The sequence below is a fragment of the Vipera ursinii genome, assembly GCF_947247035.1.
Source record: "Vipera ursinii genome assembly, chromosome: 10".
Classification (NCBI taxonomy): domain Eukaryota; kingdom Metazoa; phylum Chordata; class Lepidosauria; order Squamata; family Viperidae; genus Vipera; species Vipera ursinii.
In genome coordinates this window covers 8,275,225-8,563,582 of record NC_139520.1, presented here as the reverse complement: position 1 = coordinate 8,563,582, position 288,358 = coordinate 8,275,225, and the positions used below count along the sequence as shown (strand labels likewise).

The following is a 288,358-nucleotide window of genomic DNA, read 5'->3' as shown; positions in this document are numbered from 1 at the left end:
TTGGGAATGTGACTATATCTGAACTTGAAGTAGCCTTCAAAATTTGATCAGCCCATCTCTTTAACCTTTCCATCTGCTGTTCCTGAGTAACCACAAGGAGAAAGCAGTCCAAACCTTTCTGTTAAACAAAGACAGAGAAAGATAGCTCATGGAACATAGAATCATAAGGCTGGAAGGGTCCTTCTAGTACAGGGGTAGGCAACCTTGGCTCTTTTATGACTCATGGACTTCAACTCCCAGAATTCCTGAGCCAGCCATGCTGAGGAGAAATGGAGAGGTTTCCATGCTGAGCCATGCTGGCTCAGGAATTCTGGGAGTTGAAGTCCACGAGTCATAAAAGAGCCAAGGTTGCCTGCCCCTGTTCTAGTAGAACCCCCTGCTCAAGGCATGAGACCTCATGTGAGCTAGGTTGAAAAATTACAAAGAATATCTTCCTTGGTATCAATTGAATAGTTTTCTTGATCTTTAGAAAAATGTTTTTTGTCCACAATATTATAGGGACACAATAGTTATATATCTCCTTCCTTCATAGACCATCAGGAGAATATCAAGACAAAGTTTTTAATCCCTCTACCCACAGCCCTGGATCTCAGTGTGGATCAGGTCATCATTATCCTGTTAATCCTGAAGGTATAACTCTCAGATGTATGGATTTGCTGAGTAGATAAAAAGTATGTGGCTGTGCCGTACAAGTATAGTTCAGTGCTCAAATAAGCATAGTATTTTTTGGTTCCTTGTTACAACATAGAAATGTTTTCAGGCTTCTCCCTCTGAAAAAAAGATGTCGGTTCTTTAAAGCTTCATTTTAGCTAGTGAGCAAATCCCTCATGGCACTGGCATCATTTTTCAGGTTTATCCCAAATTCTAAAAACCGCTTAAATAAAAAGCAAAATGGTGTTGATCCTTGGCAAGGCCCAAAATACATTTCAAGGCACTCCCATCTCTCAAATCTAGGCAGAACCTGGACACGCTTCGTGAAACCAAGTACAAACTAAATTTGACCGAATTGAAATGAAGCTACAATTAATTCAATGCAATTACAATTAATTCAATGCAATTACAATTAATTCAATGCAAACTCACAGCACTGATTTTGCACTAGGTGTTACACTTAACATGTTATTGGGTTTTAAATCCTGTTCTCGCATTGTGGCCAAAAGGAATAATCAACAATAGTCTTTGAGTTTATTATTGGTCAGTCAAGAAAAAGTAATTAAGCGATATATCTAAGAAAGTCCTCTGGAATTTCAGTTGAGGCGTCTCAACTGATACTCAACTTCAGGTGGACGCTACTTACATGGTGCACAAAGAAAGCAGGAATTCCACAAGCTATGGATATCAGAATACCAAGAACTGGTTTTTTTCAGAATCAAACTGCATTTTTAAAATAAAATCAGAGAAAGCCATCAAATATACATGGCAGTTGTTTACGATTGTATCCTGGGAATGGCGAGCCTGCCAATGTCTCAGGTGAATTGTGAGCACAGCTGCAAAGTAGTAATTGATGATTAATCATCTTCTATGTACACAATAATAATGTGCCACCAACTTGCACCCCTATCCACATACACTCTGGGGGACTCCACTGCCTCAAAATAACAGAATATTACAACTGGAAGGGATCTTAGAGGTCTTTTAGTCCAATCCCTGCTCCAGCAGGAAACTCCATTTTAAATAGATGGTAGTCCAATCTCTCTCCTTAGAAACCTCCGGTGTTGGAGCACCCACAATTTCTGGAGGGAAGCCATTCCACTGGTTAATTGTTCTAACTGTCAGGAAATTCCTCCTTAGTTCCAGGTTGTTTCTCTCCTTGATTAATTTCCCTCTATTGCTTCTTGTCCTGCCCTCAGATGCTTTGGAGAATAGCTTGACCCCATCTCCTTTGTGGTAGCAATGGAGTTTTTATCTCTTGCAATTAGCCCTAGGCATTGTTAGGGTGCTCCATCACTGGAGGTTTTTAAGAAGACATTGGACAACCATTTGTCTGAAATGTTATAGGGTCTCTTGCTTAGATTGGAGTGGGGGGTTGGACTACAGGACCTCTGGAGTCCCTTCCAACTCTACTATTCTACCGTATCTTCTTATCCGTTATTCTTTCTATGATTATTTATATTCATCCCATCAAGCCGAAAGAAAGTCCAGAATGGTATAGGATCTCCTGCCATGGGCAGAGGGTTAGACTAGAAGACCTCCAAGGTGCCTTCCAATCCTATTATTCTTTGTTCTTTAACAGGGGTCTTCAAACTTGGCCCTTTTATGACTCATGGACTTCAACTCATGCCTGGCTGAGGAATTCTGGGAGTTGAAGTCCACGAGTCATAAAAGAGCCAAATTTGAAGACCCCTGTTCTATAGTGTTGTTACAATTGAAATGCCTAGCTATAATATCCTGCTTTTAGAGTGACAACTGGGGGAAACTCTGTAGCCTTAAGCTAGTCCCTCATACTAAACCATGATTTAACTTTTGGTTTAAATATTTGGCATTCTAAGCCCCATTTTATAAACTTCATTGCTTAAATTCACATGATGCTAAACTGAAAAAAAAATCTTTGAACACACTGACTCAGCAGATAATCAACCATTAAACTAACGAGTTGTGTAGCTCTTCCTCACATGTTTGATGGTTCAGTGTGACATCCGAATCCAAACAGTTCCCTGAACAATCCATGGGTAAGCCCATCAGAGAAGCACAGACCATGATGTGGCCTCATGTACAAGCCAAAGGATCAGCTAATATACCAAGGCAAGAGACAACCCATGGTCAAGCATATTAACCCCAATCAAACAGCCCAAATATACGTACCAGACCATACAGTAGAGAAAATCGAAATGTAGAAATGATGGTGAGTTCGACTCCTGCCTCAGGCATGAAAGGCAGCTGGATGACTTTGGGCCAGTCCTTTTCTCTTTCTTTCTTTCTTTCTTTCTTTCTTTCTTTCTTTCTTTCTTTCTTTCTTTCTTTCTTTCTTTCTTTCTTTCTTTCTTTCTTTCTTTCTTTCTTTCTTTCTTTCTTTCTTTCTTTCTTTCTTTCTTTCTTTCTTTCTTTCTTTCTTTCTTTCTTTCTTTCTTTTCTTTCTTTCTCTTCTCTCTCTCTGTCTCTCTCTCCCCAACTCACCTCACACATTGTGAGGTAAATAAGAGGGGGAAGGTGTGTTGGATACGTTTGCTGCCTTGAGTTATTTGCAAAATTAATAAAAGGCAGGATACAAAGAAAGAGCCCTGGTGGCTCAGTGGTTAGAATAGAGTATTGCAAGCTAACTCACTGCTCGCTGTCAGGAGTTCGGTTGTGACTGGCTCAAGGCTGACTTGGCCTTCCCTCCTTCCAAGCTTGAGAAAATGAGGACCCAGATTGTTGGAGGCAAAATGCTGACTCTGTAAACCGCTTGGAGAGGACTGTGAAGCACTATGAAGCATTGTATAAGTCTAAGTGTTATTGCTGTCGCTAAAATAAAAATGAATTCATCAGAAACCTGGCTGTAATCCCTAGCCAAATTCATAGCATTCTGAAACTGAGGTAAACTGAAAGCTTTTCTCTGCCTCAGTTCTATGGCCCCACCCAAATCCAGGTGCTGCTCCTCAGTAATTGATAGGCTGAACTATTCAAAAACACAGCTGTCCTCCCAAGTAAATCATTTACTCCCAAGGAGTTCTTGATCCTTAGGACTAGAAGGCCTCCAAGGTCCCTTCCAACCGTATCACCCTTGACTTACAAGAATTCGTTTAGCAACCGTTCAAAGTTACATATTTTTTTTTGGTCATGTTTATGCAGTGCATATTGGAGAGCTGTACATTAAAATCTCATGTTAATGTGCGCTGATTTAGTGCACATTTAAAGTGACAATAAAGTTATTATTCTATTCTATTCTATTCAGTGGAAAAAAAGTGACTTCTGACCGTTTTTCACACTGAGGACCCTCGTGGCTCTTGGAAACCAACTCATACTTATGACTGTTGGAATGTCCTGGGGTATTGTCATCCCTTTTTGTGACCTTCTGACAAGCAAGGTCAATGGGGAAGCCAGACTCCCTTAACGACCATGTTACTAAGTTAACAACTGCAGTGATTCACTTAGCAACAGTGGGAAGCAAGGTTGTAAAATGGGGTAAAACTCACTTAACAAATGTCTCACTTTGCAATAGAAATTTGGGGCTCAGTTGTGGTCGTAAGCCGAGGACTACCTGTATTCTGTGTTCTGTTCTACGTTCTACTGCTCACGTTTAGGACTTCTCTAGCTTGCTATCTTTGCCCCTACAAGTGTGTACATTACTTGAGTTTGGTATCTTCTATCTAGTTTAGTTTAGTTTAGTTTCATTGGATTTTTATACCGCCCTTCTCCCGAAGGACTCAGATCGGGAGTCTTCATACTTGGCCCTTTTATGACTTGCGGACTTCAACTCCCAGAATTCCTCAGCCAGCATAAAAGGGCCAAGTTTGAAGACACCCCCCCTGGCTTAACGACTGCATGATTCACATCAGAGCTGTAGTGATTCACTTAACATCCATGGCTAAAATGGTCATAAAATGGGGCGTGGCTCACTTAACAACTGCCTTGCTTAGCGATAGAAATTTCAGGCTACATTGTGGTCATAAGGATGGACAAGGACTTCTTGTGCTTTGATATACATACCTTGGTCATCACTAAATCAGTGCAAAAACAACCCAGGGCACTCTTACTGAAATTCTCACTGTCAGGAAGTTTCTCCTTAGTTCTAGGTTGCTTCTCTCCTTGATTAGTTTCCATCCGTTGCTGCTTGTCCTGCTCTCAGGTGCTTTGGAGAATAGGTTGACCACCCTTTTCCTTTGTGGCAGCAATGGGATCTTTATCTCTTGCAATTAGCCCTAGGCATTGCGGTTTATTGAAACATGAATCATCACGTATGACTCCGGCTACAGAGTTTCATGGCTGGAGACTTTAACCTGGTTCTGAAGATCTTGATCTAATATTCATGTTGCAGGATGAGAAAATTCTCTTTCACTCTTTTAGTTCTGCAGCCATACCTAGATGAAGGGTTGGGGTTAGGGTGCTCCATCACTGGAGGTTTTTAAGAAGACATTGGACAACCATTTGTCTGAAATGTTATAGGGTCTCTTGCTTAGATTGGGGGGGGTGGACTAGAGGACCTCTACGGTCCCTTCCAAGTCTACTATTCTACCATATCTTCTTATTCGTTATTCTTTCTATGATTATTTGTATCCATCCCATCAAGCCCAAAGAAAGTCCAGAATGGTGTTAGGATCTCCTGCCATGTTCAGAGGGTTGGATTAGAAAAACACAGGACAATCTCACTGAAATTCTCTTCTCCTTTAACAGAGGTATTGAAAGCAAATTCTTTTTTCATATAACAAAATGAGAAAAGGCAGGGGGAAAAAAATGCAGTGGTTTCTTGAGCAGAATCCCTATACTAATTCCCTGGCATCTCACAGTCCTAAAATCCAGCTGCGGTACAGCAGAGGGAAGCATTTTGCACATGCCCCAACTAGCTCTGACAAAAAATCGGAGCAAAAAAGCCTTACTAGAGTGTGAATAACCTGCCAATGTTCTTGCTGCTTAGTTTTAGTCCTTAATGACAAACAGCTTCAAGACAGAACAGCAACCTTATGCCAACATTTGCAGAAAATATTGATATGCACTCACATTAGCATTTTTTTCAACACACATAAATTAAATGTATAAATATATCAAACAAATTGTTATTTATTTATTTCAGAATCTACCGTGTATTTCTTTTTTTATGGTGGACAACTGACCTTAATAAAATATATTTGTGTGAATTAGTATTCTTGTTGCTTAGGATGAAATTAGCAATCAGGAAGAAATCTAATCTCAATGAATTTCAGTGGCAAGACATTTCAGAAAAATCTGTATAATAATCAGGGCTAATCATTCAAAATATTATCTTTACAGATTATCGTATTGGGGAAAATCACAATGGATGGGGAAGGTTGAGGGTGAGAGTGAGGACAAATGATTAAATATGAATTATGATACCATCACATAAATAACACATTTAAGATACTGTACTTCTGTCAGGACAAATGAGTGCAATGCCAACATTTCCGTGACAAGGTCATACCATAACAGTTGACATTTTGGCATGACCATGCTTGCTACAGATATAGCTGGAATACAGCTGTTGACTTGGCATGGACCAAGTCAGAATAGGAAGTTATCGTATGATTAGATGTAGAATATTAACAACTTAGATGTAGAATATTAACAACTTGTGTTTTATTAACACCAGTCTAGGATATGCTATAAATATCCCCAATATGACTGTGTGTTTTCAATAAATAATTGTAATTATGGCTACACATATTTAGAATGGATAAATACATAGATGATAGATAAATAGAGAGACAGACAGGGAAGGAAGGGAAGGAAGGAAGGAAGGAAGGAAGGAAGGAAGGAAGGAAGGAAGGAAGGAAGGAAGGAAAGGTAGCTGGGGATTCTGACATTGATAATGAGGCTAATACATGTTGCAAAAGAGTATCAATAGATTTAAGCTAGGAATTAAAGATATTCAGGCTACACTCCTTCCTCAGCAGCATGGCCACCATCTATACCCCAAACTGAAATATAATAAAAATAATAAAAAGGATTTATAGTTGGCATCTTACCAGCACTCTACCCAAAGACACCCATATTGTATTGCATAGTTTGGCATTGTTTCAGTTTGCTGACTATGAACCTTTTTTCAATATATCCATTATCACTGCAACCACTACCGAACAATGATTTATACACGTATATTGGAAGAGGACAGGCCTGGGGACGTTCCAGAAGGCCAATTTAATATCTTTCTGTCCTGCTTTCAAGAAGGGAAGGTTTCCATTGAGAGATCAACAGTGACTCTTGCTGCAGCTGGCAAGAAGGAAGAACTACTAGCAAATGAAATTTAGGTTCATTAATCTCACTTCTTTTTTTTTAAGACCTAAAAGATGCATAGGACTGGCAAGCCAAAGCTAAGCAAGCTTGTGCCCTTTGGGACTTGTTGCTGGAAATGATATCACTCAATAAACCACAAGCTAGCCCATCACATTTTTAGAGTAGTATTGTGATAAAAACTCACCTTCGGGTTGTTAGTTTAAGTTTCAGCATATCATAGAAGCTCAGAAAATTCAAAAACTATAGACAGGTTAACTATAACTATATAACCATAGAATAGAATAGAATAGAATAGAATAGAATAGAATAGAATAGAATAGAATAGAATAGAATAGAATAGAATAGAATAGAATAGAATAGAATAGAATAGAATAGAATAGAATAGAATAGAATAGAAAATATGGAATGGAATGGAATGGAACGGAACAGAACAGAACAGAATAGTAGGAAGGGACCTTGGAGGTCTTCTAGTCCAGTCCCATGCTCAAGCAGGAGGACCTATACCATCTCTGACATGTGATTGTCCAGTCTCTTTTTAAAAAATATCTATCTATCTATCTATCTATCTATCTATCTATCTATCTATCTATCTATCTATCTATCTATCTATCTCTATCTATCTCTATCTCTCTATCTATCTCTATCTCTATCTCTAATTCTATTTATATAACTATAACAACTATCTGTAAGAAGTAATGGGTGGAAGCTAGCTAAAGACAGATCCAACCTATAACTAAAGATATATTTCCTGACAGTGACAACAATTAATTAATGGATTAGCTTGGCTCCCAGAGTTGTTGGTGATCCATCGTGACATTTTCAAAAATAGACTGGACAACCATTTCACCAAAATGGTATAAAGTCTCCTGCCTTGAACGGGGGGTTGGACTAGAAGACCACTGAGGTCCCTTTCAGCCCTATGATTCTAGGTTCTATAGTATCAAGCTGATTGCAAATATTTCCCAAAGACAAAGGAGAGAATAAATTGGGGTTGTATAACTGTGAAAGTGTGTTTGAGAATGATTGTTTTTTGCTTCTAGAAATGAAATACTGTACAGAGCAGTGATTGGGGACTGATTTTGTTAAACTGTGCATTTCCATCTTTATAAATAAACTCAAATAGTGCAAAACCTCATAGGATTAGAATGGTCTACTTTTAAAAGATACCAACATCCTTGGATGTCCAACTAAGTCCATAAGAGGAGCAAATGTGTCATCAATATTATTTATTCCATTTACATTCTGAATCCCTGACATTTCATAAGATAAATTCTCTAGTCTTTGAAATATCAAGAGCTTAACTCAGTTGTCTCTTCTAGGCCAATACATCTCATGTATTATAAATATAATTGTTCTGAATAGTAGCTTATAAGTATTTAATTTTTAAAATGCTTTAAATGTAGTAAAATAAATGCCATACATTATGAAGAAAAACTATACAAATTCCAAATGCAGGAGTATTAGTTCTGGGAATGGAATATGGGGGCCGGGGTGACTTTTTGGAATGCAATAAAGCTTCCAATTATAAGCTTTAACCTTCAGCTATGATAAAAGAGGAAATAATATAGACAGACATGAGTTTTTTGGTGTAATGAGCCAACGTCTGCTCTATGTTACAGATTACTATAGTAGTTACAATTCAAATTTGTCATAGGCAATGTGAACTTCATAAGTGCAATCCATCGTACACCATATAAATCTTCCTTGAATACTGTGAGATGTGTTATTATGAGGGAGATGTAATTTGATAACTCAGTCTGTTTCAAATAGCACTTGGCTACCTGTAAAAAGGGAATGGATCATATTTTGATCACCACACATTGTTGTCTAGAAGATCCTATCCTGCCGCAATCTTCTTGATGCATTTCTGGAAACATGCTATCACTATGTCTTAAATGTCATCTTTATGGTAACTATTGCCCCAAAATGCAACAGGATTGAGATGTTTATGCCCAATGTGTTTCTTTATATAACATTATCCTTGTTTAGTGGATAGGCTTCTCTTTGTTTCCATTTTTAGCCTGAAGAAGATAAAAGTAATTTTAAACAGCTAATGGGCTATCAAGCAAATGCTAGAAAAGACGTTTCCTATCGCAGCAGAGGATAAGGCAACCATGAATGGGAAATCTTGGAAGGAAGCAACTAGAAGCTCAGTATTATGATTCTGTTGACACAATGGCATGACACAGTTGCTGGACTGACCCATTTTCGAGATGTATACTGTACACTAAAGCAAATGGACTGGGTTTGCACAAAATGCTAGGGTTAAAAAAAGTTTAGAATGCAAAATATTGAGTTGGAAGGAGCCTTGGAAGTCTTCTACTCCAACATCCTGCTCAAGCAGGACAAGTGGCTGTCCAATCTCTTTTTAAAAACCTCCAATGTTGGAGCACTTACAGCTTCTGAAGGCAATTAATGAATTAATTGTTCTCACTGTTGGGAAAATTTTCCTTAATTCTAGGGTGGCGCTCTCTTTGTCAAGCTTCCCTCTGTTATTTCTTATTCTTCCCTCAGATGCTTTGGAGAATATGTTGTCCCTCTCTTCACCTAAAATATTGGAAGACTGCTATCGTGTCACCTCTCGTCCTTCTCTTCATTAGACTAGACATACCTAATTCCAGTAACTGTTCCTTATATGTTTTAGCCTCCAGTCCCCTGATCATCTTTGTTGCTCTTCTCTGTACTCTTTCTAGAGTCTCAACATCTTTTTAAGATTTTGAATTTTTTTTTAAAAAAAAATTTAAAGTTGATCTGAACTAAACAACTTAAGCCTGGTAAGTGAACCCACTTCAGTTTTAACATGATTAAACAACCCAGGAGTCATGGTAAGAGCTTTTCCACAGTGGAACCTGCTGTTGTGAAAAATGATACACTTTTCTTTTATAGACGTATTTAATCTGTATGGGCAGCCATCTGTCAGGAATCCATTCCTGTCCTACAAAATGTGTACCAAGCAAGGAGGGACATTAAATAACTCTCAGGTTTCTAGCTATTGTTGTTGTTGTTAGTTGCGAAGTTGTGTCTGACCCATCGCAACCCCATGGACAACGTTCCTCCAGGCCTTCCTGTCCTCTACCATCTTCTGGAGTCCATTTAGGCTCACACCTACTGCTTCATTGACTCCATCCAGCCACCTCCTTCTCTGTCGTCCCCTTCTTCTCTTGCCCTCAACCTTTCCCAGCATTAGGCTTTTCTCCAGTGAGGCTCTTCTAGCTATAAACCTATTTTAAAACAGATCTGAATCTGTCTCTTAGACAGACCTCCTTTGTAGAGCAAGGATTTTAACAACAAACAAGGTGTGCAATAAACATTGCATACCATGGATTTCTGGTTTTTTTAAATTAGACAACCTACTTATCAGAAACAGGGGTGCAGTGGCTCAGTGGGTTAGGACACTGAGCTTGTCGATCAGAATGTCGGCAGTTTGGCGGGTCGAATCCTGAGTGCCGCGTAACAGAGTGAGCGCCTGTTACTCGTCTCAGCTTCTGCCAACCTAGCAGTTCGAAAGCACGTAAAAATGCAAGTAGAAAAATAGGGACCACTACGGTGGGAAGGTAACAGCGTTCCGTGCGCCTTTGGTATCTAGTCATGCCGGCCACATGACCACAGAGACATCCTCGGACAAGCGCTGGCTCTTCGGCTTTGAAACGGAGATGAGCACCGGCCCCTAGAGTCGGAAACAACTAGCACACATGTGCAGGGGAACCTTTACCTTTACCTTACTTATCAGAAGAAAGAGTACAAAGGAGCATAAGATCACTTAAAGCAGATTAGTTTGGTTTTCTTATAATCTGTTGACCGACTTGACATCAGAGGCCCATATGATGATCCTCTACTTTTTCTTCTTAGGAAAAAACCTGCCCAATTTCTGAAAACTAAATAATTGCAGCTTACAAATGCATTTGTGGAAGTAGAATGGTGAGAATACTTTTCTTTATGTACATGCGGGAAACTGGTCCTCCCAGTAATACAGATGGCTTGTACATTTGTCTGATTTATTACATTTATATATCAGGTTTCCGCTAGGAACATATTTGTTCCTCCAATTTTTCCTCACATCAATAATCCAGTGAGGTAGTTTGGGTTGCAAGAGAGTGACTGGTCCAAAGTCACCAATGAACTGCCATGGCTGAGGGTTGACTTGATCCTAGATCTTCTCAGTCTTTGTCCAACAGTTAATTACTGAGGGGTCCTTGGTGCTCTCTGAGCTTGGTTGTTTTCTTGTAGACATTTCATTACCCAAACTAGGTAACATCATCAGTCCTGATGATGTTACCTAATTTGGGTAATGAGACATCTGCAAGAAAACAACCAAGCTCAGAAAGCACAAAGGACCCCATTATTTCAATGCTGAGCTACAAATATTCTCCTTTATTGGTAATTTAACTATTGCAGTTACATCTCCAGCATTCTTCTTTTCCTTTATCTGGAGATAAAACAATCCTCCAGATTAGGAACAAGGAAAGGACTACTTATAAATGTTTCTGGTTTTTCACATTGCTCTCCCCAAACTCATTTAAACTGTGCTTCTTACTGAAAAATAAGGCTACACAAGGAATCCTACCTCTGAAAATAAGCTAACCTATCCTGTATCAGCCCAAAGATAAAAAGGTAAAGCTTCCCCCGCACATGTGTGCTAGTCGTTTCCGACTCTAGGGGTCAGTGCTCATCTCCGTTTCAAAGCCGAAGAGCCAGCATTTGTCCGAGGATGTCTCCGTGGTCATGTGGCCAGCATGACTAGACACCAAAGGCGCACGGAACGCTGTTACCTTCCCACCGTAGTGGTCCCTATTTTTCTACTTGCATTTTTGCGTGCTTTCGAACTGCTAGGTTGGCAGAAGCTGGGACAAGTAACAGGTGCTCACTCTGTTACACAGCACTCAGGATTCGACCCGCCAAACTGCCGACCTTCTGATCGACAAGCTCAGCGTCCTAACCCACTGAGCCACCGCGTCCCTGCTAGCCCAAAGATAGTCCAACCAATTCTTCTGGGAATGTAAATCAGGAAAACGTAAGAATCTCCAAAATGCTTTTCTTTTGAAACACCTTCAGTATAAGTTGTAGCAGCTGTAGGACAAAAAAAAAACATAGAAGGTATCAATCCTGCACATGAAACTCTTTCAGTAGTGGCCCTACTATAATTGCTAAGGAGGAATCCTCGCTTAAAAAAGCATAGGAGGGTTTTTCCTTTCCCTTGAGAAATGTGGCAAAAATGTCCACCTGCTTTGCCTGACACAAACAGGGTGGAAAAAGACCATTTCTGCACCATGGTTTTCTTTGTTTAAGCCAGCACTGTAGAAGGTGCAAGCAGAATGGACTTGCACTAAAACTGTAGAACTAACAAGTCTAAAGACGACTACAATTGTTTTGTTTTTCTTAACCTGACTTCCTTGCTCCATGTAGCTACAGCTTCTTCTCCTAATCGACTTGCTAACTGCATCCTTTCCATAAACTAATGTCCTAGAAGAGAACCTCAAGGTCTTCTATTCTTCTTCCCTTCCTCAACACCATACACCCCTTATTTATAATGGCCACAGAGCATTAACTAATATAAATGGGATTAAAAAAAATAAAAAAAATAGAATAAAAGGAGCAAATAGATAAAAGAAAAATCAATACGAGGAAAGGGAAAGAATGTGTTGTAAACTCAAGCAAAATTGGAGAATTATATAATGGAATTCCTGGATGAATGCATTCGAGGAGACCAATTTTTATAAGAGCTTGGACACTTAGGTGAATAATGAGAATATCAGGGAGGACTTAATAAGCAACCTATACTGTCTTGGCACTTACACAGACATAACTTATTTATTGCTTGCCAGTCCTACTGCATTCTGAAACAGACCCAACAACTCGTTCTTCATTCTCATCCTTGTCTGCAGTGTGGTGGCTGCTAAGCCCTGGCCCCAATTGGTTTTTTTTTTAAAAACAACTTTTTCTGAAATCCATAAAAATATTTCTGTCCTAGTTATTATAGAGTAAAAAATGGAGTTTGTCCCACTACTAATTACCTTATTCTGTCTCTGCCAACCTCTATGCATACTGGGGTTGCGAATCATCCAGTGTTTTACCGGTCTAAGCAGATATTTTATTTAAAAAGCCATGTATTTTCTCAGATATATAGCATTTGCATTTAAAATGTTTGAATTTGCCAGGTTCAAAATACACTCTGCTCCACATGTCTTATCTGAGTCATCGGCCAGGTTGGCATGTTTTTTTACTAATATAATCCCAGCCATGAGAGCAAAAAAGAGGTGAGGCTGTTCACACACTCAAGAATACAAATCCTAAGATTTCCATGGTGGTTCTTAGTATTTGGTGACTGACCAAAACAGGAGGTTAGATTCAGCAGTCTTAATAATTTTTGCTTTGATTCTGATTCTATTTCTATTTTTCTCCTAGGCAAAATATTAGTTTTCTTTTTTAAAAAAAATCTTGCAACTGTTTTCTCCTTCCAGATATAGAGAAAGATGCTTTTAGGATTGTCCCAAATAATTTGGCTGGGAATTATGGATTTCACAGAGGCAGGAGCATAGCATATGTCCTATCTATGGCCATTAAAGCCTGGTTGAAACATTGCTAGGGAACCAATCATCAAATCAAGAATTCTGGGTACCCCCACTGACATGTGTGACTCCCTGACAAATACTATAGCCTTGAGCAGTGGCGTAGCATGGGTTGTCAGCACCCGGGGCAAGGCAAGTAATTTGCGCCCCCTAACCCGTGGATTTTAGCACTCGAGTCTCTTCCACTAGATTAGTTAAAGAAACCCTTACCCCCTAAGCACATGTATTGTTTGTTATGAAAATACTGATGTAATTAAAGTAAAATGCATCTAATGCGCCCCCCCAGATGTTGCGCCCGGTGCGCCCGGCCCCCCCTGCACCCCCCACGCTACGCCACTGGCCTTGAGAGCAAAGCATCAGCATTGCTTCCAGATAAGATTTCACTTTACTACACATGAAGAGTTAGTGCACTAGTAAGATCACACTTGGAATACTACGCCCAATTTTGGTCACCACAATACAAAAATAATGTTGAGACTCTAGAAAGAGTACAGACAAAAGCAAGATGATTAGGAGGCTAAAACATATGATGAACATTTGCAAGAACTTGGTATGTCTACTCTAACAAAGAGAGAAGCAACCTGGAATTAAGGAGAAACTTCCTGACAGTGAGGACAATCAACCAATGGAACAGAAGTTGCCTCCAGAAATCGTGGGCGCTCCATCGCTGGAAGTTCTTAAAAAGAGACTGGACAATCACCTGTCTAAGATGGTATAGGTCCTCGTGCTTGAGCAGGGGGCTGGACTAGAAGACCTCCAAGGTCCCTTCTAGCTCTATTCTGTTCTACTCTAACATGATAGCAGTCTTCCAATATTTGAGGTACTGTCACATAGAAGAGGGGGAGAACCAGAGGGCAAGACAAGAACGGATGGAAACTAATCAAGGAGAGAAGCAACCTAGAACTAAGGAGAAACTTCCTGACAGTGAGAACAATCAACCAGTGTAATGGCTTGCCTTCAGAAGTTGTGGGTGCTCCATCACTAGAGGCTTTTAAGAAGAGACCGGACATCCATTTGTCTGAAATGGTATGGGGTCTCCTGCTTGAGTAGGGGGTTGGACTAGAAGGCCTCCAAGGTCACTTCAAGCACTGTTGTTTTGTATTCTGCATAACCCTCCCAGTTTGCCTTCCTCCCGGCCAGGTTTCTGAATTCAGCACTGCCAGAATTCCACTCATCTATGAATGCCTCATCTCTCCTTGTGCCAGCTCAGGTTACAGCATCAACACCAGCATGCCTTTCCTGCCACGAGATTGTAAAAAAAAAGTAGGTCAGGGGATGACAAGCTGCATTCTAGGTAGCAAAATGTTTCTTCCCTGCTCTTTTAAATCCCCCCTGCTGGAAAATGGAAAGGCATTAGATCAATCGTTTGGGAGACTGATCTCACCTACACGCGTTCCTGTGCAAATCTCATTGTGCTGATCAAATGAGATTTTGAAGTGTTTTAAAGATCTGCTGCAAGGAACCGTATTCTCTTAGAACAACCCTAATAGCTACGCTGTTTTTGTTGTTGTTGTTGTTTTGCACTTGACCTTTTGAATGATGTGCCAGGGATTGCCCCCACCCAGAAAAAAATAAATAAATAGGTTAATAATAATAATAATAATAATAATAATAATAATAATAATAATAATAATAATAATAATAATAATAAGAAGAAGAAGAAGAAGAAGAAGAAGAAGAAGAAGAAGAAGAAGAAGAAGAAGAAGAAGAAGAAGAAGAAGAAGAAGAAGTTGGAAGGGACCTTGGAGGTCATCTAGTCCAACCCCCTGCTCAGGCAGGAAACCTTATACCATTTCAGGCAAATGGCTGTCCAGTCTCTTCTTAAAAACCTCCAGTGTTGGAGCATTCACCACCTCTGGAGGCAGGTTGTTCCACTGGTTAATTGTTCTAATTGTCAGGAAATTTCTCTTTAGTTCTAGGTTGCTTCTCTCCTTGACTAGTTTCCATCCGTTGCTTCTTGTCCTGCCTTCGGGTGCTTTGGAGAATAGCTTGACTCCCTCTTCTCTGTGGCAGCCCCTGAGATATTGGAACACTCTTATCATGTCCCCCCTCGCCCTTCTCTTCATTAAACTACACATACCCAATTCCAGCAACCGTTCCCTATATGTTTTAGCCTCCAGCCCCCTAATCATCTTTGTTGCTCTTCTCTGTACCCTTTCTAGAGTCTCGACATCTTTTTTACATCGTGGTGACCAAAACTGGATGCAGTATTCCAGGTGTGGCCTTACCAAAGCATTGTAAAGTGGTATTAGTACTTCAGTTGTATATGGGGCTAAAACAAATCTGGCTATTAATGGAATGTAATTTGAATCACTTTTATTCTCATCAAACTAATGAAATAAATTAATCTTAATGGCTCTAGGAATATTGAAGGACACTGAAGGACATTTGCCACCCTGGATCTTTTGGCTGCCTTCCTCTGCTCTAAGAGAGGACCTTTCCTAGTTAAACTATTCGGGGAAATTCATTAATGAAACCCTTCAGTCTGTCTGCCCACAAATACGGTGGCAATTTAAAGAGATCATTGGGAAATGGTCTCTTCCCTGCCCCCCCCTTAGAATCAAAGAGCCATCTGCTAATTTGTAAAAAGCAAAGAAAGTTATTGGCTTTGCATGAACCCCTGTGGTGAGGGCGAGGAAAAAAAATCAGGGATTGTCTTACATCAAGGATTTTATCTGTGTTTCTCTGGAATGTGTATTTTTTATGGTAGTATTACTCTTTGAACTCCTTCCTTTCACTCTTCCACATTACTGAATAATTGTTAAAGTTAAATTTCGAGGATTCTGACAGCAAGAACAGTAACACGAGAGAGAAAAATCTGGCTTGCATATTTGGCTTTCATTATTAAACCATCTGCACTTCAAGATACATCAGACTAGGAAACCCATGCCATGTAGGTCAGGACAACTTTATGGTATAACACAAGAGAATAACAGAGTTGGAAGGGACCTTGGAGGTTTTCCAGTCCAACCCCCTGTTCAGGCAGGAATCTCTATACCACTTCAGTCAATCTCTTCTTAAAAACGTCCAGTGCTAGAGCATTCACAACTTCTAGAAGCAGGTTGTTCTATTGACTGTCAGGAAATTTCTCCTTAGTTCCAGGTTGCTTCTCTCCTTGATTAGTTTCCATCCGTTGCTTCTTGTCCTGCCTTCAGGCGCTTTGGAAAAGAGCTTGACTCCCTCTTCTTCGGGGCAGCCCCTGAGATATTGGAACACTGCTATTAGGTCACCCCTCATCTTTTTCTTCATTAGACTAGACATCCCCAATTCCAGCAACCGTCCTTCAGAAGTGCTAGCTCTATTTTTATTATAAAACTATACAATCTTTCACATCTGAATGTGCTTCCCCACTCCCTCCCTTTATCTTTTTGTGAACTATAGAGAGCTTGTTTGAAACATGTACCCATGCTACATTCTTACCCTGGACTCCGGTCTCTTTGATCTGACTATTGCCTTGGTAGAGACTCTTTCTCCTGTCTCTCAAGGTTATTCTTTCTGTTCTCTATGTCAGCATGCTGGTTAATCTCTTTTGACTAAGATTTTTTAACATGAATTCTATTTTCTATTGTCAGGCCACAAACCAGGAGTAACACATGGTGATTCCTCCAAGCTAAGTTCTCTGTTGCTTCCCACCTATAGATAAAATCTTGCCAGACTGACGACTCTACTATCTGCATCTACGGTATACTAGGTGAACTATTACAAAGGAGGTGTCTTCATCCTTTTTCTTTCACACATATCTGAACCAAGTTGCTTCTTACTCCTCTGAAATGCACCCCTTCTCTCCTGGGAATCTAGCCCCCTCCCTCCTGGGAATCCAGCTCCTTACTATATTCCATCACACCCACTTTGTACATGCATTATAAAATTCAAGAGTAGTTGGACAAGTTACTTTGAGAGGAAAAATGCTGGACATTTGCTTAGCTCCTGTGATATTTGCAAATGGAACAGAGAACAAAATGTCATCAAGTGAAGTTCTTTTGTTCAATCAGCAACACCTTTTTTCCAATGTTAGCCTTGCAAGATAGCCAGATAAGAAGCATATCTAGAAGTATGAGGTCTGTCTTGATTGTGAAGTTACATTAATAGAATCCTGAAAATCTCGAAGTGCATTTCTCCTCCATCACCTTTATAGCCCAAGAAGCTAGGGAGATGTTTGAGATGTTTGCTATGTATCCAATATTGGATGAAATGATATGATGAGTGAATGACCTTGGGAGACAAGGGAAGAGCTGCAATCAGGGCAAATGGTTGGATAAGAAGCATCTTAGCCAATAAAAGGAATGGGGGCATAGCAAACATAGACCTTCCTAGTTTCTTGGGTTATAAAGATGATGGGGGGAAATGTATTTTGAGATTTGCAAGATTTTAATGCTTTTCACTGAGTATCAATTCTCCACCCTCCCCTTTGTTATTCCCTTCACAGTCATGGTTGGCTTCTTTGTTAGTAAATGGGCCAGCATTATTTCAGGCAAGCTTTGAGTTATATGTTTATCACTGCAAGCACCTGCCAAGAGTTATGTTTATAGCCTAGTTGGTCCTGATTGTAGAGTTTTCAAAAGCAGTAAAATGCTGAACAGGGCTTATTTAACCTCACAAATTACAGCCATTCGTATTAATGGTATCATATAATTTTTGTCACGCCTCCCATTCGTTCCCTACTTCATATTCGATGGGGAGAGAAATAAACATTGGTTCAAAAGGACTGACTTTTTTAAAAAAAAAAATAATGAAAATCTAATAAAAGGATAAATCTTTCCAAGGGGCAGGAAATAGCTTCCTAAAACTCAGCCACAGTGTAGAACATTTATCTCTTAGGTAGGCTTGGTATGAAGATATATACTTGTTATATTTTCTCTGGACTTTGTTCTACCTTAATCACCTTCACAATCTATCTGAACTGTGGTCAGAGGAATGGAATTTAATTATTAGATTTATATCTGTATTTCCTCCAGGAAATCTAGCGACATGCATAGCAGTCTTAGCCTCTTTTTTTTTTCCATTCCACCGTTGGATGGAGGGTGTCTATGGCGAATCTCAATCATCCAGGTCTTAGTTGTCCCAACTAAGAAGAAGCTTCTTGGATAAGAAGTGAAATGTCTTCAAGGGAAAAAACAAAGTCCAGTTGCTTTTTAAATATCATCTTTGGGACAGTTGGATGTAGAGACTGTTTAAGGGTCTTTCTCTTCAAATCTGAATCCTGCTTTTTAAAAAATACTGCACCTTCAATTAAGTATTCCTTTAAGCACAGAATTTCAGAAATCTCTGAAAAATGAGGTGGTCTAGCAACTCTGAGGATCTCATGAGGAGGCTATGTAGTGGTTGTACTGTGTTTAAATGGATGTTCTCGCCCAATCGTGTTTTTACTATCTTATTAATCTTTGTTGTTCATTTTTAAAGTGTTTTAATAGTTGTAATATTGCTTTTGCTACTGGCTGTATGCTGCCCAAAGTCACATTAATGAGATGGGTGGCTATATAAATGCATTAAATAAATAATAAACCAAGCCACAATATATAGCTTGTCTGGTTTTGCCCTACTGTTTTTAAACAAGGATTTATGGATGTGCATATTGTCTGAACCTGCGTGGTTATGATTTATTCAAAACAGCAAGATTCAGGAAAACATATGTTAGAACAATGATTGAAATTCATCAATTGACTTCCCTGATACCAGTTGAATGGTGCTGGTATAATTTTCCTTTCTTTCCAGGCTGCTATTATCATAGCTTATAACTGCAGCTAATTTATATTATGATTTCTTCCCTTGGGTTTAATGGTTAAATTGGCGGTGTTAAATTGCATTTAATTTTAGATTTTCTAAAAAAAAAATTAAAAAAGACATGTGCAGTCCTGAACTAAGCCATACAGAAATTTATTTATTTATTGGAGTCTTCATTTTGAAAATCTAGAAGTTGGCACAGTATAAATATGCAATGTAATCATTATAGCAATGTTAATGTCCCAATCGTACTATTTATATTACATTAATATTAATATTATGATAACAATTTAAAAATCAAACGTTCAAGCAAAGTGAAGAACAGCAGTTGCAATCCAACCCCCTATTTTTAAAATTAGACTTGTAAATGTTACTTGCTACCAGCTTATCATTTTTTTCTCTGGGTTTTGTGCCAGCAAAACTAAGTGAAAATAAATTCAACTACTGACATTTTGTGTACAGTAATTTGTTAGTCAGATTTCATCAGCTCTCTTAAGTGTGCTTTTTTAGTTCCATTTGACCTCTCCTCCCAGGGAATAAAAAATTATAAAGGTATAATTTCCCATAATAGGCAGATTTTCTCTTTAAAATAATCATAATAAATAAACTTTAATTGCTATAATAGGCAATATTAATGATGAAAAGTTAGAAACATGCCAGCAGGTAACAGTGGTGCCTTATTAAAAAAAAAGTCAGTGTCTAAATGAGGGTATATTTAGTACTGCTTACACAGGGAAAGAAAAATGTGACAATCCAGAATCCCATTATATAAGTTTCTCTGTGCAGCTGAGGTCACTTTTGACAGATCTGTAATTAAAAGATCCATAATTCCAAGGAAAAGAGCACTGGAACATACATTTATCCCTAGAGATTTGACTACTTAGTTGATTAAAGGACTATTTATTTAATTAAAGAAATATTTTAAGAGTGTGCATGGGCATATGTGTGTACTGAGTAAATATACGACTTTCGGCCGAGAAACAGAACAGAGGGAGAAAAATGAATACAAGTTATATTCTCCTTTTGCTTCAAAACAGTTCTGTTTTTAAAACAGGGGTGTCAAACTCAATTTCATTGAGGGCCGCATCAGCACTGCGGTTACCCTCAGGGGGCCAGGTGGGTATGGCCAGGGTAGGCGCAGCCTACTGGGTGGGCGTGGCTAGAGTGCATATGGCCTACTGGGTGGGCGTGGCCAGCTCTACATCATTTGCATCAAGGGTGCCTATGGGGGCCTGGGCAGGAGTGGGACAGATCTGAGGGTCTGTGGCAGAAGGAGGGTCTCTGGGCCAGGGCCAAGGCAGTGGGGAACGTTCCCTCACTGTTGCCAGGATTGCTTCGTGGGCCGCATGAAACCACTTTGCGGGCCAGATCCGGCCCCCGGGCCTTGTGTTGGACATGTCTGTTTTAAAAGATGTAGACTGCACAATCCACTTTATCATTTAAGAGAGTCCTATTGACCATCATTGCCTTATATCAAAGCAACTGTTTAATTTTCTTCTTAATGCATAGAGTGTCACCTTCCCATCATTCAATAGTTGAGAGAGGGTGGTGAGTACAGCACAAGACATTGTGGGCTGTCCCCTGACACCACTGGATGACCTCGCCAGGGCTCGTTGCCTTGGAAGAGTGAGGAAAATTCTCAGGGACGACTCACACCCTGGACGGTATCTCTTTACTCTCCTACCATTGGGTAGGAGATACAGGAGTATAGCCAGCCGCGCCAACAGGCTGAAAAACAGCTTTTATCCGTGGGCTGTTAGGCTTTTGAATGAGAAATAACTTTTGTGAATTTTATGCAGAATTGATTTGGGAGGCCGGTGTGTGGTGTAGTTGGTTCACATGGTGTAGTAAGATGGAGGGTCTGTTGTCACTGTGTGTTGGGGGGTGGGAGCACGAAGGGAGGCTCAGCTAATCTCAATGTACACACAGTTGTACTTTGACAATAAAGGTTCATTTCATGTGTGTTTCTGAGATAAACTATCTATTATATAATTATATGATTCTTCTTTTATTTTCTTCTTCCTCCTTAAAGGTTAAGGACAACCGTTTATAGTTTCCCAGTCACGGAGAAATAATTAAGTAAACAAATAACCCAGGCCTAATCCAAATGAGGGAGAAGAATAGCAACCTAAGTTTGGTTTCTAAGTAGCCACTTCCTTTTTGGTCTATGTCTAGAACAATTGTGGAGTCCCTGATGCTCTTTGAGCTTGGCTGTTTTCTTGCAGACATTTCATTACCAAACTCGGTAACATCAGCCGTGCTAGTGGGGAGTGGAGTTTCTTCTCATTTGATATTCTAGTGGCTAGAACAACTGTTCTGGGCATCTAACAGAATCCTGCTGGAGTGCCAAGAGCCACAGTCAAGATCATTAGCTGCTCTGTCATCAAGCAAGATATCAATATCATTACTCTGCCATTGACTTATATCATGAATTCAAGAGGTTAATTTGCTTTGTCAGTGCTTTTCCCATTAATGTTTTATGCTCTCTACTTCATATACTGATATATAACAATATGAAGAAACAGTCAATTCAGATGTCGACTTTTCTGTTGCTGTTTCTATTGTGTTAAACTTCCTAGATGGTTATTTGAGTTCTGAGACCTGGAATCTTGACATATTATTTATGCTGACCTTTAACTTTTGGCTGAGGCTCTTGTCTCCTTTTATGTCTTTATCTACTAAGCAAATTAACTGGAATAGTTCATTGGTTGATTGGCTGATTGGTTGATTGATTGATTGATTGGCTGGTTGGTTGGTTGGTTGGTTGGTTATGCACCACCAAGTTGATGTCAGCTCTTAGTGATCACCTAGATACATCTTCTCCATGACTATGTCCTTAACCCAATCTTTCAGGTCTTCCAATAGTTCCCCCATTGCCACTGGAACTGAGTGCTTTGTTCTGGGTCATCCTCTTCTTCTCTTTGCTTCCACCTTCTGCAGCATTGGAACCTTTTCCAGAGATAATGTGTGAAGCCTGATCATTTGTGCTTCAAGTGAGACTTTGTTTTCTTGGATGTCCATAGTATTCTCAGGAGTCTTCCCCAATACCAAAATTCAAAACCACGGCTAGGCAAATTAGCTCTGTAGAAATCCTATCAGTGCAAGTAACTGTATTAATAATCAAGGACTCAGCTTATCAGTCATTTTGGCAGATGTTTCACAGAATGAGCAAGTTCATACTAGTCCAGTGCTGTCTCTATGGATGCAGTTGTTCTGTACCAGCCTGCTACCGGCCCTGCAGAAAAGGCAGGGACAACCCCTTTACAAACGGCAAGAGGCTGGAATTAAGCCTGCCAAATTTATTAACATAAAGCAGAGCAAAACAAAACACCAACCATGAAACAGGAGCTATGAAACAGGAACTAATCAAGCGGTTGCCTTCAGCAAACCAGCCCTCCCACGCATTCCCCTTTTATACAGTTCAGGGCGTGGCTTCTCTCTGCCTCCTTCTGAGGTGCCCCATTGCCTTCCTCTGTTTACTCCTGATTGACTGCCTCCTGCGTTGGGTGTCCTTGAACAGGGCCAGCTGTGGGTCATCTTCATCCACGCTGTCAGGCTCACACAGCTGGGTCTCCATCGTGACCAGGTGGGAGGGGCCTGGCTGAGGGCTCTGATCAGCAAGCTCTTCAACACCCCCCTCCTCCTCTGAGTCGTCCAACCCAACTGCCGAACCCACAGGCTGACCCTGAATCACAACAGCAGTATAGTTTATGGTTAGTGTTCAACACCTTATATCCTTTTCCATTATACATCTTTCCTGTGTTAATGTATCAGAAAGAAAATCATGTAGATTCTCTCTTCTGTAAGTCTCCCAAAGGACAATGTGGGGGTGTCTGAGCACTAAAACACTAGTTGAGACAGGAAGTGGGAATTTGAAGTGATATACCAATGAGACAAGTTCAGCAGGAGGCTGGCAGAAAAAGTGAAAAATGAACTTCTCTTTTTCGCTTCCTTCTTATAATAAAAATTGTCTTATAGGCCTGAAGCCAACAGGTTTCTATGGAACGCATTTCCAGAGAAAACCGTGATACAAAAGGATGTGATTGTGCTGAAGACCTACGAAGTTCAAATCAATGTAACAATAGAGTTTTTCAAAGGAACTGTACATTTTCCATTGTGCTATTCCAGAATGTTTTGATTGAGCTTTTCATTTCTACCCAGAGATACAAGATGAGCCAAGATGCATTGTTGAAAAATTGATGGCAAGACAAACAAAATGTCTTCCTTGTCATTCAGACATTGACATCCTGAGTTTTAATTTGTTTGGTCTCAGAAATGAGAAAGGCAGGAGGGCAGTTATTCCCATAGTAATGAAAACAGAGCCTGAACTGTTCCATTTTTGTCCATATCTTCATTGATTTTCATCAGGAAAGACCAGCTTGTTTGATTTGAGGACCACATATGGATCTAAGAAATACCCTGGAGTCACACGTAGGAAAATAAGAGGAACACTCATATGCTCCAGAAATGTATGTACTGTGGGAACTTTTATTCCAGAATATATTTTATTCCCTATACTGTCTCCATCTTCTCTTAAACATCAACAGAATCCACAATGTACTGAGAATCAGCGTCTCCACTAGATAATGGATAGTCAAGCTGAAACTAAGTTAATCAAGTAAAAATAGCAAATGGGGAGGGGGATCTTTTATTCAAACTTCTCTAAGCTCCCAAATAAGTTACCAAGACCTAATCCACTCATCAAAGGAGAAAGTCATCAAAGGAGAAAGTCTGTAAACACCAACAGAGTTAATTAAAACTGTCTCCCAGCAGAACTGCATGTTCACAAGAATAAATAAACATCACAGATGGCATGTACCTACACACGTCCACACCCCTCAAGTGTCACCCTAAAAGCACATACCCCACACTTCCATACCCTGGGCAAGCTCCCTTATAAAACAATCTTTCGGTACCCCATTTTCTCTGCGGTTGCCCTTTTTGCTTTTGGGAATAAATAATTCTCTTACTTCACAGCAGTCTGGATTTCATTTTTACTTATTCCTGCGTAACCTTGGTTCACGTTGGAAGCCCAAATTATTCTTCTTTTCAGCTCCTCTTTGATATTCAATGTCATTTTGGTTCTTAATCAGTTCCAAATAAAGGCACCTGGGATCACGGGGCAAATGGGGGGAAACTGAAAAAAAATGCATTATTAGAAATACATTGTAAGCAGCCCAGAGTTGCTCTGGATAGTAAGATGGGCAGCATATAAATTTAATAAATAAAAAATTAAATTAAATTAAATGTGTCAGGACACAAAAACACAAGTGAAATGCTTGCGTCAGGATGCAAGTATGTAATGGCAGAGTTTGCATCAGGATGCATCGCACTAATATCATTGTGAGGCAACCTTTGTTTGCTGCAATTGTCTTTTTCCATCATTTAAAAAAAAACTTTCTTCCACTCTCTCTCATCTTGTACAGTCTTCAAACAAATAATTATAATTTAACTAGTTTGGAAGTCACCAGTAAAGGCAGCTTTTTCTGCAGAGTTCATCAGTTAAGGCTGACTGACCATGAAGTGTGCTCGGTAGTAGCTACAGAACACATAAAACAGCTAAGGGAGACCTTAATTGTGCTTCTATGGATTTATATAGCTATAACTAGCATAATCTACTCCGAAGTCCTTGAATTGTTAGGAACCTTAGCTTTTTTTAAGCAGAGTTGCACCCTCACCAGCCTAAGAATAGGACTTTAACTCATTACACACTTACGGCTTTAGAGGATCACATGCATTCTTAAAGAGATCTTCCTGAATTCCACTGAGCCATGGGTGTTTATCTTGCATATTACTCGAGACAGTGGGTGTCTGTGCCTTAGGCCCCATGCTGCTAGGTAAGTTCAAGGAAGCACAAATTATAGGGATTTCAGTAAAGTCTCTTTAACTCTAGCCAAAGGTAAATAGAGAATCTTGTAAGCGGAATGAGGCCACTTATACTTCACTCTCCTGGGCTGTGGAAGAAATGATAGTGATGTCCTCTTCCAGGGTCTGGAGACTGGAAGGGTCGGGATGGGAGACAAATTGAGGTTCTACTAGGACGCCATTGTTATCCTTGGAGGGACAGGTGCAAAACCATGATTTGGGGATTCTTCTGTACATGTAGCTCCTATTTGAATAGTAGATGAAGTCCATGGTTCATGAGGCATCTTTGGCTGGTGCATTAATTTCATCCTTATCTGCTGCTGGAGGAGCCAGTCACAGTAACTCATGTTCTCACCACCATATGCATAGTCTACTGCAGGGGGTAGGCAACCTTGGCTCTTTTATGACTCGTGGACTTCAACTCCCAGAATTCCAGGCTCAGGAATTCTAGGAGTTGAAGTCCACGAGTCATAAAAGAGCCAAGATTGCCTACCCCTGGTCTACTGCAATGTGTTTACAAGGGGCTGCTTTTAAAGACTACCTGGAAATTACAATTAGTTCAGGATGTAGTGATCCATGCTTTCCTGACATTGGGAGAATATTACTGTATATCAATCGTCAGCCTTGCAAGGTAGAGCAACCCGGAAGCTTGTCCAGATGAGCTAATTCTGTTTTATTTTACGTTAACATTACATTGCAAGTCTGGCACTATATGTCTCCCACCATTCCCTTTACAGTCCAAGAAACTAGGGAGGGTTCATTTCGGGGTGTTTGCCCCATCCCCATTTGGGATGTTTACCCCAGTGGACTCAACTGTTTTTTATTGACTATTTCCTGCATCACTTCACCCTGCTACCCAAGGTCATTCCCACATACCATTATACCTAGTTTGCAAGCCTTGCCATTGTTACTGGTTCATGCCTGAATAAAATTGCAAGTGTCAGTATTAACCTAGACCAGGGGTAGGCAACCTTGGCTCTTTTATGACTCGTGGACTTCAACTTCCAGAATTCCTGAGCCAGCATGGCTGGCTCAGGAATTCTGGGAGTTGAAGTCCACGAGTCATAAAAGAGCCAAAGTTGCCTACCCCTGACCTATACAGTCCTTTATGCTCAGCACTTCCACCAACTTTTTTCAACCCAGACTGTTAAGGAATGCAGGGATAGACTCTTTATTGTTCCACATGTTTTGGATATCAGGAAATGTGAAGCTAAAAGATGCGGCTTCTTCCTCAGAGCACCGTCAAGGCTATGAAACAGGCTCCCCGTTGGCTCCAGTTTGGCTTAATGATTATATACTGTAAACTCATTGGTTCTTCACTTAAGTAACTCTACCTTTCATCGTCGCAGATTAGCCCATGGATAGATCAATTTACCACTTTATGCTGATGATGCAGTAATTCTGCCCTTGACTTCCCTTGACCTTTAAAAGAGCACGGAGATTACTTCCCCATTATTGTACTGAGAAGGAATTAATAATAAATTATTCTAAGACTATTTTCTCATTCCCTCCAAATGCCCAAATCAGAGAAGCTGGAACTTAGGTGGGCAGTCCATCAGGCAGGTTTAAATATTTAAGGATAGTTGTTGTTTTTTGTTGTTGTTGTTGTTTTGAGTTTCAAGAAGCAGAAATGCCCACCTGGATTATGTATCTGGTAATGCACAGAGATCTGTTTCAGCTCTTCGAGCTTATTATTTTGCCTGTGGAACGCAGTTTATTCCTGCTGCAATTTTAAGTTGTTTGCAGACAAAGCTGCAGCACGGTTATACGGGGGCTCAGTTAGGACCATATAACAACATGAATACCTTAGAAAGAATTCAAACTGCAATTTTTGAGAAGCTTTCAAGGTTACCTGCTGTGTCCTAAATGCAGTTCTTCAACAGGAAGCAGGAGTCAGTAAATTGGAATACTATCTCTGGATAAACATCTTTACTTACTCGCTAAAACTACACCACAGTCCTGGTGGACTGAGGGAGCTAATATGGGCAGAGAACTTCAGATCACCAGAGGAAACAGCTATCGAAGAGAAACTGAACCTCTATCTCTTTTCCAGTAAGGCAATTTTAACTTTAGGGTTAAATCAAGATTGTTGCAGCATGAAATTGTACCAAACAAATAAATAATGTTAACGCATGTTTGTTTGTTTTTGCAAATCATGTTTCATTGCTTCTTCCAAAGGCAGCTAAACGTATTAACTGATTTACAAACCTGAATGCATCTTTGACAGCATAAAATTGGGGGTATTGCTACCATATCTGAGGACTGACAATAAAATGTGCAAAGAGTGACTAATTAGCAGATATACATTTAAAGTGTTATTTAAAATCTCTGTTTTAAAAAAAATATACATGGTGCATATCATTTATAGGAAAGACTCCAGCAACTAACATCTGTTTTCTGTTTTACTACATAGGGGTTATTTAAATCCCCAGTCACCTGTTGGCAACACAATGTCCACACATCACTACAACTGTGTCAACTTCTGGCTTAAGTGATCAAAATGCCAATTCACCAGGAAATTCAACTTTGATACTTTTTTTTTCTGCTTCTCATTTTTCTTGAGCGTTATAGGACTAGCTTCCTGTTCCTAATATTTGTTCTTACCATCTTTTGAATACATTTCTTACCTTTCTATCTTACCTTCTCTTCTGCTCCTGGTTCCCATGTTATTTCGATACTTTCACTTCCTTTTTCTCTTTGTTCCTGTTCAAAGTAATACATTGAGAATCAATATTTGATTAATCAATTGGTTTAACACACTTGTGAGCGCTCTGTGTGTGTGTGTGTGTGTGTGTGTGTGTTTGTAGATCGGATCAATTAATTACCAGTTTCACCCTCTAAAAATTAGTGTGCTTTTCCAGAAATGTCCAATTCAAGGACATTATATTCTGGAATTTTGTCCCTGCTGTTTTCAATAATCTGCAATAGAAAACAATAAAAATGATTTTTAAAAAGGTCCCTTGCTCCCTCTTTTTTTTCCTTGCTAAAACCACAGAAATGAGTGTTAATCAAGTATTAAGCATCAATGTTCTGCAATTCGCTAGACAGTGTACATGAAATTGGCCAAGGGGGTTGTTTAAAGAAAATAAATTTCCCATAGCAAAAAAAGGAAACAATACTTACACAGAAGACAGCTGACAGCTGACTTTTTGAATCCTATCTCTATATTATTTTTTTTAATTAAGACTGTCAATTAAAATTGGCAATTTTTCTGCAGGTTCACTGGTAAAATAGCATTTGACATAGATGCCACTCTGCCTGTTCTGAGGTCTTCTAGATGGACAAATAATGGAAAGCGGCTTTCTTTCACGATTCCCCTTTAGAGGGAGTACAATCTAAATCCTTAAGGGACATTTTTGAAATCCTGCAATGTGTTCCTAATATGCTCTTGCACCGATCACATGATCCCAGCCAGATGGTGCAGCCAAACCTGAAAATTGTATCTGGACATGCATCTTCTTTTCTGGGTAAAAAAAAAAAAAGTCATTCCCTCCTCCCACTTACCCACCCTCCTCGTGGACCTCTGATTTCAAATAATAAGCCTTTCTTTCATCCTGGGATAGGACGTTGCATGAGAAACCAAAGTGCTTTTGAAAAAAATGTAATGCTTCATCTTCAAAATATTTCTAACAGGAATGTAACCCACGGGCAATCCTGATGATGAAATACGAGTGTACAGAGGCAGCCTTAATCAAGGCACAAAGGATTTAAAATCCCAGTCAGACCTAGTTGCCATATCCATATCCAGTCATTTATTCTTTTTCAATACAGTTAGTTATCCAAGCCAAATAATGAATCCCAAATTCAACAGAGGCCTAACTCTTGTGAGATATAATACCCTTCTAACAGCTACTCTGGAGAGGCAATTATACATAGTCCTCGGTTAACAGCCATTTGTTGAGTAACCATTTAAAATTACTATAGCTCTGAAAAAAATCACAACCAGGTAAAAATCACTTACAACAGTCGCAGCTTCGCCACAGTCATGGGATCAGAATTTGGGCACTTGGCATCGGGCTGGGATCATGTGATCGGCTTTGACAACCTTCACAGCCAGCTTCCAACAGGCAATGAGGGGAAATTGGATTCGCTTAACAACCACATGATTCACCTAACATTTGCAGAGATTCACTTAGCAACAAGGTCATAAAATCAGGCAAAACTCACTTAACAACTGCCTTACTTAGCAATGGGAATTCTGGCAGTTGTAAATTGAAGACCAGCTATACAAGGTATCCTGTTTGACTTTGTCTCTGCGGTGACAAAGTTCTTCAAATATTAACTCACATGTTCGCATTAAGGACTAGGGGTGACATGATAGCAGTGTTCCAATATAGTATGATTTCATACTGGCATCCTGAATGCAGCAAAGATGATTAGGAGACTGGAGGCTAAAACATATAAAGAACAGTTATTGGAATTGGGTATGTCTAGTTTCACGAAGAAAAGGACGAGGGGTGACATGTTCCAATATCTCAGTGTTCCAATATCTCAGGGGTCGCCCCAAAGAAGAGGGAGTCAAGCTATTCTCCAAAGCACCTGAAGGCAGGACAAGAAGCAACAGATGGAAATTAATCAAGGAGAGAAGCAACCTAGAACTAAGGAGAAATTTCCTGACAGTGAGAACAATTAATCAGTGGAACAACCTGCCTCCAGAAGTTGTCAATGCTCCAACACTGGAAGTTTTTAAGAAGAGATCAGACAACCGTTTGTCTGAAATGGTATAGGGTTTCCTGCCTAAGCCAGGGGTTGGACTAGAAGACCACCAAAGTCCCTTCCAACTCTGTTATTCTATACTATTCCATTACAGAGAGGCTTGTTACAGCTAATAAGCCCCCATCTAGTCAGATTTCAAAGTAACTCAGAACCATTTACTATTTAAGAGTTTTAAACTATTGAATCAATGTTATTTTTTTCTCTTGGGACAGCTAAGAATATTTGATTTTATGATTTTTACTATTTGTAAAATATATCCTACCTTGACCATTCCAGTCTTATAATTATTAGATTTTACTGCAGTTTTTATTTGCTGTCTCATGATGTGGTTTCTTTCTGAGTTTTGAGCTGGTCAACTACTTCTTTGACTACTTTTGAAGTTTCGTTGTTCTCCATTTTGAGTTAAATTTCTCTCTGACTAAGCGTTCTGAGCAGGACTCTTTGGTTTACAGTTTGGAACAAATCTTAAAAACAAAATAAAATAGGGCACATGCCAATGGCAGCCCAGTGGCTGCAGCAATGGCAAAATGTTCCTCTGAGTTTCACAGTCTCCTCCAAGCTTTGGACGGGCCTCCTCTTCAGATGAAGAGGCTTAGATAAACTCAATATCTTCTCCAGGCTGAACTGAGCCATATCCCACTTGTTTGCTTGGCTCAGTATTATCCCGATGCTAAGCATAGGATGTTGGACAAGTCTCAAAAGTTTAACGCATTGTAACCAGAGGTGGGGAAGGGCGACATGAAATCGGCATGGAGCCCAGAATTAAATAGGCAGCTGCTGCTGCTGCTGTGCAAACTAGTCTGTGGCTGCTTATATTATGCTGTTTCCATTGCATCATTTTGGATCCTCACAGCTATAGTCTCCCCTGTGATCTTTGCCAGATTGTGTCCTCTGAAGTTGCTGATCTCTAGCATTACACTGTAGGGCCTGCAGGTGTTGTTGGCTGACTTAGGAACAAGAAAAGGATCTGGGAATCCAATTGTCTTTCATAGTCAGATGGCCTAGCAGTACCAGCCAAATAATTGCTTCAATTGTTTGAAGGCAAATGAAAGTACTTGTTCATTGGGGTAGTTCTCTCATGAGAACTCTCACCATAAGCAGCAAGAAATAGAATCCCCTTCACTTACAACTGCCAGCCTCTTGTTTGCTGCCCCCAACATTTTCCACGGTCAATTTGTCCTCCTTCTCCTTCTCCTTCATAAAAAGAGGCAGGTTAGACCTGTTACTCGTCCCAGCTTCTGCCAACCTAGCAGTTCGAAAGTACGTAAAAATGCAAGTAGAAAAATAGGGACCACTACGGTGGGAAGGTAACAGCGTTCCGTGTGCCTTTGGCATCTAGTCATGCTGACCACGTGACCACGGAGACGTTCTCGGACAAGCACTGGCTCTTCAGCTTTGAAACGGAGATGAGCACCGGCCCCTGGAGTCGGAAACGACTAGCACGCATGTGCGGGGGAACCTTTACCTTTACCTTTACCTTAGACCTACCACATCCCTATTTTACTTAAATCTCAGTAATCCAAACCAAGGGAGAAAAGTTGAGACTTAGCTCAGTCTAGGGATGTCCTTTTGACACCAGCATATCTTCTGCTAGAGTGAAAAATAAATTGCCTTTATAGTAAAGTCCTTGTGTCAAGGTAGACCAGTTCAAGAAAGAGATACTGTATGACCTACAGAACTCTACTTTCATGTTATATGTAAAATAACCAGATCTTGACAAACCAGTTCTGTCTCTCCCTGTATAAAACTGCCCTTGAATTCAACAGCCATTATGTAAACAACAATTTAAGGCAGATAGAGAAAAAACAAAATTTCTCACATAGATTCTCTTTAGCAATCTAAATTCTTAAAGGACACATTTGGAGTCCTACAATGTGATCTTTACATAGTCATGCACTATGTGTCTGGCACAATTAAAATTGAAATCTATATTTAGACACACATCTTCTCTTATGGATTAAAGTTATTCTTCCCTATGAATTTAACACCTTTAACACCTTTATTTCATCTTGGGATAAGACATTGTCTGAAAAACTGAAGTAATATGGTTTCTTGCTTAATGCAATCTTGATGATATAAGTCAGGGGTCTTCAAACTTGGCCCTTTTAAGGCATGCTGGCTGAGGAATTCTGGGAGTTGAAGTCCACAAGTCACAAAAGGGCCAAGTTTGAAGACCCCTGACATAAGTGCACAGAGGTAGCCCTTAAACTATGCATCCAGGATAGGGAAGCCCAATCAGACCTGGCTGCCATATCCTAAGATGTGTGGGCGTCATTCAATATTTTTCAATCCTGCTAGATACCTAAGCCAAAAAACAATTCCCAAATTCTGGTTAGTCTCATAAGAAGACAGTTATATCCAAGAACTGTAGTCATCTTTCCCTGAGTGAAATTACTGCTATGCAACTGAATCCGCATCTTATACAAATGTGACATGACATGGTGGAATCTGGCACTGAGGAAGGAGTAAAGAGACACATCAGCCTTTAAATCATTGCCATGCAGGAAGAGATGCTGGAAGGGTTTTCCCTAATTCTTCACAGCATTTTAGGTAGTAATACAGAGTGTTTAGTCAGGCAAGATTCTATTCAGCAATAAGAAATCACTTTGGAGTAATTACTTGTGTCCTTTTTGGTTTCCCACACCTGACACACTTGGTGCCTCCTTTTTAGATGCATAATTAGCAATATCCAATGATGGGGATGCTCTGAATAGATAATCTATTCCTTTTAATTATTGATAACCGAAATGGGTGGGGGGAGCAGAATAGGGGAGCCTACATACACTGGTAAAAGATTTATAACCAATTAAGTTTTCACAATTCATCATCAAAAAAGATTAATAATTAAGGTAGAACTATCATTATGCATGGCATTAGCCAGCAGGATAATCTTTATCCTGTAGTACAGGATTATTAAAACCAGGTTCAGCTGATTGAGAACTTTGCTGATAAACATAGCAAAATGTCCCAGCATCTCTGGCTAGGCAAGAATTGGCCATAATTCATACGGATTGAAAATGTTTTTCCTGCTGACAAAAAAAAACATTTCCCGAAATGGAATGTAGTCTGAACACTCAAAATTTATATTTCAGGATTTCTCATGCACTATGAATGCATGTTTCTGAGAGTGTTTATGTGCTCAAGTGCCAATGCATGAATGAATGAATGAATGAATGAATGAATGAATGAATGAATGACATCATTCTCTGCAGCATTAAGTGAAAAGTAGAGAATAAATTAAGGTACCTTCTTGCTGAAATAACTAGTGTTGCAAAATTACTGTTTCACTACTAAAATACATAAATTGTAATTTACTGCCCAGAAGATCATGTGAGCAAATAAGTATGACAGGAGGAAGCAATGTTGTCACTCCTTAGGAACAGCTGTAGACAACTGGAATAGAGAAGAGTGTGCATTTAAAAACAAACTTACGTTTGTGGACTGTGTGTTACTCGGCCACCAGTCTATCTGCAATATATGTGGTCTATCCACTGTATATTAATACAGTTATTATCATTAATTGTCATTATCATTTGAGGGTTTTTGACAGAGGAAAAACATTTGGTTTAGTACAATCTTAGTCATTTTACTTAAGCCCATTTAAATGAATATGACTTTATCAGTCACAATTAGTTTCTCCCAAAAATTTTAGTAGATTCATCTCTCAATCTAATTATCCCTTTCTCTTCAATCTCTTCGCCTTTGAATCCAACCCAATGAAATGAAAATACTAACTTTCATAAAACTACAGTATTTGGAATTTTTCACTACCAAAATATGTGTATCATTCTGCTGCGCTATAATTTCAAATTATTTAGAGAAAGAAAATTATTTTTCCACTTCTGAGTTAAATCTCCATAGGGTTTTTCTTACTCTCTCTTGCTTTTCCCCTCCCAAGTACATCATCATCATCATCATCATCATCATCATCATCATCATCATCATCATCATCATCATCATCAGTTGGAAGGGACCTTGGAGGTCATCTAGACCAACCCCCTGCTCAGGCAGGAAACCCTATACCATTTCAGGCAAATGGCTGTCCAGTCTCTTCCTAAAAACTTCCAGTGTTGCAGCATTCACCACTTCTTGAGGCAGGTTGTTCCACTGGTTACCGGTAATTGTTCTAACTGTCAGGAAGTTTCTCCTTAGTTCTAGGTTGCTTCTCTCCTTGACTAGTTTCCATCCATTGCTTCTTGTCCTGCTTTCAGGTGCTTTGGAGAATAGCTTGACTCCCTCTTCTTTGTGGCAGCCCCTGAGATATTGGAGCACTGCTATCATGTCACCCCTCACCCTTCTCTTCATTAGACTACACATACCCAATTCCAGCAACCGTTCCCTATATGTTTTAGCCTCCAGTCCCCCAATCATCTTTGTTCCTCTTCTCTGTACCCTTTCTAGAGTCTCAACATCTTTTTTACATCGTGGTGACCAAAACTGGATGCAGTATTCCAGGTGTGGCCTTACCAAGGCATTGTAAAGTGGTATTAGTACTTCACGCGATCTTGATTCTATCCCTCTGTTAATGCAGCCTAGCACTGTGTTGGCTTTTTTGGCAGCTGCAGCACACTGCAGCAAAGAATAATATTCATCACAAATAAAATGTTCTATTTTTCAGACACATTCAAAAATATCACAGAAATAGGTAGAATACTTGTAAAATATATAGGGACCCCAACCCAAAAGTAGATTGCCACCAAGCTTCCAAAATCAATATCTTCGTGAGAGGTAACCAGCCACAAAAATGTCTGTATTGCCATTATTTAATTAACTGCAAAACTTTTTTTCTTTTTCTTCTAATATAAATTATTTAAAGCCTTTCTTTAAAAGGCTATTCATTTTTTTATGAAATGCTTAAACCTTAGAGATCTGTGAATGAGCAAAGATCTGGTTTGAATGCAAGATTCATAAGGGGAGAGGGGGTTACATCTGATTTGCATTTGAAATCTGAAAGAAAGTGAACTCAATTCAAGCTTGCCCAAGACTGACCATGAGCTAGGAATGGAAATAAGGTGAAAACTATATGTAAAATGGATGCTTTAAGAGACATAAACCATGCAATATTTCAGCTAAATCGATTCAAAGATTAAATATTTCCTCTATACTTTTTTAAGGCAGAGATAAAGGCAGTCTTACAACTGAACCAGTAAAAAAAGTGTACATAATTGCTAAGCCTGCGCTCTCTATAGATATTAACAAACTTAGTCCTCTCTTCTTCTGTTTGAATTAATTAATGCGATTTCCACAGCCGCCCAAGTCAACCAAGTCGTTCTGAGCAGCTTACAATGTATGAAATGAAGCTGTGATAATATAAAGACCCCGCAAAGCTCAAAAAACTCATAAACTCTCATTTATTTGTAATGTATTATGAACTTCTTTTTTCCTTGCACAAAGCACATGGACTGGATGGGAAGTCCCATTTCTTAATTTCTCCCAGGCATCACTTTCCAGAAGGTTCTGAACATTTGTAGTGCCAGCAATAGCCAAGAACAAATGCCCTCTTCTCATTTCCAAGGTCTTCCTACTTTTTTTTTCATTTAGTTGTTAATTAATCAATTGACACCCATACATGGACATTGACATAACAGGGAAAGTTGCACTTCAGAATCAAGGCTTCTGTCAGGACCCACCCCAATCCACGTCTTAGGAAAACAAAAACTCTTGGAGTCAGTTCTAGTCCAAAAGGAATTTTTACTAGGACATGCTTGGTTGTGGAAATACAAGACAGGACTTGGTATTGTTTTACAGATTGAAACTTTATAAAGAGTTCCCGGTTCAACCCCCCCCCCTTCCCTCAACCCCATTTGGTCAGCCCCCATCATTTTACTTCGTGTCATCCCTTTCATGGGGAAAAAGGAACTTTGAATCTTTATGGTTATTGCCTTCTTCCTTTACAGATTCAAATGGAGACACAGGCCAGATGCCTCCTTCCCTAACCCTCCCCTTTGTTCCCCCAGTTCAAAAGGTTTCCCTTGGTCTTTGAAATAACCTAAGGCAGGCTGAATCCACATGCGCTCCTCCTTCCTTGGGAGATGGCAGAATCCAAGGGGAAGGGGTAATGTTTTAAACATACATTTATGAATGTGATATAAATGGATTCTGACAGCTTCTTTCTTCCTTCCTTCCTTCCTTCCTTCCTTCCTTCCTTCCTTCCTTCCTTCTTTTCCTTCCTTCCTTCTTTCCTTTTCTCTTTTTTCCTTCCTTTCTTTCTTTCTTTCTTTCTTTCTTTCCTTTCTTCCTTCTTTCTTTCTTTTTCTTTTCTTTCTTTCTTTGCATTTCCATTTATGGTTGACCTTGGAAGTTCCTTTTCACTTTCTTTACTTGGCTTCATTGTTGCTCAGTAGTTTAGAGGGTTGGATGGCAAACCTGGACTTGTACCAAGGTATTTTATGAGCAGTCACTAAATACTATGGTTCGGTTTCTCAAATGGAACCAGAGACTCAATAGTCTGCGCAATGAAGAGTGATTCCTTCTATGCTAGGATTCAGAAGTATCTAATGTGTTGGATAAAATACTTTCATGCTTCTAGGGGAACTCAAGGTGATATAGGTAGTCCTCGACTTATAGCAGCACATTTAGTGACCATTCAAAGTTACAACGGCACTAAAAAAGGGAGTTATGACTGTTTTTTTCACACTGATGACCATTGTGGCATCCCCATGGTCATGTGATCAAAATTTGGACACCTGGTAACTGGTTGATACTTATGACAGTTGATACTTATGCAGTGTAGCGGGATCATGTGATCCCCTTTTGCGACCTTGTGACAAGCAAAATCAAAGGGGAATCCAGAATCATTTAATCCAGAATCATGTTATTAACTTAACAACTGTGGCAAGAAAAGTCATAGAATGGGGCTAAATTCACTTAACAACTTTCTCAGCAACAGAAATTTTGGACTCAGTTGTGGTCATAAGTCAAGAATTAACTGTACAAACTAAAAGCTAAATTGTGCATTTTATTGATTGCTCATGATCAGTTATTCTCTGCTGGGGGGGCGGGAATCAGACTTGTGAGCTTTCTGTTCTGTGAATGGTCAGGACTACAATTTATTCTGTTTTTGTTTAACTCTACTAAATTGGAAATACACCTTCTAAATAAATATGTGCAGCAGATTTTAAGATGAATCTGACAGGTGTACTTTCAGAGGAAATGCATTTGTAAACAGATTTTTGAGAAAATCTCTGCAAAACCAGATGTTGATGCATTGTTACAGAGATTGGTCATGACTGTTGTAAACTGACAGAAAATTCGGAAATGTGTTGGGAGGGAATTACGAGAGAGGCCAAATGAAAAGAACAGCTGTCTTTTTGTATACAGTATCGGGGCTGTCAAATTATCTTTGTTCAATACCCTTTAAGTAAAAGAGAGATGTAGAACTCCAAATTGTTGCCAGATTGTCTACATTAGCATTCAAATTAGTATACCAGTAAATTTTATTTTGATATGCACTTGTAGTTAAGCACAGTACAAGTAAAATAATACCAACATACAGAAGCTGATATCATTGGTCTAACAATTAATTTATTTATTTTTAATTTATTCTTTTTTGTGAGTGACTTATTTAGATAACTAGATGTTCTTGCATGCACAGCCCAGAAAGTCAGAACCAGTAACATTCCCAAAAGGTGTGCTTGGGTAAGAATGAGTAGAAATAAGAAATCAGAGAGGATTGGAATAGATCCAGGATTACACATTACCGTGCTGTTTTCTACCTGAACCAGAGGGTAAAGAGCAGAGTCAGTTAGTCCTGCCAATTAACTACAACAATATTTGATATGCTGGCTGGGGAAATTCTGGGAGTTAAAATCCACAAGTCTTAAAGTTGCCAAGGTTGGACACCCCTGGAATAAAGGCCCCGTACCCTTTCTCCAATATCACATGTGTCCTTGCATCAAGGCTTGGGTTGGCATGCCTTCATGGCATCACTGTCCTCTTCTCCATTAATCAAGCAAGCAGCAATGGAGGTGGCTTGTTCAATGCAGGAAATGAGTGTACTTTAAAAGATGTGTTGTGTGCTGCCCAAAGTGGAGAAGCTTGCTTTTCTGCTCTGTCTAGCTCACTTTCTTGGAGGACTTGATGGGCAAAATGGGACAATGAGATTTTGATGTTCACATGCCACAGGTGACTGGATCTGTCCTGAGATCATTCTAAGCCGGTTGGAATTAATTGGGTGGATCCATCCAACCCTTTATGGGGTTCCCACAGCATGCTCACCCTGTCTCCCTCCACTCCATGTACACACACATGCACACACCCATGACCTAGTTAAGCATGTATTAGGAACTGGGCTTTTTGATAGTCACTTTGAAAGAGAAACAGACAATTGAATCCCATCCAATTGCTCTGCGTCAATGAATGTAGGTTGTTTTCTTTACCAGCCAAGATTGTACAGTTGAAACTGGTTCAACAAGCTTTCAGAGCGGTTTGCGTGAATGCAGAAATCTGCTACGTATGTCGTTTCTCCCGTGGAGGTGGTTGAATGTAATGTCATTTTGCTCAGGAGTCCAATAGACCTTAGTACATTTCTTGGTCCCTATTTTTTCTACTTGCATTTTTACATGCTTTCGAACTGCTAGGTTGGCAGAAGCTGGGACGAGTAACAAGCACTCACTCTGCTACGTGGCACTCAGGATTCGGCCCACCAAACTGCCAGTATATTAGTATATTAGTATACTAATATATATTTTAGTATATTAATATATTAGTATAGTATGGTATTTATTTGCTTTTTAATTCTTTAAATTTTACTGGTCTTTGACCAAATAAATATTAGTAATTGGTTGATTTCTATCCAAATACTCAATGCTTATATTTAAAAACTTTACATGTATGGATTTCCATCCCCCGAAATTGCTAATGGGCACATAGTAATATTTTTACATATTGCCAATACAAACTCCTTTCTACGATTACCAGTGGGTTTGAAAATATCCTCCAGGAAACTAATTTCTTATTGTTCTGAAGTGCTACAAATTATATGAAACAATATAAATTGCTTGAAGTATAAACTGATTATATATACAGTACATGAGTTCTGTAAAATGTGCTACAGATCCTTCACTGTTCTGTGGTGATCAATGACCATAATAATAAATGAATTACTTAACTCAACAGCTGATTCTTTAAAGAAAATAACTGCCTCTCCAGATGTTTTAAATCTGTGTTTATCCAAGGTAAAATATCTTTTCCCAAGTTGATATTGATATTGTTCATTTGTTTTCACACAGCTGCATGAAAAATAACATCTCAAGATGTAAAAATGTGGTGAACAATAAATGTTTTTCATTGATAAATCTATTTGTGGATTTTTTTAAAAAAAAATAACTAGTGAATTAGTGAATAGCTAGTTATCACCGATGACAGGTTACTGTTTTGGCTTTTTAGTCATAGTAATCAGTAACGTAATTTGTTTATTTACACAGCTTCCAAAAAAAGTATGCATAAAAAATAGGGAATTTCTAATTCATTGACACTATTAATATTATTAATGTTTAAATGTTGGCAAATATTGCTTTTCTATATACAAGGAGGGGAAGTGAATATGAGGACATTATGCCTGAGTAAGCACTGGGCCGTTTAGTTTTGATGGTTACACTTTCACTATCAATTTGAAGGGAAGGCAGATGATGAATAAACTACAGTAGAAGAAAAAGTCAACCCTATCTTCTATCAATATTATTAATATAGTTTGTTCAACAAATTAATTAGCAAATTAATTATTTTTTCCAACCCAGTTAGCAGGGGGTTTCCAATTCGTATATATTATTAGTTGGGGAGGAGGGGGAGATTTCCACATCTAATTAATTAAGAGAAGATGAGCATAGAAAGTCTGAAATGAGAAGAATTACGCTACAATGGAATATCCACAAGAAATACTACTTGCCTGCAAGCAAGAACTAGTGGCACCCTAAAATAGACAAAGCAACAGAAAATGAAGAAGCTAAAATGCTGTGGGACTTTGCACCTGCCACATAATATCCCAACTTAACTGTTGATAAAAAAGAAGAAAAAATCTTGATAGTGGATGTTGTAGTTCCTGGAGACAGCAGAACAGAGTAAATCACAAAGTACAAAGACCTGCAAATAGGAGAAGGACTGTAGCAAAAGAAAGCAAAGATAGTGCCAGAGGTGATAAGTGCCTTGGATGCAATCTCAAAACATCTGGAATACTACTTGCACACCATCGGCATTGACAAAAAAAAACATCATCAGTCAATTGCAAAAGGCAGCTCTACTTTGAACAGCTTGCATCCTGCAATGATACCTTTAATACCATCAAAGGACATCTGTCTATTCTGGATCCTTGAGAAGAACTTAATAGGTGAATAAAAACACTAAGTCCAGTCTAAACATCTGGCTGACTCTGTGACCTGCTATAATTTATTACATTTATATGATGCCTATCTCCGAGCAACCCCTGTGCAGTGTTTTTAAAAAAACACGTCCAGTATCTCTACAGTATAATGAAATCTAGAAGAAGTCCTTGAGCGATTATGGTAAGCTTGTTTCATCTTTCTTATAGGCATTTTGCCACAGATGTTGCTGGAAGTGAAATTGATTTTGTCATGAGTCCATTGCAGGATATAAGCTAGCAGAAAACAACATCCATCGTTCATCCACTTCAGGTCAAGTGTGTGCAAGTTAACGAGGACTCTTGAAGTTTTACTTTTTTTCCCCACTGACAAAAATGCCTACATTTCTCACAGTACAGAGAGATCCCGCCAGAGACTTATTTTTCATTGCAGCACTTCCTGGATTGACCATGTGACCATGCAACATTATGTAACCACATAGTCTGTCAAAGAAGACTTCCAGGAAGAGAAGGCATCTCTTAAGGCAAGCAGGATGTTTTTGTCTTGAAAAGTAAATAAAAGCAACATTTCTCAGCCACACAGTATGTTCATAATTACAACCTAACTCTGGTCCTAAATAAACCAATGAATTTACGCCTCGGTGTTTTATGAATTATATAGCCTTATATGCATCAGCCTTTGTAAAACTCAAAAAAAGACAGATCAGATTTTCTGCCTACTTACTTGCACCTACCTAATCTTAACTCTTCTCTTAACTCATTGCACTTCAGTGATATTTCAGAAACAGATTGGAATATATAAAAAACTGCCTACTGGATGACTGGAACCATCCACTATCCACAGATCAACTACGGTGCCCTAAAGACTCCTTTAGTGCTCTCAAGATGATAAACACTATTAGATCAATCATCTCTTATGTAATATAAGTTGGCTAGATCTTGACCAACTTGAACAATGGGCCCTGTCCAACAAAATGAGTTTCAATGTGGAGAAAAGCAAAGTCTTGCATTTAGGCAGGAAAAACCAAAGTTACAAGTACAGATTGGGTGAGACCTGGCTTAAAAACAGTAACTGTGAGAGGGACCTTGGAGTCCTAGTGGACGATCACTTGACTATGTGTGCAGCAGCAACCAAAAAAGCTAATACAATCCTGGGTTGTATAAACAGAGGCACAGAATCAAGATCATGCAAAATACTATTACCGCTTTATAAAGCCCTAGTAAGACCACACCTGGAAGTCCCTTCCAGCTCTATTCTATTCTATTCTATTCTATTCTATTCTATTCTATTCTATTCTATTCTATTCTATTCTATTCTATTCTATTCTATTCTATTCTAGATAGAAACCCATGGTAGGGGCCGGTGCTCATCTCCTTGTCCGAGGACGTTTCCGTGGTCATGTGGCCGGCATGACTAGATGCCAAAGGCGCACGGAACGCTGTTACCTTCCCACCGTAGTGGTCCCTATTTTTCTACTTGCATTTTTACGTGCTTTCGAACTGCTAGGTTGGCAGAAGCTGGGACGAGGTAACAGGCACTCACTCTGCTACACGACACTTGGGATTTGACCTGCCAAACTGCCAACCTTCTGAACGACAAACTCAGCGTCCTAACCCATTGAGCCACCGCGTCCCTTAGAAACCCATGGTACTCAGGCCAAACAAAACTGAGAATATTTTTAGCTCAGGGTTGAACTGTGGGGTCCTTAGAGCTCCCTGAGCTTGATTGTTTTCAGGCAGACATTTCATCACCAAACTAGGTAATATTATCCATGCTAGAAGGGTGTGGTTTGATAATAAAGCATCTGCAAGAAAACAACCACGCTCAAGAGAGCAGCAAGGACCCCCCCACCCTGAGTTACAAATATTCTCTTCTGTGTTATATTAACTATGAACAAGTGTATCTCAATCTGGTGGTTGGGAAGAGAATGACCATATTTCCACTGATTCCACTGATGGAAAAAGATCTAAACATTTTAACCCTTGGAGTAGAAATATATAATGCACTCGGTGTCTATGCTCTGCCATGCGTTTTGCATACATCAAGACTCTAGTTTGTCTGCAGTAAAGCAAACTCATCTAGCTATGTCAAGTCTGCTGTTATAAGCAAGTTCCTGAATACAAAGTTAAGTGTCTGGAGAGAGTCAACAATTATTATTACGGCTAGTGTGAAGTCTGATAGGGAGCATTCTGTTAAACAGAAATCAACCAGTTGAAGTGGGGGGGGGCTTTTTAAAAGGAAAAAAATCTAATAAATCAAGAGATATTCTTGGCTCTGTGCTGCAGGTCTGAAATCCTCCGCCTGCCAACCTAGTAGTAATAAAGACTTATTATGAATTACTTCAAGATATCGATCAGCGAATCTGTAACGGTTTTATTGAGATAGGTCCAGGGCATTGTAAGCTTGTTTATCTGTGAAATAGATCTTATTAGAAGGTGTTCTGACAGATAGCCCTTTGGGTGAAGTTAATACGCTTCCATTTTTCCAACTGTAAAGCTGAAGATTCCAAGAGGATTAATAAAAAGCAGGCTTGAATTAATTTTTTTCCAAGCCATTCAATGCAGGTATGAAATCCTTGGACCTCTATCTCTGCAGCGTATAGCTGGAAATTCTTTTAAAACTCACTCACGGGAAGACTTTCATTGTTACCTTAGTAGTAATGGCATGATTAATAAATGAGCTCAAATTCTCAGTACTTTTCTCCCCCTTTTTAACAGGAGGACTTCTGAGCGTTTTCTTCGTGTCCTTGGCTGGATCCAAATTTCCAGCTGAGAATTTCCATGCACATTGTGTTTTGAAAACCTTCCAAGGAAAATTGATAACGAAAATGGCAGGACAGAAATATATATTTAATGCTGCGGAATATAACAGGGCAGTGCCCATAGGTAATCTACAGGTTCTTCCTATGACTAGAATAGAAATAATATTGTTGATGTGGACCCTGGAGCAGCTTCCAAGGATGACCTACCGATTAATCCATGCAGAATTAACGCAGTGACTACTGGAAGGTGCAGGCACAAGGGGAACCTGATTGTGATCTTCTAGAATAGAGGAATTGGGATTGCACTTCCAAACCTGGCAAAGGAAATTCCAAAAACTACATAAAGCCTTTGGTTTTATAAACAAAATTAAAATTCATTATGCAACCATTTATTTTCCCTAAAGATGTATGTGTATGTGTATATGTATTGTCTTTGTATATGCGTGTTGCTTTTAGTAAGTTCTATCTCTGGGAAATATTTCTTTTTTCTGATTTTTACCCTCCCTACTTTGAATTGATTGAGCTTGTTTAAATTATTTATTACTCAAATTATCTGTTTAGATTTTATTGCTATTTCAATTGTAGAATGAAACCTCTTCAGGGCAGACCTTATCATTAGAAAGACTAATTTTATCGTGCACGTTCATTTGTGTGCTAAGATCTAGCTTGTCTGCAGATGGGCCCTTTTTCCCCTCCTACTTGAGCAGCTTAAGAATCTTCCTTTTCAAGGCTGATTATGAAATTTACTCTAGCCAAGCTCCTTCACAGATTAATTCTAAAGCTGTGTTCCAATGTGGTTGCCTGCAAGTCATGCCCTCTCTTGTTTTCTCTCTGCCCTTTCTATGCACTACTACTCCTTCTAAAGTAGTTTGAAATTACTTGGAATATACAAATAATACAAATGCATTCATATTTCAAAGTTACCAAAGACTGGTTCTACAGTTTATCAAGTCATCAATTTAATCAAGAGAATAATTGCCTTCACAGTCTGAGATTCCTTGACTCTTCTGGCTATAAACTGCAGCAATTCAGAAGTCCTTATCAAATACCATTTTTACCATTTAGTTAATCACCCAGTGGGAGGGAATAAGCTATCAAAGGGCAAAACTGGAATCAGGGTTCGCATCTCAGCCCATACTACAACTTTAACATGACTTAATTATCTGCCATTGTAACTATCCTATGTCTGATTTCTTCCTCATTGCAATTCATCACCTAAGGATTTTACCATATTTATTTATTAAATATTTTAGGAAGGTGAAGTGAAAAGTCCATGGAGATTCTCAGTCATTCAGGTCATAGTTGTCCCAAAGATGCTGAAGAAGCTTCTTGGATGAGAAGTGAAATGTCTTCAAAGAAAAACAAGAAAGTCCAGTTGCCTTGTGAAAAAGCATCTTTGGTAGAAATGAAAAGAGAAATATTGGAGGTCACCAACACAGTATACGTTGTCTGTTTTATATATATGAGATTGTAAGAAAAAGCAAATTGTTGGTACTCTGTGGCTGATAAATTGGCTGGCAATCTCAGGCTAGCCTGAATGAGAACTAATAGGAAAACAATTCTGTTAGGAAATCCCAACTTGACAATAGTTGCAAGAACTTGCAATTTTCATTCTGTACAGAAGCACAGGGAGTTGGATAGCTTTGAGATGTGCTCACCTTCCCATTGATTTATGTTTTGGAAAATGCCCCAAGGCATCATCTCTTCTCTTTAGCTAAACTTTTTAATTAAATGAAAGTTAGAACAACTTTCAATTTTACATTAGCTTTAATTTTAAAACTACTTTACAAAATAAAGCCTTTTTTAAAAACTGTGTTGATGTCCCCGACATGTACATTGGGACACCAGTTCTTGATTGGATTAAACAGGCTGGCATTTGGATTCATAATAAATTTGACTCAGAATGGAAATAAGGGCGATCTGCCTGCAATATCTGACTAAGAGGCTGTAGTCTAACTTACTGATAAAAAGAATTTCAATGAAATTCAAAGAAACGGAGGTGGTTTTCTTAGTTACAATGTATGGAATATATGACATATGCCTTGTCTTTCGAAGCAGCATCACTTTCTCTAGAGGGTGCAATTCGAGGTCTGCTTTGTGATTGAATAAATATTACAGCATGTGGCATTTCTTTCTGCACTTTTCCATTTCCTCAATTATTTGTAAATGGTGATTCTGTTGATCCTTATTGATTCTCCATCTGCTGCTGTCTTCTCTTCCCTGCTGATAACAGCACAGCGCCCTGTATCAAGCTGCCAGTCTAACAGGGCTGCCATTTAAGGTCCACATGCCCACAAAGCAGAAAATGTGTTCCTGATGGTCACGGTAAATACACAGAAAATAGGAAGGCTCTGAATTTATGGATATCTTTCTGAAATTGCGCAGCAGCCTCTATCTGCCTACCAACTCCAGTGAGCAACTTGATACATCGAGTTCTTCCAGGAAATGAAGTGATGCTAGTAAAAGACAAGAAGCATATGTGACTGGACACAAGTCAAAGTCCAGATTCCTACGCTGTGGTGATAAAGGTGGTGAATTATTTCTCCACCCTTATTAGGTCTATGGAATTTATGGGGTCTATTGGGTCTAACCCAGGGGTGTCAAACTGTCAGCCCATGGGCCGGACACGTCACAAGGAAACCGCGCCCACCCCATTGCCGGCAACGGGGGAAAAGTTCCAATGCATCGCATGACGTCACGTGACATCACGAGATTGACAGGTCTGGTCTAACTGCATTGTTCAAAGTATTCCAAACCTAACTCTGTTGGACCAGAATAGCATCCTTTACAAAAAAAATAGCTCATACGATATCTTCTTTGTGGATGATTGCAACTGTTTTTTTTCTGTCCTGAAATATGTAGCCCCTATGACCCTGCAGACATGGGATGGGAAGGAAAGGAAGGGAGGGGAGGAATTAAGAGTGAAGAAATGAAGCAAAGAAGAAGCTACATTTTTTTTAAAAAAAGAATACAGTTTTAGCTTGCACTCTGCAATATGTAGGCATGTTGACAACTGGCAATCTTGCTTCATTCAATCTGCATCCATACTCCAAATTTTGGGAGGGTGGGAGGAAGGAAGGAAGGAAGGAAGGAAGGAAGGAAGGAAGGAAGGAAGGAAGGAAGGAAGGAAGGAAGGAAGGAAGGAATAACAGAATAAATGAGTTGAAAGGGACCTTGGAGATCTTCTAGTCTGCCCCTCTACCCTATGCCATTCTCCTTAGTTCTAGATTGCTTCTCTCTTTGATTCCATCCATTGTTTCTTGACTTGCCTTCTGATGCTTTGAAAAACAGATTGACCCGCTCTTCTTTGTGGCAGCCCCTCAAACATTGGAACATTTCACTAGATTAGACATATCCAATTCCTTCAACCATGGGAAGGAAGGAAGCTGAAGGACTGCTTCTAATAAAAGTGAGTCTCAGTGTGATGAAGTCTTCTGTTCAACCTTGTAACTAGGTGGGGTAGTTTGTGGCAAAGTTTGTGACCCACCTAGCCCATTGAAAGATTGAAAGATAAGTAGTATTTATTTATTTATTCATTTATTGCCTGATCCTCCTCCTGATAAATTGGACTACCATTGCCTAAATCCCCAGCAAGAACTGTTAGTCATCCCAGCTGGAAATTCTGGGAGGTTCAAACATTTGGTGGGTGTCAAGCTATGATAGGTTGTGCAAACAGAATCCTATCGCCTTATTTATTTATTTTGGCAGTTTCTGAATAGATAAGAAGTAGACTCCATAACAACTTCCTCTATCTCTACTTCTCCAGTCTTCAGTTTCTGACACCAGCATTGCAACACAGCCTTCAGCTGCACATATGTGTCAAGTGATAAAATAAAAAAAAACCTGGAGGAATATCAATAGCAGTGTTACTGGGAGTGACGGTTGAAAGAAGGAACTATTACTCCCTAGCAGCCTAGCATGGGTGACAAATTTGATCTATTTGAGCTTGGGAGGGAGGGAAGGGGATTTTGGGAACTGAGGTCACCACTTGAGAGCAATCATAAATTGAAACACTGCATGTGTCCTAGGCTGCCTTGCGCTGCTTTGTTGTGGCAACCTGGAGAAGTTGAACTTTGCCAGACTTCGATGCTGCTTTACTGCCGAGTCCTCTGAATCATGCTACTGATATTAGATCCCTTCCCCGTGAATCTCAGGTCGGACTTTGACCAAGCTCTTTGGAGTGGATTCTGTTTGAAGCACTTTCCAGCACTGCGTGGATTATCCCTGTGTCCTTGCTGCACGAAACCCAACTAGGGCCTTGTGCTGAGCACAAGGTTCTCATGCACACACATTGGGCAGAGCCAGACAATAATTATATGAATATAATAAAATATCTTCTCTTTCACTTTTATGAAATCTACTAATATGGATTTATGTGTGTGTGTGTGTGTTTATATATTAGTTGATTTTGACCCGATGATGAGCACCACCCAGAGTCATTTTGCTGAGGTGGATATCTATATAAATTATATTAATAAATAAATAAAATGCATTCTTTCTTACCTTGATTGAGCAGAAAAGTCCATCAAATAAACTGTGCCATTCCACGTTTAGGCATGAGGCCAGAGTGCATTGGCTGAGCCATACCAGATCTCTCTCTCTTTCTCTGTCTCCCTCTGTCTTCTCTCTGTCTCTCTGTGTGTGTGTCTCAGCTATCTATGGCTTTTGATTCTATTTATCCATCTATCTCCATCTATCTCCATCTATCTATCTATCTATCATCTATCATCTATCATCTATCATCTATCATCTATCATCTATCATCTATCACCTATCATCTATTATCTATTATCTATCATCTATCTATTCACAGAGCACCAAAGAATTGAGGCCTTTGAACTATGGTGCTGGAGAAGACTCCTGCGAGTCCCTTGGACTGCAAGGTGATCAAACCGGTCAGTCCTAGAGGAGATCAACCCTGACTGCTCTTTAGAAGGCCAGATCCTGAAGCTAAAACTCAGATACTTTGGCCACCTAATGAGAAGGAAGGACTCACTGGAGAAGAGCCTAATGCTGGGAAAGATTGAGGGCAATAGAAGAAGGGGATGACGGAGAATGAGGTGGCTGGATGGAGTCACTGAAGCAGTAGGCGTGAGCTTAAATGGACTCCAGAAGATGGTAGAGGACAGGAAGGCCTGGAGGAACGTTGTCCATAGGGTCGCAATGGGTCAGACACGACTTCGCAGCTAACAACAAAATCTATTCACAGTTGAATCTCTCTTGCTGCCCAAGTCAAAATACCAATAGTTTGTTTAGTTTAATGAAAAGAAGGACTAGGGGTGACATGATAGCAGTATTCCAATATCTCAGGGTCTGCCACAAAGAACAGGGAGTCAAGCTATTCTCCAAAGCACCTGAAGGCAGGACAAGAATCAGTGGATGGAAACTAGTCAAGGAGAGAAGCAACCTAGAACTAAGGAGAAATTTCCTGACAGTTAGAACAATTAACCAGTGGAACAACTTGCCTCCTGAATGCTCCAACACTGGAATTTTTTAAGAAGAGACTGGACAGACATATGTCTGAAATGGTAGAGGGTTTCCTGCTTGAGCAGGGTTTTAGACTAAATGACCTCCAAGGTCCCTTCCAACATCATCATCATCATCATTATTAAGGCTATGACTCACTGTCTGGATAGGAAGAGGTCTACTTACAGCAAATGGTCAGTGAGAGCTGGACAGGTCCATGATTCTAAACTCACCATCGAAGTGCTGTTTGTAAGTCCAGACTTGTATCTGAAGAAAGGAAAAGATCCACTTTAACATCAGAACAATTAAAGATGATTCCAGTTGCTTCCATAACAGGCAGGGATTGAGATGGAAGCAATATCATGGACAGGTATTCCTTAAAAATTGGTTAGCAAGGTATCTTCATGACATAATGAGTAGTCTCATAGTAAGATTGAGCCCATACTCATGTGATATCTGCATATATCCTAGTATATTCTGGATTGCATAAAGTTCATATAGTCAGCCAGTAGAGAATAAGAATTTCATTTAATCTCATGTAACTCCAAGCTAAAATCATTTACTTCCTTTTTTACATAGTTTTTTTAGTAAAGATATAAGAGAAGGCAGTAATGAAAGTTACTACAAATTCACATTCACCTTCTGAAATTATTATTCTGGTTCATGCCAGAATTCAGAAAGAATTCATTCCCAAGTGAAGAAAACTCACAGAATAATTAAGTGTAGAGTAAGGAGACTTAAGTGTTGATGCCTATCAATTCCATGAGGTTGGCTAATGGTCAGAATATGGAATTTATAGTTCAGCACCATTCTAAGTCCAGTACCATCCACCACCCTGAGTCCTTCGGGAGAAGGGCGGTATACAAATATAATAAACTTAAACTTAAACTTAAATCTGGTTCTAAATCTCTACTTAGTTATCCTTCAACCTAATGGGGTTTATTTTCAAGTAAATATGCATAGGTTATACACCAGCTCTGTTGGCACCTAGCCAGCAAGATTATATCGGTCTCTGTTATCATCTTGGTGGCAAGTAAAATAACTTTAATCTAGCCACAGTAAATTGAGGGAATGAATTACTCTCTTGAAATGCTCTTCTTCAATTTGCATTGTGCCAGATTGAAAATTGAAGAAGTGAACTGGAAATAAGGCAGGTTTCAAGCACTCAATAATCAACATAGCAACATTTACACTATATTTCTTCCTCCACCGAGAGCCCCAATACAAATCTAAAACCTTCAATTAAATGTAATGTGCTAAACCCAGCAATTCGAGAGAGACATAAAATTGTATAGAACAACTCTAACCACCCAGGGGAATTCATAAAGTTAATTATCTCTTGTTATTCACAGCCCAGGTTTGATCCAAGCACACAATATTTATACAGAATTGTTTATTTCAAGTTAGCACACTTATGCTCACTGTCTGATTTTGCCGAAGTTAATTATGTTGAGTCATAGCCTTTAAAAAAAATGTCAGGAAAGACATTTGAAATTGAGACACCACTAGGATGGAGAGCAGTGTTAAAAAAATAGTGTTTAAAAAGTCTTCTTGAGAGAAAAGAAAGCACAAAAACAGTGATAAGTCAAGCAAATATATCCTGAAGTTGTTGTTTTTTTTTACACTAAACACAGGATGTTCTATGAAAGCAAAAGCTTTTGAATTCTCTAACGAATATTTTTATGTTGAAAAATAACTTGTTGATATGATATGATGGCATTACGGATGCATAATTTTGAAACCCAAAGTCTCACCATCTTGGTAAAATAAAATATTACTATTATTATTATTATTATTATTATTATTATTATTATTATTATTATTATTATTATTATTATTATTAGTTCAGTTTTCTTCATTTCAGCAAGGAAAAAAAATAGAGAAAGGCCATGATCTTTTGATGGCTGCTATTTTTATCATATTTTAATTAATGTAAATATCTTGGCAAAAAGAAACAAAATGAGAAGACTAACAAAAGGAAAACAAAATAAATAAAATAACTCTTGAACGCATTGAAGTTTTTTTTTATCCCCAAAATATTAAGGCACACATAGATAAACATACTTATTCAATATTTATACCCTGACAATATTTATACAGATGGTTAGGAATCTGTTTGGAAATGTTTTGTGCCTATAGATTTTTTTTTTAAGAGGCTTCAGTTTGAGTAAAGAAAACTTTAACCGAGCAGTATTATCAAATAGAATAAAGATTCAACTGTGACTGAATATTTTTTCATGACCTGTATGGTTGAGTTAATTTTTTCAACAATGTTTTTTTTAAAAAAAATCCATTGACCAAAGAAATACAGACTTTAATATCCCCATGTTTTCAATAGTAAATCTGGTAATCAAATTTGGTTTACAAAGCTTTGGAACCATAGGTAATAATTTTAGAGGTAGGATTAATTAAAAATGATCGTTAAATAATATTTGCATTTCTTTTTCTTAACCCAAAGGAGACTGAACGTAGATGGTAATGTGTACAATCTTATTACTATCCTATCTTTCCAGAAAGGTTCTGATTAATACAATCTAATTGGGCAGACTACAATTAATAAAAATTGTTGTCTTTTTATATCATTTATGTTGCTGTCTTCTTAAATGACCCAGCAAGAGTCTACTTATCTTTGCAGCAGGATATAAATTTGATAAAGAGATGCTCATAAATTCTTGCTGAACTCTACAAACCTGTACAAATTCTAGCTGTAATGTTGAATATCCTTTCTGTGTACCCCTGCATTACACGTGTCGTGGTGACTTGCAATTATAAACGCACACAGCTACAATCCGTGCCACAAAAATTAGGGACACATAAGCAGAGATGTACAAAACATTATGACATCAAAATCCACCCAACCCTGAAGCATCAGAATGACTAGCCTGTTTTTGCAGGAAAGTTTCCAAACTTGGAACTGCTTCTTCTGGCCTTACTGGCAGTGTTCTGACCTCAGAACAGGTTGTTCCAACTTCTGTTACATAATTGAAACTGACTGAATAAGGGATAAAATATGAACAGGACCATCCAACAACAGAATGCTTCTGATGAAGTTGCAGAGGGATACTTCAAGACACAAACACAATGACCTCAAAATATTTTCATGCTTCTCCTAGATAAAATCAAACTGCTAATATTGTAAATGTTAGGTACACAGAAAGATTATCTATTGTCTGTAAGTTGGTCTTTTCTCTCTCTCTGTTGATTGATTTGTTCCTCCTTCCATCAAGCCACCATCAATCTATTGATCCATCAACTGACCTATCTATCCACCCTATCTATCTATCATCTATCTATCTATCTATCTATCTATCTATCTATCTATCTATCTATCTATCTATCTATCTATCATCTATCTATCTATCTATCTATCTATCTATCTATCTATCTATCTATCTATTCTTCATATATGAAAGTGAAACTGTTTGGTCTCTTTGTAGATAATATAGTTGACCTATAGTCCAAATTGTCAAGAGTCCTGTTTCAACAAGGAAGGAAGAGGGGGGGAAAGTTGCTGCTGGATACAGTTTTTTTCTTCTACCACACCTCCAAGTCACATGCCTGAGAGACAATTTCCTTCTAAACACCAACTTAAGAGGCAGAAAGCTTTTGGTGGGGGATGGGATGGGTGAATGGAGGCATTTAGAAATGACTGCATTGGGGAAATTAAGTATTTGAGAGATTACTGCTCATCATAGGTACACAAATTATCAGCAATTGACCTGTTCTTCTAGTGTATTGTTTATCAAGCTGAGGAGGAGGAGGGGGGAGGAGGGGGGGAGGAGGAGGAGGAGGAGGAGGAGGAAGAGGAAGAGGAGGAGGAGGCATACCACATGGGACAGGGAATGTAAAAAGCATCAAATGGAAGTCCGAAAATCTGTGCAACCCTAATCTATCTAGGAATTGCCAGATGCATGGCTTTCTATATTAAGTAATAAAAATTCGTAAGTAATTGAAGCATTTAATAAATCCATATTTTAGCATATATATACATACATACATACATACATACATACATACATACATACATACATATATATATATATATATATATATATATATATAAGGTAAAGGTTCCCCCGCACATGCGTGCTAGTCGTTTCTGACTCTAGGGGCTGGTGCTCATCTCCGTTTCAAAGCCAAAGAGCCAGCGCTTGTCCGAGGACGTCTCCGTGGTCATGTGGCCGGCATGACTAGATGCCAAAGGCGCACGGAACGCTGTTACCTTCCCACCGTAGTGGTCCCTATTTTTCTACTTGCGTTTTTACGTGCTTTCGAACTGCTAGGTTGGCAGAAGCTGGGACGAGTAACAGGCACTCACTTTGTTACACGGCACTCAGGATTTGACCCGCCAAACTGCCGACCTTCTGATCAACAAGCTCAGCGTCCTAACCCACTGAGCCACCGTGTCCCTTTTATATATATATATATATATGCAGAAATCAATGAATGCAAACGTTCAATGATTAAAAACATTAAAAACATTCTCTAATTTAAACCTTTCTCCCATTTGTTCAGAACTGACATTACCCAAAGGAAGCTTTAGGAGGTAACATCTGTAGATAACATCTGTATCTCTCTATGTAATGTAACGTATGGATTATATAATTTATATGTGTAATGTAAATGTAATGTAACATCTGTCTCTTTCTCTCTCTGCTCAGAGAGCTTAAGGGAAGAGAGACTATATAATATTCTGACAGAGAATCTTGGAAACCTCATTTATTAATCCAATCCTCATTTATTAATGAATACATTAAGTTGGAGCCTCTGGGTATTGTCTGATCTTCTTTCTCAAGAGTCTCTAATGGATAAACTGATACTTTACTTAAGAGATATGGCTGAAATGTCTATCTGCTCCTTGCCTGCCATGTATTAGAAAACTCCATTTTCTTTCTCAGTGTCAAGACCCAAACAGCTCAAGGGTAAGGAAATCAGGAAGGTCTCTTTAATGCTGGTGTTGGGTAAATACAAGATAGCATCATGGTGTTGTACATGTGTGCAAAGAAGTGGAGCTGCGTCACAATAACACTGACACGTTTTTTGTCATTTTTAACAAAAGCATGTGATCCTAGGGTTGCCTCTTAGACAAATTATTCTGATTACAAATTGGGTGGGCCCTAAACCCATTATGGCCATGGATTGGGTTTTCCCCCCCAACCTTGATCATTTCCAGGAGTAGGGACTTCAACTGCCAGAAATCTTATCATTGGCCATGCTGGCAGTGGAATCTTGGGAACTGAAGTCCAAAAACCCAAGGTTGGCCAAGGTTGGGAACCAGTGCCATAGACAAAGATAACAAGATGGGAAAGTAGCTATTCAGACAAATTATAAGTTATAATAAATGCAGAAGAAGAAATATGAGACTCCAATGTACTCTATATTAATTTGAAATAAGCACAATTTTTAAAAAAATGGCTAATGTTTTTCAAGATCAGCTGTTCCCATGAGATTTCATTAAGATTCTGAGTAATGTATCTAATCATTGTAATGGAGAATCGATTAACCTTGGCAGTTTTTGAATGTTGTGCTGTTTTACTCTAGAACCATGAAACCCTGGAAGAAACAACATCTATCTTACTGAGCTATAAAATCTAAGTGCTTTCTCAGTTCCAGGCCCATAGCTATCAAATAAACATATCATTGCTTCCCTCTATTATTCATGATGTAACCCATGGAAGCATCAAGTGCAGGCCATAATTTGCTTAATAACCTGTTCCATACCTTTATCTTTATCTCCTCTAGAGTCATTTGAAAATAAATCCGTCTTTCCCTCCTCCTCCTCCTCCTCCTCCTCCTCCTCCTCCTCCTCCTCCTCCCTCTTCTTTTTCTTTTTCTTCTTCTTCTTCTTCTTCTTCTATTTTGTGTATTCAGAGAGAAATTTATGCTAAATGAATGAAGTCTAGGACTACCTCAAACTTATGTACTTAATAAGATAACCACAGTGTGCTTGTGTCTGTGAATATCCTATCATTCATTGTTCAGTAATGTCTCCAGTGCTTTGCATCCTCTCTAGTTGATTTTATAAATCCAAGGGAAAACACCACCAAGGGATTTCTCTGCAGCTAGGGAAGAATGGGCAGATTGGAGACATCCAGCACTGCACATCCTCTGCCACAGCTAATAACAAAATGACCTCAATGACGCCAAGATAAATCACTCTAAGAATAACCCAGGACGAAGAAGAAGAAACACAGAGAAATTGAGAAATTGCAAGCATTAGTATTCCCTTCGGCCAACTGCTTGGGACGTGTGATATCTAGGTAGCAGATACAAATGCTTAAAGTGAAAATAAATAAGTAGTTATTTCTATAATCTGTTTTCGTGGTGATAACTTATCAGACATATCTTTTTTTTTTCAATACAATATATTTTGCCCTCTGGGTATTTTTGAGAAGTGGGCAGGAAGATGATGCATTTCCTTATGCCAATAGTATGTAAGTTGCACACCATATAAACAGAGGCATAGAATCAAGATCACACAAAGCATTATTACCACTTTATAAAACCCTAGTGAGACCACTTACTAGGAATACTGGAATACTGCAGCCAATTTTGGTCATCATAGTACCAAAAAGATGCTGAGACTTTGGAAAAAAATTCAGAGAAGAGCAACTAAGATGATCAAAGGCCTGGAGACTGAAACATATGAAGAACAGCTACGGGACTTGGGTTTGGCTAGTCTAAAGAAAAGAAGAAATAGGGGAGACATAATAGCAGTGTTCCAGTATCTGAGGGGCTGCCACAAGTCAGAGGGGGCCAGGTTGTTCACCAAAGGACCCAAAGGGAAGGACAAGAAACAATGGTTGGAAAGAGAGAAGCAACCTGGAACTAAGGAGAAACTTCCTGACAGCGCCCCATCACTGGAGGTTTTTAAGAAGAGGCTAGACACTCACTTGTCTGAGATAGTATAGGTTCTCCTGCTTGAGCAGAGGACTGGACTAGAAGACCTCCAAGGTCCCTTCCAGCTTCTATTCTATTCTATTCTATTCTATTCTATTCTATTCTATTCTATTCTATTCTATTCCATATTTTCTATTCCATATTTTCTTTTCTATTCTATTCTATTCTATTCTATTCTATTCTATTCTATTCTATTCTATTCTATTCTATTCTAGTCCATATTTTCTATTCCATATTTTCTATTCTATTCTATTCTATTCTATTCTATTCTATTCTATTCTATTCTATTCTATTCTATTCTATTCTATTCTATTCTATTCTATTCTATTCCATTCCATTCCATTCCATTCCATTCCATTCCATTCCTCGTGGGCAGCTTCAATACAGAAACCATGTTCAAAGCTTGCAGGAGACTAAATAGCTGTTTATATAGTTCTCTGGGACTGGAGCACCCAAGAAGCCAGAAGCCCAAATGTTATGGCAGACTCAAAGCCAGAGACAAGAGAGTGAGTTCCAATTGAATCTAATCCTTTATTTGCCTGTGCCTCATAGACAGAATCTTGCCCAGCTAAAGTTATAACCTTCTAAGTAGGGTGTGGCTACCCTGAGCTTCCTCCTCCTTCCCCCAATTCGTCTCAGGACTGCTTGGTCTCTTAATTCCAGGCCTCTTTCTGGGAAGGTTCTGACTTGGCCAAATCTTCCCCCTCTACCACTGCAGGTGTTAAGTGTTTTCTGGTGAGACTGGTCTATCAGGGCAACCTGATCTACCCAAAATATGGGACGGAGCATACTGCTTCCATTTTCACCTTTCAGCTCCAATCTAGGAGCCTTCTCCTAGCTGCATAATTTATTTATTTATTTTTATTTTTATTCCATTTATATCCCGCCCTTCTCCGAAGACTCAGGGCGGCTTACAAGCTTAGCAGTAGCCTTCATTCTATGTATATGCCTGCTTATTAGGGCTTTCACACACACACCCAAGCGGCATTATTACAAAGTCAGCTTATTGCCCCCAACAATCTGGGTCCTCATTTTACCTACCTCGGAAGGATGGAAGGCTGAGTCAACCTGGAGCCTGGTGGGATACGAACCTGCAATAATTGCAGGCAGCTGGTGTTACTTAAGGAGGCATTAGCCCACTGCTCCAACAAGGCCACCTTTATTATTCTCCCTTTAATTCTTTGTCGGTAGACTTAAAATTTAACACATGGCAGGTGTTCTTTGGTGCAAATTCAATGAACAACCCTCCAATCTGCAGATTTTAGTGCTCAGCACATGGAAGTATTTGTGGGTACCTGGATGCCCAGAGCTATTGAGGGAATAACAAACATGCCTTCGTTCTCATCACAATTTTAACCTTACATGCTTGTAGGCTGAACAATTTCAGAAGATTGGTGTCAATATGGGATGGTTTATTTCACTTTTCATCAGCCCTTGGAGAAATTAAAATGTTGGGCATTTTTCCGCTTGAAGAGTTTTACCTGCACTAGCGTTGTCTCAATAGGACTGTTTGAATCAGGCAAACTCCCATTGAAATCATTGATTTGATCGGTTCTGGGAGCCAAACTGCATTGTCCAATCCAATCAGTCCAATTTAGATTTCTCGACTGATTTGGGAACGATTCTTTCTGTGCATACCTAAATGCATTCCAATCAGTCCAGAGACAAGTGATTCCACAACTGGAACGATTCAGTTTGAAACGTTGGCTCAGTTTGGACATTAGATCAACCCACCTTCAGATGAACTCCTCGGGCTAATTTTCTGCAGAGTCCTCCCCCAGATGAGATGGAACATTTACCTAAATGTTCACAAGAACATAGTCATATTAGCTAGAAATCCTGGATGTTAATCCCAAATTGAAACAGGCGGTGTAGAATTACACCCCTTTCTAGTTTATTTTGGCAGCTGCTGAATTGAAGAAATTGTTAAGGAATTTATTTGTGCAGAGGTCTCCTTGTGCTAACAAAGAGTTGCACAGACAAGGAATGGTACTGAGAGTAGAAAAAGTCACACACAGAAATACACTGAGTTATAAAAACAAAAAGTAGTTTACTTTTGAGGTGGTGTAAGAACAAAAATGCACAGTCAAAAAATAAACAGTCCAGGTCATAAACAATAGCAACAGTCCAAAGAGTAATCCAAATACAAAGTCTTCTTACCGGTCCAGAGGTCAATACACAGTTCAGGTTACAACAGTAGTAAACCAACAGCAGAGCAAAAACAGTAACAGTAGAGATCAGTGAATTCAGAGAGAGAGAGAAGCTACGTTCCTAGCTTCCTCTTATGGCCATGAGAACACTTACACACCCATTGGCCAATTAACATCTTAAAGACATAGCATTATGGTTAATATATTTTCAACCCAACATTGTAGGCTAACACCATATGCCTAACATTCTCCCCTTTGGGTAGAATAATATATAACTCTTACAATCTTATGCACATTCTTTCACAATTAGCATTGTGTTTCACAGCACTTTGTACCTTCGTAAAATGGTCTGCAATATTTACATCAGATGGGCAATACTCTAGCTGTATTAATTTATCTTTGACACATTGTCTGACATTTAAATAACGAAGATCAGTATGTTTAGCTTGCTCACCAGGTGGCAGTTTTGCTTCCACATAAACTTTAAGATCCTGCAAAGACTTCAACTCCCTGTTCATTGCAGCTTTCCATGATGCCTGTTCCTTTTCAGGATACATCCTGATCTCATCATAGTTAGAAGGCTCTACATTAACTTGACATATTATACTAGCTTCATAGCGATCAGGTGGATGTCTAATGCGCGTTGAACGCCAAGGAATTACAGGGCTTTGAATTTCTGACTCCTTTCCATCCTCTGTTTCATCTTTTATCTCCCCTATCTCCTCTTCATCTTTTATATTTACAGGAGATGTATTATCATTACTAGTTACGTTATCAGAGGAGTCCTCAAACACTAGAGGATCAGTATTAACAGTTACTTGCTCTAACCTATCCCAACCAACGTGCTCAAGGAATTTTGCACTCGCACTATTATATACATTAGTTGTGCCTCGTTCCCAGAAACGATAGGATCTATGGTTAGCTTCATAACCTACGAAGTATAATTGCCTAGCCCTATGTTGGCCTTTACTCCTGAGTTGTGCAGGAATGTGGACCCAAGCTGGGGTGCCAAATGTGTGCAGGTAATTAAGGTTTGGTCTTCTACCATGCCATATAGTGTATGGTATTTTACCAGTAGAAGTATTAACAACTATATTCAGAACATGGTTTGCACATTTTGCTGCCTCCCCCCACAGTCTATCTGTTAAGCCAGAATCTCTTAACATGGTTCTCATCATGGCTTGTAACGTTTGCCCACGTCTCTCAACAAAAGCATTATGTTGAGGCCTATAAGGCGCTGAACGTTTATGCTCAATGCCAGCAGATTCTAACATATCAACAAAACGCTTGTTTGTAAATTCAGTACCATTATCAGTAATTATGCACTGAACCTTTCTTTTTGTTTTTCTCTCGACGAACTTCAGCCAGTTTGCAAATTGTTGGAAAGTCTCTGCCTTTGACTTAAGCAGATAACAAAATCCATAACGAGAGTAGTGGTACAATATACTTAAAATATAACATGATCCTCCTAAACTTGGTTTCATGGGTCCAATTAACTCAGCAAACACAACTTCCAAAGGTACAGTTGTTTTGAAGCTGTTTATCCTGTTTGCAGGAGTTGCCTTGCTATTTTCCTGATTACAGGCATTGCAATTCAAATACTTACTACATGGCTTCAGTTTAATTCCCTCTACTAACTCAACTGTTTTACGTAGTGAGTTAAAGTTTACATGCCCTAACCGCCTATGCAATAAATGTATACATTCATCATGTGGCTTCTTGTTCTCACATATTGAGTTAGCTTTTACTGTACTAACCTGGTTACTTGTGAGAACGAATAAACCATTTTTCAAATTAGCAGTTACACAAGTTCCATTCCTCTCAATAGTGCATTGCTCCCCTCTGAATGTTACCACAAACCCAACTTTAACCAATTCCCTTACAGATAACAGGTTGAATCTTAGTTTAGGTATATATAACATAGGTAACTGTTCATCAATGCATGGACAATAGGAATTACCTTCACCAGAGGCCTTCATCCTCCAACCGTTGGCTAGTGAAACATATTGGTTGCTGTTTTTCATATTAATAAACCTATCCTTCACTTTAGTAATGCATTGTGAAGCCCCACTATCAACAACCCACAATTCATTATTTCTGGATGTTGGTTCACCAGAAATAGCCAAACCAATGCTCTTCTTAGCCTTTCCACTGCTATTTACATTCTGTTTTCTACCCATTCTACAGAATTTGGCTATATGCCCTCTAGCCCCACAAGAATAACATTTCTTGACGTTGTAAGCAGTGGTGAATGGCTGCTCCTCTCGTGGCTGTGTCTCTCTCAGCTGGTCTCTGTCACTCCTCCTTCTGGACTCTTCCAGCAGTCTCCCAGTAATGTTAGTCAATGTCATTTCCTCTCTGGTCAGGACTTCCAAAGAAGAAACATACTCATCATAACTCTCATCCAAAGAGGACAAAATGATGTAGACCTGATGCAACTCTGAAAAAATCAGCTCCTTTTCATGAAGCTCTTGAAAAGCTGCCTTCATGTAATTTAAATGGGTCAGCATATCTCCATTCTTCTGCAGACGAGCCCTAAACAGCTTACGTGTAAGGTGTATATGTGCACCCACACTGTCACGAACATAAAGCCTTCGCAAAACATCCCAACACCTAGCAGCAGACTCCTTACCACGAATATGGACAAGCTGCTGGTCATTCAGTGTTAGTCCAATAATGCAAAGAGCTTTCTCATTGCTTCGTTTAAAGTCGTCTAACTTCTTTGCATCCTCTTCATCATCTGGATCCCAAGCAGTAGTATCTGGTGGGTTATTTACAACAGTCCATAGTCCTTCCTTGCGCAAAAGCAAGCAGCATTTTGTGGACCAGGAAACATAGTTTGTCCCATCCAACCGGGTTATCCAGGAGATGCCTGACAACTGTTCTTGTGCCATTTTACACCAAATAGCAAACTCAGCTAGGAATACTGTGTGTACTAACTCTCAGTACAGGCCTGGGCCCATAACCAGTGTTAAGGAATTTATTTGTGCAGAGGTCTCCTTGTGCTAACAAAGAGTTGCACAGACAAGGAATGGTACTGAGAGTAGAAAAAGTCACACACAGAAATACACTGAGTTATAAAAACAAAAAGTAGTTTACTTTTGAGGTGGTGTAAGAACAAAAATGCACAGTCAAAAAATAAACAGTCCAGGTCATAAACAATAGCAACAGTCCAAAGAGTAATCCAAATACAAAGTCTTCTTACCGGTCCAGAGGTCAATACACAGTTCAGGTTACAACAGTAGTAAACCAACAGCAGAGCAAAAACAGTAACAGTAGAGATCAGTGAATTCAGAGAGAGAGAGAAGCTACGTTCCTAGCTTCCTCTTATGGCCATGAGAACACTTACACACCCATTGGCCAATTAACATCTTAAAGACATAGCATTATGGTTAATATATTTTCAACCCAACATTGTAGGCTAACACCATATGCCTAACAGAAATAATTGAGCTATATATACTATAGGATCACGAACTTATGCTTTCCATATTGTGGCTTTGTTCATGCTCCATTAATGCATGTGACAGTGTGCCATTGTTCAAAAGTTCTCCGTCTCTGGATTTTGTGTTAAATCATTCTTACACCTGCTCACCTGGACCAATTTTGGAACACCCTATACTTTGTACTCGTTGTTATTAGCACAGATCGTCATCAATTTTGGAAGAGAGGGTTGTCTAGCACTAAACTAGACAATGAAAAATGATGAAAGACACATATTTGATCATAGAACTGCTGCCAGTTTTGGCAGAAGCCCAAAAGAAAATGGTGGGAGATGTTTCTTAAGTATTATATATCTCAAATTAGGTCAGGAAAATTAGGAGGACTTGGCTGAGGGCATAATTTTAATTGAGAATAAATAATGAGCATAATAACATGTCACATAAGAGAGAAGGATTTTGAAAATTTTTCTTCTTTTAAATGCATTCCTAAAAGTTTGTAACTCACAAATTCAGGTCTTCAGGCCTTGCAAATAGCAAGAATAGCAAAACTGTACAATTTAAATATATATTGTACTGTGGGGTTACATTTGCATCCTGTGTTTGGATATAACATTTGAACCATGGTTATTTTTTAATAGGGCAGTGTTGTCCACTCAGTATTCTGCAGATGTATAGGGAGAACCAGCTAATTCAGGGATATTTATTTTATTTATTTTTAATCCCATTTATATCCCGCCCTTCTCCGAAGACTCAGGGCAGCTTACAATTTAAGCACAAACCAATGTGCTTAGCAATAGCCTTCATTCTATGTATATGCCTGCTTATTAGGGCTTTCGGGGGGCCCCAAGTGGCATTATTACAAAGTCAGCTTATTGCCCCCAACAATTTGGGTCCTCATTTTACCTACCTCGGAAGGATGGAAGGCTGAGTCAACCATGGCTAATGAGCCATGGATAATACAAACCATGGTTTAGCAAATGTGTGAACCCACCGTTAGACTCACATTGAATATCATCAGGAAAATGTCGTCAAAATCAGCACACTACTCTTATTCATTATTTATTTTTATCCTCCTCCTCCTTATTCCATTTTGCATTACACACTTCTACCCATGCCTGTCAAGGTATTCTGACTGGTGAGTAAATATGGTTAACTGCTAATAATCAAATACTAAATGCTTTGGTGTGGATATATTTGTGAACATGATGCATAGTCTTTTTGTATATTTTCATTCATAGATGCTCTTCCTTTCTTTCTGCCATGTTTGTAGCATCACTGTTTTCACAATGCACTTGAACATGACTCATTTGACTGTCTCCCAAAGGAAGAGGTAGAATTAGTCATAAACACGCTGATATAATTAAGAAAATTATGATCAGCAGCAAGATGAGAAAGAGTAAAAACATGAAACAAACATGGTTTTTTTTCTTCATAATAAAGAAATAAATACAGTGCAAGTAGTGAGGCATCTCTAGCAAGCCAGGAAAAAAACAATGCTTAATATCCTTAAATTTTAACATGGACTTTAAAAAAAAACTACAGCATTCTTAAAGGAATGAGATTTTAGTTTGAAATGTTTGTCTGCAATATGTAAGAATGATGATATAACTTGCAATCTTGCTTCATTCAAATTGCATAAATCTCAATATTTTGAGGAGGGAGGGAGGGAGGGAGGGAGGGAGGAAGGACAAGGAAGGAAGGAAGGAAGGAAGGAAGGAAGGAAGGAAGGAAGGAAGGAAGGAAGGAAGGAAAGGACGGAAGGAAGGAAAGGAAGGAAGGAAGGAAGGAAGGAAGGAAGGAAGGAAGGAAGGAAGGAAGGAAGGAAAGGACGGAAGGAAGGAAAGGAAGGAAGGAAGGAAGGAAGGAAGGAAGGAAGGAAGGAAGGAAAGGAAGGAAGGAAGGAAGGAAGGAAGGAAGGAAGGAAGGAAGGAAGGAAGGATGGATCAGCCCTACCATGTAAATCAGACCGGAAACACAAACAAATGTGCTAATTCTACTTTATTGTAAGGCTATATTAACAGAATCTTGCAAGTCTGAAAATCCAAACTTACTGCCTCCACTTTTAACCACCCAAACAATTAGGACGGGTCCTTCCTATGTTATTACCTCTGACCATTACTCCTCTGGGTGCTCCTGGCTCTCTTATCTGATTGTTTTCAAGGCAGCATCTTTTCCCTTCTTCCCCCAAGGTCATTCGCACATTCCATTATAGGGTGGGAGGGATGAAGAAGGAAGAAGGGAAAAGGAAGAAAGAAGAAGGAAGGATTGTTCACCATGAACAACCCAGTGAAAATCATTTGAGGCAGAGCGAATCCAGGATTTTTATTTTAGCTACTAACTCAGTCCCTTTTCTCCTGATCTCATCCCTACCCACTCTCAGTTTTCTGCATTTCCCTGGTATAATTTGGTGAGTCATATGTGACTTCCTTCTTCTCAACAGTTGGGAGTCAGAAATCCTTAATGATCTGCAGCAGATCTATTTTATTTCCCATCAACTTCAGAGTAGATCAAAAATACACTTATAAAACATGGCCGACCAAATCCAAAACAACTCTAAAAGTAGTCCCCCAACTTCCATCAGAAGATGACAATCCACCTTCTCTTTCATAACCCTCTTTTCACCCTATATCAAACGATTTCTCTTTTGATTGTTGCCCTTCCCAGGAAGACCTTCAGCATCCCTTGCAGCATCCTTCCTCGTGGATCTGTATTCTTGTATATCACTGCAAAGTTGGTATTCCAGAACTACATCTAAAACAACAACAACGTTCCTTTGAGTAGATGGTTTGAGGACAAAACCAAGGGTGGGACCAGGACATCTTACGTACAGGTGGTCCTCAACTCGCAATCATTTGTTTAATGACCATTTGAAGTTACAACGGCACTGGGAAAAGGGCTTTGGGACCAATTCTCACACCTACGACTGCACAGCATCCCCACAGTCCTATGATCAAAATTTGGATGCTTGGCAACTGGCATATACTTGCAACAGTTGCAACATCACCATTTGATGAGCAAAGCCAGTGGAGAAATCCAGATTTGCTTAATGCTCACATAATAATAATAATTCACTTATAACAATGCAGTGATTCCCTTAATAACCATGGCAAAAAAGGTCATAAAATTAGACGCAACTGACTCAACAGGCACCCTGCTTAGCACGAGAAATTCTGGTCCCAATTGCGATCAATCCAGTAGTCAAGGCTAGAAAGTAGGAGACCCTGAGTTCAAGTTCCATCTTAACCATGAAAACCAGCGGATGACTTTGGCCCAGTCTCTCTCTCTCAGACCTCACAGAGTTGCTGCTGTGGGGCTAACAAAGGAGGAGGAAGGTGTGTTTGATATGGTTGTCGCCTCAAGTTATTTGTAAAACTAATAAAGGCGGGATACAAATAAATAAGTTTATCTTTTCACATTTAAAGTTCCCGCTTAGCCGTAATTAACCTTAGGGATGGTCTGTAGAGTCATTTCGGTTGGTGTTCTTCCATCTTCTAAATAAGATCCTTCCTTTTCAATGCATGAGGAAGTGTCCCCCATTTTGGTGAGTTCAGATAAAACAGTGAACCGAATAATAAGGTAAAGGTAAAGTTTCCCCCGCACATGCGTGCTAGTCGTTTCTGACTCTAGGGGCCAGTGCTCATCTCCGTTTCAAAGCCGAAGAGCCAGCGCTTGTCCAAGGACGTCTCCATGGTCATGTGGCCGGCATGACTAGACGCCAAAGGCACACAGAACGCTGTTACCTTCCCACCGTAGTGGTCCCTATTTTCCTACTTGCATTTTTACATGCTTTCGAACTGCTAGGTTGGCAGAAGCTGGGACGAGTAACAGGAGCTCACTCTGTTACACGGCACTCGGGATTCGACCCGCCAAACTGCCGACCTTCCAATCGACAAGCTCAGCGTCCTAACCCACTGAGCCACCGCATCCCTTGAACCGAATAATATTCTCCCCTATTTATACAGTATACACAAATGTCCTCCACAGTGACAAAGTCTCATAGCCTTTTGTGCAGCCAGAAGGCATGCCTCTTTTGATTTTCTTTTCAGGGAAGGAAGCAAAGCTTGCGTTTGAGCTGAGAGAGAGAGAGAGTCCGTTTATTTGGTGTTCACAAACATTGATTGACAGTTTCTATTTATAAGCAGGCTGGTGAGTTAAATGCAATCCACTTCACTTGTGCAATTGTAGCTTAATGTGAAGAAAAGCTTTCTCCAGGCAGCCCTTTTTTATTTTTATTATTTTTAAAGCTGAATACATGAAATTATTTCTGGATTTCATTGAAATAAGACCCACTTTGATACAGGGGTTAGAGCTCCAAGCTAGAAGCCAGGAGACCATGAGTTCTAGTTCCATCTGAGGCACAAAGCCAACACGGTGACCTTGGGCCAGTCCCTCAGTCCCGGCCCTAGGAAGGAGGCAATGGCAAACCACTTCTGAAAAGGCTTCCAAGAAAATTACAGGGTCAAGACCAGGCTGTTGCTGTGAGTCAACACTCTGCCTTCATCTCTGAGCAGTCTTCTATGTGAAGCCTAACAAGATGCAACTTAGAACCTCTATCTGCTGGGCTAGATCTAATTTCTCCTAAAAGTGCTTTTTTTAAAATCCCATTTATATCCCGCCCTTCTCCGAAGACTCAGGGCGGCTTACAAGCTTAGCAGTAGCCTTCATTCTATGTATATGCCTGCTTATTAGGGCTTTCATACACCCCCCAAGCGGCATTATTACAAAGTCAGCTTAATTGTCCCCAACAATCTGGGTCCTCATTTTACCTACCTCGGAAGGATGGAAGGCTGAGTCAACCTTGAGCCTGGTGGGATGCAAACCTGCACTAATTGCAGGCAGCTGGTGTTACTTAAGGAGGCATTAGCCCACTGCTCCACCAAGGCTCTTTTTACTGTGCAATTGACAATTTCTTAATGCATCAATTTTACCCCTTCCTCCCATGGAAAATTATTTTTTTAAAAAATTAAAATTAAATTGGCAGTTTGCTTCTGAATGTTAGCTATGCAAACCTGGGGCTCCTCCAGGGCTTGCAAAGATAGGACTAGAGGTCTCACACATCTGCAGGCTGTCTATTTGTGAAATATCTAGTAGGTTTTTTTAGACTACACTTTAAGGTACCTTGTAACTCCAGGATTTAATAGATTAGATAGTGATAGTTTTGAAGACATCTGCATTTGGTAAGTATATCCCCCATGGTCATACATAACCCAAAGGAGCCGGTTTGATGTAGTGGTTAAGGCGCCAGCCTAGAAACTGGGACACCTTGAGTTCTGGATCTACACTGGGCACAAAGCCAGTTGGGTAACCTTGTGCCAGTCGCTCTCTCTCAGCCCTGAAAAGCCAAACCACATCATGAAATCAATTTTTTACTATGGTCATAGACCAGATTAGCAAATTACATTTGAAATCTTGCCAAGAAAACTTCAAAGACTTATCCAGGCAGTTGCCAGGCATCAAGATTGACTCAAAGGTACAAACAAGCCAAAAAAAAATATCTACATCTATCCAAAATTATTTATTATTTGAAATGTCTCTCAAATTAACGGCAACAAAAATTAGTCCAGTTGCATTGATTCTACCTTCAGACAACTTCAGATAACTCTACCTGGATGATTGAGAAGCTTCATTGACATTTGCACTTTGCAGGAAATCCCTGACATTGGTGTGGCACACCAACCTCAGGGATTGCCTCCCCAAGTGTGCTGTAATGTGTCAATGAAGATTGTCAGTCGTCCCTGCCTAATTGCCTTGCTCTGACTGAGGAAGCTGCCTGGATGGACAGTGAAACGTCTCTCAAACTAACAACAACACCAAAAAAAAATTAGTCCAGTTGCAATGATTCAATCTGCAATTGAATCCGAAAACCTTCAGACAACTCTACCTGCATGATTGAGAATCTTCATCAACATTCTACATATATGACTTTTCATATAGAGCCGTGGTGGCGTACCTATGGCACGGGTGCCACAGGTGGCACACAGAGCCCTCTCTGTAGGCACGCACGCCGTCACCTCAGTCCTTCAGCTGGGTTTTATAAAACATTTCCGCTTTAGGCCTCTGCCGCCATGAGCAAAAACAAAAAAAAGGTTCAATCAATTTCAACTTCTCGCAGGGAAAAAAAAGATCTCACAAAGTTGGAATTGATTGATTGAACTTTTTAGTCCCACCCAGTCTGCCGTTACCACCACAGCCACGCCCACCCAATGGGCCACGCCCATCCATTTGGCCACGCCCACCCAAAGGGCCACGCCCACCCGGCACCCAATGATACATAAGTGGGTTTCGGGTTGCAGTTTGGGCACTCGGTCTCTAAACGTTTTGCCAGAACTGGTATAGAGTATATACATTTATTGCTCCTTGAAGTCGTGGTAGATGTTTTCCTTTTGTAGCTGCTTTTTAAGATGCTATAATATCAACATCTCTTCTACGGCTGAAAGGTTTTTTTTATCTGACTCTGAACAAGAGGTTTTACCTTTTCTTTTTTCCACCATTTCGGGGGTTTTGTTTTCTTTTGTTTTTAACAAGCTTTGATTTTTGTCTCTTTTGAGATGGGTTTATCTTCCAAAGTAGAAGGGAAAGGAGGTCAGATTTCTCCGGCTATTATTACACTTTTACTGAACTGGGGGTTTCGTTTGATTTCTCTTCCTGGCTCTCTTTTTCACTTTCCAGAAGAGTAGCAATATCTTTCAGACACATCTTGCCCATAGTTGGAGCAAAATACCAGGTAGGCATCCCATGCAAGATAGATGGAAGCACGTCAGGCTCGAAAAACTAAGGAAGAGGGTCTTCTAAGCTGTTTCCTTTATTGCTCCCCACCTAGAGACAGAAATCTTGCCACCCAAAGCAGTTACTTGTACAATTTATTTTTTATTTTTATTTTAATTCCATTTATATCCCGCCCTTCTCCGAAGACTCAGGGCGGCTTACAAGCTTAGCAGTAGCCTTCATTCTATGCATATGCCTGCTTGTTAGGGCTTTCACACACACCCCAAGCGGCATTATTACAAAGTCAGCTTATTGCCCCCAACAATCTGGGTCCTCATTTTACCTACCTCGGAAGGATGGAAGGCTGAGTCAACCTTGAGCCTGGTGGGATGCAAACCTGCACTAATTGCAGGCAGCTGGTGTTACTTAAGGAGGCATTAGCCCACTGCTCCACTAAGGCTGGACAAACATATACTTTGAGAACTATCACAGAGAAGAGCAAGGTAACTTCTTCTCCAAAGTACAAAATTATTATTATTATTATTATTATTATTATTATTATTATTATTATTATTATTATTATTATTATTATTATTATTATTATTAGGATTTGTATACCGCCCCTCTCCCGAAGGACTCGGGGTGGTGTACAGGGCAATTAAAACACTATATACAACACATAATATATAAAAATTAAAATAAATTAAACAAGTAGCCCTGAACAATTAAATACATTCTAAAATTTTAAATTTTTAAATTTTAAATCTAAAATCCCAGTCCCTCAGTCCAGGCCGGCAAGTTTGAATAGCCAAGTCTTCATAATAACAGGGGAAGATCATTAAAGAAAGATCCAGCCTAGAATTAAGGAGAAATTTCCTGACAGTTGAGAAGAATTAATCAGTGGGATGGCTTGCTTCCAGAGACTGTGGATGCTCCATCAATGGAAGGCTTCAAGAAGAGATTGGACAGCCATCTATCTGAAATGGTATAGGGTTTCCTGCCTGAGCAGGGGGTTGGACTAGATGACCTCCAAGGTCTCTTCCAACCCTGTTATTTTATATTGTAACTCTTAGGAAGGAACTGACTTGGCCTTCTCCATCCCAACTAAACTATCTTGCCCCTCTGGAATGCAGCCCCTCCGTCCTGGGAATACAGGCTACATTCCACCATAGAACAGCCCCAAATGATCAAACTATTGCAGCAATGCAGAGAGCAGATGTATGAATTTTTTTAAAAAAAGATCCAGATTTTCAACCTTCATTCTCTAACAGTTCAGCCTCGCTGCTACATACGATTCCATGAAGAAGCGACCCTTTGTTAGGTTTACACAACACATTAAGCCAAATTCAGAACTTAGGAGACTTAGCATGATGTCAGAACCCAGATTAAATGACAAAATGGTGACTAATGAAGGGAAAGGGGATTGAAACTGTGGAAGTGAGGAGAATGGAATAGAGTTTATTGAAAAATGTCTTGGTTGAGCAGATTCCTGAAACTGAGTAATCCACTGTGCATCATCTCCTTGGTGGTGCCATTCAATTCTGTCTACAAAGGAAGAAAATTTGAATTTTGATTCTGTGCAATGAAGAGCTGTCTAAAATGCAACAACGGCTAATCATTTTTCAAAAACAATGGCAAAAGCAATCATTCTTTATCTATTTTTCAATCTCCTATTTATTCATTTGTGCATGTTACAAATTTGAAGTTTGGAGCAGAAGTCAACATTTGTGATGCTTATGGAAACTCTTCTTAAACGTGATGTGACATTTTTAAAAAATGGACATGCTATTTATATTTGAAGTACATTCAAGGTTTGGATTCAGGGGGAGAAGTTGCTTTTCTTTGTATATAAACAATTAAAAATACATGCCCATTGCACACTTCCCTCTCAATTAAAATAAACACCACTATCTACATTGCAAATGTTTTCCTGCCAAATTACCAACAATAAAATTGAATTGTAGCAAATTAAAATGCATGGGATATACAAACTATCCCATTATGAGTCTCAGTCTGGATATTTAAATATCTTTTCAACCAAAAAAAAAAACAGCCAACCCTCCTGAAAACCATATACCCTGAAGCCAAATCAATTCTATCCATTTGGCAGTGATAGCTTCAAACTCAATAATCTCTTGTCATTCGAGAGTTAACTAATGAGTAATGAAGCACCCCTTACTTGTGGAAAAAAATACGTATTGAGGTTGAATGAAAAAAAATGGGGGCAAAAAAAACTTTGCATTCACCTTTACAGTATACTCTCTAAAGGGAAGGAAAATAGTAATCTCTTTCTATTTTTTGGCAATAGAAAAACCGGGGTTGCCAAATATATAAGAGGAAAGTTTGAGGGAAGCATATTGGTGATTGGGAAATATCCTCAAAGGAAGTGGGGGGTCAGGATTATTTTTGTTTTGTTTTGTTGTCTTTGCCTTTGCTTTTGCATTGGAGGATGCGCTGGGAGTTAGTTTTTTTTAATAAAAAAATAATAAACTAAGGATTATCACTTTAACCTTCTGGGACCTTAAGAATGATCCTACAAGGAACAGTACTATTGGGAAATTGCTACCTAGGCTAGAAGGAGGGGTCAAATGAGGAGCCAGCTTGGAATCCTTGGCAGCCACAAGAGACATAAGCTTGCTCTCCCCCAAGATCCATGAAGCCCTTCTGGTTGTTCCCAGGGAAAGGCCAGCAATCTGGGGAAATTCTTATACTACAGGTAGAGACAATAGCTCATTCTAGCTATTTACAGGTAGCTTCAGTTGCTTGTATCTAACAAGTACTATCATTTTCATTGGTAAAATCAAAAGGTGAGGGATAAAGTGGAGAGTGATCCAGAATGGAGATGAAGGCTGGAATCATGGAATGTAACTTATCTCAGAAAAGAGAGTCCAAAATTTAGCCCAGAATAAGACAACGACAGATCAGCCCTCTGTTGTTGCCAAGAACTTGTATGGGCAAGTCTAAAATGTTTAGACAAGTCTGAGTGACAGCTAAATGTATTTATTTATTTATTTATTTATTTATTTATTTATTTATTTATTTATTTATTTATTTTTTATTTGATTTATATACCGCCCTACTCCCAAAGGACTCAGGGCGGTTTACAAGGAAAAATTTTAAAACAATGCAATATAAAATTAAAATAAAATTAAATTAAGTCTAGCAGCAAAAAATTAAAATCACAATTTAAAAACATTAAACCCCTCAGTCCAGAGCAGATAGCTCAAAGAGCCAGGTTTTTAGGTCCCGGCGAAATGAACGAAGGTCGGGGGCAGTCCGGAGTTCCATTGGCAGTTGATTCCATAGGGCAGGCGCGCCCACAGGGAACGCCCTCCCCCTGGGGATCGCCCGTTGGAAATCCTTGACCGGCAGTACCCTGAGGAGGCCCTCCCTGTGGGAGCACACAGGACAATGGGGAATTGATGCTGGCAGCAGGTGCTCCCTCAGATAATCAAGGAGAAGGGCGGTATATAAATCTAAATAAATAATAAAATAATAAATAATAATCCGGGCCCATGCCATTTGGGGCTTTATAGGTCATCACCGGCACCTTGATTCTCACCCGGAGGGCAACTGGAAGCCAATGCAGCTCGCGGACAAGAGGTGTTACATGGGAGTATCGGGAGACTCTCATCACAACTCACGTGGCTGCATTCTGCACCAGCTGAAGCCTCCGAGTGGTCCTCAGGGGCAGCCCCATGTAGAGAGCATTGCAGTAGTCTAGCCGGGAGGTCATGAGCGCATGGGTGACTGTGCGTAGGGCATCTCGGTCTAGATAGGGCCATAACTGGCGCACCAGGCGAACCTGGGCAAAAGCCCCCCTGGCCACGGCTCCTATATGATCTTCCAAACTGAGTCGTGAATCCAGGAGGACGCCCAAGTTGCGGGCCCTATTAATGGGGGGTAACACCTCACCCCCCATAGTTAAAGATGGAAAAGATTGGTTAGTCTGAGATGCCAGTATGCACAGCCACTCAGTCTTGGCAGGATTGAGACGAAGCCTTTTTCTCCTCATCCAAACCCGGACCACCTCCAGGCAACGGGACATCACGTCGAGGGCATCACTGGGTTGGTTCAGGGTGGAAAGAAAAAGCTGGGTATCATCAGCATACTGATGATACCCCACCCCGAAACCACGAATGAGCTCACCCAGCTCATTGAGACTCCTAGGTTGGAAAATAATGATAACTTTGATAATGATAATGATAATGATAACTTTATTGTCACTTTGAATGTACACCAATCGGCATACATCAAAATGAAATTTCATTGCATACAGCTCTCAAAGGGTCACCACCTCCGATATATACTCCTTGTTCGGGGCCCGCTCAAATTTCACATTGTCCATTTTAGTCTCTAGGGAGTGAACGATGGCAAACAGGACAGATGGAAATGGGGCTCCATGTGGATTAGCCCTCAAATTCGCTTGTATTCTGACAACCTCGCCTTCTTTCCTTTTTCTGATCCTGACTCTTTCACCTTTTCCTTAAAGAGGCCTTGCTTCTTTTCGCCCCTGGAGCACGCTGCTGCCACCCCCACCAACTCCTCCAAAAGCCTCTCTCTCTTCCTCTGGGCCTGCCGACAGCCTCATCCAGTTCCTTCGCTCCATAAGCTCCAGGTCCTCTCCTCCTCTGCCTCCTCTGGAAACAGCCCTGATTTGCAATACAATCCATCACTAGGCTAGCAGTCAGATCTTGCTGCTGGTAGAACAAATTCAAACAGCGCCAACGACTTTTAACGGTCTCACCAACAGTTCCAAAACAACTAGAAACTCACCATGCCAGCAAAGATTGTCGGTCGTATGTCGTATGTTACCTTAGTTCCACCATGTTGCTCAAACACATTAAAATCTTCCTGATCATGTGGCCTATAGCCCTCACTATCCCTCCCAAAACTATTTGCCTTCAAGAGCCAATGCAGCCGCAGCCATTCCAGGCGCCGCCATCTTAATAATGATGTGAGAATACTGAACTTTCATAAGAAGATCTAAAGGTGATCAGCTGGCCAGACCAATGCCATAAGAAGTCTGGTCACCACTAATGGTGACAATGTAGGAAAAGAAATTCCTTGTTTTACAGGGACACATACAACTGGAACGTGGACTGCAAGAAGCTTGAATCAAGTAAACTGTGAAAGTGAAAACGAAGTGCAATCAATTAGGCGTTTTAGGACTAAACGAAGTGGAATAGACAACTTTAAATTATTACTATTCAGAGCATGAGTACACTCAACTGAATGGAATAGCAATCACTGAAATGATCTAATGAGATTGAAGGGAAATAGAGAGACTACCCTGAAACTCTTTACAAATGAGATTAGAAAATGACAGAAACATTTATAGAAAGAGAAAACAGGCAGGACCTAGCAAGTAAGATAGGACAGAAATAGCCCACTAGCAAGGGAGATACGACAGAAATAGCCCAACAATCAAAGCAGCAGGTGCAGATTAAATATCCTCTAAACTGTTTAAAGTTATGGGGAGAAAAAGCAGTTAAAGTGTTAATTGATCTATGTCAACAAATACGGAAGACGTTTGTGTGTCTCCGGAGACTGGAAATGATTGGTGTAATATCTACTTAGGAGAAAGAAAGAAAAAAAAGGGCGATGCAAAGAATGTGCAAATTATTGGACCATTACCTAATTCCTGAAGCAAGCAGAGTTAGGGCCCTTGTCTGAAAGAAAAACAAAGCCACACATGAAGAGGGAAATGTGTAATTGAACAGAACAAGTTTTAGAAAAAGCAGAGGGATACAAAATTCAAAAGCTAGGATAAAATGGATAAGGGAAAGGGAAGAAAATAGAAGGAGCTGCATCCTTGTGTCATTTTTTTTTAATAACAAAACTTTGTGTGGATCATGTCAGAATGTTCTGAAAATCTTGATAGTAAACACCAAGTGTCGGTGATGACCGTATTGGAGGAACAAGGAGGCTCACTGTAAGTTCTTCACGGAGGTTATGTCCATGGAAATCTCCTTTAAAAGCAGCATTGTCAACTGCTAATTCCAATTACAAAATAACAGAAAATCAACGAGTTTAAACTGATTCCTACCTGGATGAGCCAACTCCTGTTTAGGGACTAAAAATGTAGTTTTCTAGTGTCAGTTACTGCTTTATGACTTAGCAGGGATTATATTATTTGGATTTATGCATACGCTTTATTCAATTCTACCTGTTTCAATTTATTCTACCTGCTTTCTATGCCTTTTTAAAGTTTGATCTCCGCGCATAACTAAATGACAATTGTCTTTCCACTAGTAATACATAGCTTTGAAAGTTTGAGCACTTAGAGAAAGTCAGGAAAAGAAGATAAGATACTTTCAAATTACAGATATGAAGACACAATATCAAAAGAAAGATGAACCACCAGGACGCCCTTTTGGACAATCCTGGATGAAAGAAAAGAAAAACCAACTGTTCCCTTAAGCAAATTAGAAGCAGAAACTTAAATACTTTGTTGTATGATGTGACCAGATGACCCTTTGGGGCAGGGCTGATGGAAATGGAAGGAGAAGAGAAAAGATAAGGTGGTGGTGGTGATAGGAATGTGCTGTAGGAAATGACATCACTATCTTTCGAGAAACTTCAAGAAATGGTTGGAGACAAATTGAGATGATGGCCAATACCAAGCCCTGTTAGATGACATCTACTGTACCTTGAAATGGTTTTAATCATGCAGATTGCCACTGAATTTTGGTAGTTAAATCTTGGAGCACTCCAAAACCAATTTCCCCTAAAAAAAATGGACTAGAGGATATGGCACCCACGTTTCCCACTCCTATCTTATGTCCTAAGACACAAATTGTGTCTTCTGCAAATTGGATAGATTTAACTACATACTTCAGAGCTACGTTAAGCCCTTTTCTCAACATCACTGAGCCTTGGAATGAATCTTTATCTGCTGTTATTGATAGTTTCACCAATGGGGTTACTGCATCTTTCTGCATCGTTTTTATATTTACTTCAAAGGAACTCCCACCGAGCTTCTCCTCAGACAGAGATGTCTAGAAGTGCTATTTTTGGCAAATGGGGGGGTGCCTTGGAGGAGGTGTCTGTGGCACTCATCCTGTCAGGCTTTGCATTTCTGGAAATCGTGCTGGCTACGTTCCAGTCTCAAAAATGAAACAGTGCTTTAAAATAATCTCTATTGATGCTTTTACAGTAAATGAACTGAGCATAGCAATTTTGCATGGTGATGTATTTCCTTTTTACCATGCTAGGCAGCCAAGTTTCAAACGAACTTTTTTCACTGCAAAATTACTTCCTGTAGTAAGTTCAGCTGCTCAAAAAATCCTCCTTTAGCAAGCCAGCTCCGTAGGAAATGATCTTGCCCTAGTTAGCTTTTTTTTCCCCATTATACCACATACTTCCCTTTGGATTTCTGAATTCCCTCTTCTAAATTTGGAGTGTTTTATTTGAAGGAATCTGTTGTTGAATCCAAGGAATCATTCTTGCTTTTATTGTTTTAATGAAGCATTTCTAACAGAATTTATATTCTAGCTGATAAATGTTTACACTAGAATCTCACCAGTATCATCTAAATCAAAAGGAGCAGAAAGAAAAACTTGCTAGATAAGTAACAAGTTCAGTTCCTATGAAATACAGTGCCAAACTGCTTCATGACTGTTTCTTGAAATTTTGGCAACTTTAAAATATTCAGACTTCAGCTCCCAGAATTCCCCAGCCAGCCATGCTAGCTAGGGAATTCTGGCCATTGAACTCCTCATATGTTAAAGTTCCTAAGATTGAGAAACATTGGATGGAGAGAGAGAGAGAGAGAGAGAGAGAGAGAGAGAGAGAGAGAGAGAGAGAGAGAGAGAGAGAGAGAGAGGAGAGAGAGAGAGAGAGAGAGAGAGAGAGAGAGAGAGAGATTAGATAGAGTAGATAGATGTTAAATAGATAGAAGATAGATAGAGATAGATAGATAGACAGACAGACATAGATAATAAATAGATACTAGATAGATAGATAGATAGATAGATAGATAGATAGATAGATAGATGATAGATAGATAGATAGATAGATAGATAGATAGATAGATAGATAGATGATAGATAGACAGACAGACAGTATAAATAATAGATACATTATAGATAGATAGATGATAGATAGATAGATAGATAGATAGATAGATAGATAGATAGATAGATAGATAGATAGATGATATATTCTCCTTTGAATCAAAGCAAAAGCAGTTTTAAGGATTTCTCTCCCCCCCCCCACCCCGGGAAGTGAAGGAGAAAGTCCAAACAAAAACCTCAGAAGACTTATTTTGATTTTTTTGCTCAGCCCTGTTTTTCTGACCAAAAATTGTTTCAGCACAGTATTATGGAAATGAATGAGATACAGGTCTAAGAAAATCACTTTCCAGAACAAACGAACATCAGATCCCTTTCAGAAGGAATGAGTTATATTTAGATTGGATTTGACTTAGAAGGCACATTTCCATGTGAAACTATGATGACAGGAGCTTTATTAAAATCTGGTCAACCCTGTTTAAGCTGTTGCCTAATTAGAGGGAGAAAGATGACAGGCCCAACTATCTACCCTGCATTTTCTTCCTTGAAAGTCTGCCCACCAAGAAGAGTTGAGAGGTGTGCCAATGTGCTGGGCATATGTCTGAAGAGCGTGCAAAATACATCCATCAGTGTCCAGAACAAGTCATCATGATTCTTTACGGGAATTGAAGCCACTCAAGACAAAGAGAAAAGGCAAGAAGGAGTATGCTGGATCAAAAGTCCAGGTCGGCCTGTTGAAAAAGCCATGTTTTAAGGTCGCGACGAAAGGAATGGATATCCGGGGCCATCCGGAGCTCCAAGGGGAGTTGATTCCAAAGGGCAGGTGCCCCCACAGAGAAGGCCCTCCCCCTGGGGGTGGCCAGTCGACATTGTCTGGCCGATGGCACCCTGAGGAAGCCCTCCCTGTGTGAGCGCACAGGGCAATGGGCAGTCGTTCCTGGCAGCAGATGGTCCTGCAAATATCCCGGACCTAAGCCATGTAGGTAAGAACCAGCACCTTATTGGAATGAGAATTTCCATTGCTAACCAAGATGGATGTTGAGTGAGTTGCACTCAGTTTTATGATCTCTTTTGCCATGGTTCTTAAGTAGATTGTTGCAGTTTGTTAAGCGAATCGTGCAATCATTAACCAAATCTGGCTAACCCCATTAACTTATCATAAGCTGGCTGGGAAGGTCGCAAATGGTGATCACAAGACTCTGAGATGCTGCAAACATCATAAATACATGCTGGTTCACAAGTGCCCAAATTTTGATCTCATGACTGTGGGGATACTGCAGTGGTCACATGTGTGAAGACCAGTTTTAAGACACATTTTTCAGTGCCACTGTAACTTTGAATAGTCACTAAACAGATGGTTGCAAGGTAAGGACTAACCCAACCTAATCTTTAGCTTAGCATGTTGTGCAATCCAGAGTTCTAAGCATTTTGATTCAGCAACCATGAAGTCCACTTTGGTCAATATTTCAGATCCAGAAATAGAGATGTGGTTGGAACAATCGTTAGTTATTTCCTTGGGGTGATAGACCGGAGAAATAAAATACAGTAACCAGGTAAATACAACAAGCAGAGACTCATAAAAGGGAAAGATATAGCAAATTCAATGCCATGCTTCCTAACGGTGATCAATATTGTGCAGAATTTGACTGTTTTCCCAGAGATCACAGTCCACTAATAAAAATAGTCTGATCCACTAATAAAAAAAAAGATGAACTCCCCCTACTACATGAAACACTTAGTGGGGTGAGGGGATCAGTTTGGAGGGCCAGGTAACATCAAAGGAACAGTGAAGCAACCCAGGAACAAGTATTTCAAGAGCTTCATTTATTTATTTATATCTATATTAAATTTATACCTTGCCCATCCCGCCATCAGTGAGATTCATGGGTATAGAAAATGGAAAGCATGACAGCAACTTCTGTCCCAGTGCTCACAGAGCACTGATGATGTTACCTACTTTGGGTCATGAAACATCTGCAAGAAAACAAGCAAGCTCAGAGAGCAACAAGGACCCAACATTTCAACCCTGAGCTACAAATATTCTGCTTTTTTTTAAAGATGTCAGGTCTTAATGAGTCATCTTTTGCGCTATGCGTGCCATGCAATTTTTTAAATGAGGATTAATATTCTTGCTACTGTTTTGGCTCAAGTCCTAAGGGCCAGTCTTTGAAACTGGGGTAGCCCAGGAGCTGGATCTTACTGCTTTGGCAGCCAATACCAAGCAGAGTTGCATTTCCTTCCTTCCTCCTAGACATGGCAAAGGACACAGTAATGCTTTCATGATTTACATATTAAAAACAATCTGTTAGACCCAAATGTTCCAGGATTGCACAAGAGAAATTCCACTGCTGAAAAACATAAACAGAGGCAAACAGTTGGAAGGTCCTAAGTCCAAAGTTGTGTGAAAGTACGCACAGTGGCAATTCTATTAAGACTTCTGGTTTTTCCAATCCAGCAAGTGAGCAATAGATACTTCGGGATGCCTTAAAACAAATAAAAACATTTATTGGACTATGACTTCCCTGTAAGATTAGCACAGCTAACCAAAGCTTTTCAGATTGTTTGTATTTGTGTTTGAGTGTATTTGTGTGTGATTACTTTCTTCTTTATGAACATCTACACATACATTTGAACATGTACACATACTAGCTGGATACATGCAATCCATAAGTTAGTTTCTAAATTAAATTTTCTGAGATTGCCCAATGCTTGGATCCATAAGTTAAATAAAAAAGTAGGTGTGCACAACACACTAATCCTCATAACAAAACTTAAGATTAACATTAACCATGTTTATCATATATACAGGGAGTGCAGAATTATTAGGCAAATGAGTATTTTGACCACATCATCCTCTTTATGCATGTTGTCTTACTCCAAGCTGTATAGGCTCGAAAGCCTACTACCAATTAAGCATATTAGGTGATGTGCATCTCTGTAATGAGAAGGGGTGTGGTCTAATGACATCAACACCCTGTATCAGGTGTGCATAATTATTAGCCAACTTCCTTTCCTTTGGCAAAATGGGTCAAAAGAAGGACTTGACAGGCTCAGAAAAGTCAAAAATAGTGAGATATCTTGCAGAGGGATGCAGCACTCTTAAAATTGCAAAGCTTCTGAAGCGTGATCATCGAACAATCAAGCGTTTCATTCAAAATAGTCAACAGGGTCGCAAGAAGCGTGTGGAGAAACCAAGGCGCAAAATAACTGCCCATGAACTGAGAAAAGTCAAGCGTGCAGCTGCCAAGATGCCACTTGCCACCAGTTTGGCCATATTTCAGAGCTGCAACATCACTGGAGTGCCCAAAAGCACAAGGTGTGCAATACTCAGAGACATGGCCAAGGTAAGAAAGGCTGAAAGACGACCACCACTGAACAAGACACACAAGCTGAAACGTCAAGACTGGGCCAAGAAATATCTCAAGACTGATTTTTCTAAGGTTTTATGGACTGATGAAATGAGAGTGAGTCTTGATGGGCCAGATGGATGGGCCCGTGGCTGGATTGGTAAAGGGCAGAGAGCTCCAGTCCGACTCAGACGCCAGCAAGGTGGAGGTGGAGTACTGGTTTGGGCTGGTATCATCAAAGATGAGCTTGTGGGGCCTTTTCGGGTTGAGGATGGAGTCAAGCTCAACTCCCAGTCCTACTGCCAGTTTCTGGAAGACACCTTCTTCAAGCAGTGGTACAGGAAGAAGTCTGCATCCTTCAAGAAAAACATGATTTTCATGCAGGACAATGCTCCATCACACGCGTCCAAGTACTCCACAGCGTGGCTGGCAAGAAAGGGTATAAAAGCAGGAAATCTAATGATATGGCCTCCTTGTTCACCTGATCTGAACCCCATTGAGAACCTGTGGTCCATCATCAAATGTGAGATTTACAAGGAGGGAAAACAGTACACCTCTCTGAACAGTGTCTGGGAGGCTGTGGTTGCTGCTGCACGCAATGTTGATGGTGAACAGATCAAAACACTGACAGAATCCATGGATGGCAGGCTTTTGAGTGTCCTTGCAAAGAAAGGTGGCTATATTGGTCACTGATTTGTTTTTGTTATGTTTTTGAATGTCAGAAATGTATATTTGTGAATGTTGAGATGTTATATTGGTTTCATTGGTAAAAATAAATAATTGAAATGGGTATATATTTGTTTTTTGTTAAGTTGCCTAATAATTATGCACAGTAATAGTCACCTGCACACACAGATATCCCCCTAAAATAGCTATAACTAAAAACAAACTAAAAACTACTTCCAAAAATATTCAGCTTTGATATTAATGAGTTTTTTGGGTTCATTGAGAACATGGTTGTTGTTCAATAATAAAATTAATCCTCAAAAATACAACTTGCCTAATAATTCTGCACTTCCTATATATGAACACAGCTTCAAACTAATCTCATTAAACTAACCCATAGTTTTAACTAACGTGGTCAGCCATGTTGGGCGAACACAGCAACATAGTCAGTGAATATACTGCAGAACAGAACAGAACAGAACAGAATGGAACGGAACAGAACAGAACAGAACAGAATAGAATAGAATACAATAGAGCTGGAAGGGACCTTGGAGGTCTTCTAGTCCAGCCCCCTGCTCAAGCAGAAGAATGTATACCATTTCAGATAAGTGATTGTCTAGCCTCTTCTTAAAAACTTCCAGTGATGGAGCGCCCACAATTTCTGGTGGCAAGCTGTTCCACTGGTTAATTGTCCTCACTGTCAGGAAGTTTCTCCTTAGTTCCAGGTTGCTTCTCTCTTTGATTATTTTCTATCCATTGTTTCTTGTCCTGCCCTCTGGTGCTTTGGAAAATAGGTTGACCCCCCCCTTTGTGGCAGCCCCTCAAATACTGGAATACTGCTATCAGATCACCCCTATTTCTTCTTTTCTTTAGACTAGCCAAACCCAAGTCCTGCAGCCGTTCTTCGTATGTTTTAGCCTCCAGGCCTTGGATTATCTTAGTTGCGCTTCTCTGAATTTTTTTCCAAAGTCTCAGCATCTTTGTGGTAGTATGGTGACCAAAACTGGTTGCAGTATTCCAGGTGTGGCCTCACTAGGGCTTTATAAAGCGGTACTCAAACAATTTTCCCATTGAAAATAAAATGCTACATACGCTAGAATTTTCATTTGTATATTGCCAGAACACATTTTCCATGCTGATGGGAGTTATGTCTTATAACATTTGGAAATCTACACACTGTGAGAGAAAATTCCACTTGGAGCTATAAAAACCTACAGAGTTTTTCCAAACTGATAGTGATGCAAAAGAAAGGAAATAGAAAGGATAAACATTTTAAATCAGGCCTATTTAGATACTTTTCCTGAAGGAAATCAACCCAACTGAATAGAATAGAATAGAATAGAATAGAATAGAATAGAATAGAATAGAATAGAATAGAATAGAATAGAATAGAATAGAATAGAATAGAATAGAATAGAATAGAAAATATGGAATGGAATGGAATGGAATGGAATGGAATGGAATGGAATGGAATGGAATAGAATAGAATAGAATAGAATAGAATAGAATAGAATAGAATAGAATAGAATAGAATAGAATAGAATAGAATAGAATAGAATAGAATAGAATAGAATAGCAAATATGGAATAGAATAGAATAGAATAGAATAGAATAGAATAGAATAGCAAATATGGAATAGAATAGAATAGAATAGAATAGAATAGAATAGAATAGAATAGAATAGAATAGAATAGAATAGAATAGAATAGAATAGAATAGAATAGAATAGAATAGAATAGAATGGCAAATATGGAATAGAATAGAATAGAATAGAATAGAATAGAATAGAATAGAATAGAATAGAATAGAATAGAATAGAATAGAATAGAATAGAATAGAATAGAATAGAGCTGGAAGGGACCTTGCGAGATCTTCTAGTCCAGTCCACTGCTCAAGCAGGAGAACCTATACCATATCAGACAGGTGAATGTCTAGTCTCTGCTTAAAAATCTCCAGTGATGGAGTGCCCTTGATTTCTGGAGGCAACTTCTGTTCCACTGGTTGATTGTCCTCCCTGTCAGGACGTTTCTCCTTAATTCCAGGTTGCTTCTCTCTTTGGTCAGTTTCCAAACATTGTTTCTCTTCCTTCCTTCATACAGTATGTTTGACCAGGACGCCTCTGAATGGCTATTTTTGCTTCTTAGCAAGGACTACAGGTCCGCAACAAAGAATTTTTATTTAATATTTGTTTATTAAATTTATATACTCTTCCCCTCACCATCTCACTATCACAGAAGCGATCCTGGGCAACAAAGAAATGTTTTCTGAAGTTGGAACGGTCCACTCAAGCCTTTCCCTGTTTCAAAGATGGAATGCAAAGATGATGATGATAGAAAGCTTTTCACTTAAAACTGCCCACAAGTGTTTTATTTATCAAATCTTGTTATGATATTGTTATTTTCATTGTGTCAGCCACCCAGAAACCCTTATGTGAAATGGGCAACCATATCAATCCAATTCAATCAGTTGTTATATTTGCATTTCAGTGCATTCTTTAAAATTACAAAGATAAAATTAATTAATTTATAATTTATTTAGAACAGTCTCAGTTTCTTTGTAATGGTGGGGAGGTGTTGGAACTGTGCAACTAAAGAGAAGAAAATACAGTGACCTAGTAAACATCATAGTAGGATAAGCGCCTTTTGTGTGGTGACAGCTGTGAAGCTGGAGCAAACAAAATACTTTCTGAAAGGGTTAATGTGATAGACAAGACTTTTTTCTCAGTCAAGATGATATGTGTGAGAGAAAGAAGGTGAAGACAGCCTCTCCCTAATAGTTCACAGAGTATATTGTAGATGCAGATAGTAGAGTTTTCAGTCTGGCAAGATTTTGTCTACAGGTATGAAAATAATTTATTTTATTTATTTGTTTAATTTATATACCGCCCTTCTCTCAAGAGACTCAGGGCGGTTAACAGGGCAATACGTAAAAGACAGATACAAAAGTTAAAATTATTAAAACATAATTAAACAATGCCCATAGTACAAATTTAAAATTAACGTCATAATAACAAAACCCACCCCGTCCCATCAGGCCAGGCCCGCTTCCTTAAAAAGATGGGTTTTAAGGTCGCGCCGGAAGGAGCGGAGGTCGGGCGCCATCCGGAGCTCTACCGGAAGATGGTTCCATAAGTCCGGCGCACCCACAGAGAACGCCCTCCCCCTGGGGGCCACCAGTCGGCATTCTTTGACCGGCGGCACCCTGAAGAGGCCCTCTCTGTGGGAGCGTACTGGGCGGAGGGAAGTTGACGCCGGCTGCAGGTGCTCCCCAAGGTATTCTGGACCCATGCCATGAAGGGCTTTGTAGGTCATCACCAACACCTTGAACCTCACCCGGAAGACAACTGGCAACCAATGCAGCTCGCGGAGCAAAGGTGTAACACAGGAGTATCGGGAGACCCCCGACACAACTCTCGCGGCCGCATTCTGTGCCAGCTGGAGCCTCCGAGTGGTCTTCAAGGGTAGCCCCATGTAGAGAGTGTTGCAGTAATCAAGACGAGAGGTCACGAGCGCATGAGTGACCGTGCGCAAGGCATCCCGGTCTAGATAGGGCCGCAACTGGCGCACCAGGCGAACCTGGGCGAACGCTTGAAAGAATCATCATATGTCATTCTTGGTTTTGCCCTTGGCATCAATCATGCCAGATGAGAACTTCCCATTCAAAATTCAGCCAAAAGAGGAAATCAGCAGTAGGAGAAAGACAGAAAGAGACTGGGTGAGGAGTCAAGCAAGTAATCAGCCTGGAGTTGCTACGTAGCCACAAACAAACTACAGTACATCCTCTTGAATTCCATTGACCCTTCCGTAAGTCCCAAAATAGCACTAACCATTAGTTGAATAGAGTCCTGGACATAGGCACGTCTAGTAATAAAACAGTTTAATTGGAACTTCACATGCGGTCCTGGTCTTTCGCACTTGACACAAAAGATACAAACAAAAGGATGTTGGGGATTCAAAAGACACAGCCAAAAGAGGACAAGAAGATTAGTTTAAGCCTAGCCTAGAGTTCTGAAGAACAAAGTCAAAAACCAGAGATTCTGAAGAGTAGGTGTAACAAGTAATTAAGAGTCAAGTCAAAGTTCAGGAATCCAGATGGAGAGCAAGGGCAAGGCTCAGCCTACACAAGGAAGGCTGAAAACAGAGATAGATTTCAGGGAACTCAATGAAAGACTTTTATGCAGATTCAGCAGAAGACCCATCTGAACTTACAGTTGCATGGATAAATTTAGGCATCCTTGATGAAAGGGTACTTTCAATAAATCCTTAAGTGACCCAAACTTAAGCACAACATCTTTCTGCAAATGTGAATGTACACTTACTCTTCATGTTCTTTGCAACATCGGACAAACTGCAAGGTCAAGTGCTTTATAAGTAAATAGCAGCTGGGGAAATAAAATCTGAATTCTAACAACTACTATTTAAATCCATGCTTTCACTGTGAAACATTCCTCATTCATAATAATTATGTTAATGACCCATAGACTCTGACAGGGTCATATTTTTTTTTTGTAAGGAAGAAACCTCAACTATAGCTCTAGTGCAAACACAATATTATTTTCTCCATTATCTTTTGCTTTGATTCTCTTTTTAATTTTGCACTTTCTGTGCTGATCCCTATCCTCCATCACAAATGAATCATCAACTCCTAAAAGGGTTACATAGATCAGAAGGGGAAAAATAGAGATAATTGTTAGCTATTTGTATCCCAGGTGTTTTGTTGTAGTAAGTAAAATCCATTTCTAGCTTTTTTGCACCTCAGATAGCTTATCTGATTGCTAATCATACTTCCCATGCACTAACCTATTGGATTAGGGCAGGGGTTAGGCAGGCACGCTGGCTGAGGAATTCTGGGAGTTGAAGTCCACAAGTCATAAAAGGGCCAAATTTGAAGACCCCTGGATTAGGGGAAAGAAGAAATTATTTTTCATTTTTCATAAGCTTCTTTCTTGTATTTCCTGAACAGGATGTGAGTATTTGTAAATAGAAAATATTCAAAGTAACTAATAAAAATGAATAATAGTAAATCTTCCTTTTAAGCAAAAAAAAAAAATCCCACTGCCTTTATGCAGAGTGATTCACCAAAATGATCTGTTTAGGTATGACTAGGCACATAATTCACAAAATTTGCCGGGATCCAAATCATATCCATTTAAGTTCAAAAACTCAGTACAAAATTAATCAGAATACAGCTGAAAGGGATCTTGAAGGCCTTCTACTCGAACCCCCTGCTCAAGCAGAAGACCCTATATCATTTCAGACAAGTGGTTGTCCAGTCTCTTCTTAAAAACCTCTGAAGACAAGCTGTTCCACTGGTTAATTGTCCTCACTGTTAGGAAGTTTCTCCTTAATTCCAGGTTGCTTCTCTCCTTGATTAGTTTCCATCTATAGTTTCTTGTCTGGTCTTTGGTGCTTTGGAAAATAAGTTCATCCCCGCTTCTTTGTGGCAGCCCCCTCAAATACTGGAATACTGCTATCATGTCACCCCTAGTCCTTCCTTTCTCTAAACTAGCCATACCCAGTTCCTGCACCTATTCTTCATATGTTTTAGCCTCAAGGCCTTTAATCATCTTGAAATTCCATCCCAACATATTTATGATGAATAAGGATTGTACTAGCAAAACAAATGTGGATTTTCTTAAAGCAGACTGGGAGAATTTGATGGAAGTGAATTACTTTGTTATGCCTGTTATGATACTTCCCTAGAGCAACCTAGATTGATAATTCCTGGTAAATGTGGTATAGAACAAGTCCCATTTTTTCCCTACCAGTTTATTAGAAGATGACTTGTTTCTGAAATGTCTTCGAAGGGGGAAGAGAATTTCACTAAACTTCTCATAGATGAACTCTGATATTTATATAATTTTTGAAAATCAACCATCACACTTAACAGAGCCCCAAGAGGGAAGGTAAGCATGTGGCCGAATTGTTAATTGTCCTAGCTAATTAATTCTGGAAGATTACATTTAGTGCCAAACAGGAACTGTCTTGTTTAGGACTACATTAATTCACTTTCAGACATCTAATTCTCCTTATGTCATGCAGAGAATGTATCTGAAGGTTAGCTGCCCATTCTAATATTCATGATTATAACGATATGCTAGACAGACTGGTCAAAAGTCTTCTCTCTGCATTCTACTTCTGTGCTCATTTGGGGGTTCACCACCATAGATATACAGGGGATTAAAAAGGGGGCACAAGTAGCTACTCTGCATCAATTGGAAGGCTATATGGCCACCAGCCAATTGGTAGTGGGTAGTTTGCTCAGAAGGATGAGTCGGGGGAGAACTTCTTTAACTCTCATGCAAAAGGAGATGTTTAGTGTCCAAATGACCAAGGATGCTGTGGGAAAATCCTGTCAGGTCCACCATCACGATAGAATCAAGATCACGTGAAGTACTAATACCACTTTACAATGCCTTGGTAAGGCCACACCTGGAATACTGCATCCAGTTTTGGTCACCACGATGTAAAAAAGATGTCAAGACTCTAGAAAGGGTACAGAGAAGAGCAACCAAGATGATTAGGGGGCTGGAGGCTAAAACATATACTGTAGGGAACGGTTGCTGCAATTGGGTATGTGTGGTTTAACGAAGAGAAGGACCAGGGGGGACATGATAGCAGTGTTCCAATATCTCAGGGGCTGCCACAAAGAAGAGGGAGTCAAGCTATTCTCCAAAGCACCTGAAAGCAGGACAAGAAACAACGGATGGAAACTAGTCAAGGAGAGAAGCAACCTGGAACTAAGGAGAAACTTCCTGACAGTTAGAACAATTAACCAGTGGAACAACCTGCCTCCAGAAGCTGTGAATGCTCCAACACTGGAAGTTTTTAAGCAGAGACTGGACAGCCATTTGTCTGAAATGGTATAGGGTTTCCTGCCTGAGCAGGGGGTTGGACTAGATGACCTCCAAAGTCCCTTCCAACTTCTTCTTCTTCTTCTTCTTCTTCTTCTTCTTCTTCTTCTTCTTCTTCTTCTTCTTCTTCTTCTTCTTCTTATTATTATTATTATTATTATTATTATTATTATTATTATTATTATTATTATTATTATCATCATCATCATCATCATCATCTTCATCATCATATTCTGGTGTCCTGCCATCGTGGTATAGGGGGTGGGGAGATGAAATGACTAGCACGCATGTGCAGGGGAACCTTTACCTTTACCTTTTATGCCTTTTATCTGTAAAGTGCCAAGACTTATTTAAGTGAGAGGGGTGGGATAGAAATTGGACAGATAACATGCAATAAATAAATAAAACCATCCTGAAGACTCAACAGGAACTGCAAAGGTTCTTCTTGAATCTTCCATTTTCCTGAATATTTGATGCATCCTGCTCTCCAGAATTCAACTGGAAATGATTCCACAGATCAGGTGTGTTACCAACAGAAGAGAATATTTGAAGTTCAGAGTTGAACTGCAGGGCCCTTGGTGCTCCCTGAGTTTGGCTGTTTTCTTTCAGATGTTTCATTACTCAACTAGGTAACATCATTAGTCCTAGCATGTGCTAGGTAGATGTTACCTAGTTTGGATAATGAAACATCTGCAAGAAAACAATCAAGCTCAGAGACCACCAAGTCTCCAGACCAGATGGATTCTGGATGCCTTTTAAACTGGTTTCCAAAGGGTTTAAGAGATGGAAATGGTGTCTTCCTAAAATTATACTGATAATTTACTGAAAGTTGCATTAAAGTTTGGCATTTTGCTTCTCTGCCTTTGAATTATACAGTTAAGTATTTATGGATATGATGACTTGCACTATATCATATTTTTTTTAAAAAAAAACTGAATATAATCTCGATATGTTTACTTTTCCCAGCTCTGGGAGAACTAGCCTGGTTTTGTTCCCATTGAACAGTACACATTTTATATAAGAAGAGTTCTAAATGAACAAGTGTTGTTGTTAGTGACACTTCTCCAACAAGGGGAAAAACACAGCTGATTTTTTTGATTCCAGATGGAGTTTGCAGTTATGACAGAGAAGCAGCCAAAAGAGAAAGAATGGGGGGGGGGAATAAAGAATCCTTTCTGCTTGTGATATAATTAGATTTTGATGCTACAAAGAAAGAAAAATAAACAATTGGCTTTATTGTGCTTTCCCTCCCCCACCCCCAACATTTAACTGTACCAAAAACCGCAATATTTAGGAATAAAATCCTTCCAATGGCTTCCCACTGAAGTCAAAATGTGGGAAAAGAGTTTAACTTAGTGCAGGATTGCTCACCCAATCCCTCTAAATTTCTAGGGATTGATTTATAAGATCATGACAAAATAAAGAGTTGCACTGAATAAAGTGCAGCAATGTCTACTGTTTTCATAATGGACAAAATATGCAACCCACAACTGAAGGTAAATATACATGTCCCAGGATAATGTTGCAGGATCCAGTCTGGGTCAGTCACTAGGACCAGAGGTTTGGTCTTCCGAGCTTTCGGATTTGTGCTGGAACCCACCTTCAGGGAACTTCTCTCTAGCAGAGTGTGTCCTTCGAGCTATTCTATGTGTGGCATTTATATCGGGGCTGTTGTGCGTGGCTTTTTAGATGTTCATTGGGGTGTTGATGGCTATTGCTTCCTTGTGCTGGCAAGCCCTCGCCTCCTACAGTAAGTACTTGATAAATTGGTGGTTAAATCCATTTCCCAGGCTTCAAATCACTTTTCAGGCTAGAGAGAAGTTCCCTGAGGATGGGAGCCAGCACAAGGCCAAAATCTTGGAAGACTAAACCTCTGGTCCTGGTGACCGACCCAGGTTGGATCCTACAAATATGTAACCCATGGTTGAATGTTTGAGTTCTTAGGGTTCTCCATTTTTTTCCCCTGTGGACTTTTCATTACCACCTAAGTAACAACATCAATACATGGGGTGAGTGTGGTCTTTGTGGGGTCTTTATATGTGGCAGTTTGTTTTACTAACTTTGCCTGGAAATCTATAGACATCTTAGACCAAGCCATATCCCAAAATGCAGGAAAATTCTTAGAGGCATGAGAACCTAACAAAGCCGCTGTTAATAACTACACTGAGATAAGCTCCATTAACAAACCACTGTATGTCAAAAAGGAAGCAAGCAAAGGTCAAGGAAACAGGAGAATACACCTAAGAACATCCTTCCTCATTGAACAACTATTACCCAATACCCAGATAAGCAGGAACCTGCATTACATATACAAGATCAATCAAAGAAGAAAAAATACTCCAAGCAAAAGGCAACCAAGAAAGAAACACACATGATGATTTATGAATTATTTTAAAATATATATTTTCTGGCAACACTGAGGAATAAAGCAGAATAAACAGACTATTTTTACTGTCAATCCAGCTTGATTGTCAAGTGGAAAAGATTGTCTTAAAACAGTAAGCTGAGAAATAAAACCAATGGTGCTCTACCAGAATAAAGTCACTATTTATGCATTTCTTCTTGCACAAAGAACAAAACTTGGTGGAGCAGTGGGCTAATGCCTCTTTAAGTAACACCAGCTGCCTGCAATTAGCGCAGGTTCGAGTCCCACCAGGCTCAAGGTTGACTCAGCCTTCCATCCTTCCGAGGTAGGTAAAATGAGGGGCAATAAGCTGACTTTGTAATAATGCCGCTTGGGGGGGAAGCCCTAATAAGCAGGCATATACATAGAATGAAGGCTATTGCTAAGCACATTTATTTGTGCTTTAAATTGTAAGCCGCCCTGAGTCTTCGGAGAAGGGCGGGATATAAATGGGATTAAAAAAACAACAACTAAGAAATAGAAAATTAAATTAAATTAAATTAATTTTAATTTTTAATTTTTAATGTTATCTTAATTGTGGGCTTGTATTAATTTAATTTAATTTTATTCTCTCTTTTGTATTGTTTTTAACTTGCCCTGTGAACTGCCCTGAGTCCTTCGGGAATAGGGCGGTATGTAAATTCAACTAATTAATAAATAAATAAATAAATAAATAAATAAATAAATAAATAAATAAATAAATAAATGTTGCCTTTGTCCATCCAGGCAGAGGGCTTTGGATGCTTCTCCCTTAAACGTCTGAATTTGAATTTGACTGAGTTTCTGGACTCAGTTTTGAGTTGGTCTTTTTTTTCTACTTAAGTAGATTCTGTATTCATCCCGGACTTGTGTTAAAGATGCCTGAATGAAATCTACGCACTTCCTGCTCTCTTCTCTTTGCCTGGTAGCATGGATTAAGGCGGGAACCCATGGAGGGCTAATTTTAAAACCTTACATTCTTGTTTGTTTGTTTGTTTTAGCTCCCTTGGAGCAATGGTTAATGGGAAGTGGTCTACATCAATTCGCCTCAGTTACCAATGCTGTGCAAAGCTTCCAAAGAGCATTTTCATTGTTTTGAGGAGGCTTCAAGCAAGATTGTTGGGGGCAATTAAGCTGACTTTGTAATAATGCCACTGGGGAGGGGGGCAAAAGCCCTAATAAGCAGGCATATACATAGAATGAAGGCTATTGCTAAGCTTGTAAGCCACCCTGAGTCTTCGGAGAAGGGCAGGATATAAATGGAATTTTTAAAAAAATCTGTGTTGTTCGAAGCTCTTCCATAAAGCAAGGGGCCATGTTTCCTTATGTTTTTCCAACAGCGTCCTTGTAAGTGACTGGGAAGCTGGCTGTGGGAATACTAAAGGAATGGGCAAGCCGTGGCAGAAATTTTACGTGTCTCTTGCCTCAGTATGGCAACAAACAAAATCACCAATGTTTACACTCTCACTCTCACAAATCCAAAAACGCTACAGAATTCCTAGAAGACTGCCATTCTGACAAATTAGCCATCAATAGACACTTGGTATAGCACAAAAGAGGCAATCAACAAGCCAAAAAAGGGAACAAGAATGCCCAAACCACCTCCCCAGCAACAATCAACACCTAGATGAGCATAGATTAACTCCAAGCTTAACATCAGACCAACAAACAAGGAAATTGTCAAATAAATCAACAGGAAACAGCTCAACCAAAGAACCACTAAAACCGCCCCCACCAGCACTGACAGAGCAAGCCATTAGAACACACAGGCACGCTGGCTGAGGAATTCTGGGAGTTGAAGTCCACAAGTTATAAAAGGGCCAAGTCTGAACACCCCTGGACTAGGATATAATAATAATAATAATAATAATAATAATAATAATAATAATAATAATAATAATTATTATTATTATTATTATTATTATTATTTAATTTTTATACCGCCCTTCTCCCGAAGGACTCAGGGCGGTGTACAGGGCAGTACAATAAAATACAATATATAAAAATTAAAAGAAATATAAAATACAGTAGCCCAATTAAAAAGATTAATACAAAATGTTAAAATACCCCTAAACCCATCAGACCAGGCCGGCTTGTTCAAATAAATATGTTTTTAGGTCACGTCGGAAGGAGCGAAGGTCGGGAGCCATCTGGAGCTCCACCGGTAAACGGTTCCAAAGGTCTGGCGCGCCCACAGAGAACGCCCTCCCCCTGGGGGCCGCCAGTCGACACTCTTTGACCGAGGGCACCCTGAGGAGGCCTTCTCTGTGGGAGAGCACTGGACGGAGGGAGGTTGACGCCGGCAGCAGGTGCTCCCGTAAGTAACCCGGACCCATGCCATTTAGGGCTTTATAGGTCGTAACCAGCACCTTGAATCTTATATGAACTGAGAGCAACCCCATTCCTTCCTCACACTGATGATGTTGCCTAGTTTGGGTCATGAAAGGTCTGCAAGAAAACATGCAAACTCAGGGAGCACCAAAGGTCACTCATTTCAACCCTGAGCTACAAATATTCTCCTTTTGTTGGTATGCTCCAACTGTTTGGCTATATAATCCAGAAAAAATTTTACAAGCTGTGAAAAAAAAATCAAATTAAATTATCTGAGGGACAGTCAAAGTCCTAGACGCAGGTTTTTCACTTCTGTTTTAAAGTTGTTAAATACCTTGAAAGAACTCCAGGTTATCAAAGAGATGAGTTGCCACTCCATAAATCAAGTTAATATCAGCACTCTCTGTTCTTTCATTAAGCAGGGCAGTAACCTTTCACATGTACAACATGTGCCCTAGTTGGGTAATGAAAGGTCTGCAAGAAAACAAGCATGCTCAGAGCGCCCCAAGGATGCCTTGCATGTACAACGTTCATTTTTAGGCCGTTCATTTTTATTCTGAGTGTGTTTTTATGAATAAAAGTCCGCCCACTTACATGTTTCAACTGGAACTTTAGAACTTTAGAATTTCAGCTGAAATTCTGGATTTGTTTTGTGACCTGCCTTGAGATCCCTTTATTATTTTTAAAAGCATGAATGTAAATAAGCAATACCAATAAATCATATATTTGTACAATATCTACACCCCTGGACAGGCATTTATTTATCTTTTGGGATTTGGCTTCCCTTAGATTCTTGCTAGGCATGGCTGAACAACTTATAACATGGAAGCTGAAAAGGACACAAGTCTGCAAAAATGCATCGGAGCGACCTGGCCAACAGCAGTTCACTTTTTCAATTGCTTATTTTATTGTCTCATTAGCATCGAGGCAGATGACCTTGTCGTGACAGTCTCGACTTTCTGCCTCTCTCCGTTTTCAAGCTATTGCTTGAAATCATAAGAAGTACAAGCAAAAATATGCCTGTTTGAATGAGGAAGAGAGATCCCAAGAGCCTTGGCACATGATTCATTATACCACCACTGCTTTTAATGCATTACACTCCGCACTTTCTGGAGCTGCACAAACTCTCTCCACCCACACAAGATAATTTGACCCTTTGCATTTCATGTGCTGACTGTGTTGTTCCAAGGCAAAACTTTCAGCAGGTTATCTACAGCAAAGAGGCTATGAAAAGCCACTTCACCTCTCTTGCTGAAGCATCTAAAGGCAGTTTTTCCTAGACCAGATTTTATTTAGTTATTAAGCAAATGTATATGGCCACCCAACTCACACATGGGTAACTGGGCAACTTAACTCTAACCCTAAAACTCGCAACATAAACATTCATAAAAAATCCCAGCCCATCCCCCTAGATTTCTAATATTCCCAACAGTAGCCCCTAATTTGGCACAGGGTTTCTTCAAATGAGGCTGAGGTTGCTTCTATAATTTCTTCTGGTTTTGATGTTCTTAATGAACTATGCTTTTGCTCAGCTGAAGCAAAAAAAATCTTAAGATTCTTCATTGTTCCATTAATGATTTTTGAATTTTGCCCAAAATATCTGCAGTCTTCCAATATCTTCCATGGTTTATTTTACTCTGTGTCTTGGCACATTTTGGTGATTAAAATTAGGCATACCAGACAGATATATAATTGATATTAATATTCCCACTAATACAAGTATATCTGTATGCACTGATAATACTGCAAAAAATGATTATTGGGCTATTATATCAGGATCCTGTCTCTGTGATGTCTTAGCAACAAATAGGCAAATCAATTAAATATTTCTGCTGTCTTAGCAACAATTGGCATATCAATGAAATATTGCACAAAGCAAATCTTCATGCAACTGAATGAAAGCATTATTGCTTTCTTGCAGTGTTTCACCTATGTATGGCTTGGTGCTTCAAAAATATATGGGCTGTATTTGAAAAAGCAAATGGACTAAACAATGTAGCTGACAGGTCCCCAAAGAAATGTATTTTAATCCCATGCCTATTTTCCCTTTTCTGAAGCCTTTCTTTGTGGCCTGCCATGTTGTTGGGAGGGGGGAGTTTTGGGGATTGCTTGCAGGGGATGGGATGTGTCTCCCTTATTTGTGCTTGGAGCCAGGAGAAATTGAAAGTGAGAAAGGCCTTGAGTGGCCTGTTGAAAAGACCAGTTACCAAAACACGATGCCACCTGTGAATTGGCTGGGATTCAAATGAACACTGAGACTTTGGGGGGTGAGGAGTATTGAATGTTGCTTTTAATATATTGCTTCTCACCTTGGTTCCCTGCTGTCACTAGCCCTAATAAAAGTTCCTTTTGAGACAATATCTGAGTTTCAAGAGTTTTGCTTTCATGGGAGGCTTAGCTGAGGTAGGCCCTTACAGTAGCAAACTCTACATGCTTTGTTCTACAAGTCATATTAGATGTTCTTCTGATGAAGATAAAATCCAAGAAAAATCAAGGGTCTAACGGTAAACTCATAAAGCAATATTAGAGAAGATTTTGTTATTGTTACCTGATACCAGTGCTGAACATGACATGATTATTAGGGCATTCCAAAAACCAACAGTGTTTAGAATAGATGCAGCTGATTAGTCTTGTGCTTGTTACATGCCATAAACGTGTCCTCATGTATGTCTGTCATGAACTTGATGAGTCTTCTTGCCAAGAACCCAAGAATATGTCTTGACAATACTCTACATATCACTTCTTCCAGTTTCTACATAAAGTATGTATGTATGTATGTATGTATGTATGTAGGTAGGTAGGTATGTGCTTACATTTCCAGTCCATAAGCAATATTTGTTAACTGCATACCAATATGTAGCCAGGTTTCTAATTGCAGATATTCTGAGAATGCAGAAACTGTACTTTCACAGCTGAATTGTTTTTTTAAAAAAACACCAACCATGCATTCTCAAAATGAGACTTGCTGTAACCACAGATTAGTCATCCAAAATTTATCTCAAAATATATGTAATGCAATAGATTCATATTGCATCGAATTATAAACTATTGCTTGGAAGGAAAATGCTCTTCTACATGCTAGGATGCAAATGTGGTACAAAACTTGGTGGAGCAGTGAGCTAATGCCTCCTTAAGTAACACCAGCTGCCTGCAATTAGTGCAGGTTCGAGTTCCACCAGGCTCAAGGTTGACTCAGCCTTCCATCCTTCCGAGGTAGGTAAAATGAGGACCCAGATTGTTGGGGGCAATAAGCTGACTTTGTAATAATGCCGCTTGGGGGGGGGGAACGAAAGCCCTAATAAGCAGGCATATACATAGAATGAAGGCTATTGCTAAGCACATTGATTTGTGCTTTAGATTGTAAGCTGCCCTGAGTCTTCGGAGAAGGGCGGGATATAAATGGGAATAATAATTAAAAAAACTGAAAAACTGAATGAGTTTGCACATGCTGAAAAGTATACTTTTAGTGAACTGTGGGGGTGTAAAACCCCTGATTTTAGATATGTGAACCTAACAGAAGCATTTTACTATCTGGTTTAGCTGGGTGTCATGCAAATCAAGGTTCTAGTCCTGGGAATGGTGAGAGGAAAAAGAGGGTAACCAGCAGCAAAGTGAGAGACTCAGCTATCCCAGTGACGGATGCACTGTTGGAAATACCAACTAAAGAGAATATTTGTAAGTCAGAGTTGAACTGTGGGATCCTTGGTACTCTCTGAACCTTGTTGTTATCTTACAGACATTTAGAACAGAACAGAACAGAACAGAACAGAATACAGCCGGAAAAGACCTTGGAGGTCTTCTAGTCCAGCCCCCCTGCTCAAGCAGGAGAACCTATACCATTTCAGACAAGTGACTGCCTAGTCTCTTCTTAATTATCTCCAGTGATGGGAGTGCCCATGATTTTCTAGCACTGCTGATGTTACTTCGTTGGGCAATGATACATATGCAAGAAAACAACCATGTTCAAAGAGCATCAAGGACCCCACTGTTGAAAGCCCTGAAAGACCCAGTAAAGGACAGATCTTCATGGAGAAAATCCATCTTTGTGGTTACTAAGAGTCAACACGGAATTGATAGGTCATCATCATCATCATTATGCACATCAGTTGGACTACAGCTTCTTCCAAGGTTTTCTGTGCAGGTAACAGACCAGCCCTGCCCCAAACAAAATTACTAGTAAGATGCATTCCAAACTTCCTGCGTTTCTGTATCATAAAGAAATGAACCAAAGAGGATAGCTGAACTTAATAAAATATGATAAGGCAGGAAAAGGTAGAAAGTGGTACGTTTCGGAAACTCTTATTCATCCCCGTTGTAACGGGATCCAAGAAAATATGTACGTGATGGTACTTGGTACTTTCTTTACGATTTAGCCGTCTCAAGCAGGAACAGTTTTAGAGACTCCCTCCAAAATATAACTGATAGTTAAAATTGATTTCATTTGATTAAACTTAATTAAATAGACCTAATAGGATCACTCGCCAGTCAGGTGTAATTATTTTCCCATTTTATCACATTAAAGCATACACTTTAGGAGATCCCTAAGGTTACGGAGAGTTTCTAAAGTTATAGACAGTCTTGGGGACTTGATGCCTTAACCACTCTAGAGACGGTGGTTAAGGTATCTGGTTAGAAGCTGGGAGACCGTGAGTTCTAGTGCTGTCTTGGACCCAAAGCCAACTAGGTGACCTTGGGCCATTCATTCTCTCTCAGCCTTGGGAAGGGGGCAATCATTATTTTATATACATTCATGCATACATATGGCTTAGAGTTACCTTGCTGATTTCTTCTATCATGCAAATTAGAATTTGGGCCATAAAGGATCCTGGAGAGTGGTAATCTAGTTTCACAAATAATTAACATTCTAAGGCTTTGTGACATTCACATAGTCAATCAGGTTTCTTTGAGGGCACCAACAAAGTGCTCCATTTTGTTGCTAGTGTCACTGCAGCTCCAGCCATTCTGATAATTAAGTTTGGGGAGGGAAAGGCTGACATTTTGCCAACCGGTTTCACCGCCACTTCATTTTCTCACCCTCTAAATTAATAAATGACATTAAACTACGAACTGCAGTTGGAAAAGGAAGAAGAAACAAGCCCGCCCGAGTAGAGAAAAGGCACCACATTTTTTTCCACAATTTGCTGGATCATCCTCATGATCATCTAGGAATACCAAGCATGTGTCTTCCTGCTTATCTGGATCTCTTAGCAAATTAACCTGTCACAGCTTTGTACATAAGTAAGCAATTTTTTAAAAAATCCTTCTTCTAGAGTCTGCCTTAATACTCTTTGATATCTTGCCCTGACAGAGATAAATGATGATTGTGATGATGGTGGTTTCTATTCAACTTTGAAAGATAAAGAATCTTTTATCAATCTTTATGCGTTATTTTAGACAGTCAGCTTGCTATACCAGTTAAGGGTTTAGGACAGGGAGACTGTGAGTTTTAGTTCCATCTTAGGCACCAAGTCAACTGGGTGACCTTGAGCCAGACACTTTCTCCCAGTCCTGGGAAGGAAGAAGCAATGGCAAACCACTTCCAAAAAACCTTGCAAAGAAAACTGCAGGGACTCATCCAGGCAGTCACCGGGAGTCAACATTGACTTGAAGGGGAGGGGAAAAACATACTGTTTCAGCAAGAAAGGAAAAAAGAACAAAACACCGAAGTCTAAAGAGCAAACTAAGCGGAGAGATGGGAAGACAGTGATACAACAAGTCACATTAATCAGTAAATGTGAATGCTCCAACAATGGAAGTTTTTAAGAAGAGACTGGACAGCCATTTGTCTGAAATGGTGTAGGGTTTCCTGCCTGAGTAGGGCATTGGACTAGAAGACCTCCAAGGTCCCTTCCAACATCATCATCATCATCATCATCATCATCATCATCATCATCATTATTATTACCCAGTGTTTCTCAACCTTAGCCAAGTTGTGTGGATTTCAGTTCCTAGAAATCTCCAGCCAGCATGCATTTTTTATTCATTCATTCATTCATTCATTCATTCATTCATTCATTCATTCATTCATTCATTATTAAGAGCCTTGGTGGAGCAGTGGGCTAATGCCTCCTTAAGTAACACCAGCTGCCTGCAATTAGTGCAGGTTCGAGTTCCACCAGGCTCAAGGTTGACTCAGCCTTCCATCCTTCCGAGGTAGGTAAAATGAGGACCCAGATTGTTGGGGGCAATAAGCTGACTTTGTAATAATGTTGCTTGGGGGGGGGCGAAAGCTCTAATAAGCAGGCATATACATAGAATGAAGGCTATTGCTAAGCACATTGGTTTGTGCTTAGATTGTAAGCCGCCCTGAGTCTTCGGAGAAGGGCGGGATATAAATGGGATTAAAAATAAAAAAAATATTACAACCATCACAAGATTGGCTGTTTTTGTTTCTGTCTTATTCTGAAACAGATGATTGAGGAATAAAACCATCAATTTGGACCTTATCCTTCTCAGGTCTTGCTGCATTAACTTGACAGCCACAGAAATACAGGAGCCCAAAATGTTAACCGACGGTTCCTTACAGCTTGAATTTTTGTTGAAAATTATTTTTTATTATTATAGTCAAAAGTAATTAACTGTTATTCCTGTTAGATGGCTTTTTCTTCTCATAGGGCAAAATACGAAAGTTAGTATACTTATTCATGTGTAAAATCATGAAATTCATAACGAAAGCCATATTCTGTTTGCCTCGTACGGTTTTTTTTTCTTTTCGTTTTTTGCAAATAATGGGGCTTTTTTTCTTTGTGAGCAGATAACTTTTCTCTTTCTTTTATTTTCTTTTATTTTTTTTGTCTTCTTTACTTTTTCTTACTTGACTCCTCAGAGCCAATCCGATGACAGTGATGAGTCAGCATTGGTTGTTCCAATGATTCAGATCAGGAACTGATTGTACAGTGATGTGAGCAATGCGTTTCCCTGATTAAATACTTTCGCTTTGCATATTAAGAACTGAAGAATGAAGCAATTTATTCTAAGAATTCTTATTACAGTGTGTTCCCTTTTTCAAGGCAAATGAAATGAGTAGAGTTTCAGTGCCGGTCAATTTGCACCGCGAGATTCTTTAAAACTATCTTCTTCCTGTAAAACCTAGCTTACGGACTGTAAACTTAAGTCAAGTCATTCTGTAAGGGAGCAGTATGAGGAGAACAGAATTAAAAATAAGGCTGGCTGACTCTAGTTATAGATTACATTAGGTTTACCTTTCATTCATAAGTCTCTTCTGACTTGGATATCAAAAAAAAACAAAGTTGACAATGAAATGCATATTTTTGAAGGATTTTATTTTCTCTTTAAACAAGAGAGGAGGAGGAATAAATCATTTTTTTCATAATCTTCCTGGACCAAAGGAGCTAGACAAAAAGCAATATTATTGATTTTTCCCTTCTGGGGATAAAAGGTTAAAAAAAAATACAGGAAATATATTCAGATCTCCTCTGATCTAAATGTGTTCAGTGTTTGAGAAAAATCAGATCTCAGCTTCCTGCTTCCAAGGTCATAGTTTACTTCTGAATTTGGAAGGAGGAACAGATGTATTCTCTATCCACAGGCAGCCTTAGTTATCATTCCAGTTCCCATGGCATTTTATCAGAAGTGCATTCTGATTTAAAATACCAGGTTTATAGATACTTTGCAACATTTCCAATAAAAGGTATTATAACATTTGCAGAAATGCCACGTTAGCTTGGGAATGAAGATCAGATAGGTTCAAGGATTGAATGAAATCCTGGAATACCCTGCATTCAGGATTCCTATTGAGGAATTTATCACCTTGATAAATGGTGATCAGGTTACATTTACTGTGTGTTTAAATACTCATAGGGGTCATAGGAGCTCAGTTCAATTTAAAACTATCACACACGAACAAAAGGCTTCTCTAAAAATCTGAAAAGTCAATGTGCAGGAGACATATTCTGCAAACCAATAAGTGTTAAGACCACTTTACAATGCTTTGGTAAGGCCACACTCGGAATACTGCCTCCAGTTTTGGTCACCACAATGTAAAAAAGATGTTGAGGCTCTAGTCTAGAAAGAGTGCAGAAAAGAGCAACAAAGATGATCAGGGGACTGGAGGCTAAAACATATAAGGAACGGTTGCTGGAATCGGGAATGTCTAGTTTAATGAAAAGAAGGGCAAGGGGGTGACATGATAGCAGTGCTCCAATATCTCAGGGGCTGCCCCAAAGAAGAGGGAGTCAAGCTCTTCTCCAAAGCCCCTGAAGGCAGGACAAGAAGCAACGGATGGAAACTAGTCAAGGAGAAAAGCAACCTAGAACTAAGGAGAAATTTCCTGACAGTTAGAACAATTAATCGGTGGAACAACTTGCCTCCAGAAGTTGTAGGTGCTCCAACACAGTTTTTAAGAAGAGACTGGACAGCCATTTGTCTGAAATGGTATAGGGTTTCCTGCCTTAGCAGGGGGTTGGACTAGATGACCTCCAAGGTCCCTTCCAGCTCTGTTATTCTGTTATTTTTTCTTGGCTGAAGTCTGAAATGATCAAATGGCATGAAGGAAACACAGTAGATATGACAGGCCTCACAAATGTTTACAAGTAATTGATTTAGGCATTCAAAGATAATCTCTTTACATTACAAATGTGCATTCCTTTGTTTGAGCAGTAGTCCTGTTCAATGCAAGTGTCTTCATTTTTAGTATACACGTAAACAATATCAATGGACTATTTCGCCAATAATCCTAACGGTGTTGCCAGATATTTCTTCTTTTCTTCATAAAGCTGGTTTTCCAATTAAGAACAGCCTACTTTATAAATATTTTCGAATTATTTAGGGGGAAAGTTATTTATTAAATATATTATTGATGTATTTTATGTCAAGTACACTCACACTGCTTCAATCAACATAACACAATCAGCATATAAAATCATAATCATCAATGCTATCTATAGATAATATGTCTGAAATGATACAAATTCAACCTTTTATATTAGAAATTATACTGATAATGCCATCATTCATCCCACATGCATAACTTGTTTTACAATCCCAAATGTTCTTTGGGGGGGAAAAAACCAAACAGATTTTTAACAACGTCCAAAATGTCAGAAATTAGATCATACTTGTGGAGCAGAATTCCAAAACATGGGAACTCCAGGATTTATTAATTTTTATCCTACCTTTATTATTTTTGTAAGTAATTCAATGTGGTGAACATACTTAATATTCCTTCCTCCTCCTACTTGCTGCACAACAGCAACGAGATGGGTTGGGTTGAGACTTAGGCTAAGGCTTTCATGCCTGAGATAGGACTAGAACTCACGCTCTCCTGGTTTCTAACCTGGTACCTTAATCGCTAGACCAAACTGACTCTTATCCACTTAAAATTGTTGCATTAATAATTATTAAATTCTGAAAGTATCTACTTCAATGTATTAAAATTGGTTGTAAATGGGAAATAAAATTGAGTTTCTAGAATTCTTGTAATCGGCACTAGGTGACAATTATGGTTGGACAATGTCCACAGATGGTGACACTATTGAACCTCATGAAGAATGAAAACTTTCGCTAAGCATGTTTTTCATAGGCAGGTTCTAGTCAGAGTAATGAAACAAAGCTTACAAAAAAACACCTTAATTAGATGTAAGGTGAAAATGCACACAATTTAATAATACATCTTGTATTAACCTGCAGGCTAATGTATATCACAAGGTTACTGCTATGTGAATCATTGTTGTGGGTAGATCTATTTCCTGATTGGAGTTCTCCAAATGAAAACTATAAATACATATACACATATAGAAAGGAGGAAATTATTAAGAAAGAGAAATAAAACACAGAGAACTCCCAATTAGATTTTTTCTCTCTCTTATCTCTTTATCTCTTTAAACTAGCAACAACTTCATAGCTTTACCTATGAAGGATATGTATACTTTTTTTTAAAAAAGGTCAAATATCCATGATACCATCAGGTCCAACTGATCCAGTAGATGATTCTTCTCTGCTATGGCATTCACCCCTGTGGAACATTATCATCCCCACTCAAGGTGAGATTGCCCATACCCATACTGATTTTTTCAGAAAACCCTTCAAACCTGATTTGCGGAGCAAGTTTGGGGATCCTGTGAAATAGGGAGCCTATGAAATAGTTATCTTTGCATGCAAAACCTTGAAGGAACGGTCCTACGCTTTTAGTTATTTTTCACACTTTGGTTGTTTATTGGTCTTCTAGACTTTTATTTTTAAAAGTCAATTCAAATTTATCAAAGGCTTTTTTTAACGGGGAAGTGTAGCTAACAGACAATAGAGAATTTGTACAAGAATAGAGTAGAGTAGAGTAGAGTAGAGTAGAGTAGAGTAGAGTAGAGTAGAGTAGAGTAGAGTAAATATATTTAGTTATCACATCTGATTGAACAAACCAAAAAGATGCCACCAAGCAACTTCTCCAAAATGTATTTGATGCACAATGAAACAGGTTTCTATCTATTCCTTACAAATATTTTTAATTAGAAAATTAAAATTTAATTAGAAATCCTACCACTATTTATAAAGCTGCTCAGTGTGCTAAATACTGTAAATAGAGTTGCTGTGAGCACTGGTTATTATGACTATATATTAATCAATTGAAGAGGCCTGGTCTAACCATTCCCTTGGCTGCCTCTGTCAAGGCCATTCCCACACACCATTACACTAAACTGTTTGTCTGTATTTTAATCAGTATACTACACTAGTTTTGTCAGAAAAAGATGATTCACTGCTAAGCTGGTCTGAGGAAAACTTTGTTATGGGCCCAAAGTTAAATTGTCAGTCTATGCTGCTCAGTTACCATCATAATAAGCTTTGCTTTGATTGATAGCTTGTCAGTATAAACGAGGTGTCTTACTGAAAGAGACTTCTGATCTTAGTGAAGTTGATTCCCTCTCAACTATAGCTGACAGAACTGGTGTGCTTACCGCAACAGAGGTGGCAGGAATGGTTTATTCCAATCCACATTTAAGAGTTTTTCTTCATAGCGTTTGTCCCACTTGCTGCAGTATTTACTTGTTCTGCACTAGGTCTTGCTGTGAAGCTCATCACTGTATTCTGTGATGAAGCCTTTTGGTTTTCAGCCAGCTTGTCATAGAGCCTCGTGATGATTAAGACTGAGAGGGAGAGACTAGCCCCAAATCACCCAGTTAGTTTCCAGGCCTAACAGAGGATTAGAGTCTGGGTCTCTCCACCTCTAGTCTGGCGCCTTAACCACCACACTACATTTGGCTGCTATTGATTCATGGTTACTGTTATGTAAGTAATACCATGTGGGTTGCTGGAGCAGCTAACGGCTCTTCAGCAACCCAGACTACAAGTCTCCAGCGCTGCAATTGGCTATCCCTAGGCGGCAATGGTTGGTTCAAACCTATTGGCTGCCGCCTAGGGGCGAGACTATATATTGCGGCTAGTTGCAGCCATTTGCTCCGTACAGATTCTGCACGTAATAAAATATGAGTTTTCCTGTACTCGGCTACCTCGTCTTCATTCCTGCGCCAAAGAACCCGCTATTTAACAGTTACAATACAGAAAGAACTGTCATCTTAAAGAAGATGCATGTGCTCTTCAACATTCCTGATCCTATCTAAACAGTGGGAAGAGAGGAGTTGTATTAGAAGGACAATAATGGGTCACAGAGGACCCTGTAATAGCTGATTTCCAGACTGTTAAAAATTCAGAAGACAGATATGTAAGAGATCCTTGGTGCTCTCTGAGCTTGCTTGTTTTCTTGCAGATGCTTCATTACCCTAACTAGGTAACATCATCAGTGCTACTTTATAGATCTGTAGACAGCCAGCTGCAAGCTTCCCCATTATCAATGTAAAGACCTGCCACCTTGCCAGATCAACCAGAATAGAGCTGGAAGGGACCTCGGTGGTCTTCTAGTCCAACCCCCTGCTCAAGCAGGAGAACCTATACCATTTCAGTCAAGTGACTGTCCAGTCTCTTCTTAAAAACCTCCAGTGATAAAACACCCCCAGTTTCTGGAGGCAGGTCGTTCCACTGATTAATTGTTCTCACTGTCAGGAAATTTCTCCTTAGTTCCAGGTTGCTTCTCTCCTTGATTGGTTTCCATCCGTTGTTTCTTGCCCTGCCCTTTGGTGCTTTGGAAAATAAGTTGACCCCCTCCTTTTTGTGGCAACCTCTCATATACTGGAGTCCTGCTCATAAGAGTAAGATCAAAAGAAGGCTATCAGAAAGAAAATAGAAATGTTTCCGCTCTACTGTGTATAGGAATATATTGGTCTACATAGGAAAATATTTCCTATGCTGGAATTCCTTCAACCCCATCCCATTCTTCTTAATAAATCTTACAAAAGAGAACTCTGTAAAAAAAACATGGTCTGGATAAAAATTGTCATTTGGTTTGAAGCAGATGCCAAAGAACCTGACAGAAACATTGACAAATCACTGGTTACTAGCTATACTGTTAGGGACAAGACCAAGGATGACACAATGTAATTCTTCCAAGCTGAGTTCTTTATTGTTTTCACACCTAGAAGCAAAATCTTGTCAAACTGAGGGCTATCTACATCTACAATACACTCTGGAACTACTAGGGACGGGCTGTCTTCACCCCATTTCTCTCACACTTAATATCTGGGTTGAATTGCCTCTTACTCCTCTGGAATGCAACCTTTCCCTACAAGGAATCCACCTCCTCACTACAGTCCATCAAATCAGGTGTTGACTTCAATTGGAATGTACCCCTTCCCTCCTGGGAATTCAGCTCCTTGCTGCTACATTCCATCACATGTATTTATAAGAACTTCTGAACTCTTTTTTTAAAAAAATTATGTAACAAACAAGACAAATAATCTAAGTCCACAAAAAACATAGATCCCTTGTGTCCTAAACCAAACTTTTGGAAGACCGGGCAACCTCAGGGATAACAAGAAACCATTGGTAGGGAAAGTAACCCAGTTGCTTCCACATCAGGCATATAGGAGCAGGGAAGGAAGCCAGTCCAAGATTGATGTCATCCTTGCTAGGTAGAGCAGATAGGAAATACAATCAGATGAGCTAATTCTATTTTATTGCAAGGCTACATCAACAGATTCTTGCAAGTCTGAAAGCACATCTCTCCTCTCTTTACAGCCCAGGAAACTAGGGAGGGTTTTTCTGAGCTTCTTGGCCCATCAAGATTCCTGCTGAAGGCTCAGTTGCCTTTAATCCAACTAATCTCTTGACTGAGTCTTTTTCCCCCTGTCTCCCAAGGTCATTCCCTCAGGCCATTACACTATCATTATATAATAAATTGAAAACCCAACTGTTTAATATTAGTTCTTTGGCAATATCTATTTTCTATTGTATTTCAGATTCCCATGGTGTGTATATATATATATTTTTTTTAAAAAAAAGAGCTTCCAAAGAACCAAGACTTCTTTAGGATAAATTAAAAATCATGAAATAATTTTTCTGTTACTTGAAAGGGAATAATTGTGGCTCAGGGTTCCATTTTGAGCTTTACAAATCTATCACTCAAGTGAACCCACCCATTTCCTTCTAACAATATGTGTAGATGGATCCTATGGGTCCAAACATGCTACTGAATTCATCATAACTGCACAATATTTTCTAGTCACTGCTGCTAAGAGTGTTGAGAGGACCCTGTACTTAATGATCTGGCCAGTTCTTTCTACACTCAGTAGTTCCTAGGAGTTCTTCTTAAGTTCCCAAAGGTGCTTTTTCAAAAGGCAACTGGACTTTGTTTTTCCTTGAAGATGTCTCACTTCTCATCCAAAAAGCTTCTTCAGTTCTGAAGAACTGAAGAATTTTCTGAAGAAATGAAGAAGCTTCCAGGATGAGAAGCAAAACGTCTTCAAGGTAAAACACAAAAAACATTCAATTTTAGGCTCAAAATATACAACAAAGTAATATCTACACTTTCCAGTTGCCTTTTGAAAAGCACCTTTGGGACAGCTATGACCTAGATGACCGAGAATCTCCATAGATATTCTTCTTAAAGTCTTTTCTAGCAAACTCTCATTGTCTCCCCTTACACAGAATCTGTAAGGAACAGGGGAAAGTTGGGAATAAAGAAAGGTCAGGAAAGAGAAATCACTGGAGACCTTCATTCAACAGTGCTGCCTTAGAGACAGTAAAGTTTCTGATGGCACATTGACATACTGTGTAGATGATAGACGTTTCCACACAGCATGGAGGAAGACTTGCATCATCTTATAATCTAGGGATGGGCAAACTGTGAGCATCTGGAGGTTGCAGAAGTTCTACATTGCTTGGAAGCACACCCAATGGTGAGGAAAGCTGAAAGTTGCAGATCAGCATTTGCAAGGCCACAGTTATCCACCCTACCACATTTTTTGTTCCTAGAACATCCTGTTGTCAATCCTAAAATTGCACCCTTGGCCTGTGTTAAGTTTTGGTTCAGTACAATTCCCCTTTCATGGTGTTTGATTTTTCTCCCATCAGATATTGATCTCATGCTGTACCCTGTCCTCAAACCTTTAAAATGAAGAGCAGTTATTTGTTTAAAATAGAAATGAAGACATGGCAGAAAAGGATATTTTTCTCTGCATTTTCACGGTCACCCGTTTTATAGCTGAGCATCGCAGGAATCATCAGCTCTTCAGCTTTGGGAGAGATTAAGGAATCTGAATTCCCTGCATGAATGCTCTTGAGAATTCACCAACACAAACACCAAGGATAGCCTAATGTTCCTTGAGCTTTCCTTTCTTGTAGGCAATTTAAAGTATAAAAAATGAATGGGCAGAGGAGGCACAGAAAGTCACCGATTTAAATTTTCTGGCGACTTAACGATATATACATGTTCAAATACATCTTAAGACTTTCACAAATATCTGTCCTCCGAGTGTCCTGGATTAATTTACTAGATCACAGTTCTAGCAAGAACAAAGGCACAACAGCTATTAAGCCATAGTTTTATGATTAATAAATAAAAGGTGTAATACAGCTGAGAAGAGAACAACAGGAATTAAAGGTGTGTTTGCTCAACTTCTAGCAATAAAATAATTCTAATCATTTTGCAGTGTTCAATTGCCTATGCAGGATACTTCATAAAATCAGTTCTTCCATTAAGTACCGCCATTCGGAGCCTTGGCAAGCTTTACAAAAAAAGTGGCATCATTTTCTATTTTACATACATCCCTACTGCATTTAGGAAATTACTTGCAAAAGCACACCATGCAATCAGAATCAGCATGAGGGAGCTGTCAGGGGGCAGACTAAATCAGAAACGATCCTGCTTTAAATTGCTGCTTACACATGAATCATTCTGAATAAATTTTAGGTCACCTGATTTCTTAACCAATGGGCAACTCTCACAAGATTGTTGTGAGTAGCAGTGTGCAAAGGTTTGAAATCTGAGACATTTCAGTGTGAAACACTCAAGGTGGGGTTCAAAATTGCTGCTTCCAATTTGGAAACGGACTGTTCCATCCATTTTCAAGCATGCTTCAAGGTCAACATGATCCAGCTTTACAAACTCAAAACACTTCTAGAATGGTGAGGACAAGCTGTTGCGAATTCAAAAGCAGTATTTAAAGCCTGAAATATTTCAAATATAAAAATGTTTTGCATACCTCTAGTTGTGGGGATGAAAGGCATAGAGCTCTCTGTACTAGCCTATGCACCTGGATGAAAGGTAGGAGATAAGTATGATTAATAGAGACGTTATACATAATATTTCCTAGGGAAATGAAATTGGCCCTTTAGAGGAAAAATCAATAGAATTGAGGTAGATGTGAGGAAAAAGGAGAAAGAATTTTTCTAACAGCTACATCTGGAAGTCTTGACAGCCTTATTACAAAACAATATACGGGGTTGTGGTCAAACATATGTCCACTTATCAGAAGCAATTCCTGCTTATTTATATTTGCTTGCATATTTATTAGAATTACATCTCAACATTCCTCTAGATTTGGATAACCACACAATATTATTTTAACTCTACAACAGCTAAAAACACCAAATTGCTTAGGAAAACATTTTGACTCGTGCAGGTGTTGTCTTATGTGAACCAAAAATAAATAATGCAGGCATTTCATTTGCATATTTTTTTACTTTCTTTAAATTTGCATTTTCAAGTTTATTACATTTTGAATTAGCCTTTCTGGACAGAGTGTTATTACATGGTGGACATTGTGATAATGATGGGGATGATGAGGACACCTCAAAAACTGGAGATGGCCTATCAGTATATACACTTTTCAGATTACAAAAATGAATAAAACTTTAGCATTTTAAAATGTGTGTCACGGCCATCATAAAATCATTATTGCAAACTGAAGCCATAAAGCAACTACTCTTAGACCAATAAACGTCATGTCTTAAAAGCTGTTTTTAATCCCTGAGACTAAAATATGAATATCAGCATGGTTGAAAAAAGCCACTAATAGATATGGCCGTTCCTGACTATTCCATTTGTCTGTGGAGATTCATGTATTGATTAATATTGAAGATTAGTTTTGTTAGATTGGGTACTGGATCTCTGTCATAGCAGTATTGCAGCATAATTGTTCAGAAATTGGAAATTTTGAATAAATGGTCATTAATAAACCAAAGCTGGGATGGTTATTCAAAGATTGGTCTCCAAGGCTATGTGAATAACGTATGGTGGACAGAGGCTGTGCAGAGAATGCAAATTCACATGTACTTTGCCACATTTATATCCCATCTTTCAGCTTTAAAGTTTCTAAAATGAGCTTACGAGGGTAACGTGAACCAGTCACTGTCCACAAGCTTCTAATTTAAAGAGGGGAAAAGAGAGGAAAGGAAAATGAGATAGTCCATTCCTCAGTTCTGAATAGTTTATGGTTTCTATGACCCTCAACTATGATGAAAACAGCCTTCCCAAGGTAGACCAATGAAACCACCACTTACAGGACAATTGATCTTGTATCTTCTTTTCACAAGGTTGGGGGGGTCTCAAGAATATCTAAGAAGAAAGTCCAACCCAGTTGGTTCCAGCTTTAAAGCAAAAGCAGCCTAGGATTTCCAGTGGCGAGAATTAGAATTTAACAATCAACCAATGGAACAGCTTGCCTTCAGAAGTTGTGGCCGCTCCACCACTGGAGGCTTTCAAAAAGAGATTCAACAGCCATCTGTCTGAAATGGTATAGGGTCTCCTGTTTGAGCAGAGGGTTGGACTAGAAGACCTGCAAGGCCCCTTCCAACTCTTTATGTTCCAGCAATCTACTTCCTCTTTGCAATGAAATGCAAGATACTGGTTGTGACTATTCTACTAAGAGTTTCCTGGTGCAAGCCCAGGTTGTTTGCAGATTGCCTACCTCTGATTACTTTTGCCTGTCTCATAAGATCAGATGGGATGGGCATGCTTCAGATCCCATCAACTAAGCAGCGTCATCTGATCGGACTCAGATGTTTTCTTTGATGCCACGCCTGCCCCGTGGTTAGCAGGTCTCCTGAGACTGATGATCCTGAACCTATCTTGCCTTTCGAAAGACTCCCAAGATATGGCTCATCCCCCAGGCACTGACTGACTCAAGAGGTATTATCTGTTCTGGTTGATTTTGGTTGGATGAAGTTGACTTGGGTGCAATATTTGATTTACATATATACTTATATCCTGCTTTTCTTATTTTTATAAATCACTCAGGGCGGCGAACATACCCAATACTTCCCCCTCCTATTTTCTCCACATCAACACTATGAGGTGGGTTGGACAGAGAGAGACCAGCCCAAGGTCACCCAACTGACTTTTAAGTCTAAGGCTGGCCTAGAACTCACCATCGCCTGGTTTCTAGCTTAGTACCTTAACCACTAGATCAAACTGACTATGTTTGTTTTCATGTATATTTCTTTTAAAGCTTTTCTTACATTTGAGTTTGAGTTTTGTTTGTTTTTAAATGTTTCCTTGGGTTGTTAGGCATTGTTCTTCTTTATGTACCCTTTCCTGAGTTGCATATCAATTGGACGACAATATAAATCAATTTAATAAGTAAATGAATAATAAAATACATGCACGCTACTACCACCAATTTCTCTCTTTGTAAGCCGTGTTGAGTCTACTGGGTTCAGTATGTACATCCAATAATTTTTTAATAACAAAATAAATTGGGACTTGAAAAGTCGGCCCCAATTCTCAGTCTGTTTAGTCTGCTATCTATTGATGGAAGACAAGGGAAGGCAGGGGGAAGAATAAGTGTTAATTTAGCTTGGGTGTTTTAGCCTTAATGCAATGAGTGTTGCACAGGCAAAAAAAATTCTGTCTGTTTTACTTAACTATTTCAGTTTAATATAAGAAATTTTGTGGGGTCCTTGGTGCTCTCTGAGCTTGGTTGTTTTCTTGCAAACATATTATCCAAGTAAGTAACAACATCAGTGCTAGAAACAGATTTTGTTTTTGAATATTCTTTCAAAGGAGAAGAGCTTTGCAGTGAAATTCTTGTGGGTGGTGTAGGCTGCTTTTGCATATACTTGATTAGAGTAGATGGTATACAAAAATCCTGTTTTTCACTCTAAAGTGGTCTCCCTAGGAATCTGTAGTTCAGATATTACTATTACTACTAACAGAAATATTAATACATTAAATACAGTCCCAGTTATATTGATGGAATCCAAAAAACTGGAGAAGGAAAACTCACTGGAACTTTAGAAGATCCCATCAAAGTAGTTGCCTGATGTTGTTTTTACATTCTTTGCTTCAGCAGTGGGAAGGATTCCAGAATATTTTTAAGTGTCATCCAGAAAGGAGATGGAATCAGCTTTTTATGAAATCTGAAGGAATTTCACTGCAGAAAAGGCAACAAACTTTTGGCCATCTCCATGGCTTGAATTACTAAGCTCGGGATGGCTATTCACTTGGCACATTCATTTACTACACTGATTTAAGTCATTCTCTTCTTGTCGTTTGGATCATTTCTATTGGTTGGATTTATGATGCACAAAATCATCAAGCAGCAGATGAAAATATGCTTTTCTTTTGAATTAGTGAAACATTTCAAAGACTTGGCAGACTACATGTATATGTGTAAGTGTGAATGAAGTAGTTGAGTTTCAGGAAGCAAAGACAAGCATCTACATAAAGGTAAAGGTTCCCCTGCACATGCGTGCTAGTCGTTTCTGACTCTAGGGGCCGGTGCTCATCTCCGTTTCAAAGCCGAAGAGCCAGCACTTGTCCAAGGACGTCTCCGTGGTCATCTGGCCGGCATGACTAGACGCCAAAGGCGCACGGAACGCTGTTACCTTCCCACCGTAGTGGTCCCTATTTTTCTACTTGCGTTTTTACGTGCTTTAAAACTGCTAGGTTGGCAGAAGCTGGGACGAGTAAAAAGCGCTCAGTGTGTTACGCAGCACTCGGGATTCGACCCGCCAAACTGCCAACTTTCTGATCGACAAGCATAGAATAACAGGATTGGAAGGGACCTCGGAGGTCTTCTAGTTCAACTTCCTGCTCAAGCAGGTAAGCCATTCTGGACAAATGGCTGTCCAATCTCTTCTTGAGAACTTTTAGCATCCACAACTTCTGGAGGCAAGGCATTCCACTGATTAATTGTTCCATCAGGAAATTTCTCCTCAGTTCTAGGTTGGCTCTCTTCTAAAGATCTTCCATCCGTCACTTCTTTCTTCTGCCCTGAGGTCTTTGGAGAACAGGTTGACCCCGATTTCTGTGGCAGCCCCTCAAGTACTGGAAGACTGCTATCATATCACCCCTAGACCTTCTCTTCTCTACTCCCCTCAATCATTCATTATAAAGTTTAGCTTCTAGACCTCTTCACATCTTTGTTGCTCTGTCTGCACTCTTTCTAGGATCCCAACATCTTATTTTGTATCATGGTGACCAGAACTAAATGCAGTATTCCGAGTGTGGTCACAGGTGGGATATCGATGTCTCAAATGTGAAAAAGTTTTAAGCCAAGTCTGAGGCTTACATTTGGCCTGGGAAAAATTCCAAGATCAACTGATCAAACTGTCCTTAGAACATTTGGGAGAAATTGCAGCTGGTTACAAAAATCATCAGTCAGTTGATCAACTAACTGCTGTGAGGGAGCTGAGCAGGTTCATTCTTCAAAAGAAGTGGGGATAAGATAGCACTCTCCAAAAATCTGCAGGGATGTCACCTAGATGATCCAGAAGTAGAAAAATGGCCTTAAAGCTGAATGTTTGAAAGCTTTCCAGCGATTTATCAGAGAGATTATGGTTTCTCTTTCTGTGTTCAAGCATGGTTAGAACAGTGTTTCTCAACCTTGGCAACTTTAAATTGGGTGGACTTCAACTCCCAAAATTCGCTCAGGTGAAGTTGGACTCTTTTTAGGAGTACATTCTGGTTACCGATTCCAGGTCACACCAAGTAAGGCTTATTATGAAATTGGGAAGACCATCCAACAGGTTACTCTGGCCTACAACATTTCTGTTGATTGGAGATGCTTCAAGCAGACTCGGCCGTTTCATTTCCCAACATGCTCGTGAAACTGCAGAGGGAAGGCCCACAAGATACCACCTGGAGCCTGGGTAATGCACATCCTTCTGAAACGGCAGGAATCCCCACTTTCAGCTCCTGCAGATCTTCTACACCAGGGGTCCCCAACCCCGGGTCCGTGGACCAGTACCGGGCCACGGCATACCAGCAACCGGGCCGCACAAAAAAAGCAAGGCCCCATCCGCGGGATGCAGGCAGGACACAAAACCACGCATGCTCTGGTCTACGGAAAAACCTCTCTCCACGGAACCGGATCCCCAAAGGTGCCCATAAGGTTGGGGACCTCTGTTCTACACCATAAGAGAAGATCTTGAGGAAGAAAGGAGGGGAACCCCCACCCCACCTCCCATCTGGAAAAAAGCCAGTGGCGCTGGAGGCTGATCAAGGATGGCTACATGTGGCTCCTCTCTCCAAAGCCCACCCCAAGACTGCAGCACCCTTTTTCTCCTCCTCTTCCTCCTTTGCAGGTGTGGACTGTTTTCTTACAGCAAGCAAGGAGAGAGAGAGAGAGAGAGAGAGAGAGAGAGAGAGAGAGAGAGAGAGAGAGAGAGAGAGAGAGGGAGGGAGGGAGGGAGGGAGAGAGAGAGAGAGAGTGATGGGGGGAGAGCAACAGCATCCGAAAAGAGACCCTCTGCAGACCCTGCAGACTCGCAACACTACCTCCCCTCCCTGAAAAAAAAATGACTAAAGAGCCAGCAAAGCCAACCCAGCTGGGTGGGGGGGGCAAGTGAGCCCCCCCCTGGCCCGGGCGTCCGAAGTGACCCCAGGTGCGGGGGAGGGGAGGGGGAAACCTGGCCCGGGGGCGGCGTCGAGGGTCGCGGGAGAACCCGCCTCCCTTTTAATCCCCTCGCCCCCACCCACCCGCCCACCCACCCACCGCTCGTGTCGCCTGGGCTGGAGGGGGGGGGGGAGGTTCCTGAAGGCAGAGTCTCACCCGCGCGCAGCCACGCGCGGGCGGGGGCGCGCGGGCGGGGGCGCGCCTTCTACCCTCCCTGGCTGACACACGGCGCCGCCGGAGCGCTGCTTCTCTGCTTCCCCGCCGCCGCCGCCGCCGCCGCTGCTCCCGGTTCCGCCAGCCAGCCTGCCTGCCCGCCTGCCGCCTCTCGCCCTCTGCCTTCGCCTCCGATTCTGCGCACAGGAGCCCCAAAGCCTGTCATTCCGCACGCCAGCACAGTTGTGGTTGGGTGTTTTGTTGTGTTTTTTTTCTTCCTTCCTTCCCCGGCTCGGGTCGTCGAGCGAGTGGGGGGGAAAAACACACACACACACACACACACACACACACACACACACACACCCGCGAGCCAGCCCAGGCAGAGCCAGCCGCGGCGAGGAGAGGGGCGCGCGAGGAGCCCCCGCCGGCCCCCAGCCCAGCATGGCTTCGGGGGACCTTTACGAGGTACGCCGCCCCGGCGGAGCTTGGCCGGGCTTCTCCCGAGGGCAGCCAGCCGGCGACGGGAGGCGGGCAAGGAAGGCAGGCAGGCAGGCAGGCAGGGCGGGCGGGCAAGCAAGCGGGGACGCCCCGGCGGAGGCGGCTGCTGCTGCTTCTGCTGCTGCCGTTGCGGGCAGCCGGCAGCCGGGGCGGCTCTTCCGCGGGGGTCTCTCGTCGGAGTTGCCGGAGGAAGAAGCGGCGGAGGCGAGGAGGCGAAGGCAGAGCCAGGCACCGCCGCCGCCGGGGCTTGAGCCGGAGGGGAAGGAGCGATGGAGCCCTCCCCTCCCTCTGCTGCTGCTCCCCCCACTTCCCATCGGGGGCGAGGGGGAGGCTGGGCAGGGCGAAGGGGGGAGCTGGGACTCCCTGGACCGGGCGCTTTCCCCTGGGCGGAAAAGTCCAGGGAAAAGTGGCCGAAGAGGAAGCTGCGCCTAAGCCGAAGTCTTGGCCGGCACCAAACTCTCCTCCTCCTCTTCTTCCTCCACCTCTTCCTCTTCCTCCTCCTCTTCTGGGGGGGGGAGGCTGCTGCAAGGCAAGGAAGGTGGGAGGGGTTGATTGGGTGGGAGGAGTTACAAAAGTACAGATGCATGCTGGATGGTCTGGGATTTTCCCCCCCCCCTCCCCTTCTCTGCCCTGGCCAGGGCCACCGGAGGGGGCTTGGGTTGCAAGGAGTTGGGTGCCAGGTTGGCAGTAGTGGGTGGGTGGGGGTCTCAGAAAAGCGGGCTTGTGGGGTTGGAGTTGGGTGGCAGAAGACCACCAAGGGGGTGGCTTTGATTGACTCTGTGTTGCTGAAGGCTAACCTGGACTTGTCTCAGTGGGTTTCTTTCCAGTGTAGGAGAAATGCAAAGGCAGGAATCATCCGGTCTTATGAAAGGTAGATTAGGTCAATTGTTCATGCGTGTTCAAGCCTTTGTAGACCCTATCTTTGACGTGTCTATCGATAGAAGGGAATATTTGTAGCTCAGGGTTGAACTGTGGGGTCCTTGAAGCTCTCTGAGCTTGGTGGTGTTCTTTGACCTTATCATGTCTTTCTTTTGGATCAGCCTTGGACTCGCTATGATTGCCACCTCGTGTGCCGTAGGTACACCCACATCCCAGCCAAAAGGTCCTGCCATTGTGTCTGAGGCCACTTCCAGAGCTCACGTGTGGCTGCATTTTTCTCTTGGAAGTACCATCACCCTTGGCCTTCTAGCTCAGGGTTGTCAAACTCACAACGTCACATGACGTGTTGCGACGCGACTTTTTCCCCATTGCCGGAGCTGGGGACAGCGCGGTTTCGGCATGATGTATTCGGCCCATGGGTCGGCAGTTTGACACCCCTGTTCTAGCTCATCTTATGGCCTAGTTTACCTCAACAAGGGAAATTTCAGAGAAGAGGCAACAGATGTTCCATAACATATAATTATATTAAATACTATAGTATCATTTGGGATAGTCTTCTCCAAACTTTCCACAATGAAAGAGAGACTTACTGGGAGAAGAATGATCTAAAAACCTTTCCCTTGTTTCCCCCGCCATGTTCATTCATTCGGTATTTCAGATATCATTTTTATTTGTAGCCAATTATTGGATCAATTACTTGTTAATATTTTACTTGTGATTAATCCCAGTTGGAAGTTTAGGTCATATTTTCTATTCAACCTGTGAGAAATGACTAATGTGTTTATAATTCTATGGTTAAATAGCCTATTTGATTGCAGCAACCACTATTTCATCAAATAATTATTCTTTATCAAAGAAGTAATCTGTGTCAAAGATGACAATTGAGATTAAACAAGACTGTAAAGCAGATCGTGTTCTCAACCAAATATCATCCTGCATACATTTATACATTTCCTTCACATTGTCCTTTAGTAATGAATATGCAGAGTACAGAAAGAGTAGCAGATAAGAAATGAAAGAAATTAAAGACATAAAACTAAAAAAAGGAAATATAACTACCTTAATTTACATCGATATCATTCACTGTAACTCTCCATATCTTTCTTCTATTGCAATCCATTCTTAATTCCACCATGTCTATACATTGATTTATCCAGTGCATTTTTTTTCCTTTAAAATCACCAACTTCATCCTACAACTGATTCCTTGGCTTTTCTCTTCATCAATTCACTTTTCCTATATCAAAGTGATCTGTGCTTCAAATCAATCAGGTTCTCACCCAACAACAATGCCAGCATCCACCTATAAAATTACACATGCGTGTATGGCCCTACCAAAAATATTTCTATATACACAATCATTCCGTATGTTTATCCGTAAATACGTTAAACCACTAGGAGGATGCCCCACGTCATTATCTTCCCGCACTGAAACAGTAATTAAGCATTCTATTTATTCTCCCAAGTCTTTATTTACGTTGTATACCTACTATATCATATTCAGCAACCAGTCGCCAGACAAAACATTCCATAATTCAAGCCTATTTACTTTATCATATGCTTTTTTTAAAAAAATCAAATACCATACTAAGTTCAGTGATACCTCAGTATTTGACATTAATTGGTTCTGGGATGCCTGATGGGTACTAAAAACTAGGAGTGCCAAACAAACCAGGTGACTTACCACATGACCCTTTGTTTTGGCCACTTTCTATCTGTCCTTTTTCCTGTCAGCACGGCCGACTTCCTGTCCGCCCTCTGTGGCCATCCCCCTCTTCCTTTTGCAGTGCGCTGGATACCAAAGAAACCGCCAGGAGAACATTTTCACATCAAAATGCATCACGTTTTGAAGCCGTCGAATACCGAGGTACCACTGTACACTAAATTTTCTCAAATCCATTTATTTCTTAGCGACCACCCCCCCCAAAATAGAAACCCTTTCTTCCCACTGCCCACCTAGCATTAAACTAGGTTGTACTTCCAAATTTTAGTCATCCTCATCTGTTCTACCTCAGAATTCTGCCAAGCAGCTTCTCAGGCAAATGGTAACAAATTTATTTTCCTGTTGGTTCTTTGTTTACGCTTGTTAACACTCTTAGTATTGAGGAACAATAATAGTGATCTTTCCAGTTAGTTGATGATATTTATATGTGGAGGAAGTAATGAGACACACATTGTGTATTTTTATTTTATTTTATTTATTTTATTCAATACAAGGTTAAAATGCAAAATTCCAAAAAGGACAAAAAAGAAAAAAAACAAACAATTAAGATATTAAAAAAGAAAAAGGTGCAGCAACCTCCCCAACTAACTTCATTCTTGAAGCCCATCTGTCTTAAAGTTGCAAAAGTTGAGAAACAAATTCCTTACTTCAGTTTCATAACTATTGTACAACTAAAGAAATATGTATTGATAATAAAGGCATGCACAATGATTGCTAACTACTCTGCCATAAATATTTGTCACCTTTCACAAGAAACAGTGCTGATTAGAATTAAGTTTGAACCCCAGATTTTAAAGCAATGAAAACTTAGCCAAAGTTCTTTATATAACTGAGGCAAAACAATTGTATTTTTAATGTTGTATCGAACTTTAGTTGCTTTTGTCTTGAATCATGCTCATCTATTCCTAATCCCAGTGGGTCCAAAGTGACATAACATGGATTTGTGACATCAAAATGTAAGCTCCATGCGTGTGGACATGTGTTGCAATTTTTCACTATGCATGGGTTCCTTGTCTTGAGTTAATTTGGCATTTGAGCCTGTAAGCTGGTAATGAAAGCTCCAACTGTATGTATAGTAGAAGACAGCTGTAAATGGAAAAACCTATGTCAAAATTAATTGTTTCCTCTAAAGCTTAAGGGTTTTTTTTCTGAAATGGAAGAAGTATAGACTTTCTTTGATAATTATTTCATTATTATTATTTTATTGTGTTGCTTATTGTTTGTTTTTATAATGCGATCGATGTTACTTTTGATTTCTTCTGGAACAAATAGAAGTTCTCAAAGTGACACTTCTTAAAAGTTACTACTCCCCAGTGTCATCATTGTCAAAGAGGTCCTTTACTTCAATTCCTTCAGTATTTGTTTCTTTATAAAGTTTATTAACTGTCTCAATCCCAGAGGACTTCAAGGCATTCCATAGAATACTGAACTTGGTTTGGTTTATCTAAATTATCATCAGCAGCAGCAGCAGCTTCTTAATGTGCTTTTATGCAAATGATTTTGCAGATGTTTATATTATTTTGTAATTTGGCGGTATTTCAGCATAGATGTAAAGCATGCGGTCTACAGAGTCGGCAAGACATTCATATTCTCATCACCAACGTTCTAAATTTTAGAAATATTAACAAATTCCGTGCGTAAGGAAAAAAGAGGACTGATGGTTGATGTTCCATGTAGAATTTCTATGAGTGTCAATTGGAATTTTTATTTCTGTACACTAATACTCATAAGCTAATTTGGCTAACACCAATACTAGCAAAATGCTGAGTCAACAACTAGGAATATTACTAAATTTTCATCTTTGGAGTGTGTTTTTTTTCCTCATAACGGCTGCTTTCAGTTGAAGCAATATGCATGTTGGAAAGCCATCCCTTATTAGATAATCCATAACATGGACATCAGTTTACAGAGTTCTTACTAAAGCTCAAACTTACAAGCCCCTCTTTTAATATATAATAACAGGCCTTTCACACTGAGAATCCAGTTTGGTTACCATATTTGAGTATCAGGCTTTGATTAAGCAATGATTAAACCAAACAATCAACCACACAAAAAACTTCATCAACATTTCCTAGAATGATAAGCTTCCAAAATTGTTTCCACCCAAACTTAGAGTCTATCTTAATTGACTGTGTAATATTTTATTCTCTTCAAGCTTCAAAAGCTGAAGATGCTTTGAAGACCTTGGCTTTAATATTATTAAGTAGCAGGATATTTATAAATTTATCATGAAGTGTGGCTTTGCAGCTCTTTCTAGTTAGTGCCCTGTGTCCTTTAAAGTGCCCTTTAAATACATTGTCTTTACAGGTTTCTACTACATTTACTAAGTTTTTGATGATCTATCGTTATGGGCCCTGTGATCAAATAGTTATGACTAAATGGAGCATCTTCACTTGGGCCTCTTCCTTTGATCCTGCAAAGAACTTTGTCCAAATTCTGTAAAATCATAAATCATTTTTTCTTTTTTAAATGTTATTGGTGATATATAACAAAATACACTAATGACGACACAATGTTTTGTTGTTGTTGTTAGTTGCGAAGTCGTGTCCGACCCATCGCGACCCTATGGACAATGTTCCTCCAGGCCTTCCTGTCCTCTACCATCTTCTGGAGTCCATCTAAGCTCACGCCTACTGCTTCAATGACTCCATCCAGCCACCTCATTCTCTGTCGTCCCCTTCTTCTCTTGCCCTCAATCTTTCCCAGCATTAGGCTCTTCTCCAGTGAGTCCTTCCTTCTCATTAGGTGGCCAAAGTATTTGAGTTTTAGCTTCAGGATCTGGCCTTCTAAAGAGCAGTCAGGGTTGATCTTCTCTAGGACTGACCGGTTTGATCGCCTTGCAGTCCAAGGGACTCGCAGGAGTCTTCTCCAGCACCATAATTCAAAGGCTTCAATTCTTTGGCGCTCAGCCTTTCTTATGGTCCAGCTTTCACTGCCATACATTGCAACTGGGAAGACCATAGCCTTGACTATACGCACTTTTGTTGACAGGGTGATGTCTCTGCTTTTTAGTGTGCTGTCTAGATTTGCCATGGCTTTCCCCAGGAGCAAGCGTCTTTTAATTTCTTGGCTACAGTCCCCATCTGCAGTGATCTTGGAACACAATGTTTTAGAAGTATATAAATAAACAAGCAAAAGAAACACAAAAAGGGATTAAAGAATAAAATGCAGATGAATAAGCAAGGAATTCAAAATACCATGGCTGTTTCAGTTTTCCAACATATCTTCACTTAATTTTGTGGAACTGAATAAATCTCATTATTTTAAAAGACTAAAAGTTGCTGTTGAGCTTTAAACAAAGCATTTATACCAATCACCATGATCAAAACAATCTAAATCACCAAGTGAGATTATAAACTACAATACATTCAGTCCTTATTACTAAAAGTCTGTTCTGATCTGAAAACCTTTAAAATTGAGGCATAGACATTCAATGTAGAGAAACCCAAATTTGGAATGTGGTCCAAATCCATGGGTTGAGTTGTAGTCTAGGAATGATTTCCAATTCAATTCTATATAAAAATTTATTTACAACGTTCAAAGTTTTTTCAGATCATTAAAGCCTACTTCCAGTTTGATTGATCATATTGGGATTAAACAACCTTTCCCATAATAAACGTACACGATCTTCCCATAATCCCATGCATAAAACCAATTCATTACACTTTGAAAGAATATATAGTTTCATCAAGCTTAATAAAACCTTTCAATTTTGTCTCGTTGTTCTGTGAATCACTTTTTTAAAATTGTTGTGCTTTACAACACTGGTACCAAGTAGGAAAGAATGATCCAACCTCAAAAATATATAGTAGCATATACATATATGACATATGCTTATCCACGTTGACTTCAGATGCACAAATAGGATAACCCGTACAAGGAGCACAATGTCTATGGTCATATATAGAGAATTTAAAGTTTTACTATGATTGCCTTTGTTTATTGATGCTCATTTAAGGTCTTGCAGTTGACTTGGAAAATCTTTATGCCATCTCCATATTGCCTTCTGCTCTGGCATGAAGATAATGGAACTTGTTGAGATGGCCAAACTGACTTTTTTGATGACTCAACCATAAATATATTAGATCAATAAAAAAACAGAGCAATAGTGATTAGAGGTGTTTGAGGATCAAGCAAGCTTCAAATCAGGATGAAAATAAAACCATGCTACTGGAATATCACCATTAGGGATATAGACTTTGCAGGATTCACAATTCTGGTTTTATATCATGACAAACAGGCACACACTAGTAATTTTTCTTTAACGACTAAATTAAAAATAAATTAAAAAATAATGGTGATGGTGACGACGATGATGATTGGGGGAAAATGATCAGAGAATGACCAGAAGCAGGAACATCTGGTCTGACTTTTGTCTCCTTGTCTTGTTTTTACTTATTTTAGATTTTTGCAAAGTTAACAGCCATACAACTATTTAGTTAGGGTATTAATAATTCATCTGCTTAAATAAATGTTGTGATTTGAGAGTGGGGAGGGGGAGAACCCTAGCTTCTAAATCTAATAGTTTTGGAATAGATATGAGCATTTTTCTTTTGAGAACTCAGAAGCGGCAGAACAAAAGTTCTCTTTTCTTTCCCTTTTATTCTTAAAAAATCATTATGAGAAATGAAAGCAGCTGATCTATTGTGTTGCTCATACTCCAAACAGATTACCTTGCGTAGTAATATCAAGCTTTAGAAAGCAGTGTTGTTGATCATGGTACGCAGAACCCAAATTTGGTGGGGGTGGTGGAGATTAGTAGGTACCTCAAGCATGTAACTTTGCCTACTATAGAAGAATGGGTACTTAAGGTATCGAATCTTGCAGAAATGTCTAAGATTTCTGCTTATTTGAAGGATCACTCGCAAGAAAGATATATTTCAGTTTGGAGGAGATGGATAGATTATATTCAGAATAAATATGAGACTAAAAATTTCCATTTAGCTTATGAGTAGATTTTAGATTTTATTAACTTTAGTATTAGTATTGATTATATTTTTGTTTAAGTTATTATTATTATGTTTTTAATAATTTGAATGTATCAATGTTAAAGGGGAGTTAAAGCACATTATGAATTTGGTTAATTTTATAATGGATAATTTTAGTTATAATATGATTATTATATTTATGACCCTGTATTCAGCTCTGGGAAGTGGGGGGGAGGGGGGTGGTTTGGGGCGGGTGTGTTTTGGGGATATGTTTTCTAAAAATTTTTTTGTAAAACTCTTTAATAAAAAAAGCATGTAACTTTTCCTAGGATACAAATATTTGGCTTCAGGTATCACTGTGAATCAGTCGCACCCACATCTTTTCATTTCACTGCTGTTTACAAGCTGGTTCTTAGAAGGGTAGAACCATTTATATTCTGCATCGTTCCGTCCTTTAAGAAGTGAAAGAGTTGCCTTTCTTCCTAAATTTCTTACAGTATAATAAGGTTGATGTTTGTGCCTGGGGGAGGATACACAAACATCATGATGATGGTGATGCTGATGGTGATGATAACTGCTTTAAACTTAACATAAACCGCTTTAAATTTGATTTCTGTCAAAGTCTGGAATATCTTACCCAATGCAGTTGTTTCGGCTACTAACTTTCAGTTTCAATTCCAACTTAACCTCTGTGCACCTCATCCCCTATTTAACCGGGAGCGTGCGCAAGTGCATGAAAATGCCTATCGTCCCTGTCACCTTTTACTTTTTTCGTTTTGTTTGTTCAAATTTGTAATTTTTGTTTGATGAATAAATTTAAAAAATGATGATGGTAGTGGTGGGTGAAGATTGGGAGAGAATGACCAGAGGCTTGAACATTTGGTTTGACTTTTTCTCTCCTCGCTTTTACTTATTTTTGTCCCAAGCATCCCTGGAAAATCACACCCTTGTTATTTGGTGTGATTGTCATCGTGCTGCAAACAGGCACTTGGGGATACAGATATGATCTGCAGGCCAGCTGTTGTAGATGAGGGGTCCTCGGTGCTCTCTGAGCTTGCTTGTTGTCTTGCAGACGTTTCATTACCCTAACTAGGTAACATCATCATGTTGTTGATGAAGTTACTTAGTTTGGGTAATGAAACGTCTGCAAGAGAACAAGCAAGCTCAGAGAGCACCAAGGGCCCCTGGTGTCAACCCTGAGCTACAGATATTCTCCTTCATTGTTGTATACCTCTCTGCCTTTTGACCAACTTCTGAGCTCCATCAGACTGAGATGGTGGTAGACTCAAATCATCGTCGTCTTTTGCTTCCCCCAAAAAAATATCATATCTAGGAAAAGATCCAGCTGGATCCATCCATCAACCAAAGAAAAAAAGATGATACAGAAGATTGGCTGGCTGGTTGGTTTCCTCTCTCTTTGTTGACTATCCAGAAGGACATTTGGGATACTTGAGATAAGGCTTTTGTTGTGAATTCGCTATGCTCCATTTGTAACATTTTTATGGAGGATGACATCTGTCTCCTCTGCTTTCCCAACAATTCTTCCAGCTTTTGGCTTTGAAAATAAATCCATTGATAGAAGGAAGGAAGGGGCGGCAAAGCCAGGAGCTGTTCATCTAGAATCAGTAAATACTGCTAGTCCTGAGACTACAAAACACGTTCAGTTTCTTTGCATCAGTGAGTGGATTTAGGACCACCAGATTGTATATAGGTGTGTAAAGTTGTTTCTCTTTGGCAGCACAGATGTTATAGAATTCCCTGTCCTCTGAAAATCCAATTAGCTCTCACCTTGTGAGGCCTCAGGAAATTCTTAAAAACGGAATTGTTTAAGAGGACTTTTGCTTTGTAGAAGTTTTCATCTACTTTTAATGCTTTCTTGGTGGTTGGTTGATGTTTTTTATTTTGTGGCTTAATTCCGCCTGTTGCATACTCTGATGTAATTGCATCTTGGCGGTTTTAGGGATATAACTGGAAACCATCAAGAGGCTCTTGGTTGCAGTCAACAAGAAATCAATTAATCAATCAATCGTCTAAAAACAAATAATTTAAAAGTTACGTGATTAAAAGGTAAATAATGTATTCAGTACAATAAAGCTTCAAATAAGTATAGTCGACGTAATGAATCTTCAGTCCAAAATTCAGCTAAACTCAATGCTTTTGTAGTCCTCATAGAATTGTGAAATTGCTAAAAAGTAAGTTGAAAATTACTTAAACTAAGGATTAGCTGCTTTTTGCAGTAATCTTTCATGCTGAGTTAGTGCCCTCCCACTAGAAAGAAAGAAAGAAAGAAAGAAAGAAAGAAAGAAAGAAAGAAAGAAAGAAAAAAGAAAGAAAAAGAAAAAGAAAAACAATGCAAATTGTCAAAAATCACACAAGCTCGTGAGGTTTCATGAGGTTTGCTGTCTTCCGCTGAAATTTCCTGAGATTCCGCCATGAAATTTGTGGCAATAGTTTAATTAATTTATGTTATGAGATTCGGTTTGGAGGTTTCAATGGACCCAACCAGGAGAGTTTTACAGCTGTGCATTACCCCTATGATCAGCTACTGCTTAAACCAAGAATGTGTATTTAACAAGGGTGATGAAATGCTAGTCAGGTTTGTTTTTCTGAGAGCTGTCGCTTTTGTTTTTAAAATGTATCAATTTATACTTGAGAGAACTCATTATCTTTCTTCAAGACCTTGAAAAAAACAACTTTGAGGTTTGGCTGTACATTTAATCAGCAAATAAAGTTATAAATCAAGCAGTTCATAGTGTTTTCAGAAGATCTTTATAAGAGACATGGTGACGCAGTGGTTGAATGCAGAACTGCAGGTTACTTCTGCTGACTGCTGGCTGCCAACACTTTGGCAGTTCGATCCTGACCGGCTCAAGGTTGACTCAGCCTTCCATCCTTCCAAGATAAAGATAAAGCACTGTGAAGCGGTATATAAATCTAAGTGCTATTGCTATTTCACCGCCAGTGCTAGTTTAAAAGAGAAGCCTGTCCTAGCTCCAGTTAGGAGCTAGGAAACAGGGATGAGCATGCAAAGCAGTGGACCAAGTATGGTGCTTCCGTAGATGTGTTGGACCAGATCTGTTGGCTTGCAGGCTCAGATGACAACAAGTAGAGCTCCATAAGAACTGAAGGATGCTATGGTGAGAAAAGCTGAGCTAGTCAAACAAGAAGATCTGCAGGAGACTGAATTAGAACTTAGCATAAGGTTAACTGGGGCAAAACCTGGAACTCCTTCCAGTGAGTGTGTACCTATGGAGTTGTTGATGCTCTCTGAGCTTGGTTGCTTGCTTGCAGATGTTTCAGAGTGGCAGACTCACTCCTCTTGAGACATTGAGACTGAATAGGAAGCAGGAGCCCACCAATTGTTAGAGGTGAGAAAAAATATTTCCAAAGCTAATTTTTTGTTGTTGTTCAGTCACTAAGTCATCTTCACAACCCCATGAGCCATGGCACGCCAGGCCACCGTGTCCTCCCCTTTCTCCCTGAGTCTGCCCAAATTCATGTTCATTGCATCAGTGACATCATCTAACCATCTCATCCATTGCCAAGCCCTTGTTATTTGGCTTTCTTCCAATGAGTCCTCTCTTCTCATTAGATGGCTAAAGTATTTAAGCTTCAGCTTCAGTAGCTGTCCTTCCAAGGAACAATCAGATTGATTTCCTTTAGGACTGACTGATTTGATCTTGCAGTCCAAGGGGTTCTCAAGTCTTCTCCAACGCCACAATTTGAAAGCATCGGTTCTTTGGCACTCAGCCTTCCTTATGGTCCAACTCTCACAACCACAGCTTTCAATATTGGCCCGTAATGTAACATGTAATAGCCGCAAAGCTAGTTAAGATCATGTTAGGCTGCATAGTAGAAGAGTTTTCAAATCACAAGAAGTAATAATTTCACCCTGTTCAATCTTTGGCAGTTTCTACATTGAGCGCTGTCTCCAATTCTTGGTACTGTATTTTAAGCACGTTCCAGAGAAGCTTGAAAATACAGAAGGACTGACAACAAGGATTATCCAAGGGCAAGAAATGAAAAGCTTTGAAGAGAGATTGAGGGAATTTGTTATGTTTCACTTTGGAAAGAAAAAAAAATGAGGCTGGAAGTGGAAGGAATCTTCAGGTACCTCTGTCACCCAAGAAAAAAAAGCATCTTCTTCTCTTACCATCCCAGAATGTAGGACATGGAATCGTTGTCTTAATGTTCATTTTTCCAACTGAACATTAGGAAAAACATGGCAGCAGTTGGCCATTGGAGTCAACTCCTACGAGAGTTGTAGGCTTTCGATTACTAGATAATTTCAAGCAACACTAGACAGCCATCTACTGAGTGTCAGAATCCATTTATATCACATTCATAAATGTATGTTTAAAATATTGTCCCTTCCCTGGATTCTGCCATTTCTCCGAGGGGAGAGGAGAAGGTGTTGATTCAGCCTGGCCAAAGACTGCATTCAAAGACCAGGGAAAACCCTTTTGATTTTAGAATAACAAAGGAGGGGAAGGGAGGGGGATCTGGGTTGTATCTCCATTTGAATCTGAAAAGGAAGGAAGCAATAATCATAAAGACACGGGAAGTTCCCTCTTTCCCACGAAAGGGTTGACACCAAAGTTTAATTGATGTGTGTCTGACCAAATGGGTTTTGAAGGGAGTGGGTTGAACCGGGAACTCTTTATAAAGCATAAGTTGTATCACAATGCCAGATCCTGTGTTGTATTTCCACAACCGATCACATCCTAGTAAAACCTCCTGTTGGACAAGCCCTGGCTCCAAGAGTTCTTTATTTACCTAAGATGTGGATTGGGGTGGGTCCTGACACTGAGGCTATTTTAACTTGGATCCCTGTGTTGAGGTTGGATTAAACGGCCTTTCTATGGTCTGATGAAGCCTTGAACTCCCTGAAGGATTGTCTCTTTCCATGGGTCAGCTGTTCTACATCCCTTATATAGAGCTTTAATTCAAAGATATGTAGGTGGGAAGGGACGCGGTGGCTCAGTGGGTTAGGATGCTGAGCTTGTCAATCAGAAGGTCGGCAGTTTGGCGGGTCGAATCCCGAGTGCCACGTAACAGAGTGAACACCTGTTACTTGTCCCAGCTTCTGCCAACCTAGCAGTTCGAAAGCACGTAAAAATGCAAGTAGAAAAATAGGGACCACTACGGTGGGAAGGTAACAGCGTTCCGTGCGCCTTTGGTGTCTAGTCATGCCGGCCACATGACCACGGAGACGTCCTCGGACAAACGCTGGCTCTTTGGCTTTGAAACAGAGATGAGCACCGGCCCCTAGAGTTGGAAATGACCAGCACGCATGTGCGGGGGAACCTTTACCTTTACCTATGTAGGTGGGAATATGTGAGAAACCTCCCTTGTCCCACTTGGTTACAAGTCCCAGTCCCAATTCAGTAATTGTCCTCATTCAACTGGCAGTCAGCAAAGACATGTACTTTTGGAAAGGGAGTTGGTTCAGTTTGAGTTTGATATCTTGACTTTGTCCTTTGTCCTCTTTGTCCTTCTCTTTCAGCTACTGCTTTTAATTGAACAGTTTGGTGTCATAACTGGTTAGTTTTTTATATGGTTTGTAAAGCTAGTTAGAGTGACTTTTTTAAGATGGAAAAAGGTGGGGTAAAAAAATAATCTTAATGGAATAAAGGACCGCAGAGTTGAAAAGAATCAGAATTTAGTTTGAATCCAGATTAGAAAGTTGGGAATGCACATGAAAGTCTTGGTCAATTTGGATTTGGTTCTGTGCTACATAATAAAAATCATAGGAGATCTTAGCAAATAACTCCTTTCTCATCTAATATACCAGTGATGGCTGCCAAGTTCAGGGAACAATTACGCAGAAGGTTTTCCATTGCTGAACTGAACAGTATCTAATCATGGTAGGAAGAAGTAGGAGGCATCTTCGCTGAAAACCAGCTTTGTAGCTGATGTGGAAAGATAGAAATATTTATTTTTGCATTAATCTACATTGTTCCATATGAACAATGTGGAATATTAGTTCCACCCCATTGTTAATAAAGATGCAAAAGTCTATGAAAATTTGACTTGGGACTTCCTCTAGAACACAAATTGCAAATTCAAAAAGGAAGTGAGTGTTCAATTAAGACCAAGAGTCAGGAAACACGCGAGGAGGGGTTTTCCCCCATTTTTTTTTAGTTTCAGAGATATCTCTAACACAGTTTTCTTAACATTTCTCACAATATTTTTGCTTTTGTTTGAAAGCCACAAAATGTTGTTCTTGTACCCTTTCATTCTTCTTCTTTGTCCTCACAGATTGCTTCTACACACACAAACACATAGACACACGTTGCACAATAAAACCATAACATATAAATATGAAATGATGACTTGCGGCGGGACATGACTATGGAATTAATTAATGCTGAGGCATGTCTTACTTCTAAATTATAAAATAATCAAAATTAGTCCCTTTTTTCTAATCAAAAGGAGGATTGTGAAAAGAAGAGCTATGGAAAATTCTTTTTGTCCATTCATTAGCTTTTTAACAGTACAGTACAGGTTATTTATTTATTTATTTATTTATTTATTAAAAGGATTTATACGGCCACCCATCTTAAGCGAGTCTGGGTGGCTCACCATAATAAGAAAACTAATAAATAAAACAATTGTAAAACAATGAAAACAATGAAACAATAATTTGCTTCTCTCTTCCTATTGTTATTCATTATACTGGGGAGAAGTCAATGTTGTATCTATAACATAAGGATCTTGGTAGCGTCAACCTTTTTTTAATAAAATATGAATTGCTCATTATTTTGAAGAGCAGAAGAATAATCAGAAGTTAATAACCAATTAACAGATAAAAACAAAAGCATGTATGGAGCCATGAATATATTATGGATTGCCTACTTTATACACATTAAAAGAAGAGTTTTGTTTAAGTTTTTTTTAATGAAAGAAGTTGTGATTTAGCAAATATTTAGCAAATATTACCTAGCAATTAATATATTGTCACATTTTCCTGGTCTACTAGAAAATGTAGCAGTGTAGAACATATCCATTCAAGACATCCATTTTTCCCCCTCAGTTTTCAACTTCCCACCTTAATTGTGCGTCCTCTGTGCATACTCATTCATCAGTCTTTGTATGGGTTTTTCCTCATTCTTCCAGGTATTACTTCATACTTCCAGTAATCCTTGGTTCCCCTTCTTTCTCACTTGTGCATGGACACTGTCATGTTCTTTAAGGCTTTTGTTAACATATTTAAGTAGAACTTGCAACTAGCTAACTACAGCAGTATAGTGTGACATTAGAAGCAGCAGCTTACAAAGTTCTCCTCTGAGATGTACTAGTAAAGTGCTTTTGAAATCAAGGTCAACTGTTGATTTAATAGACAAATCCATGTTGTTGTTTGCCCTAGCCTTATTCCCATTTTTTTTAAAACTTCCCAGTCTTGTCTACAACCATGGTACCCTTCCAGGTAAAACCTAACCAAGCCTGACTCTGTTTACATTTTTATGATTACCCAAAGAGAGGTGGCCAATTTCATTCCATTTCTCCTCTGGCACACTTTTGTGTCCACTTTTGTGTCCACAGTTCTGAGAACGTGTCTGATTTTTCTTCATATCTTGGGAGGACCATGGGTTCTCTACCCTAAAAACAGCAAGTGTAAGATTCATTTTTTGGGTACATGTAGTGAGTTATGAGTGGAGATACGGTATATGGTTTGTTGCTCCACTCTGTGTGTGTGTGCGTGTGTGATCATATGCATACACGTGTACACACAAATCTATGTATCCACACGTAGAAGTGCCAAGTAGAGAAAATCTCTTGCATTCTTCATTTCTAGTTCTCATTCATTTGAATGAAAGACAATTTGCTGCTGAATGATTTTCAGGCGAGTGGGATATTTCTGAGAAATTCTCAGGGACCGAGGATAGAGGTTTTTGCACATGTTTCAATATGACTCTAAAAGTACCTGTATGAATGTCCCATCTTTCATTGTAAAATTGACATCTGCAGATTCCCTGGCTTTCTACGCTTCCATTAAATCTGAAGAGAAGACATCCAAGAGAACTATTCTTGGGGGGGCTTTCTCAGCAGTGGAACGTACCTTCGAGGTCCCTCCCTTGACATACGTCTGGAGAATTTCTTCTGTTCTTGGAGAAATTTGCAGAAATGTTCCACCCAATTTCTCTAGCCATATATTTAGGGGGAAAGTTTGTTCCCTGTTGCGTTGTTAATTGCCCATGACCAGCATTAAGAGTGAAAAAGTCATTCCAAAGTTCTCTGATATAGCATTGGAAGTAGGCAAAATAAAGGGTGCTTATTATTTAAGGCTCATTATTTTCTGCAATGGAATTAGTTAATTTGTTAAAGTCCATAATTCATTGAGATGGTAGTAAAGATGATTTCATGCGTCGTCCTTCAGTATAATGATCAATAACGTTATTTAACTCTGATAGATTTACCTATTCCATGGTGGTAAGAAGGGAGCTGATGACAACAAAGGTAAGCAAGCAAGAAAGAAAGCGATTCCGCTGTAAGACTTTCACAGAAAACCTGTTATCCATAATACGTTTATTTGGGAGGAATTCCTTCTTGTCTCCTCCCTCCCAAAATATGGTCAAGGAACCCAGATATCACCAGAAAGAAAATACGAATAGCATTGAATACTTCATGCTAATAATAACACAAGTAACAATAGAAGCTCAAACAGAATTACATCAATAACAGGGAGTTACTTCATAAACCAGACTGGCAATTAACCTGTTTTCAAATTTACTAAAAAGATTCCCAAATTTAGTTGCCTAAAAACAATCTTTTCAGTAAGAAAATCAAAGAAGTGAGCCCAACTGTGTGAAGTGAGATGTACTTTCAGATATAGAATTGCCTAAGGCTCAACTTTATGGCAGAGGCATTCAAAATATTAGTTACTGATTAATCCCTTAAATTCAAATGAGACTGGCTACACTGGAAGAAACATTGAATTCACAGACTCTGATCTGCTGATCAATGTAGAAATACAAATTAAAACATCTCCAATAAATGTTCAACTAGCCTTTGTTACAACAGACCTTACCCAATCCTGAGTCATTTAATTTTCTGTTCTTAGGACTAGAAGGAATCCCCAAGATCCAATCAGAATCCTATAACTTAAGACAGTTGTTCTCTGTATCAGTTGACAGGACCACAAGAGTTAGATCTTCCTGTAAATGCTAGGTATTGAATTGAGGCTATTCAGATTCATGCATTCATTTATTCATTCATTCACTCCCTCACTCACTTGTTCGCTCATTCATTCATTCATTTTCTGTAGCCATCCAACTCAACCAAGTGGCTCTAGGCAGCTCACAATTCTAAGATTGTAGACCAATAAAACAATACAACAGTAAAAACAGTAAAAACATCCAGACAATAAATACATATAGCAGCTGAGATAATGAGGACCCAGATTGTTGGGGGCAATTCAGCTGACTTTGTAATAATGCCGCTTGGGGTGTGTGTGTGAAAGCCCTAATAAGCAGGCATATACATGGAATGAAGGCTACTGCTAAGCTTGTAAGCCGCCCTGAGTCTTCGGAGAAGGGCGGGATATAAATGGGATTAAAAAAAATAATTAACAGTAAAGCCAAGAAATGGAGCTCATATATTGTTGAGTTATGGTCTTTCATATATTGAGTATATTGAATGAGATGAGTAGTCAGATAGATAGATAGATAGATAGATAGATAGATAGATAGATAGATAGATAGATAGATAGATAGATAGATAGATAGATAGATATCTTGATGTCATCACCTAAAATTCTTATTCATCCTTCTGCTACTTGCTATGTTTAACCCACCCATGCTGGAGACAGAGAAGGCCTTCTGAATAATTGGAAAAATTGTATATCATACAAAACTGTTTGCTGTAATAATTTGGACCTTATAGATGGATTGGTGAGAGAGCAGACATGTCCTCAAATATTTATTTCTAGCCATCCTTATTGAACATTGTAAGCATCTCCACTTGTCCTTAGAAATGGCACAGATGTCAATAAATGTCTTCCAATCCAGATGTTCTGTTCCCTTGTTTTTGGTTAACAGCATGCCTACATAGAAGATGGAAGATTACCAGATTTATGTAGTTGGTTCTGACAAATTAATAAAGCCTATCATAATTTGCAGGAGCAAATTTTATTTTTACTATACTTTTTTTTTACTGAAAAAAATTATAACATCTTCTAGCAACTTTAAGCATGACTCTGGGGTGAGATTAGATTGCTTTGTTGAAATCAGTAGAATCATACAGAAGGTACTTCATTAAAAAAGCCTTTTCAATACATTGTCCTAATTCTCCTAATTGTGAGGACTAAATGCTGCTGTGCGTATAAAGATATCTTCCAAAAAGGGCCCTCTTTTATATGAGAGGATTTAGGAAAATTGTGGGTTTTTTTAGAGGTCACCAAGGAAACTGAAGCAATACGTCCAATAGATGTGTTGAAAGTTTCTTCAAGGATTTCTCCAAAGTCACTATTGTGAATGATGAAAGAATAACCAGCATTGATTTTTGGATTACGGTATTGTTTTCCTTGGGCACATCAGCATAGATGTGCACTGATGCTCTCTGAATTGAATGACACTATTGGAAAGGATTTTGTGGTCATGGCAAAAATGCATGATTTGGAAAGCACACAGTCCATGCATTCTTCTCCTCTCACTTTTTTCCCCCCAGTTCTCGCCAGAGAGTGACCTACTAGCATATAGAGATCTTCACGTGTTCTGTTTAGTGAAACTTCTAGATGATGCATCAGGTATAGTGACATACCGCTGCTGATTGGCATCTAGCAAGGAACTTTCCATAATACTCAACCCCAATTGTTTTAGAAAGTTCTGACTATAAGATCATAGTTTACGTCAGCTGTCCGGTGGAAAGAAGATATTATATTTTAAAATGATATTTTGTTTGCTTCATGGAAGCAAGGGAAGGCATTCTTTGGTTTCCTATTGTCCTCCAAACAGAAATTAAAGGTCAGAGCTACTGCTCAGCCAGAACAAGGAAAGAAGGAAGCTTTGGAACCACTTTTGAGGATATTCCTTGCAAGAACTTCCTTCTCCAGAGGTTGATTGAAAGGGATCCATTGGGAGGATCATCCTGCCTCATTTCGTTGGGGCAAAGTGGAAGAGCCAACTTCTTAGTTGCTTCAGCAGTGACATGCAGTTAAGAAATCGTATAGCATAACACTTGAGCCTGAGGGCTGCACCCAGACTAAATAAACTCGGAGATAATTTGATTAAGACCGAGGGGTCACACTGTCACGTTCATATATGTATATTGTATGTGGGTAGGTTGCAAAAACCACTCAGTTCATTAGGAAACTTTCTTACCCAAAAGAAAAAGAATCTGCACAAAGCATAAGCATTGATTGCATTCAGCGAAGACTATGTGTTCATGTTAGATTCCAGTGTTCTTCCCCCCCCACCCTCTGTGTGTGTGTGTGTGTGTGTGTGTGTGTGTGTGTGTGTTTTCCTCTGGGATCTCAAGATAAATATGTTGTCCTTCAATTTATCTCCTCATCAAACATGTGGAGAGGGTTGAGTTTGAGTGATAAGGACTGGCCCATCATCATCTGATGAGGTTGAATCAGAAATAGAACTTAGGTCTTCTCCAACACCTTAGCCACTACATCACTCTGGATCTCAGTGTTTTCAAAGAGGAATGAGACGTATTTGTTCAGATATCACTTTTAAAGAAAGAAAAAGGGCAAAAAGCTACAAAAACAAAGGAACTGGTTGTCCCCTCAATCCCAAACGGAAGTGATCAACACAGCATTTCTTCTGCTAGGTGAAATTCTAATCCATTCAGCAACCTGGGGTCAGCTGCCATGAGCAGTAGAGAGCCAACAGTCTACTCCCCAAGGAAGGGCTTCAGTGCGAAAGCTCTGGATGAAGAGACTCCGCATTCTTTCCGAACTTTAGCACTTCCACATAGTGTCTTGGAGAAGATTTGGACAAGCAGAGGCATCATGGGTAGGAAGCCCAGGTTCCATGTGACGGGGTGAGAGGAGGTCATGGGAGGAGGAAATTGGAGGATTCTATAAAAGGATTGGTTGTCTTGTTGGTTGGTTCCCAAATCAGAGCATTCCATTCTTTAAGCTATTTACACAAGTTATGGACTCTAGCATGAGCAAGTTATGGACTCTAGCAGGGCTATCATCCAACTTTCTCCTACCCCCATTAGCTCAGTTTCCTTGGTGAAGAAATATATTTGGAAGCTTTTAGATTTTACAATTCTATTTTGGATACAACTGTTGAAGTGACTTGGAAGCAGTGAATGTAATCTGTGGTCTCTTATCTGGCTTACATCAGTAGTATTCAGTTATTCCCCCCCCCCAAAAAAAGAGCAAACATTTCTTGCTCACTAGCATATGCTGACCTCAATTTATGGCATCTTAAATAAGTATCAAGTGTTGTAATTTTGCTGCTTGCAAATGGACGTATTTTCTCAGCACAATACTCATAGCTATGGTCCTATACCTTTCTTCGTTATGTTGTTGGTTGGTTTTAGTCAATTAATCTAATTATTGTTTTGACTGCCAGTCATAACAAATAAGGTAAAACCTGCACAAAAGTGGCCACACATTAATAAAACACTTTAAAATATACAAAAAAAATCAGTAAGAACTTTCTGTGTTATTAAACTGTTTTAATAGCAAATAAAATATTAGAAAGCGTTAAAAACTTTTGATAAACTATTGTCTCAGTTTAGCAGCAACCAGTGCAAAGCTTGCTAATTTCCAGAGCCATGTCTCCTTGTCTAAAGTCATTAGATTGGGTTTTAGGTAATTCCATCAATTTTGTTCCAGTTCCATACTACTTGAAGTGAAGAGTTCTTTCAAGCCTATCCAAAAAAAAAGGAAAAAATTGATGATCTCACATATACATCAGCTGAGATGAGGTTCCAGAAATGCAAACCTAGCATTGAAAAAGAGTTATTGTGTGCTCCATTCTCAAAGGAAGCACTGGCGTTTTCATTTCCAGCTGAAGTAAATCTTAGATTTTATAGAGCCCTACTTAATGGACTTTGGATGTAACAGATAAATGTTGAGTTCAAGCATTGCTGCCAATAATGGACAAAATCCAATGTATCTGAAATAACCCAAGCCACTGACGTAATTTATTTAACTTGCATCATTTAACATCACTGATGTAATGCTTAATTGACATCGTTTGTGTTATTGTGAGAGTCACATGAGTAGGCAGCATACCAAATTGGGCAAATAGATGCAAACTGACCCACATTATATAAATGACACCCATTACACTGAACAGACATTCAAATTCAACATCGCCCCTTCCGTCCAAATGGCCCATTAGCTTGAGCTTCGACTGTAGTTGAATAATTTTATTTTATTTTATTTTTTATTTTAATTCCATTTATATCCCGCCCTTCTCCGAAGACTCAGGGCGGCTTACAAGCTTAGCAGTAGCCTTCATTCTATGTATATGCCTGCTTGTTAGGGCTTTCACACACACCCCAAGCGGCATTATTACAAAGTCAGCTTAATTGCCCCCAACAATCTGGGTCCTCATTTTACCTACCTGGGAAGGATGGAAGGCTGAGTCAACCTTGAGCCTGGTGGGATGCGAACCTGCACTAATTGCAGGCAGCTGGTGTTACTTAAGGAGGCATCAGCCCACTGCTCCACCAAGGCTCTTGGTGATTACATCTAACATCAGAAATGGAAAAAAGGGGCATCTTAAGCTATAACATTCTGATTGAATGTCACAAAGAAAAGCTTCCGAACAGTAAACTCAGTTGGAAGCTTTATTTATTTATTTGTTTCTTTATGCATGCTTGTCCTGTGTATAAGCCTCCCTAGTCAGCTATGAATGTGGCTGGCAAGCCACCCAGTGGGGTATACACAAAGCTAAATTATGAAGTCCAAACAAAGTAAAACTAAATGTACAAGAAGCACCCGCAGAAGGAGTGACAGAATCTGAGGGTGGAGTTAAAAGAGGGATCAGCCCAGAATCCCTACATAGCCACAAGCGAACTAAGTCCAATCCCCCTTGATTCAGTGGACACTTATCTAACTCCAAGCAAGTGCTAACCATTAGTTGAAAAGAGTCCTGTGTGTAGGCTATGTAGCAATAAATCAGTTTAATTGGACCTTCACATGTGGACCTGTCTTTTGCACCTGATAACAGTAGAACTAATAAAGAGGTCAAATGCCCATTAGAACAACATGGTTTTAAATTGCATCCTAAATGCAAAGGGGAGAGGGCCATCTTCTTCCTAGGAATAAGGACTTCCAAAGAGTAAGAGGCACCATTGTAACACATTCAAGCAATGTGTTGTCAGGGATGGTTTAATTCGAATTCCTGCATTAGTATTAGACTAATCCCTTCCTGTGTTGGGATTCCAGTGTTGACTGATGTAACTTGCCTATCCCAGAACTACACCCAAAATCTCTTTCCAAGTTGTCATATGTAATCTGACCAAAAGGAAAGCATTAAATATATAAGGAGTAATCATTTAGCTGTAATTCACTGTAAACTGCATTTGAAATGAAATCTGGTCAAAATATTGTTCTGTCCAGACTAGTCCAGATCTTGGCATGTCATTTATTGGTTAGGCAGGTCCCTTGGACCCCCTCCACAGTGCTCCTCTGCAACGGCAGAGAAAGTAATTGGTGGAGTTTTCTGTAAAAAGGGGGAAAACACGGTTTTTCCCAGCAAGCTTACAATTTTGTTTTTTTTAAAAAAATGTTAGATTTTTACTTCATGTTTTGTTTGCTTTTCTCAAACTTATCCACAGATGGATCAACAAAATAAGGAAGACTTCAAGACTAGCCAGTACCGTATTTTCCGGCGTATAAGGCGACTGGGCGTATAAGACGACCCCCCCCCAACTTTTGAGGTGATTTTCATGGGTTAAAAAGTCGTCTTATACGCCGGAAAATACGGTAGTAGTTTTGGAGATTGTGGATTCCAATTTGATCAGGGCATTAATGGCTAGATTACATCAGATTCTAATAGCACGATTTCAGTTAACATATTTAGGCTGTAAAAATTGAAAGAGACCCCACTGGATTAAACCCAAAAGACATAAAGTCGTGCAAAACCCGAAGTCCATTCTTTTTTTACTGTTGCCCAAATGATCCATTTCTATTGCTACTACTGAGGATAGCAGATAAACAACCACAATCAGCACCCAATCTTCACTGTAAGGCAGGAGAAGAATGCAGTCCATTAAGAGCACTTACACAATCTCTCTTTCTCTCAGATTTAATAGTAGAAGGGTCCATTGGATTAAATGACAAAGTTCCTTTTGCTTTAAGAATTCTCTTTGAATTTAGTAGGATGCTTGAGCTGCCTCTTTGTGAGCTATCGCCTAGGGAGATCCCATTCTAGGGTAGTCAAGATTAGATTGTCATATTGGGTCAGCTGAATTATAATTGTACCAAAAAAAATTTTTAATTGAAAAGTTTTAAAATACATTTTTGAAATATATACCCCATCTACCCCACCCGTCTCCCCATCCCTCCCATCCCAACACCCACCCACCCCGACTTTCCAGAGCCGAATACAGGGTATTACATCATACATCATACTCTAAAATATTCTAATTACTATAATTACTCTTTAACTCTCCTTAGCCATAGGAAAAAAAATATAGCCTCTAATTACAATAACTAATAACTATTCAAATGCTAAATGATACTTTGTAGTCCCATATTTTGTTCTGAATAAAATCAATCCATCTTTTCCATTCCACTATACATCTCTGTTGCGAGTGATCTTTCACACATGCCGAGATTTTGGCCATTTCTGCCAAGTTCGAAACTTTCAAAGTCCATTCTTCAATAGTAGGCAGGTCCTCCTTCTTCCAGTATTGCACTACCAAAAGTCTTGCAGCTGTTATTAAATTCAGCATCAATTTGGTTTCTATAACAGTACAATCAGTGATGATACACAACAAAAACAATTGTGGTAAAAATCTTATCTTTTTCTTAAAAATCTTCTGCATTGTTTTCACTGTCAGAAATAAGGCCTCAGTAACAAATACTAGGGATGCGGTGGCTCAGTGGGTTAGGACGCTGAGCTTGTCGATCAGAAGGTCGGCAGTTTGGCGGGTCGAATCCCGAGTGCCACGTAACAGAGTGAGCGCCTGTTACTCATCCCAGCTTCTGCCCACCTAGCAGTTCGAAAGCACGTAAAAATGCAAGTAGAAAAATAGGGACCACTACGGTGGGAAGGTAACAGCGTTCCGTGCGCCTTTGGCGTCTAGTCATGCCGGCCACATGACCACGGAGACGTCCTCGGACAAGCGCTGGCTCTTCGGCTTTGAAACGGAGATGAGCACTGGCCCCTAGAGTCGGAAACGACTAGCACGAATGTGCGGGGGGGAACCTTTACCTTTACCTTTAACAAATATTGAGGTCACCCTACAAAAGTGGCCTTCTGTTTTCGGTAAGCGAGAGTGGGAGAGCAATAACTTCATTCACAAATTCAAACTACGATATGAGAGCTAATGGAAATTCAAAACCATACAGATGTTCAGCAACAATCAACTATAGTATTGTGGAACTAGGTAGCAAAATGGTCATATATCACAGGGGTCCCCAATCCCCGGTCCATGGACCGGTACCGGGGCCACGGCATGCCAGCAACCGGTCTGCACAAACAAGCAAAGCCCCATGCAGCACACAAAACCATGCACACTCCAGTCTACGGAAAAACCTCTCTCTACAGAACCGGTCCCTGTTGTCCAAAAGGTTGGGGACCTCTGATATATCATATAAAAGAGTAACAGAATAACAGAGTTGGAAGGGATCTTTGACGTCTTCTTGTATACCTGTATAGGAGATCCTATACCATTTCAGACAAATGCGAGACAAATGCATGTCCAGTCTTTTCTTAAAAACTCCAGTAATGGACTACCCATGCTTCTGGAGGCAAGCCATTCCACTGATTAATTGTTCTTCCTGTCAGGAAATTTCTCCTTAGTTCTAGGTCAGATCTGTCTTTAATGGTCTTCCACCCATTTTTTTTATTTTTTTTTAATTCCATTTATATCCCGCCCTTCTCCGAAGACTCAGGGTGGCTTACAAGCTTAGCAGTAGCCTTCATTCTATGTATATGCCTGCTTATTAGGGCTTTCACACACACCCCAAGCGGCATTATTACAAAGTCAGCTTTTGCCCCCAACAATCTGGGTCCTCATTTTACCTACCTCGGAAGGATGGAAGGCTGAGTCAACCTTGAGCCTGGTGGGACTCAAACCTGCACTAATTGCAAGGCTCATTACTTCTTGTCCTGCCTTCAGGTGCTTTGGAGAATAGGCTGACCCCATTCTTCTTTGTGGCAGCCTCTTAGATATTGGAAGATTGCTATCATGTCACCCTTTAGGCCTTCTTTTCATTAAATTAGACATACCAAATTCCTGCAGCCGTTCTTCATATGCTTTAGCCTTCAGTTCCCTAATAATCTTTCTTGCTCTTCTCTGCACTCTTTCTAGAATCTCAACATCTTTTTTGTATCGTGAGACTGGCAAGATTACAGGAAATTTTAAGAAATAGAGATCAAAGAGAAGATACTTTCTATATCTTCTGGGTCACTGGAAACGAGATATTTTAGATTCTAGTAGCTGGAAAAATCAATTAGACTCTTAGAATCGGGTCTTTCCAGTGCAAAGGTGTAAAAACTGGAGACCTTGAATTATTCATAGTTCCCATAAGCTTTGAATAGGACCTTGGTAATTGATCATTAGAAATGTCACAGATACAGTCATCTGTTGAAATTGTTTTCATTAAATGAAATGATTGCATCCGTAGTTTGTTCAGTCAACAAATTTCATTTGTGCTTCTTCAGGCGAAATGGTTGGCCTCCAGGTGATTTTTAGCTATTAAAAAATTCCCAGATATCTTCAGTTAAAGAGTATGTATATACTTCGTGATGTTACATTTATTCATTTTATTTAAATTGTTTATTTAGGGGAATGGCATACGTGTTGGTGATTATTCTCTTTCCTCTCTTTCGAACTTTATTTTGAAAAAAATGTCATGTTTTGTTTTCCAGTAAAACAATATCGTTCAATGTAACGATCAAGATTTTCACTTTGTTGAGGTGGAACCCAGCTTTTCCAGGTTTTCAGGACATGGTTGTTATTAGTTTTCCTTGAGGTTCTTTTCCCATATATGCCTTCCCTGATTCAACATTCATTCAGTGTGGAGAGAGCCATCTGTATAGCCAGTGGTGGGATATTCTCAAGAGATGCTTGAAATCTGTTTGAAATTTGAGATCTGTTGAAACAGATGTTTCCTTGCCTCACTAGTTTGCATAGAAGTGTAAATTTTTTGGAAATTTTGAGGCAATGCAGAAGGAAAGGAGGGGGGAGGGTCTTTTCTTCCCCATATGGATTTGGGGAAAATTAATATACAATATTTAATTTGTAGCACACTTTACAGAGTCATATTTTAGCTTTCATATCTAAAAGTCTCTACAAAATATTATGAATAAATAAATGGATGACCAAGCATGTTTTATATATAAAAATAAAAAGTTAGGTTCTTTCAGACAGTTGAGGTACAGTTTGCTGACTATTTTAACCATTGCTACAAATCGGCAGTTTGGCGGGTCGAATCCCGAGTGTCGCGTAGCAGAGTGAGCGCCTGTTACTCGTCCCAGCTTCTGCCAACCTAGCAGTTCGAAAGCATGTAAAAATGCAAGTAGAAAAATAGGGATCACTACGGTGGGAAGGTAACAGCGTTCCGTGCGCCTTTGGCGTCTAGTCATGCCGGCCACATGACCACGGAGACATCTTCGGACAAGTGCTGGCTCTTCGGCTTTGAAACAGAGATGAGCACCGGCCCCTAGAGTCGGAAAAGATTAGCACGCATGTGCAGGGGAACCTTTACCTTTACCTTTACAAATTGAAAAATAAAATATTGAATTCTAAAGAAAGTCATGTACCTCAATTTTAGCATGTTTAGGAGAAGACAGAAAGTTTGTCCATTGAAAACAAAAGAAACCATCAGTATTTCAGTAAAACAAATAAAGTCATGTAGTCTTCGCCCTCCACAGTATTAAAAATATACAAAAACATATTAGAAAAGGCTAAAAGGGGTGAACTAGGGCTTAAAATATGTGCTTTGCAATATAAAATCTTGAATAAGTTCCATTGTGAATTGATTTTGAATTATTATCATTTATCAACAGTTTCAGCATCTTCTGATTGTTGTATTTCTTTTACCAATTTCATTCATTTTTGGACCACTGCAAGCTTGTCTGTCTGTCTTCTACATTTGATTTGGTGTATTCTCAAAAACAGTCCAATTTCTATGATTCCATTCAAAATAAAAATATCCCAAAATATTGGATGTTTCCAAAATTTCAGAAAAAGAAGAGCTACGGTGCATTAGGACAGGATTTTCAGAGACAGGATTTTTGAGAAAGCTTTGAGAGAGAATCTTGTCTAACTTAGAACTCCATAGCTTGAGTTGTACTTGGAAACTTTCATTCTTGGTGATCTTCATTTCTTTCTTGGTAGCTTTTGTTATCATTCATGTCTGTTGTTTGTTATTCTCCCGTATTGTATATTTTACACTTCCACCGTCAAAGTCAAAGAGCCAAAGAAATATAAGCTGTTTAAGCCTCTGCAGTGATATATAAACTCCAGTACAGAAGCACAAAGTATAAGTTTTAAAATGCACATTATATGTTTTAAATTCACATTTGAAGTTCTATACTTTTAATTGAGAGTGCACAATATTATGCTTAAAAACTCTGCTAATGACATTCACTGAATGTCATTAATTTTTAATCATTTGTAGCATTCTTAAAAGCTACCACAAAACACCGTGGGAGATCCTCACAGTTGTATCATATGTTACCAGAAAGGTTGGAACAATAAATTTGACCAACACACTCCCTAAAAAGTAGCTATGGTGAACCAGTAAATACTTTCTCTCAACTTAGAACCAGTTAAGAAAAAAATATTTTAAATATTCAAGTTCATAAAGAATTCTGGCATAAAGAGAGACGTCTTGTACCATAAAAATCCATTCTCCCGTGCTGTTATTTATAGCTCCTTTTAAATCTCTCTTATTTTTTTCTTAATTGCATTATATTGTTTTTTATCTTTGTTTACTTGATTGCATGATTGTACACACCCAGAGTCATGTATGTGAGATAGGCAGCTATATAAATTTAATAAATAAAAGGGGGAAAAAGAAAAATGTCACTAACTAGTTCTAACAATAAAGCATCTGTAGACAGGAATACGTTTTGTACAGCACAACTTGGTTACTCGAATCAACCCATGTTCTGGTTTTACCAATGGGTCACATCAAAAATAAAACAAATGCATTAGTTTTTGTGCACTAACCTACTAAATCTGTCCAAATCTAACTAACATTAGCATTAATGTTAATTAAAGTGAAAGCCAATATGGTGTAGGTAAGATTCTGGATTCAAAGCAGGGAAAGAGCTAGTCTCCCTAGAAATTCTCTGGGGAAGTCTGAGTCAATCTCTCTTCTTAATATCACAACATATGGACAGATTCAACCATAGTTTAACTGGGAAACTGAACATTTTAGATCAAGCTAAATTCAAAAATGCTGGAGAATTCCTGGAAGCTTGGCACTCAGACAGATCAACCATCAATAGACATATGGAGATAAATCAGATTTACACATCATTCCAAACAGAACGATTAAAGCTAAGAAGGAAAAAAAAAGCAGAACATGTCCTGTCCAGCAGCCAATAGATAAGCAGGGGTTTACTTCCAGAGAAACAATCAAGCAGAAAACAATATCCCAGTCAAGGAACTACCAAGAAGAAAATCACACTCTGCCAACACTGGCAGGGCAAGCTACTATATATAAATACAGGGAGCAAATCACACACACACCAGCACTGATGATGTTACCTAGTTGAGTAATGAAACATCTGCAAGCAAACCAACAAGCTCAGAGAGCATCAAGGACTCCACAGTGTGGTTCAGGGGTGAAGTTGCAATATTAGGAATGGTGAAACTCAGTTGCAAGTCTTCTCTTAGGTATTGAGGTTTCTGGGTCACCTTGGGAAGTCATTCTAGGTCAACTTTAAATAAGAATGAGCTCTGCAACAGCTGGCTGAATAGCAATACCCATCACACCAGACATTGATAGCAATGCCACATAAATTGGACAAAGACATTGCAAACACGCAGTCCTACAACCAAGTGGTACAAACCTGAACCTGAACATCAGTTTATTAATTAACTGTTGATATTAAGTATTAATATTAATTTATTATTAGTTTAATTAAATATTATTCTTATGAACTAGCCCCTAGATCTTTAACTGACCTGGTTAAGCATGTTGAGGAACCAACTTGATATATATATATCACTATTTTAAGCAACAATTAATTGTTTTTGTGCTTAAATTTTTATTTACTCCACCTACTGCAATATTAATTGCAGGGGGTTGGACAAGAAGATCTCCAAGATCCCTTCCAACTCTGTTCTTCTGTTACTCTGTTAATTTATTTTCAGCTCCCAACAATAAAAGCACTGACTAAATTCAAAGGCTGTGTACGTCTGTGTGTTTTACACTAGTTAGTAATTCACACGGTATTGTAGTTAAGCTGTCCTGGCTTGCAGATAACTTTCTTTGTATACCTTTGTGATTAAGTTTAACTACCTTAGACAGTTAAAAAGAAGAATTCGTTCTGCTGCTAGGAAGGAGTTGGGAATGTGTTTTGTAATATGACTATGCATATTTTAAAAGTAAAGAAAACAGATTATATTTTTATTTATTTACAATTACAGTGCTGAATTGGATAGCATGGTTAATATATCCCCTAGTTAGATTAATGAGACAAGTTGTCCAGAATTGAATAAACGTCCTGTGATTATAGTGAGAACAGAATTTGGATGCAACCCGTTGTTTCTTTTCATGTGCAAATTAATGCCGATCAATTAATCAACTGTAATGCAAAGAAGCCATTGGTTTAGACTTGTACATGTCAAGGTTGAAAATGTGCCTGGGGGCAAGGACACGAATGGAAGTCCTACCTCCAAAGAGTCCTACCCCTCACCACAAAGAGGCATGTTCAGAACCTTCCAGGTTGATGGCTAAGTTCTAAAGAAGGTGTCTGTCCACAACTGATTCAAGTTTGCTTTAAAACGAAACCTTGCAGTTCTCTGTCATCCACAGAAAATTTCAGAAGTGCTCAGGAATAGCCATTTGCAGAGAAACAAGGGGAGGGAAAGACACAAAATACGCTGTGATGCCAACAGTGTCTCTGAGCTTCTTCTATGTAACGCTGCAATGCAAGTACAAAAGGGCCGTCTTTGCCTTTTATCATCAAAATGATGCATGTTTTGTCATTTGGGTTTTCTCAGGGGAAGAAACGTCTCACAATGCACCCAGGAATATTTCAGAAAACAGCTCATAAACATCCCCTTGTCCTTTCCAGATTTTGAATCCTTACCTGGACAATTTCTTTATGGAAGTTTTTTTATTCTTTAACCATGCAATAGCTTTGCTTATCAACTGAGTTGTTCTATCCCCATTCAAGAGCCTTGGTGGAGCAGTGGGCTAATGCCTCCTTAAGTAACACCAGCTGCCTGCAATTAGTGCAGGTTCGAGTCCCACCAGGCTCAAGGTTGACTCAGCCTTCCATCCTTCCGAGGTAGGTAAAATGAGGACCCAGATTGTTGGGGGCAATAAGCTGACTTTGTAATAATGCCGCTTGGGGGGGGCGAAAGCCCTAATAAGCAGGCATATACATAGAATGAAGGCTACTGCTAAGCTTGTAAGCCGCCCTGAGTCTTCGGAGAAGGGCAGGATATAAATGGAATTAAAATAAATTAAAAAATAAAAATATGCATATTTACTCAGAAATAATCCCCACTGATGGCACTGAAATTCCCAAGTAGACATGCCTGGGATTACCAACTTTTATGTTGGTAAACTACCAGCCAGGCTAGAAGGAGGAATTAAGCAGGGATCTAGCTTGGAGTTCTTGCATAGCCACAAGAGGCATCAGCCTCAGCTCTCCCAGGATCCATGAAATCTTACCTGGTTGTTCCCAGGGGGAAAGCAAAGAGTCTGGGGAGATTCTTGTAACATAGATAACTAAAGCTATTCACGAATGACTCTGGTTGCTTGCGCCTGACCCGTTACTATTTTTCACCTAGCAGATTACCATTTTTCTTATGCTTTGTTTTCCTATTAGGTTGAAAGGATTGTAGACAAAAGGAAGAATAAAAAAGGAAAATGGGAATATCTCATACGGTGGAAAGGTTATGGAAGCAACGAAGACACATGGGAACCAGAACATCACTTATTGCACTGTGAGGAATTCATTGATGAATTCAATGGACTCCACGTCACGAGGGAAAAGCGCACTAAACACGGGAAACAAGCCAACGTGCCCAAATTTTTACGAGAAAGCAGGGGGTCATCCCTGGACAAAATCACCCACAGACCCTCAGACTCTGGGAAAAGCAAAGGACTCTCCCACAAAAGGAAGCGCATGACCCCCACCTTTCAGAAGCCAAAAAAAAGCTATGGAGCGAAACCCGCCTCTTCCAACGACAGAGCCGCTAAAACCGTGTCGTACCGGACTACGCCAAGTGGCTTGCAAATCATGCCTCTGAAAAAGCCACATAACGGCTTGCAGAACGGAGATGCCCCTTTCGAGAAGGATTCCTCTCACTTGGGGAATGGCTCTCAAAAGGCCAGTGAGGAGCTAAACGAACCTGAAGGAGAAGCCAATTTGCCCGGCGTCCTCGAAGTCAACAACGAGACGCCCATCATGAATGGTATTGGTATGTGGATTATCTTTTTATGAAGCTGTCTTGATTTTTTTTTAACTTGGAATAGTATTGCAATAATGATGTAATATTTTGATTGATTGATTGTAGTGCCACCAAGTCATTGATGACTCTTTGCAACCGTATAGATTTTTTCCCAGGGCAATCTGTCCCTAACTTGGTCCTTCAGGTCTTCCAACAATGCACCCATCACCACTGTGACTAACTCTAGCCACCTTCCTGCTGGTTGTCCTCTTCTTTTTCCTTCCGCTTTTCTCATAGAGCCAATTTGGCCTAGTGGGCAGCAGGTTAGAAGTCAGGAGATTGCGATTTCTCGTCTCGCCTTCGGCATGAAAAGCCAGCTGGGTGACCTGGGACCATCCCCTCTGCCTCAGCCCAACCCACTTCAGAGGGTGGCTGTTGTGGGGGAAAGGGATGGAGGAAAGACTATTATATATGTTCGCTGCTGGAGTTATTTATAAAAATAATAAAGGCAGGATAAAATCAAATAAACAAAGCTTAGAGCCTCCTCTAAATGGCTTTGCATTATTGGATGGATGGATGGATGGATGGATGGATGGATGGATGGATGGATGGATGGGTGGATGGATGGATGATCAGTTGGAGACTGAATGGCTAGGCCTCTTTTGTGTTGATCTGTCCTCAACCATAGTGGTCCAGGGTAGTTATGAAATCATGCAGTTGACTGAGTCTCCCATTTTCAGTGGTTTTCTGGAGGTATTTTGCTGATTTAAGTGAAGTGGACCAAGGCAGTCATAAAAGGGATTCCACTTGATAAAAGGCGTCCACAAAAGAGACCTGGAACAAGATGTAGTGACAACAACAGCAAGTATGGTGGCCCCAGTTGGCAAAGAAAGCTCCAGACCCTATTAGTTGGAAACATGTAGAAGAGACCTTCATCCTGTAGTGGATAGACAATGGTTATATGATGAATATATTGGTGTTCTGTGATGAATATATATTGATGAATATATATATATGATGAATATATATTGGTGTTCTAAAGCCAAGCACATTTTATTTCTTTAGTGTCCTGATAAAAATTATGTGAAAATAGACTGCTGGTTTAGGATAATGTATCAGAAAAATTCAGTAGGTTTTCTCTTCATTTGGGATCCCTCTCAAACGCATAGGCTTGAATTTCTGTTCCTATTCTACTGTTTCATTTTAAGACTGAGTAGTTTTCTTCTCCATGGATCTCATGAATTCATCTCAGCTTTCACAACTCAGGAATTGGCTTGTTCTGTGATAGGTCCGGAGAAACGACTGATAGTGCGCCTTCAGGAAGTAAAGAGGGCAGAAACTAGAAGATGATGTTTCTCATTGGTAGCATCAACTCTCTGAAACACCCTTGCAAGTAAAATCAAACTCTTCCCCTGCCTGATTGCATTTAGGAAAATGCACAAAGTGAACCCTTTTGGAAAGTGTCTTCCGTTCAAAATTAGCCTGTGTTTTATTTAATTAATGTGTTTGATTCCCTTATGATGTGTTAATTTGAGATGTTTTTAATTAGAAGAACTATAAGTGGATTAGGTTTACTTATACAGTATCTTGTAAACTGTTGAGAGCCATTCTTGATTGCAGGAGAACACGCATGCAATTAATTAAACTATGAGAATCACTGATTGACTATACTTTTTCTTACGCTATGCAATATACAAATCTTGTTATGGTTTTGGGTTTGTTTTTTAAAAAAAAAAACTTAGTTGATCTAATCTTGGCCAAACCATTTTTAGAATTCAGAATGTTATTTCTGTGTCTTTTTAATCAACATTAAATGGGCCAAAAAATAAGATGGGAAAGAGAAAGTGGATGAAAGAATAAGAAGGGAACAGCAGTCCAATGATGGCAGAATCCCAACATGGATGAATTATTGTTTCACTGTGAGCATAACAGTCTGTGAAATCTGATCAAATAGCTTTATGCATGTTCATATATTGGTGTAAGTTGTCAATTCATTGAGTGACAAGGAAAGAAGTGTTTCAGTTCTCTGCTGGATCAGCAGCATGGATTTTTGTTCTGAGTGTTACAAAATGAGCCACTAGGATGTATTTAAGAGACATTCATCTCTAGGAGCTAAATAAATATGTAAAACTGTGCTTCCTGGATTACTATGGAAAGTTTTTGACAACTGTGTCTAGACAAGAAGTGATAAAAAAAATTTCCTGAAGGAGGCGGAGTTGCATTACTGAACATTTTCTCAAGGAAAATCTTCTGTTCTTGTCAAGTCCTAGTACAGGTAATCCTCGAGTTACAACAGTTCATTTAGTCACTGTTCAAAGTTACAATAGCACTGAAAGGACAGGACAGGACAGAATAACAGAGTTGGAAGGGACCTTGGAGGTCTTCTAGTCCAACCCCCTGCTCAGGCAGGAAACCCTATGCCATTTCAGACAAATGGTTGTCCAATTTCTTCTTGAAAACTTCCAGTGTTGGAGCACCTACAACTTCTGGAGGCAAGTGGTTCCACTAAATAAAAATCAAGTACTCAAGATCAAGATCATTGTCTGCATTCAGGTTATATAGTTTTGCTCGGTCTTGGTCTGCAGCAACACATTCTTGAATAGAGCTTCAGAGCCAATGAGAGAAGATCAGTTGGCATGGAATTGTTGCTGTCCGAAATTGATCGTGGTAATTCCACAAATATCTGATTGGTCTCTTTGAATGCTAGATAAAATTGACTTTTTGGATGATGGGCTCTTTCAGAAGGATCAACACGGTGCAGATGTTCAGCGGTCAAAGGCTGATTGGTTTAAACCAGAAGAAGAGGAGGTCAGAGAAATAGCGGTGACCTGACGCTCATATGGGCAAACCATGATAAGCATACTACTGTTATTATACTGAGGATGATCTAGGAAGAATTGATGCTCTACATTAAGTTCTGTAGTGGAATAAGAACAGAGGTAAATGAGTAAAAATGCAGTAGAAAATCAAATGACTTGTGATTTGTATACTTCTCACATTAAGAGGAAGTTCACAAGCTCTCCAAATTCTGCAACAACACTATTGACATTAAAGCTTAGATCTTTTCCAGCTATTATATCTATGGTTATCTTTGGGCCAATTACTTGATTGTCAATATATTGTACTATTATTTTGACATCATAGTGTATCCATTTCATGATGAATTAGTATATACATCCAGTTAGTACCTTGTCTTATCTAGATTATGCAATTATGATTATGATTTAATTTTAATTTAATTTATTAATATTTCTATACCGCCCTTCTCCCTGAGGACTCAGGGCGGTGTACAGGGCAAGAATAATACACAGAAATGTACAAAAATTAAAAGATAATTAAATACATGAATGATGAAGTTATTGTTAATGGTTGAATCCATACTTAGCATGGACTTGATGAGACCATTAATATTTAACATAACTATGAGCAGCAAGTCCTGTTGATTTCATTGGGTCTACTCAAAGCATGTTCATTTTTGTTTGCCAACAATCCAAGAAAAACTACTGGTTCTCCTTTCATTTTCCAGATGTTGGGCACTATGCAACTTGAAACATCAAGGAAGTTTGCTATTTTTAGGTGGCTTTTGAGCCTGTTAACTGACAAAAGCTTTCCAGCACATATTCCGATGAAATGTCCTCTTTTCGTCACACTCCTACCCCATTTGTTCCTTCAAAGCTTTATGCTTTCCTGCTCTCATTCAAGTCAGTTCACTCCTGCTGGTAGCCACAAAAGGAAGCTGGATTCTTTTATTTTCATTTTTATCCCCGCTTCTCTGAGGCAGATGTTTTCCTTGTGAGGTAGGATACCAGCCTGCATAGCTTGCTTTGCCCAACCAGGCAGTCCCATGTGCAAGAGCAGAGCCAAAAGGAGAAAGACAAGTCAGCAAAATGTAAGAGGCAAAGGAGAATCAAATCAAAGAGACCACCACTAGAAATAAGGGAGGGCAGAATTAATGCACATACTAATTAGCTTAATTCATTTAACAGTGGTGCTAATTTTGTACCTGATTTTTTTAAAGCCACTCAAGGCCAGAGGTGAGCAGTGAATCAACTAAAACCTTGTGAAAGAGTGCAAAGAAGAGAGACAAAGGTGATTGGAGTGCTGAAGGCTAAAACATATGAAGAACGGTTGCAGGAATTGGGCATGTCTAATGTAGCGAAAAGAAGGACCAGAGGCGACATGATATTTGAGAGGCTGCCACAAAGAAGAGGAAGTCAAAGTATTCTCCAAAGCACCAAAAGGCAAGACAAGAAACAATGGATGGAAACTGAACAAAGAGAGAAACAACCTAGAACTAAGGAGAAACTTCCTGACAGTTAGAACAACCAACCAGAGGAACAAATTGCCTTCATAAGTTGTGGGTGTTCCAACACTGGAGGCTTTTAAGAAGGGACTGGACAACCATTGTCTAAAATGGCATAGGGTCTCCTACTTGAACAGGGGGTTGGACTAGAAGACCTCCAAGGTCCATTCCAACTCTGCTCTTCTGTTCTTCTGAAATAAATTGAGCATTTTGAGGAGAAATGTTTTTTTTAAATTGGCTTCCTGCCAATCTTTGATTACATTCTGATTTTCTCCCACATCTCTTGTGGTCTGATTTCAAGGGGCAAACTTTGCAGGACGTTTCTCATTCAAACAAAGGACCCTTTTCAAAAATATTCGACCCTGGCAATTCAGATGTAAAAATAGCACTGGATGAGTACACAGTGGCTTAATATTTTTAACACGCTTGCTTTTACTCCTAGGACCTTTCATTGGATGAGCATTCAAGATAGCATCTTCTGAATAAAATGAAGTGCAGGGCAAATATCCAGCCCAACGAAAATCAGTTCCTAAAATTTTGCTCACTGGCTCATTTGTTCTTAAAATCCACTTACCCCTGCAGCTACTTATAAAAAAATTAAATTTCATGCATACAGCAATGTCCTTGCGACGTGTCGAGGATTTTACTTATCCTTCACATCTCCAAGCTAATTTGTCCAAGTTCCTCCTGCTGACTCTCTGCAGCTATTCATTATAATTGGTGGCCTTTGGGTTAGGATTGAATGAATGAGCTATTTGTGATGGCAGCAGCCATTTTGAAGTTCTCAAAACCCCAAAGTATCTGTGAACCAAAGTCCGTGGAAGGGAACCCTCACTTTGATGTTCCCAAATGAACTTCACACTCTTCCTGGAACAAAAGAGCTACTCTCAGCAATCCAAAACAAAACCCCCCACCTTCCTTGTCCATTCAATACACAGCTAAATAATAATGAGACTCCCTGGTCTACCCAATTTTCTGTGATGTGTTCCTCCCTTTTTAAATGTTCTTTATTACTTAGGAAATGTTGATATAGATCCACATCTGCTGACGGACCCTTTTGTCTCCAGATGCTGCTGCTGTCTTGGAACATCGGTTCCAAATTTCAAAAATAAGAAGAAGGGTAAAAAAGAGAAGGAGATATTGCTTGCAGTAACAGACATTGTGGAGAAGTAGAGGAAGAGGCAGAAAATCAAAGTGGGGTACGACTGTCACCCTTTGCAGGCTGAGGCCTTTACACCAGGGGTCCCCAACCCCCAGTCCGTGGACCAGCACCGGGCCACGGCATGCCAGCAACTGGTCCGCACAAACAAGTGAAGCCCCATCCGCGGGATGCAGGCAGAGCACAAAACCATGCACTCTCCGGTCCGCAGAAAAACCTCTCTCCACAGAACCGGTCCCTGGTGCCCAAAAGGTTGGGGACCTCTGCTTTACACTTTAAAATGCAGTCATGCCGGAATCAAAAAGTCTAGTTCCCTCTGCAAATAAGCTCAATTGGCAGATGTGAGGCTTTTTCTGGTTGTCTCTAAGACCATTCTGGCCCAGAGTTTGATAACATCCAGAACATCTGTTGTGGTTTCTTTGATTCCCAACTATTTTCTGACATCTTCTGCAAGAACGCCTAGCCTTCTGCTAACTTCTTTGAGACAATGGAATAAAAAGTGGTTGTTTTCTTAAGCTTTTTTTGATGCTGTTGCTTTTTTTTTTAAGTCCTCACTCTTTCCATAGGTTTAACTCTCCCCCACAATTTGTAAACAAAAATCTGTTCTATTTCATATTTTTTAAAAAAAACTAACGCAATCAAACTGACCCTGGAGGGGAAAAGGCCTTATTGAACCAATTGAAGATTGACAAAAGAATGCGAAGATTTTGGACTTTCCAAAAGGTTTCAGGAGATTAAATACATTTTAAAAAATAGGATAAATGTAAAGCTGTGTAGACAGGAGACTTTCCTTCAATTAACTATTAAAGAAGGATTTATTTTTACGTTTTATTTAACAATAAAATGGTGATTAGAGTGTTGATTTTTGAAAATTTAAAATGGGCTGAGGGTCCAGATGGATTTAATAAAATTTGAAAAGTTATTACAAACCTTCCCATTGGAAACTGTTCATGATTTTGCATTTGGAGGAAAAACAACATAATAAGGAGAGACTTTGAAGCCTGGACAGTAGAGGGCACCAGAAAGAAAGAAAGAAAGAAAGAAAGAAAGAAAGAAAGAAAGAAAGAAAGAAAGAAAGAAAGAAAGAAAGAAAGAAAGAAAGAAAGAAAGAAAGAAAGAAAGAAAGAAAGAAAGAAAGAAAGAAAGCAATGGATGTATTGAGAAATACTGTATTTATTAGCAACGGACTCAGAAGTTAGCTTTAAAGATTTCTGCCATTATTGATAGATTTTATCATATGGATGTAACAAGATTGACAAGACTGAAGTTGGTGCAAATGTGGACTTAAAAATGAGAAGCTACAAGAAGGATATGGAAAAAGATGAAATATTGAATGTATAAATGAAATTGACTGAGGTTCTAATCCCTAAAAACTAAATAAAAGATCAGAAGAACAATTTGGACAACCTTTAGAAAAGGGACTTAACTAAAAATCAGAAGGGTACTTTGGATAACCTTTTTTATTCTATTTACAAGAGAAATTCGTTAATGCTGTCAGTAATTTTGTGAGGAGAGACGAATGAAAATGAAAAGAAACCAATTCCATTTGGACATTATTTGAAGGGACTAACAATTAAGATTGTTGAGAGCAAGTTTGTATTAGTTTTATACATACATGTTATCTTCAATAAAGGGACGTGGTGGCTCAGTGGGTTAGGACGCTGAGCTTGTCGATCGGAAGGTCGGTGGGTTTGGTGGGTCGAATCCCGAGCGCCGCGTAACAGAGTGAGCGCCTGTTACTCGTCCCAGCTTCTGCCAACCTAGCAGTTCGAAAGCACGTAAAAATGCAAGTAGACAAATAGGGACCACTACGGTGGGAAGGTAACAGCGTTCCGTGCGCCTTTGGCGTCTAGTCACGCCGGCCACATGACCATGGAGACATCCTCGGACAAGCGCTGGCTCTTCGGCTTTGAAACGGAGATGAGCACCGGCCCCTAGAGTCGGAAACGACTAGCACGCATGTGCGGGGGAACCTTTACCTTTTTAATCTTTAATAAAACTACTTCCCAAAAAATTATTCCAGTGGCTTCTGCTAGTAATCAAAGTCCCCATCAAACTTCTCTGCTGTCCTACATATATACCTTCACTTCCTTCTCAGTTTGAACTGCTCCACAAATGCACCCGTAGATACCAAGAAGGCATTCTTTTTCTGCCTCTTAGTTTCTTAATCACCCATTGTTATTATTTGGCTACTCTCTGCTATTAGCTCAATTGCATTATGCTTCTAAACTGCTGAATTTTTTTGCAACAGATCACAAAGTTCTTTAAAACACTAGTCATTTGTCAAAATGTGGTTTTTGAATCAGTGAAATGTGACAGAAAGCTACAAACTTATATGTGCAGACTCACAGGCATTTATTTATTTATTTATTTATTTATTTATTTATTTATTTATTTATTTATTTATTTATTATTGGGACTTATATGCCCGAAGGACTCAGGGCGGCTAACAACAATAATATACAATAATACAGAAGTTAAAATAAAAATTAAATTAAAAATTAAATTAATGGCCCCTGTAGAATAAATTAAAATTAAAATAAATTAAAAATTAAAGTTAAAAATTAAAAACATAATTAAAATCCCCATCAGTCCAGGTCAGCCAGGTGGAAAAGGAGTGTTTTGAGGCCGGGCATTAACAAAACATGTGGTTTCTATTATTGTGGTGTACAGCAGTCACTTAAAATCAAGCGATTGCTTTAGGTTGCAGGAAGATAAAAATGGAATAAATCAATAAATCTATATAAGAGAATATTTGTAGCTCGGGGTTGACCTGTGAAGTCCTTGGCATTCTCTGAACTGGGTTGTTTTCTTGCAGACGTTTCATTAACCAACTAAATAACATCTTCAGGTTGACTAGGTTAACTAGGTTAGATAACTAACTGCACCAGGTAGTATCCTTCCGTTTGATTCTGAAAATGTTACCTTAGTTGGGTAATGAAATGTCTGCAAGAAAACAACCCATCTCGGAGAGCACCAAGGATTCTACAAATAAATAAATATTCCCCTTTTCTTAAACTGTGCATTGGGAAATGGCGGCACTTGTTTGATTCAGGATTATTCACTACATCATTATTAATTCAATACAGTCAACATCATCATGTTGTTGCATAGTGGACAATCACTTGACTATGAACCAGCAGTGTGCAGCAGCAGCCAAAAAAGCTAATGCAATCCTGGGTTGTATAAAGAGAGGCATAGAATCAAGATCATGCAAAGCGATATTACCGCTGTATAAAGCCCTAGTGAGACCACACCTGGAATACTGCCGCTTATTTTGGTCACCATATCACAAAAAAGATGTTGAGAGTTTGGAAAAAAATCAGAGAAAAGCAACTAAGATGATCAAGGACCTGGAGAGCAAAACAAATGTAGAACGGCTGCGGGACTTGGGTTTGCCTAGCTAGTCTAAAGAAAAGAAGAAATAGGGGAGACATGAATGCAGTGTTCCAGTATCTGAGGGGCTGCCACAAGGCAGAGGGGGCCAGGTTGTTCACCCAAGCACCAGAGGGAAGGACGAAAAACAGTGGCTGGAAACTGATCAAAGAGAGAAACAACTTGGAATTGAGGAGAAACTTCTTGACAGTGAGGACAATCAACCAGTGGAACAGCTTAACCCCAGAAATCGTGGGCGCTTCATCACTGGAGATTTTTAAGAAGAGACTAGACAATCACCTTTCTAAGATGGTATAAGGTTCTCTTGCTTGAGCAGGGGGCTGGACTAGAAGACCTCCCAAGGTCCCTTCCTGCTCTATTCTATTCTATCATCATCTGGGTAGCTGTTCAAAGAACGGGGTGGAGAGCCATTAGAAGATGCTCTCCATTGCCTTGGATTTCCTTCCTTGTACCAAAGAGAGAACATTGTCCTATTCTCTCTGCGCACAACTTTGATCCACCTTCCGTCATCACCATCTGTTGTTTTAGCGAACTTTGAGGAGACTGTGCAGTTTAAGTTGCTGTTGGCTTAGGTGTGTGTTCAATGTTTATTTAATGCACAGCAGGCCATGCCCACCGCCGTGTGTTGCTAAGCTCTCTGTTTTTTACTTTGCACAATTAAAATAAATGACCTCCTGCAGGTGAACTATTGCTTGAATGCCTGTCAATGGGGGTTGCTGGCTGAGCTGAGGCTGGGTTGGTGTGTGTGTGTGGGGGGGGAGGCTGCTGGGAAGCTTTCCACCTCTTTATTCGCTTTTCAACCACTGGGCTAGTTGCCCAGCTTTCAGCAAGTGAGGAAACAACCAATTATAACGATAAGCCGATTGATGAAAAGGCTTATGTTGTGTTGCATTTCCCTCAAGGATTAACCCCCCTGCCCTCATCTGTTACACACCCGTGTTGCCAGCAGCTGTTGCTTCCTCTTCAAAAACAAGTCGATACCCATCACAAGAAGCCCACAAGTCTATTTTTCTTCCAGTGCCCGGTTCGTTTGTCATGGCTTTTCCCCCAAGCAACAGCAGATTTTTAGACAGTTTTAAGTGAGTTTCGGTTTCGTTTATAACTTCCGGAGCTAGTTACGGTAGTTTTCCTTTCTGAAAGTCGTAAATGCAAGATCTGGTCATAAAGTTACTGTTTCATAACTGTTGCTGCTGCGAATAGATGCTACACGAGGCAGTAGCTTAGCGAGGTCCACCTCTAAACTCAGTTGATATCTGCGCATTGCGAGTATTTAAGATTTGAGAGTAGCTCTTCTAATGGAAGAAGGATGACTTGAGCTGAATGCTTAGTAGCAAATATTATTTTACAAGAGAGGAGGGGGCAGCTTCTCACAGTGAGATCTGTAGGGAGGGTCAGAATTGACCAAGGTGGCAGACGGGGTGTGTTGTGACAAAAGACCTGGCGCTTTTGTACATGTAGTACAAAAGAAGTAGTAGACCAGAAGAAACGGGAGAACATCAGGTTTTTGCTCCTTCTCTTTGTCCCCTTCTGTGTTTTCGCTGTTCTGTTTGTTGCTCAGAACTGGCCAGGACAGAGATAAAACCTTATCTTGTGCTTGCAAATCGATATATGGGAGCCGAAGCAAAATTTTGCAACTTGGGATGCCCCTCTTTCGTGCTGAAGCCACTAGAAATGGTCCAAAGTACTGCATTATGTTACCCGTGCTCCATTATGTTCCCTCCAGTGCCACTCATTTCTATGGAAACACAGCATGATCCATCTTTGGGGAGAGGGGATTGAGGAGGTCTTTTGGGTTCATTATTTCTCTAAAGTATTGTTTTTCTGCTTGGGTAAACTCTGGAGTTTCCCCAAGCTGTCCAATTTCTTTCCATTGTTACTTAGCCTGTTGTTTTATGCAGGCTTTTGTTATCCTTCAAACTGAATCCATTGTTAGAGGGTATATATAATGATTATCCGAAGAGTGTATTTTGAGACTGGAAAGGAATATTCCCAGAGTGAATTGTTTTAACAGGTTTACCAAAGTGAGTTCGTGAAGGTTCGTGTTCCCGAGAGAGGTGGTTCTCAAAAAACATCTCGCAAAATTTCAATAAATTGCTGTTTTTTCCAGGAACTTTCAGAGAATTTTGACTTTGGGGTATTTTCTCCCACTTTTACTTTCTTTATCCTTTATAAAGAAAGGAAAATTTTCTTCAGCAGGGGTGTCTTGTACCTCACACCAATGGCTTTTTTTTTACTTCTAAACATGCCACAAAGGGAAAAAAAAGTCCTTTCTTTATTTTTCCATGCAGAGCTTTAGGTTTTCCTGATATTTTTGAAACAGTATAATGTACATGGTGTCAAGGAGTACGCTGGCACCAAAAACCCTGGAACAAGCCCGTCAAAGACTGTGTTTTTTTTTTCAAATTGCCATGTTTAACAACAGAAGTAGAAAATTCTTAAATACTGTACATAAGGATCAATTGTGTGAACTACATTAAATTAGTGTAATTTAATTTTTACAGGGTTTAACTACATGAAACCTTGGTTTTGTCCTACCCCACATTCTGTAAGGTACCTAAACTCTGGTGTATTTGTGTCTGTGTGGGTGTATTGGAGAGAGACCAGCAGAGCCAGGGGGAGGAGTCAAGCAGGGCATCAGTTTAGAGTCTCTACGTAGTCACAAGAGGATTAAGTCTAACTCTTCTTGAAAGCTGTTGTCCCTTATCTAGTTTTACCTAGGTTCAAACTGTTAGTCTGAGAAAATTCCTGTGCATAGGCTTGAGCAATAAATCAGTAATTTTGAGCCCTGGTTTTTTGCACCTGAGTTTGTTTTTGTCTATGTGTATCACTGGCATGGACTGTCCAGAGCTGCTCTGTGAGGGAGGTGGGTGGTTTTTAAATACAACATAAAAATAAATGTATAAAACTGAGGTAATTTCTTTGACCTCTTTTATTAAAATTTCATCATTAAAATAATGAGATAAAAAAGGCATATTTCATCTATTCTCATGTTAGAACCATGTTCTAAGGCAGGGGTCTCCAACCTTGGCAACTTTTAAGACTTGTGGACTTCAACTCGCAGAATTCCTCAGCCAGCAACGCTGAAGTCCACAAGTCTTAAAGTTGCCAAGGTTGGAGACCCCTGTTCTAAGGCATGATTTTTCAAACGTTTTCAGACCAAGGAAAACTAGTTTAGAAAATTAGTGTTTTTCTTTTTTTAAAAAAAATAATAATAATCCCAGAATATCTGATCTGGTGGTAAAGTTCTAATGATAATAAATTGGCCTTGGGTGCATTCTGATTGTAACCATTGTTGTTGTTTTTAATTTATTTTGCCCTTAGTTTTTCACAGCAACTCCTCACGTTCTCGTAGGATTCCATGGAGTAAATTTGAAAACTCTTCCTGTTAAGGGAAAGAAGAGTTTTCAGCTCCTTGGACTCATATTGTTTGGTGTGATTTACCACTGAGCTTTGGCATGCTTTGATCCAATCTCCTCCTTGCTAGATTTTCACATCAGTGTTAGTTTGCAAACTATACGGTGATTTTTTTAAAAAATTCCATTTATATCCCGCCCTTCTCCGAAGACTCAGGGCGGCTTACAAGCTTAGCAGTAGCCTTCATTCTATGTATATGCCTGCTTATTAGGGCTTTCACACACACCCCAAGCAGCATTATTACAAAGTCAGCTTATTGCCCCCCACAATCTGGGTCCTCATTTTACCTACCTCGGAAGGATGGAAGGCTGAGTCAACCTTGAGCCTGGTGGGATGCGAACCTGCACTAATTGCAGGCAGCTGGTGTTACTTAAGGAGGCATTAGCCCACTGCTCCACCAAGGCTTCAGAGGTCCTCACTTTCCGGACAATGCAGTGCCCCCAGCGAGAGCCTGGAGAGTCTTAATTTAAGACAGACTGAAAGAAGATCCTGCGAACAGCTATACATTAGCATTTTCACATCCCCGGTAAAACTTTTTCCAGCTGCCCCAATGGCAGAAATTGTTGTGGTTACAGTCCCAAACCAAGCACTACACACTATTACTTTTCCAAGCAATGAAAGGAGCAACACAGTCCTAGGGAATGATGGTCACCGGTCAAGATGTGGGGAATGACCTTCTGTGACCAAGCCTTATGAGATCAACCCATATATCTTAATTAGGTGGCATTGAAACCCTGGACAAAATGGATTCTGGAAGAGGAGACACGGCAAGGACTATATTCTTATACCCTGACACAAGGCCTGAGGTGATTAGCTGATCACAAGGACACAGAAAGTGTCCAATTCTTTGCATCCATCTATTGATCATCTGAATTTTTGCAAGTCATCAATGCCGGCAAACAATTTTCCGTCCTGCTTCTGGTCATGGTGGAGTATTGAAATACAAGATATTGATGGGGGGTATTTTGATTCCCACCCCAGTGTTTTAAATCAGACCTGTCCAACCTTGAGGTCCACGGGCCACATAAGGTCCAGGACAGCTAATAATTGAACCCCACAAGATCATAAACTTTTAACATTATTATTTGATTTATATACGTTAGCTATGTTATATATTTTATATGTGGCCCTGGGAAATTACTCAGTGCAGCCCAGGCAAGCCAAAAGGTTGGTCACCCATGTTTTAATTGAAGTTAAAATATTTAAAAAATGGGACTTTGCCATTTTCCATGGGGAATTTAAAAGGCTTTTGAATAGTGGCCAGAGAGCTAAAGCAAATAGTTTTTAACTCTGGTGGATTTTAAACTCTGCTTTTTATTTCTACTTTTCACAATAATCTATAGAGCAGATTAGATTGGTCTGAGGAAAAGCTATCACTTTTGATCGTGTTTGCCAAGTCATAATACTTTGGTAGAGGTGGAAATAGAGTCATCTCACTTGAGATGTTTTTTCTTCTCTCATGGACTGTATCTTCAGTGCAACAGATTAAATGCCAATGTTTTTCCCAGCGTGGTTATGAAATGTTACACTTCTCTGTCATTCAATTTATAACCCAACACTGCAAACATGCTTCAGTGTACAAGGCTTTATGTACACACTTTATCCACTTTTGCATTGTAAAGAAAGCCTAGTGAAAAACAAATATCTGAACAATTCCAGCTCGCAATTTTAACTAGGAGAAGCAGTGATAAGAAACGGAGATTACATGGAAGTCACTGGTGCAGGCTTGTTGCAGGATGTGCATGACCAAGGAAAAGGTCTTGCTAGAAGACTCCCAAAGCGATCAGATCTGCAAAACAGAACCCACATTTTACTGTGAAGGACGTGCTGAAACACTTTAATTAGCCTGGAGTCCCTTCCTTCCTTCCTTCCTTCCTTCCTTCCTTCCTTCCTTCCTTCCTTCATCTTTCTCCTTCCTTCCTTCCTTCCTTCCTTCCTTCCTTCCTTCCTTCCTTCCTTCCTTTCTTCCTTCCTTCCTTTCTTCCTTTGTCTCCCTTCACCTTTCTCCTTCCTTCCTTCCTTCCTTCCTTCCTTCCTTCCTTCCTTCTTCCTTCCTTCCTTCCTTCCTTCCTTCCTTGTTTCCTTCCTTTCCTTCCTTTGCCTCCCTTCATCTTTCTCCTTCCTTCCTTCCTTCCTTCCTTCCTTCCTTCCTTCCTTCCTTCCTTCCTTCCTTCTCTTGCTTCTTTCTTTTCCGTCTTTCCTTCCCCCTCTGTATCCCTTCTTTCTCTCTCCCTTCCTTCCTTCATTTTTCTTTCTTTCTTTCTCTTCTTTCATCCTCTTTACAGACAAAAAGAACATTTTCAAAAGTGCATAACACAACAGAATTGCTCAGACTGAAACAGCAGAAAAGATCTTTTAATCGCATCGAGGGATGCAAAGACGGAGTTGGTCACAGGAGTAAAGAGTTTTACAACATGGGGGTCAGGGCTAAATTAAAAAGGTCTGCTTTTTGACTAGATCCCTCCAATTTCCCACTCAGAATGAGAACACAAAGCTGGAATGTTCTTGCCAGACAATTGGAAAGAAGAAGCATTTTCTCCAACCGCCTCATAAAAGTTATTGTGTGCAAAAGAAAACCTTAATGAGCCTGAAACATTTTGGAACAAACGGTTTTGGATTAATGAAACAAATCTTGAATTGTTAGCCAAAACCCCACATGAAAATCTTTTCTGGGCGGAAAGCATACGTTTTTGAAGAAAAGAACACCTTGCTAACCATTAAGCATGGACATTGTTTTATTATAGATTGAAGCAGGGGCAAAAAAAAAATAACCTACAGTGTGGGTACGAGGAAAAATGGATTCAACTAAATAACAACGTATCCCAAAAGCTAATGTCTCGATCAGTGAGGAAATTGAAGCTGGAAAGAAGCTGGATATTTCAGTTCCAAGTCAATGATGAAGTATTTACAGGAAACAAAGGTGAAGATTTTGGAGAGTGTATTATTGAAAGCCTATTGGTAAGATCAGAAACAGCGCATGCAGGAAGGTTTCAGAATATTTCTGTGCCAGAAGAGCTCAGCAAAGACCAGTGGGAGAAAAAATGAAAAGCAAGAACTGAAAGATTTTTAGCTGGCCATAAGAAACATTTGGCAACTAGTCATCTTACCCAGAAGGCATTACAAAGTATTGACTGAAAAGGTGTCCTGACCTCTGCACTTCCTGTGGTCGCAAGTCCCGGCAGATTTCTTGACAGGTTTTTTCAGAAGTTACCTATAAAGGAGAAAGACCCAGGTTTTCCACTATTTGAAGGGCTGCCACAAAGAAGAGGGCATCAAACTATTCTCCAAAGCACCAGAGGGCAGGACGAGAAACAATGGTTGGAAACTGATCAAAGAGAGAAGCATCCCGGAATTAAGGAGAAACTTCCTGACAGTGAGGACAATTAACCAGTGGAACAGCTTGCCTCCAGAAATTGTGGGTGCTCCATCACTGGAGGTTTTTAAGAAGACACTACACAGTCCACTTGTCTGAAATGGTATAGGTTCTCCTGCTTGAACAGAGGGCTGGACTAGAAGACCTCCAAGGTCCCTTCCAGGTCTGTTCTATTCTATGCAGGAATTGGGTTTGGCCAATTTAGAGAAAAGGGGGGACGGGATAGCAGTATTCCAGTATTTGAGGGGCTGCCACAAGGAGGAGGGGGTCAATTCATTTTCCAACACACCAGAAGACAACACAAGAACAATGGAAGCCAATCAAGGAGAGAATCAACCTGAAATTAAAGAGAAGCTTCCTAACAGTGAGGACAAGTAATCCGTGGAACAGCTGCCCTCCAGATGTTGTGGGTGCTTCATCGCTGGAGGTAAACAAAGAATCAAAGAATCTCTTAAGACCAGCCCCATCAACACTGACAGGGCAAGCCACTAGGATATAATCTGACAGCAAACTTACTAGCACTGATGATGTTACCTAGTTTGGGTAATGAAACATCTGCCAAAAAACAAAAAAGCTCAGAGAGCACCAAGGACCCCACAATTTCAGAAGTTGTTTGCCATTGCCTGCTTCCAAGGGCTGAGAGAAAGTGACTGGCCCAAAGTCATCCAGTTGTCTTTGTGCCTAAGGTGGGAGTCTAACCTGATGCCTTACCCACCAATGGCTCTCATTATGCGTACACAGAAATTTTCAAAAAGATATCATTTAACTTTATATCATGGGACGGCTTTCAAATTCTGTTGACTTGGATTCATTAAAGCGATATAACTGGACCACAGATGTCCAGAGTGTACTTGAACATAAGACCTCTTGAGTTTCCAGAGGAAATACCCAGTATAAATCCAACAATTAGAATTAAACAAAATTCAGAACAAACATTTTGAGCCCACAATTTTGTGAGCATGAAATTGCGGTCTAATTTGAAAAAGGCTATTTTGAAGTTGTTGAAAATATTCCAGTGCTGTTTTTGCTTGTGCCAGATGCATTGCTTCTTCCAAGTTCAGAACAGCTATTGTAGACTTAATATGAGGTTTTTTGAACTTGAGATAGGAAATTTCAAGCTTGAAATTATCCCACATTCAAAGCTCATGCAGAATAAATAGTCAAGGTTTTCTGCATGAGTGAGTAAAACTGTCAACTATTTTAATATCAGTTTCTTATATTATTTTAAGAGAAATATAGAAATATTTATAACATACACAAAACTCAATTTTTGCCTAAATCTGACTTTGATTTTTTTTGGTCAACCAACTTTAACCTTGTCTCTGTGTCTAAAGGTTGAATCATTTGGTCCAGTTGCCATAATTCAACCTTTAAAAATCTTTGGCCTGTATGGTTGACTCTTCATTGACATATTTAACCTTGTCTGTTTGACCAGCAGAGAGTCTGCAAGTTTCTTTTCCAAGTCTTCCCAGAAGTACTAGGAAATTAAAGGAACAGGATTTGAGGCCTTATTCACATATTCTGTTTGCTAATAACTCTCCTCTTCTTCTGCTTTATTACATGGTAACTATATTTCTATAGATAATACGTTTAAAACTAACCAAGTTGGACATTTTTTGTGACTACAACTGCTGTTTCTTTAACTAATCTAATTAAACATGTTGGACAAACACAACCGGTGGTTTATGTGGGAGATAACTCATAGTACCCAGTTGTAATTTGTAGATTTACATGAATGACATTATATGCATCAATAAATCACATGTTAGTGTTCTTCCATTTTAACACTCATGGAAGGGAGAGGATAATAAAAAATTTCATTACTAACTTCAGATGAACTGGTACAAACTAATTGAAGGGATTCCTCTGTATGATTAATAATCACCATCTGTAATCACTCCACAAACTTACTCAAGTAGGACTCCATTAAATGTATTGCATATTTTACTCAGGAGAAGAATTAATTAAAGTCCGCTTGGAGAGACAGAAATAAGGAATTCTATAATAATAATAATAATAATAATAATAATAATAATAATAATAATAATAATAATAATAATAATAATAATGGTGATGATGATGATGATGATGATATGATGATGATGATGATGATGATGATGATGATGATGATGATGATGGTGGTGGTGGTGATGAAAGTTCCTCTGATACTGGATGTTTAAAATAACTTCAGAATAATTTAATGAGCATGATAATTTTATTTATTTATTTATTTTAATTCCATTTATATCCCGCCCTTCTCCGAAGACTCAGGGCGGCTTACAAGCTTAGCAGTAGCCTTCATTCTATGTATATGCCTGCTTATTAGGGCTTTCACACACACCCCAAGCGGCATTATTACAAAGTCAGCTTAATTGCCCCCAACAATCTGGGTCCTCATTTGACCTACCTCGGAAGGATGGAAGGCTGAGTCAACCTTGAGCCTGGTGGGACTCGAACCTGCACTAATTGCAGGCAGCTGGTGTTACTTAAGGAGGCATTAGCCCACTGCTCCACCAAGGCTCTAATGGTGAGTGATAGTCCCCTATATTAAGTTAGATGCACAGTTAAAACAGATCCATTGAAATCAGGTTTGATGTGATTAATTCCATTTGTTTCACTCAGTGGGTTTATTCTGAGTATGGATCCAGTCCTTTCCTTGCTGGAGTGTAATACTGATAGAGATATCAACGTGTCTTGGGATTGTGCAAATCTTTCAACAGCCTCAAAAACACTGTAGTCAGACCCCAGTTATGTTAAGCGAAAATCTTCTATTACAAAGAATAACTTCTTTGGTTATTCCCAGAGAGATTAATTTACTTTGAATTTGCTTAGCAGTCCATCAGGTCTTTAACTAAGCAAAGATTACACCAGTTCAAATCGAGATCCCAGTGGTATAACTTTTGAGTCTAAGTGAAATTACAGTAGACGATCCATCTTATTTTATTTTATTTTATTTTAATTCCATTTATATCCCGCCCTTCTCTGAAGACTCAGGGCGGCTTACAAGCTTAGCAGTAGCCTTCATTCTATGTATATGCCTGCTTATTAGGGCTTTCACACATACCCCAAGCGGCATTATTACAAAGTCAGCTTAATTGCCCCCAACAATCTGGGTCCTCATTTTACCTACCTCGGAAGGATGGAAGGCTGAGTCAACCTTGAGCCTGGTGGGATGCGAACCTGCACTAATTGCAGGCAGCTGGTGTTACTTAAGGAGGCATTAGCCCACTGCTAATCTTCATTTGTTCCAGCTCAATATATAAAGTCAAATCTTCTTCAGTTGAGTTTGAGGTCTCATCAAACATCAAGATGCACCCATGTAATTTTCTTCGAATGTTGTTGATGTCCAGCTTAGGAAAATAATTCATCAACTACCCAGTCTATCTCTCCAGTGTCCCTCATCTAAGGACTAAATAAGGCCAATCCACCAAGGTTCTTCCTTTCCAGACAAGGATAACCATTTCACAAGGTCTAGTGACCAACAATTAAGCTCAGGATGACTACAAATCCATTAAAATATGTGTTGCTTAATATATTTCTAGGCAGACCTTTATGATAGAACTACTCTAATACAGTTTGTAGAAATTAATATGTACATCACAAAACATATAATGTTATGAAGAAAGACAAATTAGGATACACAGTATATAAATGATTAGAGGAATAGCAATGGAATAATAATCAAATAAAACCATATTTTAAAAAAAACAACTAGCCTTATTAATCTCTTGTAGAACATAATTCTAAAATATGAACCATCACTGAAAAAAGCTTTGGACATTTACAAGAGATGGACAAGTTATTCATTCATTATTCATTTATTCATTATATTGATTGTATTAAAATATTTTACACCTTCTACTTTAGAAGCATTCAAAATGGCTTAGACATAACCTTCCATGCACAATTTTATTTAAATCTGTACAAGAGTTCATATTTAAATGCATATTTTAAACACATTTTGCTTCACGTAGATTAAAAGTATTCCATACTACATTTTAAGAAGATTTCAAGTACACCTTTCAAAATGTGTCCTTCTCCCCAAAGGCGTATTTTAGTAATTCTTTGGATTTCTTTAAAACTAACTACATTACAAAATTCAGAAAAAAGTAATATGAAAAGAACAGCCATATTTAGACCAAATATTAGGCCCACAAATTGGGCTGGGCTGGGATCTTGAATACTTACAATGCTGCTTTCCAACGGATTTATATATTATTTAACAAAGTGAAGTCTCTAAATGACTTTAGCGGCCAGTATCTTTAATACATCTACTATCTGATATACAGATATGTATATATCAAGATTATAAAGACCAATAGTAAACAGTGAAAATAGAAATAGAACAGAAAAAGGAAAGGAAAATAAAGACTATAAAGAAGCAGCCTCTGATCTTCTTGACAGTGGTCATGAATACATTTATATATTGCCATCATTCTCTGAAGCTACCTCACCATTTCCTTCCTTCTACAAGCTACCATTTCTAATCTTAAAACCCATAAATCTCAAGTTCATTTTTCTCTTTTTTTCAGCAAAAATTCCATAAAGATTGCATTGGGGTGCCACTATCAAATGCCCTAATTTATTAGGCCATCTCTATTTACTGGGCCTGTAAATCACTCACTGCAAGGCAGAATGAGGAAGGAGAGGAGGAGGAGGAGGAGGAGATTAAATCCAGGTGAATTGCCCTTTGATATCAAAATAGCAGGAAAATTAACATGTTCCTGTTTTCTGATCCAAAATTAATCCACATATTCCTCTCATTTTGAAGCAGGAGACGTGCCATCATTAAAGTGGTTTGGTTAATTGGGTCAGTAAATTTCCAGGAAGGAAAGAAAACCCTAGATCCGTGGTGGCGTGCCTATGGCACGGGTGCCACAGGTGGCACGCAGAACCCTCTCTGTGGGCACACGCGCCCCAGTCCTAGGCCTTCAGCTGGATTTTATAAAACCTTTTCACTTTAGGCCTCCATCACTGTGTGCAAAAAAAAAGGTTCAATCAATCAATTTCAACTTCTCGCAGGAAAAAAAAATCTCAAAAAGATGGGATTGATTGAACTTTTAGTCCCACCCAGTCTGCCATTCCCACCGCAGCCACACCCACCCAATGGACCATGCCCACCTGGCACCCAATGATACATAAGTGGGTTTTGGGTTGCAGTTTGGACACTCGGTCTCCATCACTGCCCGTAGATAAGGCTCGCAACTTGGGAGTTCTCCTAGATTCACAGCTTTCTTTAGAAGATCATATAGTAACTGTGACTAGGGGGGCCTTCACCCAGGTTCGCCTGGTGCGCCAGTTGCGGCCCTATCTAGACCAGGATGCCTTGCGTACAGTCACTCATGCGCTCGTGACCTCTCGGTTAGACTACTGCAACGCTCTCTACATGAGGCTGCCCTTGAGGACCACTCGGAGGCTCCAACTGGTACAGAATGCAGCCGCGCAAGTTGTGTTGGGGGTCTCCCAATACTCCCATATTACACCTCTGCTCCGTGAACTGCATTGGCTTCCAGTTACCTTCCGGGTGAGATTCAAGATACTGGTAATGACCTACAAAGCCCTACATGGCATGGGTCCGGAATACCTTAGGGAGCACCTGCGGCCGGCATCAACTTCCCTCCGCCCAGTGTGCTCCCACAGAGAGGGCCTCCTTAGGGTGCCACCGGTCGGAGAATGCTGTCTGGTGACCCCCAGGGGGAGGGCGTTCTCTGTGGGTGCGCCTGACCTGTGGGACCGTTTACCAGTTGAGCTCCAGATGGCTCCCGACCTTCGCTCCTTCCGACGTGATCTAAAAACCTATTTGTTTGAACAAGCCGGCCTGGTCTGATGGGTTTGGGTTTTAATTGTTTTAATATAATTTATTTTTACATTTGGGCACTAAGGTTTAATTTGTTTTTAATTTTGTATTTTGGTTATTTTGGTATTTAGGGCCCTGTTCACCGCCCTGAGTCCTTCGGGAGAAGGGCGGTATACAAATTAAATTAAATAAATAAATAAAACATAGGTTGACTCCTGTGCACTAGTGAAGAATTCTGTCCCTATTGGTTTGAGTAAGTCAAAGGAATCCAAAGTCAGAAGATGTTCAGAGAAAGTGGAACTTGTTTAGTTTGAACTTCCCCATCCTGGTGCCTTCCAGGTACTTGATGATGATATTATCCATTCAGTTGTGTTCAGCTCTTGGCAATTTTATTGTATGGGCCAGGTGTCTCCACATCTTACAGTCTTGCAGTACTTGTTTGAATTTTTCTGTGCTCTGGCTGGCATCAGCTTTGATGGTGATCAGCCACCGAGTTCTTTGGCAGCCTGGTTTACTTCCACCGCTAACTCTTCCAAGTACAATTGCTTTCTCCAGTGACTTCCTTTGCGGGACATGGCCAAATTAAGTGAGACGCAATTTTGTGATTTTTGCCTTCCAGCGACATGTCTGCTGTTATACGCTCCAGTACTTGCTTGTTAGACACTTTTAGTTAGTACAGATACTTAGCACAATAAATTCTTTCAGTGATGTGGGATGACATGAATAGGGAATCAACCCTAAAGAGACACCAGGCGACTTTATCTCTACTTTGGATCGACTGAGATAATGACCTGTGTTCCTGCTTCCTCTTTGCTTTTTGAAAGGTTCCTCTCTTGCAAATGGAGGCCTGAATCTTCATACCGCTGTGAAACGAAAACTGGAGAGTGAAAAGGGTTACGTCTTCGATAAGAGACTCAGGTACAGCGTGCGTCAGAATGAAAGCAACTGTCGGTTTAGAGACATTGTTGTACGCAAAGAAGATGGATTCACACACATCCTCCTGTCCAGTCAGACCTCAGATAACAATGCACTGACTCCAGAGGTACGCAGGTGAACATCCAATCAAAGAGAACAGTGGGATGTGATCGACAGCCATAAAAGCATCCCTCTGCTCATAATTTATCCCCTAATGAAATAACTCCCTTGAATTCCATTTCTCATTTTAATTTTGAAGACTAGAATGGGAGCTACAGGTTTGAAGTACATTCATCACTTTGCCAATGTTTACTTATATTATTTTACCTTTCCTGCACATTCCTATGTAGAGTTGGATTCAGCTCCAGGTATCAAATTATTGAGGTTTTCTATATCTTGGATTTTATTTTTTTTTTTGAGCTGTCATTCTTTGTCAGGGGTACAATCAATCTGAAGGGCATAAATATTTGAGAGAATAGCTGGAAGACAAAGAAAAATTTACCTATTAGATAATTACAAATTGGACTTTCAGTAGTCAAAAGCACGGGTGTCTATGGCAGGGGTAGGCAAGCTTGGCTCTTTTATGACTCGTGGACTTCAACTCCCAGAATTCTTCTGGGAGTTGAAGTCCACGAGTCATAAAAGAGCCAAGCTTGCCTACCCCTGGTCTATGGAGTTATTACGCAATTAATAATTCTTCTTGAAGAAGTTGGGGTAACTTGACAACTGTCTTCCAGTACTTGAGGGGTGTCACAGAGAAGAAGGATCCAATGTATTCTCCAAATCCTGTGAGGGCAGGACTTGAAGTAGTGAGTAGAAGCTTGTTAAAGAGAGATCCAATCTAGAACGAAAGAGAATTTTGCCTGACAGTGCAAATAATTAATAATCATTACTTAATAACATTAATTAATAACAAATAGTCAATGGAATAGCTTGTCTCCCAGAATTGTGGATGTTCCATTGCTGGATGACTGGACAGCCATTTGACTGGGTTAGAATAAGGCTCCTCCTCACTTGAGCAGGGGATTAGAGTAGAAGACTAATGAGGTTCTTTCCAGCCTTATCATTCTATGTGCTAATACAAATTACATAATTTGCATGATGATGTGGTATGTATGACATCCCTGAGGCTTCTGCAGGATGTTTCTGCTGGAAATATCAATCAATATAAATAATATTGAGGTACGGCTGCCATTCACCTTCTACAAAATAAGGCAGTTCCTGCATGTGCCTCTTTTGACTGTATTTGCAGGCATGAAGGATACCATGCGTGAAATGACATGACGGTCACGTTTATGGCAAGCTTCGTGTATTACTTTTCTGATTATCAAAATAGCCACGTGTGAGCAGAATTTGAAGTGTTTTAGAGGCATTTTTGTAAATGGGGTATTCCCACCAGCAAAGCAGCTGTGTCTATGGAGACAACAAGATTTCTAAACACCCTCAGCGGCCTTGCACCTTCGCAATTGAAGCTCTTCATTTGGCCTAAGGCCCGTTGCTAAAAACCACTTTCCAACTTTTGCACAGTCCTAGTTAGCAAAGATGAAAGCAGTCCTTGTATCCTGCACTTTGCCGCCTCCTCTGGGTCACTCTAAGCGGTTGCCTTTGATGTTAGGAAACGTCTCAAAAGCGGATAAGAAATACACAATTGAAATATGTTTGAGAAAGGCTGGTAAGAAGCAAAGACGGTGTTAATCCTGAGTCAGATTTGAAACAACAAAAAAGCCAGGGTAAATCTCCAAGATTCGAGTCAAAAGAACTGGACTGTGGTTATTTCCCTACAGATTATGAAGGAGGTCCGAAGAGCTCTGTGCAACGCGTCTGCTGATGACAGCAAGCTACTGCTGCTTAGTGCCGTAGGCAGCGTATTTTGTAGCGGCTTGGACTATTCCTACCTAATTGGAAGGTTATCCAGCGACCGAAGGAAAGAAAGCGCCCGGATCGCTGAGGCTATAAGGTGAATTTGGGGTTTTGGAATCCTCCAGTCAGAAAAATCCAGCTTATGACAGAGGATGTGGTTTTATTTTATTTTAATGTTTGAATTGGGTTGGTTAGGTCAAATGAAAGGGGTGTTGATATTTAGATTTAGGTTATTTAGATTTTCTTGACATTTGCTCAGCATGCTTAGCTGGGTTGATGCAAACTTCTTAATATTCCTCACCCTCTCTGTAATACTTTAGCTGCCACATTGGGGTCTGGTCCCCAGCTGAGTATAGAAGAGCACTGTATACTGTAGTTAAGAAATTTAAGAGATTTTATCTTTATCCAATTCTCAATAAATCTTTGGGATCTAAATGATTATTTTGCCCATGGCGATATGGGCAAAGATGGTGCTATCATCTTCATAAAAATAGACTTTCAATAGCAAAACAACCAGACAAAGAATAACAAAGGATCTGTTCTTTTCCTGTACTTATCCCTTACATTTGGTAGGTTACTTAATATTGTATAATTACTTATAGATTGCTCATTGCAATTTGTGCCAGTCCAAATATGTCTACATAGTCACCCTAGAAGGCTTGTTCCTTCCATAGTCCATTCTGAAATTCATGTTATGGAATAGTTTCAGAACTTGTGGAGGTTTTCAAAAAGAGACTGGAGAGTCATTTGTCGGGGGGGGGGCTGGACTGGTAGACCTCTAAGGTCCTCCCAACTCTAGTATTCTATGTTTTATGTTAGGTAGCCTAACATGTCTAGAGCATACTACATTGTAAGATTTGGAACTGCGGTCCCATTTTGTTCTCTTGCGCTCTGCACAATTTTTAATTTAATCCTTGGCTTTTTGTTCAAACTCATATAATTCTTTACTTGTCTGGGCCAAACATTTAACATTTTACTTTCATGAATACTGGAATCATTTGAAAAAAGGAAGTTTAGTGTTGGGATTCTCCTTAACTAAGGCCAATTTAAGTTTTTCCACCTAGAAGTGTCTCTTGATATAATTGTCCAATTGGATGAATAATTATCCCTTTAAAAAAAAGTCTTCTTTGTCAAAAACAAATTCCAAAATGCCTTCTTTGCAGAACTGTTAAAGGTCTATAGGCATGTTCCTTTTCATCCTGTCAAATTCCATACCAAAGTTTGAGGGGTTTTTTTTCTTGATTAGTTCAATAGACCAAATTCTATATATGCCATCAACAATATTAAAGATTTTCTGGGTTGAGTAATTATGAGCACAATATCATCAGAAAATAAGTACAGCTTATGTTCCTCTGTAGTTGATCATTTGACTCTTGAAATTTGACATTCTTCACGTTCCTGGATTTCATTCATTGCTCAGATTTGGTGAGAATGTCTTGGGGAATTTTATTAGTAAATTGCAGAGATACCATCAGGTGCTCTAGCTCCATTCAAATTCAATTGTTTTACGGATTATTCAGTTTCATTTCCTGTTGCAGGTCGATAAAAACTATTTCTGTTGGTCTGTAATTTTTTTTTAAGTGGTGCCTTATTTAAATATTCCCTTTTTTTCTGACTCAAGTTTATTTATTTATTTATTTGATGGGACTTATATGCCGCCCTATCTCCCGAAGGACTCAGGGTGGCTAACAACAGTAAAATACAAATAAAAATGCAAATATTAAAAATTAAACTATATCTATAGTTGGCTATTCCTTTCTGGCAGAGGCTTTTAATTCTTCAATTTCTCTATAAATATCTGCATAGGCTGGGACTTCGCAGAAGTGAAACTGAAAAGTAGAGAAAAACTCTCTTTCCAAACACTGCAATTAGCACCTTATTGATTAAATCAAGATTGTCCGAATTCTCTTAGTTCTGGTTTAGTTATTCATCCTCATGTTTTCCCTGAACTGTTGTCTCCCAAACATGGTTTGATATATTTAGAAGGCAGTAAGTCAAGGAAAACTAAAAGAATTACTGAAATTCTAAGCCAACATAACTTTGGGCTCCAAGACTTCTACTTCAATATATCTGGAGAACACCAGTTTGCAGGAAACCAAAGCAATCTTTCTCTTAACTCACTTTTTGAATTTTGTTACCATTTTTTCATGGTTTGATTCCATCATGTTTCTGCCCTTATTCGCCAGACGTCTTAAGGCAGACATGTCAAACACAAGACCCGGGGGCCGGATCCGGCCCGCGAAGTGGTTTCATGTGGCCCGTGAAGCCATCCTGGAAACAGTGAGGGAACGGCCCCCTCTGCCTTGGCCCTGGCCCAGAGACCCTCCTCCTGCCAGAGACCCTCAGATCTGTCCCACTCCTACCCAGGCCCCCATAGGCACCCTTGATGCGAACAATGTAGAGCTGGCCACGCCCACCCAGTAAGCCATACGCACTCTAGCCACGCCCACCCAGTAGGCCACACCCACCCAGGCCACACCCACCCGCCCCCCTGAGGGCAACCGCAATGCTGATGCGGCCCTCAATGAAATTGAGTTTGACATCCCTGTCTTAAGGCAATGTTTGAAGATTTTTCTTCTTAGGGAAATGACTCCATTTACATGAAAATATACTCTCAAACTTAAACTTCCGATGCGACCTAAAAACCTATTTGTTTGAACAAGCCGGCCTGGTCTGATGGGTTTTGTTTTAATTATTGTTTTAATGTAATTTATTTTCTGCATTTGGGCACTAGGGTTTAATTTGTTTTTAATTTCTGTATTTTGGGTATTTATGTCCCTGTTCACCGCCCTGAGTCCTTCAGGAGAAGGGTGGTATACAAATAAAATAAAATAAATAAATAAATAAAATATCGCCTTCTCATACATCTCATATTATGCTCAGTGCCAATCTACATAATATGAAGGATGGGTTTTCAGATGCAAACTATGGATTGTCCTATACAATTTGGACTCATGCCACACTTCTGCCAATTGTAGCCATGTAATCATGGTTCACTGATGTCAATTATGTTTATACCAAATAACAATATATTTTCATTTAGGAAGGCATGATATAGCGCTGCAGCACAAGCTGTATGAATTCAGACGTTTCTAGGGTTTGGACTATAAGCAGTGGTGGGATTCAAATAGGTGAACAACCGGTTCTCTGTGTGGATGCCACTTCCAGAAGTCCATTCTGGGACTGGGCAACAAACAATTAGCTACCGGTTCTGCCGAAGTGGTGCAAACCAGCTGAATCCCACCACTGACTATAAGTATCTGAACCTGGAATCCATGTGTTCCCCTGGGACAAGAAAAACTCTTGGAAGCAACCATTATTGAACTCAACAGTCCAATGACTTAACTAGCTATAAAGCAGTTTCATCTGTTCCTGGAAGTTCTGTTTTGAGCTGTGCCAAAAATTATCTCTAGTTGTAGAGAATGTAGAATAACAGAGCTGGGAGAGCTCTTGGAGGTCTTCTTAAAAAAAACTGTAAAAAACATGTATGTAATAGTTGTTTTTGCTAAGCAGTAAAAGAAACTCACTCAGTGCTGTAAAATGTGTGGATCCAAAAGTCCCTAATAGCTGAAAAGCAGTTAACAAGTGATTTCCAAACGTGATTAGGAAAGGAAGCATACAAACCTGGTGTCCTTTCTAAGGCACCGATCATGGTTTCCACAAAATGGCTATTCCCTCATCTCCCAGAGCTCTAAATTCAATGGAGACCATTGCCTTGCAATCTCCTCATGAGGAGCAATTGCATGGAGTGCTCGTGGGCAATCTCAAGTCATCTCCTTGTCCAGAGAGGGATTACAAAAAAGTGTTGATGTCAGAACCCATTTATTACACAAGGGGACTCTTTTCTATTTCTACTTCTTCCATTACTCTGGGTTCTGCCATACTCCTGAAGGGAAGGGGGGGAAAGACACTGTGGGCTGTCTCTCTGCTTCTATCGCTACAATGTATCCCTTCTGCTGTTCTGCATATTCACTCTTTGAACTATCTCTCCCTTGATGTTACCTTGGGGTGGCTTATCTCCCGTCTCAGAAGGAAAAGCGCAAAGACTCACTGCGAGCCTGGGAAAGACTGATGTTATCAGCTCCCACAACGGACTTAACACTTGAGAATTGGTCCAATCGAACTGACCGAATGAACTATTGGGGTGGGGTTTGCTTGGGACTCTTTTAACCTATTGATCTGAGCGGGAAACCCTCAGATCCTGCTTATTATGCCTACTATCAGCTTCCCCTAATAAAAGTTCCTTTTGGAGGAAACTGCTTCCACGAGCACTGCTTTCTTAGGATGAGTTTTGAAGTGAGCCCTGACAGTTCTGCTCTCTGGCTTTTCATTCTGCCACAGTTCTCATCTTTGCTTTTAGATTAATATTTTGGTATAGGAGGAAACATATAAGGAGAGTAGGAGAGATAAGATAAGAAAGAATTGTCTTAAAGCTCAAAATATCAAACAATTAATATTTGGGGAAGGATAAGATTGACAGATGAACCATCTTGTTGATGATGATGGTGATGGTGATGATGATGATACTATCCATTCAGTCCTGTCCTACTCTTAGCTGTTTTGTGGGCCAGGTCTCACCACATCTTCTGATCTTGCACTACTTCTTTGAGTTTTTCTATGCTCTGGATGGTGTCAACTTTGGTGATGTCCAACCATTGTGTTCTTTGATGCCCTGGTTTCCTTTTACCACTAATCCTTACAAACATAATTGCTTTCTCCAGTGAACTGCCTTGCATGACATGGCCAAAGTAAGCGAGACAGCCCTTTCTGTAGTGCATGAATATCAGTTCTTCATATTGCAAAGCCATCCAGAAAAACATGGCACTTTGAAAGACATCAACCACAGCTACAAAACCTCTAGTTAATGTTAAGGCAAGATGGGGTGCTCTGGTTTGGATGGCACAGCCATGTTCATAAGTGTTGTGTTTCTGCTTACTATAGAAAAAACTGGGATGAGAAACTTTTGATTGGCTTTTGGAGAAAGATGTGAAGAGCTTGACTGCATGGAGTCCTGCCTGGTGCAGTGACAAAAGTTCTCATGAAACAAAGTAGTTCACTGTGACTGTCATCCATCTCTTCCATTTTAGGGATTTTGTGAAAGCCTTTATTCAGTTTAAGAAGCCCATTGTGGTTGCCATCAATGGTCCTGCTCTAGGCTTGGGAGCTTCAATTTTACCACTCTGTGACATTGTTTGGGCAAGTGAAAAGGCCTGGTTCCAAACACCCTACGCAACCATTCGGCTCACTCCTGCGGGCTGTTCATCGTACACATTTCCACAGATATTGGGTGTTGCACTGGTAAGATTTCCTTCTTTCAGATTTCTGTGGTCCCCTTTCAGTAAAATAACCTGAAAGGTGCCGTCCTACATTGTGGTTTTCTACTCCACACCTATTGGATGAATATTGGACCAAAGAAATGAACTTCTCTTCTCTTTGTAGCAGACCTTTTTCCAGGCATTTGGTTTCCTTCCCCTCTGGATTTCTGACTTGTATGCGCAAAGCAAATATTCATGGCTGGAAATTGTTTGCTCCTGAAGAGCAGCTGAATCAGTTGCTTGCAAATATAATTACTGAAGTATCCTGAGCCTGTTTCGTGGTCAAGAGGCGATTTTTCTATCTAAAGCTCCCATTTCTAAGTAGCTCTCCAGTCCAAATCGGGTTTAAAAATCTAATAAGAATGGAAAAGAAAGATCTTCGGTTAACCCATCTACAGTCCCCACTAGACCACAGACGAAAAAGATTCAGAGTATTTCATCTGATTCATTTTTACCAGCGTGATGTGAGGCCTTATTTTTCTATTTATCCTATAATCTGCATCTCCCTCTAAATAAGCCCCTACCTGTTTTGTGCTAATCTGTATCCGCTGTCACCTTGTGTTTTGTATTTGCTCTTTGTAGAGGAGAAGAATCAAATTGTCCTAGTCAAATATAGTTTCTCCTTACAGGCCAATGAGATGCTGTTTTGTGGAAGAAAGCTGACAGCGCAAGAGGCCTGCAGCAGAGGACTCGTCTCTCAAGTCTTTTGGCCCACCACATTTGGACAAGAAGTGATGTTGAGGGTAAAAGAAATGGCGTCCTGCAGTGCTGTGGTAAGAAGAATATGAGATTTTATGGAGAACTTTGGAGAATTTGTTTGCTTGTTTGCCACACATCTTACCTCAGGGTAATTTCTTGACACCACCTGTTTCCCACCTCATCTCTTTCAGAAAGTCGTTTAGAAGGGTCTTGAAGCAAAGCACTCCTTCTCTTGGCCTTTTACTTGCTTTTTTTATTCAACGTATAGGTTGCCTAACTCCATCCCAACTAGTGTAAAGTGTAAAACATGAGATAATTAAATATGGAATTCGGAGAACTTCCAAAGCAAATCAGAACGCCAACACAAGAAGAAATATCGCCTAAGAAACCTCTGACCTCTCTAGCCAAAAAGCTTGGGGAATGAAATTGTAGGTCTATTTTATATAGTTGATATCCTGGAAAGATTAGGGCAATGTTGCTCAACCTTGGCCACCTTAAGCTACGTGGACTTCAGCTCCCAAAACTGATGGCTGATGGTTGGCTGGGGAATTCTGGAAGCTGATGTCCGCAGATCTTAAAGTTGTCAAGGCTGAGAAAGACTGGATTAGGAGACAAAATATACCAGGTATTTCCAGTGGTTACTGAGTCTTTTTCTTGAAAGAGAGTAGATGATCCTAGGCCTTTTGATGGCTTCTTTGATAGCTTCTGGAGTGCTTCCAACCATAATCGCTGAAAATCTGTGGCATAGTTGGCTTCATGAATAAACAAGTTTGAGATTAAAAAAAATGCAGGCAGCTATAATGTTAGCCCTCCAATAGCTTTTATGTAGGTTACCTACTTAATAAGGAAATGAATGGACACTTCTAGAAGTTCTCATATAAAAGCCAGAGGGAGAAGCACACCAGAAAGTCATGATCTGGTCCAGGGCATGACTGATTCTTTCCACATGGGTTACTGCTGTGATCTCCCCAGCTCTAAAAACTGTCAAAGATGGTCTTCAAAAAGGTTGTCAAGGCATGACCTTAAACTCCTGCATTGGTTTTGAACCTTAAATTAATTTTCACACATTATGCAAGTCCTGAGTTTTCAGGGTACAGGTATGTACGGTATGTAAGCTGATAGAAAGGCATTTTTCATACCTTTGTATGAAAGAGCCTTGGTGGAGCCTTGGTGGAGCAGTGGGCTAATGCCTCCTTAAGTAACACCAGCTGCCTGCAATTAGTGCAGGTTCGCATCCCACCAGGCTCAAGGTTGACTCAGCCTTCCATCCTTCCGAGGTAGGTAAAATGAGGACCCAGATTGTTGGGGGCAATAAGCTAACTTTGTAATAATGCCGCTTGGGGGGGGGGCGAAAGCCCTAATAAGCAGGCATATACACAGAATGAAGGCTATTGCTAAGCATATTGGTTTGTGCTTAAATTGTAAGCCGCCCTGAGTCTTCGGAGAAGGGCGGGATATAAATGGGATTTAAAAAAATTACAAATAAAAATAAAAGATTGTAACTAGATTCCCTCTGTAAAGGCAGAATAGCTTCCCTTTTCGTTTGAAACAGCAGCAGCAAAGCACCAAGGAATTTTAATTAAGTGTATTATAGTTTATATCTCCTTCCAAAATGTTTTTTTGGGGGGACACACAAAAGAAACACATATTACAAAAGTATTGTATGTATGTCTTGGGTGAGCCAATAATGCTCTTGATCTGATGAGAATCTTGGACAGGTCCTATGTTCAGGTCTTATGTTCTCCTCCACCTTCATTTCAGCTTAGGTGTTTTTTGTAACATGCAGCATTCAAATTTTCTAGGAATAGAAAGTCATAAAAGAATAGAGGAAAAATTGAAGCTAAGAATCCTTCTTGCTTACCAAAACCTTTAAAAAAAGTTAATTATATCCTTTTGTTGCCCTATGATAATAACACAAAGCAGCTTTCAATTGTTAAATTAAGTTCCAGCAGAACTAAAACAAAATAATGCAAACAAGGCATCTGTTGGAATTAGTAAAAACAATAAGAATATAAAACAATTACAAGGCAGGAAGGATGGAAATTCCAGCAAAAATAAAATTACATTTCTGTATGTAATTTATGAGAGAATAGCAAAAGTGAGCACTATATGGACTCAAGATTTCCTACCTTCCGGTTCAGCCTTGTGAACTACTTTATTACTGTATAATAATATAAAGCGGTCCAGAGTCACCTGGTTAAGTTGAGTGACTGTAGAAATTGAATGAATGAATGAATCAATCAATCAATCAATCAATCTCAAAGGAAAGGAGTGTTCATGGGAGTCAAAAAAAAATCAAGATGGAGACCAAAGAATGTCTCCAGTGAAGCCAAGATCCCAATAGGTCTCCTGACTCTAAACTCTTTTCTCTAGAAAACATTCATTTTATTCACTGAATTTATTTGCCGCCCATCTCGTAGTAAATGACTCTGGATGGCTTGGATGACAGGGCTATCCTCCTAAAAGCATTAATACATTAATTTATAATTAATAAGTTAATGGGATTATAATTGCTTTCCCTTAGGTTTTAGAAGAATCGAAATGCCTGGTTCGGGGTTTTTTAAAATCTGGCCTTGAAGATGTGAATGAGAAAGAATGTCAGATGTTAAAGCAGCTCTGGAGCTCTTCCAAAGGACTAGATTCATTGTTCAGCTATCTCCAAGACAAGATCTATGAAGTTTGACGTTGGAGGGGGGGCGAGAAAGGGAGAAGAATGTTCTGGGATCAAAGAGATTTCAGATGTCTCCGGGTTTAAGAAGAATCACATGAAAGCCAAATCGAAAATCCAGCAAATTCTCCCAGAGGCTTTTGTGAAAGCGTATCTAACATCTCTGAGGTCGCATCAGTTTCCTTGCTGAATTCAACAACTCTTCTTAGCAGGGTTGATTTTTCTTTGTGGAAGGAAAGGCAGATGTATTGACCCAGCCTTTGGCAAGAATTGCATTTGAGCGCCCACGTGGCTGGAGAGAAAATACATTCCATGTGCCAGAAGCACTAACGGTAACCCTTTAAGGCACACCACAAATCTTACTTCTTTGGTCTTCTTCTTCTTTTAATTATTATTAATTTATTCCCGTTATTGTAAGCAGCTTGTCACGGCATCAGTTCAAATGACTCAGTTTAGAATTCAACGGTCCTAAACCATAATTGTCTGCCTGGCCTACTTTAAGAAGATGTCCGTATTTTTGGTTTATTCGACCATTAACAATAGAAGATACGGTATGTGGGGGATATAATTCATAATGGCTGATGGATAAAAGAAAAGAATTTTGCAAAAAAAAGGAAAAACTTTCAAAATATCCTACCTGGATTGGATTGCTTTCCACTTTTGGTTCAATTTATTTAGTTAATTTATTTATGTTTGTGTATCTCTGTGAGTATGGATATGGATATGGATATATATATAGGTATAGATATAGATAGAGATATGGATATATGTGTGTGTGTGTATACATATACATATACATATACAAAGGGACGCGGTGGCTCAGTGGGTTAGGACGCTGAGCTTGTCGACCAGATGGTCGGCAGTTTGGCGGGTCGAATCCCGAGTGCCATGTAGCAGAGTGAGCGCCTGTTACTCGTCCCAGCTTCTGCCAACCTAGCAGTTCGAAAGTATGTAAAAATGCAAGTAGAAAAATAGGGACCACTACGGTGGGAAGGTAACAGCGTTCCGTGCGCCTTTGGCATCTAGTCATGCCGGCCACATGACCACGGAGACGTCCTCGGACAAGCGCTGGCTCTTTGGCTTTGAAACAGAGATGAGCACCGGCCCCTAGAGTGGGAAACGACTAGCACGCATGTGCGGGGGAACCTTTACCTTTACCTTTTTATACATATACATATACATATACATATATATATATATATATCCATATATCCATATATCCATATATATATATCCATATATCCGTATCCATATCTATGTGCCTCTCATAGTACTTACCTAGACTGGATAGGTTTTGCACATGTGAACGATCTCCCTGATTGTCTTTAAAAAGATTGTGCTATGCCAACAAAGACAAAAGGCAGTGAATCACATAATGTTCTGTACCAGCCTGCTACCGGCCCTGCAGAAAAGGCAGGGACAACCCCTTTTACAAGAAGGCAAGAGGCTGGAACTAAACCTGCCAAATTTATGGATACAAAAGCAAACAGAACAAGACACGAACCATGAAACAGGAGCTATTCAAGCGGTTGCCTTCAGCAAACCAGCCCTCCCACGCATTCCCCTTTTATACAGTTCAGGGCGTGGCTTCTCTCTGCCTCCTTCTGAGGTGCCCCATTGCCTTCCTCTGTTTACTCCTGATTGACTGCCTCCTGCGTCGGGCGTCCTTGAACAGGGCCAGCTGTGGGTCATCTTCATCCATGCTGCCAGGCTTACACAGCTGGGTCTGCGTCGTGACCAGGTGGGAGGGGCCTGGCTGAGGGCTCTGTGGAGCCTCAATATTATTCTCAGCAAGCTCTTCAACACCCCCCTCCTCCTCCTCCGAGTCGTCCGACCCAACTGCTGAACCCACAGGCTGACCCTGAATCACAACACATAATGCCATGAACTGTTGAGGCACAATGTATTAGAATCGTCCTTAAAGAAGAATGGTGAAACTGTGAGTGTAACACAACCCCTCTTGAGAACTTGAGGAATAGGGCAGGGCGTACCATTTTTATATATTTTATATATATATTCCTTGATAAGATTAAAAATGTGAATCCCAGGCATGTTAAAATTAACAAGCTAAATGAACACTGGGATGGAATAAGAAAAACTAAAACAGTTTTTATTGTTAAAAGATCAAGCTTTCATTGACATGACAATGACTAGAGCTATGGCTACAACACATGGAACTAACAGCAATTCACTTTTAACAACAGATACACAGAGACAACTACATCCCCCCAAAACAGATGCGTGACAACTCAAAGAAATACAGCCGACCTCAACAAACAGACCGGTGACGCACTCCATGAGCAGAGTGCAGACACCAACTGTATAAATGCGATCTCCCCACCCCAGCGTTCCATCCTGACGACATTGGCAATTAGCCAACGAAAGCTTGATGTTTTAGCAATAAAAACTGTTTTAGTTTTTCTTATTCCATCCCAGTGTTCGTTTAGTTTGTTTATATATATATATAAACATACATACATACAGTATATATATAGTATATATACTATATATAGTATATATACAGTATATATATACATATATATATGTTAAATGCTTGTTAACTATTTAGATTACCTTGCTAGGCCCCAAACATGGGACAAATCTTTATTTCCTGTTTCAGCCTAACCGAAGGCCATCGACAGGCAGTAGTCACAACAGTGACAGCTCATATTTGTGTAAATTTTTTTTTAGATTGCTTTAGTCTCCCTTTAATTCTTTGTTAGCAATCTAAAAAAAACATTTACACACACACACACACACACACACACATATGGCCTAGAGGTTAAAACAACTGCCTAATGTGCAATCAGCCCAGGTTCAAATCTCAGAAGGGTATGGCTGACTGATGAAAACAAATAAGTTTGAAATGCATATCATTCTCCCTTTAATTCTTTGTTAGCAATTTAAAATTTACACAAATATGAGCTGTCACCGTTGTGACTACTGCCTGTCGATGGCCTTTGGTTAGGCTGAAAGAGGAAATAAAGATTTGTCCCATGTTTGGGGCCTAGAAAGGTAATCTAAATAGTTAACAAGCATTTAACATATATATATATATATATACACACACACACACATATATATATATATATACACATATATACATATATATATATATATATATATATATACACATACATACATACACACACACACACACACAAGAAATGTTTACTATTTTTCCTAATCAGTTGAATGTTAATAACCTAGAGTAGTAACAAAGTAGTAACAAAGAACAAAGGATTCCTAGATGCTTCCCCCACCTCTAAGAAGTGGTATAAAACTCTTAAAGATGCCATTGAAATGCTGCCATTAGAGGTTCTGGAATTCCTTTTATCGTCCAGCAATTGATAGCTCTTAGAAAAACGCAGAAAGGCAGAGCTTTCCTTTGGCTCATTCTGTACTCCTTTGCTCTTAGAATCTGACCCCAATACTTTCTGCAAGCACTGGAGAGATTTTTCTGTAATTGCATCGATTTAACACCTTACGCTGACTGTGAAAACCCTAGAGAAGTAATGGAAGGACTGTGTTCTTTTTAAGTTGGCAAGGCCCAACCAAGGTGAATTAAAAGGAGAACATAGAGACATATGGAGCTGCTTTATGAGATGGTTGCCTGTTTTCCAGCTACAAAAATTGCAGAGAAAAAAGAAAGCGGGGGGGGGGGGACAGAGAGTTAAACATCTCTAGGCTTAAGTCTTGTTTCATGAATTCTGACTTCCATGAGTTTTCTAACCTTTTTTATTTATTTTTTCATTTTTTCCCCTGTTTTTTTTCCCCTCCACAATTTTTACCTTTTAAGTTCAATTTCTTATTAGGTGTTAGAGCTTCTAAATGGGATGTTGAATTGAAGAGAAGAGAAGCTAATATTTGTAGCTCAGGGTTGAACTGTGGAATCCTTAGTATTCTCTGCGTTTGGTTATTTTCTTGCGACGAGGTAACATCATCAGCGCTGTTGATGTGATATTGAAATCCTGTAGATGAGAGAGGGCTTCTTTTGTTGTTGTTTTTTTTTTAAAAAAAATGCATTTATTTAGCAAAAGTTCCTCTTGGCAGGAAACTTCTGAAAAATTCTCACAAATCAGCGCCAAGTTTGGCTTCAAGCATCAAACCATGGTCTTACCAAAATGCATTGAACATATAAACCAGGATTTTCAGGGAAATGAAGAATACTTCTCTTATTCTCTTCTATGGGTGGGAAAGAATCTCAATTAATTCATAAATCTTTTGTTTCTGGAGTCCAACTGTTCTGGATTCGGGGATAAAATCCTTGAAATATATAATATCAAGCAAAGGAAAACCATGGGAACGAAATATATGGCAACACATTCATTTATTGAAATAATACTTATCAAAATTTGGTCCAGTCCTTCTTCCAGAAATGCATTGTGATGAATTAGCAGGAAAATGTCCCCATGCTGGAACTTTGAACTTTGAATAGATAGAATTCTTGGAATCCTAAACTTCTGGATTTCCACGCAGACCCGATTTTAAAACGTTATTTTTTTTCCCCACAGCTTTTTCAACATATTCTGATTTTTGCATTTTCCTGGCCAATGTATAGCTGAAAGAGGCCAAATATAATTCCTTCATAAAAAAAATAATAAAATTCTAAATCTTACTTTTGTAACAACAACAAAAAAATCAGTATGATTATTCTAATTTCAGGGTTTTAAAAAAAAACTTTATGGTCAGTAATTATTTTAAAAAGATTTTTAAAAAGCCCCTTCATCTAGTTTTATCTTTCCAGCATCACTTGAGTATTTAGTTATATAGGTGTGCTGTATATACTGGGTTGAATATCTTTATTAATATCCACAGTATTTAATAAAATGCAAATATTTGCTGTTAAGTATGTCATTTGATTTTATGTAAATGGTTTTGTACAAATCTTTAAAAGATTCCCCAGTTTTTGCATTTGTAGATATGGAAAAGTAAGGAATTGAATTTTTTTTCTGTTTGTCTTGCATGTGTGTGCGTTATGTATGTACGTATGTGTGTGTATGTGTGTATGTATATACATATATATATATATATATATTGCTGTACATAAAATGTGTGTGTTGGTGCCCTTCTGTTTCAACGAATAAGCTTGCTGATTTTAATACAGTATATATTTTCAAATATATATATATATATAAACTTTTTATATTTCTGTGGTAGATTAGGGTAAGCGTTCTAGGCAATCTTTTTACACGATGATTGACTCGTCTTTTAATTCTCTAGTATTCTGGGATTGATGCCAATTGTGTTTTTTTTTCACTTAAAATAATAGACTGTTTTACTGTTATTAATATATGCAGGCAGATATTTTTTTTTGTTTCCTCCCTTCCTTTCTTCCAGCCTTGAAATAAATGAATTTGTAGATTTGCTGCATTTGTGAATAAGCCTTACCATTAGTTTGAAACAATGATTGTGAACTGCATAAGGAAAATGAAGAGTTAGCTCTCTGGGGTGGCAGAATAGCAAGGATGATAGCATCCTTTTATAATGTGTGTATTCCAGGAGTTGTAGGCCCAACACATCTGGAAGACATGGGGTTGCAGAAGGCGGGCTTAGAACAGCTGATCCTACCTTGCAGACATGAAACCAATGGGGGCAATGCATAGTGAAACCTTCCCAACCCCAAAACTGACCACTCTTCGCAAGAATAATTTCTCTGCACTTCAAGTACTGACTTCACCAAACTGTAGAATAGGGGTCCCCAAACTTGGCAAGTTTAAGACCTGTGGACTTCAACTCCCAGAATTCCACAGCCAGCCATGCTGGCTGGGGAATTCTGGGAATTAAAGTCCACGAGACTTAAAGTTGCCAAAGTTGGGGACCCCTGCTGTAGAAGACTTGAAGAGTGGTGATTTGAGGGAAGGAAGCCACATTCAATGGATTTCACCCCCATTCTTTTGATGAACTTTTTAAAGAAAACCCCTTGCCTCCAACAGCTGCATTCCGACAGTTGACAAATGTAGAATGCGGGGCCGTAATGTTTTTCTAGTGAAATGGAGAATACGGGTTGTTTTAGTTGTGTGTATGTGTGTTCGTTTCAAACATAGGTAGGCTCTTTAGCATGGGCTTTGTTGTGTAGTCAGGGATGGAAGCCTCTAGCCCATGGGTCTAATCCAGGGGTCTTCAAACCTTTTATGACTTGTGGACTTCAACTCCCAGAATTCCTCAGCCAGGCACGCTGGCTAAGGAATTCTGGGAGTTGAAGTCAAGTCATAAAAGGCCAAGTTTGAAGACCCCTGGTATAATCTGACCAACTCTAATCTAAGCAACCTTAATCTGCTCAGGTTCTTTGTGTGGCTCAATGTATAAAAGTCAAACCTGGTTGAAGCCAACTCTCTTTGGGAGACTCTAAAGTTTACATAAGTGATGTAGAGACAATCTGAATTGTGCATTGAAATGCTCCACATCATGGGTGGATGTATCTCTGTTCACCCTCTTAACAATATGTTTTGAAGCCGTTCTTAATACCTTTGTCAATACTTCAAATATACATAAGGAAAGTCCTTCATGTAATTCCACTCACACTTTAAAACAGGATTTTGGCTTCTAGACAATAATATGTTGTATGTAATATCAAGCTTCCATTAAAAACAATAAGGACCAAAGAATTCCATTTTTTTTTCATTCATGCCTTTGGTTGTCACATCCCCTTCGACTTGCATTTTGTATCATCTTTAATTCATTTTAGGTAAAGAAAAAAGGGCATGGTAGCCAGAGGAAGTCTATCTGCTGTGGGGGGGGAGGAAAAGGAAAAATAGTTATAGGTAAGGAGGTGTCTATTGGTAAGGCTTATTACCAAATTAAATAAAGATAAAGCAGGTAACCAAAAAAGAGAGAGAAAAGAATTAAAATATAGATTTTTTTCAGATATGGCCCATAAGTTATTTTGTTGTCTGAATGTCATGTTTCCAATATTTGTGAAGATGAAGACTGCACAGTATGACCAATATGAGGGTATGGGGCACCCCTTAACCACAGTGTTGTAAATATTTCAGAAATTAGTTCAGTACCGAGGGATGCATATCTTCTGATATATCTGGTATCGTGACTGTGTAGATCAAATTGTACACAATTTATTTGTCCATGGTCCTGTAAACTAGTGTATGAACACATTTTTCTGGGTGCCTTAGAAGTTGTATTTTTCATGGTGTGTTAATATGCAGTATTTATACATTGTGAGAAGCTGCTTTGAATAAAAACATTCAAACTTCCCTTTGGTGGCTCAATGGGGCTGTGGCAACCTGTCTCAAGGCGGACTTTTTTTGCATTAGAATGCTTCCAGAACTGTTACCAGATTTCAGTAGCTTGGTTGCTTGATGATGATGATGATGATGATATCCATTCAGCCGTATGTGACTCTTGGAGATTCTAAGTCTCTCCACATTTTCCAGTCTTGTGCTACTTCTATGTTCAGGGTGGGGTGATGGCTTTGATGGTGTCCAGCCATTGTCTTCTTCTCCAGCCTGGTTGCCTTTCACCGCGAACTCTTCCAAGCATAATTGCTTCCTGATTGAATCCTGGGACATATATATCACCTTCATTTGTGAGTAATATTACTATCTAACACAAGCGTGAAGGCGGTTGATACAAATTGATTTTGAAGAGATGTTTAGGAAGTAGCTGTAAAACTGTTCCTCAATGTTCGAATGTATGAGTACAGGTAGTTCTTGACACAACCACAACTGAACCCAACATTTCTGTTGCTAAAGTGAGACCTTGGTTAAGCGAATTTTGCCCCATTTTTAGGACGTTTCTTGCCACAGTTTTGAGTGAATCACTGCAGTTGTTAAGTTAATAACACCATTATTAAGTGAATCTGGCTTCCCCATTGACTTTGCTTGTCAGGTGGTGGCAAAAGGGGATCACGTGACCTGGATTTTGATCACATGACCTCGGGAACACTACAACAGTTGTGTGGGAAATAGTCGTAAGTCACTTTTTCAATGCGGTTGTAACTTTGAACTGTCACTAAATGAAATGTTGTAAGTGGAGAACTACCTGTAGTGGCTTGATGGAGCATGGCGAAGTAAGTTTGACAAACTCACCTTGTGTTTTGTTCTTCAAACAGCTGAGAAATTCAGGCAAGCTGAGGTGTGAAAGAATAAATAGAAGCAAAAAGTTAAAAACAAAATTAGCTATAACATTATTATTGAGCAACTACAATGTGAGCAAAGCTAATGCAGCTCAGATTGGCTTTGTAGGACTGCAAACAAACAGATTCAATATTTACTCTGAACTTTCTTTTCATTTCACTGTTGTAGCTCCTAAGATGGTAACCTTTCGTCCCTGTTTTCTATAAGGGCAGACCAGGATATTTGGGGGGGGGGAAATGGGTGTGGCTTTAAATTGGGTACCTGCCATGAGCTGTGGTGGCGCAGTGGTGAGAATGCAGTATTGCAGGCTAATTCTGCTGACTGCTAGCAGTTCGATTCTGACCAGCTTAAGGTTGACTCAGCCTTCCATCTTTCCAAGGTCAGTAAAATGAGGATCCAGGTATTTGGAGGCAACATGCTGACTCTGTAAACCACTTAGAGAGGGCTGTAAAACACTGTGAAGCGGTATATAAGTGCTCTTGCTATCTTGGTTTTTTTTATTATTATTATTATTTTATGTACAGACACTGCAGGATCTGGCCATGATGTAGATTCCCAACCACAGTTCACACATATATATGCTGACAGCAGGATTCTCATCATTAAGTTTACATAAATCGAAATATCTGTCTTAAGAAGTAAGCTGGCAAGCCATGATTCCAGGAAGCCTGAGCATTTTCTTTGGCAGAAAGATTTTTCCACGATATCCATAATTAGACTGCAAAAGTCTTCTTCAAATTAGGTTATGCTGTTGCTGTGGGTATTGCTATTTTTATCCCCAGACCAAGAGGGTGACTTTTTAAGAGGTCCTTATGTCCCTAAAATATTGCAGCGTTGAGTTTGCTATCTAGGGCAGCTTGTCCAACTTCACAGCCTTAAATGTGATAGACTACAACATCCACAATTCCCAACCCAGCTGCAGGTTCTCAGGTTTCGGGGAGGCTGATCTAGGATAGCTGTTCATTTGCATCAGTGTAAGAAAAATACAAGATGGCCTATTGTTATAACCAGTGCTTTTTTTGTAAAAGAAAAAGGTGCCAGAACTCACACATGTCATACAACCCGCCTTGCCTACCCTACAAGGTTCCATCCAAAAAAGGTGCCGGAACTCCATTCTGAGCGTTCTATGAGAAAAAAAGCCCTGGTTATAACTATTGTTAATCCTCAGATCTCAGAGGGTGGCTCTTTTATTCAATTTCCAACTACTTCCAAACCGGGAAGGTGGTTGCGTAAGAAATATCGTATACAAATACTACCATTGATTGCTTCACCTCCTCCATGAAAATGTCAAATTTTAGGGGGAAATGACCCTTCCTTTAAATATTGTTCTTGGTTTATTACATAAATTGTTACGACATATATGGTTTCTATTTTATACCTATCAATGTTTTAGATTTATATCCACCCGTGGAACTGCATTAACATAGTAATGGAACGTCAAGGAGTTATAATATGATTTACTTTTCTAGTTGTTCATATATTATTATATTGATTTGCTCTATTTTTGTTCTTTTAAACTTTTCTGGTAATTGACCGAATAAATATTGATTGATTGATTGATTGATTGAGGGGGAATCCACTTGCTTTGTAGAACATATGAGAAAAAGACCAACGTTGGACTCTCTCCTAACAAGGTCCCATCAGAGTTTAGTTGACTTAAACCAGCGGTTGGCAATTCACAGCTTTTGGGATAAATGCAGTCCTCAGCCTATTTCAAAAGCCCTCTACAAGCAAGATTTGCCTCTCTTTCCTTGGCAGACTAGTACATGAGAGATAAGAGATGAGGCTATAGAATGAAAGAGAACGAGAAATGGGATAGCAGTTCGATCCTAGGTAGCAGCAGATATTTCTTGTCTCTAGGCGCAAAGAGAAATATTTGCTGTGAACTCCACGCAGGCATCAGGAAGGGCATCTGGCCAATAAATCCTCAGCTCCATTCAGTCACCCTGACTCCAACCTGATGCAAGGGATTACAGGATCATTAAAAAAAATATGTATGACCCTCTGATAATTCTTCAGATGCCTCCTTCCACCTTCAGGTTTGTTCGATATCAAGCTTTTTCCATCTCCTTTATGAAGATACTTGCAAACATTGGCAAATTCTTAACGGAAAAATGAGTAGTGTAAATTTCACCCACCAGTCTACATCAGTTTGAGCAGCTATTCCCAGCGCAGAAGATGGTGTAACTGTCAATACTCCTCGGGTAACAAAATCCAACAAGCTAGTTCAGCCCCACAAAATATAAATGAACAATAAGAGCTTCAAAGCTGTCAAAAAAACCAAACCCTCTCAATTCCACGTAGAATGGATGGGAGTTTTGTTTTCTGACACCATTTTTAAAAAAGAAAAGAAAATCTCATGCTCTTTCTCTCTCAGGAAGAAATCTGTGGATTCTCACAAGTTCTAGCCAGGAAAAGAATAAACAGAATTCACATCTGTTTCCCTAGTCTCACCCTGAGTTATACATCCATGCATACAATGGTAGAACAGTGTTTGCAAAAGTGAAAGCCCAACTGAATTAAAAAGTTTATTGGTCCACAAGCAGTACACAGAGGAAGACAGAGGGAGGAGGAGGAGGAGGAGGAGGAGGAGGAGGAGGAGGAGGAAGAAGAAGAAGAAGAAGAAGAAGAAGAAGAAGAAGAAGAAGAAGGAAAAAGAAGAAGAAGAAGAGGAAGATAGAAGAAGAAGAACAAGAAGAAGAAGAAGAAGAAGAAGAAGAAGAAGAAGAAGAAGAAGAAAAAGAAGAAGAATAGGAAGAAGAAGAAGAAGAAAAAGAAGAAGAATAGGAAGAAGAAGAAGAAGAAGAAGAAGAAGAAAAAGAAAAAGAAAAAGAAGAGGAAGATAGAAGAAGAAGAAGAAGAAGAAGAAGAGGAAGATAGAAGAAGAAGAAGAAGAAGAAGAAGAAGAAGAAGAAGAAGAAGAAGAAGAAGAAGAAGAAGAAGAGGAAGAAGAATAGGAAGAAGAAGAAGAAAGAAAAAGAAAAAGAAGAAGAGGAAGATAGAAGAAGAAGAAGAAGAAGAAAAAGAAGAAGAAGAAGAAGAAGAAGAAGAAGAAGAAGAAAGAAGAAGAAGAAGAAGAAGAAGAAGAAGAAGAAGAAGAAGAAGAAGAAGAAGAAGAAGAAGGAGGAGGAAAAAGAAGAAGAAGAAGAGGAAGATAGAAGAAGAAGAACAAGAAGAAGAAGAAGAAGAAGAAGAAGAAGAAGAAGAAGAAAAAGAAGAAGAATAGGAAGAAGAAGAAGAAGAAAAAGAAGAAGAATAGGAAGAAGAAGAAGAAGAAGAAGAAGAAGAAGAAGAAGAAGAAGAAAAAGAAAAAGAAAAAGAAGAGGAAGATAGAAGAAGAAGAAGAAGAAGAAGAAGAGGAAGATAGAAGAAGAAGAAGAAGAAGAAGAAGAAGAAGAAGAAGAAGAAGAAGAATAGGAAGAAGAAGAAGAAAGAAAAAGAAAAAGAAGAAGAGGAAGATAGAAGAAGAAGAAGAAGAAGAAAAAGAAGAAGAAGAAGAAGAAGAAGAAGAAGAAGAAAGAAGAAGAAGAAGAAGAAGAAGAAGAAGAAGAAGAAGAAGAAGAAGAAGAAGAAGAAGAAGAAGAAGAAGAAGAAGAAGAAGAAGAAGACGCCTTTTGTTACATGCCCCTGACTCTTCATGACAACCCCCACTTCCCCTTCGGCTGTTTCCTATTTTACTTCCAGTGAACTTTAACAGCCTCCACACAAGAGCATGCAATAATTATTTTTGAATGGCTACTAGGTTGTGTGAACTTATGTCCTCTATTTCTTCCCATAATCAGCTTTTACCCAAAACCTCGATTCCACCCCAATAAACTATTTTTAAAATAGGGCAGCACTACACCAATGATGTGACTGACATGCTTGCATTGCCTGCTGTGATATAAAAAAGATGTGAATATCCAAGTTCTAATGTGTGCAGAGTGACATCAGTGGCACACAGCTTGTAATAAATCTTCCTCAATCAAATGTTAAATAAAAATACAGATATATAGTCTGCACTAATCCACACTACCTGCTATTGCAACACCATCTACAATAACGATTCCTTCTTGTCGCATTCCACTATTTTACTGCACAGGTAGTCCTTGACTTACAACATTTCGTTTAGTGACCGTTCGAAATTATAACACCGCTGAAAAAAGTGACTTATGACCATTGTTTTCACACTTATGACCGTTGCAGCATCCCCATGGTCATGTGATTTACACTAGGATGTTGACAACTGATTCACATTTATGACGGTTGCAGTGTCCCAGAGTCATGCGATCCCTTTTTGGCAACCTTCCAACAAGCAAAATCAAAGGGTAAATCAAATTCACTTAACAATTGCGTTGCTAATTTAACAATTGCAATGATTTACTTAACAAACGTGGCAAAAAAAGTCATAAAATGAAGCAAAACTCTCTTTAACATATTTCTCACTTAACGACGTCAGTTTTGGGCTCAAACGTGGAAGACTACCTGTATTGTGATTTTCCATTTCAGGTGGGGTCACATCTCCCAACGGCAACCCGACAGGAGGGCAGCAAATTGCACATTACATGTCACTGCCTTGATTTAACGCAGTCATCTGGGGAGCAGGCTATTACAGGCATCCTTATTTGTCCTGTCAAGCCCCCATCACTTAGCACAGCTCCCTTACGACAGGTTTTTCATGATCAGCAACGTTAGAATTAGAAGCAAGAAACAAGACAGGTGGTAAAAAAAAAGGGGCCAGAAGTCCAAAACTGCTAGAGCAAAGAATCCATGAAATCAAATGAATTTATTTGCACAAAAGAAAGGCAGAGATTCAAATGGCGTTGTATTTACCCAGGAATTTCCCACTAGAATATAGAATAATAGAACTGGAGGTCTTCTAGTCCAACCCCTGATCAAGCAGGAAACCCTGTCCCGTTTCAGATAAACAGGGGTGTCAAACTCAATTTCAGCCTTCCATCCTTCCGAGGTAGGTAAAATGAGGATCCAGATTGTTGGGGGCAATAAGCTGACTTTGTAATAATGCCGCTTGGGTGTGTGTGTGAAAGCCCTAATAAGCAGGCATATACATAGAATGAAGGCTACTGCTAAGCTTGTAAGCCGCCCTGAGTCTTCGGAGAAGGGTGGGATATAAATGGAATAAAAATAAAAATAAAATAAATAAAATTTCATTGAGGGCCGCATCAGCATTGCGGTTGCCCTTAGGGGGGGCAGGTGGGTGTGGCCTGGGTGGGCGTGGCTAGAGTGCGTATGGCCTACTGGGTGGGCGTGGCCAGCTCTACATCATTCGCATCAAGGGTGCCTATGGGGGCCTGGGCAGGAGTGGGACAGATCTGAGGGTCTCTGGCAGAAGGAGGGTCTCTGGGCCAGGGCCAAGGCAGTGGGGGCCGTTCCCTCACTGTTTCCAGGGTGGCTTCGCGGGCCGCATGAAACCACTTCGTGGGCCGGATCTGGCCCCTGGGCCTTGTGTTTGACATGTCTGAGATAAATGGTCTCCTTTTGAAAGCCTCCAGCGATGGAGCACCCACAACTTCTGGAGGAGGAAAATGGTTCCATTGGCTGATTGTTCTCACCGTTAGGAAAATTTTCCTTAGTTCTAGGTTGCTTCTCTCCTTGGTTAGTGTCCATCCACTGTTTCTTGTCTTGCCTTCTGGCGCTTTGGAAAATAGGTTTACCCCTTCATCTTTGTGGTAGCCCCTCAAATACTGGGAACAGTGCTATCATGTCTCCCTTTGTCCTTCTTTTCATTAGACTAAACATACCCAATTCCTGTAACCGTTCTTTGTATATTTTAGCCTCCAGCCCCCTGATCATTCTTGCTGCTCTTCTCTGCATTTTTTCCAGAGTCTCAAGTTTTTTTTTAACCTTGTGATTCATCTACAAAGCAGGTTGATCCCAAATACTTAGCTTCTCGTGTTTAAAAATGGAATTGTAATTGAAATCTCCTGCTTAATTGCATTGTTACTGTTTTATCTTTTATACTTTATATTGTGGGTGTTTTATTATACCTTCTATTGTATTGCTGATGGCTATATTGTTCTTGTGAACTGCTGGGAGGTGTAAATCTGATCGATCAATCTACCAATGTGCTGGAATCAAGCAAGTAGTTTGCCAGAAAGAATCCAGTCTAGAGCCCAAGTCTTAAAAGTAAAAAAAAACAAAAAACCAAAGTTTTAAAGTTTAAAGGTTTAAACCACTGAAAATACTTTGCTTGTAATATTTCATATTGTTTTTAAACATAGCCTTGAACTATACTGAACACATTGTGTTCAGGCACAAATCATAGTTTACAAACCACAACAGCTAGCTTAAAACTTAATTTCATTTCTTTGGTTTTGGTTTACTGATGAACAAATGAGGCAAAGGTGGCCTGTCAACAATCCATGGTTAAGCTAACCATAGATTATAAGGACTCTCTATACCTATCAATGATCAGATCAGTACATTTTTCTATGGCAAAGGTAATCAAGGTTTTTTATCCATAGTTTGCTGAACAAACTATAAATGACCTTTAACAAAGTATATTAAACCATAGTTTGTAACCCAGAACAGCTGGTTTTATAGCACATTAATTCTTGGCTAGCTACTGTTTACTACTGAACTAACCCAATTGGTTAGATGTATACAAAGTACTGACAATGTTCATATATTGGGCTTAAAAGGTAAGGTTCCCCTGCACATGCGTGCTAGTCGTTTCCAATTCTAGGGGCCAGTGTTCATCTCCGTTTCAAAGCCGAAGAGCCAGCGCTTGTCTGAGGACGTCTCCGTGGTCATGTGGCCGGCATGACTAGACGCCAAAGGCGCACGGAACGCTGTTACCTTCCCACCGTAGTGGTCCCTATTTTTCTACTTGCATTTTTACGTGCTTTCAAACTGCTAGGTTGGCAGAAGCTGGGATGAGTAACAGGAGCTCACTCTGTTACGTGGCACTCGTAACTCCAATTAACTACAGTTAATTGAACCATGTCCCAAACGTGCTTTTTCAAAAGGCAACTGGACTTTCTTTTGTTTTCCCTTGAAGGATGTTTCGCTTCTCATTCAAGAAGCTTCTTCAGAATTGATCTAAAGGATTCCCTCGGCACTCTTTAGATCATGCCAAATAACTGAAAAGCATCCAGATCCCACCGGTTGCAAGGCCTTTTTATTAGTACAAATTAAATACGTTTTCAGCATCCAGGTGACAGAAGAAAAGGTACTTTTTCCATTGACCTCATGGTGTCCGAATAGCCACTTCGCCAATTCTAACCTTCTGGTCAAACCTCCTTCAACCTCCGCTGCATCTCCTTGGCGTGTTCGTGGCTCTTAGCTCGGTTGGCTTCATACTGGAAGGAAGGCAGGAAAGAAATCATAAATAAGCCCTGGCACCACATTTAAAACACAGCAAGCTTTCCTTATCATTCACGGAAGGAATACCTGTGACTTGAAAGAAAATGTATACCTGGCAAAACATAAGCAAGCAGAGAAAGGTAAAAAATTCTACTTCGGTCATTATTTGATTTCCATGTTTTGTGGAAACGTCTCGGTGAATGTGAGAACACCTGGTCCCAGTAGAGTCACTTGCTTGGCAGGTTTACTAAACTGACAAGCTGACGAGATTATCAAGAGCCTTGGTGGAGCAGTGGGCTAATGCCTCCTTAAGTAACACCAGCTGCCTGCAATTAGTGCAGGTTCGCGTCCCACCAGGCTCAAGGTTGACTCAGCCTTCCATCCTTCCCAGGTAGGTAAAATGAGGACCCAGATTGTTGGGGGCAATTAAGCTGACTTTGTAATAATGCCGCTTGGGGTGTGTGTGAAAGCCCTAATAAGCAGGCATATACATAGAATGAAGGCTACTGCTAAGCTTGTAAGCCGCCCTGAGTCTTCGGAGAAGGGCAGGATATAAATGGAATTAAAATAAAATAAATAAATAAAATAAAATATCCCCATTCCCAAATTTTTTACCTCTTTCTTTAGGCATTTCCTCATCGCTCTGTCAATATCATTGCAATGGCCAAAAAACTTCAAGAAAGAATGCTGGAAGGGAAAAGAAAAAGAACAAGTGATGTTGTTAAAAAAAGGGGGGGGGAACATCTGAAATTATATTCTAGAATCTCTAGTGTTACTACTTCCTATGCCAACGGTGCATTTTTTTTAATTTGAGTATTCAGTTATCAAGCAAGGAGAGAAGCAAAGACATTGCAAAATCAACCTCCAACATTAAATTATTTTTTAAAATATGCATTTATTTTATTTTTTAAATTTTATTCCAAGAAAATAATGGTGGTTGCTAAATTAATAGGTCAATTGTTTCATCCTATTCTCTACAAAAGTGATATGTTGTTTGATCTATGTTGAATTTTCACTTTGATGCCATTAGTTGGCAAAGCTTGTTCTTGAGCTGCTAAAATAAAGCCTTCACTTTCTTTCTTTAATATGCCTGTTCTTAACCAGCTTCATGTGGGGGTTTTAGTGGCTTTCTCTACTGCTAAGCTTGTAAGCCGCCCTGAGTCTTCGGAGATAGGCGGGATATAAATGGAATTAAAATAAATAAATAATAAATAAATAAATATCCTTCAAGGGTTTCATTATAGTATTACTGCTATATTTTATTATAGTATTACAACATGGCATCTGGCATGCTGGGGTCCATGGGGTTGTGAAGACTTGGACGTGACTTAGCGACTGAACAAAATTATAGTATAGTATTATAATACAACTAGTACTACTACTACTAATATCACTACTACTAATTTTACTATAGTATCAACTACTACTAGCGTTATTAGCCACCTCACTTCAAAAGATGCTGGGCAACTTAAAACTTCCAATACACAATTAAAAACATCAAAACAAAGAAAAGCCTGGGCAAAATCAGTCAAAACAAAAATTACAGAGGCTCCATTCAACCTTCAATATTGCCCTTCAAATCTGAGCCTTGGCACAAATCTAATAATTATCTGTATAACCTCCTTTCAATACACCTGTAACTAACTGGAAAGGGCACGTGGAACACGTAAATATGCTGCTTTGAGACTGAGGCGAATTCCTGATGGAGCTGAAAATGTTTCCTCAGTTGATACCGAGCTGGCAATACTCCAGATAAGTTGGGAGAAAATATCCAATGCATGACAAACAAATGATAGACATTATTCTTTCGGAAGCACACTGGTCATTTTTAAGTCAAATAAAAAGTAACGTGGGTTTTTTGTCAGATCTGGAGAAAGTAAAGAACTGCAATTTATTTGCAAGGGGTAAATCTTGTAACGTACAGGGAAAATGGGATTCCTATTCTATCGAAATATACTGTAGCTGATAAAGACGTTTAACCCAGGATCTGCAACTGAACAAATAATTCCAGAGACTCAGGAAGGATTTTAGAGTTTTGGGGATATTGCCTATCCACCCTCCAGTCAAAGGACCTTTGACAAAAGAGCCATTTTTCGCCAATACAATACAGGAATTTGCTTTTTTTAAAAAAAAAGATTAAAAAAAAACTCAATGAGAATTTGGGAGTTCCTGAAGTATGTTTGACTCCTTTGTTTGGTTCAGAAGACAGAAGTCATTGAAAAGACAGGAAGCGGTTGGCAATTCTGTGGCCTTCAGTCTGGATAGGCTAACATTTATGCATGCATTATCACAATGGAACACACAATTCATGGAAACAGAAGTTCTCTTCAGTTTCAACCAGCCCTAAACACCATTGGTACCAAGAACATAAAAGCCTAAGCAAAGCGTTCCTGTTGAGAATGGGAAGTATACAGAGGACAAAAGGCTTTATTTACAAAGGGAAGGATGAAGAAAGTGTGGTTTCATCCTCTCTTCTCCCTGGGCCCTGCAAAAAATATTCTCTGTGGGAGGTAAATTACATATAATATTTCAAGCATGCTATCCTTCCCCCCCCCCCAAGTTCTAGGCATATCTCAGGATAATGGAATGCTATGGGCTTTGCTGGACCAGCTATTCCTAAAACTGATCCCAAACATGGCTGGGAAAAATAATGGCCTTTAGTTCTTCTAACCCTGGATCACTATCAGTGGTGTACTGGAAGAATTTCTACAGCAACTGAAAGGATTTATTTTATTTTATTTTTTGAGGCTGGATCTGTCTTTCCATCCCATGAAACAAAGGACTCTTAACACTCTAAGCTCTGTTCAGGTAAGAACAGAATCAAAGCTTCAAGGACTTCAGAAGGGTAATGACTTCCCACTACAGGTCTGGGCCAAATTTTGTTTATAAGCACAATAAAAGGTCATGCTGTTCAAGCAATAAAGAAGTTGTAACAGGGGAAGCTCTATTTGTAAATTATCGGTACACAAAGGAAGCAATTTCTTTTTAGTCACAGACATTCACCTTTTTTTAAGGGAACCCTAAGTACTTAAAACTTGGCCTTCACACGTTTATGTTGGTCTCTTGTCTTGTCAGTCTATCTATATCTCTGTTTATCTATCTATCTATCTATCTATCTATCTATCTATCTATCTATCTATCTATCTATCTATCTATCTGCATATACACCAACACCCATAGTACATGAACTGGAATAATGTTAATATGTTGCAGCCAGTATGATATAACAGGCAGTCTTTCTCTCTTTAATCAAAGCTGTTTGTGTCCTTCTAACAAGTCAAAATACTATGTAATGAGGATCAACATAAACTGCTATTCTGTTCAGATATAATTATGGCTAATATTATACCTAAAGATACCTAGTCTCCCAATGCACAAAAGGATTGTGGCTGTGCATGAATATTGATTCCGAGAAGGGCTGTCTTGCAATCAGGGACAGGCAAGGACGTTCCCACAGATGAAATCCTCCCAAGCTGGGAGGGAGGGGCAGAAAAGCTCTTAATTATTGACTAAGGCATAATTAGGAAGAAGGAAGAAGCATCTCATTGCTCAAAGAGAAAAGCTGCAATCAATGAGACAGGCAAGGGAGACAATGCTGGACCATCAGAAAGGCTGAGCGCCAAAGAATTGAGGCCTTTGAACTATGGTGCTGGAGAAGACTCTTGCGAGTCCCTTGGACTGCAAGGTGATCAAACCAGTCAGTCCTAGAGGAGATCAACCCTGACTGCTCTTTAGAAGGCCAGATCCTGAAGTGGAAACTCAAATACTTTGGCCACCTAATGAGAAGGAAGGACTCACTGGAGAAGAGCCTAATGCTGGGAAAGGTTGAGGGCAAGAGAAGAAGGGGACGACAGAGAATGAGGTGGCTGGATGGAGTCACTGAAGCAGTAGGCGTGAGCTTAAATGGACTCCAGAAGATGGTAGAGGACAGGAAGGCCTGGAGGAACGTTGTCCATGGGGTTGCGATGGGTCGGACACGACTTCGCAACTAACAACAACAACAAAGGAGCTACAGAAGAGTAAGTGTCATGCTACTAGGACTGAAAAAAATGCTACCTCCCAATTTTATCTCAACTCTCTTAACTAAGGTTTGAAACAAAGTTCAACTACCTATAAACCATGGTTTGTTCAACCTTTTGGCTTGCCTGGCTCTCACTGAGTGAAGACAAATTGCCTTGGGCCACACATAAAATACACAGTTAATGTATATAAAGTACATTTCCTTTATTCTTTAGGTATTATTTATATATAGTGTAAAGATAATCAAAATATTGCATATTTTTATTATCTTTGTACTGTGGGGCCGCAGTACTGGCTGACCACGGCTGCATGCAGCCTGTGGACTACGGGTTGGACACACCTAATCTAAACTCTATAGTGGCTAGGGATATAAACCAGCTGCCTGCAATTAGTGCAGGTTCGAGTCCCACCAGGCTCAGGGTTGACTCAGCCTTCCATCCTTCCGAGGTAGGTAAAATGAGGACCCAGATTGTTGGGGGCAATTAAGCTGACTTTGTAATAATGCCGCTTGGGGTGTGTGTGAAAGCCCTAATAAGCAGGCATATACATAGAATGAAGGCTACTGCTAAGCACATTGATTTGTGCTTTAGATTGTAAGCCGCCCTGAGTCTTCGGAGAAGGGCGGGATATAAATGGAAATAAAATTTTAAAAAAATAAAAAATAAACATAAGGGAAGGGGAGACTGTATCATTCAAAAGTGTTTTACCTTTTTTGCTGTTTTTAAAACTTAAATTAGGAGTTAAATTAACCTTGCTCTTTTTTCCACTTTCTTTGTATTTCAATAATATATGAGGAGGGAGGGAAGGAGGAAAGAAAATGAGAGAAGGGAGGGAGAAAAGAGAGAGAGAGAGAGAGAAAATAAAAAAGAAAAGAAAAGAAAACATATTTAAATTTGAGAAGAAAAACTAAAAGTAGATATAACTCTCTCTAAACACAGGCAGTTCATTCCACAAACACACCTACACACGGAAAGGTTATAATCCTCTATTGCCACACAAGGTAGGACTGAGAATAACAGTTTTAAATTACCAAAAGGCAATTTTTTTTTCTACCTTTCAGAAGAAAGATTTCTCAACAATGTTCCAGTCCAAGAACAATTTTGGCCATGCCCCATAGGGGAAGTAGAAACAGTTTTGTGTCCCCTCCTGCGATGCCCTTTTTATATGACAAGACTGGACAAGGGGCTCACTTGTTTCCTCTTAGCTGGCAGCTCAGCACAGATTTCTTGAAGAGTTGTCAAATTTCTTGTGATTATTATGGAAGGAAGACAATCATTGTTTAGCAATCTTGATCATTTGTTTTTTTCTCAAAATATTTATAGCAAGAATCTGATCGTCTATCTATGTCCCAGGCACCTTTTCTTGTTTAATCCTTTTTGTAGCTTCAGAAACTTCCCCAGTTGTTGTAATAATAATAATAATAATAAACCTTTATTGTCAAAGTACAACATGTGTACATTGAGATTAGCTGAGCCTCCCCCCGTGCTCTCTCCCCTCAACACACAGTGACAGGTCCATTCAATAATCTGTGTCTGTAATCCTCAATAAATTTTGCTTCTTTAGATGTTCATCTATTTTCTCCATAGAGATATAACTTGCTTCCTTTATCCAAGTTACAATAATATGATGAAATGATTCTTTATGGACACACTGTCCATTAATATGGTGTGTCTCTCTTGTGGTTTGAAAATCTTTTTTTTCCCTTTTGTAATTTATATGCCAACCGTTTCCCTGGGTTCTTTGCTAACTCAAAAGTGATTTTTTTCCCCCGACATAGTTCATTTTTATTTCCATGTCTCTTACTGTTAACATGGATAGCTCTTGTTGTAAAAGCTTAATTTGATAAGAAATATTTATCTTCTAGAAGAACTAAAGAGCCTCTTGTTGCGGGTGAAGAAGGAGAATGCAAAAGTTGGCTTGAAACTTAACATGAAGAAAACCAAGATCATGGCATCCGGCCCTCTCAATTCCTGGCAAATAGATGGGGAAGAAATGAAGGTAGTGACAGATTTTATTTTCCTGGGCTCCAAGATCACTGTAGATGGGGACTGCAGCCAAGAAATTAAAAGACCCTTGCTCCTGGGGAGGAAACCCATGGCAAATCTAGACAGCACACTAAAAAGCAGAGACATCACCCTGTCAACAAAAGTGGATATAGTCAAGGCTATGGTCTTCCCAGTTGCAATGTATGGCAGTGAAAGTTGGACCATAAGAAAGGCTGAGCGCCAAAGAATTGAAGCCTTTGAACTCTGGTGCTGGAGAAGACTCCTGCGAGTCCCTTGGACTGCAAGGCGATCAAACCGGTCAGTCTTAGAGGAGATCAACCCTGACTGCTCTTTAGAAGGCCAGATCCTGAAGTTGAAACTCAGATACTTTGGCCACCTAATGAGAAGGAAGGACTCACTGGAGAAGAGCCTAATGCTGGGAAAGGTTGAGGGAAAGAGAAGAAGGGGACGACAGAGAATGAGGTGGCTGGATGGAGTCACTGAAGCAGTAGGCGTGAGCTTAAAGGGACTCCAGAAGATGGTAGAGGACAGGAAGGCCTGGAGGAACATTGTCCATGGGTTCGTGATGGGTTGGACACGACTTCGCAGCTAACAACAACAACAAATTTATCTTCTCTGGAAATTTATTTAATTCTTCCTTTTTCCCCACCCACCCCTCTATCTTATCCAAAATAGCTCATTGTTTCTCTTGCCTCTTTTTAAATTCATTATTATGCTCTGTGAAATAACCTCTGATAAAAGCTTTACAGGTCGCCCTGACAACAGTTCGTTTAACGACCGTTCAAAGTTACAAGGGCACTGGAAAAAGTGACTTATGGCCATTTTTCACACTTCAAACTGTTGCGGCATCCCCATGGTCATGTGATCAGAATTCAGCCACTTGGCTAATCTGATTCACATTTATGACAGTCGCAGTGTCCCAGGGTCATGTGATCCCCTTTGGCAACCTTCCGATGAGCAAAGTCAATGGGGAAGCCAGATTCACTTAACAACCTTGTTACTAACGTAACAACTGCAGTGATTCACTTAAAAACTATGGCAAGAAAGGTCATAAAATGGGGCAAATTTCACTTAACACATGTCCCACCTAACAACCGAAATTTTGAGATCAATTGTGGTGGTCGTAAGTCAAGGACAACCTGTTTTTCCAAAAAAAAAAAAACCACCAAAAAGCCTTTTCATTTCTTTTTCCAATCCTCTATTACTGCTTCAAAGACACAGTAAACAGCCATCTGGACCAGCTTCTGACAGTCCAAGTAAGCCTGTCTCAATATAATCAGTCCCTTAAATGGAAACCATCGTGTCTGGTGGGAGCCCATTCTATGCTTTAAATAAGCGCTACTTAAATAAGCTCTTCTTTTAACTGACTTTAATTTTTCTGCAGAAGGTTTCGAAGGGGAAAAGCCAAATTTGTACATCATTGAGAGTAGGGGGGAAAAAACCTTCCTTTTTATTTATTTTATTTGCATCCCGCCTTTATGGTTTTTAGAAATAGCTCAAGGTGGCAAACATATCCAGCATACTTTCCTCCTTCTATTTTCCCCACAACATCCGAGGTGCATTAGGCTGAGGCAGAGTCCCTGTCCCACTCACCTGGCTTTCATGGTTAAGGTGGTACTAGAACTCACTGCCTCCTAGTGAACGGCTGAAAGTGACCCAGCAAGCTTTCACGGCTAACCGCCTCTGGCTTTCTAGCCTGATGCCTTAACCGCTAGACCAGGCCTGATTTCGTAGACCTACTTATGCTCTCCGTCCACATTCGTTCCCAGGACAATGTCCATTTTCCTTACACCAGGGAACAATCTTAGCACCTAGGCCAGGGGTAGGTAACCTCGGCTCTTTTATGACTCCTGGACTTCAACTCCCAGAATTCCTGAGTCAGCTATGCTGGAAGTTGAAGTCCAGGAGTCATAAAAGAGCCGAGGTTGCCTACCCCTGATTCCTAGGCATTCTGGTGTGTAATAAAGGCAATAAAAACCAAGCTTTGTTGTAAAGACATTCCTAGCGACATTCTGTGTGTGCTCTTGAAGCAGCAAGGAATGGGCAGAACTTCCTAGGAAAATTTAGCTAAAATGTGGTGCTACCAGCAAATGTCAATCTCGTCTAAGAACAGGATCGCAAGATAAGCCTCAGATCTGTGGAGATGCAGCAGCGTTCTGGATTCTTTCAGAGCCTTACCTCCTTGTGGCACTTTTGAAGTTGGCGGATGACAATGTTGCACTCTTCAGTGTGTAGATGAGGTGACAGGTTCGGGTGCATCGCGAGTTAGGGACCACTCATCCAAAAGGGGAAAAGAAAAAAAAAACATAGGGTCTTCCTCCTGTCAATATTTGATATAAATCATGCTGAATGTCATGCCATCTTGTTCTGAACACATTTGTTGAGGAACAGCAACATTGTTGGAACCGAGACATGGCTGTAAAAGCATTTCCACGTGCAGTTGACTCAGCAGCATGTTCTACTAGCTTCCTGCCATATGAAGGGTACTCCTCAGTCTGTTCCAAAGCAGTGGAAGAACTGGCCTATGGTCAGTCAGGAAATACAGACAGGTTTCCAAATGGGGTTGATTTAAAGGGTGACCTAATCCAGCCAACCTTCTGGAAACTCTCAGAAAGTTGCTGAAACAACAGCTCTTCCTGGATACGTTCCAGCCAGCATTAACCACTAGAGTACAGTATGACAGGAACTGTCCAAGGTCCTGATATTTTTCTTTTAAAGACCACAAAAGACAAAGCCCTGCCCTTCCATTAAGTTTTGCTACTGTAGACTGTGTCCCTTGAGATATTTGAACTACCTGGTACAGGATACAGCTACAAAAATCCCATAGAATAAGGTTGAAGAACCTTTAAAGTTGAGGGCCAGATTTGCTTGTAATCTTCCAAGCTTAGGAGAGTCCATCAAGTAAAGACTCCAAGTCTAGCTTGATAGACATGATAGTACTCTTCCAATATTTAAGGGTTTACCTCAAAGAAGAGGGGGTCAACCTGTTCTCCAAAGCACCCGAAGGCAGGACAAGTAGCAGAGAATGGAAACATATCAAGGAGAAATCCAACCTAGAATTAAGGAGAAATTCCCTGATAGTGAGAACAATTAACCAGTGGAACGACTTGCCGGCTTTTGTGCCTAAGGTGGAGCTAAATCTCACAGTCTCCTGTTTTCTCGCCTAATGCCTTAACTGCTATAGCAAACTGGCTCTTTATTCCTTTTTTATGCCATCTAATCCAGTGTTGGCAAAAAATAGAAGGAAAAAGTAAAAGCCTGGGGCCAAGTGATTGGACTACAGGGTCTGCAACTTTTTATTAAAAGAGAACTTACTCTCCACATTTCAAAAATTATTCCAAAATGCTTTGGACTTGGGCAAGCAGAAGTCCACTCTGTTATTTATTCTAGAAGCTCAACCTCTTCCAGGCTACCATGTGAAACTGAAAAAGTGCTACTACTTTAAGAATCTCTAACTCTAATGAATGGATTTTTTAAAAAAAAAACAGTGGCATTTTCTTCAGCACAAAAAAAGGGTCACTTTTAACGAAGAGCTAAAGGATGCTAAGCTTGAGTGAGGTCTAAGGCAGGGGTAGGCAACCTCGGCTCTTTTATGACTCATGGACTTCAACTCCCAGAATTCCTGAGTCAGCATAGCTGACTCAGGAATTCTGGGAGTTGAAGTCCATGAGTCATAAAAGAGCCGAGGTTGCCTACCCCTGATCTAGGGCATTCTTTAGAGCCGTAGTGACACAGTGGCTAGAATGCAGTATTGCAGGCTAACTCTGCTCATTGCCAGGAGTTCGATCCTGACTTAGTTCCATGTTGACTGAGTCTTCCGTCCCGCCGAGGTCAGTAAAATGAGGACCCAGATTGTTGGAGGCAATATGCTGACTGTAAACCTCTTAGAGAGAGCTGTAGAGCACTAGGGAGCGGTATATAATTTTAAGAGCTATGGCTATCCTTTCCTAATAATGCCCAGCCCTATTAGTAACTGATAGAAAGGTGACTCCATGGATTGCAATCTCCATCTAAGGTTCGTGTGTCTATGTATGCACATAAAAGGCATGCAGAGAGTTGCAGGCTGCTCCTACTTGTTTGGAAGCAAAATTTATGGATAAAAACTGTTGATCGGAGGGATATCAATAACACAGAACTGTAGCTCTGCAGCAAATAAAAAACACAAAGACAGCATGACCGCTGGAAAAATAGAGCAAAGAGAAATAGCTATTAAAAACATTGAGCTTACATGACAAAGTTGCAAAGCTGTTACTATGCGGAAAGTGATAAGGAGAAATTCCATTTCTTACATGGCTCTAGTATGTTTCCAAGATTGGCACATCTTTGATGAGCAACTCGCCGAGATGTCGATTAAATGATTTACTGGAAAGGAAATGGTTGTGTGGGCTTGTTCCTTGTTAATGGATTGCAGGATTAGTAAATCGGTTAGTCAAACTCATAAATAACTCAAAGTTAAACTTAGAGCTTTCCTTATTATTTGATTCAAGGATAGCTGAACCTACATGGAAATCTACTTTTCTTCTGCTTTCTAAAAAAAAAAAAAACAACAACCAGGAAGCAAATACAACCTGGGCTTCTTGTCTCTGTCTCTAATTGGAGAGTAGAAAACCTGTTTGTTTTGGTGAAACTGCCTTTGAGTTTGGAAAGCATGTCGTAGATGCTCTTATAAAATAGGTGCCATCATGGAGATTAATCAGTTCGCAAACAGGCATGACACAAGTGGTATCGTTCCCTTTCATCTTTTCTAATTTCTTACTCGAGATGTTATCCCAATGCAGATCTTCCTTTCCTTCTAGGCAGGTGGATCCAGTTCTAAATGAAGTGTGGAAACCTTTTAACAACCCAAAATTTATTGATCCCTGAGGTGGATCATCTGAACTGGTTTGTCCGATGAGTCTGAACAATCTAAGATAACTTCCTATGTTCCATATATGATTGAAGCTTCTTGCAAAGGACAACTGCATTCTTCCCATAGAGGCATCACAACCGAGTTACAGAGTTGGAAGGGACCCTGGAGGTCCTCTAGTCTAATCCCATGCTCAAGCAGGAGGTCCTATACCATTTTGGACAAATGGCTGTCCAATCTCTTAAAAACCTCCAGGGATAGAGTATCCACGACTTCTGAAGGCAAACCATTCCACTGATTAATTGTCCTCACTGTTGGAAATTTCTCCTTAGTTCTAGGACGTGTCTCTCCTTAATGAGTTTCCATTCATTGCTTTTTCTCTTATCTTCTGGTGCTTTGGAGAATAGCTTGACACCCTGTTCTTTTGAGGCAGCCCCCCCACTATTGGAACACTGCTATCGTGTCACCCCTAGTCTTTCTCTTCATTAAACTAGACATACCCAATTCCAGCAACCGCTCTTTATATGTTTTAGCCTCCAGCCCCCTGATCATCTTTGTTGCTCTTCTCTCCACTCTTTCTAGAGCCTCAACATCTTTTTTGTGTTGTAGTGATCAAAACTGGATGCAATATTCCAACTGTGGTCTTATCAAGGGATTATAATGAGTTAAGTAAGGAAACAATGCCTTGATTTACACTCAAGTATTGAACAGCTCTATTTTCCACAGCCAGATTCCACTGTCATGCCTGCCTGCAAGGAGAACAAAAAGCCAGCCTTGGAAAACTTACTTAAACTGATGACAGCCAACAACAGAGGGTTTCAAAAGACTCCCCACTTTCTTTCTCCCAACTTAATGCAGGATGTTGAACCAACTTAATGCAGGATGACCTTGATCAGCTATCGTATCAACGGAAGGCTGAGCCAGGCTTTGGATTCGGTTCCAAACTGTTGTTTTGAAGCCTGCCCTTTATGTGTGTGTGTGTGTGTGTGTGTGTTTGTGTTTGTGAGAGAGAGAGAGAGAGAGAGAGAGTATAACCTCTGTCTTTCAATGTACTTGACAACAGGTTCCAATGGCATTCTTTTTTTAAAAAAAAATGGCAGTTGGATGCAACCCAGAGCTTTCATTTATAAATGGGCCCCTTGCCTGAAATAGAATGCAAATCTTAGCTGGGATAATAGCATCCTGGATTGGGAGGGATAGGAGCAGAGAACCGAGCTTCACTCCTAGTGATGACATAAATATATCCATTCAATTTTATTGCCAACTGTAAGGAAGATAATTGCCATTGCATTCTTCTGACTTTTGGTGTGTGTTTTTTTACTTCCAGTCTAGCCTGCAGACTTGAAATTATCTGATAATCTATCTCCCATCCAAGTACAAACCATGCCCAATTCTGCTTAGCTTTAAAGCTGAAAGGTCCGGCTATCCATTAAGGGCATTTCCCAACTTGTCTCACATGTCTATGGATTATGGCTGTTAAAATTGCAGCACCTGCAGAATATTACATTGGGAACATTTGAGCTGCTTTTGAGCCAACTGGCAAGAGTTTTTCCTTCTGCTTTTAGGGGTGAGGACGTCATTTATCCAGTAAAAGGAGTTCTTTGTGTGTAGGAAACAATGATAGCCATTCTCTGGGGAGAAAATCACTTCTCTGCTTATTCTTTTTTTTTATATTGTCATCACACCTGGACTGGAAGTTTATTCAATGTGGCTGAGCTGTGCTGTATTCATCTCAGTTTACCTCACGAACAAATTAATACAAAAATAGCCACAAGGTGGCGAGGCAGCAAGCAGAATAGATTATCCAGGGCCATTTTTTTAAAGTATTAATATGTACAACTGTGTAAGAATAATAATTCTATTTAAGTAAGAGGCTTTAAAAGCCAGTTGTCCTGTTTTATAAATATACACATTTTTATAAGGATTATTTAATCCCTAATAAAGTGGTACCATATTAAGAACTTTATGTTCAGCTATAGCATAAGACTATTTATGGCCTAAATTATGTGACAAAAATGACATATTCATACAGTCTTCCATACAGTGTGCTACACAGAGTAATCAGGGTTGTCCCCCAGAATATATGATTCCTTCCAGCTTCATTATTAGTAAGCATCTTAGTGAAAAATGTCTTTCTAATTCACAACTGAGATAAAACACTAATATGATTCAAATGATGCATGAAATCTACTTCTAGATTTGCAGGAAACAATGAAAATAGAAAATCACAGTAATAAAGAGTGCTTTTCCTTCAATTTATTTGGTGGTTAACACTATTTCTAGTGCTGCTACAAAGTTGTCTATTAACAATGAAAGTAAAGACATCTACTCAGTAATTTGAAAACTAAAGCTGCTTTTCTTACGTTGTTTGTTAAGAAGTGAAGTTAGATAAAATGGCATTGCCTTAGGAATCTAATTTACAGAGCCAAACCATCCTATTCACAGACTATTTAATTGCAGTAGTAATGGCTGTTCACATTACAGGTCCGGTTCTTTCTAAAATCTACCTAAGGACTGCAAGGATTTTGTAAAGGTAAAGGTTCCCCCGCACATGCGTGCTAGTCGTTTCCGCCTCTAGGGGCCGGTGCTCATCTCCGTTTCAAAGCCAAAGAGCCAGCGCTTGTCCAAGGACGTCTCTGTGGTCATGTGGCCGGCATGACTAGATGCCAAAGGCGCATGGAACGCTGTTACCTTCCCACCGTGGTGGTCCCTATTTTTCTACTTGCATTTTTACGTCCTTTCGAACTGCTAGGTTGGCAGAAGCTGGGATGAGTAACAGGCGCTCACTCTGTTACGCGGCACTCGGGATTCGACCCGCCAAACTGCCGACCTTCTGATCGACAAGCTCAGCATCCTAACCCACTGAGCCACCGCGTCCTGCAAGGATTAGCTATAAGCAAAGTGTGTAGAGGTCTTCGCTTAATGGCCAGGTGCTTAGTGACCCTTCAAAATTACAACGGACACCAGAAGGTATCACCCCAATGGTCATATGTCGCATTTTGGGGTTTTGGCAACTGGCTCTCCTTTACAGCCAATTACAGTGTTCCATGGTTATGTGATGCAATTCACAACATTCCAACAAAAACACCACAGAAATGCATTGACTCACTTAACAGCCATGGCATTCTGCCACAAAAAGTTTGTAAAATTGGGTTAGTAACATGGGTGCCTCGACTTATGATCATCATGACTTACAACCTTCGTGACTTACACTGGAAATTCTGGGCTCCATTACAGCTATTAGTCAAGGACCAACTGTATATGTTATGAAAAACAGTTTTTTTTCCTTCTGAGTAAGAATGAATAGGATCACATTGCAAATCCATTAGTGTTGGTGAATGGCAAGCAGATTTAAAGTTCCTTAAATCCAAGTTTATTCTGTTTAATATCTGGTGCCTGAAAGATGCATCATGGTCTTAATATTACTAAAACAGATGGATATAATGCCTAACGTGCTTTGTTCTGCAATTTCATATACAGTATCTTCCGTTGATTTATGTATATTCCCACCTTTCATTTAAAGGGTGCCTTCTAAAGCAGGGGTGTCAAACTCACAACGTCACATGACATATCATGACATATCATGACTTTTTTTCCATTGCCAGCAATGGGGTGGGCGTGGTTTTGCCATGACGCATCCAGCCTGCAGGCTGGCAGTTTGACATCCCTGTTCTAAAGTATAACAACAATACATTACACTAATGAGCCAAACAATACTTAAATATCAAAACAATTGTTGTATTAGTTCAGCTTTCAAAATATACAATGATCAACATAGCTTACAACTGGGTCACAAACTCAGAAAACAGAAGACTGCTTTTAAAATCATTTATGCTACTGGAAGAATAGATTATTGAAATTTTAGAGTCTGGCTCTCAAAGTCTGTCTAAGCATCTGACATCCATGTATGACTGTCTGAAAATACAGCAAGGTGATCACCCAGGACAGATGGAGAATATCTTACTTAGAGGAGAATACCCCTAAAGACTACATTTATTTAAAATTTTACCCTCTGGTGTTATTTAATACTTATGGCTGACGGGCTGCATGCAGTCAGGTCCACAAAACCTCAGTGACAAATATGTCCAACTACCCAACTTGATCCACTTATTAATAAATTAATCACTAAACATAAAGTCAGCAGTATCTAAATCCAATCAGCACTTAACTGCATTATTCCTTTTTAAGGAGTGATTGTGGTCATTTAAATTAGAATTATTTAAAACAAATATCTTTATCTTCCTAGGAGACCATTTGCTCTACCCAAAACTTTTCTTTTTCACTTTAATCAACGAAGGTATACAGTGATCTTCAACTTTCTCTTAAACTCTGCCATTGCTATGTCTCCTCTCCCTCGCATTTACCTCCCACACCTGCATTTACACTTCGGCTCCCCCACCGCTTTTCATCTCTATTTAACAGTTAGTAAAAATGACTTAACGCTGAAACAGAAAACTAAAATATCTTACCAGGAAGTGCATAACCCGGAAGCGAACGTCTCTGCATCCGGAAGTTATTCTCGGATAACCTCTATAGTCTAGTGAGTCACATGCCGAAGTTTCTACTCTCTCTCTCTCTCTCTCTCTCTCTCTCTCTCTCTCTCTCTCTCTCTCTCTCACAGACACCCCCGCCCCCCGCAAATCGAGCGCAAGGACCACAGCGGAGGTGGAGACTTCTAGAGCGTGACACAAGCAGGGATGTCGCCGCCTTGGGGAGGAGTCGCGTTGTGATTGGCTGATTGGGTGCGGAGGAGGCGGCCGATTGGGCAATTTGAAAGGGTGGGACTATTCAGTCCCGAGGCGGCGATTGGGTGAATTCGAATGGGTGAGCGGGGGGGGGAGTTCGGGCGGCAAATGTCCTGAGGAGAAAGCAAGAGGCCAAAAAATGGCCCAGAAGCGGCGGCTGCGGAACAGCGGCGGGCAGGATCCCCCGTCGAAGTGAGTTGGGCGTGAGCAGCAACGGGAGGAAGGACTGCCACGAATCCCGAGATGGCTGGCGCCTTTTCTTTCCTGTACTGTCCGTCTGTGTGTGTATGTTTCGTTCGTGTGTTCTCGTCCTCACAACGACCCTGCGAGGTCGGCCTGCGCCGGCACGGAGAGTAAAGCGGCGAGGGTGGGTTGCTTCTTTCTACGTGGGGTGACTTTCTCTCCAGCTGTCGTGTGTGGGAGAGAGACGTGGAAATGCAGGGGGCAGGACCTGGGTTAGCAGAAGGGCCCTGCGTGGATGGGAGACCACCAGGAAATCCCAGGCTTGACGGGGATGCTGAACGATGTTCTGAGAGGAGGCAGTGAAAAATAGAATAATAACTTTATTGTCATTTTGAATGTACGCTAATCGGCATACATTAAAAAGAAATAAACTTTGTAAAAGAAATTAATCCCAAAATTGAAATTGTGCTCACCTCATTATATCAAGAAAACTATTGCCTATCAATATCTTAAAATTACTGTTGAGTTCTACAATTGTGTTCTTGTAGTGTAAATAGAAACGTACATACTGTGCTGTGATATTTGTAATGGTATAGATGTCTTTTATTAGTCTTGCTTTCGATACAGGTATGTGTCTTCAAGTTGTCTTGAATATATCAATTTAGGATGAGATGTCCAGAGTCCTTGTTGTGAAAGTCCCATACAGCACAAGACTTGCCACTTGTTATGGACCTTTTTTCTATTTTCATTGTCCACTCTCTGCACTGTACTGTATAGAATTAAAATGCAATTCTTTGAAGAACAAAATTCCTATCTTCATTTTGGAGGGTCTTCATCATGGATGAAACAGTAGCGGAATATATTAGAAGAACTGTGCTGCGAATACCACGTTCAGAAACATCAAAAATGCTGGCTTCGTGGGGCTTTCTGTCCGAGACTCAACTTCAGTCTTTAAAAATTCATCATTTTAAGGAAAACTTGTCTCAGGCAGTTGTTGAACTTTGTGAGGTAAGAGCAAAGTACAAATACTTTTATGTCATCTCTTTGAAAAATATATTAATATATATTATAACAAAGCTTCCCTTTTTATTATGATAAAGATGTAATTATCTGGAAAATACGGAATTGCATATGTTTACAGCTGCTCTTAATAAGATTATGTTCATAGGACACACTGAGCAGTTATCCTCATTTTAACCTAATGTTTATGCAAAGTCATCCTAAGTTAGTCATTTAGTCTGAACTGATAGAGTGGATAAAAACAATTTTCCTGAAGTAGACAGGTAATATATAACAATCTTTTGAAGTCCATAAAATAATGTAAAGTGGAACCTCATTTTTAAAGACTAATTGCAATGAGTGTATTCTTAATGTTTGCAACATAGATTGTGAGTGTACATTATTTCAGTGTCATTCACATAATGTCTAATACAATTCTGATTCATTTCACTCAAAAATTTATTAGATTGAGACAAGTTCAGTGACATTCCTCTGTTCTATGTTTAACTGGTTTAATGTCTTATAATATTCAATATTGTTCCAATCTCAATAATATTGTATTAATATAATTGTAATATTGTTCATAACTCTTTGTCTTAAAGGAGAACCAGGCAACTATCAAAGATGCAGCAGAGTTAGACTTAATTTGTAAGTAGAATCTTTAGTTTAAAGAGAGAGAGAGGGGAAGAGTAAACAGTTGTGTGTTTTTTTCTTTAGTCTAAATCAATTATATTATAAACTAAGTTCATTTGATGGGATTGATATGTATCTTTTCTGTGATACAATTTTAAAAGCAGTTTTTCTTTTTTAAAAAAATACAAGATTATTGTTTTCACTGCACAATATTCCATTGTAAATGTAATGTTTTGGAAGAAGATGGAAGGGACTTCTCCAATCCATAGTTGGTAATTAAATTAATCAAACAATCCCCCCAAAATTGTTACTGCAATTTAAAATCTAAATTCTTAATAGAAAAAAGAATGATTGTTCTACTTACATCACTTATTTATTCAGAGATAATGCATTGAGGTTTGCTTAGTCCCATATAATAATAGGATTTCAAGTTATTTGATACTGGCATTTTATATAGTTCATAGTCTGAATATGAATTTTTAGCTAACTAAGGAGATAGTTCCCTTGGGTTTAATTTTGATTTGTAGCTTGTTCACTTTTTAAAAAAAAAACCTGCATCATCTCTAATAATCTTGCGACCTGAAAACACATACTTTAATCTTCTGTTGGATGTTACAAAACTTATTTATAAGGAAGTTATAGTTAGTTATAGTTATAGTTTATTTGATTTATATACCGCCCTTCTCCTTGGTAGGGACTCAGGGCGGTTCACAGGGCATATATGGACTGTAACGAGTAAAGAATATAAATTAGCTCCCATTAATGTGAAAATTAGCTAAATGTTAAAAATAGTAATACTGATATTTCTGAAATTCCTTTTATTGGGAGAGGGCTTTTTCACGATACCCTTGGAATTTTTATTAAGTTACTATATTATTAAATTAGTAGCCGCTCAGTTTGTGATGGTTTTTTTTTTTTAGACAACTACACCTATCAAGACAAAAAGAACTGGATTGCTTACCAAATGACTAGAAAAGGTAAGTACTCACAACTTACCTTTAGTTATTCTAAAAATAATTGACACAGTTTGAATATATGTTTTGAATTAATATAGTAGCACTCTTTCCATTATGTTATTTTGAAACCTTCACAGTTAGAACAATTAGAGATATTTTCTTAACTGAAATAATCACATTATCATTAGTATGTTTGATTCATTAACCTTTTATTCTTTAGTTAAATTGATATGAAATGACTTAAATGCTAAAAAATGGAGTGAATGTCCTTCATTTACACGTATAGCTTCCTTTTAGTGATTTCTATTGCTCCTGAGAACCAATGTGGTCTCAGGTTTTGGTTTAGAATTAGGAAGACAGGTTTCAAATTCATCTTCAGCCAGTCACATACATATAGTCCTCATCGTATGGTCACAACTGAGCCCAAAATTTCATTTTTCATACTAAGTGAGACAGTTGTTAAGTGAGTTTTCCCCATTTTACGACCTCTCTTGCCACAGTTGAGCTAGTAACAGGATTGTTAAGTGATTCTGGCTTCCCCTTTGATTTTGCTTGTCAGAAAGTCACAAGAGATGATCACATGACTCTGGGACACTGCAGCCATCATAAATACGAACTAATTGCCAAGTGTCTGTATTTTGATCACGTGACCATGGGGATGCTGCAATGGTTGCATGAAAAATGATCATAAGTCACTTTCCAATGCTGTTGTAACATTGAACACTCACTAAATGAATGTTATAAGTCGAGGACTGTTAGTACTCTCAGTCCAACTTACTTCACAGGTTTTGGGAAGATACAATGGATACTTTTTCCCAAAGTTTTTAGAAAACTAACTTCTGGGAAATAAGGGAATATAAATCAAATAAATATACGGTATATTATGATATTAAACTGTGGAAAAAATGCATTAGCCAAAAGAAAATGTGAGTTAAAAACCACCTAAAATCAGACACTTTTTCCTATTAATAAAACTGCCTAGAGGCTTGTGTTTAGTCTTACGGCCAAAGGATAAAAGAAGCTTGTGCTGCAGTTGCCTTGCTATTAATCCCACTTGTATTGATATATTTCAGTTGTGGTGGCTTGCTTGTTCTAAAGCAGGGGTCCCCAAGCCTCGGACTGTAGCCCACTACTGCATTGTGAACCGTTTGGAACCAAGCCACAGAAGCGGCAGGCAGGCATCCGGGCACATCCCCACTTGTATGGCCAGCTGCCAAGCGCATGCTCATGTGCTTCATTTGCAAGGGTGCGTGTGGCCATCACCACGTAAATGGAGCTGTGCAAGCGCTTGCTGGCCACTCAACATGGAACCATCTCCTCTCTCTTCCCCCCCCCCCCCCCCCGCTGGTCCGCAAAGCCAAAAACCTTGGGGAACTCAGTTCTAAAGCAAAATCAGTTGTTTGATACTTCAAAGATTGAAATATTAGCTATGTCATCCATCAATATTGACAGTTTTGGAGGCCCGTCAGAAATGTGCAGTGATCTAAAACATCTAGAAATCATCAAGTTGGTGAAAGTTGATTTGTATAAACATGAATGTTCAGTGTAAAAGTAACTTGACCTTATTTTGTATAAAATATGTGTGTGTGTTAAACGAAACCCATTTTAACATCTTTTATTATTTGCAGATAGTGAAGATTCGGTTATTTTTAGCTGGGCAAATTTCAAAAAGAAATTTAGATACACTCTGCTATCTGTTTTGAAAAATGTAAGAATAATTCATGAAAGTATTTACTCTCTAAATTTTAAGAGATTATACTTAACCTATTCTACTAAATCATTTAAGTGTAAAACAATTTGAAATTAAAAACACCTTTGTTTTTATTTAGGAGTGATTCTTCTGAACTGGCTATTCCACTTGATCATGATATTCAGAAGCTAATCACCTATGAAATGTAGCATACCGTATATACTTGAGTATAAGCCGAATTTTTCAGCCCACTTTTTGGGCTGAAAAAATCCACTTCGGCTTATACTCCAGTCAACAAAAAAAAAGAACTTACCGAGGACTTGCGCGCGGCCGAGCTACTTTGCCTGACGCTGCTGGGGTCGCCCGGGCGCCTCTGCTCGCCCTCAGCAGCACCTGGCCCGGAATCACATGGGAAACAAGCCCGGCAGAGGAGCCGGAGCGGCGAGCAGAGGCGCCCGGCCCAGATCCTGCAAGGCCCGGCCGAGACACGCCCCCAGCAGCGGAGCTGCTCCGGCTCCTCTGCCGGGCTTGTTTTGCATGTGAGCTACTTTGCCTGACGCTGAGAAGACCCGCTTGGGCACTCGGGTTGGTGTCAGTCTCCGCAGGCCCTTCTCGTTTCCAGGAACGTCAAGCGCGCTTGGCTCCCCACCCCCACGGCAGGGCAGGGCAGGGCAGAGACTTGCTCGCCCTTCTGACGGCCCTGAAGAGAAACGAAGGGCTTGCAAACTCCCCGCGAGAAGCTGGGCGAAGCGCGCGGCTGGGCGAGTGTGTGCCTGCGCACGTATTTACGAAAGAAACGCTCCGAGAGTTCTTCTTTCTCCGCCCCCTTGGGGGGAACTCTAGCGACTGCTGTAGCCGCGCTTCTCTTCTCGGCTCCGAAAATAGGGATTTCTACTCTCTCTCTCTCTCCCCTCCCCACCCCGCATTCTCCTGCCTCTTCGATTGCGACAATAAAAGGGCGAAGGGTGCGCTGGTTTCTTCCTCCTTCCTCCCCCCCTCCCCTCCCCTCCCCGATTGTCAGGTGAGGCAGCTGGAGGTCTGGCCGGGAGATTGTAGCCGTTTTGAAACGCCGCGGCTTGAAACGCCCGATCAGCTGATTTTCGGGTGGAAGAGCCGCAGCTTGAATCTGTTTGCATCTGCCTGAATTAGACCAAAACGGCCTGAATTTGACCAGAGTTGCTTTGTAATGGCTGGAGGAACTGCAGAGGAGGTCTTGCTGGGAGATTGTGGCCGTTTTGAAACGCCGCGGCTTGAAACGCCCGATCAGCTGATTTTCGGGGCGGAAAGAGCCACGGCTTGAATCTGCTTGTATTTGTTTGAACTTAACCAGAAACGGCACGTAATGGCTGGAGGAACTGCGGAGGGAGTGAATGCTCTTCTTTCTCCGCCCCCTTGGGGGGAACTCTAGCGACTGCTGTAGCCGCGCTTCTCTTCTCGGCTCCAAAAATAGGGATTTCTACTCTCTCTCTCTCTCTCTCTCTCCCCTCCCCACCCCGCATTCTCCTGCCTCTTCGATTGCGACAATAAAAGGGCGAAGGGTGCGCTGGTTTCTTCCTCCTTCCTCCCCCCCTCCCCTCCCCTCCCCGATTGTCAGGTGAGGCAGCTGGAGGTCTGGCCGGGAGATTGTAGCCGTTTTGAAACGCCGCGGCTTGAAACGCCCGATCAGCTGATTTTCGGGTGGAAGAGCCGCGGCTTGAATCTGTTTGCATCTGCCTGAATTAGACCAAAACGGCCTGAATTTGACCAGAGTTGCTTTGTAATGGCTGGAGGAACTGCAGAGGAGGTCTTGCTGGGAGATTGTGGCCGTTTTGAAACGCCGCGGCTTGAAACGCCCGATCAGCTGATTTTCGGGGCGGAAAGAGCCACGGCTTGAATCTGCTTGTATTTGTTTGAACTTAACCAGAAACGGCTCGTAATGGCTGGAGGAACTGCAGAGGGAGTGAATGCTCTTCTTTCTCCGCCCCCTTGGGGGGAACTCTAGCGACTGCTGTAGCCGCGCTTCTCTTCTCGGCTCCGAAAATAGGGATTTCTACTCTCTCTCTCTCTCTCTCTCCCCTCCCCACCCCGCATTCTCCTGCCTCTTCGATTGCGACAATAAAAGGGCGAAGGGTGCGCTGGTTTCTTCCTCCCCCCCTCCCCTCCCCTCCCCGATTGTCAGGTGAGGCAGCTGGAGGTCTGGCCGGGAGATTGTGGCCGTTTTGAAACGCCGCGGCTTGAAACGCCCGATCAGCTGATTTTCGGGGCGGAAAGAGCCACGGCTTGAATCTGCTTGTATTTGTTTGAACTTAACCAGAAACGGCTCGTAATGGCTGGAGGAACTGCGGAGGGAGTGAATGCTCCAGCCTGGAATATTTGGAAAGGCTGGGGGAACCGGATGAACTGCAGCTTAAGCGACTGTTGCCGGAGGAGCCATGGCTTGAAACGCCCCAGTTTTGGGGCAGCGTTTGCTTGTTCCGGGTAGAAAAAAAGCTGTCGACCCCGGCATCTTTTGCGGGGATTTCCCATTTCCCGTTGCGAAACCAGCCGAGCCCAAGTCCACCCTTTCTTTTTTTTCCACGGCACGCTCGGTGCCTTTCCCACGATCGTGTCTCCTTCAGATCTTACGCAAGCTCCCTCGATTTCCTGGCGTGTGTGTGTGTGTGTGTGTGTGTTTCTTTCTTATTCCTCCCTTCTCTGGTGGTTGGAAAGGCGTGTGACGTGCTTCGACAACAACTCTGCTGGCTCTCTCGGTGGGAACCTCCCATCCTCTATATACCCCCATTTCGGCTGCTTCGCAAACTGCTTCCTCCACCCCACCCCACCTCACCCCTCCCCGCAAAAGATGCCGGGTCGACAGCGTTTTTTCTACCCGGAACAAGCAAACACGCAGACAACCCTGCACTATTCAGCTCAGTGAAGTCACGCTTGGTTAAAAAACAGATTTAATAATAATAATAAGAAGAAGAAGAAGTTGGGCTGATCAAATGTTTCAATAATGACTGAAGGAGAGCTGCTTGTACCTTGGTCTTTGTGCTGGTGTCTTGACATGCCAGTGTTTTTATTTATTCCATTTATTCCATTTGATCAGCCCAAAGTAAAAAAAAAAAAACCCCAAAGACAAGGTCTAGTTTCACGGCGATGAGCAACCGGAGTGCCAATCAATTAGTTAACAGACTTCATCAGTTCCAAAATCAAGATCACACCGGCAAGCTTTGTCAGTTGTCACTCGTGGCAGTACAAATACACTAGTACGAAAAGCTGCCGTTCACTTTCGGGTGGAGGAAAAAAAAACACAACAACACCGCATGCTTTCCGCCCCGAAAATCAGCTGATCGGGCATTTCAAGCCGTTTCAAGCGTGACTTCACTGAGCTGAATAGTGCAGGGTTGCCTGCGTGTTTGCTTGTTCCGGGTAGAAAAAACGCTGTCGACCCCGGCATCTTTTGCGGGGAGGGGTGAGGTGGGGTGGGGGGGGGGGAGGAAGCAGTTTGCGAAGCAGCCGAATTGGGGGTGTCAAGCCCTACGGGGACCAGGGGAGCACTTCCAACAATGCCCGCGCAGCACCGAAGGCCCATTGGCACCCGCACCCCCCAACTGTTCGGTGGGCGAACGCCAGACCCGCTGCCGCACTTACAGCTGATCGGCAGCCGGAGGAGATTGCGAGCGGCTGCGGAGGTTCCGCGGCCGCATCAACAGCTGATCGGCGGCCGGAGGAGATTGTGGACGGGCGCAGAGGGTCCGCTTCAGCACAGACAGCTGATCGGCGGCTGAAGGAGACTGCGAGCGGCTGCGGAGGTTCCGCGCCGGCACAAACAGCTAAGGGGCAGCCGGGGACATCTACCGGTGGTCACGCAGCGGAATCAACTGAGCGGCAGCTAGAAACAGCCGCCGACGGTCGCACGGGCCTCACGGGACTTTTCGGGTCCGATGGCGGCTTGGAGAGTGTGGGTGGCTGCTTCGCAGACCTTGCATAACCGCCAGGTCTGCGAAGCAGCCACCCACACTCTCCAAGCCGCCATCGGACCCGAAAAGTCCCGTGAGGCCCGTGCGACCGTCGGCGGCTGTTTCTAGCTGCCGCTCAGTTGATCGCGCTGCGTGACCACCGGTAGACGTCCCCGGCTGCCCCTTAGCTGTTTGTGCCGGCGCGGAACCTCCGCAGCCGCTCGCAGTCTCCTTCAGCCGCCGATCAGCTGTCTGTGCTGACGCGGAACCTCCGCAGCCGCTCGCAATCTCCTCCGGCCGCCGATCAGCTGTAAGTGCGGCAGCGGGTCTGGCGTTCGCCCGCCGAACAGTTGGGGGGGTGCGGGCGCCAATGGGCCTTCGGTGCTGCGCGGGCATTGTTGGAAGTGCTCCCCTGGTCCCCGTAGGGCTTGACACCCCCATTTCGGCTGCTTCGCAAACTGCTTCCTCCACCCCACCCCACCCCACCTCACCCCTCCCCGCAAAAGATGCCGGGGTCGACAGCGTTTTTTCTACCCGGAACAAGCAAACGCTGCCCCAAAACTGGGGCGTTTCAAGCCATGGCTCCTCCGGCAACAGTCGCTTAAGCTGCAGTTCATCCGGTTTCCCCAGCCTTTCCAAATATTCCAGGCTGGAGCATTCACTCCCTCCGCAGTTCCTCCAGCCATTACGAGCCGTTTCTGGTTAAGTTCAAACAAATACAAGCAGATTCAAGCCGTGGCTCTTTCCGCCCCGAAAATCAGCTGATCGGGCGTTTCAAGCCGCGGCGTTTCAAAACGGCCACAATCTCCCAGCAAGACCTCCTCTGCAGTTCCTCCAGCCATTACAAAGCAACTCTGGTCAAATTCAGGCCGTTTTGGTCTAATTCAGGCAGATGCAAACAGATTCAAGCCGCGGCTCTTCCACCCGAAAATCAGCTGATCGGGCGTTTCAAGCCGCGGCGTTTCAAAACGGCTACAATCTCCCGGCCAGACCTCCAGCTGCCTCACCTGACAATCGGGGAGGGGAGGGGAGGGGGGGAGGAAGGAGGAAGAAACCAGCGCACCCTTCGCCCTTTTATTGTCGCAATCGAAGAGGCAGGAGAATGCGGGGTGGGGAGGGGAGAGAGAGAGAGAGAGAGAGTAGAAATCCCTATTTTTGGAGCCGAGAAGAGAAGCGCGGCTACAGCAGTCGCTAGAGTTCCCCCCAAGGGGGCGGAAAAAGAAGAACTCTCGGAGCGTTTCTTTCGTAAATACGTGCGCAGGCACACACTCGCCCAGCCGCGCGCTTCACCCAGCTTCTCGCGGGGAGTTTGCAAGCCCTTCGTTTCTCTTCAGGGCCGTCAGAAGGGCGAGCAAGTCTCTGCCCTGCCCTGCCCTGCCGTGGGGGTGGGGAGCCAAGCGCGCTTGACGTTCCTGGAAACGAGAAGGGCCTGCAGAGACTGACACCAACCCGAGTGCCCAAGCGGGTCTTCTCAGCGTCAGGCAAAGTAGCTCACATGCAAAACAAGCCCGGCAGAGGAGCCGGAGCAGCTCCGCTGCTGGGGGCGTGTCTCGGCCGGGCCTTGCAGGATCTGGGCCGGGCGCCTCTGCTCGCCGCTCCGGCTCCTCTGCCGGGCTTGTTTCGCGTGCGAGCTACTTTGCCGGCCGCTGCTGAGGGAAGATCTCTGGAGAGGAGCATAAGGTGAGCTGCTGCATTTCCCAGCCTCGGCTTATACTCGAGTCACCAACTTTTCCCATTTTTGGGGGGTAAAATTGGGGGTCTCGGCTTATATTCGAGTCGGCTTATACTCAAGTATATACGGTATATCATTCTGTATGTGATCTAAAATAACTGATATTGTAAAAATAATTTAACTGTTCACTATAACTACATTAGTTGGACGAGTTGGCTTAGCATTTCTGCTTAAACAGTTGCATAAGACATAAACAGGAGTTTATTATTTAAACTAAAAGCAAACCCACTATGGCTTTGTGTTCTATGTAAGCTAGGCTGTTGTGTTTGTTTTGTCTGTAATGCACATGTGAGAAACAGTTATGTCTTATTTACTTTTGCAATATTTTACTATGGTTTAAACAAACCACTGTAATTTTTCCTTTCTCTTTACATCAGACCACTATCAGCTTTAAAGAATATGAAGACAACGCAGTATGGATTCGAATTGCATGGGGAACACTGTATACAAGGCCTAATCAATACAAGCCAACCTATGTAGTTTACCATTCACAAACCCCTTACGTCTTTATATCCAATTCTAGACTTAAGAGTAATACATCTTTGCTTTTTCAGGTAAATGTGCTTTGCATTTATCTTGATTTTCTTTCAGGTCATTTTTTGATGCAACAAGAATCAATTGATATTTTGGTTTTCTGAACTAACGTATAATGTATACATGCTTAAATATAATAATTGTAAATTGGGGAGTTGGGAAGAACAATACCTTTCAGTTTCAATTAAAAATTGCCTCCATTTTCATTTCAAGGCCCTGTTGGCTGCTACCAGTTACAAAGACATCCATGAAATGGGTCTCCGAAGCCATTGCTTAGACTCTCTTAAAGTTATTTTGCTTAAAAGATTTTGCCAGGTGAGCTTTTTCTCTATTCTAAGACAAAAGTTGGGTTTTTGTTTTGTTTTAGGATTGTTTCTAAGCTTTCCAATATGGTGAATGTGGCTTCAAAGAGATCACATTGCATTTCCACAAAGCTGGACAGTAACCCAACAAGGTAAATTTTAACCCTGTGGATGGAATTAAAGTTTCACCTTTTGCTTTTTGAAAAATCCTTCAAGTCTCAATCAGTAGCATAACAATATATTAAATGTTTATACTGCTATTATTCCAATTTTAGTAACTGATGCACATTATTTTTTAGTTTTAGCTAGCAGCAGAGCACATGTACAACTTCATATGTTATTCTTGAAGAGGGAATTCCAACATGTATGTGCAATGGAGAGCCACGTGTACTCCCTTGTTTCTACCTTCTCAACTTCTGCCCTGCTGCTAGTTAAAAAGTTTTTAGTGGTTACTATAAGTATTTAGCAAAATGCATAATTTTTTTTCCTAAATTTAGAATTATATGTATCTGGAATAAGATTGAGAACTGAGAAAAAAAGTGGATTTTCAGATAACAAAACCAATGAGTGTAAGGCCACTCTATGGGTCTTGCACATTTTGAAATTCCATATTTGGTCATGAGGTACAGAGATTAATGTATAAACTAACTCACACATTTCCTTTTTAAAAAAAGAAAATTGCTGCACGTAGTTTTTTTTAAAAAAAATATTTCTAAAAATCACTCGTACAAGAAAATGTTCCAACTTAACATTTTGGAATTATTTTTCTGTTCCTTATTTATGTTTTAAAACTTTCAGACATATCTCCCTCGACCTCTACAAGAAAAAAACAGTGCCCTGGAAAACGGTATTTAAGCTAACTTGTTAATTTATTTTAAATCAAAATGATTTCTTTAAATTAGAGGTTGATGGACCATGCTCTGTGAACGGTCATCCCTGTGGAACTGCCCTGGCCCCTACTAAGCGTGTATCTTATATGTCTAACCAAGGGGGGGGGGGTCAGTTTTCCCATGGGCTGATTTCTTAACATTTTGGCATGTGGGAGCAAATGGAATGTAAAGTAATATTGCAGTTTATTCTATACATGCTTTCAGTACATTGACATGTTTTTAACTTTTTTCCAGTTGATCCAAGGATAATTCTTGAAGATAAACTTGAAAAGGAGAGAATTCAGAAAGTTAATCAGGAATCTTTTGGTGATGGCCCTCAACCAAAGTTGGAATGTGCAAAATACAAGGTTAATTTCTGCTTTACATAGACATTGGCAATGTTTATTTTAGCCTATTGTTTTAAATCACTACTGGGCCTATCTCAGGTTTGCTCCGGCCTCACATGACATCGCACATATCGGAGCAGTTTTGCCATTGCCGGCAATGGGGTGGGTGTGGCTTCCGGATGATGCATCTGGCCCACGGGCCAGCAGTTTTGACACCCTTGCACTACAGTGTGAAATCTTCGTCAATGAAGATTATGGGCCGTAATCTGCACCAGTCTTTCTCAACCTCGACAGCTTGAAGATGTATGGACTTCAACTCCCAGAATTCCCCAGCCAGTGAGGTTGAGAGACACTGATCTACAAGCTGACAGTGTAAATTGTTTTATATATGTCTTGATCTTTTAATATAATCAATAACAATGCTGAATAAATTAGTGTATTTAAAGTTCTGCTTGTTTTAGGTTGTATATTAGAACTAGATATTTCTTCCACTAGAGGGCACCCTTTGATTTTTTTCATGTGCATATTTCTTAAGTTATATTTAATATTGTAATAATAAATTGTTCTTGAATAAAATAGTTGCAGCACATAAAATGAACTCTGAATAGATGCCAAGAAACCTTTGTTAATCAAATTAACTTTGCAATTATTGTTTTGAAGAAAAAAATGTAATTTTGGGGAATGTTGACAAGATTTATGTAAGAATAATACATTTTAAAATGACTTTATAATGAAGCGGTTAAGATATTTGAACTGGATCAGGTCAGGAAAATTGAGGTTCACGTTCCCCTTTTATCATAGAAATTACAGGTGATTTTAGGGTCTTTTTTTGTGCATCCTAATTCACAAGATTGCTATTGGGATCCAACTGAGATAACAAAATATGTTAGGCTGTCTAGCATGTCGGGCCAAAGATGAAGGGAAGTACATTTAGGGAATTATGGCATAAATATGATTTATTATATTGTTTGTTAGATATATATCTCTCTCAAAGGCTATTTCTGTGGGGATTTTCCTGCATTTTATCCAATCGTATGAATTAGTTTTGGCTTAGAAAAGGGCTGGCCCAAAGTCATCCAGTGACTTTTCATGGCTAGACAAGGATTCTGATGTGAATCTCCCTGGTCTAGGCCAGAACCATAACAGTCATACCACACTGATCTATTTACAGTTCCTGGGTTTTTTTTGTTGTTATCAATTACAGCTTGAAACCATGCTTAAAAGTGAAGAAATAAGCATCTTGAATACTGATGAGCCATTTAGATGTACGATCAAGTTTTCTAGTCCTCATCTTCTAGAAGCCCTTAAGTCTCTAGGGCCTTCTGGTAAGTATTGCAATTATGTTAGAACCTAAAAGCCACTATTATATAATATTTTTACAGAATAAAAACTGCCTATAAAACCAGTGATTCATAGGCCTTTCCATAATGATGGAAACTATTCATTTGAGTTCCTTGCCAACCAAATTAAACTCTATTTTAAAAACTAGTGTGGGGGTGGCTGGGCTCATCTTAATTACGGTACGCATCTGATGAAATAAACTTACCATATTCAAATGCAGATATTTGAATTCTGTAATGGTTCATTCTAATATAAATTAATAAGGGAAAAGTCCATTTTAAGCTGCTCACTACCTTAGCCTCTTTCTAAATTTCCAATGTGAATGAGCAACTTTGATGCTTGCAGAATCTATTCTCCTGGATGGAGATCATATGTGAGTTCTTCTATTTTTATTTTGCATCTTGCCAAAATCTCACGAGACTTAAACAACTTTTAGGCAAGAAAGCATGGTAGCTGAAAATGTCACGTTGCCAACCCTTGCGTGAAACAGATTTTGACGCCAAACTGTTGTGTCATGCTGTTACATATGGATTTATGCAATGTTATTAAAAGACACCGAATTTCTGAACTGCCAGGTTTACTTACACAGATATAAATTATCATATTATTGATTTTTATGTATTTTTTTATACTAGGAATAGCAGATGCCCCTCTTTCACCACTACTCACCTGCATCACTCGAAAAGGCAGGAATTATTTTAAAGTCAAAGAGAAAAAAGATGATCTTTCACAAACCAATAATACCTTTCAGGTAAGTTAAAGAATAAACATTTCTTTGCTGAGACACATATGGACTCCCCGCTCCCAAGCTCTGCATCTTTCACATCACTGTATGGCTTGCAGAAAAATATACTTTATAAGTTGGAAGGATAAGACACTCCCGGCGTTATAACCAGTAAACTCTTCATACACATCCCACGTTCTTCTGACGCAAACCATACAAGAAAGGTTTTTACGATACTGGTGAAAAAGAAATTGAATAATTCACAGCATTATGTTTGTGAGATTTTGTAAACAATTATCAGAGAAGGTTTGTGTATTCTTACCATGTAATTAATAAAAACACCAATGCAAATTTTACCAATGCCCAATCACTATTGTCTAATTAAAAATGAAATGTTAATCTGTTGTATATAATCTAGTTATTTTAATTGCTTGCTTTGGAGAGGTTGCTGTGAAGACAGAATGCACTCTGTACAAACATTGACAATAAATGTTCAATTATACTAAATTGAATTTTAAACATAAACTTTTAGTGAATCACGTATATTTTTAATAGTATGGCTTTTTATATGTACTTGGATGTCCATGAATATAAGTCATATACTGCAGAAGACTGTTAACAAATGTCAGGGTTCTTTTTAACAATGCAGATAACTATTTTAAGAGGTTTTTTTCTTCTCATACTTTGTAAACATAAATAAAGCTATACAATTAGTTTCATTGTATTACTGTTACTTTATTCCAAGTTTATCCTGCTGCTTGAGCTCAGTGTAGCTTATCAGTTTTGCCTTAACCATCATTTAATCTGTAGTTGCAAATATTACACTAAATCAAATTGTTCCATGGTTTATTATATTGTGCAAGCCCCTTCTTACTCAAAGATTATTTGAACTTAATTGAATGCAACATCTGAAAAATTAGTCAAATGTATTATAAACTACTGGGCTTTTTTGTTATTCTCTGAAATGGCAATAGTCAAGCTTGGCTTGAAATGTTAGCGTATAAACATCATGAATCATGTTAACTTTATGATTCTATATACAGAACTTGTTAGATAAAATTGGTTGCAGTTGCATTCCAGTTGATTTTGTTGTCATCCCAACTCTACTCCAAGTAAAGACTGCAGGATCATAAAAAGGCAAGTTTGTAGTTTGAAATGTTTATCTTTTGGGTTTGTCCTATTACCCCGCTTTTGCTCTAAAATTAATAGGATTGTCAACTTACAAGGGATTCTCCTGTGTTTGGAATCTGGAATTTATAAAGGCATAGAATCATGGAAAATCTAAGGGAGGGATAGCTAAAATAATTGTCCTTGGAAAGGACAAAATGGATATTTAATTTTGCAGCAAAGGCAGTCTGATTTTAAAACTGGCAGGCAAACCTATCAGCAGTCTTGACCTGCCTATAAACATTTTTTTTACTTACATTTTATGCACATAATTAAGTCTGTGAAATGAGATCTTATTATCTGAAATAATTGGGCGTTTCTGGTTTTTGTTTACCTCCAGTTTGTAGCCTGGATCCCGGACTGGGCTACCCTAAGTTGATGGTGTGAAACCCGCCAGTCAGAAGACAAAACATTAGAGCAGGGGTGCGCGACCTTAACAACTTTGAAGACACGTGGACTTCAGCTGGCTGAGGAATTCTGGGAGCTGAAGTCCACAAGTCTTCAAAGTTGTCAAGGTTGCACAGCCGTGCTCTAATGTTTCATGTCAATTTCACAGGCGCCTGACAACGTTGTTGTTAGTTGCGAAGTCGTGTCCGACCCATCGCGACCCTATGGACAACATTCCTCCAGGCCTTCCTGTCCTCTACCATCTTCTGGAGTCCATTTAGGCTCACACCTACTGCTTCAGTGACTCCATCCAGCCACCTCATTCTCTGTCGTCCCCTTCTTCTCTTGCCCTCAGCCTTTCCCAGCATGAGGGTCTTCTCCAGTGAGTCCTTCCTTCTCATTAGGTGGCCAAAGTATTTGCGTTTCAACTTCAGGATCTGGCCTTCTAAAGAGCAGTCAGGGTTGATCTCTAGGACTGACCGGTTTGATCACCTTGCAGTCCAAGGGACTCGCAGGAGTCTTCTCCAGCACCAGAGTTCAAAGGCCTCCATTCTTTGGCGCTCAGCCTTTTTTATGGTCCAGCTTTCACTGCCATACATTGCAACTGGGAAGACCATAGCCTTGACCAGGGGTAGGCAACCTCGGCTCTTTTATGACTCATGGACTTCAACTCCCAGAATTCCTGAGCCAGCATAGCTGGCTCAGGAATTCTGGGAGTTGAAGTCCATGAGTCATAAAAGAGCCGAGGTTGCCTACCCCTGGCCTTGACTATACGCACTTTTGTTGACAGGGTGATGTCTCTGCTTTTTAGCTGACAACATTAGAAACGAGCATTTAAGCTGACTGTGCGTTCACCCCAGAAACCCGCAAAATTAAAAAAGCGCGCTCCTCGACGAGAACCAAACAGTCGCGCGAGGTGAATAAACGGGCGGCCTCATGAAACCGGGACTAATCGAAAAGACGAACGAATGAATCGCAGCCCGGCATTCGGTCCGCGGCCTCGTCCCACGTGACTTCGAGCCGACGAAAAGGGGCGGGGTCTCCTTTCCGAGGGCGGGATTGGCGCCGCTCTTTCCCACGCATCCCTCATAAATATGGAAATCGGCGTCTCTCCATATTCATGAGCTGCCCCACCGGAAGTGCCCGGCCGGTTGGTTTGGGAACGGCCGCGAGGAAGATGGCGGCGGCCGCTCCTCCTCCTCCTTCTCCTCTTCAGCCGCAGCGGCCGCCTCAGCGCGGGGTCCCCGGCCTGGCTCTCGGGCGTCCCCGCCGCCCGGCACCCCGCGAGGTCCGCCAGCGGCCGGCCAGCCCGCGGGAACTGGTCACGCCCTCGGTGACGGAGCTGTCTCGGGCCGTCCGCAGCAACATCTTGTGCACGGTGCCCGGCTGCGGCAAGGTGCTGCCCAACCCGCCGGCGCTGAGCATGCACCTCAGCAAGGCCCACCGCCTGCAGCAGGTGAGCCCCCCCCCGTCTCCTTCTCCCCTCTCAGGTCTCCTTCCCCCCCCCCCCGGCCCGGTCTCCTCCTCCCCCCCCATGTCTCCTTTCCCCCAACCCCCTCTCCTTCTTTCCCCTCCGGTCTCCTCCTCCCCTGTAAGCCTCCTCTTCCCCCTTTCTAAATGGGCCGCGCCCCAAATCTTCTCGGCCAGGTCTCTCTTTACAACGCGCCCCCCTCTCCAGCTTTTCTGGCCAGTCTCCTTTGCCAGTTTCCCCCCTCCCCCGGCCAAATATCTCCCTCCCTCCCGCTTGGGCAGGGGCAGGCCACCTTGGCTCTTTTATGGCTCGTGGACTTCAACTCCCAGAATTCCTGAGCCAGCCATGCTGAGGGGATAGGGAGAGGCTTCCAAGCTGAGCCAGGCTGGCTGAGGAATTCTGGGAGTTGAAGTCCACCGGTCATAAAAGAGCCAAGGTTCCTCACCCCTGCCATAGGAGATAACGCTAGAGCAGAGCGTCCTCTCGTATGGTATTGTGGTTTGGTATGCCGGTCTGACAGCCGCGGATAGGAAAGTATTACAGAGGGTGGTGAGCACAGCACAAGACATTGTGGGATGTCCCCTGACACCACTGGATGACCTCGCCAGGGCTCGTTGCCTTGGAAGAGTGAGGAAGATTCTCAGGGATGACTCCCACCCTGGACGGTACCTCTTTACTCTCCTACCATCCGGTAGGAGATACAGGAATATAGCCAGCCGCGCCAACAGGCTGAAAAACAGCTTTTATCCGTGGGCTGTTAGGCTTTTAAATGGGACATAATCTTATGCAGAATGGACCTGGGAGGCCGGTGTGTGGTGTAGTTGGTTCACATGGTGTGGTGGGATGGAGGGTTTGTTGTCACTGTGTGTTGGGGGGAGAGAGCAGGGGGGGGAGGCTCAGCTAATCTCAATGTACACATGTTGTACTTTGACAATAAAGGTTTATTATTATTGTTATTTATTTATTTATTTCAAGCTTGGCCCTTTTAAAACTTGTGGACTTCAACTCCCAGAATTCCTCAGCCAGCCACGCTGAGGGGAAAGGGAGAGGTTTCCAAGCTGAACCATCCTGGCTCAGGAATTCTGGGAGTTGAAGTCCACGAGTCATAAAAGAACCAAGGTTCCTCACCCCTGCCCTTGGGCCTCCCTTCCAGTCAGGGTGTCTTAAAAGTTGGTTTGTTTGTTTGTTTGTTTTTCCTTCTCAGCCACCTCTTCCCACTGTTGACAATTGGGGAGGACCCCCCCCCTCCAAAAAAAAGACTGTGTTCATTTAGCATATATGGCGTGCTTGTGTGGTTCTAATTCGTTGTGTATGAACAAGGAAAATGGATGCGTAGTCTGCTGCTTCTTATGATGGTCTGTGGGGATTTTAATGCAGATAGTCCTCAACCTATGACCAAACTATCTGTTGCTAAGTGAGACAGTTGCTAGCTGAGTTTTGCCCCGTTTTACGACCTTTCTTGCCACAGTTGTTAAGTGAATCGCTGAATCTGGCTTCCCCCGTTAACTTTGCTTGTCAGAAGGTTCAGTCAATCAGAATAGAGCTGGAAGGGATCTTGGAGGTCTTCTAGTCCAACCCCCTGCTCAAGCAGGAGAACCTGTAGCATTTCAGACAGGTGGCTGTCCTGTCTGACCACAGGACTCGGCTAGCGTCATAAACATGAGTCAATTACCAAGCATCTGAATTTTGCACATGTGACCATGCAGATGCTGCTGCAGTCGTAAATGTGGAAAGCCGTTGTTACTTCAAACAGTTACTAAATGGACTGTTGTAAGTGGAAGACTACCTGTATTGGGCTGGCAAGTCATTTTGATTTTGAGGATTCCTGAGGTGGGCTTTGAGCACCTCCATGGCTCCTAGGACCACACTTTAAGAAATATTTTCCTTGCCTCTAATAGGGCTTTCTATCAGAAATCTGTTTCTCCCGGGAGAATCTTTCCTCCTTCGGCTTTCAAGGTCAAGAGTTTTCTGGGAAGCCACCTTCAACATGCAAGGAATTGAATAGTTGACATAAGATGGGTAAATTCTGGCTGCTGGGGGTTTTATTTACAAAAATAAAAAGGATCTGACTCAAGCTACTGCTTCTTTGCCTGCTTCTCATCCATCTCCAGAAAACACTCAGGGAACACCTTGACCCCTATGGTCCATCACTGCAAAGTCTCTCTCAATCAGCTAAAGAAGGCCACTGGGATACAATAATGGATTGTAAAATCAGACATCTTGGGTTTTTGTCCTGCTTTGTAATTACTTCATCCTGCTTCAGAGTATCAATAGACTCAAAAATGTGCAACAGTTGAAAAAAAATAAGGCCTTTGTTGACTTTGGAATTATGCTTCAGACACCGCCTCCAGGGCTTTTTCTTGCTAACATATTTATTTTGGTCCGTCCCATTAGTTCTTCATACTGTTGGCTTCTGATTTTTGGTTTTGTTTGAATCATTTTAGGCTTCCCTTAACAAAACTAATGTGTTGGGCAAAGATCAAAAGGACCGTGTGGTGTCTTGAATGTTCGTACAGTTCACGGTAATCTGATGTGTAGTGTGATGTGTTTCCAAACAGCAGCAACAATTAAATTTGTTGAGGCATCTTCAGAAGATTTGACAAATAGGATTCTTGATTTATATTGCCATTCAGGGATTTGTCTTTCTTAAAGTTGGGACATAAACATGATGTCAATAATTCCCCCTTCGTAAGTGTGAAAAACAGTCTTAAGACACTTTTATTTCAGTGCTGTTGTAACTTTGAAAGGTCAGTAAATGAACTGTTGTAAGTCAAGGATTACCTGTAACCCAAAATTCAGTTTACCTTCCACCTGCTTCTTAATTCTAAAATGTGTGTTTCTTTTTAATAACGTCTGCTACTTCAGGATGGAAAAATATATCCTGCAATGAGGAAAGATTTGAAAACGCTACAGAAATACTACTGCTGTCCAATTGAAGGTTGTCCTAGAGGACCTGAAAGGCCGTTTTCACAGTTTTCTCTTGTAAGGCAGGTATGGAACATAACTAGATTATTTAAAGATAAATTAATGGAAATTACAGTGAGTGGAATGTCATGTCAAAAAGTTATTTTTTCTGAATTATAGTTTTTTATGTGAAAACATATATGTATAACAAATCTTGTATGTCAGTGCAAGATCTAATTCTAAATAAAGTCCTTGTTATGGGATTAGCATGTGGAATAAGAGTGAACTTGATTCAAATAAATGAACATGCAGCAGAGGCATGAATAGCCCAGAAAATTAATTATCTCAACTGTAGCATCTTTGGAAATCTAAATTTGTAGGGTGGCAGTGAGGGAACTTGATATTAAATAAGTTACTTTTTCTTTTCCTTTGGTTATCCCAAACCTAAAGATTTGTTCTTCTATTCCAATTATTTTGTGGCATATAAGTAAAACTGTTAAATCCTAAAGTATCTGTGCTGCATCATTCAAAACGGAACACAGAATTACAGTTAATTATAGTAAACAAGTTTGCCTGTTAGGAAATAGGCCTAATCAAAGTTGGGGCATCTGATTGGTAAACTCTACTTTTAGTACTCAACATCTCCAGGTAGGGTCTAGAAAGAGTTCAGTCTTAAAACTGGGGGGGGGGAAATTTGATAGTAATTTGAGAATGCTAAAAGATGATGCCACTCATTGGTTGTAAGTTGCTTCTCTGTATCCCTACAATTTCCCTAATGTTTGGTTGTTTCAGCACTTCATGAAAATGCATGCTGAAAAGAAGCATAAATGTGACAAATGTACCAATTCGTACGGCACTATATGGGATTTAAAGCGCCATATTTTGGACTGTGGCAAGACTTTCCAGTGTACTTGTGGCTGTCCATATGCTAGTAGGACAGCATTGTTATCTCACATTTATCGGACACAACATGAGATCCCGGTTGAACACAGGTATGGCAGCATTTTCCAAATATCTTCTGCACATGGACATATTAGTTTGTGGGGTTTAGCATTCGGGGGAAGAGTTTCGGCGTTGGTAAACGCCAGCAATGGCCCCTCTGTTCTTGGTTTCACAACTGCTCATAACACAGTGGCCTGTATTTTTCTTGGCCTTACATCTGTGCATCCCTTGTCAGATAGGCTGCCACTAGCAAAATCTTTAAATTCTCTTAATTTAAAAGATTTTGCTGCACAATGGTGTGTGTTGTTTTCCTGTTTCCTAGAAGTGCAAATGCGAACCATCGCTTGTTTCACCCAAATAGTTAGCCCCATGGGCTTTTGAATGTTGCATGAATTAGAGCAGGGCTCTTCCAACTTGGCCCTTTTATGACTTGTGGACTTCAACTCCCAGAATTCCTCAGCCAGGCAAGTTTGAAGACCCCTGCTTTATTGTAAGGTTACATTAACAGAGTCTTGCAAGTCTGGAAGTTCCTTTCTCCCCTGTCCCCAGCTAAGAAAATAGGGAGGATCTACCACACCCACATTTCTGTTGAGGGCCTTTTACCTGACTGTTCCCTTGACTCTGGATCTTCTCGCTGTGTCCTAAGGTCATTCCCACAATACTATTAAAGCTATGAATTATATGCTTCTGTTTTCCTAAAGTCCTCCTCTCGGATGGGAAGCAGTGGGCAGACTGTTCTGCCGTCCAGTAGCATTTCTCACGATTTATTAATGTTTACAGGGACCCGCCCAGCAAGAAAAGGAAAACTGAAACTTCACTTTCTAACTGCCTGCTGGAAGAAAAAACAACAACAACAAGCAAGGCCTCCGCCAACATCTGCCACAGCAGATGTGCCAGCACGAAGGATTTGGAGACCTCTGAAACCAAGTCTACGGCTTCTTTGGACGACCCCAACCAATCTTACGCTATTCAGCAAACGCAAGCACAGCCCAAAAGTGCACCCAAGTTTCTCCTGCCTAAGCCGAAAGTGGGTTTGGTTAAGCTCCCTGTAATGCAGCTGACTCAGTTGCCCATCTTGGTGCCGGCACCGAACTCTTCTGTGAAGCCTGTGGTGGTGGCTGTGGACGAGAGAGGTTCTCTTATGAGTACTGTTCAGTTGATGCCGCTGCCAGTCAGAATTATGATACCTGCCCTGGAGGCTGAAACGCTGGCATTGAAAACCCCCTCAGCCCTTTCCAGAACCAAAACTGCCGATGGGACTAAGCCAGTTAGCACCGGCATCCAGGTGAATTTAGGCAAAGCTACTCCCCATAATCCAGTCCAGGATCTAGAAGCTCTGTGCTATAAAAATGGAATCTGTTCCACAAACGTTCAGACTGACCTATCTTACGTTTCCCAAAACTTTGTGCCTTCGGCAGCTTGGCCTCCCGATTCCTCAGTGTCCTCGTGTTCTCAGACAGACCTAACTTTCAGTTCCCAAATGTTGCTTCCGGTTAGCGTAGAGACACAAACCCTGTTACCCAGCTTGAAGCTGACTTCCTCCATAGCTGCTCAGACAGATGTGCTCGCTCATGCTTGCTTTCAACCCTGTGGGATTTCTCGGGAGACTCAGACTAGTAAGTCCCAAAAAGGGATCGATGAGAACGTGCACATGGACCAGACTGTTGCATGCAGCAGTCTTTTCAGCAGCGTTAATGCCGCATTTCCCAATTCAAACCCAATAACTCATCCCAGCGGCTCCTTGATGGCAGCCAACCTGGGTCAGAATATGCTACCGCAAGGAAACTGCAAAACTTTGACCCCGGACACAAAGTGTGAGCCGATGCTCGGCTTCAGCCCACCAACAAACGGTATGCTTCCCCAGCAAATTATGACAGACAATCAGACGCAAACCATGGAGCTACTGAATGACCTGGAAACGATTTTTTCAAATAACTCAGCAGGTCACTCATTGGATAACCGGAGTCTTTTAACAGATACTCACTCCAACCCTGACATTCCCCTAAGTTCCGTCCCTACCCAGAATGCAGGGATAGATTTTGACATTGAGGAATTCTTTACAGCCTCCAACATCCAAACTCAAACCGAAGAGGCTGAATTTGGCAACTTGAACTCCGTGCCGGCCTTGGAGTCCCTAGACATTGAAACCCAAACAGATTTATTTTCAGACCACGCTACCCAATCCTACGCATCTCGGAGTAATTCTAATTTCCTAGGCTTAGAAATGTTTGATACGCAGACCCAGACAGACTTAAATTTCTTCCTGGACACTCCCTACCTGCCTCTGGGGAACATCTTGAAGCCCTCTGCTTTTTTGATGAGCGCCGACTCTTCCAATACAGAAACCCAAACAGAAGTGAGATGTCCCGACAGCGAGATCTCCGATCATATGTCAGAGAGCAAAGTCCAGCTGAACAGTGCTGAAACGCAAACCATAGACAGCTGTCTTGATACTCTAGGCAGTTTATTTCTCACCAGCAACGAGACTCAGACCGTTGTGGATGATTTCCTTTTGGCTGACTTGGCCTGGAATACGATGGAGTCACAGTTTAGTTCCGTAGAGACACAAACCTGCGCAGAATTGTGCTCCTTGCTTCAGGGGTCCAACAAAGCAAGCTGTTGAATGCTGTTCTCACACTGCAGCATTTTGAAGGTTAAGTTATAAGGGGAAAGAAAACGTGACTGGGGTTAGGCTCTGCTGAGTGTAACTTAACTGTAAAGCCTTGGTTTACAGACCGTGTCAGATTGCAAAGTACTTTCACTGTTGTGTATTGTGACTAATTTAAGCCCTGTTACATATGGTTACAGTTGTACATTATGTTTGGACACTTTATAAGGCTTCTGCTACTTGCCTCTACTATCCTGAATGAATGTGCACAAACCCACAGTTCTCCTCTCATCGGCTTTAATCATGTCCGACATCTGACCTTGATACTGATGCTAAAGCTGCTTTTTTTTTGAGAATTAATATGACTTCTGAGTAAACATAATGCCCCAAGTTTTAACTCTGTAACTTTTCCTTTTTGTTGTTTTTCTGCATATACTGGTGTCAGTTGCCCCTGCTTATAAGAAGCTTATATCTTAGAGGTCTCCAGCAAGTCCTATGAATTCAGTCTTCAGCATATTGATCTGTTACAGTTGACCAGTTCTGCAACCATGTCAGTTCCAGTGTTATTAAACGTAATTTTCTAAGAAAAGGAGCCAAAGTTTATGAACCAGATTTTCTTTAACTTTTGTTTGTGTATTTCTCACTATCAGAAAATTAATAAGATTGTCTTATAGACACTAAGCCGACAAGATGTCACACAGTTCATGTTTGGAGTAAGGTGCAGCTTGCCATTAAGAAAACAATAAGTATTTGTAGCCAGATTTAAAAAACAAAATCTCTCCTGTGTATTCTCAGCTGATATCACAGTTATGGAATTGAACTCAGTAGTTCCAAAACCTCTATCACGTACAGAAAATAAGCAGAGGAACGTATGCAGAAATGAAAAAGGAATCATCTAAAGAGAGACTATGAAATTCCTTTTCAAAATGCATTTTGAATTTAACAAGTCTTCAAAGTTTCTGATTTAAACATAATCTGGGGTTGTCCAAGTCTGTTTCTTGCTCACCCTTATTTCTGCGGGACTTAATTGTTTCCAATTCTACACACTGCTTCTAGAGACAGATATGTCAGCTAATATTAAAATAGCTGTTTCCAAAACACTGATTTAAGACAATTGTTTAGAAAGCCAAGAGCAGGTTTACAGTTCAACCAAGTCATTTGGCACATCTACAGATACTGCAGGAGAAAAATCTTATCAAAGGCCAAGTGACTTAACAGTCATCTTTACCAAAGATCTCAACATACTATTGGACTGCATTGGTGAGGGTGAGTAAATTCATTTTCTGTTGAGCACTGGATTCTCCGAGCACCATTGTAGTTTTCCAAGGGCCAAAAGTGTGTGATTTTATTGATTCTAGCTGTTAGGCAAAATGAACTGCTTGGTGTGTTTCAATGGGGGGGGGTCTGCACAAAGTTTGGTTTAGTAGCAGGGTTTTATTAAAGAGAAATATTTCATTAAATTTCTTCAGGCCTTAATTCTCTCTAAAGTTTCTGTAGTTAGTAAGATTGGTTATCTTTTTGAGGGTATGCCTTGGAGGAGGATAAGCAATGAGAATTGCTTATCTCATTATTCAAGATGAAGAATAGCAGCTCAGTAAAAAAGTCCCATATGCTGTAATTTGCAACTGTGTGGCTCACCCTCCAAAGGACGTTTTACATGTGGTGGAAATGAAGGATTCAAATGAGACATAGTTTTGTCAAAATGCCCGAGAGCAGAAACCACATTAGTCCATAAACACGGTATATTCGTATGCGTACACATGTATGACATACAAATTGCTTTTCGCAAAGAGTAATTGCCTATACAAGGAAGTGTTCATATACTTTTGTATTTCACAAGGTAGAAGCATTTATGGTTTTACTGTAGATTTGGGAGAACATCGGGACGTACAACAACATTTCTAATCCTGCTAAAGCCTCAAGCTGACTTGTGCCTACAATCTAGTGCAGTCTGCTTATAGAAGTATATAGCCCAATAGTTAGAATTCAGAATGCAACGCGCTTGCTGCACGTTTGATAGAAGTATAACAGCCTCTCTGGGTCTGCATAATGTGTCTGTGTCTCAATACACCGAAACATTTGTGCATTAATCTAAGTACATTTACAAAGGTTTTGCTCAAATGCTATCCTGTTATTTAAAAGTAGCAGCACTGATTCAGTGGAAGTCATGTTGATGTATAAGCTGTTCCTTGATGGTGGTTTTAAGGAACTATTTAACAGAAATAAAGATTTTCTGGAAGTGACCAATATTGGCTTTTGTGCCCTCGTGGATCCTTTCCAGCTGCTGTGCCAATCAACCCGTGTATTTATTCTTAAGGTTGAGGAAAAGGGAAAGTTTCATTCTTCTGTGTTCATTGCGCTAGACTTGAAATCTATATGTCTACAGTATGTAGTCTATGACTATGTAGTCACGAGTCTCCTGTATAGATTTACATATTGTCTAATTTTGGGCTGTCTTGCTTTCTTGCAATAAGTATCCCAAGATGATTTGGTAAAAAAGATGAATCGTTTTTTTAAAAAATAGTTGAGACTCATCCTTTGAAGTGGGCTGGCAATGTGATCTTCCAGATGTTGCTGGATTGCAGCTTTTATTAGCCCCCTCTATTAGCCAGGCAGGTTAGAACTGAAGAGAGTTGTGTAAGCTTTGGAGATCATACATTACCAGCACCTCTTGTACAAAGGTACTAGGAAGAAATGCTCAGTTTGTTCCAAAAATGGCTGTCTTCCATCACTTGACGCAGTCTGTTGCTCATATAGTTTTTCTTATAAAAGAACATTATCCTTATGTGTGACTAATAAGAATTTATTGAAGGGAGTTTGGTATCTTAGCTTCTGATTCAGCCTTTAATTTTGTAGTTGTGGGATCATTTCTAGCCATCTCCCGGTCTTATCTGCCAGTGAGAAATATCCTAAACCTTAAAGAAGTCAAGATGGTTATACAGGTATTTGGTAAGATCCAGGCAAGCTTAACTTGGTTTAATGGCATATTATCAAGATAGTTTCAGGAAGATAAATGTCTGCATCTATAAGCCACCTGTCCTGAATTGAATTTTTATATCATAGGTCATTGTCCCTTTTTTCTGAGCTGTTTTTCAATCAAGCCACCAAGCCTTTAACAAAAAGAAATAATAATTTGCATTCAATTTATAGTTGACAAAAAGGCGCTAAGTCTCTCTTAACTATTCCTTTGAAACACCTGCTGATGGTTATGATATTAATCCTAGTTACAGTTTTGAAATAAAAGGCCTATTTTCCTACTGATATTCCTGTATTACAGTGGTTTTGTTTGCATCACTTGGTTCAATACATGTACATTCCATGGAATAAAGACACCTTTTATCTGCTCCTAAATTTAAGATTTTAAGGGATCTAGTTCTGTTTCAATGCACCATCGGAATTTATTAGGGCTAAAACCCTAATTTAATCTTTAGACATCAAACATGAATGCAGTCCTACAGGTTGCTCATCAAACATGAATGCAGTCTTACAAGTTGTTATTCACATACGGCTGTAGCAAGTAACAATTGCAAGTATCTACATGAGAAATATTTGAATGAGAAATTTTGGGACTTCCTTTCTCATTGGAAGAAAGTTGTCTACATATTCCTTTGCCAGAGATCTGTCTCATATCTAAAGACAGGGCTTCACAGTTAATATTTAAAATGTTGTAGGGCTACTCTACTGAAAGATGTGGAAAAGCAGCTTCTGGGGCTGGTTGGAAGGAGTTGGAGAAGTGAAGTGAGAAATGAAAGTGAAGCAAGAAGTAAAAACCAGCATCCTAATGGATGCAGAAAGTAATTTTACATATTTTGGCATGAGAAAATAACTCTTTTTGGCTCAGAAGAGTCCTCTGAAATTGCTGCAGGATGCAGGATGAAATTCATTACTGTTGCATCCACTCAGAAGGGGCCGATGGGTTCTTTCCATTGGTTTGGAAAGTTGCCACAAGAGTTTTATTTATTATCATTATTTGTTCATTAAAGGTTTATGCCACTCATCTCCCCTACCAGGTGACTCCAGGTGTCTTACAAGTTATAAAAGGGGTAAAATATAATTAAAATATTTTAAAGAAACATTAAAGCTACAGAAATTAAAATATCATTAAAATCTGTACCCTAACCACAACAGAGAGCTAAGAGAGGGATGGGACAGGAATGAGGGTCCTCTTGCCCCCTCTGCGACCTTCAGCAAGCAGGTTTTAAGGGCCAGGTATAGCCTCTGTTTTGATTCTACACCTGAAGTCACCTATAATGCATATCCGATTAAATCTTTTTGTACCGTCCTTTGCTTTTATGAAAATTGACTAGGATGCGATTCTGAGTAAGCAGGCCAGCTCTGGAGGAAGTACTGCAGAGGCCTTTGCTGAAGCTCACGTCTGAATGCACTTCTATACAAACACCCATCAGCTTAGAAAGCTGGTTTGTTGGAAAACGGGTTTAACAGCTAGCTTTCCATAGACAGGGAGTTATTTAGAGGGAGGAGCATTTCCTCTACGGGAGCACCCCTCTGGGATCTGAAATCTAACCTGAAGTCTAATCAGACACTCTGTTGCGCAATGCCTGTCAAGTGTGCATTCCCACCCATTGTTAATAACTGCCTGAGAAATGATGGCTCCATCCGGTTTATCTGCTAGAAATGAAATTTATTCTATCGGCAAGTAACTTTTTTTGTGGGGGAGGGGGAGAGAAACTCTGGCTGTTGGAAGTGGAGGAAGGGAGAAAGTGATAGAAAATTGAAAATAAAAATTGTGATTTCTTTTATGGCGAGTTTTGAGCTCTTGCTGATTGTTCAAAGAGGTTACTGCATATTATTATTATTATTATTATTATTATTATTATTATTATTATTATTATTATTATTATTATTTAATTATTATTATTCACTCCTGCTGCCTTTCTGCCAAGTTTGGGGCTCTCATGCTGGTCTTCTTTTACTTTGGGGCTAGAAAAAACGTGTACTTGTCCGTTTCCGAAGATCAGACAGGATTGTTAACTGTTGCATCTGTCTGTTAAAATTGGAGGAGCTTTTGAGGGTTTGTTTTTTGTTTGTTTGTGGGGGTTTTTTTGAGGGGGGTACATTAGATACAGTCACATTCATCTGCAGGCAGTTAAATCAAGATGAATTGCAAAAAGAAAACAAACCTTCACGCAAATGTCTGATATTTCAATGCTTCTGCCCAGGGTACGAGCGCGGAGTTTCCTCTGACGCGCTTCCCTCCGCAAAATTGTTAATCTGAACATGGGCTGTGCATTGGAGGTTCACCTGCTTGTATGCAGCGTATGACATTGCAGAGAGGTTAAGTAGCCCTAAATGAAACTGACCGAGGAGGAGGTCCGCTTATAGGTGATGAAAACGCACATTTTCCCAACAAATAAAAATGGGGCTGTAATAAGATACCAAAGTTTTCCTGCCTTTCTTGAAAGAGCAATTGCTATTCGCTAGCACTTGTTTTTGTTTGTTGTGTTGTATGTTTCTTTCTGTAGCAAAGAAAAGAGTGATTGGCAATAGAAAGAGAATTAAAACACTCAGGGAAGGAGACGATCTGTGCACTTATTTGCCAGTCCCTAGTAAATGGTTTGGAGAGAGTAGTGGCCCCTGCATTCAGGGGGGGCCCGAATTCTGTATAGATGTAATAGAACAGAGGTGTATAACCTTAGCAACTTTTAAAACCTGTGGACTTCCTATTGCCAGAATTCCCCAGCCAGCCATGGGGATACTTGAGAATTCGCATGTTAACTAGAGATTTGGGGAGATACAATTCCAATAGGTACATTTAGAAAATACCATGTTAAGGAAGATGATTTAAATACCACAAGGAAATACCACATCGATAAATTGTTTCTGGAGAAAATGATTTATCATTATGCTCTTGAGTAAAAAAATGTTTTAGATCCGGTTCTACATACAAATAAAAATGACCAAATAAAATATCACGAAGAAGTTTAATTTTCTAGGTTAATAATTCAAAGGATGTGCACTGTAAACCAGCTTTTTATTTTCCACCTTTAAGCAGCATCCTCTTAAAAAATACAAATGCTTGGAATATTTTATCAATTGGCACATTTATCACTTGCATAAAACATTTCATGTATGCTTAACCCCTATAACTTATATTGTGTTAATTATGTAATCTAGACCCCAATATTTTTATACCAGTATATGATTTGGTTGGTCTATTAAGCAAAAATATCAACAGAAACACTTACAAATCTGTACAGTCTGACTAAATTAAATACATTTAATTTGTTAAAAATAATTAGATTATGACCAATTACAAGTGGTGGCATTTTAAAATCCCATTATTTTCAAAAAGTCCACAAAATATCCTGGCCATTTGATGGGGCTGAAAATTATCAGGTAACAGTAATGAGGCCATGAGTACTGCAGATATATATGACATTTATACAACTGCCCCTGAACTGTATGCAGGGAAAGGAATAAATCTAAACATTTTAATAAGCCCCAAGTGTTAAAAAAGCAACCAAAAACTATGTCAAGCATTCTTATGCCAAGGCTCTCTATTACCATAAAAAGATCTATTTGTGACATGTTCCAACATGCCAGATTATGGGTTTAGCAGTATGATCCCAATTTTGCAAGAACACTTGAGGTTGAAAAGTTACCTGCAATGGCTTATATTAGTTGGACTCAAGATTTCAGAACAATAGTATATTGTAAAACAAGTGCACTCGCCTATTTCTCCCTCACGCTGTGCCTAATTTTATTACACAATTCTGCATCAGTTAATATAATTCCGTTTCAGGTGTCCCTCCCTTGCAAAACAACTTAAATTCTACTTTCAATGTAGATTTAAGAGCATAGTCCCTAACGATTCTACGGTAATGTCTGAACTGCTGTATTCCATAATTTAGTCTTCAGTTTCTTTGGTATAATCAAAACTGAGTGACTGGATTACCCAAACTGTATCCATTGATGATTGGCCGGAGAAAAGGTGTATTGGGGATCGCCATTGTCTTTCTGAAAGGATTCATGATTCATTGAAATTGCATGCAGTGTCACCCCTGAGGCACATTATCTTACAAACTGCTTCCACAGAGGGACAGGCAGTGTGGTAACTCTCTAAAAAAAATTATTGCTCACCTCAGTTCTTACAGGGGAACTTTTCAAGGAACATAACAATCTGAAAAGTTCCAATGCCCAAGAAAACAAATGCATCATGTTCTACAGCTCTTTGGATTCTCTGATAAAAAAAATTTGACCCCCGCCGACGATTACTCCCTTGTGAATTGTTCTATCCATTAAAGGTGGGCAGCTACTACTGAACTGATGCTGCCCTCCTTGTAAATAATCTCTACATTCCTGAGGACGGGCGATGCAAGGAGCCCGTAGGGTTTGGCCAAGAGGACAGCAGTGGCTTTCGAATTTTGTTTTCTGGGCCAATGGAAATAAGTCACGCCTGAGGACAAAACGGAACACACAGGCACCATGGACAAATCGGAGAGGGGTACATGATTTTTGTATTTGCTTTTCCACCATATGATTCATATCTACTTTGTTTTGATTCTTTGGCTTCTTTTGCAGCATAGCTGCGAGAGACGTGGTGAGCTGAAGCGCCGTGCCCCTTGTCCGATCTCTTGACCACGGCTGCTTTAGCTCTAGAAGGAGGCTCCAGATGCAGGTTGATTACACCGGTTTCTGGCTTGAAAACTAACAGTGCCTTTAAAGAGATGCAGCCCAAGCTGCCTTGGCTGGCCTTTGGCCTGCTCAGAACCTCCTGTTCCCTGTGCTGAGAATACTTGATTTCATATTCCTTTATCGGCAAAGTCCTTTTCTCACCTAGGAACGTCTGAATGGAGTCTAATTTTCCTCTTACCCTTTCTCCCTCAGGGTTGGCATTCATCATTGGGATGTAGGTGTAAGGCTTGAAGCAGGAAACCCCAGCCTTTCTGCCGCCTGCGATGGGTTCTCCTTTGATGAATTTGCAATCCAGGCTTGGTTGTTGGTTGGTTCCCCAAGACACGTTTTTCTTAAGAGACTGTGACGTGTTCTGGTGAGATATACTTGAGGTTGTTTTGCTTGTTCTTGACTTCTTGGACTGTTTGGGGGACTTACAGCATGTGAAAGGAGTAACTCTTTCCCAGCTTTGTGCCTAGTATGGGGGGGAAAAAAACATGGAATCTTTTTCTTATTAGTGTAAAGAAACTTGTGGCTATACCAAAACTATGACTTTTCCAGACCTCAGCTTGGTGAATTTGGGTAAACTTTAAATTGGAGAAACTTGCAACCTTTGCCCTAGCACAGGGGTAAGCAACCTCGGCTCTTTTATGACTCATGGACTTCAACTCCCAGAATTCCTGACTCAGGAATTCTGGGAGTTGAAGTCCATGAGTCATAAAAGAGCCGAGGTTGCCTACCCCTGCCCTAGTGTCTCAAGACATTTTCCCATGCCACAAAGATTTCACTTGAAAATTACAACCTTTCCTGTTCACTGAAGTTCTGTATTTAGTTAATGGATCTCAAGGGACTGGGAAATTAAGAATGATCTCTTAGTGCACTCCCAAAATTAAGTAGGCTAACAGAAAGGCCTTATATGAGTCATTTGTGCGATCAACTGTGTTATTTAAAATATATATCTTTGTGTGCAAAGATATTTTTTTTTCTACTTCTGAAAAACTGTGTCCCAGGCCATACTACAAATTCATCCGGAGATTTCATAACTTAGTATTTGTCTGTTTATTTACATCAAATACCGAAACTGTTTGTTTCTTGTTTCCCTAGTTAGCATGGGAAGTTATTGTCAGGAAAAACAAGTTTTCCTCTTTACATAACTCGTTTTTATCCGTAGTGATTTCAATTTTTTTAATATAGCTAAAGAGGAGCCCTATATTTTGCCATTTTGCATATTGCAGGGGTTTTCCCCCCTTTTTTGCATGCCTATGGATTCCTTTAAAAAAGAGCCAATAAAAATTCATTTGCTATGTTAGAAATCATGGTGGTTAGACTGCAGTATTGCAGGCTGACTCTGCCCACAGCCAGGAGTTCGATCCCAACAGAGCTAAAGGTTGACTCAGCCTTCCATTCTTCTGAGGTCAGTAAAATGAAGACCCAGATTGTTGGGGTCAATATGCTGACATTTGTGAACCGCTTAGAGAGGGCTGTAAAAGCTCTAAGAAGCGGTATATAAGTCTAAATGCTATTGCTTTTGCTATGTTGACATCTAGTTAATTTTTAAGAGAATTAAAAAGTGTGTGTGTGTGAGAGAGAGTGCTAAAAGTAAAGTGTTTGCTATGTATTATAAATGTAGATTTTAAATATTTTACTTTAAAACCTAATTAGTTCTGTAGCAACATAAATTGTAACAGTACTTTTTGAAGAACAGAAAAGGATTAATTGGGGTTTCAATTAAAGAGTATGTATGTATGTATGTACAGTATGTATGTATGTACAGTATGTATTCATTCCATTCAATCAATGCCTGATTCTCAGAAATTACATGGAGAAGTCCCTGCAGTTTCCTTGACAAGGTTTTTCAGAAGTGATTGCCCATTGCCTCTTTCCTAGGGCTGAGAGAAAGTGACTGGCTTGAGGTCACCCACTAAGGTGGGACTGGAACTCATATTTTCCGAGTTTCTAACCTGATGCCTTAACCACTACACTAAATTGGCTCTCAAACAGTCTTAAATATCTACAGTGCCCACTAACTCCATAGTCATAGTAGATAGGTGATTATTTAGAAACTAGTCTAATTGAGTGAAGTTTTACAGCAAACAACGACAGTAGAAAATTGCAATCTTAAACCTTTCCCAAAGGAATGGGACATCTAAACTAATCCGAAACATGCTTTTACCTAGGACAAAGTTCCACTCTAAACATTTTTTGTCAGATCCCTTATCTGAATTTTTTTTTTACTTTAAGATACAAAAAAGTATAAACCGTTAAACATGGTTCCGTAATTTTACTGTATTACATGTGTCAAACAAAAAACATTTTTTTCTTTTTTTCTGGACAGCTATTTTATTTTTTTTTCTTATCCATGATGTCAGTTCAGTTATCATTTCTGATCCATTTCCCCCCAAAATTGATAGAAGTGCCATTCTCATACCCATTGAAATTAATATAAGGTTCATTTCTAAGTATAGATTATCTCATTTTTGAGATTGTTATGGCCAGTTTTGTAACAAGGGACAGGCCTGGATTTTCCTAGTCAAATGTAAGATTTTATTGTTCAAGGAGACAAATAGCAAGCATTGAAGCAAATGCTAGAATATTTGAAGCTTTTTATCAACCGAGCCTGCATGTTTTCTATATCATTTCCTTGGGATATAACCATGCAACTTTCAAATTATTTGGGTATAAGCTCTCCAAGTGCATGTTTCCAGTGTTTATTTCTTTAAAACCAAGAAAAGGACTTTCTCGGCAAAATCTTTCTAATCTTTCTAAGAATTACTTGGAAGGCTTTCTGACAGCTGATTGAATGTAAATGGATTCCCCAATCAAGATTTTAGATGGAGATTAGGGTCTTTTGCAATTCGATGCCCAGAACTATCGTTACCTTTCTGTTATTCAAACTATGGCAGGTAACATGTAAGGTAATTATGGCAGTTGTTGACAGGAAAGTATCTTGAACTGAAATAGCGAGGAACATGCTGTCAGAGTGCATCCAGGAAAGAATTTATTGAAGCTATCGAGACCGTAAAACAAGGTAAACTATCTAAAAAGTCCTAAGCAAAATATGGAAGTCAAAATTACATACAAACCAAAAACAAAGACAAAAACCCCAAACTAGCAAATATTTTCTTCACATATTAACTTATCTATAAACTGTTTAAACATTTTAAATCAAAAGGCAGGTTCAAAATTGAATTCTTAACAGCACCTAAAAATGGCTAAAGGTTCCACCTAAAGGTGAGAGGGCCTTTTTTCTACATTCAGTGAAGCGCTGTCCAGACTGACTTACCAAAATGAACAGAGCTCATAAACCGCATCTCCTTAAATCTACAATCTGCATTTGTCTCGAGAGTCTCTATGTGTGCAACTTTAAAACAAGGCAAGATTTGAATCTAAAGACACCTAGGCAAGACCAAGCATGGGACCGTGTTGGTCCTGCCATGGTCCTCCCCACATATATTGTCCAACGACTATAATACAGCCTGAATCAGTTTATAGTTGCACATTAAGAGATTGGCAGGGCTAAAACTCCATCTTCTGTATCCTCAGTCAGCTAGATGGGTCCACTTTTAATCCATGACAAAAACCTTGTAGTAAGCTGTCTCCTGAAAGCAAAGGACTTCAAGGCTCAAATCAGGGAGGTCCAAACCTTGCCAACTTTTAACACCTGTGGACTTGGACTTCAATTCCCAGAGTTCCCCAGTCAGCCATGCTGGAGGATGTTGAAGTCCTTAAATTTGCCAAGGTTGGACACTCCTGGCTTAGAGTCAGTCATTTTAACCACACAAATTTGAAGCCCCACAGAAATCATTGTTGTAGACCAGGGGTCTTCAAACTTGTCCCTTTTATGACTTGTGGACTTCAACTCCCAGAATTCCTCAGCCAGGCACACTGGCTGAGGAATTCTGGGAGTTGAAGTCCACAAGTCATAAAAGGGACAAGTTTGAAGACCCCTGTTGTAGACTAACTGACCAGCAGACAGTTAATTTTTCTACAGAAGTAAGGAAATGTTGCCCCTGGACAGGGATGATGATGATTAATCATAATAATAGAGAACCTTCGGTATTGCTTCTCATGCAGAGTGAGCAAACCGACTCTATTAACATCTCAACCCTAAATTACAACTTTAAGAAAGTCAGGTCAGCCTAGAAGGCAATGCTGTTAAGGCAATCCGGCTGACCGTTAAGGAAGGGAATAGTCCAGAGAGCAGTGGGATGTCCTGAGATTTGGCCTGACTTCTTTCCTGTTTGCTTCCATCGTAACTCCTGCTCCTAATTTCATTGGCTTTGCTGGCGTGGCTCCCTTTTGCATGCAGGGAATGGCTGCTGTGGAGATGCCCGGGTCTTCTCAGCTGAACTGAACTGTTCAAGGCTAGACTTTTCCGATACGGCAAAAAACCACAGTGCCAGTAGCCCCGATCCAAACTCCTTGAGGTGACTGAAGTCTTGGAAAGCCTTGGTACAAAGGCGGAGGCTATCCCGTGCATTTTTATCTGCTCCTTCACCGCATCGTACATGGCGTCTATCCTCGGCTCGCGCTTTACTTCCTTGCTTTTTAAAAACTCAGGGCAGGAAAGCGTCTCTGCGTAAGCATGGGAGGTTTTGTCATTGGCCTGGGAATGAACTACCTTACTTTTCTTTGGAGAGTTATCCAGGCTGTGTCTGAGCGCTGTATCCTTCAGGGGTGGCAAGACCAAGGATGACTTAGCCGTGATTTCAGCGCCAGATGGATTCCACGGAAGAGGCTCGTGGCTCCTTATCTCTTTGGTCTTGACGGTTTCTAGACTTTGGGGCTTTCCCGGTGACAGGATGTTATATTCCTTGATTGGCACCGGGGTTTTTTCCGCTGGGAACAGCAGATTCTCTTTCATGAGAAATAACTTTTTTTCACTCAGAGAAGCTTGGGCTTCTTTTAAGGACATTCTTTTCTTTTCTCCTCGGGACATTTGAATAGAGTGCAATTTGCTATAATCTGTTTCCTTCTTAGGCTCATCCGTTGCAGAAGCAGCAGCAGTGGTAGTTGTGACTGAGTTAGAATAAAGCACAGTCTGTTGTTTTTCTGGAGGGTTACCTGCGGCAGCGCTCGAGTTGAGTTTGAAATCGGACTTGGCTTGAACGAGGTTTTTGGGCTCTGCTTCCACACCTTGCATCAGATCTAAGCAGTAGAGGCATCTATTGATGCACTCGCTTGTCTTGGATTTTCGGACTCTCTTTTGCAACTGAAGGTAAGCAAACGGGGCTGTTTTGCTCCAGCTTTGGACCTGAAGACACGAAAGGAGGAAAACCGTATTCAGCAAAAGGATCTTGGGCTGGTGGGGCAAACCCTAGGTGGAAATGGCGTGTCCTGAATGAAACTGCAGTTTTAGAGGATGAAATTATTAAGACCTTCTAGCACGGTAAAAGCACCCACGAGTGCTTACAACCATTTGGCATTACAACTGCCGAGGAAAAAAAGGGACTTATGACCCCTTTTTACATTTAAAATCGTTGTGGCAGCCCCACGGTCACATGATCAGAATCGAGACGTTTGGCAACTGCTTCATATTTAGGACAGTCGCAGTGTCCCCCGGGGCAGTGGTGGGATTCAAATAGGTGAACAACCGGTTCTCTGTGTGGATGCCACTTCCGGAAGTCCATTCTGAGCCTGGGCAACAAAAAATTAGCTACCGGTTCTGCTGGAGTGGTGCGAACCGGCTGAATCCCACCCCTGGTCCTGGGGTCACGTAAATCACCTTTTGCCACCTTCTGACAAGCAAAGTCAATGGGGAAGCCAGATTCGTTTATTAAGCGTGCTACTAACTCAGGGGTTCCCAACTAGGGGTGCGAGACGAAAAACTTAGCTTTTCAAAATTATAGTGTATGTGCATAATTTGTTGCTGTTATTTTGAACTTTTGTAAGGGGTGCCAGAAAATATCAGAAGCGTTCTAGGGGCGTGGGGTATAGAGAAGGGGTGGGAACCACTGTATTAACTGAACCACTGCAGTGATTCACTTAGCAACTGTGGCCACAAAGGTCGTAAAATAGGACACCACTCAAATATCTTACTCCGCAACAGAAAATTTGGGTTCAGCTGTGGTCGTTAAGTCGAGGACTGCCTGCATAAGTTTGAAATTCAGGTTGAGTGTAGAAAAACGGACTCTTTGTTTGGAACGATGCAGTAGGAATGACATTTTCAGGCCTCTCAAAAGCACTTCTCTTTATCCAGTGAAACCTTTAGCAACCCGTTTGGCAGCTCTGGAGGGAATCACAAGATTTAACAAGTGGCTCCAAAATAGCCATCTCGTGGTTTTTGTTCTCCCTCTTTCTACTTAAAATCACGCATAGCACCTTGCACCAAAACTTGGAGATTCCTCCTGTGAGGAAGGGAAGCATAGTGTCCTTGGAACATACCCTAAAACAGTCGTCTCCAACCTTGGCAACTTTAAGACTTGTGGACTTCAGCTTCCAGAATTCCTCAGTCAGCCTGGTTGGCTGAGGAATTCTGGGAGTTGAAGTCCACAAGTCTTAAAGTTGCCAAGTTGGAGACCCCTGCCCTAAAAGACTATGCCAGACACCTCACACAAGCATCTTTTTTTTTCTGGATTGCCATCAATTTGTTTGCCTAGTGGCCTCCGTTCCACTGGAGGAATCTGAAATTGCCCACTACAACATGGGTCACCAATTCCTGGCCCATGGACCAGCATCGGGCCACAGCCTGCCAGAAACCGAGCCATGAAAACAACAAAAGCCCCATCCGTGGGATGCAGGTAGCATGCGAAACCAAGCCCCACTCCCAAAAGGTTAGGGGCCGCTGCATTATAATATAAAGGATTCAACCATTGCAGACTGCTTCTCTTTATATTCCTTTGGCTTTCTTAGTTTTACGTAGAATATTTTTATCCCACTTTTTAATAGGCGATGCCACTAGCAAAGTTTACAAAGAACCCATATCAAAAAGAATTTTTTTAAAAATGTTGCCTCCATAAAAGACACTTCTAGCTAGCAATAGCCAAGGTAAACGTATGTCATTCATTACAAGTCCATCAGAACAATCCTGATGTATGCATGGGGGGAAAAAGTTTTGAGTATACATGTCGGACATGTATTCTTGGAAATAATATTCTGTAACTAAGAAACTGCTATCTCTGTGTTCACCCTCACACCCTCTGAAGTAAGGGCATCTGGAATTAATTTAATTTTAATTTTATTTTATTAGATTTATATACCGCCCTTTCCCGAAGGACTCAGGGCGGTTTACAGGGCATTTTAAAATCACACCAATACAAAATACAAAAGTTAAAAAACAATTTAAAAGATTAAATTATCCCTGAAAATAAAAACCCCAGTTAAAAATTCTCAGCCTGGGCCGGAGAGCTCAAAGAGCCAAGTCTTCAGGTCCCGGCGGAATGAACGCAGGTCAGGGGCAGTCCTAAGCTCCACAGGCAGCTGGTTCCAGAGGGCAGGTGCACCCACAAAGAAGGCCCTCCCCCTGGGTGTTATCCGCCGGCAATCTTTTACCGGCAGCACCCTGAGAAGATCCTCCCTGTGTGAGCGCACTGGACGAAGGGAACTTGATGCTGGCAGCAGGTGTTCCCTCAAATATCCCAGACCCAAGCCATTCAGGGCTTTATAGGTCATCACCAGCACCTTGAATCTCACCCGGAGGGCAACCGGAAGCCAATGCAGCTCGCGGAGTAGAGGAAGCAAATCTTTTAGTTAATGGTATAATGTTTTTTGCAGGATCGTATTTGTAAGACTACAGAATTTGCAGTCAGAAAGTATGGAATTGGGGGGGAGCGGGCGGAGAGCGTAACCTTAATCACGCATCACCAGTTATGCTGAAGGTATGGCTAGACACAGAACAGCTGTCATAAGGTCCTCGATGTAGATAGAGGACAGTAAACTTATTTAAGTCACTGTATGCAAGGGACAGACTACAATTGCTGCTCAGGTGCTGTAACGGTATATAACAGGGGCCTTCAAACCTGGCCCTTTTATGACTTGTAGACTTCAACTTCCAGAATTCCTCCCCCATCACAACTCACATAATTGAGTTTTGCCCCATTTTACGACTTTTCTTGCCCCGGTTAAGTGAATCACTACATTGTTAAGCTACTAGCACAGTTATTAAGTGAATCTGGCTCCCTCATTGACTTGGCTTGTCAAAAATCACAAAAGGTGGTCACATGACCCCGGAATACTGCAGCCATCATAAATATGAGCCAATTGCCAACCATCTGGTTGTTGTTTTTTTTTTAATTTTTATTTTTGTTAATCCCAAGACTGTGGGATGCTGCAGTGGTCGTAAGTGTGAAAAACCATCACTTTTTCCAGTGCCTTTATAACTTTATATGGTCACTGAATCGTAAGTCGCAGACTGTGTTGCGCTGTGCGTTATTTTTGCACATTTTTTTAAAAAAAATGTGGTTTAAGAATCAGAATTGGCTTGCTTACCGCTTCCTCCCATCCTGTCCCGTTCACGCACTCCCACGGCCTTTCCTCTTGCTCATTCACACTGTTGCTGATGCTCAGGAGTGTGTAAATCTGATTCCTCTCCCGCTTCTCGTTTGGGTAGACGCAGCGCGTCTCCGTTTCCACATTTCTCAGCTTTGTGGCGGCTTTGTCAGAGTTGTCGTCGTCGTCTTCGTCGTGGCTTCGGTTCGGCCCAGGGGAATTCATAACACTTGCAGGTTGGGCTCCCTCTGCCTGCAAGGCGGATGGATGAGGAGGGCTTTGATATCAGCAAACTCAAAAGAGGTGCAACGGGGGCTTTTATTTTATTTATTTTATTTATTTTAATTCCTTTTATATCCCGCCCTTCTCCAAAGACTCAGGGCGGCTTACAAGCTTAGCAGTAGCCTTCATTCTATGTATATGTCTGCTTATTAGGGCTTTCACACACAAGTCAGCTTAATTGCCCCCAACAATCTGGGTCCTCATTTTACCTACCTCGGAAGGATGGAAGGCTGAGTCAACCTTGAGCCTGGTGGGATGCGAACCTGCACTAATTGCAGGCAGCTGGTGTTACTTAAGGAGGCATCAGCCCACTGCTCCACTCGGGGCCTCTTGAACTCCCTCCCCATCCCCACCCCTGCTGTCGGGCAAGGCACTCTGTACCTGCTCAGGAGCTACGGGCAGCATTTTTGGCCCGGGTTTTCCTCCGAAGCCAGGCCGGGCAGGGGCCGGGCCGCCGTTACCTTGGCGGCACTCTTCTCGTGCTCAGGAGCACCTCGTCCCCGGCTGCTTTCCGCGGAGGGGGCTTCCGCGCGCGCCCGGGATGACCGTTAGCTCGGCGGCTCTCGCCTGACCTTGCCGCGGGCCCTCTGCGCTCCGGGAGCAGAGCAAGGCAGGGTCGGGGGAAGGGTCGGCCCTCTGCACCCGCTCAGGAGCCCCCTCGCCCGCCCGCCCGCCTGCCCGCACTCACCCCATAATCCCGGCCGATCCTCGGGCTGCTTCCCCTTCTTCCCGCCCGCGTCCCGCCGCCTCCGAGAGCTCCGCCGCCGCTCAGCCGCTCAGCCGCTCGGGGGGAGGCGAGGAGGACGCCGCCGCGGCCGCCAGGAGTAGGACGGGCTGGGCTGGGCTCGGGCCCCGGCGATGCGATCACAGTCCCCGCGCCGCCCCCCGCCTCTGCCGTCGCCCGGGGGCCCGCCGTTGCCGGGCGACGGGAGCAGCCGCGGGGAGGAGGGGGGGTCTCACCATCCCGGGTCCCGCGCGTCTTCTGCCGGCAGCCCGGGGCGACGGAGCCTCTCCGCCATCCCGCAGCCCGAAGGGAGACGTCAGGCTTCCCTCGCTCCACGGATGGATGGATGGATGGATGTCTGCGAGTGCCTGTTGTCTTTGGGGAACGTTTTTCTCTCTTACCGTGTTGTCTGCAACCTTCTTTTTCTTAGCCTTTTGTGCATGTAGAGGGAGGCAGGGAGGGAGGGAGCGGGAAAAAGGATGGATGGATGGATGGATGGATGGATGGATGGATGGATGGATGGATAATGGGAAGGAAGGAAGGAAGGAAGGAAGGAAGGAAGGAAGGAAGGAAGGAAGGAAGGAAGGAAGGAAGGAGAATAGTGGGAGGAGGGAAAAGGATGGATCAATTATAGGAAGGAAGGAAGGAAGGAAGGAAGGAAGGAAGGAAGGAAGGAAGGAAGGAAGGAAGGAAGGAAGGAAGGAAGGAGAATAGTGGGAGGAGGGGAAAAGGATGGATGGATAATAAGGAAGGAAGGATGGATGAATGGATAGTGGGTGGAGGGAAAAAGGATGGATCGATTATAGGAAGGAAAGGAGGGAAGGAAGGAAGGAAAGAAGGAGGGAGAATAGTGGGAGGAGGGAGATGGATGGATGGATGGATAATGGGAAGGAAGGAAGGAAGAATAGTGGGAGGAGGGAAAAAAGATGAATGGATAGGAAGGAAGGAAGGAAGGAAGGAAGGAAGGAAGGAAGGAAGGAAGGAAGGAAGGAAGGCTTTTCTAAGCTGCAGATGCAGGAAGCACGTTCTGCTGATGAGCTGCCAGTCAAGAAAGCTTCTGCCTTTTAATCAAATGGGTTAGCAGGAAAAGGAGCTACCAGACTCCTGATTCTTGGCAACTGTGAAGTTTTTATCACTATTATTGTTGTTATGGCAGCATAATGCCTAATATTGTGGTTAAATTGAGGGTTGGCCCATGGGAGCACCCAAGTTCAGACTGAACTCTCCTTTGGGCCAGGCATGCTCCATGCCAACCTGCCCCTGGGGGGGAGTTGCTGTGCTAAAGAAAAGGCAGATGTAAGTCCCATAATGGAAGAAGGATTGACAAACACTGTTTCTCCTCTAACTTTCAAACACAAAATGAGCAGGATTAGAAAAACTGACCCAGATGGACTAATTTTGTTTTGCCAAGGCTTGTTTCTCTAAAGAAAATACGTATCCGCACAAGTCTCATTGCCTGTTTCTCTCAAAGTGCCTCCTACTCAAGTCACTGAGTCTTAATCCCAGATTAGTGTTCAATTGTGCCCTCCCCATGTGTTGGCCTACAACGTCCGAAATCCTTACCCAATTATAGTTATAATCCAAGACAGAGAGAAAATGGTTGCATAGGACTTTATCATTTATTCATTGTACTATATTTATGTCCTTCTTTCCTTCTAAGGAGCTCCTAAAATGGTCTTTTTAAGATACCCAAAAATATATTTTGAGATTCCCAATGATCAAACATGTCCTTTTAAAACTCTACCGTAATTCTTCTAATAATTTAAAGCAAGGGTCTCCAAACTTGGCACCTTTAAGACTTGTGGACTTCAACTACCTGAATTCCTCAGCCAGAATAGTTTCAAGTTGCCAAGTTTGCAGACCCCTGATCTATGGAGACACTCAATCATCAACTATGACTTATAGTTGCCCCAAAGGTGCTTTTTCCAAAGGTCAACTGAACTTTCTTGTTGTTTTTTTTCTTTGCAAATATTTCCCTTCTCATCCAAGAAGCTTCTTCATTTCATCAGTTCAGTTCTCCAGAAGTGAAGACACTTTCTTTTTTCAAATAATAATAAATAAATAAAAACAAGAAAGGTTGCCTTTTCGAAAAGCATCTTTGGGATATAGGATTCAAGGTATCTTAGTATTGTACTCAGCCCCCAACCTGTTGTCTCTCTTTTTCTGAAAGTGAGAAGTGCTGAAGAATCCACTTTATCTCACGCCCAACCATCTCATTAAATTAAACTAGATATAGCAGACATGTCAAACACAAGGCCCGGGGGCCAGATCCGGCCCGCGAAGTGGTTTCATGTGGCCCGCGAAGCCATCCTGGAAACAGTGAGGGAATGGCCCCCACTGCCTTGGCCCTGGCCCAGAGACCCTCCTTCTGCCAGAGACCCTCAGATCTGTCCCACTCCTGCCCAGACCCCCATAGGCACCCTTGATGCAAACGATGTAGAGTTGGCCATGCCCACCCAGTAGGCCATACGCACTCTATCCACGCCCACCCAGTAGGCCACACCCACCCTGGCCATACCCACCTGGCCACCTGAGGGCAACCGCAGTGCTGATGCGGCCCTCAATGAAATTGAGTTTGACACCCTTGAGATATAGGGTCAGTCATGGTGGGTGAGATTTGAGAAGATTATTGATCTCACTCCCTGTCCAATCCTAGATTATTTCTTCCATTTCATTGCAACACCCCGACAAGAATTAGATTCCCACCCATTTGACATAGATAATGCTTGTCATTGTTAGGGCAAAACACTGGATAGATTGCAGTTATTAAAAATATATGATTAATGCAGGCACAGTAATAGACATCTATATAGTCATCTCTCTTTACAAGTTCTTATTTGCCATATATTTTTCTCTTGAGCTCATGACTATTAAAAATAAGGATAACCTACATCCAGAATGAGGTTTTTGGGGGTTTTTTTTGGTTTTTTTTTATGGAGAGAGGTTCCAAAATATAAAGTCATAAAAAGGCACAAATAACAATTTAAAAAAAGAACACAATCCCAGTCTCCCTACTGTTAAACCGAAATATCAACGAAAAGTCAACTGAACTTTCTTGGGGGTTTTTTTCTTTGAAAATCTTTCACTTCTCATCCAAGAAGCTTCTTCAGTTCTTCAGTTCAGTTCTCCAGAACTGAAGAAGCTTCTTAGATGAGAAGTGAAACCTTTTCAAAGAAAAAACAAACAAACAAGAAAGCCCAGTTGCTTTTTAGAAAAGCACCTTTGGATACAGGATTAGAACTCAGAGTCCCCTGGCCCTTAGCCTGGCGCCTTTAGCCCGAGACTAAACTGGTTTAATTAAGGGTTTTCTTAAAGAAGCCTAGATAAATGTTGAGATTTTATTATAAACATTAATGTATTTAGAAAATGCAATTAAACAGATGTGCTTCCTTTGGAATCCAGTATATCTGAAAATCCGTTTTAGGAAAGCACAGAGTTTTAACAGTTGATTACAAACTGGTCATGCATCATGAAAACAGTGTCACCTAGGAGATGCTAGCTCAGCTTTATGTGGGATTATGAGCATGGAACATTTTCTCTGAAGGCAGAAAAGGGTTTTGAATGTCTCATTAAAACACTTAGCTTAAGTAAGAGTAGGAGTGTGATCAAAGTACAGTTCCTACTAATCTCTACTCCTTCTCCTTTATGAGCAAGTGTTTAATTACTCCGTGACATTCACGATGAGCGAAACACAATCCCTTTGAGTCACAAAAGGGCGTCTTTGACAAGCAATAAACAATAATAGATTTTATAGCCAAGATTGATTTGCAATGTTACCTTATGTTTCCATTGTTAAAAAGTTTGTAAATTTCTCCTCCACTAAGGTAACAAATTCTGAGCTGGTTTCTCCTAACTTGCAACATAAAATAGCTTTGTCTTCCTTCTCATACCATGTAAAGTGTCATCTATACATACTAGCTAATCAAATTAATTTTTTTTAAAAAAAGTTAAAACTGAGTATTGAATTCTGCCTCCTTGCCCCTTCTGAATGTTCACAGAAACCTTTTTAAAAGTAATAGGTACTTATTTCATATGTACATATGTATATATGTCTACACACCCACATTCTCCAGCAGATCAAAATATAATTTAATATCTACTTTAAAGAATTTTAGTCGATTTTGTTGACACAAACTCTTCATTCAACGTCCCCGTTTCCACCCCGACGAGAAAGCAAGGCAATTGGATCCATTTCACTGCTATCACAGTAACCTTCTATGGCCATCTTTTCAAACCCTGGGACGTATCTTCTTTTAGATATTTTCTCTTCCTTAAAGCTCCTGCATGTCAGAAACGAGCCTGTCGGGGGGGGGGGGGGTGGAGTCTGGAAGTCCACTTGAATCTACTGGCATAAAATGTCGTGGCTCTGATTGCATCTTGCAAATGAAAGATGTGGCTGCTTAGTTATTGCTTAGTGGGACAAAATAGTCACAATACACAATTGTTCTTAATAAGGATAACCCTCGGCTTACAAACATTCATATATGACTGCTCAACGGCACTGATTAAAAGGATAGGATAAAAGTGACTTTCACACTTAACAGAAGTTTCAGCATCCCCACGGTCACATGGTTAAAATTCACACCCTTGGCAGCCGACTCGTATTTCTGTCGGTTACAGTGTCACGTGACCCCCCCCCCTCTTTTGTGACCTCCTGACAAGCGAAGTCAACGGGGGAAGCCGGATTCATTTAACAGCCATGCAACTAACCTCACAACTGCAGTGGTTGACTTAAACGACCGTGGCAAGAAAGGGCGTAAAATAGTGCAGAATTCACTTAACGGCTGTCTTGCCGAGCAACAGAAATGGGCTCAGTTGTGGTCGTAAGTTGAGGACTACCCGTAATGACATATAATGTCTACTGCAAATCACTGGCTGCCCGAAATGGGTTCGCTCATAAAATGATGCACAGTTCCCTTTGCCTCGATTTGTTCACATCAATACACTCAGGGGTCTTCAAACTTGGCCCTTTTATGACTCGTGGACTTCAACTCCCAGAATTCCTCAGCCAGCTGAGCTGGCTGAGGAATTCTGGGAGTTGAAGTCCACGAGTCATAAAAGGGCCAAGTTTGAAGACCCCTGAATACACTGAACTTCAGAGCAGGAGGAATTCAGGCTGGAAAGGGCAGTCTCCCTATAGGAGCTAATGCTGCTATCCACCCTGGGTCTCAATATTAGGAAGAGAGCTGGTGGGGCTGGCAGCAAGCTGTCTCTGCAGTTGCTTTGATTTTATGGCCTCCTGCTATCCTCCAAGTTGAACTTCTCCTCTCCAGCCAGCTGGGCTGATGACAAGAGATTGTGAAGCTTAGCCTGAAGCATTTGGAAGACACCCAACTGCCTATCATCAGCTGACAGCCGTAGAGTTGGTTAGCCCTGTTCCAGAGCAACGTTTCTGAAGCTCAGCAACTTTAAGAAGTGTGGGCTTCAAACTCCCAGAATGCTGGCTGTGGAATTCTGGGAACTGAAGTCCACACCTCTTAAAAGTTGCTGTGGTTAAGAAATAGAAATGACCTCTTCTTTAAAGGTGCAGCGCTGGTTTACGGAAGATGTAAATCTTATATCAAGAAAGATCACTTCAGATTCTCTTTTAATATATACATACATATATACATACACACACGTAGACGACTGCATTTTATGGCTTAGCTCGGGTTTCCTAAAACCACTCCAGGTTATTGGAAATCATTAATCAGCTGGAAGGTCTTTCTTGAAAGAAAAAAAAAGGCAAACACTTCCATGCTATTGCTAAGTAAACATTGTGCCCGGAAAGTTCCCAGGAGCAAAGCACAATTTGTAAGAGACTTAATGCTTTGTCTCTGGTGACTTAGAGCAGCACCAGACATGGCTAACGTGACAAAAAGCATGTCCTCATCCCTGCAATCTCGGCACATTAATGACTGAATAGCTCTAGGGGAGATCCCATCTCAGTTCTTGAATGAGGATGCCACAGCAGGATTACTGCATTGGCACATTCTCTTGGTCTAGATTAGGTAAAGGTAAAGGTTCCCCGCACATGCGTGCTAGTCGTCTCCAACTGCTTCTTTCTATGGGGGGTGAGTTTTTAACCCCCGTAGATAGGGCTCGCAACTTGGGAGTCCTCCTAGATTCACTGCTCACTTTGGAAGATCATATAGTGGCTGTTACTAGGGGGGCTTTCGCCCAGGTTCGCCTGGTGCGCCAGTTGCAGCCCTATCTAGACCGGGATGCCCTGTGTACAGTCACTCATGCGCTCGTGACCTCTCGTCTGGACTACTGCAACGCTCTCTATATGGGGCTTCCCTTGAAGACCACTCGGAGGCTCCAGCTGGTACAGAATGCAGCCGCGAGAGTTGTCTTGGGAGTCTCCGCGAGCTGCATTGGCTGCCAGTTGTCTTCCGGGTGAGGTTCAAGGTTTTGGTAATGGTTTTTAAAGCCCTACATGGCATGGGTCCGGAGTACCTCGGGGACCACCTGCTGCCGGCGTCAACTTCCCTCCGCCCTGTGCGTTCCCACAGAGAGGGCCTCCTCAGGGTGCCACCGGTCAGAGAATGTCGGCTGGTGGCCCCAAGGGGGAGGGCCTTCTCTGTGGGCACCCCGGCTTTGTGGAATCAGCTGCCGGTTGAGCTCCGGATGGCACCTGACCTTCGCTCCTTCCGACGCGACTTGAAGACCTACCTGTTTGAACAGGCCGGCCTGGCCTGATGGGGGATGCGTTGGGGTTTTTTATTGGGGATTTTTTACATTTTTTCTACTGTTTTTACTTTGGGCTCGTGTTTAATTCTCTTTTTAATTTTTGTAATTTGTATTTTTATATATGCCCTGTTCACCGCCCTGAGTCCTTCGGGAGAAGGGCGATATACAAATATAATAAACTTAAACTTAAACTTAACTCTAGGGGCCGGTGCTCATCTCCGTTTCAAAGCCGAAGAGCCAGCGCTTGTCCGAGGACGTCTCCGTGGTCATGTGGCCGGCATGACTAGACGCCAAAGGCGCACGGAACGCTGTTACCTTCCCACCGTAGTGGTCCCTATTTTTCTACTTGCATTTTTATGTGCTTTCGAACTGCTAGGTTGGCAGAAGCTGGGACAAGTAACAGGCGCTCACTCTGTTACACGGCACTCGGGATTCGACCTGACAAACTGCTGACCTTCTGTTTGACAAGCTCAGCGTCCTAACCCACTGAGCCATCGCGTCCCGTGTCTAGATTAGGGGTCTCCAAATTTGGTAACTTTTAAGACTCATTACAGGCTGGGGAATTTGGGGAGTTGAAGTCCACAAGTCTTAAAGGGGGCTTTAAAAAAAAAGAATTAACTGTGCTTCCTTCCTCCCCAACAGACTGTTAATCTGAGGGTTTGTGTGTTAAATTTAAGGGTTTATTGCATATGGCACTATTTATGTCAGGGGTCTTCCAACTTGGCCCTTTTATGACTTGTGGACTTTTAACTTCCAGAATTACTCAGCCAGTGTGCCTGGCTGAGGAATTCTGGGAGTTGAAGTCCACAAGTCATAAAAGGGCCAAGTTTGAAGACCCGATTTATGTCAACTGTACAGTGATGAAAAGGGTATAGAGATTAGTGCAAATGACAGAAATTTGGATTTCTCCAACACTCTGCCCAGTGGTGGGATTCAAATATGTGAACCACCAGTTCTCTGTGTGGATGCCGCTTCCGGAAGTCCATTCTAGGCCTGGGCAACAAAAGATTAGTTACCGGTTTTACCGAGCTGGTGCAAACCGGCTGAATCCCACCACTGCCCCTCCCTTCCTGGCTCCATTTATATCTTCCAGAAAACCTTCCTTAGCAAGGCATAATTTGCAGGTATTGAAAACATCTTAAGGAATTGGCTTTGCCATCTCACCTGAGTAGGCAGCCGTGGGACTGCTTAGCACCCAGAATGCGCTCCCCTGCCTTTTAATTAACTTCTAATGTCATTTTAAATTTTATATTCCGTTTTTATGTTTTTAATGTTTTCTATGAACCCTGCCCAGAGTCCTCTGTGAAGGCGATCCATAGTTCCTAAATTTATTTATTTATTCATGTCAGAAGCATCCTTATTATGTCATGCATAGGTGTGGATACAAATGTAAGAAAGTAAAATTTAAAATGTATAAAAGCCTAATTTAGGCAGTGCTTGCTCAGAAGCGTGCGGCATCAACTGCGTTCTGTTGCGCTGTCATAAGGTCCTCAAGAAGTACCTGGGGTGGAAAGCAAGTGTACACAGGTGTGTGGTACTTTGCAGATCTCCACATTCACAATAGCGTCAGGATCTCCATTGTGGGGCTGGTGCCTTTGCTGGGTTCCTGCCATTAAAGGAGAAGGGAGTGGGGGAGGCATTTGGGGGCAATCCACACCTGTGCATCTAATGGTGGGAAATGGGGAGGGGGAAGTGACCATGGAAGAGAACCAGATCACCAAACCAGCTGGTACGAGATTCTTCCAAGGCCGTTTGCCTTGAAAATGGAATGTTACCAGTTTCACATCTCAAAGCAGGGGTCTACAACCTTGACAACTTTAAGACTTGTGGACTTCAGCTCCCAGAATTCCTCAGCCAGCATAGCTGGCTGAGGAATTCTGGGAGCTGAAGTCCACAAGTCTTAAAGTTGTCAAGGTTGCAGACCCCTGCCTCAAGAGTTTCTCCAAACATCTTACTGGCCTCACATTGGCTGGCTGGGGGACTGATCCTGGGAGGGGGGCGTGGGAGTTGCGAAGAACAGCTTTGTATTTTGCGTGGGAATACCAGATTCTGCCCGACATTGCTGCAACCGGTTTCTTTCAGTCAAAGTTCCTTTTCTTCAACGAAATGGAGTCATGAGTCTCGCTTTCCTGAGAGAGCAAGCTGGGTCAGGTCTGACAAGTAGTCAGAAGTCACCAAGTATCCCCATTTATTCAAGGTGTCTCTTGATCTTGCTGTTCCTAAAGGTGATAGGTAGATGGGTAGGTAGGTGGGTGGGTAGGCAGGAAGGCAGGCAGGCAGGCAGGCAAGTAGATAAAAACAGTCAGTTGCTTGAGAAAAAAAATAGTGTTGGAGAAAGACTCTTGAGAGTCCCTTGGACTGCAAGGAGATCGGATCAGTCAAACCTAAAGGATATCAACTCTGACTGCCCTTCTTTGGAAGGTCTGATCCTGAAGCTGGAAGCTCAAATAACTTTGGCCAGAAAGGAGGAGGGGATGGCAGAGGATGAAACGATGAGGCAGTCTCATCAACGCTATCAAAAATGTGGGAGACCATGGAGGACAAGGCAGCCTGGCCTGCTGTGGTCTATGAGGTCGAGAAGAGTCCGACTCGCCTTAGCAACTGGGAAAAAAATGGAGAGAAAAAAAAAACTAGCCAGCTTTACCTGCAACAAGGAGAGAAGGTCCTCTATCATGGCCAAAGGCTGCTTTAGGGGAAACTGCAAAATCGAGCATCTTTTTGAGAGAGGTCCTCCAAAATCATCCATCTGAATCCGAGCCCAGCTCTAGTGCTACGAGCATCCCTGCCTTAACAGATCTTCCCCCAAGGACAGATGCATTTATGAGAAAGAGCCCCCCCCACCCAGTGATGCGTTTATCACGCCTGGATGTCGATTTTATCTGAATCTACTAGTGAAAAATCATGAGCGAAGACGGCTGAAATGATCGAGAGGCACGAATCAGGAAACTGGCTTGCGGGATTTCCTCTCGCTGAGGAATATGTCAATCTTATCTTTATTCTGTCTTGATATTATCTGTCTTGATATTATCCTTACCTTCTCAAGAAGCAACGGATGGAAACTGACCAAAGAGAGAAGCAACCTAGAATTAAGGAGAAACTTCCTGACAGTCAGAACAATTAACCAGGGGAACAACCTGCCTCCAGAGGTGGTGAATGCTCCAACACTGGAAGTTTTTAAGAGGAGACTGGACAGCCATTTGTCTGGAATGGTATAGGCTTTCCTGCCTGAGCAGGGGGTTGGACTAGATGACCTCCAAGGTCACTTCTAACTTTATTTTTATTACTATTCTCATCTTTTTCGTCTACTCATCTTTCCTACTACCTTCTCCTATTGGTATCTATGATTTATCACTTGTTGTATCTTATGATTAATGATTCTAACTATGATCTATGATCTACTGTATCACTTTTATGTACACTGAGAGCTTATGCACCTGAGACAAATTCCTTCTGTGCCCAATCACACTTGGCCAATAAGAATGAGAAAGCAGAATACTTAATTTTAATTTTCAGGAGCTCATCCACTCTTGCCCCCCCCCCGCTTTCCAAAATTGTCGATCTAGCAACCTATAACTTTCTAGATGAGAGTCGTATTAAAATCGAGCGCTGGCTAGAATAACGTCCAGATGGGAAATGATTCAGAAGCTAGCAGGGAAGCAGCTCTGCCGTAGCCTCTCCTTTCAGATGGAAGTCACGTTTCCCCTCCCACCAACTGCCCAGATTCCCTCCCGTTTCCCACGTCACCGTCCTTCAGTGAAAGCATCAAGAGTACCGACACAGGAGGATTGGATTCGCACGACTTCGCCTCCCGGCCATAAAAACGGGTCGCGTCTGCTGCTTCTGCCCGTCCCACGGAAGCCGGGCGCCCCTGGCAAGAAGATGCCTCGGATCGTTTGACCGGCGAAAGGGGAACTGCGCTTCGGGCGCCCAACTTTGCCAAGACAACTGCAGGAGAGGAGGAGTTTCCCCCTCTTTCGGGGGCTGCGTCGCGGCCTCCCCCAATCGCCCGTCCGCGTCTCCGTCCACCATCTCCGGCTCCCAAGAACCGGGGTTTTGAACCGCCGCCGGCGAAGCGGAGCCCCTTGGCACGGGAAGGACCGGCGGGAGGGGAGGGGAGGGGGGGCGGCCGCCCAGCCACGCAGGCCCCGGCCGCGTTGAGCGAGCGGCTGTTCTCGCGGGGGATTCCCACGCGCCGCCCTCGCCCGCATCCCCGCCTGAAGGACGCGGCGAGGGCGGAGGACGAGCCGGCGGGGGCGGCGAGGCCGAGCCGCGGCCCGGCGCGTCTCTAGCTGACTGCAGGGCTCCGCCACGACAGGAGCCGCAGAGGGAGAAGCGGCGAGAGCGCCCGCGAGCCGCGGAGAAGAGCGGCAGCGGCTCCGGGCCGGCGCTGGGCTCCTGCGGGCAGCCTGCTCCGAGCGGCTGGCGGCTATGCGCAGCCCGGGAGAGCCGGCAGGAGCCGCCGAGTGACGCCTCCCCCTCCATCCCACCCCCGAGGAAGCCGGTCCCGCGGCGGCAGGATGGAGAAGGCCGGCTCCCTGCACGCCTCGGTGCCCGCGCCGCCGCCGCGTCTCTACCTGCCGCGCAACTTCAGCTGCAGCGCTTGCCTCTACGGCAGCCTGGCCGAGCCGTGCAAGGGCGGCTGCAGCCCCGAGATCGAGGCGGTGGAGCCGCTGCCCGCGCCAGCCTCGCCGCCCGTCACCCGCGAAGCCGAGGCCGCCCGGTCCCCGCCGCCGCCGCCTCCGCCGCCGCCGCCTCCTCCGCGCTCCCCTTCGCCGCCCCTCTCGTCGCCGCCGCCGGCTACCCGCGGCCGAGAGCCCACCCTGCCGCCCGTGCCTCCAAGCCCGACGCTCCGCCGCCGCGCTAAGTCGCTGCCCACGCCGGGTGAGCGGGGCCTCCGGCCGGCTTTGCAGCAGAGCCCGTCGCGGCGCAAGACGGTGCGCTTCGCCGACTCGCTGGGGCTGGAGCTGACCGCCGTGCGCCACTTCTGCCAGGCCGACGTGCCGCGGGTGCCGCCGCCGCCTCCCCTGGCCGCCTCGCCCTTCCCGCGCGGCGCGGACCTGCTGAAGACGCGCAAGCCGCCGGCGCTGGGCGAGCTGGAGCCGGTGCTGTTCGGGCCGCCGGCGCCGGTGCTGGAGCCGCTCTTCCCGCCGCAGCCCGGGACGGGCGCGGGCTTCGCGGAGCGCGTGCGGCAGCGCAAGGTGCAGCTGGAGTGGGTGCGCCCCGAGGCGGCCGGACTCCGCGGCGCCGTGCGCGTCCTCAACCTGGCCTACGAGAAGAGCGTCTCGGTGCGCTACACGCTCAACCGCTGGGCCAGCTGCAACGAGGTGCCCGCCGCCTACCTGCCGCCGCCCGCCGCCGCCCACGACGGCCAGACGGACCGCTTCGCCTTCCACCTGCCCGTGGGCGCCGGCACCACTCTGCTCGAGTTCGCCGTGCGCTACCGCGTGGCCGACGCCGAGTACTGGGACAACAACGAGGGTCACAACTACAAACTGCGAGGCAGGCAACGGCCCGACGGCCGGGAACCCGACGGCGGCGGCGCCTGGATCCACTTCATCTGAACCGGGCTTGGCTCGGGTCTCTCCGGGACTTCCTTCCTTGCTTCGACGGGGAAAAGGATCGAGGGGCGCGGAAGCGTGACGGCCCCTCTTCCCCCATTTTTATTTAAGTGCTAAAGTGGAAAAGTACCCTTCGGAGGGCAATTGTGCAGAAGAATGGTTCGGCCGAGGGGCTTGACGTGGGCAGCCCCTGTGTCCCCTTGTCTGGGCTTGGAAATTAAGCTGTGCTTGGTCTGGTTAGAGCCTGAATGGGAGACCACTGAGAAATCCCACAGACTAGGCTAGATGAGTAAATTGGTACGTCGAGTCAACACAGCTCATTGAGTTGAGCTTGAAGCTGATGTCTTTACTTCCCTTTGGAGGGTGCATTTTTTCCCCAAGAGGTCAGGAGGGGCTGGGATTGTTCCCTTTGACTTGCCCCATAATTAACCTGCCGGAGACCTCTTCCTTTGGCCAGCTCCTTGACTTGCCAGAAGTAAATCCGACTAAATGTCCGACTTCTTAAAATGCCTGATCTGTACTAATTAGGATTGCTGGGAGAAGCCGAAACAGCTGCCTCCTGTCTCGGAAGAAAATAAAATTCCTCCATCATGGAAACAGAATGAAGACAAGTCTTTCTGTCTCCTCCCACACAGGTCACTTTTCTATGGGGGAGTGGATTTCAAGAGGGGAGAGTGACCCACCACTGTAAGAGCCTTTTTCTGAATTTGTTGCCGGCCTAAGTTGCCTAAGTGATTTGAAATGCGAATTTCTAGTGAAAGTTCCCCTATTGATTTTTTTTTTCTGAACTGAAACAATCTTATTGGCTGGACACTGGTGATATCACAACCCATGTTCACTTCCTCCCTAAAAACGGCTTTTTCATCCCTGTTAAATCTACTGTACCTTCCCCCCCCCCCACACACACACACACCCAAAAAAGGGAACGAATGAAAGTTTGTTTAGCTGCATCAACCAGGGGCAACGCACCTTTTTCAGGTGTACTCCTCAGAGCTGTTGAACTTCACATAATTCAAGGACGTCCAGGTGTCCTTGGGAGAGTCTAACACTTCTGAAGAACACCAGAATGAGAAAGATGGATGGGAACAGATTTTATTTTTATTTTTTTTAATGCTGCCAGCAATGGCAAGAAGAAAAGGAAAGGAAAAAAAAAAATCCAACGTGATCCCCAACCTGAGCCCAGCTTTGAGAAGGATCACAAAGGTTTAAGGAAAGGGCGGGGGGGGGGGGAATTCCTGTTTTGCATGCCTGCCTACCTGCCTGCCTGCTCTTTGTTGGGACCTTTGTCTAGATCAGGGGTAGGCAACCTTGGCTCTTTTATGACTCATGGACTTCAACTCCCAGAATTCCTGAGTCAGCTATGCTGACTCAGGAATTCTGGGAGTTGAAGTCCATGAGTCATAAAAGAGCCGAGGTTGCCTACCCCTGGTCTAGATGATCTCAACTAACCATTCCGAAGCCTTCTTCCCTGTCTGGTTGTGCTCCAGTTGGACGGATCTTAGGCTTCTCCTTCTGTCCCATCAAAGGCTCTGCACCTTCGTGCCTGAAAGGTTTATCACTGAGATTTTTCAACATCTGGGAACCTCTTGACTTTCTTCAAATTCCGGCAGCCTTCTTCTCTCTTTCTCAAGCTTGTCTGGACCAGAAGACCTTGCCTAGTGTTCTCACGGGTATCCTTTTTTTCCTCTGCCGCTTCTTCCCTTGCTGTGGCTGAGCTGTGAAAGGCTCCTGATTTATACTTACGCCGCCAGATGATATTTTAGAAAAGAGCGTGCTTCCGAGTTAAATACAGAGGGTCTATATTTTATATTTTGAGAGTTATAAGTGGGGGAGGGGAGGGGAAAACAGAAGCTGGTTCAGGCTTCCTTTAGAGCAGGGGTTTTTTCAAACTTGGCCCTTTTATGACTTGTGGGCTTCAATTCCTGGCTGAGGAATTCTGGGAGTTGAAGTCCACAAGTCATAAAAGGGCCAAGTTTGAGAAACCCCTGCTCTAGAGGAAGAACATGCAACTATTCAGAAATATGTGTTGTAATGACTGGCAAATATTGTTTCTTGTGATACCCATTTCTTTTATTTTTCCCTCCCTTCCTTGATGGTTAGAAAACCTGAAGATTTTAGGCCAAACTCTAAAAGAGGGAAATGCCTTGATAGTGCTGTTGCGGTGGTGTTTGGAGCAGACTTGGAAAACCTAACTTCACTTCCTGAGCTTTTCTAGGAATAACAATCAAATTTTGAGTCATCAGTACATTTTTGTTTTGTTTTGTTTTAAGGAGCCAAAAAATGAAAGCTAAGAAGCTGGGTTGCCAAGGAGCTGGAAGTAAGGTAGCCCTGATTGATAAAGTTGATCTTCCATATTGGGGAAAAAATGTGGAATTTCAGAGGAGACGTTACCATAATACCAGAGTGTCAGCCCTTTGAGGTAGACCACGTCAAGAAATAGATACTGCAGACATACCAGACGTTAGCATTATTATTGCAGGGCAGAATGACACAATCTTGAAAGCCTAACATCGTTTATTTGCCCCATCTTATACGGAAGAAAATCAAGGAAGAATTACTATGAGATTCTTCCTTACCCTTCCTTCTTTCCTGGGATAGAGACCTCTTTTCGGAAACCCCCTTCTTAACGGGTTGCTCATTCTGAAAACCAGCTTTACAGTCCTCCGGAGCTAAACATCACATTCCATGGATGTTTGTTCCAAATTAAACACTCCCGCAGAACAAGTGCGATGGCAAAAGGGGGGGCCTAGAATCGTAGCCTTTGGTTTCGTGACCAACCCTGTCCCTAACAGAGGATCAGCTGATTCAGACCGAAAGTCTACCTTTCTTCTCCTTGGGTATGTTCAGATAAGGGCTGCACAGCCATCTGTCAGGGATGCTTGAATTGGGATACTGGCATTACAGTAGCAGGAAGCTAGGAGCCTTGGGGGCACCTTCCTGTTTTATTTTATATCCTGTCATCTAGTTCAGAGGTCCCCAACCTTTTGGGCACCAGGATCCGCTTCCGTGGAGAGAGGTTTTTCCGTGGACCGGAGGATGCATGGTTTTGTGTGCTGCCTGCATCCCACAGATGGGCTTTGCTTGTTTGTGCGGACCGGTTACTGACATGCTGCGGCCCAGTACCAGTCCATGGACTGGGGGTTGGGGAGTCCTGAACTAGTTGGACACCGTGGCCCATTCAGAAGGGCAAGACAGCATATTAGCCACGTATTTGTGCTTGACCACAATCTCTTCCTGGGGAACAGATACACTAGCCATAATAAGTAATAAGTCTGTGCAAAGTATTTGGAGGGGCATTCTCTGAGGGAGAGAAAAGCCATCCACAGCTGCTGCTCAGAGCATCGAGGTGACCACATCCTTCAAAGTCTCAGCCACTTGAGGTCCTATCTGGAATTTCTGAGCACGCACCTACGCCACTGAGACCTTCAGTAGCCACGTCAATGGAAGCATCTTGCAACAACAGAGACGGATGCTTTGTTGGTCTGCAGCCCACCACCACCACCCCTGTTCCCCCAGATGCAGTGCACAGGCCATTCACTAGTAGTCTCTGAAAGCCTTATTCACCTTGAATTTTTAATCTTTTTAAAACTGGATGAATCAGGTTCCAGCATTGGAAGCACGGGGAGTGGGAGATACCTTTTCCTATTTGTTGTAAAGGAGCAGTGAGGATCTAGCGTCTCGCTCAGATTCCCGATGGTGGGATGTAAGGACCTGAATATTTGAAAGAATTCTTTGCGCAGCCTTTCCTCCAGGATTTGTACATAGGAAGTCTGTTAAGGCTTAAGCTTTCACCCCACGAATACATCATGTGTCTTCAGCTATATGCACGTGGCCGTTCTTTGTGGGCATTCTGATTTGCAAATGCATCTGTATAATTTGACTGCTGTTATTTATCACCACTGCAGCACCTGTGCCCTGTAAAACACCATTTAATTCTGTGGGGAAAGGTTTTTTTGCAGCACATAAACCACAGCAGTAAATTTCATAGAAACGTCAGAGAAAAATGGACGTTTTGATGTTAGGGGGAAAAAAATATGGAATCAGAATTTCTAATTGGTTTCCAATCAGATGCCAAGCAGAAATCTTTTCATTTCTTTTTGAATTCTTGATGGTGGAGGAACACTTGAGAAAGAAGGTTGACTTTTGGTATCTCTCTTAAATAGAGACTTAGTAAAGATATAATGCAGATTGTTTATCGTAACAAAGTCCCGTGCCACTAATCGGATGATTAAATTGAATCCAATAGGCTCAAGTTAAGTGCCCTTTTCATCTTGTGAATTATAAACCAATATGAAGAAGAAAAGCCCCATCTCAAATGTTATTTAAGTACACTTCCACATAGTGGAGGAATCCTAGACTTGTTTAAATTATTTTAGCACAGCTTCTGATAGCTGCCAGCCATTCTCCAATTTATATTTTTCACCATTTAGGCTGCCATCCTCTAGCTCAGGGGTGTCAAACTCAATTTCATTGAGGGCCGCATCAGCATTGCGGTTGCCCTCGGGGCCGGGTGGGTATGGCCTGGGTGGGCGTGGCCTACTGGGTGGGCGTGGCTAGAGTGCGTATGGCCTGCTGGGTGGGCGTGGCCAGCTCTACATCGTTCGCATCAAGGGTGCCTATGGGGGCCTGGGCAGGAGTGGGACAGATCTGAGGGTCTCTGGCAGAAGGAGGGTCTCTGGGCCAGGGCCAAGGCAGTGGGGGCCGTTCCCTCACTGTTTCCAGGATGGCTCCGCGGGCCACATGAAACCACTTCGCGGGCCGCATCCGGCCCCCGGGTCTTGTGTTTGACATGTCTGCTCTAGCTGTTCCTTATGGCATTCTCACAGACTGGCAAATTACCCTGCATAGCTGATCAAGCGTAACTAAATCCTCACCCATCTGAGCTGCCAGATTTGTTCCTGTGTAATAGTTATCTGGATGTTTGCAACCCAGCCCTTCTTCAGCTATAAGCTATTTTGACGACTGCCCATTCCATTCAGGACCAATGTATACTTAGATAGGGAAGGTGTTTATTTTTATATAACAGTGTTTTAATAATTATCAGCCGTCAGTTCTGAAAGACATTGAGAACAATATGTATATAGGTATAGGTATGTATATAGATCTTACCTTTATCCAAATGCTATAATACAGAGCTTGATCAGTTTGACTCAGACTGCATACTTAAAGCTCTTCATGATCCAGGCTAGTAACGGATCTCTTCTCTTGTAATCCATATGTCTTAATACGTGCTTGCCTATCAAATAGTACAACGATAATATTGCACTAGTTGCTTAATAACCAGCAAAGAGTATTTATGATTTATGCTGCTGTCTCCAGTTCTTGGTGTTCTAGAATGAGCTTTCATGCACGGCAGTTAATGCACTTTGGTTTGATGTCTGTCAAGCTTTTTCTCACCGGTACTTAATCCTGGCATAGTTTTATCCTGGCATGGGGGATTGTCAGAAAAGTCAAAATGAGGGCTACAGTTTTCAGCAAAAAATATTGTAAATCCTGGTAAACGCAGGTCAGTGACTGAGCATCCAATATGCAGTCATGTGACCACAGGTGTGGCGGGGGGACAACCATCAGAATTTTGGAACCAGGCTGTAAGTAACTTTCGAGAATCCATCATAACTTCAAACATCCACCAAGTGACCAGTTATAAGTCAAGATCTGCACTTGGAGGACTATTGCTAGGATGGAGAACCATAGCTTTAAAAAGTTTCATCCAGATGCAAACCCGGGATTCTAGCAGCCTTTCCTGGTCAGGTGCCACCCACCCACCCCCCTGAATTTCCATGATAATTAGAGTTTCGTCCGCTTTATCCAAATCAGAGAACCAAGCATTATCCAACTGATCAGTGTTTATCAACCTTGACAGCTTGAAGATGTGTGGACTTCAACTCCCAGAAGTCTGCAGTCCACACCTTTTTCAAGTTGCCAAGGTTGAGAAAAGTTTACCAGCAAAAATCTGGAGAAGTATAGATGTGTCCAAAGACATTTTAAACTTTTAGGTGCTTTCCAAGGATAATCTTTATTATAATACTTGATAGTGGATCTGTTCTTTAAATAGTTCCTTTAAATCAGAGGTTGGTTTTGCACCATGTATATATCTCCTTCCAAAACAACAAAATGAAACCCATCATTTATTACCTCTTTCCTTACCCCTACGTGTTCAAAAAACCAAATAGGTTGTTAAAATTTTCATGTTGTCATGGTAATGAATTGTAGGGATAATTGTTTGTGCTGTCCAGATCCATTCACATTGTACTTGGGTTAGAAAAGAATAAGAACAATATTATATTAATTCTATTCTTTAAGGTATTTGGCAGGGTTTATTTTATGAAAGTGTTTAGTCCTATGCTGCATTGGCACCCTCAGTTGGGGTTTCTCTCTTGCACACGCTGAAGTATTAAAAAAGTGTTCACTGAATGACATAGCTTCTCCATTTTTGCACGGCTCTTTAGCAAAACTTGAATAATCATGTTGTATGTTTGTCTTGTGGGCACCCTGTTGTGGGAAAGTGTGAATTTTAAGACAGTCAGCTTGTACCTCATCGCAAATGCGGTAGCCTTGGCATTCTGTTTGTGAATCCTTTCAGAGCCCTTTCAATTTTATTGTTAGATTCACTTTTTTAAAGCTTTCACTCTGTGAAAGCATAAAGTATTGCCTTGTCGCTGACCAAACAAGCTTGCAAAACAAACGTATTTAGAGGAAAATATAACTAGTGCTTCCAAAGAACATTTCCTCTCTTTTTTTCTCCCTTCCATTTTTTGTGTGATTTGTATGATGGTAATGCACGGCCTTTATTTGGTTTAGAAATTTCCCCAAAGTACTTTCTGTTTTTTAATTAAAAACATGCTTGTGCCAGGAATTTCTCCACGCAATACGCCATCCATTTCTTCTGCATCTATTTTGGCTTATGGTTTAAAGAAGAAAACAGAAAAATATTATGCAAATGAGCACTTTATGAGGCTACAAGCCTGTATGTGAGGATAAAACCCCAATTTACTTGGGGGGAAAAAGATTGTTCATTGTTAATTCTTTAAATAAGTGTAAGAATTTATTGTGACTTCTGTTGGAGGACTGATGAATTTGTGTCGTTTTTGTTCTGAGTCTCTGTATAGCAAACGAACGACAAACATTAAGAGCAGTGCAATTAGGGTTTATACTAAGCCGGGATCAGCTAGATTCCGTTCGAAGAAGCAGGGATGTTGATCAAAAACCTTACGACCGTAATTGGGTCCAAAATTTCCAGTGCTAAGCAAGACAGTTGTTCAGTGAGTTTCATCCTATTTTACAACCTTGCCACATTTATTAATTGAATTATTAAGTGAATTATTAGTAAGTGAATCACAGGAGCTGTTGAGTTAATAACACAGTTGTTAAGTGCATCTTCCCCATTGATTTTGCTTGTCAGAAGATCACAAAAGGGGATCACATGACCCCGGGACACTGCAACCGTCATAAACATGAACCGAATTTTGATCACATGACCACAGGGATGCTGCAACAGTCATAAGTGTGAAAAACGTTCATAAGTCACTTTTTCCAGTGTGACTGTAACTTCAAACAAATGATTGTAAGTCAAGGATTACCCACACTCTAAATATTTATCCGAATAACAAAAACTATATTTCACAACGGTTAACAGTATCTGACTCACTTATATGGAATAAAGGACTTTTCTTTAAACAAAATTAGCAAAAAAAGCTATCTCAGATTGCAGTCCTGCCTTTAATCTTGCAGCCAAACTTTATTGAGTCCATGGAGGCAAAATTAGTTAGACGTGATCTGCATATTCTTTACAAATTGGAGTCACATTCAACCTTTTGAAACAGTTTAAAGGTACATTTCCACCTGCTGTATTTTATTTCTCACCAATGGCTAAGACTGCAATTTACAGATTTTAGAGGGACTTACATAGGAAAATATTGTGTGGATTGTACCCATGCCTGTTAGTTCTCAGACAACTCTTAAAAACACATCCATGTTGTGAAAACGTAACTTGGTTATATATTTCCACACATCATATTCAGCATTATCTCTTACCTGCTAAGTGTCTTCATTCTGTAATGTTTAGATTTCAAACATCGGTTGATAGTTTTTCTTTTCCTGATCTTTTTCTTTGTAAAAAAAGGGGGTGTTTTGTGCCATTTTATATTAATGTCTTTTACTTTTTTCTGAAGCCAGTCAATATCAGTGTGATAATCTTGCCTTATGACAATATTACATGTCTTGTCTCAAAATGTTATTCAGGTTGTCCTAGTACACTGAAAAATATATTTGTAACTATTTAATTACTAAGTGTCATTAAAAATTGGTGCAAAATAGAATATGATAATTTTTTTTATACATTGTCCAGACAGCTTGAAGGAAAATTTGTGCTCCAATCACAGATTTTCATTGGCTAAAAAGTCATAAATTGGCTAAAATTGTCATAAATTATTGGCAGTGGAGAGTCTAATGGTACATTTCCGATTTCTGCTACTAGTGCAAATAATTAAGCAACCACAAAGCCATATTGATGTGCTTCACTCAGAATCTGAATAAGGATTTGGAAATATTTGTTCACTGTTCCTAAAAAAAAAAACCTCCAGGATCTAAACCTACTTCTTTCCTTGTTTTCCCATTTCCTGGCTTGATTCAGAGCCCAACTCAGGTAGAATGGAAGACGCTGTCATTCCCCATTCTAGAAAATGAGTGTGCATCATTTTGAATTTGCACCAGCAGTGACATTCAATATCCCGTTCAGAGCAAGCACGCGCATCGCTTAATACAACTAGCAAAAATGATAGCTTGATATTTATGCATTAACCATTGGCACACATCAAAAACAATTAATAGGCAAAATGAGGGGGAAAGAGACTTGAATAAGAGAGAAAAGAAGTCTTAAGGTTGCTGATTCAGCTTGTCTATACCAGCTGGAGAGCTGACAGCCTGGGGTTCGAGATCCGAGCACAACACAATGGGGTCAGCTCCTGTTACTTGCTCCAGCTCCTGCCCACTTAGCGGTTCAAAACCATGCAACTGCACATAGATTAATAGGTACCACTTTGGTGGGAAGGTAAGAACATTCCATGCGCCTTTGGCCACATGACCACAGAAAATGTCTTCGGACAACACTGGCTCCCTCAGCCAAGAAACGGCGATGAGCCCTGTGCCCTAAAGATGGACATGAGTGAAAGAGAAACCCTTACATTTATAGAGTATTCATTCTTTAATATTTTTTTATGCCGGCCACACTGGGCAACTTACAGATTATAAAAAGACAGGGAGAAAAATGATTTAAAATATTAAAACTATGTGAATTTAAATTTTAAAACAATACAAAAAAAACCAAACAGGACTGAGAGATGGATGGCACGGAGATAAGGTCATCAACCTTCTCCAGCGGTGAGATATATTATTCCAGAACTTTGCTAGAGCCACCATAAATAACACCATGGATAATTAGTAGTGGACAGTCTCCAAGGGATTGGCCCTTCGTTACTGCAGCTGCAACCCTTTTAAGTACATGGCAGCCTCAGAGCAGAGATGGACAATAAGGCATTGGGCCATCCCATTAGCCTGCATCATGCTCGAAACAACATTCCAGAATGATAGCTCACTGGAATTTTTGCTTTATCACGAGAAGCAAATCAGGTCATTCTCTCTTGGGGTAGCCCATAATGACTGGCTAGGGAGTGTTCCTAAGATGGAAAGATGGATCCCTGCAGCGGAAGGCTTGCCAAATGTATAACTCAGATCTCCTTCAGAGCCTTGTGCCCAAGCTGCACGGAGCTGTCTTTCTCGGAGCAATGCACGCTAAAATCCTTGTTTTGTTGGAAAGAACAGGCAAAGCAAGAAGCCAATCAGACACAACCTGTTTCCAGGTTGCTTTAAATTATTTAATTATAGCCTTTATTATGTAAGCGCAGCTTGTAAACAACTTGGAAGTGTACGAGTTTCAGCCAGCCAGTCAAGATAATCTTTCTCATTGGATTCAATATTGTCCCTGCTCCTGCTATATAAACCATTGAGTGTGCTCAGTGCTCCTCGAATTGTGCAAGGGACAAGAGCCTGTAGGAGGACATTTCAGCCGTTCTTCCAAATTTGGGGGTTCCAGACTATAAGCCAACTGCAGCCCATACCTGCTTTCTCTTTGTGCAAATGTGATTTCTAGGGGTCTTGCCTGCTGGAGACATTGGCCTCTTGCTCAACAATTGGGACATCCATTCAGGTCTGAGCAAATCACATTTAGCACGCAGGTGCTGACTCCAAATTCTTCAAGCATGAAGAATGTAGTTATACCATGTTGATTCAGTATGTGCACAAAACCACGGTTCACAATTGCTTACTCGTGGGCTGAAAAGAAGTATGTATCCTAATGACCTCTCTATTCAAGGAGCTTTGTCAGGCCCGAACCAGCATTTGAGTATATGTCGAAAACGTAGACATCACATATAACAAGTTGATTAAAAGCACTTCACTGCCCCCATCAGGGATACATAAACCCCTCAACAGAAGATCACCGTAGTAGACCCCTCACAATAAATCCACACTTAGAAGGGCATCTTACACATCTGAGGGCAATCTTTCCTTCCCCAGACTTCACACTTCCTCAGGACAATACCCAGATACACATCTAACATACACCTCACAATCAAAGCCCAGGCCAGTGACGCCTCAACCTACCTATCTGAACACCAAAGCCTCTTGTCCTTTGTTGTTGTTAGTTGCGAAGTCGTGTCTGACCCATCGCGACCCCATGGACAACGTTCCTCCAGGCCTTCCTGTCCTCTACCATCTTCTGGAGTCCATTTAAGCTCACGCCTCCTGCTTCAGTGACTCCATCCAGCCACCTCATTCTCTGTCATCTCCTTCTTCTCTTGCCCTCAACCTTTCCCAGCATGAGGCTCTTCTCCAGTGAGTCCTTCCTTCTCATTAGGTGGCCAAAGTATCTGAGTTTCAGCTTCAGGATCTGGCCTTCTAAAGAGCAGTCAGGGTTGATCTCCTCTAGGACTGACCGGTTTGATCGCTTTGCAGTCCAAGGGACTCGCAGGAGTCTTCTCCAGCACCATAGTTCAAAGGCTTCAATTCTTTGGCGCTCAGTCTTTCTTATGGTCCAACTTTCACTGTCCTTATAAATGCCTATTTGTACATCCTTAAGATGGGGGTGCCACCAAAAGTGAACCTCTTTCCTTTTGGGTGTGAATAGATCGTCTCCTTTCCACACAACCTGTCTGGATTTCATTCTGATTTGTTCTTGCGCAACTCGAATTGGGACCCCCAAATTACTCTTCTCACACCGTGATGCAGATGGGGAAAGGTAAAAGCCACATAGCCACCCCAACCAAGCCCCTTGGTTAAAGTTCGCTGCTCTGATCGGTACTGCAAAAGAAATACATAGAATAATAGAGTTGGAAGGGACCTTGGAGGTCTTCTAGCCCAACCCCCTGCTCAGGCAGGAGACCTTACACCCTTTCAGATAAATGGTTATCCAGTCTCTTTTTTGAAAGCCTTCAGTGATGGAGCACCCACAAGCTCTGAAGGTTGATTGTTCTCACAGTTAGGGAATTTCTCCTTAGTTCTCGCTTGCTTCTCAACCGAGAAGGTGGGAGGTGGAGGGCTTCAGCCAGCTGAGCCAATCCTACGATTCATCCTCTGCAATAATTCAAGGTTCTTTCAAGGTTTTTATTATTAATATTAATTGCATCGCTCATCCCTATCCCAGCTCCCCTTGGCTTATTTCCTGAATTGGTGCTTTCTAATTGAAAAGCCTTTGATCCTGTTCCCACGTTCAAATAGTTCTGTAATTCATTCAGAGTGTTCACACTTTATGGCCCAATTCCCCGCTGACCTCCTCCTCCTCCTCCTCCTCCTCCTCCTCCTCCTCCTCCTCCTCCTCCTCCTCCTCCTCATCCCACAATTTTATGGTCTGTTGGCTCTGCATAGCAGTTGGCAGGACCTTTGAAGACGGTCTCCCCCTGCTCCCTGCCCCACAGAGCTTTCTGAATACTTCTGTTCCAGCCTTTTCCTCTTGCCATTCACGTCCAAATGTGGAAAAACAACAGTTTCACGTGGGTTGAGACTGGGAGAGGTTGCAATGGTTGTTTCAAAAACATCCAGGAGAGGAAAGCTGTTTCCCAGTCAGCGCACGCTGTTTGCACCCAAGTGAATGGCATCTTTCCCCTCCTCCCCCCTTGTCGTGCTCAGGTTTTATGGGTGAGACTGCACTCGAGAAGCTTTAAGAAGAGTTTGAAGGCAGTCTCCAGTAAACTTGAATGAGATCTGAATTCCTGGTTGATTTTATAGCCTATCCAAGTGAAGCCTGTACGGGCTTGGGCTTTTTGCTCTGCCCACTTTTAAAACTCTCTTTGTTGCTAAAGAATGAGATTTCAGAGGGGTGAGGGGAATGCCAAAGGATCAACTAGGGAAGCTAATCCTTTCCCCTCCCTCCCTAGGGGTGTGTGTGTGTGTGTGTGTGTGTGCGTGTGTGTGTGCGCATGCGTGCCATTTCTAGATTGGGAGAGAGTGCTCTTGGTTAACATCTGAGCACACTTTTGTGGTCTCTTTTGCATGCCGTGATAAAGATCCCTTTCAATTCAACCATGAGGTCAGCAGGTTTATTGGCAGCAAGACAGAAATAGTTTTCAACGGCCGCCTTCTTTCACCTTCCTTCTAATACTGGGATATATTTGCAGACCTGACCCTGATTACAAGGCAGGGGGCTGGACTAGAAGACCTCTGAGATCCCTGCCCATGATCCCATTTTGTAGCAGTAGCATTTAGTGGCATTTAGACTTACATACCACTTCACGGTTCTTGACAGCCCTTTTGAATCAGTTTACAGAGTCAGCATTTAACCCCCCCCCCCAATAATCTGGGTCCTCATTTTGCTGACCTCAGAAAGACGGAAGGCTGAGTCGACTTTGAGCCGGTCAGGATCGAACTGCTGGTAGTGGAATGCAGTTAGCCTGCAATACTGCATTGTAACCACTGCGCTACTACGCACTGTACTTTCACTTGTCAAATAATGTGTGTGTGTGTGTGTATGTGTGTGTATATACATATATATATACACATATATAAGGTAAAGGTAAAGGTTCCCTCGCACATGCGTGCTAGTCGTTTCCGACTCTAGGGGCCGGTGCTCATCTCCGTTTCAAAGCCGAAGAGCCAGCGCTTGTCCGAGGACGTCTCCGTGGTCATGTGGCCGGCATGACTAGACGCCAAAGGTGCACGGAACGCTGATAGCTTCCCACTGTAGTGGTCCCTATTTTTCTACTTGCATTTTTATGTGCTTTCGAACTGCTAGGTTGGCAGAAGCTGGGACGAGTAACAGGCGCTCGCTCTGCTACGCGGCACTCGGGATTCGACCCGCCAAACAGCTGACCTTCTGATCGACAAGCTCAGCGTCCTAACTCACTGAGCCACCGCGTCCCATACACATATATACATATGTATATAATACATATACATATATACATACACACACACACATCAGGCTAAATCAAGCAAAGCCCCTGCAAGGGGGAGGGAAAAGTATATACAGGGTATTTGCAGAGGAGGCAGTTTTTTTAAAAAAAATTCAAGTGACAGCCTCAACACCATCCCTTGTTTTATGCATCAGACTCACCTGAAATAGGACAAAGCTTTGACTGGGGCAGTCGTGGCTACCATTTTGAGTTTTTTTTACCTGTCCCATGAATGCCCTTGACTTACAGGTAGTCCTTGCTTTACAACCATTCGTTTAATGGCCATTCTAAATTACAAAAACACCAAAAACGTGATTTATCACTGGTCCTCACACACACAGGATTGTCACAGCATCCTCACAGTCTTGGGATCAGAATTCAGGCTCTTGTCAACTGGCATGTAATTACGGCAGCTGCAACATCCTGGGGTTGTAGGGGTTGCCATGGGTGACCCACCCAGCCTGCTTCCAACAAGCATAGTTGATTCACTTAACACTTGCGGCAAAAAAGGTCGTAAAATGGGTCACGATTTGCTTAACAACCACCTTGTTTAGCATTGGGAATTCTGCTCATAAGGTGAGGACTACCTCTAGATAAGAGGAGATTCTTTGCATTTGGAGATGTTTTGCTTTCAGGCAATCTTTACGGCTTTAATTTTGGAATAGCAAATCCCCTCAAAAAGCTGATTTTCTTGTTTTTATCTTTCTTAAACCCCCTGCAGAGGTTGTCCTCAGATTGCATTCCCTGCAGGCAGATTTCCTATTCTGGAAAACATCCATTGCCATTAAAAGAACATTAAAGTTCTTTTCTAAAGGCACCGGTTGCCATTAAAGGACACTTTAGGCCAAAATTAGTATTAATAATCAGATTACCCAAATGAGTAACAATATTTTAAAGTGAAATGTGTCTGCTACGGGTCCGTGGCTGAAAAGCCTGACTCATAAGCAAAATAACAAATGTATTTACTCAGGAAAAACAACGATTGTTTTCTAATTAATCCCCAATTCCTCTAGCTTTTCTCCCAAATAAATAATGCCCTGCCAGGCTATCATGTGGAGATTAAACTATTGGATTTACCCCAGAACAGATCTGGGTTTAAATCCCAAGTATTGTACTAAGTTCATGTGCAAACCACGATCCTTGGAGAGTCACAGTCTAAACTTATTCATTGCACTGACCTATGATTTTGTTAACCGGTTGGCCAGATAACCCACAATGTATTAGATTCACCTATTGTGCTGTGAAATAAATGACTGTTTACGAACCGGCATAGTTAGGATCACTTCCTAAGCCAAATCCAAGCCATTCTGGGTCTTAGTTCAATGTTACGGGTGACCTCAGCTGCTGTCTCTGAGCTTTGATTCCAAAGCATTGTTCAGCGTTTTCTATTTCAGGATATTTAAGAATCAATTAAAAAAGGCTAAGAGGCTAAAACAGCCTACAATGTTAATGGATAAATTAAAACAGTGAAAGCACTAAAGAGCATCACTGCCAGCGATGGGTGAGTTGCAGAGGGTGTGAGTCCTTCTTTGAGTAGCAAAGCTAAGCATGTAGGGAAACTTTATGAGTATTTAGTTCTGCCTCCTTCAGTCGCTGCCATCCAGGATGGGAGCCCACCTTGGAGAACACTAGAAGAGACCTCCAATAATCAAACTTCTGCTTGGTTTCCAGGTAGTTCTTGACCACAGCTGAGCCCAGACTTTCTGTTGCTAAGTGAAACATTTGCTAAGTGAGCTTTCACCGTATTACGTCTTGCCATAGTTCTTAAGCGAATCACTGCAGCTGTGAAATTAGTAAGCCGATTGTTAAGTGAAGCTGGCTTCCCCATTGGCTTTGCTTGTCAAAAGGTCACAAAGGTGACCCTTGGACATCGCAATGGTCTTAAATATGAACCAGTTGCCAAATGTCCAAATTTTTTGACCACTGGACCATTAGGGATGCTGCAATGACGTGGGTGGAAAACGGTCATAGGTCACATTTTATTCGGTGCCATTGTAATTTTGAACGGTCTCTAAACAAACAGTTGCAAATGAAGGACCACCTACACCAGTGGTCTTCAAACTTGGCAACTTTGAGACTTTTGGACTTCAATTCCCAGAATTCCTCAGCCAGCCCTGAAGTCCACAAGTCTTAAAGTTGCCAAGTTTGAAGACCCCTGGCCTACACACCTAGAAGATCACTTTCCCATTAGGGATCAATAAGTTGGAGTATAAAAGATCCCTGCCCTGTACCATTCTAGACAAATGATTGTTCAATCTCTTCTTGAAAATCTCCAGTGATGGAGCATCCACAACTTCTAAGCCATTCCACCAATTAATTGTTCTCACTGTCAGGAAATAGGTTGTATTTCCCTCCTGAGGAGTGCCCATCCATTGCTTCTTATCTTGTCCTCAGGCACTTTGGCATGATGAGCAGGAAATAAATTGTGCCTTGTACCTTCCGCACTGGGTGAAAAGATAGGAAAGTCAATTCTCTTCACAAATCCACATACATCATAACCAAGAGTAACCAGCCTATTTGGCTTTAGGTGAAATCCCACAAAATACTGATTCCTTTTTTAAACAATAGAATAATGCAAGATTAAGGCTAACAATTAGTCGCTCTTTTCCAAGCTACTTGTGAAGGCCATCTTCTTTGTCTAATGACAGGACAATCAATCAAGATGATGGATCAGAAATATTGTTTATTTTATTTTATTTATTTTAATTCCATTTATATCCCGCCCTTCTCCGAAGACTCAGGGCGGCTTACAAGCTTAGCAGTAGCCTTCATTCTATGTATATGCCTGCTTATTAGGGCTTTCACACACACCCCAAGCGGCATTATTACAAAGTCAGCTTGATTGCCCCCAACAATCTGGGTCCTCATTTTACCTACCTCGGAAGGATGGAAGGCTGAGTCAACCTTGAGCCTGGTGGGACTCGAACCTGCACTAATTGCAGGCAGCTGGTGTTACTTAAGGAGGCAGACAAGAGGGGGGGGAAACAAAATAAAACAATACACTAAGTCCAAAATTGTACACCATCCAAACTTACTTCTTGTGTGATGGGAGACCATATAAACTTGATAAATATAAATAAATAAGAAAAGGATGTTCTATTTTCTGCCTGGCTTATTCTACGCACCTTTTCCTGTTTTTTAAAAAAGAAATCTTATTCCTGCTCAATTCATAAATCAAAAGTTCTGCTCAACTATCTGACTCTCTTACCGATTTTGCTTTGAAACTCTTCTTTCTTGGATGCCTCTTCTGAACAAGCAATATACCAGAGCCATCAATTTTAACTCACTTAGATTGTATATATATTTTTTCTCCCATCAGTTTTAACTCACTTAGATTTTCTTCTCTCCTTCTGTTATGTGATCTAAGTGAGTTAAAATTGAAGGCTCTGATTTATTGCTTGTTCAAAAGAGACTTCCAGGAAAGAAGAAAAGTCACAAAGCAAATCGGCAAGAGAATATGGTAATTAAGCAGAATTTTTGATTTATGAATAGAGCTATCTGTTTTTTTAATGAAGGTGCAGAGGCAGAAAGAGAAAACCTTGCCTTCCAACTCCTTGGAGGAACTGACGCAATTATTTCAGGCAGCTAAAATAATTACCTTGATTGTGTGTTAATTCTGTAGTGAGGGCCTTCTGCTTCTGAAGTACTTCTTTAAATAGGAGCATGACCAGCAGAAGCAGACAAATGTGAAAAGGTTTTAGGTCTACCTTGCAACTCAGGGTAATCCTCCCATAAAACCTGGAGTAAATCATGTTCCAGATCAGGGCAGGTTTGCAAATGCTGCTTCATTCTCCAAATTAATAGTGGAGTAATCTCAAAGTGCAGCCTAATTCACTTATCGAATCCTGAAGTTAAACTAGAGGAAATATGTTAATCTGTTTTTTTTTAAATCAATATAACTTATGCTGCTTGATATGTTTATTCCTGCTTCACATGTATCTCTATCCTGAATCCCTTCTTTAAATTGTTGACTGAGCTACAAAATCCCGGTTGAAGAAATGGGAACAACTGTTAGATGGCAGTAGACTTTCCCAACGCTTCCCTAACCCAACCTAAGAGACCTGAGAACATGAAGAAGAAGTAGGACAGTAACAAAAAAAAATATTCTTTAGTCCAAGGGAGGGAAGGAACATGAAAGACTTGGGAACTCTAATTCGGAATGGGACAATTCACCACATCCTGACCATCTTGTTTCAGCTGATTCACCCTGGCCAACTCACCGTGAGATCATTCAACATGGGGTAACTCAAGAGAGGGACAAGTAGAATTGCAGCTCACCTCAGCCTCAAGGACTTCTAACTTGAGAAGGCTCGAACCCAAAGCAAGACAATGCCTGTTGCAATTCACTTGTCCCTCTCTTGAGTTATCCCCTGTGGAATTTTCTCACAGTGAGTTGGCCAGGGTGAGTCAGCTGCGGTTGAGTTGTTCCATTCCAAATTAAAGTAGAGTTCCGAAGTCTTTCATGTTTCTTCTCTCCGTTGGACTAAGACATGACTTTCTGTTACTGTCCTGCTTCTTCTTCATGTTCCCAGGTGTCTTAAGTTGGGTTAGGGAAGCATTGGGAAAGTCTACAGTGATCCTGAGTTGAACTGCCCGCAGCGAGTTTTATCACACAGTGAATTGTGGCAAGTCGGCCAGGGCGAGTTGTCATAGACCACTTCAATTATGCTGGGTATAAGTTGAGCTGAATTCTTGCTTTGACAAACTTAAAGTTCTGTTATTGTAATGGAACGTGGGAAAGACCACATAAGATAAGAGGCAGCATAGCCATCAGCTAAATAGTAGGTGGAACAAGAGAACCGGGAAAGATCCTCTCCAGGGAGTGTTGTAATTTCAGACTTGCAAGATTGATGTTGGTCTCATGAGATAAATCAAATAATTCTATTTTACTGTAATGCTGCATTGACAGAATCTTGGCTACAACTATTCAGATCTCAGGTAGAGCAACTTTAATCTTAGACCGGGGTAGGCAACCTTGGCTCTTTTATGACTCGTGGACTTCAACTCCCAGAATTCCTGAGCCAGTGTGGGGTAAACTTTGGCCCCTTCATGACTTGTGGACTTCAACTCCCAGAATTCCTGAGCTAGCCATGCTGGGGAAAAAGGGAGAGGTTTCCATGCTGAGCTATGCTGGCTCAGGAATTCTGGGAGTTGAATCCACGAGTCATAAAAGAGCCAAGGTTGCTTACCCCTGTCTTAGACTTTTGCCCAGTTGTCATCTATCCACCAACCATTCCATTAGATCCTATTGCCATACAGAGACTTTGTGTCCTTAGCCATCACTTATCCAGCAGCCCATCCATAACTCTGTTTGAAGTCTCCTAACCAAGGAGGAAAGCCATGGCAAATCTAGACAGCACACTAAAAAGCAGAGACATCACCCTGCCAACAAAAGTGCGTATAGTCAAGGCTATGGTCTTCCCAGTTGCAATGTATGGCAGTGAAAGTTGGACCATAAGAAAGGCTGAGCGCCAAAGAATTGAGGCCTTTGAATTATGGTGCTGGAGAAGACTCCTGTGAGTCACTTGGACTGCAAGGCGATCAAACCGGTCAGTCCTAGAGGAGATCCACCCTGACTGCTCTTTAGAAGGCCAGATCCTGAAGCTGAAACTCAAATTCTTTGGCTACCTAATGAGAAGGAAGGAATCACTGGAGAAGAGCCTAATGCTGGGAAAGGCTGAGGGCAAGAGAAGAAGGGGACGACAGAGAATGAGGTGGCTGGATGGAGTCACTGAAGCAGTAGGCGTGAGCTTAAATGGACTCCAGAAGAGGGTAGAGGACAGGAAGGCCTGGAGGAACATTGTCCATGGGGTCGCGATGGGTCGGACACGACTTCGCAACTAACAACAACAACCAAGGAGAGGACCAACCTAGCATTAAGGAGAAATTCCCTGATAGTTAGTACAATTAAATCAGTGGAACAACTTACCTCCACAAGTTGTGGGTGTTCCATCACTGGAGGTTTCTAAGAAGAGATAGGACAGCCACTTGCCTGGAATGGTATAAGGTTTCCTGCTTGAGCATGGGGTTGGACTAGAAGACCTCCAAGGTCCCTTCCAACTTTGTTATTCTGTGAAGTGTCTTCATCCCAACTGATCTTGGTAACCTGAAGACCATCACTTGAAGGACGAGGGCCTGAGCATGGTGTTGTTCCTTCCCTTGGTATTCCTTTCCGATTTGCATTGTATCATCAAGATTATAAATCTGAAAGCAGGACAATATCACATTTCTTGGGCTATAGTTATTTTTGACTGAAGAGCAGGGTAAAAATATGCTGGAAATAAAGTCATAAATATAGACATGGCCATCTATTTGCACAGGTGGCTTTTGAGAGGAATGAGGTTCAGATGATTTCTGCAGGAGCAATGCTTTATATAAAAGTGAAATGAACTCAACTATACGCCAATGTTGTGATTCAGGGTCAGCCTGTGGGTTCGGCAGTTGGGTTGGACGACTCAGAGGAGGAGGGGGGTGTTGAAGAGCTTGCTGAGGGGATTGAAGATCTTGCTGATGAGAGCCCTCAGCCAGGCCCCTCCCACCTGGTCACGACGGAGACCCAGCTGTGTGAGCCTGACAGCGTGGATGAAGATGACCCACAGCTGGCCCTGTTCAAGGACGCCCGACGCAGGAGGCAGTCAGTCAGGAGTAAACAGAGGAAGGCAATGGGGCACCTCGGAAGGAGGCAGAGAGAAGCCATGCCCTGAACTGTATAAAAGGGGAATGCGTGGGAGGGCTGGTTTGCTGAAGGCAACCGCTTGATTAGTTCCTGTTTCATAGCTCCTGTTTCATGGTTGGTGTTTTGTTTTGCTCTGCTTTATGTTAATAAATTTGGCAGGCTTAATTCCAGCCTCTTGCCGTTTGTAAAGGGGTTGTCCCTGCCTTTTCTGCAGGGCCGGTAGCAGGCTGGTACAGAACAGCCAAGTACAGGGAAAAATCAGCTTTAGCAGCAGGGAATTTTCCCTTTTCTGTCCTGCTTCACAATTTTCTCTGAAGTATCGCTGACCACAAGAATGCCCTACTAGACAAACTTTTGCTATCGCCAATACTCACAAGAAATGCAGGCTGTGCTACCTGCCTCAGATTCTTTTAAAGCAAAAGAGTACCGCTTATATTCAACTACAAGGAAATAAAAGCAGTGGTGGGATTCAGCCGGTTCGCACCACTTCGGCAGAACTGGTACCTAATTGTTTGTTGCCCAGGCCCAGAACGGACTTCTGGAAGCGGCATCCACACAGAGAACCCGTTGTTCACATACTTAAATCCCACCACTGAATAAAAGATTAGCAGGTGAGCTTTTGTTTTCCCTTGTAGTTTGTTCTGCACTGCAAAAATCCTAACTACCGGGCGGTAGCAAAGAGGCAGAGCGTCCTGCATCTCTTTGCTGCCATCTGGTGGCCTTCTGGATCTTTGCAATAGCCGTAAACAACGTCTTAAAAACTAGCATCAGAACTGGGAGTTTGCAAGAGACTTCTTTTCTGATGTTTGCAATGTGGGAACCACGGAGATGCCACAGTGAACCGCAGAAATAAGAAAGGATTAATTTAACTGGAGGAGACATTGCCTTCGAGCTAAGGACTTTCAAGAGATGGAAGGAGACTTACTATTGCTACTTACCTCGCCCATTTGTGGGATCGGGTCCCCTCCTGATCGTTTAGACTTCAGCTCCCATCCAATGCACCCAGCAGGGCCTGTAGCAAATATTTATGGTGTTTATCCTCCCCCCCCGCATCCTTTCCACTTATATCAATATTCACTGCCCTGCCTCTGTCTCACCCAGTTCAGTCTCTGTTCTCTATCCTTGGATCTCTGCCAGGGATAAAACATGGAAGGCTTTATATTTCCACTGGAAAAGTTGCCAGCGCTGCCACCGACCTTTCTCAGCCCATCCGGGTAATGCATGGCTTGTCTCCAGTCCTTTAAATGTCAGTTTGAATTACTCTGCTGTGATTGTGTGCACCGGGTGGAGACCGGAGGCTGAGTGGATCATAAATCTGGCAGCGCTCAAAGAATAAACGACCACTGTTTTTTTTCTCCTTTGAGCGGTGAGCCACAGTCACCAAAATAAGATGGGTCTGGAATTGTCCCACCCGGTGGGGAAGGCATCCGGGATGCAAGCGGCTTTCAAACTCTGACCTTGAATGGAATCCCAGATGAAGGAAACTCCTCCACTAATAATGACCCTGAGAACAAGAGAGGAGGACCACCTATTCTGCACCAACCCCTGCCCACTCTGTCTCCTTTGAGCATCAACTTACCATCACAATTGAGTCTGTTGCTAAGCAAGACAATGGTTAAGTACGTTTTGCCCCATTTTATGACCTTTCTTGTCACAGTCGTTAAGCAAACGCTGCAATTTTTAGGTTAGTGTTGAAAGGAAAACCTTCATCAGGGTCCAGTCCAAGCTGGGAGTAAACAAAATGGAGACTGCTTTAGAAAAAAGGTTGTAGTTTGTTGAAGAGCAGAGCCAGACAGAAGCGTGACTCTGGGAAAGCTGACCACATGTAATAGGCAGTGGTGGGTTTTTATACCTTCTTGGGCTTTTGTATGGAGTTGGTTCTGTGGCATGAACTTTGACCTGAGTCTGAGTGTGCCTTTCTGGTATTCTGATGGTGGTGGGTTAATCCTATTATGTCCCAAAGGTCATGTCCTGCTTCCCTGGGGCTGGGGCTGATGACTGTTGGATTTTTATTTTTATTTTTGGTGTGAGGGATTGTTGATTCTAGGGATCTTTGTCTTTCTAATCCAAGCTTCCTGGCTCCAATCTTTCTGACAAGATTATCACATCTGAATTTCTGCAGACCTGGTTTCTGTTTGGGGCTTAGCGACTTGGGGGAGGGGGAATTCTTCCTTTAAGATCCTTTGGGGAAATATAATATTCTGCCTTTTTAATATTTCCCAAAATATATTTCTTTCCCTGGAGTCTTCCCACAATCTGAAAGAAAAACCTTCATCCTTAGTAAAAGGGTTTCCCCACTGACTTTGCTTGTCAGAAGGTTGCACGAGGGGAATCACAGGACACTGCAAACCATCATAAATATGAACCAGTTGCCAAACATCCTAATTGGATCACGTGATCACAGGGATGCCATAATAGTCATAAGCGTGAAAAATTGGCCATAAGTCACTTTTTTCCTGTGCTATTGTAATGCAAATGGCCACCAAACGAATGGTTGTTAAGTCAAGGACTACCCGTAGTGGTTTGTGGAAATGACCTTGGGAGAAAGAGGGAGAGCTACAGACTAGACAGCCAGTGTGTAAAAACTATCTCAGCCCACAGAAGGAGGGGAGGGTGTGGGAAGCATTTTTGAAGGGACCCTCCCTAGCTTTCCATGTCATGGTTCCGACAAATGAAACTCTTCAAAGAACTTCAAGGCGCTGTTCACCTTAAAGAACCTTTAATAGACAAGCATAGCTTCGGCAGATACATGGTTGAAGCTGAAATCTGAACTCCCCTCCCCTGACAACCTAGTATCAAGCACAATTCTTTTCTTTCTTTCCCCAAATTTGAAGGACCCCCATTTCTTTTCTTTTCTTTTCTTTTTCTTTCTTTCTTTCTTTTTAATCTTAAGGAGTTCAGTTTCTTATTGGAGGAATGTTTTTCTCTGAACGGGAGAATTCTTTTTTTCCAGTACAGGTTGCAGACACGGGATGGGGATGTCTCTACCTGACTGAGACCAAGCAAAATATTTTCTTGATCAATGCAGCTAAAAACTCTAACAAAAGTTTGCTCAGAAATGCATGCACGCTTGTCACGCTCTGCCCTGATATTCTGCCCTCAGGTAGGAAAGATTCCTATTTTTGCATTTATGGAAATTCACTCAGGGGTAGATAAGCTCAGCTGGTAAAAAGAAAAAACCCCAAAGCGCAGAAACTCCATCTATCTGAAGAAAAGCAATTTCACAGGGAATGTGCCAGGTTCAACACGTTTACTTTCCCACACATTGTCCCCTCTGTTTCCAGAGACAGACCCGTCTGGGGGATCTAAATTTAACTAGACCAGAAACAGAGTCTGATCTCTCTCTCTCTCTCTCTCTCTCTCTCTCTCTCTCTCTCTCTCTCTAATTTACAGTCATAAATCCCATTCTCCAATTAGTTTGAAATGCAAGCTCTTCCTCCCGTTTCCAAGCTGCCATTTCTTTTTTTATTGAAAAGTTTTACAGTACATTTTTGAATACAAAACCCCTCCCCTCCCCTCTCCCCAAACCTCCCCAACTCTCCCCTCCCCTCCCCCCCTCCCTGACTTCCCAGAGCTAAATACAGGGTATAAAAATACAAACAAACATAATCTAAAATATGCAAACAACAATAAAATATTAAATTCTATCGCACTTTAACTCTTATAAAATAACTACAAGCAATATAAATATCACATCAATACTTATTCAAATGCTAAATAAAACCTTTTAGTCCCATATTTATTCTGGATGTAATCAATCCATTTTTTCCACTCCACAATATATCTCTGTTGCGATTGGTCCGTCAAATACGCTGGGATCTTTGCCATTTCCGCCAAATTGGAAACTTTTAAAGTCCATTCTTCTGTAGTCGGCAGTTCTTCCTTCTTCCAATATTGCGCTACTAAAAGTCTCGCTGCCATTTCAAAAGCTCCAGAACTGTTATGTCTAATTAACTCCCATCACACTCTAAGAGTAAAGCATAGAAAGGAAAAAGGCTGCATCTCCCTATGTGGTCAAAGCAAGGAACGTCCCACGTTAGCAGCATTGAGGAGTGAAAGGAAGGGGAAGAGAAATACTTTCAGTTATGCAAGATTCTGTTTAAGGTGACCTTGACAAGACAGACACAGCCACGTTTAACATTTTAAGTGTGTGGTAAGAGGGCTTTCACAAAATGGCTACCACAGTGGGCATTGCCAATCACAGAAAATGAAACCCTTTTGCTTCCCAGGATAGCCCCCCCCCGTGTGTGTGTGTGTCTGTGTGTGCGCTCGTGTGTGTGTGTGTGTGTGTGTGTGTGTGTGTGTATGTATGTTAGGTCCTTCTGTAGGGAGAGTCACATTTCCCAGGAAAATGCCAAAACATAACCTCCTGATATTTCTTAAGAAAGTTTTGGGGGTTAGGAAGACCATAAAGCATTCTTAAGAAATAAAACCGAGGTATCAGGCTGACGTTTTGCGTTTGCTATTTATTTCAAACAAAGCAGTGGAATATCAAAAACAAACAAACAAACAAACAAACCAGGAAGGACAAGCTACTGAGTTGAGGGCATTTCAAATCAGCTTCTCCTTAGAAAGATTTGGGTTTGCAAGAAAGTTTTTTATGTCTGCAAGAAAGATGTGTGTCTGCGAGCATCACTCACTCACGCTGGGGACGCGGAGCATAAGACCCAGCCAGTGACAATGAAAAAGCATTTCCACTGTGACATCAGTGAGCTGTCTGCGGTCTTAGCCAGCCATTTATCATCCTGGGCAAGAGATCTGGGCTAGCAGATGCAGGCAGACAGCAGAAGCCTGTCTTTTGATCACCCAAACTCAGACTCCCTTTTCAGCCAGAAAAGGCTGTAAGCAACAAATCAATCAGCTGAGGGGGGGGGAAAGGGGGGGAGGGAAACAGAACAGCAGCCTAAAAAGAAACCTAAAACCAAGGAGAACAAACACAGCAAGTTAAAAATAACTTAATCTTTTAGCAAGCTAAACCACCAGCTAAGTTAGACAAATTTATCCTTCCTAGGGTGTTTTAGACCAGCGTTTCCCAACCTTAGGAACTTGAAGATGCGTGGACTTCAACTCCCAGAATTCCCCAGCCAGCTGGCTGGGGAATTCTGGGAGTTGAAGTCCACGCATCTTCAAGTTCCTAAGGTTGAAAAACGCTGTTTTAGACAGACAGACAAGCAAACCCTGGAGGTGCGGTGGTTAGTATTGCATGCTACTTTCTGCTGACTGCCGGCTAACTGCAGTTGGGCAGTTCGAATCTCACCTGCTCAAGGCTGATTCAGAATATCCATCCTTAGGAGGTCAGTAAAATGAGGACCCAGATTGTTAGGGGCCACATACTGACTCTGTAAACCACTTAGACAATGCAGTAAAACACTGTGAAGCGGTATATAAGTCCAAGTGCTATTGCTATTGCTATCTGCCTCTGTGTGTGTGTGTGTGTGTGTGTGTGTGTGTGTGTGTGTGTGTGTTAAAAGCTCTAAATTAGCGAGAGAGTTGCATTTAATCCCTTTACTGATCCTGGATTACATTTATTGTCATCACCGTCAGAGGAGAGTCCAGTGTTAGTCTTGGGTACATCAGGAGGATATGAAAAGGCTGCAGCTTCCTCAAAGGCAGTGTGACGTGACTAAAGTGATGGAGGATTCAAACCGGGATACGAAGACACGTTTGGTTAGGTTAGATGCAGCTGACATGCACGCCGCAGCTCATGAAAGCTTTGCCTTTTAATAAAAATGTATCAGCGGGAAAAAGAGGACTCCTGTTTCATGGTCACATGCAGGGCTTTTTTTATTTATTTTATTTTTTATTTTAATTCCATTTATATCCCGCCCTTCTCCGAAGACTCAGGGCGGCTTACAAGCTTAGCAGTAGCCTTCATTCTATGTATATGCCTGCTTATTAGGGCTTTCACACACACCCCAAGCGGCATTAGTACAAAGTCAGCTTAATTGCCCCCAACAATCTGGGTCCTCATTTTACCTACCTCGGAAGGATGGAAGGCTGAGTCAACCTTGAGCCTGGTGGGACTCGAACCTGCACTAATTGCAGGCAGCTGGTGTTACTTAAGGAGGCATTAGCCCACTGCTCTCATAGAACGCTCAGAACGGAGTTCCGGCACCTTTTTTGGATGGAACCTTGTAGCTTAGGCAAGGCGGGTTGTATGACATGTGTGAGTTCCAGCACCTTTTCCTTTTACAAAAAAAGCATTGGTCACATGGATGTTGCTTTTCGATTGGTTTTAGGGCGAGAAGGAGCGAAGGGCTGTTTTTCAGCACTCTGTGCGGGAAGCCGCTTGGAAATAATATTTGTGTCAGCTGCAGCTCTTTTATTTTCCCAGTGAGCGTTTTGCAGCCCAGCGAATAAAAATTAAGGCTATCAAAGGGGGGGGGGAGATTTCCTTTAGACAGGTTTCATAGGAGGCCCAGGCATTCCAACAGATGGGTGAGTCTTTAAAAGGGTGAGTCTTTAAAACTTCGCTGAACAGATCGGTGCCAAAAGATGTGGATTTATTTATTTATTACTAAAGGGCCTTTAAGCATCGGTCTTCATTCCATTTGACATTTCCTTGATTAGCATTTTATAGCAGGATGCATAGCCTGAACTCCTCCCAACCCTGAAATATCCAGAAGCTTTCAAAACCTGCCCCCCCCGGTATAATTTTTAAAGTATGACCCTTCCCATTAAATACAAGTGGGGGGAGGTGAGCCACTTTATGTGTTTTACTATCGAAATGAAGTAGATCAGTTAAGTAGATTAAGTTAATTAAGTAGATCAGTTTTTTTGGTTTCCACCCCACCCTTCTTTTTGGAAGAACAAGATTCCAGCTCAAAAGCAAAGAGTTCACCCACAGCTTAAAAAGAAGTTACAAGTAGACCTCAGCTTAACAACCTTTTGTTTAGTGACTGCTCAAAGTTACAAGGGCACCGGAAAAAGAGTGGCGGATGGCTGCTTTTCACACTTACGACCGTTGCAGCATCCCTGTGGTCATGTGATCAAAATTCAGACACTTGTCCACTGACTCATATTTATGACAGTCGCGCTGCCCCGGGGTCACGTGATCCCCTTTTGCGACCTTCTGACAAGGCCAAGTCAATGGGGAAGCCAGATTCACTTAACAACCGGATTACTAATTTAACTGCAG

At 40.9% G+C, this 288,358-nt stretch overlaps 6 protein-coding genes and 1 long non-coding RNA gene across 10 annotated transcripts; 4 read left to right on the top strand and 3 right to left on the bottom strand.

Annotated features, from left to right (window-relative positions):
- Positions 1–112,685: 112,685 nt before the first annotated feature.
- CDYL2 (chromodomain Y like 2) lies at positions 112,686–177,095 on the top strand (the record flags this gene model as incomplete). The annotated part of the gene is made up of 7 exons (XM_083370600.1): positions 112,686–112,889; positions 143,617–144,211; positions 166,448–166,673; positions 168,268–168,495; positions 173,486–173,696; positions 174,343–174,486; positions 176,937–177,095. Exons 1-7 carry the CDS (start codon positions 112,866–112,868, stop codon positions 177,093–177,095), a joined length of 1,587 nt encoding a protein of 528 aa, XP_083226726.1. The 5' UTR covers positions 112,686–112,865.
- LOC310645121 lies at positions 175,901–184,308 on the bottom strand. The gene is made up of 3 exons (XR_014493418.1): positions 180,872–184,308; positions 178,585–178,997; positions 175,901–176,210 (listed from the first exon to the last, which is right to left on the bottom strand). It is a non-coding gene; the product is annotated as an uncharacterized lncRNA (long non-coding RNA).
- Positions 184,309–192,276: 7,968 nt separating this feature from the next.
- CMC2 (C-X9-C motif containing 2) lies at positions 192,277–208,028 on the bottom strand. 4 transcript variants are annotated; one of them, XM_083370597.1, is made up of 4 exons: positions 207,820–208,028; positions 200,683–200,824; positions 193,094–193,165; positions 192,277–192,474 (listed from the first exon to the last, which is right to left on the bottom strand). In XM_083370597.1, exons 2-4 carry the CDS (start codon positions 200,761–200,763, stop codon positions 192,406–192,408), a joined length of 222 nt encoding a protein of 73 aa, XP_083226723.1. In that variant the 5' UTR covers positions 200,764–200,824; positions 207,820–208,028; the 3' UTR covers positions 192,277–192,405. The 4 variants fall into 4 exon arrangements, with proteins under 4 accessions (XP_083226723.1, XP_083226725.1, XP_083226724.1 ...); XM_083370599.1 differs by lacking the exon at positions 207,820–208,028 and adding an exon at positions 204,138–204,276; XM_083370598.1 differs by lacking the exon at positions 207,820–208,028 and adding an exon at positions 201,468–201,718.
- A 176-nt stretch (positions 208,029–208,204) lies between these two features.
- On the top strand, positions 208,205–223,007 carry CENPN (centromere protein N). The gene is made up of 11 exons (XM_083370866.1): positions 208,205–208,287; positions 209,106–209,286; positions 209,880–209,925; positions 210,831–210,887; positions 212,495–212,574; positions 218,586–218,762; positions 218,956–219,057; positions 219,843–219,891; positions 220,169–220,281; positions 221,465–221,585; positions 222,237–223,007. The coding sequence occupies exons 1-11, from the start codon at positions 208,235–208,237 to the stop codon at positions 222,359–222,361; spliced, it is 1,104 nt and encodes a 367-aa protein (XP_083226992.1). The 5' UTR covers positions 208,205–208,234; the 3' UTR covers positions 222,362–223,007.
- A 2,032-nt stretch (positions 223,008–225,039) lies between these two features.
- ATMIN (ATM interactor) lies at positions 225,040–234,042 on the top strand. The gene is made up of 4 exons (XM_083370860.1): positions 225,040–225,335; positions 228,216–228,341; positions 229,047–229,246; positions 229,977–234,042. The coding sequence occupies exons 1-4, from the start codon at positions 225,057–225,059 to the stop codon at positions 231,817–231,819; spliced, it is 2,448 nt and encodes an 815-aa protein (XP_083226986.1). The 5' UTR covers positions 225,040–225,056; the 3' UTR covers positions 231,820–234,042.
- Positions 234,043–243,568: 9,526 nt separating this feature from the next.
- On the bottom strand, positions 243,569–249,167 carry LOC310644922 (uncharacterized protein C16orf46 homolog; the record flags this gene model as incomplete). The annotated part of the gene is made up of 3 exons (XM_083370258.1): positions 243,569–244,693; positions 247,867–248,143; positions 249,109–249,167. The coding sequence occupies 3 exons, from the start codon at positions 249,165–249,167 to the stop codon at positions 243,569–243,571; spliced, it is 1,461 nt and encodes a 486-aa protein (XP_083226384.1).
- Positions 249,168–260,061: 10,894 nt separating this feature from the next.
- Positions 260,062–261,105, top strand: LOC310644979 (protein phosphatase 1 regulatory subunit 3E-like; the record flags this gene model as incomplete). The annotated part of the gene is made up of 1 exon (XM_083370335.1): positions 260,062–261,105. One exon carries the CDS (start codon positions 260,062–260,064, stop codon positions 261,103–261,105), a length of 1,044 nt encoding a protein of 347 aa, XP_083226461.1.
- Between the last annotated feature and the right edge of the window lie 27,253 nt (positions 261,106–288,358).

Coding starts and splice junctions, on each gene's coding strand:
- CMC2 (XM_083370597.1), bottom strand. CDS start 200,763: ATGCACCCGAACCTGTCACCTCATCTACACACTGAAGAGTGCAACATT. Junction 193,166..200,682: donor TTCAAAAGTGCCACAAGGAG/GTAAGGCTCTGA, acceptor TTTCCCTTCCAG/CATTCTTTCTTGAAGTTTTT. Junction 192,475..193,093: donor GGAAATGCCTAAAGAAAGAG/GTAAAAAATTTG, acceptor CCTTCCTTCCAG/TATGAAGCCAACCGAGCTAA.
- CENPN (XM_083370866.1), top strand. CDS start 208,235: ATGGCCCAGAAGCGGCGGCTGCGGAACAGCGGCGGGCAGGATCCCCCG. Junction 212,575..218,585: donor TGCTATCTGTTTTGAAAAAT/GTAAGAATAATT, acceptor TCTTTACATCAG/ACCACTATCAGCTTTAAAGA. Junction 221,586..222,236: donor TAAGTCTCTAGGGCCTTCTG/GTAAGTATTGCA, acceptor TTTTTATACTAG/GAATAGCAGATGCCCCTCTT.
- ATMIN (XM_083370860.1), top strand. CDS start 225,057: ATGGCGGCGGCCGCTCCTCCTCCTCCTTCTCCTCTTCAGCCGCAGCGG. Junction 225,336..228,215: donor AGGCCCACCGCCTGCAGCAG/GTGAGCCCCCCC, acceptor CTGCTACTTCAG/GATGGAAAAATATATCCTGC. Junction 229,247..229,976: donor GAGATCCCGGTTGAACACAG/GTATGGCAGCAT, acceptor TAATGTTTACAG/GGACCCGCCCAGCAAGAAAA.